General features: G+C 42.2%; 1 protein-coding gene across 5 annotated transcripts; it reads right to left on the minus strand.

The window, feature by feature from the left end:
- Positions 1-10,107: 10,107 nt before the first annotated feature.
- LOC139976873 (uncharacterized) lies at positions 10,108-160,451 on the minus strand. 5 transcript variants are annotated; one of them, XM_071985742.1, is made up of 8 exons: positions 160,289-160,451; positions 155,783-155,912; positions 147,975-148,322; positions 64,072-64,410; positions 44,741-44,941; positions 35,275-35,322; positions 28,612-28,663; positions 10,108-18,224 (listed from the first exon to the last, which is right to left on the minus strand). In XM_071985742.1, exons 2-7 carry the CDS (start codon positions 155,829-155,831, stop codon positions 28,620-28,622), a joined length of 1,029 nt encoding a protein of 342 aa, XP_071841843.1. In that variant the 5' UTR covers positions 155,832-155,912; positions 160,289-160,451; the 3' UTR covers positions 10,108-18,224; positions 28,612-28,619. The 5 variants fall into 5 exon arrangements, with proteins under 5 accessions (XP_071841843.1, XP_071841839.1, XP_071841840.1 ...); XM_071985738.1 differs by lacking the exon at positions 28,612-28,663; XM_071985739.1 differs by lacking the exons at positions 28,612-28,663; positions 160,289-160,451 and adding an exon at positions 158,705-158,806.
- Positions 160,452-278,883: the final 118,432 nt, after the last annotated feature.

Raw genomic sequence — 278,883 nt, forward strand, 5'->3', positions numbered from 1 at the left:
ATTATATTATAAAAAATGAGACAAAAACTTCTAGAAAGTCCAAGAATGGCCACTCGTGTACAAACAACAAAGCACTTTTCCTGGTCCACTATTTCTCAGTCTATATAAAGGCCCCCTAATCATGACTAAATATAATTTCCTTTTCTTTTTTTTTCAAACTTAGGAAAATTGATTAATAATAGAAGTGGACGGTGAAGTCGAATGACATTAAAACAGACTTGGTAGTGTGGCGCTATACAAGAATAATACAAGAATAATAATGACCTTTGATATGAACTTCAAGTGGCAGTATTTTAATACCAAATATGTATTATTAATATTTAATAATAAATTTAGCCAAATACTTAAACTTTTAGCATAGAGCAGTTTACCAGATTTCATGCCAAATTTACTATTTAAATCACATCCTGAACACTTAAATTCTGCATTATGTTAAAGATGTATTCATTCATACTTAGTAAAGATTCCTAAATCCTATTAGTCCATTCAGGTCAGCTGACCGTGGTTAATCCTGTGAGTAACGCACGGTAAAATTACGGGGCATCACTTTAATAAATCTTTGGTTATATGTAACCAAAAATGTTTTTGTTTTATGATTTTTCCCCCACACAAATGGTAGTGTATGAATGAACGGGGTTAACCCCTTAATGATACATAAAAAATTTTTTTTTTAGATATTTCTGCTTAACATCTCTAATCGTCATTGCCATAATATTTAAGGGGAAAAACACTCCTGGTTTCAGTTTTGTAGTAGCATAATTGTACTTTATGAAAATAAGAATAATTTGATTCTTTGTCAGGCTGTTGTTCCACCTGAGGCCCCTCCCTCCTTTGCTGTGCCACAGGTCGCTCTCAAGTTCCCCTAGCTTTTCATTATGCGTAACCCAATATCATCATTGGTTAAAACTGGACACGTTGCATCCATTCATTCTTTTGGTCAGAGATGAAATGTAGGACGCAAAAATCAAATTTTGAAATTTCAAAGGTTCATATTGCTTTCGCTGTAATTATATGTCAACCCTTCTTTTGTGCGTGACGATGGAAAGCTCATAATAAAGATGCTGTGGAAATTTTCATATCAATTCCACAAGGACTCCATAATCGTTAGCAGCCTTCCTTCACAGGACTGCCTAATGACACGAGAGGTGCATCAGTGCTCATCGAGGGAAAGGGGTCGTTTGATTCTCCTCTTTCAAGTGGTTGAGACTTAGCTGTTTTCTTTTTCTGAGTTCAATTTAGGATTTACGACTCATCTAGTTTTGACATTAAAATATTTATCTCAAAGGACACTGAACCAGTAACTATCTGGGTAATACCAACAAATATTATTTTGACAGAAATTTAAACAAAAATGATGCCGATTTTTTTTATACTCCACGACACATAGATCTTATAAACAGACGAACGAGATTTTCTTGCGTTCACGGTTTCGAGATGATGGGTAGAACCGTAAATAATATCAAGCTTTATTTACCGTGGAGAATTAGCCCATATGAAATGTTGTGGAGCTAAACTGTATATGCATTTAGGTCAAATGGAAGACTTTATAAACGAAAAGTGCCTGAAAATGTGTCTGTTTGATTATAAGAGTTTTCCCTTAAGCATGTGTCATGGTACACCGTGGAATCAATTTAATGTTCCCTTATGAAATGTTTTTTTACATTGTCGCAAGGACTTGTGTGTGTAACGTAATAGCGTCTATATCTGTTTGCTGGGAATTGGGTTACATCTAGGTGTGGTAAAATGATTTTACCGCTCAATGTTTCAAGAATGGATAAAGTCACACACTAACAGAGGTTTGGTCCCTATTAGGTGCATGGTCAAGAAACTGGCAAACATATCTGATTTTTCTAAAAGTAAATTGCATAATATTGAATTTAACCGATTAGGAAAGTAATTATAATGTAGAAAAATGTGCAATGGTTCTGGGCAACAAGTACAATAGTCGAAATTTACCAAAAGTAGTATCGCATGTATTAGATAACATCGGTAAAAAAAGTAGGAAATGCCCACATGGGAATTTTAGCATGCTAAAATATTTTTTTGCACTGTCTACGGCCACATTTGAGTGTGGAAATGTAAAGTTATAGATTATAATTTACAAAAAATTGTACAGATGTGCTATAATGCTAGAGTACCTTGGATTTTAGTGGCTTACCTTTAGTGGCCGGGTCGTTATGGGTATTGAAAGCTAACAGGGAGTACTAGCTTTTCACAACGTGATTGAAAAATGAGCTGAGTTTGGAAATATTTAATGATTTAATAGATAATTATATAGAGCGTTATAGTGATAAAAGTATCAGTGGGAGCTAAGTAGTTAGGTGAGGGAGGGGTAGGAGTGGGTGGGGGGTGGGGTGGGGGGGGGGGTGGGGTGGGAGAGGAAATTGAAACCGGGACATGAAGCAAGAATGTCATATGTAAAGAACCAAACAGGTCTCTGACAATTCCAGCACTGAGCTCTAATTGTCTGATATAGAGTGAAGCCAACAAACTTCACTATTTTAATGGTAACGTATATGGTTGGTGCAGGGAGGATTTGGGGGGGGGGCATTGTGGTGCTACCTTGCCTGTCCTTCACATGTAGTACAGTACAGTACCAATAGTAGCTATAACACCCCTAACGTTGCTGATACATTTGTAAATTAGTCATGATGATCCCCAATCTTCCTATCTCTTTCCTATTTGGGTTAAATTTGCCACATTTTATCTGCAAAAAGGGAGTACACTAGAATCTCCACCCGGAGGAGTCTACTTCAGGTGCGTGGGGGGGGGGGGAGGGAATTGGATTTGAAGGTTATTTTACGTACGTTGATTATCAATAGGGACGGTCAAAATCCAACTCAACAAACTTGCCATATCTGGGTAAGACTGTATAGGCGACATGGTTAACAGTACAGCTGGGTTACTGTTATATATATGATAATGAACTGTCAACTGTTGTTTGTGCTGAGATTGGAGTTATTAGCTAGATTCTTTGCTGAATTAACCAACAAGAAATGTTTTTCTGTTCTATTTATTACAACCTAAGTTGCCTAACCCTATCTTTCCCACATACTTTACACCCTTTCTAATTACCCCTCCCAGCCTACCACCCTACACACTCTTACCAGGGAGCTAACACACTGTGTCAGTTCCCCTTCGTCTACAGTACAGCGTGCTCCATCCTTGCCACTATACATATATCATGCTAATTTCAAAACGATATTGTTACAGTAATGTTTTTCCCATCTCATCTGATCTGCATTAAACTAGCTTTTATCTTGTATTTTAATACTTACGAAGTGATTGATGATTAATTAAGTCCCTTCACCTGTTTTTTGGGTTCTATCCACCCAAAAACACATAGAAGATTAGAAACGACATACATTTGATGGATGTGTCTAGAAGAGACAAAACAAAAACGTCGAAGGCAATATTTATTACGTTCGTGGAAAGGATACACAATAGCCTTCATCTCCATCAAGTGACAAGTAATTAATCTAATGTTTAACAAAATTAAACAGGCTGCCATAGTGACTCATTCATGTGTTTTTTCTCTTTTCTTTCTCTTTTCTTCTTTTCTTTTGGTGTCATTTTCCTTTTCTCATCTGGAGGTTGTCGTCAAGACGGGTAGAATTTGTTAAACAGATCTACTGACTGAATTAATAATCCCCATTCTTCACGAAGTGGATGTCAATAGAATCTACCTTTAAATAATTAAGACTGATTCAAGATGGTGAAATATATCATCGTTTGGTTATATTGATTACATGAGTTAAAACACAACTCATGAATATTAAAATATATATATCTTTAAGAGGATTGTAAAATTGTAGATCTATAGATGTTTCTATAATTGAGGAAGGATACAAAATTCATGTGCTTGAAACAAAATTATATTCGACAGGTGGATTACTAAAACTCAGTAGCACTTATTATTTTTCAGCTTGCCATCATTATTGTTGTATTGGCTACATAATGTGCTGTATGTTCTTTTGTAGAGGCAAATATAAGACAAGCCCTTAGTCGTGATAAAATGATATTAAGCAATTTTCAGTTCTTTTTGTAATGAGAATTATATTAATACTCAGCAGCGTTGTCTAATGTTATCGATGATTGAGGTGGTTTATTGTACTACTGCTAAAGATTGTAATATATAGATCAAGGCAGTGATCTCAAGATGGTGGGGTTGTAATGCAATGGGGGAGGAGGGGGAGGGGGAGAGGCTTAAGGTATAACATCTTCAGAAGTTTTCATAAATGCTCTTTTAATTTCCATTAGACCTTGGGGAGGGGGGGGGGGTTAGGTGGGTTTAAGGGATCTTGAGAGGGATGCAAAAGAGATTTAAGAAGTTGTAATTTGTAGTTTAAGTTGTCACATGTTGATTTATAGCAATAGTTCTTCTGGCTTGACATGAGGGAGTGGGGAGGGGTTTATACCAGAGGTGTGTAACAAGGAAAGAGATTGTAAAGCCTTCCAGAACCTTGTGACACTTGATGACAATGCTGATTTACAAAAAATGACAGCTACCTCCCATAAATCGCTTGTAAGATGTATGTATGTATGTGTGTGTGTGTGTATGTATGTATTTTAGATCCCCTGCAAGCAGGAACTTGTGAAGAAGCCTAATTGGCTTATCAAAGCCGTAAGCTGACCGAAGTCAGTCTCTTCCATAATATTTAACGTCTATGATTATGAATTGTCAATTGTCAACAACTCTGTAACTGGACGACATACATTAATCTTGGAGTGACTTGAACCGGGGACCTTATGATTGAAAGGTACCGGCGTTAACCACTGAGGTAACACTCCACGAGTGTTAGATCTCCCAAATGGAATAACATTTTTCTTAGCGGGGTGTTTAGATTGGTTCCGTTCACCACAAAGATCTGGAGTGCCATATTTAACAATAAAATGATGATATGACAATGGGTTGTTGGGTTCCCTTTAAATTAATTCTGTTTGACCTTACATTTGAGTCGTAGGTGCTAAAGAAATAACCAGCCCCCCCCCCCCCCCCGTTTCCTACGCACTTGCTTTAGCACCAAATGCCTGAACTATTTTTGTTGCTGCTTTGGTAGAAATTGACCTAGCATTCATATCTAAAAAAAAAATGAGAGATTCGAGAAAACAGAAATCCAGCAGAAAGCGAGCTAATACCTTCTCCAGTGATAACTCTTAAAATTTATAGCAGACTGTTGTGCATGGTTAATTGGTATTTCCGCTACGATGACTTATAAATACATGCAGATGTTTATAATTATGGATTTGGTTCACTGGTAGGGCAGGACAGAGTGAATTAATGCATGGCTTTGATCTTATCAAATTTGATATTTGTTATTAGCAAAAATTTACTTGATCACTCAAATGGCAACTACTTTGTATCCAGTGTCGTGCGCATGCAGGATTTCCAAGGTTCTTGGAGGTATTTAAATTTCCAAATTTTGCCCGATTGAGTTTTTGGGTTAATAAGGGGCATGAACAAGGGGCATTAATAAGGGGCATGCACAAGGCGAACAACAGGTTTACTAAAGTAGGGTTTGGCTGTGGGGTTGTTGAATGCGACTCCCAGGTAGGATTAGGTCCGAAACCCTGACAAAATTCAAACTTAAGATGTTAAAATGCATTCAGAGGAAAATATAGATGATAGATTAGGTCCATAAAACGTTTTGCCCCAACTGAAGATGGAGGTGGAGGCCAGGTGACCCATGCCCACCCCCCCCCCCCTCTTTAGTGCATGCCATGCACTGACAGTATCTGCATGGAGATTAACCCATTAATAATCCATGTAACTATTTCAAGTTTTTCCCATATGCATATCAAATTATAGGTTTGAATTTTTGCTAGATTTTGAGTGGAAATGGAAGCAGTAATTTCATGTAATTCATATACTATCTGGCTATTTTAAAGTTATTTGTCTTCATTCACCAATAAATTTCACACGGCCACTGGTGATATATTAGCTATGGCCACTTATAAAATACTGCATTAGATCATAATGCTATAGTTTACTCCTAAATAACCATCAGAAGGACACTGTTGCATCCCTGTGGACACTATAACGTCCCTCTGACTTGTAGAATACAAAGGGTCCCCGGTGAAGTATTAGGGTTATTTGGAAAAGTTTAAATGTTTACATGTGGTGTTAAGGAAGAGTGTCCAGGCCAGGCTAACACATTTTATTTTGTCAACTTCCTCATTCACGCTCATCTAAAAGGTAAAAAAAATAATTCTATAGGATAAGAAAATAATAAGTTACCTATTAGTCACATAATGTTTCCTGTCTGTCAATATGGTGTTGATATATGTACATTATTGAATGAATTATACAATCTACCTACAGCTTTACACGAAAATGTCCTTTTTTTCTTTCTTTCTTCCATAAATTGCAAGGCCGCTAATGCTATATTATAATATGACATTCAATGCATGAGTGACCATAGTGTCCCTCTGTGTGCAGGCCTGTCTTGAACACATCAAATATTATTGACTCTAATTATTATTGGTACTGGTTATTGTTAATTTCCTGAGATAATTTCAAACTTTGTAATGATCACAGATTCACTGGACTGTAATTTTCTTTGTTTCAGTCGTTAATTAAAGTAAATATATCTTTGTCTGTGTAAATAGTTCATCTGAGCTACAGTTGGGTCTGGAATAATATTTTCGGACAACTGTGCATGAATGCATCACTGGTACCTGGCATTATAACGGTCAGAATTGGTTTTAATAATTCAGCGTTTGGTAATTGTGCTTCAGAGGGACAAACATTGCAATCTAGAAGGTTGAAAGGGGTAAGGAATATTTTATGGGTGCGGGAATGTGCGTGGGACTGAATGTTTTGTGCATGGGAAAGGGGTTGTGTAGAGTCACTTTCTGGTTTGGAGAAGTGCTTAAATGGGGAGAGGGTTTGGGGAGGGGCTTAGGGGATTACGGATCAATGGTACAGTCTTGTTAGTTGAATTGTTTCCTTCAATCTAAACCGGTTAATAAATAATACAGAGGAACTATGTGCACAAAAAGGAATGTTACCGGTAACAATAAATATCTGGGATGTAATGTTCATTAAGTTGGATCCTCTATGTAAAGTTTAATGGGGTTAATATCTTAGAGCCCTGCTTTGCTGGCCACTTTATTAAAACTGAAGCATTAAGCATTAATTGTCTCTCCTATATTGTTTCCTAAAAATGTTAAAAAAAGGTTAAAACCTCACCGATGGAGTGGAGTTTTAAAGCTTGCAATTTCCAAAGAAACAGATTTAGCAATTTACGGCAAGAATAGAACTTTGTTGATGACTTATATAGAGCAGCTTGGTTCCAAGTCTTCGGTGAGATATATATACCTTCTTTTTCTTTGAGTGTTAATTGCCAAAGTCTGAATTTCACACATCCACTCGAATTAATGCCAAGATGTAGGACAGTTTACAGGGTTGTATAGAAGTAAACAACATCATGGCCTCTTGCTAGATAAAAATCATCTGGGACTCTTGATGAGTCACATAGTGATGAAAAACGAAGCCAAAACAAGGAGAAAATAAAATCAGGAAAATTGTTCCACCCACCTAACCTAACTTAATCTTCATGCACTGTGCAGGCCTCTCCATGATCTTTGCACCGAAGAGTACAATTTTGATTGCGAATTACTGCTGTTAACACCTCAAAATGTAGTGTAGTTTTGTGGTGCGAATGTGGCGCATTGATTATCCGTTGTTTGAATTAGCTTAGTTGAAAATACGGAGATGCTGTATACTCAATCTTTTTGTGGGAATCTTTGTTGGGAGGGACATCACCTCGCTGGGGGATTATAGGGAGATTGCACTTCAAAACTGCATACAGCAAGTGTACAGTCGATTGGCCTGGTTTGTAAAAAAAGAAACATGTCAGTTCAGTTGGCACAACTGATTAGTACACTTAAATTACCCAAAATGTTAGGGTTATTAATTATATCTATGACTCATTCTGCTGCTGTATGTCAAACCTGTGGACTGGACGTAGATAGTGTTATAAATCCCCTACACTGCATTGACGATGTCACTTGGAGTGATCACTACTTCAAGCAACTTAAAGGAACTCCTGATTTGCCAACGTCTTGTCCGGTGGCATTTTTTAACCAATCAGAATCATTGTAACATTTGTTATCACTCCAAATCTGCTTCAAGAAAGTCAATATTATGAACAATGCTGTTGAAACCTGCACCCTTAAATGGGTTACGGTAAGCAAAAGTGCATATTGCAAATTGAATATTGGGTGACTTTTCTTAGAAGGTAGTGCTGGTCGTGAATTCAGTCTCAACATACATTGATGGAACTTAAGCAATGCAAGATCAATATATAAGTTAAACACAGCTAACTGAAATTCAACCATACTGCCATCAAGTAATTCAAACTGACCATTGAGCCACTATATGCCTCATTTCATCAAATCATACATACTACTTCTTGGCGGGGGAGGGGGGAGGGGGGAGGGGCTTCAGCGACCGTTATGGCCACAACATACCATACTGGATTCGCCCATGAGAGCTGCATGAAGATCGGGAGGAGGACATGTCCAGGAAAATTGAGATGGTCATCAGGTCCTGATATTGGAAGTAATATGTTCCTTGCACTATGATTGAGAGAGCAACACACACAGTGTTTTGAAACAGCAGTAGCTAGGCTACTACCATAGGCCTACTATTGGATACATATATTATATTGGGTAGATATAATGTACCAGATGCTAGTCCTGAGTATAACTCCAACCACTGATAACCTAATCGTTAAGCGACATGCTAATTAACTGCCTCTTGAGAATTCATCTAAATCTACCTGCATTCTGTGAAAGTTCAGTCCAATTTCAACTGCATGCGTAGTATCTGTTCGGTTCTTACCATATGCGTAAATGTGCATCTCATCGGGAGATGACAACATTTCCAAACGTTTCTGACAGTCGTCTATTTGGCACTCCTTAAATCGTTTAGTTTCTATGACTAAGATATAGCCTGTGTACTCGAGCTCTCTTCAATCGCTAGTAGCCTAGCCACTCTTGGGAATAGACAACCCTATTCCCACTCACTGAATTCATTTCACCACAAGCTCATTAAGCTGGAGTTTTGTTTCCCCGAAGATATATCAATTTTCTTAAACCAAATCCGACTGACTACAGCTGTGTTTTTTTCCTTTTTCCTTGTATCAATATAATTTTTTGTTTTTGGTCTTTTGCTGTGGAAAACCCCACCAACAGAGAAAAAGAAGAAACAGCTAATCTGTTATCACGTGGGTAAAAGTCACTTGATGAATTTGTCACCGCGTTGAACCGTCGTCTCGACTCCATAGCTAGCTGCAGTAAGCTTCTCGGAGATCTCGGGGAATATTTTACGGATCAGCCGCAAAAATATAATACTCGTAAAAAGACCGTCGAATCTCTCTCTCTTCGATAAAATAATTTGTTGCATTGTTTTCGCACTATGCAGTATCTGATAGCCATCGTTATTACACTCAAAGGGACGTCAAAAACAACAGACGCAGACATTGTGGCGTTGATCCAGATTTAAAATTTTCCGATTATATAATTTCTAATTAGTTTTGAGGTGTAGAAGGAAACTTAAGTTGAAATTGGGATTATATGATAAAAAAAAAAAATGAAACCAAAAAAAAAAATGAAAAAAAGGCAGTTCGTATGAATGGTTGGATTGAGCTGTATTATCTTAACGTGTCTTTCTTGTGAATGCTAAAACAGAAGTAAGGTGGTCTTGGGGGAGTAAGGGTTGTTAAAATGAAGGGGGGGGGGGGTGGGGGAGGTGGTAACAACTTGATACATTCTAAACCCCAGTTCTCTCACGAGACTGTAACTGTGTGTGATCCTGACTACAGACTGTGTTACATTAACTGAGGTATCAAGAGTGCCTTTGAAAGTTTGGTTGAAGGTTGCTTAGCTCTCTACACTATATAGTAGTGTGTATCTGAAAAGAACAGGCAGTACACTTAAAAATCTTAGCCTAAAAGAGAAGAGGCCTGCGTAAAACAGATACGGATAATGTTATAAGTGGATGTCCAGTCCAAATTTCTACTTGCATAGAAATAAAACCATTTGTATGGTTAGAGAGAGAGAGAGCCTTCGGAAAAAAAATGATGAGAAACATTAGTGCCATGAATTTTTCTCAATTTTATTCATAATTTAATAATTCATTTCAAACAGTACAACAATCATTCAAAATGAATTCAAATTTTTGTCCCAGCAATATCCCCAGTTTTATTCACAAAACACCCAAAAACCAAAGAAAGAAAGGAAGAAAGAATTAACACAAAATAATTTGCATAATTAAAAGGTACTCAATCATGTAAAAAGCAAGGAATTTGACCTTGAATCCTAAATATTTAACATATCAATATTAATGAGAATCATAAATATTCATTTATTAATGATGATAAACCGTATCATTTTCAATCAATAAAATTAACTTTGCATATAAATCAATTCATTGCAGCCATTGAAAGAGACCTGTACATTAAGATCAGTCAGCAATATCCCAAAGCAAATTTAGTCCAAACTGGAGGGTGTATCCTGGGCCCCCTCTTCTGAATTTTTTTGGGCCCATAGAAGTTGCAATTTCTTTTTTGTTTTTGCTCAATCTAGGTACATGTGGCCTTAAAATGAGCACCCTTTAGGTATTCATTACTGTGTAACAATATGTAAATTTGTTATGCTCTGATATTTTCAGGTATTAATACCCATATCTACTGATACTTGTTCTCACCCCCCCACCCCCTCCCCCTTCCAAGAAATGACTATAATCTGCCACTGCAAACCGCCAAGCTTGCACTTACAAAGAGTTTCACTAAATAGTTAGTACTTTTATAAATTATTTCAAGGTAAGATCAGGTTTTTATGCAATTACTAGTATACTCTAACAGCTACAGTAATTAAACCAATTAATGTCTTTGAAACTTAATCTTTGAGTATTATACCGATCACATATGAAAGATTGCAACTGGACAAAATAAGATGATTGCACGGTGGGGGGGGGGGTGAGGTGGAGGGGTTAGGCTATAATACCAATCATCTCTCACTACTTTTTGTATTTTTCTTGGGGGAAGGGGGATGGGAGAGGAGTGGTATTTTTTCTCCCAGAAATTTTTGTGACACCTAAAATTTTCTCTTAAAATGTTAACAGCTGTACATTATTTCTTTCTTTATAATTGCAAAGGTATAACAAAAAACTAAACAAGTTGTGCACTGTAATTGCATGCAGCTGATTTAAAGAAATTAATGACAGATTTTGTCACATTTACAGATTATATTGCAATGGATACATTTCATATTCTGTATCATAATGTTGCACTTTGCCTAAAATAACAGAAACAGAAAAGGAAAAAACAATGGAAAAATAAGAAAATACATATTAAATGCCAAAAAAAGTAACAGAAGAAAGATAGAATAGATAAAAAATACTAATAATAATATTATTTCCTAAGAATATCAGTAAATGATTTAAGAAAAGGCATCATTACTTATTTTGAAGAAAATTTTCAAATTGTGATGATAGTGCATTTGCAATTTACTTGATTACAATACTGAGGCCTTTATGAGGTGTTATGTGAACTAATTGTTCCACTGGACTTTGCTATTAGTTGTTTAATCAGCTACCTTAATGGGCATTATTAAAAAAAAGTGAAAAGGGCGGGGCAAGGGAGGGTGGGAGTGAATGGGTGAAGAAATTAAAGTACAACAAGCCACAAGCTACAATGAGCTACTCTGTAGCTGTTTCTGAAATAACTTTTGGTTTCATTAAATTACAAGCAAAACATAAGTGACTAATTTTCACTTTTCTTGCCAGAAAAATCTGGAATAAGCCATGATCCACAATTATGAAATTAATCAAATAATGATAAAATTACTTAGCTTTTAATTATAAAATGTCTTGTCTTGTGTTTTATCATTTGTCAATTAAACTATCACTTACTGTATGATCGCTATCAAGGGCGGCGGAAGCACTTTTAATCTGGGGGGGCACCAACATCAAAGGGCACTTTGCAGAAATTTGATTGGACTGATGCAGCCTTATATAGTACCCTTTATAACTCTTATTGTATTATCTTATTTGCGTATACACATCACTCCATCAACGCCCCCCCCCCCCCTTAAGGAAAATATGCATACTAGCACTGCAATATCCAATGTGCAAATTGGGAAACAAGGAACAAATTTTCTTTTGAGACAAAATGAGGTGAAATCATGCTAGTTGCTAATGTAGGAATCTTCCGAATTAGAGTTTATTCCTTGTTAATATCTTAACAATTTTTTTTTCCATTCGAAATAGCTTTGAGTTTGACCCACAGAAATTCATTAAAAAGTCAGCGGCGTAGCCAGGATTTGCAAAGTTGTTTGCACGACTATCTGAGCGGAGCGCCACCATCGGTTGGCGCGAAGCTTGCAAGAAATTTTTGGTTTTACAAACCCCTCAGATGGCCGGAAACGGCCCTTCCCGAGTGTTCATTCTGGTTCCCTGGCATCTTGCTAACTTGAGACACCTCAATTTTTATGTAGTAAAAGGGCACATTTTTAACCTGAGGAAAAGTGGGGGGGCACGTGCCCCCTGTGCCCTCCCGGTTCCGCCGCCCTTGATCGCTATAATTTCTGGTTTGGCAAACGATATGGGAAGCAAAAACTCTTCTGGATATAAATACATAAAGTAATTACAATTTTGTTAGCTTTTATAAAATATCTTGTCTTGTGTTTTATCATCGTCAATAAAACTATCACTTATAATCCTTATAATTGCTGGTTTGGCAAACAATATCGGAAGCAAAAACTCATCTGGATATAAATACATAAAGTAATTTAGAAAATTGTTAGCTTTTATAAAATGTCTTATTTTTTTATTATCAGCACTTAAACTATTACTATGATCGCTATAATTGCTGGTTTTGGCAAATGATATCGGAAGCAAAAACCCATCTGGATATAATTTTATGGGAGGGGTTTATGGAACCACCTGGTGTACTTGTATTAATTGAGAGAGAGGGGGAGAGAGCAAATACAAAGAAAATTAAACCTGGGAAAATGCCCCTCGTTCAATAAACTAAATTTGTTAATCTTTATGGATATCCACCCATGGTGATGAAAACAAGTACATCTTCTGTAGTTCAGATTGCTCATGTCATTCTTATAGTATATATTCTACACATAAAGCTTGTTCAAGATTGTGATAGGGATTGGTTGACCCAAATAAATGTTCTTTATTATGCAAATTAATTGTTAACAATATCTAACTGCATTTCCCTAGAATTTTTTCAAAAGTCTGACTAGCTAAATATATTTAAGAAAACAACCTTAAATCACAGTTTAGGATATTTTTTTTTATCCCTTACATTTATTTTATGCTCTTCATCAAATGCTTGGCATTACCAATCCCCCCCAAAAATGAGAAACTTGGTCAATAAAAGACGCCTAGATTTTACGAGGAGAAACAGAGAAATTGTCTTGATTGCGATATCGATTCTTGCCCGTTATGCTGGTGGCTTTTTCTTCTCTCTTTTGAACTATGCCATTTATGGCTTGAATGAACGTCAAATTGAAGAAAATGTCATGTAAAAGGAGAAAACGTAAATTCAATTCCTCGTGATTATGGCTGAGGGAGAGTTCAATGTACCCCCTGCTCTGATTGGTTGATAATGAACGACACGCTCCCAAGTATGGAAGTTATGAGAGGCGTGTGCTATATGTGTCCAGGTCAAAACAAATTTGTGGAGTCAGTTGTCATATTTCATTGCTCTGCAAATGAATGTAATGAGAAAAACAGGCAATGGCTGTAGATATAAAATGACCGATGGGAATTGCCAAAATTTAATATCTTTTTCCTGTTTGTCTTCATGATATTGTGATAATATTTTTGGAAGGTTTCGTTTTGCTTTTTTCTTTTCTTTTCTGACAGGTGCAACAGTTCAAAATTAGAGGCTAAGAAGCAAACAAACCCCACTCACCTCCTCCCACCCCGCTTCCAACCCCCTTCCCCCTATAAAAACACACACATAGCCCCCATTAAAATAAAAACAGCTATAACCAAAAAATAAAATAAATGTAAATATTTGTGTATTCACCTGTGGCAAATGCCATAATTTTACAGACAGAGGTAGGGGATGGGCCGGGGGGGGGGGGTGAGGTGTGGTAGGCTAAGCAGGTATTGAAGGATGACATGGTAGCCTGTCACTGGTGGTGCTATTGCTTCCTTCAGGCCCTGGTAACATATTGGTTAAACAAATGGGATCAACAACGGTATCAAAACTGACAAGAAAAAAGGAGCTGTATCTGGCAACTTGGGGTAAGGGCATGGGACAGAAAACACCCTGTTCAAGGCTTCCAATCATACCACCCTTGGTGGCCATGTTGCTCCCCTCCCCCCCCCCATCCATGAACTCATGTTGCCAAATGAAGGAAAAGTACTGGAATTCACTTCTATCAACCCTCAGTCCTATTAAAACCCCTTATTCTTTCAGAGTATAATACAATGTCATATTGTCTTTCCAAAGAGATGGCTAACCCTTTCCACTACCTCTTTGAGTCTGCCCTTACACTGTACCCCAGTAGCCCTTTAATATGCATCCTTAGTATAATACAAATTCTAATAATATGAAAACTGCTTACTTTACTCTTTGATGACATAAATGATTACTCTTAAAGCAAAATACAAAAGACTTTTGTAAACAAAATTCATACTCAAAATTGAAATCAAAATTTCTTTAAATATTCTTAAAAATTATTACCCACCCAAATTTTTTCTTTTATTTTTCTCCCTTTGTTTAGCTAGTTTTTTCTTTAACCTAAAACTCTACCAATATCTTTTTATACATAATTTTACATACATACATAATTACAATTTTCATTGATAAAGAAGAATTTTTTTACAAGTATACAGGTTTCAACAACAAATTTTCTCCTGTCAGTTGAAAAAAAAAATTACACTGAAAATTGATATTTGACATAAAAAGAGGTACTATGAATTGGTGGGTTGGTTTAAAGTAAAATCTATCAGCAATGTCTATTGTCAACATTTCTGAGAATAACAGAAATTACATTTTCTCATTGCTAACGGGAAGACAAAAGATTAAGACAGTTCGATGGTACTACCACTAAACCCTCTAGGCGCCCCTTCCCCCACCCCCTTGATTACCCCTAATTCATGTACCTCTCTCCATCCCCTTCTGTAAAAATGTTGGTTCCCTGTTTTCTTGAGATAAATGATAAAATTTGACATATTGATTTATAGTCTGCACTCATAAAAGACATAACTTAAGAATTTACATAATGCTTGGCAATCTGCACTATTTGAAAGTAATTCACCTGCAAGGTGTACATTAACTCAACACAGAGAGTTGGGAATATAGAAAGGAAAAAGACAGTCATTTTCTATCCCTCAAAAAGTTCCAATCCCTCAGGTACAGTCCAAATTATTCCTCTTTAAGGGGGGGGGGATATTTAAAATGAAAATTTGAACTTACCATAATGACATTACGTATTATATATGAGCATACTCTCTAAGGATCTATGCTCAATTAATTTTGATTAAAATTGTAAATCATGTATTTTGTCAACAGAGTTAATTCATGGAATAATTTGGAACCTCAAATTGCTCTCAACTGAGCATCTTTAAATAATAATTAAATAATCTTGTCATAAATTTAAATAAGCAATTTGTCTCCAGTTTTGTATCCAAAATTGATATTTTAGACTGTTCTATAGGAAACTATTTACCCCCCCCCCCACCTTTTCCCAATGAGGTTCTTATTGGAGACTTACATTAACCGTAAATAATTACTATTATCTCAATAAAGTACTACAGACTTTCTTTTGACTATACACATATCCTTGTGAACATGAATGCTCCGATAGCTAACTTAATCCTCTTGTTAACTAAGATGAGAAACCAATATGACAGTTGCATAGAGACATTGCCTCTAAACTCTGTTAGAACTTCCCTAAAAGGAGACACCAACCCAACCATCGTTAGTGAACTATTGAGACAGAGACTACTGTCATGAATAACTTCGCAAAACAGCTAAGACAAACTTTATTCCATTTGGGAGATATCACAGATTTATCGTCCCTTCAAATATCAGGAGAAAAGACTTGATCAAGTCTAAAAATGACATCATCGAGCCACCATGTGCTTCAATTCTGTTTAACATATTTTTCTTCTATATTTCTGTAATGGAGATGGGTTTTGCAAGTTCTAAAATCTAAAATATTAAAGGTATAGACTTTACATGAAGTTAATTGATGGCACTGGTTTCAGAATCGATTTACTATGAAAACTTGACAGGTTAAACAAGAGAGAGTAAAAGTATTTCAGATCCTAGAGGTACTTTGGACGTTACAGAAGTACAATATGACAGTTTCCAGGCACAATCTTTCAACAAGGATATCTCCCAAACGGAGCAAGATTTTTGTTAATAATTTTGAGAAATCCTGATTCCTCACCAAAAAGCTCTACTTTCAGCTTAAGATGATTGTTGGGTTGCCTTCTTTAAAGATACTGGTTGTGATGTTGTTTCACTTAACTCTCTATTACTCCAAGTTACTTCAAGTTACTCCTAGTAACTAGAAACTTCAATTGTCATGGTGAATCCTGCAAATATTAAGATCTTATACCATACTTCAGTTTACCCAGAACCATTACAGACTTACTCTGGGCTTATTATATGACTTGGACTTTTGTTGTCATAACACCAAAGTCATACTTTGTTTCAAATATGGAATATTCTTAGCCACTTTTATACAAGAATAAAAAAAAAAAGATTTTATAAGTTACTACCAAGATTCACCATGCGCACCCAATGTACATGACATGCGATCTACCATCTTGGTCCAAAAAATGGTATAAATTAAAAGGAAAACAAAAGAAAGTTATTTTACATCTTCACAATGATATTATTCATAGATTGCACATACCCAGACGAACAAATTCACAGTGACTTCTTTTTAAAACGAAAAGAGAAAGAACTTAAGGAAAGAAAAAGTTGAAAAAGAACGCTAATTCCTTAATTTTTTGTGTACACCTATAATGTACTTGTTTATATACCCTGTAGTAATCAACGAATTAATAGTAAATTAATCATAAATTTCATTACTGATAAAACTAAAAGCACGATATTGTACACAAATGAGCTGACATCATCACCGTGTATATATGCAGCCATTAATTAGTTTGAATCCATGGTAATGATGCTTTGGGCAAACGGACATGTGTCAATTTATCCTTGTCTGCTGACTCGAATGAAAAAAAAACACAGCTCAGGTATTGATTAATTTTGATCAGTCAATGCAATGCAGACACATGCGTCTGGTTCACTCAATTTATTCGTCTGGGACTGGAACCGTTCGGAGTCTGCTCGGAGTAAATATTGTTCATGACCTGAAACGTACATCAGTGAACATGATTGCAGCTGTATGTCCCCTTCAGTACAATAGCCCAATAGTTCGATTGCAACTGGAAAAAAAAAATTGTTCGAAAACCCAAGGTCCTTCCCTAATCGAGAGAGATGAAATTATGATAGGAAGTAAGTGACGAGACTGGTTCTTGCTTGATTTTCTTACTTTTGATAAAACGACCGACTTTGATACCAATAATCCGATGGTCGCTTACAATCATTCGCCTTCCACATTAACTGACATTGACGTACAGTTACGTTTCACAGTTATCCACAACATACAGACATTCACAACAAGCACAAATAGAGGTTGGCACTTCCTGTAAATAGTTTAAAAGAAAAAAATCCACAATGACTAGCTTTATTCCTCCTGGGAATTCTAGCATTCTCTGAATGTTTTGATTTTGTCAATTCTCAGTTTTTTTTTCCTCCTTTTTTTGCCAATAAGCTGAATTGTTCACTTAACTGCTCAGACCCTAGGAAGACAGACAACTCCGGTACTGTGGCAGATCTGCGGGACTATATACACCAACCAAAACTTAAAAATTGTTCCAACACAATGTTGTGATATAAGTATAGGCTGATATTTATATATAACGTAGTGTGGTAGGCTAATTTGCATCCATTGATGGTGATATCGTCCAAGGGAGACTACTGGAGGGAGACCACAAACTTTAGGAGGAAGATTGTGTCCTTATCTTCTGCAAGGCTGGTTGTCAAGGTTACAGGCAACAATTCTTGTTCATCATAATTTATTCGAGACTGTGTCGTTATATCCTCGGATGTAATCCTCTGGCTCTGCCCGATGGTAGGATTTCCCGCTTCTTGGGAAGAAGCTGTCTGCTCAGAAGAAAGAGTAAAAGAAAAATCAAAGGTGACCAGTTTAGCAACCAAACATAACCTTTACTAAAAAGCTGTAAAGATGGTTTTATAGCTATTCCTACTTCTGAAGAAAATTGATTCCAACTCTTAGCGCTCGTTCGTACTTTACCCCACGTACAAACCACAGAGATGTATACATTTTTATAAAACTACCATTATAGCTAGTGGAGTCAACTTTTCATCACAGCTCAGTCTTTGTTCCAACACAATGTTGTGATATAAGTATAGACTGATATTTATGATTAAGGTAGTGTGGTAGGCTAATTTGCATCCATTGATGGTGATACTGTCCATGGGGGAATGAAGGAGACCAAAATATCTTGTGCCCTTATAATACTACTTATGAAATGCTTTCACAAAGGTCTAGATTTGGTGAAAGACTATATTCTTCTTTTGTCATCAACTATAGAAAACTGATATAATGGAAATATGCGTCGACATAATTGACCACCAGTACTCAGTCGATTCTTATCTTTACATTCATGTGCTCACCGTAGGGGACACATTAATCTCCTGTCTGTGTATTATCAAAACATGTCGTATAGAAATGTTCTCCTTAATGCTTTAAAACAAGAAGTAACTTTGACATACGATGATCGAATCATTATGATATTGGAAAGGTACACTTATTGTCATGAGTTGTTCACACCAGGGAGCTGATATACTTGGATCAAGTAGCAGCTACCCTGTTGATATAATATTTATATATATATATATATAGATATATTTATGTCCTCTGGCATTCAATCCCTTTAGTTCTGTGGGCATTAAGTCTCTGTAAATTGATTTAATAAAGGAAGAATGAATGATGAAAGCAAAATATACGTTCTTGGCGAGAATTAATATCCTTTCTATTTTTAAATCAAAGCGCACATTATTTTGCGGAACCCCATTTATCAAAACATAATTCTGACTGATACATATATATATATATTTATATTCCTCCACAAAATCCAATTCCACAAGGTTATGAAACTTTAAACACTGTAAATACTGTACGGTAGTTTGCCTGTGAGGGTATGACCAGAAAGTTAAGTTGGACATATATAACCAGGTGCGTATCCAGGGGGGGGGCGTTGGGGGCGCGCGCCCCCCGGGTAAGAAAAAGAGGAGAGAAAAAAAAGAGAAGAAAAAAGGAAAAAAGGGGGAAAAGAGGAGGAGGAGGAGAGGAAGGAAGGGAAAAGAAAATGAAGAAAGAGAGAAAAAGGAGAAAAGGAGGGAGTAAAAGAAAAACGCGAAGACATCGGGAAGAGAAAGAGGAACAGTGACATCATTACAGCGCTGAAGGGTAGCCAGTGACGGATCAATGATTTCGTAAATGTGTGACTCACCCTACCCCTTACACCGACAACTCCATTTTTTGACGTTTCCATTTTCCTCTCTCACTAATGATCTATATATATACTATATATGGTCTATCATAACGCGTGTGTAGAATTGTGCTATGAAACCAACTGTGGCTGGTCTCGAACTCGACAGCGTCGTCGGGGAACATGACGATTTTTGGGATGGGGGCGACCGCCCGCCCCCCCATTCAGCATTTTTTTAAATGATATCGCTAAGTAATTTCAAAATAGAAAGTGCTTAGATGCAACTTACAAGCCCTGGGAAGTGTCATTTCCAGCGATCTGGGAGACATTTTTGGCCAAAATTTGCTTGTACGCTTCGCGCTAACAAATGGTCCTGGGTAGTGCCATTTCCAGCGATCTGGGAGGCATTTTCGGCCAAAATTTTCTTGTACGCTTCGCGCCAACCTATGGTGGCGCTATGCTTAGATAATTTGCCTACAGGCTTCGCCCCTCCCTTGACAAATTCCTCGCTACGCGCCTGTTTGAATTTGTAACGCAAACAGCAGATATCACATCATATCAGTGTGCATGAAAATGGCGTTCCAGGATGAAAAGCCTCAAAACTGTCCGACTTGCCTGAAAAAATAACCAAAAATTTTCGCGCGCGCTCAACGTGTTAATGTCAATATCATATAAGCAAGCATCGGCTATTACATCGCATGCCATCATGTACCGTACGTTCCGTTAAAATTGCGCGGTATACCGCGGGATGCTAATGTAAACAACGACATGTCTCATGTAGATGTATAAAAAGCATGGAGGTCCAATTATGTCAAAACTCTCTTTTACATTAGTAATGGCGAATTAGGGGCTGCACCCCCGCCGCGCAGTGGCGGAGCGTCCATACGGTCATGGGGGCGGATGCCCCCCTGACGGACTCAAATGGACTGCTGGCGCCTTTTTCAGCTCTTTACCACTTTTTACTTATTCTAGATTATTGACTTTTTATTGCGCTCTCATCTACTTATTGACATTTCTCACATTTTGTTGGTGTAATTTGGCGATGACACCTTATTCTTCGTTTATCTGCAAATTAGCCAGGCCCGGAAAGGGTCATTTCCGGCGATCTAGGGAGTATCTTTATTCAAAAATTTCTGTACGCTACGCGCCAACCAGTGGTGGCGCTCCGCTTAGATAGTGTCGAAAGCGCTCCTACAGACCATTCTCGCCCCTCCTGACCAATACCCCTAGCTCCACCACTGCCGCCGCGCCTCCTACGCCTATGTGTGTAGTGTTCGGTTTCGGAAATATCTGCTATTTTGTCATTTCCTTCAACCAAGTTTTATAATAGCCGTTATAAGAGGTTTTAATATTTCTACACCAATAAATTAACTGTGTCTGAAGTTTCGAAAATTTCTGACCAACATTCTGCATCACACTTCCCTCTACTCGTGCAATTTTGACCGGTCTGTTAGGGGTTGAAGGAAGTTTTTCTATATTGGTTGTCCATAGATGAAATTTTGTACAACATTATGGGTATGTTTTGAAGTGAGTTTATTCACGAGAAATGTAAATTTTCAAATTCTGAACAAATATGGGGCTTAAAACCTTGAAAAGTGGGGATGACGGGTATTGTGGGCTGCGACGTAGAATCACCTACAAAAGCAAAGACCCACAGGAGATGCGATCAGGTCGAACATGATGTGTGCCGGGTTGACAATCTTCAAAAAGGTTATGGATGGAAAAAAAACTATTAGGAAATACTTGGTTCTCAGGCAAAAAGTGTACATCTGGTTGGTCATTTCAAGCCCGAGAAGTGCCGTTTCCGGTGATCTGGGGGGTATCAAAATAAGAAATTTTCTTGTACGCTGCGCGCCAACCGATGGTGGCGCTCCGCTTAGATAGTAATTCGCGCCCCCCGGGTTTGAAAATCCTGGATACGCGCCTGATAACATTATACATGTGTGAAATGTTAAACTTGAGTATGGCACATTTCTACATCATATCTCCTACTGGTTCAGTTAAATTACAGATATCTCAAAATATCACTCCATGAATAAGGTTTCTAATCCTCTCATTCACAGTTGCGCCCTCTATGACCGACGTCAGCCAAACAATCGCTCTGCTATGTGATCAGAATATGTGATTTACATGTTTCCTCAGAGACTTTTATTTACACAAAATACTTACCTGGCTTTTCAATATTTACAATTCATGTATTATTAACGAAATTACCTGTTTTCTTATAAATATACAGACAAGCTCCTTACATTTGTAAAAGCGTTGCTAGGAGATAGGGTGACAACTAAGAAGTACTAATAAAACAAGCTGGTTAGGACATTAATTTGGCCGTATGATAAACAAGTACTTATGTGATGTTCACCATGTTAATTATGGAGAATCATTGCTGGAGAAATTTTACTGATAAATAAGCAGTAAAACTTTTAGCCGAATGTTAAAAGGAATGAAGCCCAAATTAAAGAAATGCTTTCTGTCTTAATAAAGCAGTCCATAAGAATGTTATCGCTTATTCTCCCCAACGATTGTTGGCATACTGAGTTCTTCAGGTGGTCAAGTAATGTGTTAACGACTAACTCTATGATTTTATCTTCAGACTGAGTCTGATCAATTGAAAGCCTAAGTTTAAAAGATTTCAGTTTGCATGGTTCAAAAAGATGATGAAACCAAGTGAAGGGGAACATATAATGTCATCATAATATGCTAGAAGAGTGCCTAAAGCATTGTCTACTTAAGTAAGGGGGGAGAGTGGGGGTGGGTGGGTGGGGGGAGAAGGGCACAGTATGCTATGCAGTTTCACACAATAGGCACTGCTTGTTTACAGAGATAAACCTAACATTGGTTCATCCTGGCTTTGTGATGTCTATAAGGATTTCCCAAACTCAGGGCTCACTACATAAGGTGCGCGTGGGTCAAGGGGAGGGGGGGGGGGTGTAAGTGATATCTCTCAAATGCTCTTTAAGGTTGTTATCACCACAAGCAGCAATTTCATCAAAACTAAACAGTCATCCTCTACCAGCCCAATCCCACCTTCCCTCAACCATCTCCCCCTTCCCTCAAAGTCATTGTCCCAGCTGAGCAACAGGCATTTAATTCACCTCAGTGTGGCATTTATTTTATGTCATGTAAAATTCCTGAACACCTGATGCTATTCTGTAGGACTCAAAACGATCACGTCCTTCTCGACACTAGTCTGTAAATTCCACTTTTAAGAGGGGGGTGTTTTATATTTGTGTGTAATATAAAGTGGGTCGTTGTTTTGTCATTCTCAAAATCATTTTGAGAACGACACTTTACATCCCTACCTATTTTAAGTTAAGGGGACACAAGGCGGGCATGGAACACTCAGTCTATTACTATTGACTGTAGAAGAAAAAAGGCCACCATCATTTTTTCTGCCAGTGAAAATATTAATGTTGCTTGTGTGTTAATTCAATGGGGGGGGGGGGGAGGAAAGCAAGTGGGAATTTTCTTTAAACCAGTAGATTTTTTATGTTTTCTATTTAGCAAGTGGTTCCCACTGAACTATTCATGGAAACGCTACATTTCATGAGATGGATTATAACAGATAGATATATGTAGGCCTGTTTTTCAGATGGGAAGGAAAAGTGCTCATATTGTGTTACAGAAAGCATGAAATGTATTTACTTCCAACATAGCTATTGAGACTGCATGAATACCCAACTGTACAATAATTGCCATGATTCTAAATTACACTATCATCTATTGGTCTGCATTGGTCTTTCCATCTTCTGCTTATAGCACCTGCATCAGCATCTGTTGTGTAACCTCCTACCAACTTTGTACACTGTTTAACTATGATTCGTCATTTCTTCGACCTTGTTATATAACCTTACGTCCAATGTTTGATAAATTCAGGCGAGGTAACATTTAGCAATTATCCATGTCTCCATCTTTTCTTGTCTTTTTCCTAACATTACCGACACTGACCCTGTCTATACAATGTCTCCTTACCAAGGTTCCTAGCGTAAAGTCAAAGTCAAATATCGTCGTCCTTTGGCAACTTTTCTTTATCTCTCTCTTCGCTCGGGAAATCTTTCGGATTGAATTTATATATCCGTAAAATCCTTGACTAGCACGTCTCAATTTATAGCACAGCTACTGTAGTTATCATAATTATAGGGAGCTGTAACATAAAAATCGATTATCATGTACTAAATTTCAATTCAAAAGTCTTATGCTGAGAATTTTTTTGAGGATGAAAAAATTAGTGAACAATCAACGTTCTCACAAGACTATTTACTGGAATACTGGCCGAGCTCAAACACTCATACTGTCAAAGAAAATGATTTGCACTTTAATTTTATTGTATTAAAATATTAATTTAGGTATAGAAACGTAATTTTTATCCTGGAATATTGAGCAGTAAATCCCTTTTGTGTTTCTTGTAAATGTTTCAAACTCTGCTTATATTTACACTATCTATTTTACTGATGCTCTCAACGATAAGTTGGCAGGCCTTGATTAAAGTGATAATTTCGGTATTACAAATGAGTAAAATTTTATTGAATAATTTTGAACTTATGTTCTAGCAAATTAAAGAGAGGTCATATTGTTCCATTTAGCTTGTGGAGCTGCTGAAGATACTGATTTCATAAGAAGACATCCCTCAATATTTACCAAGGTAAAACTCTCTTTTAACACGACAATTTTGTCTGTTATACTGAACCCCTCCTAATTATCTGAACCTTCCACAGGAAGTAATGCTAATAAACTAGCCCACTGATGAATGTTTCGACTTGGGATGACCACGGGGCTGAGAACTGAATCTCTTTTCGTTGTGGCCTCGCTGCGTATGTTCATTAAACCAGAAATACAGAGACAAGGTCGAAACCCTTTTACCTCCTATTTCAAGGCTTTTTGTCTTCACTAGCAAATTTAATTGTGTTATTTGCCCCTCCTCTATGTCTACGAGCAATACCCTGGAGATTGTATCTGAGCAAATTAGAATCTTACAAAACCTAAGAGAAGTGTTTTACCAATTAAGAATAAAATTTTGGGGGCTGAAACCAAAAGTGATCTCAAATTCCTGAGCCTAATATTGTTCTAGCATTTTTGCCACCTGTATTATTAACACGGAGACTGCAACAAGTCTATGCGCATTAAGTTTCTTACAGAGTAAACCAGATAACATTTTAATGTTTTTTTTAATTCTGGTTGCTCCTAGGACGACCAGGCCATACCTTTTTGGTTGTCCGGACAGAAATTTGGTTGTCCAAAATAACGTAGCAAAGTAACAGTGATGTGTACACTGTAGGAGAGATGTGTAGGTTCGGTGAATAGAACAGCAATGTGTACACTGTAGGAGAGATGTGTAGGTTTGGTGAATAGAACAGCGATGTGTACACTGTAGGAGAGATGTGTAGGTTTGGTGAATAGAACAGCAATGTGTACACTGTAGGAGAGATGTGTAGGTTTGGTGAATAGAACAGCGATGTGTACACTGTAGGAGAGATGTGTAGGTTTGGTGAATAGAACAGCGATGTGTACACTGTAGGAGAGATGTGTAGGTTTGGTGAATAGAACAGCGATGTGTACACTGTAGGAGAGATGTCTAGGTTTGGTGAATAGAACAGCGATGTGTACACTGTAGGAGAGATGTGTAGGTTTGGTGAATAGAACAGCAATGTGTACACTGTAGGAGAGATGTGTAGGTTTGGTGAATAGAACAGCAATATGTACACTGTAGGAGAGATGTGTAGGTTTGGTGAATAGAACAGCAATGTGTACACTGTAGGAGAGATGTGTAGGTTTGGTGAATAGAACAGCAATGTGTACACTGTAGGAGAGATGTGTAGGTTTGGTGAATAGAACAGCAATATGTACACAGTAGGAGAGATGTGTAGGTTTGGTGAATAGAACAGCGATGTGTACACTGTAGGAGAGATGTGTAGGTTTGGTAAATAGAACAATAGCTGTGGTGCGATACCAGTGTATCATTTAACTGCTCATATTTAACTATTATTTAACTGCTCATATCACTGGCCATATTTTGTTACAATGTCATACAGAATTTGATGCAATTAACAAAACCGCCATGGCTGATTTGGTTGTCCAATCAGACATTTGGTCCTCTTGGACAGCAATTAACAAGATGTATACTGATGCCCAAAAATACCCTCAAAATCTTTTTCATGGATTCCCATAGATGTGATCTACCTTGCCAGCTACAATTATTATAATAATTGTTATTATTGTTTTTCATTTATATAAAAATTTGTAACAAAATGAGTATGCATAAATTAATCAGACCATAGATATAACTTCTCAATATGTCTGTGTAACTGGTATGCATGATGCTGTGGTAGTTAATTTGCTACTAACAATTTAAACAAATATTAGGCTTCTAATATTCAGGCCTTGGAAACTCTAGCTATTACTTTAATACTGGCTAAATGCCAGTGGATTTTAAGCCATTTGCCAGTTTCAAAAACAAACTGCACTTCCATTTCTACCAGTAGATTAAGGACATAATAAGTAATTGTAGGGATAACAATCATCAGTAAAATAATCACCCAGTTAGGACAAGTTTTTCTATACTGTAGTGTCATGTCTCACTTCAGAGCACTCATATTGTCAGTGCGAGCAGTATGAATATCATGTTTCTATCAGATAATGGTTAGGAACTGTTTGTACTGTCAATACCAGTGTTTTGAAGCATGATATTGGAGTACAGTTTAGAGAGGTATTAGCATTTGGAAATTGTCCCAACTGGCTGAAATAATCAAGGTGATTTCCCATCCCGCATCTCAATAATTAATTCCCCGGTTTACTGCTTCTTATCAGCAAATATTATTGGACTGCTCCTATAATGCCTGTACTTGCAGTTAAACTGATGTGCGGAATAATGAAGGACGATGCCAGTCAAAAACTAGTTTTTTAGCAAGTATACTATTTTAAACACTTGCATCTTTTAGCAAAGTGACAACAAATTGAATAATTCTTGGGCAGTTTTTCGTTAGTCTGTTTCGTTTGAAATCTTAATCCAGGTTTTAGTTTTTAAGTTGTACATCGAATATAGATCTTACGCATTCATCAACCTAGATTTTAGCTAGGTAATATGACATTTCCAATCAATCAAACCAAATTTAAAATCCCACTTCACATTCTGTTTATGCCCCTCAGAACTGATTTTTAAAGTAAGATATTACAAAAATTGACAATTTACATATTTTGCTGTACTACTTAAAAGATGAAATGTTAAATTGCTTAACCCCAATATATCTCCTTACTATCATACTTTTTTTTTTCCAGCTCGTTTTACATTTCTAAGGAATAACATTTCCCGATCAATATTTTCTCAACAAAATAATTTTTAACATAAGTTATGAAATTTCACCTAGAGTAACACAGGTTTCCCAAAATCCTTCCTTTTTTTACTTTTTCTTTCTTTCTTTTTTAGGCCCCTTTAGGCAAAACAAATTTAACATTTATTTTATGCCTTTGTTTGAAAGCGGCTGTCAGGCAGGCAATCTTGAAAATAATGAGGTAAGGGTTCTCGGAAGGTACGGGGGTAAATTAATAAATAAGGTCGCAGCGTGTTCGTATGCATCAGCTATAGATTACTCTCAATCATTTTCCTGATCATCTGAGAATATATGGCCCAATTCTCGAGAGCAAAGGAGAAAAACCTGCTCCTTTGATCTCGAAAAAAACAAAATTATTTGTAATATTAACGAGGAGAATGGTTGATAAAAAAAAATTTGAGAGTAAAATCCGAGAATATAGTTATGAAATTGTGATCTTCCCACAAGGTGATTTTTGTAAGGAATTGTAAGATTTTTTTTGTGATATATTGAAAAGTTGAAAACTTGATTTTAACATAATTGATGGTATAAAATGTGGGAGAAATGAAACAAGTATACAACTGTTGATCAACAGATTTTGGCTGTACCTAAACAAGTTTCTTTTACAGCATCAGGACAAATTAAACTCAGAATACCGAATCAAGATCAACCACCAGTGATGGTGTCAACATCAGATCTAGGACTAGGAGGCAGGAAAAGGCAGGGGGGCAGGTGTATAGTGAAGTCAGGTAAACTCATATTCAAGTGGAGAAATGCCTATTAGCATAGCATCTTTGAATTGCCATGTTGATCATAAAGGCAGGCCCATAGCAAGGTCGGCCCCCCCCCTGGGGAAGGAGTAGGGTGCTTGCCCCACCATCCTGGCTGTTGTGTCAACACATTTCTCCAAACTGCCAGTGTTGTTGGATTTTCATTGCAACGCATCATGGCACAGGCACAGTACTGATGGAGTTTGGGAAAGGGAAGTTTAACTCTGTCTTAGTATCACAAGTTTAATGAAAGTTTTCAAGAAATTACAGAGAGATTAACAAAGATGTCCTTTCTTCACAGCAACATAATAATAGTACAAGTAGTTAGATTAAAGGCACGGTATAGATTAAAGGTAAGCAATTTACTACAGAGTTACACACATTACACTGGTTATTGAAACAGTTTCCTTGGACTTTAACATAATTTACATTCGTACAACGGAACTTAAAAGAGAATTTACCTTCCTGATGTGGTAACGGGTGTCTCGTCTGCCACAGAGAAGTTCAGAAATATAAATTCTTTATAACCTCCACTGATTGTGTGATATACTTTTTAAGAAAAGTCACCCAGGAAAGAACCTGGGCACAAAAACCAAACAACTGATCCCCTCTCAACCCCAGTCCCCTTGCATCGGGACTGTGACTGTGTGGTAATCGTCAAGTGTGCATCACCATTCCCCCTCTAAAGGGAATAGATACTACACATGATCTTAGCCAAAAGGCTGATATATGACAAATGATGTACGTTAAAACTGATCTTGAATAGAATAAACTATAACAAGAACATACGTTTACACTGCATGCTATATTGTCACAGCATGGCAAGTCTAATATTCAATGATCTATTGAAGAAGATTAAAATCAAATAGAAATAAAACTAGAAGAAAAGAAGGGAAACAAAAGGAAAAATAAAAAAACCCTTCAAAAAACATTGATCAAAACACTCCAATGCATAATTTACCTTCTTATCTAGACACTTTGATTTTGAGAGAACTGGCTTCTAGTGAAGAGAACTGTAGCAGCAAGAAAAAACAAATTAAAAGTAGAAAAAGAAAAAACATGTTTGGGGGCAGGGGGGAAGGTAAGGGGGGTTGGGAATGGGTATAAAGAAATGGGTTAACACAGCTAGGGCTTCGAAATATTTTTTATCTTCAAACAGTTTGATATGTCTGAGAAATATCTTATCTGTCATCGAAAAGTACTTTTTCTTCAATTTTAACAAAGAGCGTAAAATAGTCATTATTCGGTATAAAATGGCGCAGTGGGGATGCATTTGGGTATAATTAATACCGCGCCGGAATTTGAGAACTGCTCCTAGGAAAAGTTTTAGACACTGGAGAAGAAACCTCCCTCAAAGCAGTCTCTGAATCATGAATGAGGCCAGCCAGGATGATATTTTGAAGCCGTTATGTGATTTCAATTCATAGGGAACCTCTTTTGTCAAAAGAAACAGATTCATTGCCTTTTTCTTTTTAATCAATATTTTATCAAAAGGGGGTAAAAATGGTCATCTTTTCTAGAGTTATACCTAAAGGGTAAATGAGAGACCGTTAGAGAGAGGAAATTGAGGGCCTAGCAATCAAATTTTGTATATTACTAAATCTGTCATGCCCTAACTGTGTACCTCATAAAACAGGGATGAGAGGGTAGCTTAAACATAAAACAAAACAAAAAAATATGATTAAACAAAAGCTACATCTCGAGAAACAAATAGTATTCCAGTTTTTTTTTATTTTTATCATTTTCACTTTTGTGCCAAAGTTGCCTCCCATCTTGCAACTATTATTATCATGACAACCCCACACGGAATTGAACTTGATCAAGCATTTAAGAAAAATATACAAGTCTTATATTGGTTGGAGGAATTTGATACCTCGTGAATATGCAGTGTCTTATCAAATTCTGCAGTTAAGACACTCCTAACAGCTCACATCTTTAAAATCCAAATTTATAGTGAAGTTGAAAACTACACTCTTTTTGAATGTAAAATAACTTTCCTACTTAAAGTGATATTTGTTTGTAGTTATATTTTGTAAATTCTGTTGGAAATGAAAATACAATCCCAATTTTTTAAGGATCATTTCCAAATCTTGTTTCATGTTTTCATCCTATTCTCTTTCCTAATCTAGATATCATTTGCTGTACTTGATATTTTTGATCATTTTTATTCAAACAATTCAATCCCAAAACATTGCAACATCAGCTGTAACATTCTGAAACCTATATCACAGAAACAAACCAATTTCATGCTGGCAGGAAGAGTAAAAACATATTTTTTTTAGCAAATATTGCCATCAATCACCAAGATAATAAGCAAGCATTTACAATGTTTGGGATTGCCATTTTAAATGATCTGGGCTCATGTGGCATGGATGCAAACTAACATGAGGTAATTTCAGACAATAAAACCACCGTTAGATGGATGAATGATGCTGCTGAGCTGCGATGTTTGCAAGTTGCAAACCAGCTCGCGTCAAGAGCAGGGATCCTGGAAGCGAGACGTATCAATAACAGAATCCAGGCATAACAGGCATGCAATATGGATGGGAGGCTATTGTATATAAAGCAGACCGAAATCATGTCAAACCCAAGGATATGTCACCTTAGAGAGTATAGACCCTGGGGATGGGGCAAGGGGTGGGAGAGGGGGTTGGGGTAAGGAATGGAAATCCTCTGTAAGGGTGGTATTAACAAAGCACTGCTACCTCTATAACTTACCATCATACAGTGAAATAAAACATCACAGGCTTTAAATTAAAAACAATCTTTGTGATGTGTCTTTGAATGACTAAAACATCAACAAATGGCTAATTTGCATACACCAATATATAAGCAAAATGAATATTCATATCTAGAAGTGACTGATCTATATTGGCTCACACAGTATAGAGCAGGGCACTGAAACGCATGGATAAAGCACATTTACAGTGAGCTTGTGTAATAGCATGTAGTGAAGACATACATATGACATTGTTTGAGTCCATTCACCTATATATGAATGTTATAAAGTATGTTTCAATAATATTGCTGGCAGGTTCGACTATGGCATTAAATTAAATGTGTGGCGTATGTCACTTCACACAGGCAGCTATGTATTTTTAACAGCCGATCATGGGTAGTATAAAATTGCAATAAATATCCATTAACTTTTTTATCAGTTTGTCTACAAAATCTTCAGCACCAATCGACATCGATCGGCACTGCAGTAAATTTGACTGGGATGTCTAGATTTTGTGATATCATTAATCAGGAAAGATTGTAACATATCTATTATGGTGATTAGAATTCGAGTCCAAATTTATTTGAAGTCATGGTCTAATATTTATGAACAAATGTATTAAATGAAACCCATTGAAACAGTATGCCAATGAGGAAGAGTATTATGGATCAGGGTGGGGGGGGGTGGGGCGGGGGTAGTGGGAGTAGCAAGGTTTGAAATCTGACCTCAGAGATACTATGTCTATAGCGGAATGTATAAACCCAATCAATCAATACATACATGAATTTTGCCCAATTAAATGCACAATTGCAATATTATATTATATGCACACATTAAAGCAGTGACAGGACAAATTTCAGAACAGCAGAAAAGCCAAAACAAAGTGAAGAAGTGAGACAGTTTCTGCGATTACCTCTTTGAACACCTTTGATCTCATCTAAATGTATGTAGCACATCATAATACTAATTAAAGTAAAGTGCAAGGAGTACTTTAATTTCAATTCTGTTTTTGCCAAAACATACCTATAACTTTGATATGTAAATTGTTAACAGTCAATTTAGATCATCTACGCTATCTTGATTACACCTGCAATGATCAAGGTTTCAAGTATATATATGTTCCCTCCAGAAAAAAGAGGGGCTGAGAGGTAGAAGACGGGGGGGGGGGGGGTTGGATGCATACACCATCAGTTTACTTTAGCACATGATTTTAATAAGATTGTATCTATACTAGAGTCCAGGTTATTGCTAAAGGATGAAGGAATAAAAGTGTTTAAAATAGATCATTATAATTACATTTTACATGCAGTTTAGATATGATCACATATAGTACACTATTGTATGAAAGAGGAGAAAGAGATAGGTTTAGTTGTAAATCACCATTTTAATTCAATTTTAATTTAATGGCAACAATATTGTGTCTATGTAAATTGGTTGAGGGAAGAGAGAGGGGGGAGGGAAGCTAGCCGGAAGGGCTTATGCAATTCTTTCATGGCTATGATGCATAGCTATTTAATCTTTCTGGGTATCTTACACATATGACAACCTCTAAACCTGCTGTATTGCTGCAGCAGTCTGTAAATAAGCTCTTAGCTCTGGAATGGTCTGCCCATATCTGTGCGGAGTTCTCCCACTCTCAGTCAGTTCAAGTCTTGTGTGAAGACTCATTTTTTCAAGTTGGCGTTCTATTAGGGTTGTACAGCGCTATTGAATACTTTGTAGATTTTAGCGCTTTATAAGTTCATTTATTATTATTATTATTATTAATGAATTTACAAAAAAACAAAGACAATCAAAGTTAAATTTATGTTCAAATATGGGGGAAGAAAGTACATTTCAATTTACTTAATAGATTTATACCCTCATCTAGGACTATGCAATGTTAATCTAGCAGATTGTGCATAATGCATAAATATTCCCCCCTTCCCACCCCCCAAAAAGGATAACAAATGGGGGGGGACCGGAGAAATAAAAACAGATAAAGGAAACCAGAGTAGCCCAAAAAAATATATATTCTAGAGATTTTAATAATGCCTTCAATCGAATATATCCACAAGTTTCTTTAGTTTTAATACTTTACAAATTAATTTTCAATCATAATAATGTTTTCAGCCTCACGGTAAAAAACTCGAAAAGCCAGAATGAAATGTAAATGTCTTTTCTATTTCCATTCTTTCACCATGTTTTTTAAGTTCTCTGATTTCCGGGGTTTTAATATTTTTTCCAATCTTTTATAACTGCGGAATAAAAAAAAGGACCACCTTAACATCGGCCTCAAATATTTGTCTCCAAAACTTGCTTTAGTGTTTCCACGAGCACTTTACAGAGTGAATTAATATATCCCACAAAGACCATTTGCAGAGGGGAAAGAGGACATAAACGACTAAACTCCTCTCTCTAAAAAGGAGAGGAACCCAGGAAATGATGCTAAGCAAATAATCTTTGTTCGTGTGTCGTGACAACAAACTCCCATCTTGCCGGCAGATTCTTTAGCTACAATAACATATGGTCATATGGTCGTAACATGAAAGCTAGCTTATCAAAAGTTAACGGACACCTAAGAAATAATGGAAGCGACCGAAGAGGTGCAATCAAGCACAAACGAAGAGTTTTTTTGAGAGGACTAGGACTAGTGATCCTTCGGCATCTACTTAATGGAAAATGATCCAGTTATTACTGAAGTATCTTGACATTGACAAACAGTTTCAAAGTATTGAGAACATGCTGTAGTACAATTTTGATAGCTTTATTTGAAATATGTTTTTACATTTAGGTAAATCATAGGTCTGTAAATTGGCCTTTCCATGACATAGGGGTACTAGAGCCAGTGTGATATTGCTAGTTTTGGAAGGCATAAAGTTCGGCACCTAATCGAATCGACACAAGAAATATCTATTGTGACTTAATTATAGATATAAATGAAAGGAAATCACCAAACTCTACTTGGAAAAGTTTTAGAACAAAACTGGTAGTCATGGCTAAATCTGCTTATCCTGTCCTCTAATCCTATTCGGGACACATGTGTGAAGGAATAGATAGCTGTAAGTCTTCAGTATGCCCCCACCCCCATCCCCACATATCACCATTCTTAACCAACACATATCCCTAATCCTGATAAACTTACCAAAATAAATACAATTTTTATAAGTGACAATCTTTATGAACAAGATTTAACTCACTTCACAACTCTCAAATCATTGTCTAATTTCAAATTTTCTAAACTAGATATTAAGAACTTAAAGTCTAATTCTGAAAAGTTGATCAATTTTTGAATATTGTAATATTTATGTTCACTACAGATTGAGTTATAATTCTTACCTCTAGACAGAAAAATAAAGGTATCTTTAAAAATGGTTGTAAATGTGATATGAATTTGAACAACAATTAAGAGAATTAAGGCAGAAGTGAGATTATAGAGTGGGAGATGGAGAAGGGGGAGCAGAATGGGAGTGGGGGTGGGGAGATGGGGGGGTAGAAGGCAGAGAGGACATACTGGAGAGATTCTTCCCAGTTTAGATGTCATAGTGAAGAGGTAAGAGGAGGTTAAAGGGGAGGTGCAAAATGAGTGAAAGAGTTTCTAGAGCAGTGACAAGGCAGAGCAAGTTGCAATATGTTTCGTCAAAATTATCCAAGACTGAGGGGGCGTGTCCAGCTGTGCGAGATTCCATACAAAATGCACATAACATAAAAATAATGACCAACAAAGATGTTTATAAGCATTCTGAAAAGGTCTTTCAACAACAACAATAGCACCACAGAGAAATTAATAAAGGAACAAATAACAATACAAAATACAGATACAAAGAAAAACAAAGCAAAGGAAATAAAAACCAATAATAAGGTTAATTTTAGGGGAGAGAAGCTGAGGGAGAGGCTGACCGTTTTATCATAAATTAAATGTTCCAGATTGACACCAGATGAAAATTAGATGGAAACGGCTTAATCTGCATTTGCCGCGACAATTAATTTCTCTTGACGTCAAATACATTTGAACACAGAAGATATTTTGCTACTTTAATTTATAAACGACTTAAAATTGTTTAAAATATACTTGTTTACACAATTGCCCTATTTGAATCTTTTTGTTTTAAATCTTTCCAAATACCAGAGTGACATAGGCAGGAACAGGACGTACACTGCAGAAGTAATATTTGTATTAATTGTATCTTTACTATTATCATAGGCAAGTCATTTTTAGCTTCATCTAGATTTATTACACCTGGCAATATTTTAAAATCACAGGGAAGACAAAAAAAAAAGGTGTAACAAGTAGCAGTGCATTATGGGAAATTCATCCAGTATAAGTTGTAAAAAAAAATGATTTTGATTTATTTTTAATCTCTGTCTCACTATGGAATAAATTCATCCAAACAGTATTTCTTCAATTATTTTTCAGAGGGTGAAATATTTGTTCACCGAGCATAATGTCTTGTTATTCCTTCTGTGACCTCTGCAAGACTAACATCAAAGTAAGAGTTAATTTCACAATAGGAAAATATGAATTGAAGATGTTATATTTTAAGTGTTTTAAATCTTGCCCATTTTTTGTGTTTTTTGTTCTTATTCCAAAAAAGTTTCAAACATATTGAGTTCCCCCCCCCCCTCCTTCGTCATTTGAAATGAAACTTGATTGACTCAGACGAGCTTAATGAAGTGCATCGCTGATGGACTCTGACTTACAAATGGTACCGAAAAACTTGATCAAATCGACTCAAGAAAGCTGCTTTTTATTTTGACAAAACACAAACATGCTCTTGGCAGGCTGCAGAGAAAGTATTGCTGTAAAACAAACACACATTACAGCGATCGTATGCAAAGCAAGGCAAAACGTGACACACTGACAAAAGCAGAGATATTTCGGGGTTTTACTCAGCTGTTGACTGGGGGCGCTATACCAGGACTTACTATATCCATCTTTCGATAGGCAATACGAGTAGGAGATAGCATCTACATCTGAAAAGAAGGACAAACCGTTAACAGCTCATCATGTAAAAGTTTAGCCATTTTTTTCTTGTCTTTTTTTTTCGTTAAATTGATTTTTTGAGAGAGAAAGAAAGAGAGAGAGAGAGATAAAATTATTGCTTTTTCGGGGGAGTTTGTTTCACATTTGGAGTAAATATGAGAGGTTAGGTAAGGAATTAAAAGGGAGGCCATGCAAAAGCATTTTTATTCATGAATCACTCACAGCCGGCATGGAGCGAGCAAGCAAGCACATAGATAGAGTAGCATAACCAAGGTGATAGGTGCAGAATACTCACAGTATTGCCAACATCACTCTCCCTCTCCCCCCTCCTCCCTCCCCTGCTCCCTCCTCCCCCATCTAGTGATCCTCTCCACTGACCCCCAGTGACAAATAAGATCACTTGAAGTTTTTGTTAGAAAGCTTGCAGCGATCTACCCACTAACCATCATGTACATCTTAAGGTGTAATTGCTCAGGAAACAATTGATTCTCATCATGTGAAGCCCACAGGTTTTTTTTTTTGGGGGGGGGGGGAGGGTGCCTTATCTCTGTAGCAGTGAGATCTGTCCTCAATATTGCTTGATAAGTATCCTTTCGTTTGGAGATCAATTTAACTGCAGTTTTAGGTCCTTTGAATTTTTTCATTTTTCTCTTACTATGTGGACTGTTTGCAAGTTAATTTGCAGCGATAAGTCTTCAATTTAAACCAAGCCTAGATGTTCGTATTGCAATTGACCAAACTAAGAAATGGCCCTCCTTGGTTTTGTTTGACTAAGTCAAGCTTCATCGTCGGGTAACTTAACACTGAACTTGACATTACCCTTCCCATTACCCTTTCCATTTTCTAACCCAGACAATTTTTCATTATAATTGTTTTTTCTGTAAACGCAACTCAGAATTTTCACACATTTAGCCTTTAACTAATTCATTACTTGAGATGAAAAGCAAACACGCAGTTGGATTACCCATGCCTATTGATCTACGTCGTTACATTAATTTCAGTACCAAACGACGTCTAAAAATGTGCCAAAAATCAACCCTGCAAAAACGCAGATTTTAAACAGGATTGTAGGTTATTCTAAGAAGTCTAAACATTAACACTACAGTACCCCTTCTCTCAAGATATCAGATTGAACACTTTCCACATTCCATATCTGATCTCTCCATCCTAAGGTAATGACATGGAGTCCTCCCGCCCCCGACCCGGTACCTCAGGATGTCGCAGACCCTATCTGAGAGGCAATCGAGATAACCCAAGTCTTAAACCCCTAAGACAAAAGAGTTTAACTATATCCATGGAAGTAACGACTTAGAAGGGAAATCTCTGGAGAGTGTGAAGTGCGATAACATGACACATCGGCAGATGGCCTCTGTGCCAGGGATAAAAGCTTAGGTGTGTATGTGTGTATCACTGTCTCTCCGAATGTTTGCAGCCAATTTCTGAGATTTAATCAGCCTCTTTGGATGCTTATCGTCATCATTATCGTCGGGATTATCCGTGTCGAATTTCTGTTTTATCTAATTTCTTCGGGAGAATACTTCAGACCCTTTTGTTAGGACTCAGAGCCCCCCTAAGGGCAGAGGTGTTAACTTTCAGAGGGGTTGGCTAACTGTACAGAAAGATCTAATATCTTATAGTAAAAAATAAGAAATTCTAAGATGTAATTTTGTATCAAAATAGGAGGCACTTTTATACTAAAATTCTGACAGATCGGTAAACACTCTTGTTAAGTTCCCAAGAGACCATCAAAACCATATGAATCAAGGACGATGGACAACATCGACTGATTCAGCTAAAGATTTAATCATGCTAGTAGTCAAATATATAATGCTAAATGCAGTGTACGACTATACGGTGCACCTTTAATAAAAAAATAAATACAATATCTGTAAAACTTTATAATTTAACTAAACACAATTGATGATGACATCAGATATATGTCAGGCCATTTCTCAAATTAAATTTTGTAAAATTGCAAAAAAAAAAAAAAAATTATATACATATATTACTTTAAAATACTTCTGAAAATTAATAAGAGCGGACTGAAGGTTAAACAAACAGATAACAGATTCACCTTAATAATCCTTTTCAATTTCCTGTCTATCAATTACAAATTGGTTTCCTTTTTCTTGAGGAAGCGAGACAGATCTATGTAAAACTACTACGTTAATTAGCACAAATATGAGGTAACAAAACTCGCTCTTCGACTAGACGTGCGTGAATCTCTCGTGACGCTTTTAAAGCTCAAAAGCTGAATTTCTCTAGCTATCCAACTAACTACTACACTAAGTTTTGTATATTCTTGATTATACCTCCAGAATCTGTATTCATAGATCTCTCTTCATGAAAGTGATTTTTTTACTTGTTAATGATTGTGGGTTTTTCTCATCTTCTGCAATATCTTTATAACAGGAAGAATTTCAGAGCCCTATGTAGACTAGTTTGAAAATACTATCCTCTTTTCCATATTTCTATACCCTGGTGATTTCTCATTTATTCACCATATGTTTCTTTTCTTATATTTGTCATGCTTTGTTCTTTAATTTATCAGTTTGAAAAATTTTGTGATTTTGTTGTTGTTATTGTGGCAATTAGATCAATGAAGATCATTAATTTTGAAAGTTACATAATATTGAAGATAGGACATTTACGATATATTGCATGAAAATTTAGCACAAACGTGCATAATCAAGAACTCTAAGATTGATAAAAAAAAACATTTGCAAATCGCTCACGAATGCAGCTTCACTGGCACGAGCAGATAACAAACACCGATTGGTACATTATACACAGAGGTTTTACTTTCATAACCATGCAGAGAGAAGGGGTGTGTGGGGAGGGGAGGGGATTGTAATGAAGGAGAAAAGCTTTCCCTTCTATCCTCAAACTATGACAAAGTTTAAATCCCTGGTTCCTGGTCATTTGGTTAAAGATCTACTTGAGTTTGTACACAAAATGTAGTATAGCTCCTAGCCTCCTACCCTACCCTCTCATCTCCATTCCATCATAGCTCCCCTTCCCACCAGCCCCAGACCTCCCACCCCTGAATATACCACCCTTTCCAATCCCTATTAAATGTCAGATGTGTTCTCCCGTAGGCCAACACCCACACGGTTCCATCTACCAAGCCCAAACGTCTAGCTTATACATTTTCTCATTATCAATACAATTGATTGCTTACATTGACCTATTTAATCAACTAAACATCTCACTATGAAAATGTCCCCTGAATTATAAATACTCCAGTTTCTCACTCATTTTTTCTTCTTCCTATTCCCCCCCCCCCCCCTAGATCTACTTGAATGTATACAATGTTTTGTTGTCGTCTAGAAGGAGAAACTTGTAATTAGTTTCTAAGTTAATTAGTTTTTAGTTTTTTACATACCTATGAGGATCAATATGATGCCCGGCTACTTATCATGATGGTAGAGATCTTAATAAACAACACCAAAAGTATTGCTGATCACGACTTAAAACTCGGGTGTTTCACACATTCGGTCTAATTTAGATCCATGACCACAGATGATCGAATTAAGCTGGCACATTTGAAACTAGTTCATACACCTAAATGTTCACATTTATGGGCAACCTAAACTCTGGTTGATCTTACACTTGGAGTAATTATATCCATGATCAAAATCGTTTGAATTTAGCTGGCCAGCTTGAAACTAGTTCAAACAGCTTGATGTTTTACAGTTATGGCAACTTAAACTCTGCTATTTCATAATTTTGCCCTAATTTAGATCCATGATCACAGATGATCGAATTAAACTGGCACATTTGAAACTAATTCAAACAGCTTAATGTTCAGTTGAGAGGAAACCTTAAATAGATTCTTGGTTTGAAACATGTTTTGTAAATATAACTAACTACACATTAAAAGAAGAGAAAACATCTAGATGTTAACACTTTTGGCAATAAAACATTCACAAAATTTGCAGCCACATTGTTTATCTTTAATAGCTGCCAAGGTAAAAGAAACGAGAAGAACAGAATACATTAAACAAGCAAACTAGATCCATTCATGCAAGTCTATTGACGAAGAAGGTAAGCATGCATGTTTTACAAACAATTAAGGTAAAAATATATACAAAATGATTTTATAACTATAGACACAAACTATTTCAAAATATATATATGAACTTTATGGAATATTAAATCTCTTTCTTTCATGATCTCATATAATATATGTCTATGTGCCGTGGAGGTTTTATTGAACTAGTTTGTCAGTTCATATGGACACATATATGTATCCACTATTTTTTCTCTTTCTCTGATCACAATACAGTTACATATACAGTGCTATATGCAGATTATTAAACATGTTTGTACTTGAAATGATCTACTGATTGGGAAGTCGGGGGGGGGGGGGTGGTGGTTACGAAGATCACATATGAGTCTTGTTTAGCAGATCTCCCAACGGCATGCAATAACAAATATGGGAGGAATACTGGTTGAGGGAGGAAAGAGGGGGGGGGGGGTTGGATGAAATGAGGGTTAAAGATGGTGGCAAAAGATCATTCAGATTATGTACAGAGGAGGTTGTTACATAGAGGTTACTATAGTGTGGTGTATTTGGACTCCCATTTCCTAACTTCTCTTGTGGTCAAGTGGTTCTAAGGCTTGCAGGTTCGAGTCCTGGACAGATCATTACCATGTGTCCTTGTGCAAGGCCCTTTATCTCCATTGCCACTCTTCACCCAGGTGTATAAATGGGGACCTGTGAGTTAAACTGTCAGTGTGGGCGCTATTTAGCTGCTGCCATGTTAAGTTTGACAGGTCATCATTGACCAGAGTAATATTGCTATGCGCCTTGAGCAACGTTTTCGGTGGATATGTCTGCCATGATATTTTATAAATCCTCAATATTATTATTATTATAAAGCAAAATGTTTCAGTTGTCAGAGAGAACCTTGATTGAATGACTGATCAATTACTGTAAATTAATTAGTCATTGTTCAAATCTCTCAGCTGTGACTGGCTGCATTTGTTAAACCTGTACTTTTAGCTGTGAAACTACCGAACACTGCCCACTGCCAGAACTGAACATGTAGCATTTTGTCCGACTGAAGCCAATGTGACCATTACAAATTCTTGTTCAGTTGTAGTCTTAAACATGTGCACTCTGCCCGATTGAGCACGGTTTTCCAAGTGATGACGGTCGGTCGGGTAAAGTCCAGTCCAGAACAGTTGGGCAGTGTGCGGCGGGGGGGGGGGCCTCGAGCCGTCATGAAGAATTTACGATATGGTACCAGAGGATTCAGCACCTACTGAATATTCAATGCTTTAATGATCATCTCCCACTAAAACATGATGAACATTAACTTTTTACTGACATTCAGTACATGGACTCACACACACGAAGTGCAGTGTCAATATGAGAGATATATTTGACCTAGTTACCATGAAAATGTACACTGACAGCTTGCCAAAATTAAAAATAGCCAATCTTTCCAACTACATTACAAATACTCTCTATAGTTTTGTAGACGATACCGAAGTACAGCTTTTTTTCAAGAAATCAGTTCTTCTCGGTCAAATCTATCAACAGCAACAATTTGGTCTTGCCCTTTTCCATTTGTTGTCTTCACCAGGTCACTATACTGGAGTGGTTTCAGTTTGCAAACTGATTTATATGACCGAGCACAAACTAACTCCTCTGATGGGTTCAGCTAGAAGTTTTGACTCCCAAGACTATTAAGCCCTCTTTTTTTCCCCTTTTGATTTTTTTTTCTTCATTCATTTGCCTTTTGCTATACATACAGTAAAGAGTCCAAAAAGATCCAATTTCTGATTAAACTGACAGGAAAGTGGTTGCCCTTGTTTTGAATAATCAGCAGAGGGCTAGATGGAAGAAGAGGCAGTAGAGATGAAAACAAAGGCTCCTGGAGTATTGATTGGCTTTGTTTGTGGGAGCAAGATCTGAAAACCAAATAACGATCCAAATAGAAATTCCAATGTCTATTACTTGTGAGCTGTTATATTATAGAAATGTAGAACTGAATGAGGCACTATTAGGTTTTGAGCTACATATTATTAAATTATAACAGAATATAGTTTCAAGGGATGAATGGGGGGGGGGGGTACGAAGGATAAAATGGGGTAGAGGAAGGAGAGATTTGAATTGTCCTTGCCATAATTTAGAGATGCAGTGAAGTAGAAAATTGTTACTGTTATTATTACTGATCCCACGATCAAAGAACTTTTTAATCCTGTTAATCCTTTTCATGGTTGGTCGATGGGTCGGGAGGGCGAGGGGGCGGGGTGAGGGGGGTGTGGGGAAGACTGGAAGTGGTATATAGATTAGTCAACAATCAACTGTTTATAAAGAGTGTTACTCTTGTTGAACTGACTGACTGTTTTGGTGACGTTTTTCTTTCTTCAAAATGGGAAGGGGTAAGGTGGGGGGGGGGAGGTTAGGGGCTAGGGATGTAAGAAGTATGAGAACAGGGAGGATTAATGAAAACAAGAGAGCAAATGAAGAATATTCTAGACAAAATTAACACTGTAAATGTCTTTGTTCATGATTTGTAAACCTGTACAACTGTATACTTACAACGTTTTAACATAATGTCAGTATCAGAATTGCTTGGAAAGAGTGCCCCCCCTTCCCCCTTCCCCTTCCCCCACCTATTCCCTCACTCTCTCTCTCTCTCTTCTTTCTCAAACCCACAATCAGGTAAATCACTGGCATCTTTTATTGCATTTCCGGCCTTTCAACACCCCATCGGAAAGCTATAAAATCCCTCTCTGTCAAGCCGTTTCTTAGGCCGCCCCAACAAAATAAGACGTATTGTACAGAAGTCGGTAAATTCTGATTCGAACCTACCCATATATTACAAACCAAACACTTCATCCCACTCCTAATGCAATATATCAGTAAATGCCCAGGCTCTTAAATTAGCTATCTTGCTGATATTTTTTGGGACTGGTGCATGCAATAAGGTCATGTGACAAGTTTTTGCCCCGCTTCTTTTTTTTTTCCTTAAATAAAATTTTAACAAATTAAAATTCTGCAGTTTATAAAGCCTACCAAATTCAAGAGGAGTACTGATTTCTTTTGCATATAATTTCTCTTTGATTGGCCTATTGAAAACCATAAAAATAGAAAAATAAACACACACATAAAAAAAAAAGCTTTTGTGAACTGGGACAGAAAAATCCAATCCAAATAAAAAAATAAGTCTACATGGTGTTCGGAGCCTCTTTCATGTCTAGAATGGGAAGCTAATGTACACAATTTATTTTATCTCCCGAGACTTTTCTGAGGCGGCATTTCTTGTTCAGACTCTCACTCTCTAGATGGATTCGCCCCCCCCCCCCCTTATTTCTTTATGAATTTGTAAATTTGATGTGTCATACTAGAGGAATGAAAAGATTGTGTATTTCATCCTGTTGGATGGAGGAAGTGGGCGAGAAGGGTTACGAAATTGGTAACAATTAGGATTTATTATTTTTTACGAGCTACTCTATTTATATGCTAGTAACATCCGTAAACGCACATCGGCGGACTGAGAACTGCAAACGAGGTACGGGTAGATTGAGAAGTTCACATTTCAGAGGATTGCATAAGGAGGAGCAAAAAGGAGTGCAAAAAAGATATTTTGTTGGAAAGGGAGTTTAGCTAGGTGAGGGAAGGTGGGGGGAGGGGGAGAAGTAAAGATCATACTTGTAAATAAACCTAAAGACTACGATAATACTAGTAATAACCCAGATGTAAGTGGGTCTAGGGTTAGTTTCCACTGTTCAAAGATGATAGACACATCTTACATATTGGGAGATGCTGTTGTGAATCAGGTTATTATTTCCTGAGCTAAGATCATACTAGTAATAACCCACATGTAAGTGGGTCTAGAGCTAGTATCCACTCAATATAGACACATTTCATAGTGGGGAATACTCTTGTGAATCAGGTCATTATTTCCTGAGCTACGATAAAACTAGTAATAACCCAAATGTAAGTGGGTCTAAGGTTAGTTTCCACTGTTCAAAGATGATAGACACATTACATAGTGGGAGATGCTGTTGTGAATCAGGTCATTATTTCATTAGCTAAGATCATACTATTAATAACCCACATGTCAGTGGGTCCAGAGCTAGTATCCACTCAATATATACACACATTTCATAGTGGGGGATACTCTTGTGAATCAGGTCATTATTTTCTGAGCTAAGTTCATACAGTTAGTAATAACCCAGATGTTAGCTGGTCTAGAATTAGTATCCACTCAAGATAGACACTACATAGTGGTTTCAGTGAGCCCGGCTGATTCTCTCAAGAATCGGGTCATTACCTTTTGAGCAAAAATCATACTTGTAAATAACACTTTACGATGTAAGTGGGTCTAAAGTTAGTATCCACTAATGATAGACACTATGTAGTGGAGGGTTCTCCCAAGAATCAAGTTATTATACTTCCTGAGCAAAGATAATTTATCCTGCATGAGAGTCAGGTGTAACGTACTGTACCCTTGAGAGGAAGATGTCAAAAAGTTACAAATATTTGCAAAATTAAATGTGTGCAAGTAGTTATTGTTAAATAGATTCATATATTGTGGGGAATGACGTTAAGTGAATATTATGGAAGTCGGGCTGTCAGGGTGCTATACCTTTCACTGCCCATGTCAATCGTCGTGTACGTACAGCTAAAACGAACTCGACTCTACAATATTGCACCGTACAATTCTAGTCTATTAATTCTTCAGCAATTACAGTTCTTTTGACGATGAAACAGCTGTTATTGAACCGGAGGATCTGGTACTGAAGTGACCAACGTTTTTTTTTAACCGCAAGCAATTCCCACGGCCTGGCTGATCTCGCACTATTACTTGTACACAGTGGTTTAACTGAGAACACTGTGCCTGTGTTTTATGGACGTCTCAGGTCTTCCGATAAGAAATTTTGAAGTTATTTATATACAGACTTCGGCTAACTTTGTGAAAAGTAAATATACATTTTTGCTTCAAATTGTATTTTGGTACTAACCAGTCAGTGATGGTATCAACAGAAAAGATGTTTACATTACATCACGACCTTGTCTTAGTTTGTACATTTTACAGTCCAACTATTGAATTCCTAATCAAACTTTGCCAAGGTTCAATCGATCAACACAAAGATCAAGTGAAGAACGTAACGATTTTGTTTCATGAGACCTAAAATTCTAATGGGTGTCCCATTTTAGCAGCTCTCACTTTTGTTTAGGTCCAGAGAGCATCCATGGACCCTTCCACACTGATATTGGCTGATCACGAAGCTATGACCTCGCTTTGCTGTACCGACCCAAAAAATTTAAAAAAAAAAAAAGGGGGGGGGAAAAAATGAATAAAAACAACATGAAGGTTAGCCTAATTGTTGAAAAGTGATAAACATAGAAAACAAGGTGGTAACAAAAAGGAAAATAATTCTTACATTCTTTGTTCTTTTTGTAGAGGACGGCTACTGCTATGACGAGTATGAAGACCACACCGATGGATACGGCCACCACGACCACTAGAATGATGACCAGATCAAGACCTTTACTCTTCCCCTTTCCAGAATTAGGTTTTCCAAGAAGGGCCTTCTCATTGGTAGGTTTACCTGATGGATCCACCTCTGGTTTGACGTCTGGAGCTATATGAGAGATGACAATATCAGAAAGAATGTTCAAAATAACAGGTTTTTAAATAAAAAATAAATAAATAAAAAAAAGTTCGTTCAGAATGTAAGGCTTACCATGATGGAACTAAAAATTTAGCTGAAATTTGGACCAATTTCTTTCAAATGAAAACTCAAAGTAAGGTATATTCACATTATTTTTACTACACTTTGACAACTGACACACCACATGCAACAAGAAAAGGGAACTGGCCGGGAGGGGGGGGGGGGAATTATAAATAATGCACAGAATATTACACTGGTCAACATTCTCAAGTAGTATTTTCTAAAGCACACTAGAAATTTCCCTTCCAGGGCACACTGTAGCCAAGGAAAAAAAAAAAAAAAAAAAAATTATGTTTTTTTGCAGAGTTCATATTATATTATAATATAGTACATGATTTAGTCATCTCAGTAACGTAACACTGTCTCTCTGCTTCTCCTCCCTAAATATCAAGTTTGTGCATCCTCTCGTCTTTTCTTTTCTATAACTTTGTCGCTATTTCGTCATTTTCCCTTCCAGATATTTTCCGACATAATATTTTGCCTTCGATGATTCATACAGCTTTGGAAAGGTATGTTTTCCCCAATGTTGACATCGGCGTCAATATTTCGAGAGTAATTTATTCATTTAATTGATCATCTTCGGATTTCCCCCCTTCACACATAATGCGGTGACTTTTTCCGACGACAGATCTCATAAACGTCGTCGTCGAGTGTCTTTGGGCCCTTTTGGCTTTCTTTCCCCACTTTACTTCTTGGGAGTGCATGTTCATTCACCATTGCTTGAAATAATATTCCCATAGCAACGTTTACAAAAAGACGAAAAAAAAACACCATTGCATGGCAACTGACTAAATCATCACAGTTGCTTGATTTCTTAAGTAAATTTTAATCTACTGTAGCGGCTCAAGTTTGTCCGAAAATTACGCACATGTTTAACTGTGTGTACTTATTAAATATGATTTTGCTCTGATCTGTAGGCTCAGAGTGGAAACAAACTTTCCCATTTTGTAATTTTTCTTTTTATTGACAGAGACAAATTGTTTTATGTCAAATGGTCATTCAAGTATTAAAATTTCTTGCTTAATTAAAAAAAAAGGGCAGAAATAGCAAGTTCTCCCCAAGAAATCAAATGGTGCATGCTTCTGTTATTGACTAAATTTCATGGACAAAATAAGCTCATTTATACATATATATGCAATTAGGAATGATTGGGGAAGACAAGTGTACTTGGAGTGAAGCTGACAGAAGTAAGCAGACTTGAATGCAAATGAGTAATATGTCTGCAATTTGTGAAATATAGTATAGAGTAGAATATTGTTTACAATTAGACATAATAGTACATGTTGAATGGTGGAATGAACTTATGGACTAGGCAGATACTAGCTAGGAGTGAAGCTGACAGATGCAGGCAGACTTGAATGCAAATGAGTAATGTGTCTGCAAATTGTGGAATATAGTGTAGACAAGAATATTGTTTCCAATATACATAACAGTACAAGTGGAATGGTTGAAGGAACTTATGTGATAGGCAGGTACTAGGAGTGAAGCTGACAGATGTAGGCAGACTTGAATGCAAAGGAGTAATGTGTCTGCAATTTGTGGAATATAGTATACACTAGAATATTGTTTCCGATTAGAAACAACTGTATATCTAGAATGGTGGAAGGAACTCATGGACTAGGCAAGTACCAGGAATGACAGCTTTGAAGTAGCTGGCATTAGGCAGTCTTATATTCAAGCTAGTATCTGTGTCTGCAATGTTTGTTGTATAGTAGATACATATATAGTCAGTAATAGTTTCCAAAAGACATAGTATGTGGGACGATGAAGGCTACGGTAATTGAGAAGGCATGCCAGCAGGTGCTAGGAGTGGGTGCTTAAGAGAATTAAGAACTATTGCTGACTGACTTAAAAGTACATATATTTAAGCACTTTGTCTGTTAAGTTTTGTGAAAATTACTATATATCAGCAGAAATGGTTGAACCATTTCTAAAAGACACAGTAGAATGTTTATATTATTACTATTATATCTATATATCCATATGCAGTGGCATATTGTGCAGAAAATAAGTCTACCAATTGATAAAATTGATTCTTACATTTTATGAAATGCATTCATCTCTCCATAACTCTTTTCTAAGCTGATCAAGTGTGAAATTGACATGGGACAGCTGATAGAAGAAGATTATGCGAGATTAAATACAAACTCTGCTCCACAGACAGCTTGCCTGATTCATCCAAAGAGTTTATTGCCCAATTACGTGTATAGGGAAATCATTAAGTATTGTTAAGATATAAATCCCCCCCCCCCCCCCCGATCTGTCAATAGGTATCATTGAACATTATCTAACTCAGGTAAATTAAGTGTGGGTTATCATTTTTTACAAGGGCAAGAGAGAAACATTGCTTGGACCCAACAAAGGGCCACAGCTATTAAACCAAAATCTCACTTCCTAAGCTGAGCAATGTTCAGCGCAGGCGCCGGCAGATGGAAACCTACTGAGGGCCTGATTTGGCCCATGGGCCGCCATGCAATCGATGAAACAAAAATGCCTTCCACTTTCATCTCCAGAAAGAGTTGAACCAACTAATATGATGCAGTTTTATGATGAATAATCCGCGAGTAACATGTCTGGACACTTTCTCTGACGATTTATTTCAGGTATATCGATTAGAATATATACGAAGACCCTCCGTCTACTACCGATTGAATAATGCGAGTGTTTACTGAATTCCCTTGAGCCAAATAATCAACACTTAATTTGTACCTAAATCAAATTTTCTGCTGACAATATTCTCAGTGAAATTACTTTCGCTGCGAATTATAACCGACTGATGCCTGGATATGCTATGGGTCTGCGCTGCTTAGATCTTGTCCTACACTTTTTGAAGGCTAAAATTCCACTGTGCAAACGATTTTCTTTTAAGATTTTACTCCTTTTAAATAGATCATTAAAGCTGACACAAACACTTAATTTATTACTTAAATGCATATTTATTGGGGGGGGGGGGTGACAATTAATGATCCCAGCAATATGCTAAGATATTCCTGAGGAAGACTTATTTTTAGACTACTGGAAGAGGTGCATTTATGCTAATCATAACGGTGAAATTTGCATGCAATTCCTACATTGGTTTTTGCAAGATTTTGATAGTTGCAATCACGTTTTGAACTTGGGTCGGATAGGGTTACGACTTTGTTTAAGCGGATGTGAAGTTGACGTCATGCCACAATAACTGTAACGCAACTGTTGTTTTACAAAGCAACCCAACTTTGAAGAAAAACTAAGACAAACCTATTTTAACAGAGAGAAATAAAACAGATTTGTCAGTGTGCATCTATGACATCACACCTGCTTGCTTCAAGTTCACTTTTGGTACAAAACATGTCAACTTCAAAATGTTTATTGTTATCTCATAAACCATAAATAGTCCTGAAATTGAATGCAAATTACACCACTGAGGACGGTTTGAATATGTTCCAAGCTTTCATCGGCCAAAAATAAAGTTAAAACAATTGTTAAATTTTCCTTAAAGTTATCCTAACTATTGTCAGTGTCACATCCACAGTTTTTTTGGTCTCGGTAGTGAATTTAAACAATTTTCCACAAGAATTGATTGATGCTGCCAAAGCATCCATTATGCACTGTATTTCACTCTCTGTTTGCATACCCGACCTGCCACTCATTACAATATCTGATCTATTAATGAGCTGTAATTTAGACACAAATCTAATCTAAATTTGGAACCTCCAGAAACAAAAGTCCCCTATACACTACTATGTTTTCATTGAGCATTTATATATTGTGGGAGGAGAGGAGAGGGTAGGGGAGGGCCTTGGGGAGGAAGGTTCTACATTAGGATACAATGTCCCTAGAGGTTCTCCTGGACATATGGGACACTCAGGGGGAGATGCTACATTAGCATGCAGGTACTAACCATGTCTCACTAGAACATAAGAATATAATCCACATGTGTGTTGAGGTGGGTTGTATGTATTTTAGATCCTCCTGCAAGCAGGGACTCACGAAGAAGCCATCATTGGCTTATCAGAGCTGCAAGCTGACCGAAGTCAGTCTCATAGATTCATATTTAACTCCAATGAATTATGAATTGCCAATTGTCAATAACTCTGTAACTGGACGACATACATTAATCTTGGAGTGACTCGAACTCGGGACCTTATGATTGAAAGGAACTGGCGTTAACCACTGAGCTAACACTCGTAGGAGAGGCAAACAAATATATAGGAGAGACAAACAAGCAAGAGGAGATGGGATATAGAGGGAGGAGGGGGGGTAGGAAGGCAGGGCAGGACTTTAGATCTTCCACTTTAAATTCGCTGACATGACAAACTGAAAACACCCTGAACATATGCCAATTAATGATGCCAATTTTGCTTGTCAAAAGAGTAAGTTTCTTTCTATAAAACATCCAATACACAACCCAAGAACTCTATCACACCTTATTAGGTAAGACTGTTTAAAGCCATATATACTCTCTTTTCATCTATCACTGAACATTAACCATTCCAAACAACCTCATAACGATCGAGCCACACTCGGGCGGAGCCGACGAACGGCAAACTTTAAAGAAAAAGTAAAAGAAATCCCAGCAATTAGCAGAAGGAATACGATATCCTCGGCAGACTCTCAAGAAAATAAAAGATTCCTCGATATAAGACGTTATTTTAGCCATTACGTCTCATATGTCTCAAAAATCAATGACTGTCCAGCTTTATACCGGTAATACAGCATCTCGTAGTTTGCCCCGGGCAATCCGGAGAAAAGGACGGGGACATTGGACTGATAAGAGACAGAAAGATCAGGTCGGATCTTTGAGAAACAATTATCTGTCATGGTCTGGTAGGACAATCTATCTCGTTTTGAGATAGTAGGGAGCGAGGAAGCTACACGGTGGCCGGCGTGAGGAATCAGATCGTGAAAAGTAGGACGGGTTTAAATGAACTGCATGTAATTAACAGACCGGTTACAGTGGTGTGGATGGAATCTTTTAGTCGACATCGATATGTGTGCCGGTGACATGTTGACACGGGATTAAATTTAAGAGGGAGTACTCGATCGAGTTACAACTTGCTATAGAAAAACTTCACGTTTCGTATTTTTAAGTGAAAATCGAGTAAATAGTAATGGTTCTTGGTACGTTGTACTTTGACGGAGGGAAAGTTTAAATGTAATTAATGCGTTAAACGAGTGACTAATTTTGATTGCAAATAATTTGATGACCTGATAAATTAAGATTTAATTTTAAGGATCAGGAAAGAATTAGTCAAATTCATCAGACTCAACAATAATTTGTCTTTGGAGATAAAGGAAAGGAAAGGGGACAAGTGTGGGGGAGGGGGGGAGAGGGGCCTTAAGGGAGGAGGATAAAAAAAGGGTAAGGAGATAGAGGAGGAGATCCTAGGGATGCACAGATCTGTAATAAATGATAATAACATGCTTCGATCAAAGGAATCATCAAATTATGCAAAGGTCAAAAGGTCACAACTGCTGACAAAATCAATTAGCTTATTAATCATTACATCCATGGACAGTACATAGCTTGCACCGGTCTGAGTTTATGAGGAAATGACGAGGGCAAGTAACCAGGTATCTTCACGCTCTTTAACACCCCCCACCCCCCATCCCACCCACGAATGTTCACACTACAACTTGGATTGCTCTTACTGAGTCAGAATCCTCCTTAAGAGGATCAGCTTCAATGTGATCCTGAGTTCTGGAGTGTTCACACTATGAAATTTAATCACCCAGCCAGTATCAGATCCCCTCACGGATTCTCAAGTGTGAACAATTGAGGCTAAAAAATCACGGATGGTGTCTATTAGTTTAATCTACTGCAATGTGATCATTTTGAATAATACCCTTGTAAATTTGGTAAAACTGTCAGGTGAACTCATAGAATTTGAAGAAGCCTTGTCATTAAAAGAAATTTCTAGAGAAGATCCACCATGGTTCAGAAAATTTGCAAGCTTTCAAAATAGTCACCAATATCTACTATCAAATCAAAGTCCATTATTTGGGGTCAAATTTGCATAAAAATTTGGTTTTCACAACTTCATATTGACAGAAGCTAGTGTTTGCTAGAAAATTAATGCATATATACTTGATGAAAATACATGACTTTCTTTTAAATACTATATGAGAGAATTAAGTAATATGTGGACATTTTGCTTGGACCTGTTCATGTCATCAAGCAGTTACAAATGGTAATTATTAACAGAGGCGCTGCGCTTTGCAGGGAACTCAGGAAGACACAGAAACAAAGTAAGAAACGACTGGGAAACTGCGATGCATCGTAATGACTACGCTGGCACGAGCTCCATAAGCCAACATAACTTAAGGTGACCATATTTGCCTGACTAGAATCAGGGACATTTATTGCGTGACTGATATGGGGAGGGGTCCAAGACGGGGTGTCCCTGTGGAAAATTTCAAGTGCCTGTGCTTAGATGTAAAATGGTGAAACTTAGAAGCACTTTTTAAATCAATTTTATTTTAAAAAATGTAGCTTTTTCTTAGATGAAATTTACTTACTTTACGAAAGAGTGCTAGGCTAGATCGATATAGCATATTCCACTTTACACTGGCCCACCTGAAATACTGGTTAGTTCCGTTCTGCGACTGCACACTTGACTAAATTTTGTTTTTACAATTATTTTACTAATAATGTGGGATATTTCTGAAATTCCTGAACCTTTTCACAAATCGGGGACATTTTCAGGGACACTTGTTCATCGGGGACAGCACACTGTAATCGGGGACTGTCCCCGAAAATCGGGGACGTCTGGTCACCTTAACATAACTTAAACTACTGAGGTTTTGAAACATTCATGACTGTGAAGCGGAAGTACTATGAATGCTCTCTGGAGCTCCTCTTGATGTAACATCCAGACCACATGTACTGAAAATATCAAGGCTTTTGCCAGCAGCTAACTTTGTGGATGGAAAATGTGCAAAATATAAATTTTAGGAAACTATGGCAAAAAATTGTTCTAGCTGCGATCTGTCCTGAATTTCTTCAGCTCATTCTCATCTTCAATGCCACGTGGGAGAATAATGCGAGGTCCGCAATGTTAAATGCCACATGAGAGAATGATGTGAGGTGCACATTCTTCACGGACCTGTTCATGCGGTTGGCGTTACAGTCAGTAAACCTGTCACCACAAGAGTTTATTCAACTGTGCGCCATGTCAATGAACTCGGTTGATACGGCGACTGTTAGACTTACGCTTAGAACATTTATGATGCAATTTATACAATAAGGTCTAGCATCATTTTCATTGTCAAAGAGAATATATATATTACATATATAGCCTGTAGAAATATTAGAAATGTAACAAAGATTGAAAATGAAGAATAAAAATGTCGCACAAAATGGATGGCGGTGATGATCAACCAATAAATGAACAAAATAGTTTCATATGAACTAGGTACATTCCTCATATTGTGTTAGGATCAGTTTTGTATGCTACAATCTGCAAGCACTTGGGAATGTGCAGTTCCTACATAACATGTATCTATGCAACCACTAAGTAATTGCTAATTCAGTTGTTTTAAACTTTTCATGAGCCATGTATATATATATATATATAAAGGTCAAATATGTGAATTCTAAAAAATCATTATTGATACAAAATATGAATTCAATATTAAACATTTAATTTTCAGATATGACTTAACGCTCCAGCAGCCAATTATAATTAAGCCTGCAGATTATTATTTTCAACGAAAACCGTGTGCTAATTTTGTGTCGTTGACCAAAAAGCAGTAAGAGGGCAGTATACATACTGTAAGTAGATGGGTTATTAGTTGCGTGTCCCACTTTTGTCTTTAAATACATTGTCACCAGTTGTAATCCTCATCATGAGGTCATTAAAGCACTAAATTCTACAAACTATAACAAAGGTACTGGGTAAATAGGAATTCTTCAACTTAAATTTAAATGCCAACAACAGAAAATTAAAGGATTGTTTTGTTGAGTTGTGGCAACATCAATGTGGAATGTTGAAATTTGGTGCAGACAACTATTAAATCTTGTATCTAATCCCTTTCACATCAAAACATATCTACTGCCAATCATATATTAGGAGCGGATCCACGGCAGGCGTCTAGGCCCTCTCCTTTCTCCCTCCCCCCCCAATCTGCCAAAACTTTCTTCAGCACTGAAACTTCCTGCAAGCTTCGTTTCTCTCTACCCATGGTACAGAATGGAAAAATTTAACACATTTGGGATACCTTACATCTCACCAATGTTAAATTTCACACCATTATTTTGGTATCACTCCAGTACTGTCCTCCGGGACACTCTGTTCCGAGAAGTCCTGGACCCATTACTGTGCAACGCATGCCAGACACAAACCACTCCTTTTGGGAGACTGTTTTAATAATGTTCAGACTAATTTGCTGATATCTGGTCTGGCCAATGACAAAGTCCATGGTTCCAAATCATGGACTTGATATGTTGAAACCAGACCTTGAAGTATCCTGGATATCATCATTTTTTTACATTAATCCATCTCTCACCAGCTGTATCCAACAGGAAACCAATGAAACATCCCTAGAGTGTTAGAGTCCCCATTCATTATCAGGACATAGATGCTATAATTCCGTTTTATCCCGAATGTATGTATTGATTTCTTCACATCATACAAGTGCATGACACACTACACACATATATCCTCGGCTTGAAACATCCTGTATAGCCAGATCCGTCAAAGTGTTTAGCGGGAATATCCGTTGCGTTGATCATTTTCGTTCTTCTCAACATCATGTCATCTATCGTATTACACGTTGTCCACGCCTCCCCTTCTTAATAGGTTTAATCAAGGCATGTAAATATTGTATGATCTCACAAGGTCGGATATCTGCAAGAGTGAACGAGATAGTCTATGTAGGCCCTTTTATTTTCCCCCACTTTTGTGATAAAACTCATTCCGGGAGCCTTCGAAAATGTGTGACTCTGTTGACATAGGCAAAACCGAAGAAGCACATTCTGACACTTATGTCCAATTCCTTCGTAGAACGTGTACACACGCTCTGCCACTGACTAATAGAAGAGTCTCCAGGTATCGTCCTTGTCTGAGGAAAATTGCCTCGAGAATCCTCACACAGATCTGTTGCAGACACACATGCATGCACACATTGCAGAGAGAGCTGCAGTATGTCTAAATTTCAGAGGAAAGTGCAAAAAAGACATGTTTGATATAGAGGCAAATTGTTGCAGAAATTTATGTTGCACATTACTACCAGCTGCCTTTGATTATTTTTTAACCAGTAACAGAGATGTACATAATCATATCACGAGGCATGCTAATCATGCCCACTATAATCTCTACAATACCACCATTGGAACTTTAAGCCTACAAAACCGTGCAACAAAAACATGGAATCTTCTAAAGAACGATTTAAAGAGTAAAAAGTCAGTCACATCCTTTAAGAAGTGGTTTTGTAAGGAAATAATAGCTAGTTACTGACTAAAACTAAATTATACCTGTATGTAATTACTATATATATATATTGAAAATTTAATTTGTACTTGTATTTATACACATATATATATATATATATATTTTTTTTTTCTTTTCTTTCTTCAGGGAGTCTTCCACATTGTTAAGCTTTTAAGCTTTATGGAAGACTTCCCTCCACTTTGTAGTTTTGTGGCAAAACAAATAAATAAATTTTAAGACAATGCTGCCTATTAATGACCAAGTCATTATGAAGCACTCATTCACTCAGAAATTTCCCCGAATCTTATCCCTTAAATTTTCAATTAGCTAGCCCGCCCGTCATCATCCTCACATCCATGTTGTGCATGCTTTGCTTGGAAACCTACATATGGAGTCGGTCGCTCTCCAAAGAGAGATTTAGAGTTATTGGAACGGAACGGCATTTAACTCTCCTCTTAGCTTTGAAGTGTCTTATATATATATATATATATATATATATATATATATATATATATATGCTTTTGAGTAACATGAGAAGACCTAATTATCCCAACATCTCAGGCAGAAGTCAAAGAGAGAAGTTTTATTTTTTTATTATTGTCATCTTTAATGAGGGTAGTCCTGCTCAGTGCAGAAGCAGTACCAGCATAGCTTAGTGTTTTACTTTCGTGATCTAGATGAGAGACTAAAATATGTAGAAGTATTTAACACATGCGTCACGGTGTGCAGGGCAAAGGATGGTACAGCTACAAACAGAACAAAATGGCTGAAAAATCCTGATGCAACATTATTAACGTTCCGCTGAAATCCAACGTAATTCCAACTACTGGGGGTTTTGAACCATCACGGTCATATTGTGAATCAAAACAATTCTGAAACTTAATTGGCTTCATGAAATTTGCCAATCATTTGCATTGAAAATGGATTGATCTCCATGGCGATGAAATGGTCTGAAAATGCCCAAACTTATCAACTGCGGAACTTGCGACAAAAATAATCCGTCTCGCAGTTGTGAAATCAGGAAGCTTTTGAATTGTCGTTTTGATTTTTCTCAGTTAACCAATTTTTACAGTGGTTTCACTAATTACTGCGAGCAATCGTTTTGAAATAATCAAAGTAGGCCATGCAAGCTAAGAGCCCCTTCTTTTCTCCCTCAATCCAACAATTAAGACTGTGCCTTGAGTTATGAAACCCAACATCTAACCAACAACTATCACTCATGTCGTATAAAGCCCTGACCTCAAATAATGTCAATGAAAACAACTTCCTCCCATTTCCTCCTCCTCCTTCCCCACTCTCCCACCACCCCCAAACACAGACAGAATTTTTGTTCATTGCTTTTATCGAAAACTTCTGCATGACGTAATAATATTTCACCAAAAAAAAAAAAAATTGAAAATAATTTGAAACCCAGTTCCAATCTCTTTGTGATGTAACTTTGCATTCTCTTTATATATAGATTTACATCTATCGTTACATTTCCGTTGTCAACTGCTGGAAGCCATAATGTATTTGCTTACCCAGAAATGTCTATCTTTTTACCAATAAAACACATTAACAATGTAAAAGGAACAGAAAAGACTAGACATAAAAGGGATCTCTTTGAAATGATTCTTTTTACACTCCTTTTCCAACCATCAGGGGATGCGAACGATAATTTCGCAAATCGTTTTAGAAATATACCGTACAGAGTGAGGGGTTGTTGATGGTTTTTACGCACAGTTTGATGTGAAGGTCGTCGACTCGTATATTGCTTAGTGGGTTTGAATTCACTGTACTAGTTGGTGTTTCACTTTCTCCCTGGTTTCCTATTTCATGTGGTTTATTTCATTTCTTGTTATTTCATATCCTCTGTAGATAGTATGAAATTTTACTTAAAACCCTGAAGCTATATATATATATCTATATATATATATATATATATATTTATATTATTATTTTTTGTCTTGTTGTTTTTAATATACTCTCGGTCATAAATTCGTCTTGAAATATGAAAGCAGACACTGCAAAGGAAAATGCTCGTGTAAACAAACTCTTGAGAACAAACGTGTAAATATATGCCACTAAATTATGAGTCAAATAAACAGTTTTTAGTATGAAAAACAGTCGTATTAGGGAAACGGCACAGTCTCTTTGAAACAACCTTTACATCGAGCAGATATGAGTTAGTGTTTTTGCTATTCCCTTTTGGCTTTTAATTTATAACATTTTCAAAACAAAAGAAGAATGTGATATATTCTAGTGTTGTGATTGCAGATATTAAGAGGCAGAGGAATATATAGCTTGCAGAGGCCTGTCAATGTTACATCTTAAGATGTGCTGAAAGTTAATTAAATTTTAGCAAATCATGTATACATGTACTTTAAAAAGTTTTCTTTATACTTATACAAGTTGTTTGTAAATTTTAAGACATTTCCACTTATTTATACTAGAATCACGGTTTACTGAGATATATATATTTATCGCTGGTTGCAAAATAGAAATATGGATAAATATTGTTTAGAAATTTGATCTGTGAGTTAAGTTTAATAAAGAGAGTTTGAAAAAAATCTGTTCAGCTGACAAGGACTGTTTGGGGGAAACCTGAACATGTATATATACATTTCTTGGGTATGAGTCCAACTCTTTGAGTTGCTATAGCCTATATACTGGGTCCAAGTCCAAACTTGGGAATACATGAGTTCAACTCTGAGTCCCAAGCCTTGAGGGTTCAGGTTCAACCTTAGCTATGATTCCAACTCTTAAATCCCTTATCCATCCATTGTGTCCAGGTCCAACTAAGGTATGAATCCCTTGCCCATTACATCCTGGTCCAAAATAGGGTATGAATGCTTTGTATCTATGCTTTGTATCTATGGGTCCTGTGAGGGCTCACTAGGGTACTACTAGGTCCAACTCTAAGTTCCTTGACCATTAAATCCTGGTCCAAGAGTAGGGTATGAATCCTTTGTATAGGGTCCTGTGAGGTCTAGCTAAGGTACTAAGGTCCAAATCCATTTTTGCTCTGTCATTTCGATAGACTTTCATCGTTTTCAAAAGTTTTGATCTTCGAAGTTGAAGAAGCCTTGATTCCGCAATATTATAACGATTAAAGTTTTCCCGGTTTGATACGACTCATCGCATAAAGAAACTCGTTTCTCCCTTCCTCTTTCAATCGACCATAATAAACTTGATTTGTGTTTAAAATGCAAGACACTTTTAAAACTTCATCGAACCCAAAAAGGATTTGAGAACTTTAATTATAACATTGCAGGTGCAATCATCTCATAGGAGGACGAAAAGGCACAGTCTTACTCTAGCAAGAATAGAAGTTCATGTGAACATACCCTATTATCTGTACTTTGAGAATTTCAATTCGTGATGAATGTCTCAGCAGAATGCAACAATTTTAATAACTTTGAAATATTTTGTAAACCTTAGTTGTACCTATTTGATGGAGTAAAGAACACCCTGGGGTTCAGTACTCACTTGGCAATGATTATAAGGGAGAACTATCAATTCCCTCCCAACAGAGTACAAATTCAACAGCTTTTTGTCCTGTCGGAAAGTTCATGCAAACTAGTAAATTCTGGCAGCAATTGAACAGCTGATGTTATCATATAGTTGGACAAAAATTCTCTACTGTAGCATTTACAAGTTTAAGCCTTTAATCTCCACAGGCCAAAATGTAGGCAAATTCTGCAATTAAAAAAAAAAAAAAAAAAAAAAAAAAAAAAAAACGGGGGGGGGAGGGGTACAATAGAAATTCTCCCTATTTTATAATATTGGATAAACATATCTATGCTTACTGGGGCCAAATCCTGCAGGGCCACTTTTGGAAATAAAATCAATAAACACCAGAATGCAGCATGGGGTAAATATGTGTGTTGATCAATTTATGTGGCAGGTTCTGATCAGAATACGCTCCAAAACAGAACTCCAGATGAACATACAGAGAGGTATGTATGGGGTGTATAAAGGCATATAGAAAGGTATGCATGGGGTGTAAAAAGGCACAAAATACAAGATGTGATGAACAAATTGCCACAATAGAAAAATCCTGATACATTGACATGGAGTAAAAGTGACTTTGGGATGGGGATGAAATGATAATTTTTACTAAATAATCAATAATCACTTAATAATCAATCAATTAATTGATTGCTAGGTTAGTTCTCCCTGTTCATTGTGGTTGTTTCTCGTTTCCATCTGTTATTTTACTTATTTATATATTCCTTCGAGGTACTTTAATTGTCACCAGTCTCAAAGGTCAGCGCATGCATGGCTTCAAACACAGGTTTGAAATTGGAACAGAGGAGGGGAGAGCCAGGGGTGGGGGTGGGGGGAACAATGTTCTATAGTGTCAAAAGTCCATGCCCATTTGTGAAAATCACTGCTCTGAAAATTCTAAAGGGCCATAGTATCCCAGGGCTTTTCCCTCCCAGTGCTGGAGGACCATGGCACCTGTGGCACCATGGCACCTTAAAGTCACACTATTGCTTTTTTAGTTTATTTAGATGTTAACAGCATACAAGAGACATCGATTCCCAGACTTGGCACAAATTGCACACTTAAATCATCTTAAATATATACAGTGGAGTGTAATGTGAACACATAGCACTGCACTATGTTGAGAATATATAGAGTTCTCTTTATAGAGAACACTATAATTAGTGTTAGAAGTCCGCTACACCTACTTGATTTTGAGTGATTTACTTGAAACAAATCTAAAAGAACTCACCATTTGCCGATGTTTTGTCCCATGGCAAATATCATCCAATTGGAATCGTTGTAACATTTTCTGAAACACAAACTTTTCTTTCGAGCTAATGTATGCTTTGATTGAATGCAAGTAAATCATATCGATACGTTGTTTATACGCGTGTACATTTTGACTTTTGTGATTTTGTCAAAAGTTGTTCGATCAACACGAAACACATCTGGGCATATTTTCAGGTTATTACAGGCCACATTGGGATCTAGTTTTATTCTCTGAATTTGGAATTTAAATAAATTTCTGCTTTCAAAGGTCTGCAGAAGTAAGTCTCTAAACATCACTTTACTGAATATCGTATGAGGTTTATCGCACTTACAATCGCTCCAAACTGTTGCATTCAACGTCTCTGAGTGTTGTGAAAGGTCAATAAAACTGCACTGATTTATACTTTACTCTCCCCTAGATGGAGAAGATGAGGAAGTTATTGCTCCGAGAGAATACCAAAGAGGGTGTAATATCCTGGAATGTTTCCTTTTGTAGGGCTCTCAAAATGGTAATGTACCTTTTTTATCGTTTTCTTGTCGCGTGAATATTTATGACAACAGTGCCATATTCGTGTGACATCAAAGATTTTCTCGAAAACTCTGAGTTACCTGCCGGCTTGCAAAGTCATTATTATTATACCGAGATTTGAAATATTGAAGTCTTAAAACTCTTCTGTTCTGAGAAATATATCGTTCAAGGTTTCTGAAATTTTGCAGATCTTTAAGGAGTTCTTATGGAATATTTTTAAATATCACATTTTAAGCTACCTTTAACAGGTGTCTGTATTCAGAGGGATTCTGTTTTCAGCTTTACTTGTCCTTAGAAGTTCTTTGACAATCTTTATGCCACACGCCATAACCTAAATATGACATCGCTTTCATCAACTTACACCCTTTTCATGTTCCACAGAGGGTTGGGTACAATTAAGTTTCCAGCGCGGTCTTATTGTACACAGTCGATCACAGCTAGTACATATGTAGATCGGAAATTTGGAGATCCGATCTTGCTGCTAGATCAAGCTGACCCTTTTGAGATGTCATGATAACATTTCTCGAGTGCTTCTTTGTACTTCAGAATATGAAACTTAGCATCAACTCATTCGATCATGTTACAAACTCATCATGAATTATTTATGAGAGGATGATGTTCCATTCTTGGAGTAGGACAAAAAATATATATACAAAAGTGTCGCAAGAATCAGTGCGGAAACTAAAATATGTGCATTCACTAGCCATATTAATGGGCTTCCATAAGGGGCTATTGCTACCCTAGCCCCCCCCTCCATCCCCCCATGTTTGGAAAATCCAAGTAGTAAGGAGCAAAAAGAACCAAAAAACCTAAGCTCTCCTTAAAATTATGGTTACCCAGTTTAATTTTGAACTGGTTCATTTCTTTTTCTCACTGAACTGAACCTATAACCGACAAGCTGAAGTTGCTTTATTAACCTGCCTCTGTAGTTTCTCGCTGATGGCAATCACATGAAAGAGGCTCAGAGGAAGGGACCGTTCTAGGACTTTTAAGAGGAAGGGGTGCATGGCCCCTGGGATTGTTGAATCCAGGTCACTCCCATGTAGGATGGTTTGGGTCCTAACCCAGATAAATAAATTAAACTTCACTTGTGAAACGGAGCATTCTGGGCCATATATAGGCTATAAATTAGGCCCATAATTAGGTCTTACTTGCTAGGTTGTGCTAATACAGTAAGTAAGTACTGTTAATATTTGGTCTGAATGGGGTTGAAAAGAGGCGGGGGGGGGGGGGGAGGGTTGTACAGCCTCATCTGCCTGGATCTCTGCCTGAGAGGTTTATGACACTGATTATAATCTCATACATTTTTATCATGGCCCTAAATCACGGACACTTCCAACAACGAATGCGAATATGGCCGTGATGTGTAAAATCAAAAGAAATAACGACTGTCCTATTATGACAGTACAGCTTACTTTTGTGGAACACGGTTGACATAACCAGACATGACAATTACGTGTTGCGGAACTGGTTAGGAGCCGTCAATATACAGTAGGACAAAATTGTTCGTTTTATGTTAGATCATAAGAAGTTTACCACATTGTCTAGAGTGTCTGTGATCCTAATACAGTGCTACTAACTGTGAGTATAGACTGAACAGAATGAGGTATTGTTTCTTTTCTCTCTATATATATTTATACAATTTAATTTGCTCATTTTACTTTGTAAGGGACCAGACTCGAAGAGTTATCTTATTTTCTGGTCCCGCTGCCTCATTGCTAGATATATACCATGTATTAACAATTGTATATCATTGTGATATAACGGCAGAAATCAGCGAAACGAACCACCCATTTCCATATCGCCCACAGTTTTGGGGATTACCCCTACATGTACAACATAAATCCCATCATGCATTGGGAAACAACAAGTTTTGTCTTCTTTCCTTTTCTCCATTTGCTTTAAGTCTAAAAGTTATCCAACTTCAATCTAAGCCAATCATTCAACCCTCAATTTTTTATTCTTTCGGGAAAGCCTAGCCACCTTTTATCGTCGACGCTGATTATTCATACGGAGTGTTCCCTTCGACCGTGACAAGTGCTCTCTTGACGGTGAAGGGGGAGTAATCGATAGCCGGTCAGACTATCGCTTTACCGTTTTGTTACATGGAGGTGGGGTACAAGATCTCCTGTCGGTGAACTGTCCCAATTCTACAGCTGTTCCTTCCTGCTCTCACTATCTTCTCCTCTCCCCCCCCCCCCACTTTTGTTTTTATCGTTCCTTTAAATTCACTACTAGCTTCTTAATTCTTTCTCGCAAGCAAGATTCCAGATATCGTGACGGAATGCTCCGTTCACTGTTGCTCCTGCAGCAATCTACATTGCTTCCTTTCGGTAATTTACGTCTCGCTCCCAGCTTCAACCCGAGAACATTTCCGTCTCTCTCTATGGTTCGTGGCTTTGAGAGAGCGTTTGGTTTACATGAGAGACAGTTTTCATTTGTGTTATCAATTTTAAGGAGAAATGGTACCACCCACTTTCCAAAGCTTCTTATTAGAGTAGCAAAAAAAGGGGGAAAAAAATAAGGAGGAAAAACAGGAAAAATAAGAACAAACTTCCTCAAAAATTTGGTAACCCTGAAAGAAACATGTTTGTTTATAGTCTGGTTATTATTATGAATGAGAGATTTTGTCATTGACTGATATAGCTGGTGGATTGTTCCGATGTATATCGACCACGTAATATGACACAGACTGCATGCATGTATGGTTTGAGTGAAATGTTGTGAAAATTCGACGAGTTGGGTTGCAGCTCAGGAAATAAATGTTGTACGATATAATTTGCAGTATGATCCATTTGATTAAGTTTCTTATGCAATGTATGTATTCCTCCGTAAGACAGGCGGTAATAAAAATTAATCCATGTCGGGGAACATATGCTTCTGAATATTCTTATCCATAACAGCCTAGAGGTATCCCTCGCACATATGTCAATACGGTCGCTATTAAAGGGTACAAGTGGTTTCAATGTCAAATCTATGATATGGCAAAAGAACAAACATTATAACCAGATATATAAATGATATTAATGGGGCTTTTAACTTAAATATGATAGTGGCCATTTTGGGGAATGGGGAAAGGGTGTTTAGAGGGAGGAAGGAGTGATGGGAGAGGAGGGAGGGGGGGGTGGAGAGTTACCTTAGCAAACAAAATTTGAGCTTGGCAATTATCATTTAATACATGTGACACACAAATAGACCTTTCTTTAAATAGTGGAACAGGGCCATTAAGTTTCAACTATACTGCCATGCCATCTTTTTGCTGGCTATATTTATAAATAAGTTTTGTGAGAGGCTATATATATACTGATATGAACAACACAGCCAGCTGTGTACCAAAGAAAACATATGTTACTGTTGGTTTATTCGGGTGAGTCTACTAAATTAAACAGAGCCCTTGGTCATAATTCCCACAAGGAATGAAACACATGAGATATTTCCTAATACGTAAGACAATAACAGATTTTATTAATTCAACAAATGCATCTGATAGCTTTTATGTTTTAGTTCAATCAGAAGTCAATATTCTTGAGGCAGATAAGTGATTTTCCCTTTTTGTTTTGAGTGAGGCCGCCTATTAACAAACCTCAGTTCCTAGTATTGGTTACATAGCGGCGATGTATCCATTTAAATTTCTTGGGATGTAAAATCTTTCTATAACTGGAAATGCCAAATATAGGTTACTGCTTAATTAAAACTGCTACTTTTCTGATACATTTCTTTACAATTCATACAATTCTTTTTTGTTGCCCTTTTGTTTGTACTTCCAGTCTATTCGAAAGGGTAAGATGGAAAAAGAAGGAAAAACGACCCTCTCCCTGAAATCATTAGAGGGGATTTTTTGGGTTTGCCCTTTTTTTTGGTACTTTTCAGTTTTCTCAAAAGGGTAAGAAAGAAAAAGTAGGAAACACAACCCTCTCCCTGAAATCCAAGTTTCTCTTGCAAATAGTTCTAAAGGTCATCAGGATATTGTTTTCAAAGATGCTTGCAAGTCAAACACTGGTCACGACTGCTCAAACATTGACAACCTCTTTACGATTTGTTACCTTCAGAGCATTTTCCTGCAGGAGGTGAATTTTTGGGAGAATTATGAGTTTGAAAGGGTCAGAAATTAACCAAAGGATGAGTGATACATAAATTTGAACATTGCTTTTTTATCAAGTTTCAGGAGGCCGGCTAAAAGTTTTGGGGCTATATTGATGATCTTTCATATGTTTCTTTCTCCCTCCATTTATCCTTTGAGACACTTGACAAGAAGGGAGAACCGTTTACGTCATCTCCACTCAATAATTTCATTCTACATTGGGAAGGACCTGTTAAGACTTTAAAACCTAACTGAGAGAAATTGCTTAAAATCCTCTTACCTGCTGTGGTACTCAGCGTCAGAGCTATGGTTTTCCTCTGCTCGGCGCTTCCCTTTCCAATGGATTCGCCATCCGCTTGACACGTCAGAATCGTCGCTCTCTTAAAAGTGTACTGAATGGTTGAGACTGTCACAAAAGTGCCCGTCAGGGAGCCCTCTCCGAGATCCTCGTAGATGGGCGTTAAGGGGGTGCCGTGGTCGTTCGTCCATATTAGCTCGATTGCCGGTCTCGCTTCGCCTGACGTACAGGTCAGGTTGACAACGTCCCCGAGCTCTAGTTGGGGGCTACATAAATCATCCTGGCATTCTAGCCCGATGGAAGGACCGACTTCTGGTTTCACTGCCGAATAAAACAAAAGTGGACATGAAGACATCTGAGCTAGGGTCAGTTCACTACACTATATGATCTCTCTCAATAACGTTATTCGTTTCTGAAGAGGATTCGACAGACCGAAACGAATGTGATGTTGATAATAGTCGAGAGAGTGGTCCCGTTATCAGACGACTTGAGGACATGTACTTCACCTTCAAATTTTTTATGTCGCAAAATGTGTCGTTGCATGTGAAACTGAAACTGTAGGGTATTATTGTTCAATGATATAGTTTTGAGAACGGCTGCTAGGGAAAATGCTTCCCTTTATTTTTTGTCTTTTTTTTTGTCAAGCTTTATCAGAGAGCTCCTTCTGATGATTTAGGCTGTTGGGCTGTATATCACATTATGTGAAATGTTGTCACATGCCATTTCACAGAATTTTTCTTTTCAACAACAACAACAGCATCAACAACAATAATAATAATAATAATAATCATAATCGTTATGATAGCGATAGCGATAAGGATGATGATAATGTTAAAAATAAATTTATATAGTGCTTGCAAAGACAACTCTGGAAGAGCAACGATCTAAGCGCTTTACAAAAACAGTTAAAAATTACACTATTAGAGATATTCAGAAAAAAAACAGATTAAAAAGAAGCATCTTTTATTTGGTCTTAAAGCTTATACATCAGAAGTTGAATTTCTAATAGATAAAGAGAGAGCAAGGTCCAAAGAACAAGACCAAATTTGCAGAGAGAACGATTGCATTTAATAAGAATGAATAAAAAAGGAGTAGAAATTACTGAACTGACAAAACAAAGAAGAAATCTTTGGAAATTGATTTATGAATAAAAATGAGAATTAAACTCACAATAACAATGATATATAAGAAGAAGTGAAGAAATTTTTTTCTTGGGGGGGGGGGGAATTCTATTAAACATCATAAAATCAATTAAGTTAGAAATTAATGAAACTGGTTGTGATTGTACGCAACAACCAAAGGGTGTATGATAAAAATAAATGTGATCTTCCAAAATTATGAAATTACCCTTGCGTAAATATATATTTAGATTGATGATTATAGTTATCCCAACCAAATAATTATACTTGCACTATAATATATTTAATATCCCCCCCCCTTTCGTCCACATTTTTAATACCCGCATAAAACTGGTAATTATTGACTGTATCAGTTTAATCTTTGTTTTCTGTTTTGTTTAAACCCGTCGGTGAACAAGCTAATCACTATTTAGTCTAACTTCGGACGCACTACGTTTTCCGCATCATGTGCTGGACTCTTCTTTAAAGTCACCACTGACAAGCTAGAACGCAGTTTACCCGCCATTTCCACAGATAGAAACGAAAGCTGACAAATGAGGCGTGACAATTTTCGCCATTTCTGTCAGATGTAACAGGATTATTTAGCTTCGGAGAACGCTGGGAAGAAAATCACTCTTAAAAGTTATCAAATCTGATTGTGAATGAAATGTCCTACTTTTTTTTTTATAATGCCAGCAAATTTTATAGACGAGTGCTGATTGGAAATGTCAAGGTCTTAGAAACCAATCATAACAGTAAACAGAACTTGGCCCATTCATGAATCTATCGACCATTTGTATGTATTAGTTGGATGTTCACTGTGTTAAAATATTGTGACCAGAACTAACGAGGATGTATTTGCTAAATACCAGACTATATACATAGATACAATTGCAAGGCCAGAGCTGTTAATCCTTATGACAAGCAGTTTACAAACTGTGGCACGAGATCTCGTGACAAGATACAGCACGTCTTCCAAAACACCTTTTCATCTTGTGGAAACAGCTTTTCGAATCAGGGAATTATTTTTTCCAGTATGGCATCAGAAAATGCTATCAAAATGCACAATGGTGTCCAATTGCTGTACAAGTCCATGCAAAGATATATACATAGCAGTTTTTGTACGCTGGAATTCTAATATTTTATGATCAAGAGACTAAAATTCAGAACCTCAAAAACTTAAAAACACAAGATAGGAACAGTCTAAAAAATTTCTCACAAATTGATCAATTCATTAATTCTCATTCAATACTGTACATATTTCAATTCCAGGACGTTAAGGCAATTCATTGTACCAGCTAATATATGATAAACAATCAGTTGGTTTCATTACAATTAATGAATTATATCAAGGTAATTAAAAGTCAGCTATGACTCATGAAATGTACATTGCATTCCTGATAGCCTATGTACCTTTTACTGTAACAATTAATAGCTTAGGTCAGGTACACCATAATGAGTTTAATAGAGTGAGTGAGTATTGTAAATGATTTCTCTTCACAATATATATCTCTGTTAATTTTATACAAAAAAAATGTCATTCTAAACACTTAGTTGAAACATACATTCAAACTTAAAACCGTTAGGTGTCGAACGATTCCCATTCTTTGTTATTGTTTTGGTCGAGACAACATCATGTGTCCAGATTTAATCGTCTACTGATTCTGAGACAATCCTCATTATCTGGCAACAACTTTGAGGACCGTGACAACCTCACGATACTGCTTTTCAAAACTGTTTGAAATATTTAGAGTGCTTACAATTTTGGCTTTAATACTGATGAACTTGGTAGTAATGGACACCAAAACCATTAATTTCTAGTCTGCTACATATTGCCACATTCTGATGTCTGACATTATTCCAGTGTTCAGCCATCCCAGTCCTCTCTCAGCTAATTTATCACAGACTGAAATCTATTACAATAAAACTAAGTCCACTATTTCAACTACTGTCTAAGGACATAGTGTCCTTTTGTCACAGTGTCCCCTGACTTTCTGACAGGATGATCTTAATTCTAACAATTTATTACAACAAAACTATTGACCACTATGTCAACTACTGTCTAAGGACAGTGTCCTTTTGTCACAGTGTCCCCTGACTTTCTGACAGGATGATCTTAATTCTAACAATTTATTACAACAAAACTATTGACCACTAAGTCAACTAATGTCTAAGGACATAGTGTCCTTTGTCACAATGTCCCCTGACTTTCTGACAGGATGATCTTAATTCTAACAATTTATTACAACAAAACTATTGACCACTAAGTCAACTAATGTCTAAGGACATAGTGTCCTTTGTCACAGTGTCCCCTGACTTTCTGACAGGATGATCTTAATTATATTATAACAATTTATTACAACAAAACTGCTGACCACTATGTCAACTAATGTCTAAGGACATAGTGTCCTTTTGTCACAGTGTCCCCTGACAGGATGAGCTTAATTATATTATAACAATTTATTACAACAAAACTGCTGACCACTAAGTCAACTAATGTCTAAGGACATAGTGTCCTTTGTCACAGTGTCCCCTGACTTTCTGACAGGATGATCTTAATTATATTATAACAATTTATTACAACAAAACTGCTGACCACTATGTCAACTAATGTCTAAGGACATAGTGTCCTTTTGTCACAGTGTCCCCTGACAGGATGAGCTTAATACTTGTGACTGTGTAACTTCTGCAGCCTGGTATCATCTTTCTACTTGAAACAAACTAGCTGAGACAATTAACTGAGAGTCAATCAAGTGGATTGGATGGGAGGGGTGGTGTGTGGGGTAGGGATGGGATTGGTGGGGATCAATAATTTTAAGTTGGAAAAATGTTCCATAAAAGAAAGAAAATATTAGAAATTTAAATTGGGAATTTCGGATTAATATAGCAAGCACACAGGCAATACATCTCTATAGGGTTAGCGAAATCAAATTATTTACTCTTCAAGATCTAGGCGTATAAAATGTCTGCCTTCCTTGAGGGAAAGATTAGTATCAGTCAATGACTGGAAGGCGGTTGAATATGTTAAGCCTTCCTATATTCATCAGCAAGGGCATATATTTATGTGAAATAAACAAAAATGTACTCTTACTTGACCAGACCTCAATTGAGCTTTGCACTACTAACACAGTTGGGTTCATGAAATCGCCATCTATTTGACCGAAGTCACCAATATAAAGCGATTCTTACCTAGAGCTACTAGATCATCAAACATATATACATGTGCATCAACATATTATCTGATTAAACACATGATTCTCCCCCTGTGTAATTACCAGCATGACTTTTACGGCTTAATTTCTTCATCAAAGTCCCTCCTCAGTTGCCAGATGTAATTTATGGGTGACACAGCATTCATCAAACACCACCCACCTGCCTACTTTTTCTTTAATAAATACCATGAAAAGAGAAAAGCCCAAAACAAACAAAAGAACTGTTTGCCAAAGTGATGACTACCACTCTAACCAAACCTTTTGATTCCTATCGTCTGAGGGAAAAAAAATATAACATTAATATGCTGCTGCTTTGATCAAAGCGTTCTTTCACCTAGGCTTGTTGCTTGGCAACGTAATGCCCGCCCGCTGCTCTTTTTGTCTCCATAATCGTATGAGTACCTGCTGGTTTTTAATTTTCTTACTTCTATTTCTTGGGGCGAGGGGGGTGGTTGGGGGGGCTGCTGGGATATTTTTAACTTCATTGAGTCATCATCAACCCACAAACCGTTAGAATGTTGTCACTTTCAAATTTTCCGATGGTTTTGAGAATCGACGTAATTGCCCTACGATGAGGAGGGAAAGAATGTTTCCCTGATTGATATTCATTATCTACCACTTAGCCACAAAACATGTCTTGTATGATATCCAGCTATTAGCTCTATAATCCACTTACTGATTCCCAGAGAGCGCCACGCTGGCATGACAAAACATTCGTGAGGGTTTTTGGAGGTGGGGGGTGTGGCATCTTGCTGGGATATCTCTCCTGTACTGCGAAAACCAAGACGCTGCACATGTTAAAGCAATCATTGTTTTTCGTCGTGTGACAAGATAAGAATGTGTTCGATTATTTCATGTAGTTTTGATAAGGACCAGATTGATTGCGGTCATCATACTTTTGAGAAAACCACGAATTGTTCGAAAACACAAAAAAGGACTCTTTCTGTTTTAGACAGTGTTTTCCTCTTAGGCACAAGAGGCAGTGACATCAGTCAGTCAGATTACTCAGGTGTATACCACCCATGAGAGGCTACTGTTGTGGCATTATACTGAATGCAACCAACTGTATATTGCTTATTACAACCATTTGAAATCAGTTACATATAATTTACAAATACATTACATTGTTACGGCACACTGGTAAGGGAAGTGAAGCATTCTGGGAATTAATATGGGGATATGGAAATGAATATTCAGTTTGATGTTCCAATATTAATTTACATCAGTGGCGTAGCCAGCATTCTATTGTTAGGGGGGCAAGATTTTTCTTAAGGGGGGCAACCCTGTGATGGTTGATGGTAGGGATTACCAAGAAATATATGTATTAACGGGCACCTCGTCAACACAAATACACATCCAATGGTTCAGTGGAACATGACACACTATCGGTCTGATTACCAAGTTCTGACCTTATATGAAGTATGAACATGAGCCCTGAGGTATGAATACTTGTGATTAGAACTCGAAAAAATGTAAAAAAGAAGTTATTGAATACGTGACTGGATTTCTTTGGGGGGGGGCAAGACTAGCACAAAGCAAATGGGGGGCATTGCCCCCCTGTCCCCCCTCTGGCTACGCCACTGATTTACATACTTAATCGATGAACATGAGTGATGGGAATCTCCATGCAACATCTCGCAACAGTACGTTACACATTGACTTGTGTGATGTACCATCTACAGCATTGGCTGACCTTACTAAACATTGCAACCTGACACTGACAAGACCCATTACCTTTCTATAATGATTTTTCCGCTTATAAACTTTATCCTTCATTTACCTTTACCCCGATCATCATCATCGTTTGCTAGCTCTCTCCGCCCAAAATATTTCATAAATACTATTAAATCCGTTCGATGATGATTGATTTTACATCCGCTCCAAGAAACCGATATCTTCATTTTAATGATCCAGAAATTGTTTATTATCACCTTGGATCATCCGGGCACTGATTGGCAGATTCACAAAAATGAAAGTTAGGCACCACCTTGCATATCAGATATTTTACGATCTTGTGATATTACGACAATTCCCGGAAAAAAAAAGAAGCAAAGCTGTTAACTGCTAAGTGATACAAATTGACAGTTTGGCAAAGGAAGTCCTTTCTTTTGTAATTTTTTTTTCATACAGCTTAGGATTCAATTTGACTTTTTGACAGATTCCCATTTTCATAGGAGACAGCGAGAGACAGACAGAGATAGAGAGAGAGAGAGAGAGAGAGATAGAAAAAAAAAAATGACTTTTTATGCTTCTAAAGACAAGATGATTGGCATAAACCCTCGCAAATAATTTTGTCAATCATTGAAGCGTTAGCAGTTGTTTGGACATGGCAAAAAGCACTAATGGGAATTTTTGTCATTTATGTTTATCCAGCTCTTCTGCTTGAAATACACGAATCCAGGCAAGTTTATGATCATAATGGGATACAGGGCAGGTTTAAATCGCCCCCCCCCCCCCTTACCTGAGAAAGTGTATTGTGTCAAAAAGAAATCTGATTTGGGAGAGATATTGATCATGATGAATATTCAATGAACTATATGTATTGTATATAAATTAAAATTACTGAAACAACTGTATAAATAGATGAACTGCACTGTAACTATGGCAACACTCAATAACGTATAATTCTCTTAGCCTACTACTGATCAAGATCTAGTAACAATCTCTGTGGTGCAAAAGTAATCCTAGTTTTAATTGACATATCTGAGACTGAGCTGTCATTTATTACGGTACACACCTGTAATATATGTCAGAGTACCTGACTAAATAGATCTGAAACCAAATTCTATTTGTTTTTCATTTTATATTTTCAAGGCAGAAATATTAACAGTGTTGACACTGAAATCAATTGCCTCTTATTAAGGTTATTATGCTAAGAGGGTCAATATTAATTTTTAGATTCAGCATTTGCAAAATCCATTTATAACTACAGAAATTATCATTTGTAATAAAATAAAGTAAAACATTTTAACACTTCACCGCGCGTGGGGCAATGATGTCATTTTTAGACTTAATCAAGTCTTTTTTAGCCATGTGTGTAAAGAAACATTATAGTTGAAATATCTCACAAGTTATATTATAAGATTTTTTGTATCTGATAAGGGATGTTGTTCATCTTAAATTACATCTCTTCCAATGATCATGATTTGGGTAGGAAATCTCCTTTCACATAAAAGATTTAGCTAAATTGTCATAATAAATTGGGAAATATTAGCACCATATATATATAGACCTAACTGTTTATTAATATTACCTTGACTATTCAAACAACAAAAGGGGCATGTTACCATGAATATTCATTTCCTTAGTGGGCCTAATTCTTTCTTTGTAAATATTTAACTTACTTATTCACAGAGGAAAATGAGAGTTTCCTACAAAAAAAGAGGTTGTACAGTTTTGATAAAAATTCTAAATACAGAGAACACTGACAGCTTAAAATTTAAAGCAAATATTTCCAAATGTATCAACATTCCAGAATCAATCAACAAGAACATAAATAATAGGAAAGAACATGTGCCTGATTATGATCCCAGATCACCCACTGTGGTCTACTCCTTGCAAGAATCCAATTGTAACTTAGCCAGTCCAAGTTGGTATCTTGAGTTAAGGAACAAGATATTGAGATTAGGTTTTCAACCAAGTATTAGCTTACATGTTGATTCTTTTATTTGCTTTGTTTTCGTATCATGCAGTGTCACATTAATTCTCAGCCATCGGAATATTCTTTTGAACTTGAAAGTCTAGTACGTCTTCATTACAGCACATTCCTATAGGGAAGATGCCTGATGATAAGTCTTTTGACTCAGATTACATTTACACAGAGCCACTACATGTGGTATGTTATCGATGCGACCAAACCATCGTTATATCCCGCCAAAGATGTAGCGAGGGCCCCCTAGTCTTGATTAGGAACTATCTCTAATTACAACATTCGATTCAGTTTCAATCAAGTTAATATCAGGCAGCTAAGATCCTACGACTAAAATGGAGGTACGAAATCCGATTCCCAATAAACGGAGAGCGGGCGCTCGTGTCGGAGGAGGGCCGTCGTTCGACGGCGTACGAAATGAGACGGTAAAGAGAAGCAGATAAAATCTGCCACGATGGCGGACGGAAGATCAGAGGAAGATGGAGAAAAAAAAAGGCTAAGAGGGGGTCCTGTTGGGTTAAATTTAAATTGGTCTGATCAAGGGTAAACGGACTTATGTTTCATGACTTGTCCTTGGTGTCCTTGAGAAATGGTTTTCAGTTTAATTACTCGCAGCAATCTTGCATTTCAGAATCTTTCGGTATTCTGGAATGATGACAACGGATGCTACACTGTGCTTCCGCCCTCATGTGGATTTTTCTTATACATAGCGGTTTACATAGCAATGTCGGTGTATGTAACAGAGTACGAAAAAGAGATACCAGCCGAAGCATCCATCGAGTCACCAAACCAGAAATTATAATTTTTTTTGATGGAGCAGGCGGGGGTGGAGGGGCAGGGTTACTGGGAAGTTACTAGTTTATCATCGTCTAAAGCTATATTTTGCACTAAATATGGTGCAAAGACTGGAAGTGTTTGTAAAGGAGAGTAAGATTTAGTATAATGACACAAACTTGGCCAAAATGAAGAAAACGTGCAACCTAATGACAAAAAGAGGGACAACTTCAGATTTTTATTATTATTTTTTACAGGTGGATAGAGGGATTGGACTAATGTTTTGTATCATCTTTATTCCCACCTTGTGCACAAATCATTACTGCAACACTTATTAGAGGGCCATATGGGGCCATAAAAAAGATATTAATTCATTGCTCATGAACGAATTTTGGAAAAAAGAAAAAAAACAACTGTGAACTAATTATCTGATGCTATTTTATAATAGTCCAAAAACCATTTTTTAAAATAATTCAACAGATTTTGCAGTGATAAAATGTAATGCCAACTGTTGCTTTAAAATATTGCAGCTCACTAAAATAGCTCCATTAAGTGATTAATTTAGCTGAAACACCCAAAATGATATTTCCTCAAAAGGTAAATTTATACTTCTTTTGGGGGGGTTTTGAATTTTAGTGGATTATACAATCTTACAAACCTTTCACCTTTGGCAATTCTTTTACTGACAAAAAAAAGAGAGAAAAAAATGGGAGGCCAGAGATGGGACATATTATCTGAGAAACTTGAATTGATCACAAATTCTGACGATACCCCAAAGCGATAAACAGGACATACAGAAATGCTGAAAGTTTTGTTGACAAAAAAACCCCCTAAAAACAGGGGTACGCGAAAGAAAAAAAGTGGATATGTATATATAAATTGATATCAACCCCGAAATGTTTCACTTATGGAATGCCAAAATTATTGCCCGTTCATCGCTAAAAGCAAATTACAATTTGACGCGTTATCGTACTGAATATCTGGGTTAATGTATGTCATGTTCCACATTGAGTCCCCGGGAGAGTTCTGCCTTGCATGCTCTTCGCGCCGTTTAGGCTTCCGAATTACTGTCGATTGGAAATGATTGACGTTGCGATCACCCAACCTTTCGGATAATTCTCTCTCCTGATGCAAAACTTATTTCAGCGGTTCCTGAACTGTCTAGTGATATGTTCCCACAGCTGTTCATCAAAGGGACCTGCTCGCCGATAAAATTAATTGCAAGCTTTATGGCTCTACGAGCTCCCAATGAAACAAAGCAAATGGCTAGGGGTCTTTCTACCAAACCCACCCAAAACAAAAACATTCTGTGCTATATATTGTCATATATAGTCACAGACAGAGAGGGGAACGTACAGGGGGTGCTGGTGGGCCGGAAGTGACATTTCAAAATTGGGACTTACAAATGTACCCAAACCTGACTTTCAGAATGGTCAGAGAACTGATAGATATAAGAAATGACTCTGCTCAGATAATGTGAATCATAGTGGTTAAAATTTCATCCAGCTGTGATTTTTGCTGAATTTGAAGTCCTCAAATTTAGCCCAATTCATGTGAATACATTGCTAAATTTTGGTCAGCTACAGGAAGTTCTTCTTTCGGGTGTAAAACAATAAAATAAGACGTTTTCTCAGCTATTGATTACCCGCAAACTACACAGATAGATTCACTTATTTATGTTCGTTCATTTTTTCAACAAGCATGTACGTGTTTCTAAGCTACCACCCGTAGATCACATACTCTCTCACTCCTCAATGCTTGGGAATTAAACTTTTGACTCTCAGAAACCGCACAAATAGTACTTGTGACAATTTCTGTAGTCACTTTAAGATGCTAAATATTTCCGTGGAAGTATTACTAATGACATTTATAAAAGAGGAATGAATAAGACATGAAAGTAATCAGTAAAATAGGTTTGCTGCAGGGTTCAAGAGGGTGATCATTTTGACCAGGTGTTTGTCTCTTATCTAGGATCCCATGGAAATCATATTTAATAGTACTGAAGCCATAAACCCATTGTTTTATCGCCCATTAACCTAGATATAATTGACATGTTTGTCGTGTAACACATGAAACTTCTGTGACAATATACTGCGATAACTGCGGCAGGGCTTTTAGTCTGGATGTTGTAGTCCTAGTAAGAAGAGACAATTGAATGCAAGTAAATGTTTCATAATTATGATATTTTGCTTTTAGCAAGATATTCTTTCAAATTTGCTAAATCTCTGGAATACTAACCTTCAAGATTTAAAACACTTGATGATCTGCTCAGTTGAGTGCTGGCCTTAACATTAATCCATTAACTGTTTTATAAAGTCTTATAACTAAAGCGTGTTCCATTAACTTCACATATATGTATAGAGCAGTCTGGTTCAGATTTTGTCCTTGCCGCAACTGTCATGCATTGCGGTTATTTAACATGCATGTCAATTGATGCCATTATTTTCCCATTTAGTTAAATTCTGTGTTGCATCAGAAAAACGGTCTGTGCTCTAGACTTATACTTCAGTCACTTTAATTGATGAACCTCAAAAAGAAAATCAGATGTGTTGTGGAAGAAATTCAACCGGGACTGATAGTGCAGTTTTTTAAGAAATAGGCTACAAAAATATCAAATTTAATATTGTCACAAACATGTACTTCTAAAGGCATTTTTCCACTTTGATCATCCAACTTTATTGCAAAACTTACAATATTTTATCAATTTTCCCTTTAAGTTTTGTCTTTTTCATGTTGCAATCATTTCTCTTTTCACATTTCTGCCAAAAAAAAAAACCTTTTTCTCATTTATGTTTTATTTTTGAAATTAGAATCTTCTTCCTCTAAACTGTCATGAGATCAGATGTCTCAAGTTTACTAAACAAAGGAAAAATTGATTTCATAGATGTACATAACAATACAAAAGAATGACTAATCCTTGATTTATAGGTCTTCACAGAGTGAAACCTGCCAAAGTAAATCACTGCTCGAAAAAAAAAACCAGTAAAAAAAAGAAGAAAGAGTCAATTTTTTGACAAAGGATAATTTCTTTTCTTAGACATTTGCAAATCTTCAAATTTAATTACAGCTGTCTCCAGCCCCTTTGTGTGTCGATGTCATCGTCCATAATCCATACAATGTTTTATCATTTAATTCTTAAGCTCCAAGTTCGGGGGTCTTTGATTATTCTGAAAGAAACCAAAATGTTGATGAAAGTGTTTTTACACATTTTACGTCTTTTTGATATTTCAATAATCACAGTGACTTTTTTTAAATTCTTTTTTGCCTTGTGGCCAAAATTTTACTATTGTGCAATTTTCATTTATTAATAAATCTATGAGGACAAAGCCATTTTATCCAGAGAGTCAACAAAGAAAGGCACCGTTACCATTATATGAAAGAAAAAAAACCTTTGATCGGAACCAAATATAACAAAAGGGCTTGGGGATGGTTTCATTTGGATATATATATATATACTAGTGAAATGCTTTTGGGTGACTAATACTTCATACTTGGAAGCGTGATACAAAGGAAATGGTTTGAGGTCTAATAAATCATGTCACAGACACACAGAGTAAATGATGGATCGAGAGAATCCAAAGCAGAGGAAGAAAAAAAGAGGGGGGGGAGAAGAAAGAAAGATCGAAGAGAAGAGGCCAAGACGAGGAATTACGTGGTCGGTCTATTGATGCGGACTTTGTCGAGATTAACGAATATTTAGCTCTGATTCAGTGCAAACAGAGACGGAGAAGGGTTCGGATGAAGAGATATATATATATACAAGGTGCTCCCTCCATCGAGATGGTTCCGAGATGCAATACAGAGAGGATACATCTGAGACGGAGAGATCGAAACGAACAGTTTGAAATATTACTTATCGACGTCGATCGAGTAATCCCCGCAGATGACTAGGAGAAATCGATGAGCCTGAGTAATAAAATCCCTGTCTGATAGTCCGAAGAAGTTTATGTAATTTTCTCGATCTGAAACCAGTTCTCGGGAGGATTCGAATCATCGGTGGCAATAAAACGAACATCGGGTGTCGTCATCTTCTTCTCTTTGTTTTTGTTTTTTATTTATATTTTTTTGAAGTTAATAAATGTTCTCGATAATTCCCAGCTGAACTATCTCCAAAAAATAGGCAGACAAACAATCAGTTAAAGAATTTTTTTTTTTTTTATGAGAATGAAAAAGTAAGAAGGATACGCAAAAAGCCGCAAAATGGGGAAAAAATGGTACGAATATTATCAAACAGAAATCACTTTAGAAGTTAAATGCAATGGTGACAAGCGTCTGACGGTTTGTATAGTGACTTGGTTATTTAGCTCCTTTTAGACAATTAATAAACACTCTATTTTGTCCCAAATCTTCAGAAATCTGTCTCATCATGAGTGGTGTTCTTGGAGAAAATGAGATGAAATTGTATTCCGCTGGGTATGTTAATTAAAAAATGTTTCACAAAGACGTTAGGAGCATTCTTCTTCCTCTTATCCATAGGCAATCCCCCCTCCTCCCTTCCACCCCCCCTCCCAAAAAAAAGAAAGGAAAAGAGTGAGATTCTTCCAAACATATCCATTTAATTCAATTATGTCGTGCCATACGTCTGCAGGGATCACAGACTTTAAGTACAGAAATAATGGACTCAATTTATGGTACAGAATTTACAAAATACTGCCATTAAAACAAGCAAAGTGATCTATGTTCTATAACGTTGTATAATGTTTTAAACTCTGCAAGAGGTGCCATTTCCAAAGACATAAATTCCAAAGTGTCTTAATCTGTACTATTTCCCAAAGTGTACCAAACTTATAGACATTTTGCATTTATTAACTCATACCATTCATTTAAGTTCATACTTCATGCTATGTATGGCAGATACAAGTTTGGCAAGAGTATAGATTATAAGGTAGGAAATAAAAGTTATTAACACCATGTTTATATTTTGCCATATTCTAACAACTAAGCTCTGTTCCTGAAGGTTTTGTACAGTACATTAACCATGCAGGTTTCAAGCTTCCAATTCATTATTAGCTACAATGTAACCCTAGAAATGAAAGTATTGTAGAAACAAATTTACAAGCTAATTTTGTTTGTTCTGTAAGGGTGAAGACCTCAATAGACTCTTAAATCAATTAACCAAGCAATGTGCAGAGTACAACTTTTTCACACAACGTTGACAAATTGACTCGATTTTATTTCTGTCTAAATTTTATTTATAAATATTACAAACTGTTCAAGAATTCTTGCTTTCTACCATATTTAATGACACCAGATAACTCAAGCTAACCCAAGCTAACTCAAGCTAATTCAAGCTAATTAAAGCTAACTCAGCTAATGAATTATACATTGTTCTGGGATGTTAATATGGAAGTGCACTTGAAGATTTTTTTTGAAGACAAGTACTTTCTTCACCAACTTCTCTCCCTGCCCCCAACCACCCCCCCCCCCGTCCCACTACCTCTCCCAATGTTTATCTTAAGTTTGGAAAGCTAACTTGTAATAGATTGATGCCCTGAAGTTAACAGTTCGGTTGTTTTCCGTTCGTAAGAGATACCATATGCTTCTTTTGTTTGGATTTTCTTCGCTCCAAATATAAGATCAGGGAATCAAAGTCTGACGGCTCAAGGCCAAAGATTGTTGACGACGAAATTATATTAAATCAGTTGCCGCACGGTGACTCCAAAACAGTCTAAAGAATTTATATAAGAGACATTTTGGGCACATAATGTTTATATATATAGTTCATGTACAAGCCGTTGCCTTTGGAATCCTGAGTACATCAAAGCTGGAGATGTGCAAATGAGAATGTCTCGGTACCGTAAAGGCCAAAACATCCGATAAAGATCGCCCGAGGGGTACTCAAAGTCTTCACGAGATGCAAATTGCTTAGTTATGTCTTAGCCATATTGAGTTGAATGGCAAGAAAACCTAATTTACGGGCAGCTCGGGAAAGAAATATAGTCGTTTACCATAGATATACATTGTACAATTTTAGAGCCCATGAATTTAGAATTTGAAAGGAATTTATAGATAATTTTTCGCATGATCACCTAGTTTGTCATCATGTCAAATGCTTGAATTTGACGTACATCAAAATTAGTGACGGGGCAGAAAAGTTGACGAACAGAGAAGAACTGAGGCGATAAGGAAGAGGGTGTTTGCGACTGGTGAGTCGTCTGCGATAAACCGAAGAAACGAAAAAAAAACAGAAAAAAACAATTGTACACGAAGACGTAAGGTACAGTGTGTGCAGTAGATGATGTACATTAATACTGGATGAAACCAGAATGTAAAAATTTACATTTTAGCCACATTTTCTTCTGAAAAGTGAGTCTGACGAATATCAAAAGCTGGTAATGCACCCAGGGGAGGAGTAAGGATGATCAGAGATTAAGTCTAAATTTGGAAACAATCGTGCGCTGTTCGCAGTGTATAGCGGTGCTCAAATTTTTTTTAGTGTTTCCCAAATTACTCCATAAAATATAAAAGACATGTGGTGGATGATTGTTATTAAATGGAGTATACTGTGCTGGGATTTGTATGAGCATATAACGTGTTGTCCAATTTTTATTTAGGTTAATTACAAGTATAAAATCTTTGCACTTGTATATAGAAATCTTTCAATTTTAACGATGCGATGTGGGATAAATTTATATATTAGAGACTGACTTCTAAGAGACTGCCTAAGAGACTGACTTCGGTCAGCTTGCGGCTTTGATAAGCTAATGACGCTTCCTAAATTACACACATTATTCTCTCATTCACCTTATTTTGTGTGTCTTTAAGGTACATCGGCTATATATATGGTATAGCCTATACATTATTCTCTCATTCACCTTATTTTGTGTGTCTTTAAGGTACATCGGCTATATATATGGTAGCCTATGCACCTTCAATACTTTCCCTGCCATTTCAGACCGATACAATTAGAGGATAACTTTGATACCCAATAAAGTTCATATGCATGCCACCACACACAGACATATAATTTTTCTATTGCCCTGCGGATTGTTCACCAAGTATTTATGGTAATTTTTCATTTTTGTAAGGTCGGTAAGAGTGATTCCATATTTTTTCCTTTCGGGAAACCCCAAAAAAGGTGTTTGTTCAAGTTTCTTAACAATGGATTTTGTGAATTTTATACAGAACCCTACAAATACTTTATATACTATATAAACTAAAATACTTTATTTTTTTAAAAAACTTTAGTTTATTAAAAAACTAAAATACTTAAAATACTTAAAAATAAACTAAAATAAATATATAAACTAAAATACTTTATATACTATAACTTTATATACTATAATACATAATATACTATAATGTAACACTTTATATACTATAATGTGACTTTTAAGTTTAAGACCATCTGTCCACTTGTCTGGGAGACACAACATACCAACCCTCATGCTATACATGGTTTATATAGATACTCAACACATGCAGGTAGGTTATGAACCCAACCTGTACTTTCAAAACGTACACTTTGTCCTACATCATGGATATAGCCAAGTCTCGTAGTTGGGCCAAGCTGTCACCTAAGCAGATTGTACAAAATGGTTTTATTGATTCTAGCATTGCAACTTACATTTGAGTAGCATACTTGATAAGTTGCCAGAATATACACCTTTGCTATATGTGCACAAGAGTTGGGAAAAAATTTCAAGTTTTTGGTTAGAAAGTCCTTAGGAGAACAAATAAAAGTATGAAACAAAGATGACTGGGGTGAGTTTACAAATGAAACTTCAGATCTACTTGTATATGTACATTTATGGAAGCCAAGGTGTATTTATAGCTTTCTAAACAATGATGTTCCATGATCGAATGAAAAGTGGAACATTTGAGAAGATATTGCTACACTTTCTAAAAAAGTAACCCAAGAAGGAACCTTGGCACGAGCAACAAACAACGAACCGACTGATCCGCTCAACCCCCCTGCCCCCCCCCCCCCCCGCCCCCCCCCCCCCCCGCCCCCACCTCCTTGCATCATCGTCAGGTGTGTATAAGGCTCCACATGATCTTAGCCAAAAGGCTGGAACGCAAGAAGATGTTACTAAACTACTGTACATATGGTCAAGTGTCATTGAATGGCCCTTAGAGCTCCCTATTACTGTGCAGTTTTGGTACGAATAAGTTTATTAGAAATGCCACACATAGTGGATACATAACATTCTAGGCACAACTGTACCATCCCACTTAAACGTTTGGGGGAATCTTGAACAAACATACCAAAATTGTCAGCTATATAATTACCGTGTAAACATACACATGCTATGAAAAAAGTGAATTAAATGCCAAATCGTGTCTCAATTTATCATTTTTAGGTTATTATACCTCAAGATGAGGCTGACTAACAAACAAACAATTTATGCTACATGAATATTTAAGCACGTTTTGTTCTTTGAATATTCAAACCCTTTCTGCACTACGAATATTCAAACTGTATACCATTCAGAAACATAGCTATAACACCCAGTCGGGACATTTTTTTCTATATTGTAGTATCATGTCCTACTTCAGAGCACTCGTATTGTCAGTGCGAGCAGTGTAAATATCATGTTTCTATCAGATCAAGGTTAGGAACTGTTTGTACTGTCAATACCAGTGCTTTGAGAGCATGATATTGGAGTACAGTTTAGAGAGGTATTAGCATTAGGAAATTGTCCCAACTGACTGAAAAACAAGACATTTGAATGGTCCACTATCTTTTCTACCCTGCAAATTATGGAGTGCAGACAATTAGTAACTGTTACAAGAAGAGCTGTGCATAAATTAACAATATGTCCCAGGGTCTGTATAGTTTATGACATTACTATAAAATTCATGATGTATTTTATGTACCTTACAATTAACATTCCCCTCCTCACAATGCTGCAATCATACCCCTACTAAACGAGCTACTAAACTTGACAAATGGGAATTTGCTCTTTATTTTCCTACCTCACCTGATATTTCCAACATATTACTCCTCTTAATGCATCAAAACATTACCATTAACAAAAAAATAAAAAAAAAAACCTAAGAAATACACCAGTGTAAAATTTCCATCTTGAAATCTTTTTAAGATGGGATGGAATGTAATCTAGACGAGATCAAGCAATATTAAGTCTCGTCTGGTTTTGAGTTTCTCTTTTTCCCGGTTTATTTTTTTTTTCACGAACGAGAGAACATAACTTAAAGGAGTGAGGCTTAAGGAGTATAAGTCTGCAGTATTAACGATGACTGCTACAGACTGACTTCGTCTCAGGTCTCGGACACATGACGGAGAAATTTCTAACGTGTTTCGTCTCGGCCAGATGTCACCTCAGCGCAATTAAAAGAAGACACATGGGAGAAATTAATAGGTTATTATTTTGAAATGAGATACCGTCAACTGTTGAGTCATTTTACATGAGTCATTGTAGACACCTGTTTGCCTTTATGCCAGGTTGGTTGGTAGGTAATTTACACCAAATTTAGGTTTCAAACTCTAAACGCTCGATACTGTGGTAAAAATGTGATATTCTCATATATATGTGCGACTAAAGCGAAACATTTCATGGTAATTAGTATGCATGGTATGATGAGATCGAAGGAAAAGGTGTTATTTGAATGATACAAAATTGCGGCTGACTACTTAGCAAACAAAGGGTTGTTGAGGCAAAGAAACTGCTATTCTACTTGAGTCGCAAATCCCCCTGGTAAAGGTTAAACAGTGGTCTGCCATATAGGGCAATTGATGATCCCTATGTGTAACTCTAATCGGCTTTAATCTTTGTCAATAGATTCATGTATCCATTGTTTGATTATTATATAACGACTTTTGATTAAGTAGCATGTCAGTTTCTTTGGAATATACGTCACTCAACAATATAAATATATACATATATATATATAAAATAAAATTACTCTAGATTGAGCAAAAAATCACAATTATCTTCATTAAGTTACTGACTGAGTTATAAAATTCAGAAATATTCAACACTACTTTAGGTTCTGAAAACAAGAAATAGCTGTGGTGCTCTTTAAGTTTGCCAATGCATCTCTACTCCATCCTACCCCCTCCTACCACTACTACCCCTATTCCCCCCCCCCCCCCCCACCAACCAAAGAATAACAAAGTTTGCCATTCAGTACACTACTACATATGCTGCCTAAAATAAATTTGAACTAAATAAAACAGCTTTGGAGCCTACACTGCATGTGTTCTGATGGATTAATGTAGACAGGAACACCTATTGATCTGTACAGTAATTGGTAATTCATGACATATGATGCATCAATAAAACACAAACAGAAATTTGCTCAAAACTTATTGAAAGTAAAATTTTGTGGTTGTTTGATGATCAACTACAAGTAGAAAAAATTTACTGAATAATTGGGTTTTGAAACCTTCCTTGCATTGGGGAAAAAGAAACTTACTGTTTTCCTTTTAACTGCACATGGATGTATCTTGGAGTAATGTTGTAATGGTGAAGAAAAATGTGTCCCATGCATTGTTAAAAATTCGGAAATATTTTTTTTTGTGTGATTTAAAAGAGTGCAGCTTTTAATTTGCTGAAAAATATTCAAACACTGACATTTTAGGTATATATAAAAGACAGAAGATTCACTTGTTGGAACAGTTTGAGGGTTATTGTTGGGACGGTCTGAGGGTTACTCAACCCCTGACAGCAAAGTTAGCAACCCCAGTGCCTGCAGCTGTGAGGTTTGTGCCACCCATTCAGCACGACATTATGTACAGTACATTACTGCATTTATGAGATGAACCAAAAATTTATTTCATGATTTATATTTCCTATTAATGCTTGTTTTAACCCTTTAAAAAAAGCTACTGAATTTAAACATATCATGCTTTTAACATCATGAATTGTGACCAAACATTTATGGGGAACAAAACGTCTTGTCACTAGATGTTGGAAATCCAGATAGATATCAACAAGACACAGAAATTCTTACAAAACAAAAGTAAATAAATCACGAATGTAACACAACCTAGCTCTAGAACTTAGAAACGAAGAGATTGAGGATGGCCGACCGTTGATGCAACAGCTCCATTACCATACAATTGATATGCAGCTGTGATTTAGTTGACATATATATCAAAATGATGAATGACAAAAATTAATCTTAGATCATCACCATGACGACGAGGTTCAATGACATCACACACGCCCTTAATTTGGTCTAATTTACTGCATGCCTGAAAGACACGCACATCAACGTTTTTGAAAATACCAAATCTGTCTCCTTTTGAAAGAATTACGCAATTTTTACATTTTTTTACACGCTTTTTTGATAATGTTTAGTTTCAAATTTTGCTTCGATCCCGTCTGGAAATTACCGATTCAAATGCTAGGAGGGATCCTGTAGAAATGATTTTTTTCTTCGTCTTTTTTGAAATGTTTTTAAACATTTTAAGCATACAATTACATCTCTCATTTGCATCAGTATGCACCCTACATGCTCATGCCCTCTCGGGGTGGTTCACCATGACATTTCTCAGGCTATACCGATGCAAGATGCCTTCTTGCCATCTTCGCCTACGAATGAGCAAACATTAAAAAAAAATTCTTACCCATAATTCTTATCTTCAAGGCATATCTGAGTATAGTTTACTCTTGATGTTATCTCAACTAAATGAATGCTTCCAACATTTTGCTTTTATAAAAAAAATTAGCATCCTCTCCATTTCACAAAAGATGTGACTTGATGAAAAAAGAAAAAAAGAAAAAAAAAGAAGGATTTTCAAATGTCCTGGCAGGCTGACGACTAATGAATGTATAAGCCTGTAAGCTGCATTTATCTGCAGACATGGTTGGCTTCAGGTCTACAAATTGCGCAAGGGGCTATGCATTAATCGAATTCAAAATCTTCCCTTTTGTAATACTAAGCTAACATATGGAAAGATCTATCATTATAAGCTACAGTATGTGAGAACATCATTAATGCATTTTACAATTAGTGGAATTACACAATATTACCAGGAAAACTTAGGTCTGCATTATAAGTAAAATAATACCTGTGCATTCAATTTGTGAGACTGACATTTTTGACTAATTGTTATCAAATGATTTGATTAGTGGTGGTATGGGAGGAGGGGGTGAGGGGGGGTGTGGGGGGCTGTCCAATCCTAACATGAGCATAATATAGCTGTATCATCGGTATGACTGCAAGGTCTTGCAGAATCGAAAATAAGTTTGAAAAACACTTTTTTCTGATGTCCTGCATGTTCACATATCAGGGCTGCCAAAACAAAGAAGGGGAAGGGGGGGTAGCAAGAGGGGGAGGAGATGGAGGAGAGAGAAATAAGGGGCAGAAAGAGGGGGAGAGAATATAGTCACCAATAGTTTGCAGAGCAATGATTGACATAAAATTCTGTGTAGCTGTGAATAGGGCAGCACTTTCAACGCTTGGTTTGAATCAAAGCAATGGTTCAAAGCAATGGTTCAAATCAGGACTGCAAGGTCCCCTTCTTCTCAAGGGGGGGGGGGGGAGGAGACACACAGGCACATAATTCTGCGAACTTGAAGCTGATATCAGTTCTGGGAATGGGTTCCCCTGGAGTGCTTATAACGGACATGGCTTCATGCTCCCCATGGCTCTTGGCACTTGCTTGCATAATTCCCTCAATGTGGCCAGTTACCCTACTTGTAAATGACTGGAAAAGCCTCTGCTCCCCCTCCCAACCTCCTTCCATCCTCCATCATCCATATCAGGTCTTATATTTGCAGGACTGACCACCATGAGGAACCAGTCCTGAGTTGACCTACAGTAGCCTACATAGGCCTACAACTAGATGACTATAATCAATTAAAATGGGTTTCTATAATTAAGTATATAGGAAACAACAAAAATATAGATGATGTTGCACTCTCAGCATGGATCCAGTATCCTCATGCAACATTGCCTCCCACCCTCGCCAAGAATCATCATGCAACGTTGCCAAATCAATATGTGAGCTTTGCCCGTTGGGATGCTTCTAGAGCATGCATCTAGACAATGGAATGGAAACAACATTTTGTTTCCCTGCCCCCCCAATCTTTTCTTTTAACTTTGTGCCCTACCCTACAGTATATCCACCAGCTAAACAAATTAGGCCTAATTACTACACAACTACTGCTACGGGTCAATTGTATATGTTCGACACCTACTAATACACTCGACTTTAACACAACCCGATGGTATGGACACTTACAATACTGTGACAGCTTTTATATCTCAAGGGCTTACAATCCATCTAAAAGGTCGGAATGACATGAAATATACAGACTGTGATGCAATTGATTTCTTGAAATAAATTTGCTGGAAAATCCATAAAAGATCACCATGGCCTTTATTGCTAGCAGGATTTGACATACAGGTGCAAAGTTAATTGGCCTGAGAACAGGAATATTACATCACCTCGTTGGTCTGAACCCTAGCAATTATTATCAAATTTAATCGCTATATGGAAGTTAATCACAATTAATTTAATAATACCACACAAAAAAAAAATGCATTATTCTCATTTTTCTCTCTGAAGAATTTTTTGACATAAAATGTCAGCGGATTTTGTGCATTTATTTCCATCGATTATGTGAAGAATTTACATTATGAAGATATGTATGACTTTGATCCAAATTGGGTACATTTAACTCTGTAGTCCCATTTACAATGCATTCACAAATTTGGAAAATGAGAAAAATGCATGTTTGAGAAACTCAAGGAACATTACCACATACATGCTTACAATGACATTCAGCTAGGTATACACTAACTGTTTTCTATTACCTAAACATTGCAAGAATTAAACATTCTAATAACCAAGATTAACCAATTTATTTATCTTATAATGGATTCATATAGTCTGCATAAATTATGCACAAATTGTGCACAAATATGTCCAAACTTTGGGAATGTTAGGTGGCATGTTTACATCACAAGAGAGGGGGGGGGGAGCTGCATGGGACCACACAGCAAGAGGACATTTAGCCAGCTAGTTTGCTTTAAAAAATCTGAACCAGCCAAAAAGAAACACAAATGTCATGAAACGTCACATACTTGCAAAAATGTAGGCGTCCGCTAGTTGACTTGTTTTTTCTCCATGCAATATGTTTGAGGCATAAATAAATGCATGAATGGCGCATACATATACATATATATATACCCTTCCAAACTTTGGATTATAATTACTTTGTGAATGTTTCTATAATGACAAGGGCCCCCTAATTTGCCAGTTTTGACTGGTGCCCTGAAGGACTCATAATCATCTATCGATTCTCGCTGCATGAATTACATTCCTATACTCGTGGTAAATGTAGGTCATAGGTTTTTGACATGAGGGTTCACAGGCGGTTTTATGTAAGTCCAAATTAAGGATATTTGTCTGCACGGTCCCACTTTATGGCTAGCATGACAGGTGTTTTATTCCCCCCCCCCCTTGCTTCTTAAACTATCAAGATATGTATGTATGTGTGCGTGTATGTATGTATGTATTTTAGATCCTCCTGCAAGCAGGAACCCGGGAAGGAGCCTCATTGGCTTATCAAAAGCCGCAAGCTGACCGAAGTCAGTCTCTTACATTCATATTTAACGTCCATGATTATGAATTGTCAATTGTCAACAACTCTGTAACTGGATGATATACATTATTCTTGGAGTGACTCGAACCCGGGACCTTATGATTGAAAGGCACCGGTGTTAACCATGAGATGAGATTTATGATATGAGATTTATTTCTATAAATTTGCTATTGCATTTAGTATCACAACACATTTTGGGAGGCCAAGGACAATACCCCTTCACCAACCTCTAGGCCTGAACTGAGGAACCAGCATCGAACATCTTCACATTAGCCTAAAATTTGGAAGCGTTACTGAGATCTAGTAAAGCAGAGATCTTGAAAACTACCATAGAAATATCACTTGATATTTTTATTTTCTTGGACTACGACATACCAAGACTATAATATCTGTTGACGCTGCTCTGTTGACGGCCATTAAAAGGTTGCAGTTAGAAAAAAAAATTGGCCACTTCAGTACCAGGTCAGGCATTTCATAGTAATGGACTTCATTCTTGCAGTTAAGATCGAATTGAAAGAAATGACACAAGCATATAGATAGAAATCCTCTAGATGTTAAAGTGATTTCTATAATTACAGCATAATGTGAAAAATAAAAAATTAAAAGGCTGCAGCCACTACAAAATCCTGCTCAGCTACAGTAGGATGTATCAATATTAAACAATGGAGATGTTATCTATCCAGACCAGCTGCAGCGGCCCATTGTGTGATACTGCACTTGCCTATTGTGTGATAATGACACAGCTGTACAAAACATTACAGCCTATATGCAGCCTGGCTGCAGCTCCCTCAGCTACAGTAGGATAAATCAATATTAAACAATGGAGATGTTATCTCTACAGACCAGCTGTAGCGCCCCATTGTGTGAAACTGCACTTGCCTATTGAGTGATAATGACACAGCTGTACAAAACAATACAGCCTATATGCAGCCTGGCTGCAGCTCCCTCAGCTACAGTAGGATATATCAATATTAAACGATGGAGATGTTATCTCTCCAGACCAGCTGTAGCGCCCCATTGTGTGAAACTGCACTTGCCTATTGTTTGATGACACAGCTGTACAAAACAATACAGCCTATATGCAGCCTGGCTGCAGCTCCCTTAGCTACAGTAGGATATATCAATATTAAACAATGGAGATGTTATCTCTACAGACCAGCTGTAGCGCCCCATTGTGTGAAACTGCACTTGCCTATTGAGTGATAATGACACAGCTGTACAAAACAATACAGCCTATATGCAGCCTGGCTGCAGCTCCCTCAGCTACAGTAGGATATATCAATATTAAACGATGGAGATGTTATCTCTCCAGACCAGCTGTAGCGGCCCATTGTGTGAAACTGCACTTGCCTATTGTTTGATGACACAGCTGTACAAAACAATACAGCCTATATGCAGCCTGGCTGCAGCTCCCTTAGCTACAGTAGGATATATCAATATTAAACAATGGAGATGTTATCTCTCCAGACCAGCTGCAGCAACCCATTGTGTGAAACTGCACTTGCCTATTGTGTGATAGTGACACAGCTGTACAAAACATTACAGCCTGTATGCAGCCTTGCTGCAGCTCCCTTAGCATCTTACTTTTTCACACAGTGTCTTAAAGACAATTTAATAACTTAAAAAGAAGGTGCTCATCAAACCTGTCACAAATGAAGTTTACCACAAAACTCCAAGAACGTTATTTATCATTCCAGCTGTATGAAAACTTGTCCAATATATATCAGGGATCATTGTGCCTGTATAAATTAGTGGCCACCACCCTCCACTCAAACACAGCAGTTGACTGGACAATGACCATATTAATTGTTACTGTGAGTTTGGAAGATACTTCTTTCAACATGAATTAAATGTAATTAGCATATATGCTAAGATGCTTCCTCATACATTAATGCATGTCCTCGACATTCACTTGACACCTCACCGGTATAATTTGTTCAATGTTCGCATTTCGTGTTCTAATATTTCACATATTAATTGTTACTGTGACTGAGTTTGGAAAATACTTATTGAATCTGAGTTCAATGTATTAGCATATATGCTGAGATGCTTCCTCATACATTGATGCATGATCTCGAGTTCAATTGACACCTCACCGGGCACAAATTTTGTTCAATGTTTGCGTTGATGTTCTAATATTTCATACCAGTACTGCATCTTCATTCCTCCTTGCCCTAAATATTGTGTTGAGCTTTCGTGATATATATCTAAGACACTTAGTGCCCCTCAAGCGATGCGTAAGAAAATTAGGTGATCATTGAAAACAAATCTAGGATTTTCAAATCCAATCGACAGGTCTTGAAACCTTCTACTCTGAAACCGCAGAGAATATAAGCACCGCAAAGCAGTCTTAAAGGAGTGTTCCCCTTGACGATTTAATCAAAACCGACTTCTTGGGGAAAGATGCTTAACTTTAAACAAATTATTATATGGTATATAGATTGAATAAAAAGCTTGTTGTATAATCTTTCCTTTTCTCAAGAACCCTTTCTTTAAAGGAGACAGAGAACAACTGCCATCTTTAGCTTTACATGTACGTGAAGAGAAATCTGTAGCAAACGACTCCCTAAAGAAAGATCTAAGAAAAATCTTGCTCCATTTAGGAGATATATTATTAGCTCAGTGGTTAAAGCCGGTGCCTTCCAATCATAAGGTCCCCAGTTCGGGTCACTAATAATAATAATACTAATAATAAATAATAATAATAAGACTTATAATGCATACACACCACTCAAAGAATGTTCATGGTGCAATTAACAATTTGAAATGATACAAATAATACAAAACAATGACAGAAGAAAAACTTAATGGTTCAGGATTATGTAAGCTTTTGTCATTAAGTGGGATTTGATGCTCTTCTTAAAGTTAGAGAGAGTAGCTGCTTGTCTGATTTTTAAGGCGAGTCACTCCAAGATTAATGTACTGTATGTCATCCAGTTACAGAGTTGTTGACAATTGACAATTCATAATCATGGACGTTAAATATGAATCTAAGAGACTGACTTCGGTCAGCTTGCGGCTTTGATCAGCCAATGATGGCTTCTTTGCGAGTTCCTGCTTGCAGGAGGATCTAATATACGTACATACATACATATCCTAATTCAAAGTCGAGACTATTATCTTGTAAATCTGTGATGTCATACAGTGCAACTGCAGGATCTCAAACCTTTAACTTTCTCTTTCTCATTTCAAGGTAGAAATTGCTAACAGTGTTGAAGCTGAAACCAATTTCATCGCTAGGTCTTGAAAGCTAGGAGCCTTCAACATTTTACATTCAGCATTTGCAAAAACTGATATCAAAACAAAATGAAGAAACAAAGTAATTCACATTAACTTTGTAATGATTTTAAATAAAAGAAAAACATGAATTTTAGAATCAAGCACATGTGGCTGGATCATAATTAAACTTGATCAAGTCTAAGCTGCATTTGTGTTTATATAGAAATATCGTATCTTCAAAATGGAATAATGTATTAATTTTGTAGCTGATTGAGTAAGTTCTTTAATTGTTGTTATCACAGTTGGGATTCTGTGTCCAGCTTTAATATGCTATAAATACCAAAGCTTCCAACCAGCAAAATACATTTTGTTGAATGTACTTTGGGCTAGTACTTATACATACTGCATACAAAAGACATGCAAGTATATTGTACCTGTGTGGGCGGTGTAAATTAATATCAACTATTTATTACTCCTCTTTGCAAGACAATATGCTGCCATTGTTTTTTAATAACCCAATAAAACGTAAAGCACTTTGCACTTGACCTGATTCTTTTTATATGTATATTTATATATCCTTTACTGAAGGCCAAACTATTTATTTAGATTGCATGTACTCTATAACAGGCCGTGAGTAATAAACTTACTCCCAAATATGTTAACTAGTCTGCTAAAATTGTTTAAAAGGTTTCCAAACTAGTGTCCTGTGGGTTGAAACCACCCTTAACATTTACATGCATTCACCCACAATATTGATCATGACACTATTAAAAATATATATGTTTTCTACAGAAATATAAAGTGAATATCAAAACTGTAATATTGAGATCACACATATGGTAACATTAGTAAGAGTCCAGCTTGGCAACAGCTGCAATACTAGAGACCTTTCTTAAAAGGTCATTTTGATCACATTTGTATGCATTTGTATGATGAAGGCAAATCCGTCAATTTCTTTTTACTTCAAACATACATGTATCAAAATGGAAGTGAGGGGAGTTACAGGTTGCCTCAAACCTCAGAATATTTACTTGATTAATTCCGGTGGATTTCACCTTGAGCCAGTAGAAAAAAAAGGCACAGGCATTTTTGCTATGGGTAGACATTAGAAACAAAAACATGAAACTCAAAACAGAACTGTGGAAACTTGATTAGAAAGTGGATTTTTTAAACCATAGAACTGCCATTTCTAGAAAGTTGCTAACATTTTGAAATTTTGGGCCTGGGCAGCAGATGGAGACAGGGGGTGGGGGGGGGGGGTTGAGGGGTTGGGGCCATGGAAGGGGGACATAAAGGGTGAATTGAGAGTGATAGCCTGGGGAGAAGGGATACATGGGTTCTGTAAAAGGGAGAAGCAGTGTTTATTGTAACAAGAAATGTTTAAACAAAAGATGTACCAGGATTACCCGTACTAACTTATAATCTACATGAAGCTAAATTAACCGATGATTTTATTTCAGACCTCAACTTACCAACAAATTTTGCAATACTTGATTTTAATAATTGGAAGAATTTGATAATCATCCCCATACAATTAATTTTACTTTGTTAATACTGTTTACAATATACCAAGAATTAAGATATATAGTCCATGTATTTTCGATGTTTTTTTCTGGTTAGTTTAACAATTTTATCAACAACAATAAAACGATATTGTTTTTCTGAATTTTACGAGCGGAAGAACCCTTTAACATTCATCGGTGGAACTAAAAGTGTTTGAGAGGGTTCTTGATGATACCTAATATTGAGATTTCTTACGTCTTCAAGATTTGTTTTAACTTCGAAATTCGGCTTGTTGCTTTCCCACTTGTGGGCCCAAGTCAGGATGTTAGCCATTGCCATGAAAGGTAAACATGTCGGAACGGGCGTTGCTTAGCAACTGGGAAAACAACTACTCCAATGCACCTGCTTACACATAGCTAGCAATTAATATCAAGCCTTTAGGTTACATTGTTGGTAACCAAATCTGAAATCATTTTACACCATCCTCGTCGCCATTTTTAGTTTCGCTTTCCTTTCCTTATGTTTTTTCTTCTTTTTCTTGCGGAGATAGAGAGAGACAGGGAGAGAGAGAAGATTGGTCCCCCCCTAGCACTTTCACTGTTGAAAACCAAGCTCGCGTAGTCTATATATGCTTTAGCCAAATAATAATTATGTGAATAAGTTAATATTGAACGGAAGCTAAAAGTACCAGCAGAATGAGCTGTAGAAATCACCAGATAGGCTACATATCATTATTCACAGCATTATAAATTAATGTTAAATCTGCTCATTCTCTACAGCGGGTCCACTCGATTCTTTGAAACTATAAAACCGAAGACTGAACCATCGAACAACCATTTGTAAACCACTGTCCTCCTTCCTGGCCACCTCATTTTAATATTTTTTCATTTTTTTTCTTTAATGCATCCCTCACCCATCTCTTTCCAACCCTTTTTAATAAAAATCTTCTTTAATTCCTCTCTTTTCAACTTTTATCTTTTATTCACTTAAATTCTTTCCTGTAATTGAAGGTTTCTGTTTTTTTTTTGTTTTTTTTTGGGGGGGGGTTTCTTTTATGGTCACTAGCTGTGTTGCCCCTGTTTGCTAGTGGCCTTATTCATATATGTTTTTTGGCTTTTCCTTTATGGTCACTAGCTTTGTTAATCCTGCTTTCTAGTGGTCTTATTCATATATAATGTTCTTTGCTTTTCTTTATGGTCACTAGAATTTTTAATTGTTTTCTAGTGGCATTATTCATATATAATGTTCTTTGCTTTTCTTTATGGTCACTAGAATTTTTAATTCTGTTTTCTAGTGGCATTATTCATATATAATGTTCTTTGCTTTTCTTTATGGTCACTAGAATTTTTAATTCTGTTTTCTAGTGGCATTATTCATATATAATGTTCTTTGCTTTTCTTTATGGTCACTAGAATTTTTAATTCTGTTTTCTAGTGGCGTTATTCATATATAATGTTCTTTGCTTTTCTAATATGGTCACTAGAATTTTTAATTCTGTTTGCTAGTGGTCTTATTCATATATAATGTTCTTTGCTTTTCTTTATGGTCACTAGAATTTTTAATTGTTTTCTAGTGGCATTATTCATATATAATGTTCTTTGCTTTTCTTTATGGTCACTAGAATTTTTAATTCTGTTTTCTAGTGGCATTATTCATATATAATGTTCTTTGCTTTTCTTTATGGTCACTAGAATTTTTAATTCTGTTTTCTAGTGGCATTATTCATATATAATGTTCTTTGCTTTTCTTTATGGTCACTAGAATTTTTAATTCTGTTTTCTAGTGGCGTTATTCATATATAATGTTCTTTGCTTTTCTTTATGGTCACTAGAATTTTTAATTCTGTTTGCTAGTGGTCTTATTCATATATAATGTTCTTTGCTTTTCTTTATGGTCACTAGAATTTTTAATTGTTTTCTAGTGGCATTATTCATATATAATGTTCTTTGCTTTTCTAATATGGTCACTAGCTTTGTTCATTCTGTTTGCTAGTGGTCTTATTCATATATAATGTTCTTTGCTTTTCTTTATGGTCACTAGAATTTTTAATTGTTTTCTAGTGGCATTATTCATATATTATATAATATATTTCAACAGTAATCTACATCATGAAATTGTCGGTTTGATAGCTGCATGAGAAATAAATTCAAACTCAAAACTGAATTGAACGGATTTGAAATGTAATACTGTTATGAGAAACACGCTCAGACTAGATATTTCAATTTAGGGCATCCAATTATTCTTTTGAGTTAAATCGGCCGACAAATGAACCTCGTTGTGGAAAACAGGTTGAAGTTTTCACGTTTTTATTTTTTATTTTGATAAAACATTTCAATCAAAAAGTATGTGACTGACAATAAATTGAATGCTCATTTTTATGTCACCGCATGAAACAGGATGAATGAAAATCCTTCATCGGTGACAAGCATTTGGAGACTTCATTCTGAATTTAAAAAAAAAACTGTCACGCTCCTTTGCTGGGCCTGATTTTCCAAGATCTTCTTACAGATTGAAGATGGACAAGAAAAGAGAAAAAAAAGAAGAAGGAGAAATAAGGAAAAAAAAAAACAACTTTCCTCAAAAATAACCTGAAATGCTTTGAGGTCATAGTGGAGGATCCCCAAAGGTATCTATAAAGATTACGGCTTCTAATTACTGTCATAATAGATTTACACTGGGGACATCGAGTGGTGACGTCTTTTGGGAAGAAGTTTAATCTAATCGTAGTAGTTCATTTGGAGGAGGCGGTCTTGTCCCAATATAAAGTTAAATTCATTATTTGATCCTCCTAGCACAAATAGCAGAATGAATTGCGTAATAATATTGGACTAAATTTTTCATAAATCTGTGGTATATATGGCATGATATTTACCTTGGTGGTGGTAGCACGCCTCACCAACATGGAACAATTTATCGTGAACGTGACAAATGCTGTATATATGTTACTATTTTCAACCCCAAAAATTGGAACAGAACTAAATATCTATCGCACAAGCTTCAAAAGATTTGTGAACTAATGTCAATAGCGAATACATTTAATTTGTTTTAAAATATTGGATCAGACAAATGCTTTAACTATGTACATTAACTACTTTTAGTTTTAAATTGACATTATCTAAGGTATACATTCATTAATATACCAGTATCTAATAGCTTGGTAATCAGTGCAATGTAATTATCACATAAAGATACAAAGGGCAGCTCTTTGAAATAACTAAAGAGTAAACATCCTGGAGGATTAACGAGTGTTAAACTAATCAGCCGACTAATTGCATACGACTGATATAACAAAAGATAAAAAAATGTTGCTGTCACAGGTCATGTGTGAGGCGTGAATATTATTTTAATGAACTGTAGGCATTTTAATTATTGTACGATTAAAAAAAAAAAAAAAAGTTTCTTTTCTTTGATTTGATTGTGACTATGACAACTGTTAAATTAAAGAAACGTGCCTGCATTGACAATTAAATTCTTTTAATCAAATGGAATAATGTTTTATTTAATACTATCTGCACATGTTTTTTCTTGTGAACAAAGTTGTGGTATGTACAGTTTCAAATTAAGCCCATTTTACTTGTTCACAATTAAGGAAAATGCAACCTGGGGTATCATCTGATAAAAGGGTGATCAACTTGGTAGTGTGTCAATGCTCACATACTGTACTGGTGGGGAGAATCCTAACCCCACACAGCCAATCAATATTGTAGTGTGAATGCTCACATACTGTACTTGCGGGGAGAATCCCAAGCCCACACGGCCAATCAATATTGTAGTGTCAATGCTCACATACTGTACTTGCGGGGAGAATCCCAACCCCACACTGCCAATCAATATTGTAGTGTGTCAATGCTCACATACTGTATTTGCGGGGAGAATCCCAACCCCACATTGCCAACCAAGACTGTCAATGAGCACATAGGCTACTGTACTTGAGGGGAAAGTCCCAACCCCACAAACATTGCCAATCAAGATTGTAGTGTGAATGCTCCAGGGATCACACAACCCAGGATCCATGGTTGCCCTCATTGCAACTCCACATAAACATGAGTGAGTCTAAAGGCGGGTACGATGTATAGTCCTGTACTAGCTAGCTAATTGATTTGAAAACGATAACTGTGACTATTTTGCTCCATGAATTAACAATTGGTCAATTTGACATATTGGTCCAGTCCACCCGTTCTCGAAACTGAGCTCAACTTTAATGGCTCCCCCCCACCCCCCAAGAGGGCACAAGATCCTCATCTCCCTTCCGTTCCCAAATTATGTGAATAAGGCCTAAGTGACTAAATTATTCGGCATGGAACAGCTGCTTTCATTTTCTCATTTCTTTCTCAACACTCTCTTTAATTTTGATCTGATTGATTGAATTTCAGTCCTAATTGCTGAAAATTAGCAGTAAAACCTATCAAACAGATTGCAAATTATATTCCCTGAAAAAAGATGTCTTTGCTCCCCTGTCTGGAGGGGGTACATTAACGGATTTCCCTGTTTCCCTTTCCTCTGTGAGCAACAGAGTCCTAGGTTTGTTCATCAAGGAGAGTGATAATTATTCCCTGAGGGAGCATAGACATGTGATATATTAAAGTGGCATATATATTTATATTATAAATATGCCATCAAAAACATCCTAAAGTTCATTTATTGAAATGTGATGACAGATATCATACATGCAAACAGACTGATCATTTTCTTTCAAATTATTATTGCCGGGTGGGTGAATTGATTAAAATTATAGTCATGTGACGTTAAAATATATCACATATCAGCTGTATGAAATTCTAAATAATGTAAAAATGAAAAAATAAAAAGTAACCATCTGTAGCAAATCTGAAGCAGTAAACATTTTTTTTTAAATGATTGTAAATATTTGGACATAATTTGACGCTGGAATCCCATATCAACTTACGTGTCAACTTTATCGAATTGGACAAAATGAAAATGGGTCTTTAAAATTATGATTCATTTCAGTTTTGGAAGTTATTCATTTAACTTAGTTGCTTATGAATATTTTACTCAATTGGTGAAAATTGCTAGCCATTTTTTTTTGTGTGCATATATGCTTAATTATGAGTGAAATTTAATAATATCTCAAAGGAATTCATCAGCCTACATTGCTTTAATATTAGAAACCTCTGGAGACAGAAAACTTTTTCGATCAAAAAACCAAAAGAACATTTGTTGCCTGACTGATACTACATCAGGAGAATATTGTTAAGCAACAGGGCCCCAGGTCAAAACATAAGGAGAACAAGGACCTTCTACAAGTGCAGTTAATATTGTATAATGTATAAGCTAGGCTACACCCAGTTGGGAACATTTTTCCTTCACTAAACTCTCAATGTCTTGCTCCAAGAACTTGTATTGTCAGTATGAGTAGTATGAATATCATGTTTCTATCAGATAAAGGTTAGGAGCTGTTTGTACTGTCAATACCAGTGCTTTGAAGCATGATATGGGAGGATAGTATAGAGTGGTAATAGCATGAGGAAATTGTCCCCCAACTGGCTGCCTAGAGGCTATTGCCAGATCATGAATATTCATAGCTATTACATCATTTCTACTTTAGCTGGTATCCACATGTATATCATGAATTGCAGATATATTGGGCCCAGCTACATATGGACAAGTTTCAGATAACATTACAATCTTCCTCAGTCTTGGATTACTTCAATTTTTACAAGATAAAAGCAGACTTCCGTCCGAACGCTCTGTTATAAAACATGAATGTAATAACAGAGAAAAATATGTCTTGTGAATATTAAAATGCAGATGATCAGTTGTCTGATGATCGCTGAACGAGTGAAACTCTGAGTAACAACTACTAGTGTTCCACTAGTCTCAACCTCTATCGGCCTATATATATATTTATATGTAGACTCTGAGTAATAACTACTAGTGTTCCACTAGTCTCAAGTAGTCTCAACCTATGTATAAACTCTGAGTAGCAACTACTAGTGTTCCACTAGTTTTACTTGAACCTATTTATTAATAAAGTCTGAGTAACAACTACTAGTGTTCCACTAGTCTCAACTAATTCTCACCTATACTTTGCTCTGTCTACCAGACATAGAGCACTCTGTGCCAAGATAGACGCCAACCAACCAAAGGTGTATACATGTAGCGTGCCAACCACTAATTGCAACAATTGTTGGTTCGTGCGTAACGTATCTTTCCATCTGTTTACGCCGATGAAAGTACATGCAGCTCGTATTTGCTGGTATAGTCCCTCTGAGAAACTAAACCGACGCTCTCTTTGTGTCTTTCGGAACAAGACCGAAAGTTGACTGTACTACTAGATGACCATCCTCAATATTAATGATATCAATGTTTGTGTGAAACTGTAAATTGTTGGCGTCTTGTTTATGTCATGCAAATTTTTTTGAAGTTATACAAAGTTTGCATTTGTACAGATCTATGAACTTTTGAGACTAACAAATTTTGTGCATCACATGCATAAAAATTGATGACAAATTACTTGTTTTCGCATTTGCGGAGAAAAAATCATTCCAACTTTCACATCGTGTGTTGTCACATGCAAGTAAATGTTTGTTAATGTTTCGTCTTGTTTTATAATCACATAATCTCGTTCAAGCGGTCTTTCTCTGCAAATGGATAAAAACTACAGGGGAGCTGAAAAATGTATTCATCTTCTTCATCTAGATAGAAAAGCAAAAGACACAACATTTAGATCCACCAGGATTTCCTTACTAAATCCGATGTTATAAGACAAATATCTAAAGTTTACTTTAAACTGTAACTTTAGGGAACGATGCATCTCGGTTGGAGCTTTTGGATGGTGAGTCTGATCATTTTGGGAATAGTAGCTAAAAAAAAAAAAAAAATTCTTTATAAGCTTGAAATAAGAAGTACTGCATACTGTAATTCCATAAATTTACATAATCAGCCACCAACCCCTCTCCCAATCTCTCTTCACTTGTTATGATAACTGGCAAGATGAAGTTGAATCTTCAAGACTGTTTCCACTGGTTTAATTTAAAAGTGAAAGCTTAGGAGGACTAGGGGGGGGGGGGGAGGGGGCTGGAAAGGGAAAGAAGGACTAATTTTCTAGGGAAGGGGTTGACAGGAGTCTTTTAATTTTGTCATTTTTAGCCTGTTGTTATTCAGAGCAGTACTAACATATTTTCTATAAATTAATTTCGTGTCAAACATGTTTTCTCTTTCTTAATTTAGAAAATATGAAATATATTTAATTCATTCACTTACATATATTTATTTACTTTGGCCAGATACGTATAAACATTATATTAGGGGAATGGGTGAACAGGATCTAAACAATTCAAAATACCACTCAAACTTGGTTAAGCTAGAAGCTCAATATCTTTTATATACGCCAACAATAACAGGAAGAAATTAAGGAAAGAAAATTCATACTCGACACGAAAAGGAAAACAATTTTTTTTAATATGTTAGCACTCACACGGAGAAAGGAAACTGCAACACCACGTACTCCTTGACGTCGTAAACTTCAACACAAACCGATAAATGAATTATTTCTTTGCTTTCATATTCTAAATTTAACTCGACTTAGAACTGGTCATTGATAGTACAATGCCCCTAAAAATATACTACAAAGTCAGATATAAACTGTCATATGTCAACGATCAAATTTCAACAAGCCATTATGATTGCCTGAGCTATGAAAAGTATCTATATTTATATCGACGATGAAACGTTCCACTGCTTTGTTTGAAACACTCCTTAATGTCTCGGAAAAATTTAGAGCCAGAACAGAGGCTATTTAGTTAGGAAAATACCTTTTTGAAGACTACCAGCAACTTTTAGAGTTCTAAAATTTGTGACCATAATATGGATGATCTTTAATAATCTAGCTTAAAGGATATCATGTTGTTACTGGATTTCGAAATCCAAAGCATTTGGCATACTTGTTCAGGAACGTTAATCAAGAAGCATATTAAGATGAAGCAGCTGTGGTTTTATTAATTAATTAATTAACACATGGCATTTTATATCATTATCCAAAAAAAAAATCCATACAGTTAATTAAGTAATTTTACTCTCTGATTTCGTCCATCAAAATTAAGAATGATGGATGACTTTTTGTTTGAAAACCTACAAAACACATGTTTTATGTTGTAACTGACCCACCAAACCTAATCTGAACAAGAGCATGTCAAGACTAGACCAATCACTGTAGTAGCAGAATGGTCAAAAGATTGAGTTTTGCGCTAATGTACACTATCCAAGAAAAAACTCAAACAGAAATCACTTTACTATCTGCAAACGTTACTAAGTACAATATATATAGTCACAGGCTGTGAAAGCCTCGAGTGTAATAAAGCCGTCGAATAGATGGAAAAGTGTATTATTTGTCTAACATTTCTGCGTTGGTACACCTTGAACGTTATAACCTTTGCAAACACTGTGTCGATAAAGTCTCTCTGAACCATTGGAAGTATTTACCTATGGACCGAGAGCGATTGTTAAATCAATTATCCCAATCGGCTGGAGGCACGTGGAAACAATCGCTGACGAAGGGCTTCGTTAAGAACCCTTCAGCGATTTGGATAATTAAAATGATACATTCGGTGGCTGTATCATGCATGAATCATAAAGCATTCCAAGCTAAGAGAGCTAGTTATCAATATTCACCAAAACAAGAAAGCTATCAGATATTTCTCTTTTCCATTTTATTTTTTTGGATTTAGTCTCTAAAGCTCAACATGTGTCCTTGATTAGGGGGAAAGATTGAAATAGAGGAAAGAGTGGGTTTTTTGGATTATTTTCATAACTCACCTGCAAACAAATTGTCAGTGACTGTAATTATGACAAAACACCTGGGCTATTAATTTGAATAATACTTCCTTTCAAATACAATGTTTGTTGTTACATTAATAATCTGAAATAATACAAATATCCTTAGAGGAGAAGCAACTCCAAACATTATCTTGAGCTTAATATTTGGAGCTTAATATCTGGAGTGTTAGCTCAGTGGTTAACGCCGGTGCCTTTCAATCATAAGGTCCCCGGTTCGAGTCACTCCCAGATTAATGTATGTCGTCCAGTTACAGAGTTGTTGACAATTAACAATTCATAGTCATGGACGTTAAATATGAATGTAAGAGACTGACTTCTGTCAGCTTGCGGCTTTGATAAGCCAATGAGGCTTCTTCGCGAGTTCCTGCAAGGATCTAATACATACATACATTTGAAATATATCCTATCCAACCCTCCCCGCCCACCCCCCCCCCCCCCACCTTTCAACCCCTGTGCTTTGCAATGAAACAACTGCCATTTTCATTAGATCATGTTAAGAATTTAAATACTTACGATTCAGCATAAATTTGCATATATGAATAAACATAATAATACAGGATGAAAACCAAAAACCAAATGCTAGCATAGTCGTTGTATTTAGACTTAGTTTTCGGTTCAGCCTTGCATATATGAAGGAACATTATAAGACTGATTTTTCCACATGGAATAAGATTTTGGGTGTTTGGAGGCTCCAGGATGTTTACTTTATTGCAATAAACGCTACCACACTGACCCTGCAAAACCACAAACGGTCTCATTTGCTTCTCCCTTTTAGCTCGGTTAGAAAGAAAGACAAGATTGTTATTCTTTAACCGACGGCTATCAATGAAAGTGGATCACGGAGAACTTGCATATACAGGAAACAATTGACCACTAAACAATTAACACCATCGAAAGGAAATGATTATATAAACATTAATCAAAGAAAAAAGAAAAAGAAAGTATGTCCGTGTATATATATATATATATATATATATATATTATATATATATATATATATATATATATATATATATATATATATATATATATATATATATATATATATATATATATATATACATACATATATCTAAAGTCAAATCAAATTTGCATTCTAACGTTTAATCAAAACTACAGTATGTAATGTTTCCCGAAAAATTCTTTGTAAATACTTTTGGTTTTATGTTGATTCATCCTGTCTGAGCAAAATTTGGCAATTTCTTTTACAGAGCTATTAACCTTTTTGATATATTGCAAGGCTTTAAATATCAATTGAACTAATTAACAGGTGATGGTTTCGAGAGAAATTATCTCTGCATGCCTGGTACGACATATCCTACTACCACCAGTCCTACTTGACAAAGTCAAGATCAAAGTACGGTCCATGAAAGCAACTATAAACTAGTCTTCATGTATCTAACATTACCAGTTCATGTATCTAACATTATCTAACATTACCAGTTCATGTATCTAACATTATCTAACATTACCAGTTCATGTATCTAACATTATCTAACATTACCAGTTCATGTATCTAACATTACCAGTTCATGTATCTAACATTACCAGTTCATTAGCCAATATAGCAGTCATTGAGCTTGAATACAGAAAGTTAACATATATATCAAACTGGAAAAATGCAACACATATATATATTAAAAACTTCAAGAAAAAAATAGTGGAATGTGATTGATACAAGTATATCGGTTCTGACTGTTAGTAATTGACGACATACAGCTGAATCATATATAAAGAACCTGTATGTATGAGCAATCATGTGTTCCGTCTATGATCAGGGACGATTTCAAATGCCACCGTGGAGCTCTCGTTCGTAAACGAAGGCTTGCGTTCAACCGTGTGTTGCAATTTTAAGTCCCTGCAAGTACTACCATCATATGGTTTAATTCCACTCCAGGACACAAGCTTTGGTGATCGACCATGTGTGGCGATAACTTTATGACCGTTGTTCTACCGTGACGTACATGTACTGTATGTATTTATTTCATCTCCATCTAGAAAATGCAATTCTCAAGGATATCAAAATTAATTCCTCTAAACACTGTACTTAATCCAGGACTTGAAACAGTCATCTTACCACGTTTGGAAAATCTTTGACGAAACAAAATTTACAGAGAAAAATATAAAAAAATATGCTGCAATAAACGGGAATGATCAATTAGCTTATAGACTGGTGCATGACTAGGATCGAAATTCATTTGGACGGAAAACAAGAAAAAAAAAACAAATTAAACATATTTCTAAATTAAAGTCTTCTGGTGTCAGGTGGTTTTGTTTAGAAGGGTATCTCAACAGCTTACGTATGTGATAGCAACCATTAACATTCACCATGGTTGATCGATGATGAGGGGAACGTGAGATGTAACATGCTTCACCGTTTCTCCCAGGTAGACATTTCTCATTTCATCACGTCCCTCCCGTCCAGGGGCAAAGTTATTAGTTCTCAGAAAATACAAAAAAAACATCTCGCAAATATTCTGTTTTTGCTGCCTGCTCTGGGACATGGAGTTTATACGTAGGCTGATATACTCCGACAAGTTTAAAATGGGAAAGTTGTTTATTGTAACTCATAACAATGGACAATTTAAATGTCTCGTATTCAGTTGGCATGATCAATTTTATTTTCATGAACGAGGGAAACGAGTGTACATGGCTTAAATTTCAGTCTTGCTAAATAACCGTCAGCTATCGAGATGTCAAAACTACAGGTATTTTGTCTCAGAGCTTCATGGAGTTTGGTTCTGGTGCTCACATGTGTGTGCTAGTCATGTAAATTTGTTCAAAGGTGGTGGTTGTTGAGATGAAATTTAAGTCATGTTAACCATATTGAAGGCTTTCCCCCGATATGGGCAAGATTGTGTTTACCATATAGGATGTGTCTCTAAGGTGACTCAAGGGTGGTGTGAAAAGGAAGGAATATGGTAATTTATACAATAAATGTGCACATTTCTTTTTTCTGAAATATATTCCTTGGATATTACTTTTCTATGGTGCTTAATTTGATGAATTTGTCAGTCATTTTTCAACTGTTCAACAAAAGTTAGAACTATATCTCAGTTCAGGAAGCAATTGTGCTTTGTTTTACTATATTCAATCAGTGCATGGTATGACAAGTGAGGTTAGGGGTAGAGAGCTAGGGGGAGAGGGGAGGGGAGGGCTAGGGGAGAGGGGAGGGGGAGGGAAGAGTGGAGTGAGAGAGAAGGATTCAGTTTAGTTAGAACTTTAAAAAACACTGATTTATAAGTAGTTTCTCATTGATAGTGTAACTGCATGGGTATCTGTTAATTATCTCCATACTTCAAAATTTATCAAAAAAGACCGCAAGGAAATAAAATAAAATTTATGCCAATAACTAGATGTAAGATGGTCAGCTCTTACATAAAGTTTTCTTTTGTACTATAGTTTTTCTTGTATATTAGTATTAGTGTACAGTGCTCACTGTACAGAGGGCTATGCATTTGTACAGTGTGTGTATTTGTATGTTGTCTTGTGGTAGTGAAAAGGGGGATTAAAATCTCTCATTCTGGGTTGCTAAGCAACTATCTTTGTTCTTCCTGGAAATTAGCCCTCACAGGAAATGGGGTCTGTGTATATATATTATAGGAACAAAGGGAGTTTTGAGGGTACAGTATAGGGAATTAGGCAGTTGGCCATAAGTATTGGAGTAAGACAGTTGCACAAGAGGAGATATATAGTTTTAATGCTGGATAGTTTGTTTTAAACCTTAATTTACAAAATCAAGTTACTGTAGTCCTTATCATTTTATGGAAGGAGTCATATTCACCTGACAGTCTGGGACATTATTTACTATAAAGAATATTATTTACTTAGAGGATATAATTTTACCATAAAGGATAGGCCGGGACACCATTTGTTATAACTGACATTATTTTACCACAAAGGATATATATACACATTATTTTACTGGAGGATAGCCTGGGACTCTATCGCTTATTAATTAAAGGACACTATTTCGTTGGGATCAGACATTAAACCATTTATCTGTTCAACTCTTTACCGATGTCGTGGAATACTGTATCTGATGTCGTGGAAGACCTGTATCTGATGTCACCAGCACGCCAACTCACCAGAACGGATTTATAAATTAAGTGTACATATTTACTTTACTTTTGGGTGCGCACCTCACTACTGTAAGTTGTTTTACATATAATTCTTTGACTGGGCCCAGATCAGCTGTACTGTATATTGTTTGTTGTTCATAATTATATTTTAATTTGATCCAATCCAGTTGAGTTTTCTATTTTTTTTTGTGTCTTGCTCTGTGTTTGGTCTTCACACCAAACCCAGAGTTCTCTGATCAAGAAAAACACTTATTTTTCAGTAGCAAACACCCTTACATATATATGTAGGAATTAATAAAAAATAACCTAAACTTTCCAAAGTTTACTTCTAACATCTAATTGTAGAGTGTGACAATAACAACAGTACCTTTGGAAAATTTACAGAACACTTTACAAGTTTACAGTACACAATTAACTTTATACTGCCTGGAAAAATATTGAGATATAATAATTTTTGGCTATGATATGAAAACCTAACATTTGAAAGATAACAAATGACCCAAGACAAATCTTAAAATAAATTTTCTTCATTTATAAGCAAATTTCATACATTTTCTTTCGAAAATATTTACACTAAACATGTATAGTAACGAAGGTATTCGCATTCATCGTCCTTCATGTATTTAACATCTCGGCAGTTTACCTACGTCCTCGGGAGAACATAAAAGGGTAAATGATGTTTGCTTTGTGACGCTTTGTGACGCAGTTACTTTTCAAACTTTAACCCAGCCATGACGGTCTCAAATGCGTCATCTCCTATCAGGTGAGGGAGAAAGTTCATTTCGATGTTAAATATTAACTGAATAAAACCTGGCTGCCATTTCCCAGTTTTTTTTTTTTTTTACCAGAAAGGTCATAGTTTTGGTAAAAGAATGAATCACCATCCCCATCCGTTACAAAAGAGCAATTAAAGTTTTATATACATATCAGCAAAAGAAAAACACTATATATACGAAAGAGAGAAGTGTTGGGGTTTTTGTCCATTGAGAGCGACTGAATACGAAATCACCTTCTTCATCAAACTTGACGTAAATGGGTTCAAAGTGTACTGCATCGGGGGGGCGGCGTATAATCAAGACAGGGAAAATCTTAGCTGGCCATCAGAAACCCAAAAATTATTCGTCATTGTCACGGGGATAATAAAACGTGTTGTTTACCAAGTATGTGCAATTTGTTATAGAGAAATATCTACAAATTAAAGCAACATACAAGTATGTATATAATTTCAATTAAGCAAAATTAATAAAAGCAGAGCAATTTAAAAGTACAGCCCAGGTGAAGAAGTAAGGAAGGAATACTGCTTTATGTTTGGGTATAAATTACCAACAACACTGTTAAGTGAGTGTTACAGAAAAACTTGAAGATGCACAGGGTGAGTAGCTAGGGAGGGCCTGACCACTTCTGAAATTATTTCGGACACTTAAAATTAGCTGCCAAGGTAAATTTTGCTCTAAACAAGTAACAAATATATTGTAACATGTGATAATTAAACAACTGGGTACAGTTCCAGCCATAGGCATAGGAGGTGAGGGGGGGGGGTTGGGGCTGGAGGGGGGCTGCTTCCCCCCAACCAAATCTTTTTGTGAAAATTTGGGCAATATGCTGAGAATTTTTCGGTCACCCACTGAAAGAAAAATAACTTGCAATGTGTTTTTCAATGGTTAAACTTATGTTATTATGATCATTGTAACGACTTCCCCAATAATTCAAACCAATATGGAAGGGTAATAACACGGAAAATGATGGTATGTTATTGGCATGTGATTTAATAACCGATGAATGCCTAAATGATATGCACATTAACATGTCAACGCGAGGAGCGTGTGAAAAACTTTGGTTTTATTTTTCGAGCAAGACGTTACAGCCCCCCCCCCCCCAAATCAAATAGGCTCCTACGCCTATGGTTCCAGCTGTATAGACTCCTCCCCTCCCTGCCCCACAATTTTTTTTTTTTATGGTTTCTGAATCTGTCAGTCACTTGAAGGCTATCTAGAGGCATCACTGATACATATTTACACAAATCTGTTGCATAAATTGTTTGATCAAGTGTGCAAGTTTAATATCTAGAGGTACTTTACTGTTATGTATTAATTCAAAACTGTTGCATAAATTGTTTGATCAAGTGTGTAAGTTTAATATCTAGAGGTATCACTGTTTAATATGTATTAACACAAATCTGTTGCATAAATTGTTTGATCAAGTGTGTAAGTTTAATATCTAGAGGTATTTTACTGTTATGTATTAATTCAAAACTGTTGCATAAATTGTTTGATCAAGTGTGTGAGTTTAATATCTAGAGGTATCACTGATATGTATTAACACAAATCTGTTGCATAACTTGTTTGATCAAGTGTGCAACTTTAATATCTAGAGGTATTTTACTGTTATGTATTAACTCAAAACTGTTGCATAAATTGTATGATCAAGTGTGTAAGTTTAACATCTAGAGGTATAACTGTTTAATATTTACACAAATCTGTTGCATAAATTGATTGATCAAGTGTGTAAGTTTAATATCTAGAGGTATTTTACTGTTATGTATTAACTCAAAACTGCATAAATTGTTTGATCAAGTGTGTGAGTTTAATATCTAGAGGTATCACTTTTCAGTATCTACAGCTAAAACACCTGTAGCTAAAACAACTTGTCTCTCAGAGTTTCCCAGTTGTGTGTAAGTTTAATATCTAGAGGTATAACTGTTTAATATGTATTTATACAAATCTGTTGCGTAAATTGATTGATCAAGTGTGTGAGTTTAATATCTAGAGATATCACTGATACTGTATGTATTAACACAAATCTGTTGCATAAATTGTTTGATCAAGTGTGTGAGTTTAATATCTAGAGGTATCACTTTTCAGTATCTACAGCTAAAACACCTGTAGCTAAAACAACTTGTCTCTCAGAGTTTCCCAGTTGGGGTTGGAAATTTTAGAAATAATTCTATGCTTCTGATTTTGAGTTTCCTAGTTCACAACATTTCAGTTGCATGTATACTTCTTTAATTTCTTATACATGTACAACCTGCAGATCCAGAACTAGACACACTAGTAATTCTTGAATCAATAGTGACTAATTTGGGGTGCAAAGTACAAGTACAATTCTTTTGCCCTTTATTACATCATAATGGAGTACTTGAAAATTCAAGGATATGAGTCACATGTAACATAGAATAATTCTTAAATGTCTCTAAAGATAGTAAAAATAAATTAGAAGGGACACATCTAGATCGTGCAAGGTACACTTTTTATGAAGTCTCTACCAAGATTAAGAGCCTGGCCACTAAAAGAAAAACAGATCTTTAACTTCGCCAATCCACTCTCAAACCTGGTCTTGTTACATTGAGACTGTCACAGTGTGACCGTGACATTGTCACCTCTAACGGGAAGTATCGCGAGTCCCCCGGGAAAGCGAACAACACATGATCTTAGCCAAGATGTGTGTGTCCATTTACACAGTTTAAAATATGCTAGTTAGAGTCAGGACTGAGACCCCTAAAGTGGACAGGTTGGTTCTGATAGTGTAAACAGACAAAATAAATAATATTTTGATAAGGATGTATTATTAGAAACAAATGAAAAAATTAATGGTACTTTAGAGTAGAAATCAGCCTTATCTCCATTGCCATCAATTCCTCCCATCAACCTCTTGACAATTGGCAATTTTGAACTGATGATTTTTGTATGCTATCATTAGAAGATTCCTGCTGGTAGCTATTGGACAACTGTTAATATTGAATACTCTATATCCACTCTATGTGCACAGTACACGTAAGCAGCACACGCAAACTGTTCCTAGTCAGGTAATATTATTAAATACTGCCTATGTGGTAGCCGTAACCATCCAAAAGTACAGTATGAACAAGTTCTGATCTAATTCGGAAAAGAAAAAATTAAAGGTTTGTACTTTTAGATCTGGTTTCTACGCGTAGACACAGAAATAACATAGCATTTGGAGCTTAATCCAGCGCAAAGTACATCCAACTTAGATGGCTCAAGATTAAATTGAAATTGACTCTTTCGAAATCAAAGAGAAAAGATATCGGCTTATTTCGGCGAGGGTTGATCTTGAGAAATACCAGCACACATGTTGACTCTAGACTTAGTTAACGGGAAACCTGACTTCCAGAGGTTCTAATTGGTTCAATAGGGCGACGAACTTTTTTTTCTTTTGTTTTTACGAAACCTCCGCCTGTCATGACGATGTAATTAATGTTGGAAATTTGAGGACTAAAATACGTCATAAATCTGTTAGCTAATGACTCATAAAATACATGCCTGAATGTTTTAAGCGAATTAGACTTGAGTACACCAGTCACAAACAGTGTGGAAAATTGAAAAGTACCATAAATGCACATAAAAGTAGTAAAAAAGGTGGATGGCTTGAGCAGTGACTTTTGTCTACTGATTTGACGCTATATAAGTCTCATTTATTATTATTATTATTAACGATGCAAAGTAGAATGACATATGGCTTAACAGCTCCTTTAATTAACGCAGGGCTCGGGATTGACTTGCAAAGGAATGACAGATTAAAAAAACCTCACAATGTAACAACAGTAATAGATTGAATTAAAATTATATGCGGCTCAGAGATATTCAGATATTCAATATATATATGTAGGGCCATTGAAAAACTGAACAAAAAGGAAAGGTTTATTTCCTAAAATAATATAATGTTCCTGTACAAATAACAAAATAATTTGTGAATTTATGCAAGAACATTGCAATGGTATCTTTACATCAGATTTGGCCAATAAATTGAAGCAAAACTGGCATTTATATTGCAAGTCAAAGCTAAAATCCCATTTTTATTAAAAAAGTATCTCTGAATCAAGTTTAGTAATTTAACTTCATAGCCTATACATTATAGAACAATTGACTCATTGATGGTGTGTGAAGATTTGTAGTGATTACATATACATCAGCACACCAGGGCAAATTTGTAATGATCGTCCAGTTATCCGGTCATCCAAGACGACCCAAATTTCTGTTCAGTCAACTAAAATCGGCTTTAATTTATTTACTTTTCACATCAAATTCAGATTGTATTGTAAACTAGGGTGAAATACCAAACATAACCAGTGGTAGCCTAGGCCTGTGATTTACCAGAAGGGGAATTCTACTGGCCCAATTAGCTATAGGGTGTTCTATTCACCAGTTAACCTTCACATCTATCCCACAGTGTGCATATTGATCAATTTATGGATCAATTTATTGATTTTTTTGCTAGATTTTCTTTTGGACGACAAATTACAGTGAGGCCTGGAAATCCCAGGGAAAACCAGAAAGATACTCAGAACTTGCCCTGCATTATAACTGTCACGCCTATTCAAGTTTTCAGGCTTTGTTTTTCAAAAATTTTAGCCACTGTCCAAAAATACACCAATCCCAAGAAAAAGGGTAACTCACTAAAAATAAAATTCCAACTGACATTAACCTACTGAACCAAACCAAAAAGGATGATTTAAGTTTATACTGGCAGAAAAATGCACGTTTTGCGTTTTAATTTACTGGCAAATCGCAAAATCAACTGGTATTTAGCTAGTTAAAATAGCTTGAATTTCCAGGCCTGGTATTGTTGCTTGGACTTATAAGCTCTCAACACTCATGGATTTTATTCTCATACTACTTGTACTAAGGGTTTTATTATAGGTGATGCATTCTTAGCCTATAGGCCTTAACTTGAGTTAAAAAGCCTTGTCTTTGTACTAAGTTCATGTTCATGCATCAAGAGAAATTCTTAAAGTGTATAGTCATGCTGATGTACTCCTATTAGCATTAATTACATTTGTATGGTCATATGCTATTACAGTGAACAAATATTCCATAATCCATATTAAACAATGTATTAACAACAGCCTTGCAACAAATTTGCAATTTACATGTAATGTTGTACTGTCCACACGTGTAACTATTGCAGCAAGTACAAAGTAAGCAAGATTGTGTGATGTGCCTCTTGAAATTCCTCTTTTTTTTGGGGGGCAATTTCATCATCCACCACCAAATACTCCTCCATAACTTGTTAATAATTCTCAAAACCGAAGTTAAATGCCATTTTGTTAATTTACTGTACAGTATCAAACACAGCACCACAAGCTGCTATTTTGAAGATTCCCAGAATTTTGCTCTTTTGGTCTTTATTTTATGACTTTAATAAGTACCAGTGAATGAGTCATATTTCATAGAAAAGTTTGTTTACTACATGCAGCGAGAAAGTTAAAGTTAGAGCTGAAAGTTAAGCCTTTTTCAAAAAATTATTTTTTCTCCCCTCTTTCGAGACGTCTCCCAAAACACGATACAATGTGGCCTAAGTTGGTTCGATATTTGTCTCGCAATTGTTACCGGCGGAATTCATACAGAAGCCATTATACTTGGTAGCAGATACAAACACTGTGTCATTATACAGTCCCTGAGACAATGATAGTTGATGGAAAACATTGACTCAACCTCTAGTGTTACCTGAAGATTTGAGCAGGTTACATAAATGACTAACAATTACTACTTCACAACAAATTTGAGAGTGCATGGGGAGTGCATGGGGAATCTGTTGACCTTGCAAGAAGTGTTTTACTTAAAGGGATACACCAAACACTCCAAAATGGCTACGAAAGTCTCTGTCCTTGTTGTTTTAATCAGAAGATTCATTGCATAAAGGGCGTGCACGATGTAGCATTAATTGCTATATTACTGATATTGTACGTGATGTGATTAGGAGACAAGCATTTATACAGAATTGAGTATATATTTATATGTGTGTGCAAGTGTGTGTAGCGTACATACACTACACTGCAGTACAACATAAGTATTATGATAATAGTTAACCATTTATTCCAAAACTTACTGGTTTGGATATTTATCACTTTAGCACTCTGTTCTACCATTCCTTAAGTGAACTGGTAACCTTTTAACACTGTGCGCCCTCTATGACCGGCTCCTCTGGTGAATGCCCTTCCTTCTCATTATACCATCCGAAGTGCTAGCATTGCGTATATACTACACTGCAGTACAACAAGTATATATAATATGTTAATGGTTAACCATATAACTCAACATCTAGTGCAACTTTAAGATTTGGGGATATAATGACTAAAAGCAATAACTTATGCGAGTATATCATGGGGTGTATGTTGACCTTTACAATCTAAGTTAAGCCAAATGTTGAATAATGATACAGCCAAAATTAAGACCTATATAACTACTTGCATGTAACTCATCTTCACTTAATTTTGACAATCAACTAAATTAGTTCATTATATTTTTAGCTTAAATAATATATAGACTCAAATTTCATTTTCTTATTCAATTTATTACAAAAAAAAATATAAGTTTTTTTTTTTCATCAGCTGATAGCATCAATATATTGCTTCTTCATAATCTTGAAAACATCTAAATAATAAAATGGTTATATCCTATTGATAGTGTAACATTTCTTTAAATTTCAAACTTTTGTAAATTGTGGATAAATATTACAATATGTACAGTTAAATGAAATTCAAACGGCATGCTGTTTAAGTTTACATTACGCTTCACAAATACCTTGCGATGGTCCACTCCGAATAATTTGCAGATCATATACCCTGACAAAAAAGGAAATTTCCCAGGGTTTAAACTTTTCAGGACCCTGTCATTTGCTCTAATGCTCATGTGACCATAAACTGATAAAAGACGAAACGTTTCAGGCTGTCCAAAAATTAATCACCATATCGGTACGACTGTGCTTAAAATAAACTTACAGGCTTTAGCCAACTGCGGGGTCCCTAGTTTTCTTGCTATCTTTTCAAATTTCCATATCTGTCCAAATATGTCATAAACTTATATATATTATGACCTAGTCAGACCGCATGGCGTTTTTTCAATAAACAAGGCCTTAATTAAGTCAATATGACATTTAGTCTACCCAGCTGCAGTCTCCATCTTATCTTATTTCGGAATCTTGTTTCGCTGTCTGTGATCTTATGGGGAACGCACAATCTGCCATTCTCTGGATCAAGGTTTTCATGTGAATGCACTAAGCATGTATGTAGCACTTGCTTTCATGCAGTCAGAACGATACATCATATTATATTCCTTGATTGAAGAAACAAAAACCAGTATACATGTGCATAATTCATGTTACAGCACGGTTTTTATTGATAAGAGAATGTGGAAATCAAAAGCGGTGAATCTGCCATATATACATTTAGGTGGGTGAATCGAGGGAGAGTACTGGGAAGAGGTTGGGGGTGGCCATGGCAGGTTAATGGTCAGCCAGTCATGTTACTTCCAATTCTAGATAATTCTTGTACTCCCGCTACCCTGATATATGCAACTTTGCACAAGGGTCATTCACCATGTCAAAGGTCAAGCAAGAGTGGACTTCTATGATTTTACTATGCAATTTCTAATGATATTAAAAATTGTATTTTTATAAATATCTCAGTGATTACAAGTTTATACCCTTTATCCTTGCAATATTGCTCTACCTATGTGTCCTCTGCTCCCTTCTACACCCTCAATGAGACACTTTACCCCACTTTACTCATGGCCTCAAATTCCCACCTCCATCCATCTGCACGCATCAACGGAATTTAAGATAAAGTTGTCACCAACCCTAGTTCCAATCGAGATTATTTACTGCTTTTCTTAATTATTTACGAACAATAAGTTCCATCTCAATCCATTTAAATTTGAGCTACTTTGAAATTTGAACCGACTGCCAACAAGTTTTGGTGTTTTTCTATCCATTTTCAGAATCTTTAGCACCATAAATCAAGCATCAGTGGCCTTTTTTGTGGTTCTTGAGTGGGTTTTGTCACGTCGCTGACCTTTTTCCTTGTTTAGTTAGGGATTTAATTGTCTGACGTTACTAAACAACATCTTCTATTCCACGGGATTCACTTTGATTACATTTTCCGAGGTAACTGCGAGCCACAAACCTGTCATAAACAGGTAGGTTCCGATCACTAAATGGAATGGTTGTAAAGTAGCCATTATAATGCTGCCTTGTACATCTACTTTAGATGGTCTGTTTAGGTTGTTTGTATGTATGTACGTCACATGCACTTACTACATATACACATCCGACAGTAACCAGAACTGGTCAGCATTGTCAAGTTTGAAAAATTTCCATGAGGTACAGTAACAATCTTTAGTTTACTGATGAAAACCACAGTATTTTTAAGTATATAATTGTTATATATTTTCATATTTATAAATAATTTAAATTATGCAATAGCTTGAATATAATGAGGTTTCACATCGAGGGAAAATAAATAATTAAATTAACTCTAGTTTACTCTTATATATTCATCACATATCATGAATAAATAACAGTACATAGAGCCTATATATATAGTGGTCAGACAGGTACTATTAATACAATTAACATTTAATCCGACCAACCTGGTACTCTGAATAATGAAATGAAGTTTTGTTCCAAAACACTGGTTACATCAAATTTTCATTAAGTTGCTTTGAAACTCGACTGTGTGTTTAACACCCAAAGAACCAGATGCCTTAATTTACATGCATCTAATAATGGAGCAATACAACACTATCACCAACCACTATGAGCCATACAGTAGGTTTTTCAGCCAACTAACAGTGTGTCTCTGCTCACACTATTATACACATCAGCAGTCTGCAATTGCCCCTCTAGCACCCTCCCTCTCCCCTCTCTCTCCTTATTTGTTGGTCAAATTGTATCATTACAATTTTAGTAGTATATGGATGCCTAATTTTGCAATGGTTTCATCTGTTTCCTATCTACAGGCTTGTCGATATTTGCTTGGAAAATTGACAATAGAATCCAGAGCGTTGGCACACAGGGCCACTCCGTACACATCCAACTTACTACCTTGACTCTTCACGATAAGTTAAAAAAAAAACTGCATTTTCTGGAATGGTCCTGTGACCCAGCCCAGTCCTTTGCGACCCAAACATTCGGGTCACGACCAGCAAGTGGCAGACTTTCGATGTACGTACTTCTTTAGAAGCATATAATTAGCCTAACTAATACATGTATACAGTACCTGCAATATATACTGTCAAGGTTAATGTAGCTACCTTTCTATCTATACTTTGCAGTATACATAAATGACTCATCAGGTTGGTTTAAATCAGCTCAGAGCCTCAGACCATCTATGAATTCTTTAATTCATCTTTAAGAGCTCACCGTTTACTTCAAACTGCAAACACTTGCTTACTAAAATCAGAGCTCCCTCCCTGCTGCCTCTCCTTCCCTCCCCTCCCCATCAATGTTTTGACCTTAATGACAAATCACCCAGATCTCTGATACCACTTTATTCACAGAATGGAACATATTGATTTATGCTAACTAATGATCTACATATGACCTTAATTCTCAGTTATGGTACTTTCAAACGATATAACACACATAATATATTATCATTGATTTATCATTATCATTATCAAGGAGTGTTAGCTCAGTGGTTAACGCCAGTGCCTTCAAATCATAAGGTCCCCAGTTCGAGTCACTCCAAGGTTAATGTATGTCGTCCAGTTACAGAGTTGTTGACAATTGACAATTCATAATCATGGACGTTAAATATGAATGTAAGAGACTGACTTCGGTCAGCTTGAGGCTTTGATAAGCTAATGAGGCTTCCTCGCGCATTCCTGCTTGCAGGAGGATCTAAAATACATACAAACATTGATTGTTCAATTGCTATACCATTGCAATGCATACATACATACTTTACTAATGATTGACATTGATAATTTTCACTACAAATTTCTAAAAAGACTTTCAGGTCATTGGCTTCCTATACAGTATTAGGTCTTAATGCATGGAGTCATGTCACCTTGCATGTATGATATAGTAATATGCCTGGTAGGTAGGTTAGTAGCAGTATGCATGGAGTCCTTGCTCAAGGTTAGCTTTATTGTGACCAAGGTCTTCAGTAAGAGTTGCAGAACCAAAGAATGATATGGGTATATTAATCTCAGTTTTTCTTCATGGTTGCAGATTATAGTCATCACTCAAAGAGTTTAGCAGCTAATGCATAAAAGATCACCAAATATATGGGTATATTATCTGGTACTTATAATACATATATATGATATGTACAAAAAGTTGGAAGGCATATAAGTAGAAATGTTGGAAAAATTTGACTAGGGTTTGAAGCGAGGGACAGACACTATATACATGGTGTGCACCTTCCTTATTGAAGAATTTACATCTAAGTTTTGGGATGAGAATTGCGTCTTTCTGTACCCTATAAAATGACAGACGGACTGGATTATACCTACCAATTGATCTTTAAACTCAAATTGAAATACGATCTTATCCCTCAAATGGAACAGCAGGAATAACCGATGACAAAATGCTGTCGTGCCCTTGCTGTTTGCCGAGGTGCCTCTAAAAATTATGCCTCTGAATAGTTTGCCGTCATGCCCTTTATGTTTTGCCGTCGGTGCCCTGAATATTGCGAGTAGTACACTAAAGTTACATTATAGAGTGACTCAAAATCTCGGGATATTTTGTTTGATTCATCGTTCACAATGCAGTAGCTTGATTCGACAAGCGTTTCGGCGGACAATATCTATTATACTTACAATACAAACAATTGAATTACATCAGTCGATTTAGGTTCTGTTTTTCAGCTATAAACTGGGCAGGATCGAATGTTAATATGAGAACCCCTTCACAGCAATCGTAACCTCCACTTTGGAAATGATATAAGTCAACAATAAGTTGGAAAAAGAAGTGATGTATCATGTCATATGGCACATACCACGTAAGGAAAGGGTGATGAGCTCATATGTCTGTATGGTACTTTCAAGGTAATTAAACGTTGCTCTGAGCTGCGCTGTATACTGAATATCAACCATGTGAGCATTTAACATTTTCGCATAACCGATTCACTAAAATGACGGAAGAATTGCGTCGACTGTCATTGCCCTTCCTCAGATTTGCCGTCATGCCTATCCCATTTGCTGTGATGCCCTTCCCAACTGGAACCTACCAATGGCATTTTCTGTGCTCTTGTTGAGGCTTATGTCATCATGGTAATAAAAGGGAAATCTTTCATATTTTTTTTCCCGCCTTGTATTAAATCTGTCAACTCGGTAGCTTCAAAATATTCTATAGCTAATTGACAATTATAACTACTCCATTCATTTTTTTCTTCTTTTTGTGAAAAATATCAATTTATAATGTAAAGGTAAAATCTGACTCTCCAAACTGTACCTTTTGCGATACGCAAATTGAAAGTATAGAACATCTGTTCTGGGAGTGTAGTGTGACATCCTCTTTTACTTTAAACAGTAGTTGAGGCTATGCTATTAAATAAGCAATTCTTCTTCTACAAGCAGGATATCCTACTTGGTTTCGGTGTTGATGTAGCTATTATGTTATGAATGAAGCATTTCATCTTTCAATATTATGTTTTCCTGTTGTAGAGGATTTTTCTACAAATTTAAGTTTACAATAAGTGTAAAAGAGTACACGCAACATAGATATCCTAGTTCAAGTAAAGTTAACTTCATGCAGCTTGAACAAGCTTCCGGACATGCGATTCTCTTTTCCGTTAACCTCATTTGATCCATTGTGCTGTTTTCTTAGAACAACTGTTATCCTGTTATGAGGTTTATACAATTTGAAGCATCTAGTACGAAAGTATGAAGTTTATTGTTCATATGATTCGAGAGTTATCAATAAATGGAGGCAAAAAAAGAAAAAAAAGAACGAGATAATATTGTGATATTAGGTCTAATCCTATATCCTTTCCACTAAAGAATAGAAAAAAACCCTTGGGTTGACTAGTGGTGGGAGGGGGCGGGGTTGGTTGGAGTGGTACAAAAGTTACAATCTGTCATGCTGGTCAGCCAGAACAGTAGGTAAATATCGTCATGAACAATTATTTAGTTTGACCATTGTTTGAAAGAAATATTTTATGATGGTACTCCCTAATAGGTCAAGTACGTGCAGAATAGCCATGATTGATGCAAAGAGAATTTATTCTCTGTTTATATGTATATCAAAATATGAGCTACCTTGACACCTGGAGACAAAAAGTGTAAAAAATACAGTCTTGCTCTGCTTAGTACAGTTTAGTATCAAGAAAATTGTGAATGTCGCTGGCCTGATTCTGGTCACTCCTAACCTTATTTGACCAGCTGTCACTTACTTTTAACAACCATTCTTATCATATAAACTGTACTTGGTTGTATGTGATTCCCTGCACACAAGGCTCTTTACACAATATTACATAATATACCACATCTTTTGAGAATATAATAATCCACTTTACATAACTTTAAATACTCAATTAATCCATCTTTTTTTTTTCCCAAATAGAACCACTTAAGTGTCTACTGTAGCTGTCATGAACAGATATCAATTTTCCACTTTAGAGTCACAATTCCTAAATCAATCATTTTCATGTTTTCAATTTTTTTTCACTAATTCCATTTTATTGCGTCCCTCGACAAACACGGTGAAACAGCTACGATTAGAGACTCAATAATGGAATTTTACACCCTGCATCTAGTAATAAAGGCTACAGTGTTAATATCCCTCCAACACAACAAGTAACATCTCGTAACCTTCAACGCATCGCAAAGACCTAAAGGCACTATATCTCAAGGCACAAAAGGCACTACATCTCAAGGCCCTAAAGGCACTATATTTGAGGGCTCCTCTGGAAAGCAGTGCTTCTGCACTGAGCAGGACTACCCTCATTAAAGATGACAAAAATACTAAAAAAAAATTAATAAAATATCACACAAATAAAGACCCTGCAGCATTATGTTATTTTGTCATAAACATCGAGATTTGTTCTATTCCTTTACGATAACTCCCTCAATTCAGTTTACGCTGACAGTTGTGTGATCATGGTTTATTCAATTTGAATTTCTACCCATCGCAATAAACCTCTAGAGCAGGTCTCAAATTACTGCAAATGTTTTCAAACTTTTACCATTTCTTCTTTTCCTACAAGACAGTCTATCTGCTGAATGTGCATCTCTCTTGCCTTCTCTCTTTCTTCCTTTTTTCTTCTTTTTTGTAGATTTTATTGTTAATCAGCAACAGGGATTTAGAATAAAGCTCCCAGTAGTGCACCCTAAAGGTAATAAATGCGGTATTCCGCACGCAGAGTGTTTTTTTTAGGCGCCCAACGACAAGAGGGAGATAAAAATAAACAAGTATTTGGTGTAATGGAAGGATCAATATATCCTGACTATGCATATTAATAGAATGAAAACTAATTCCTACAATCACAGTGCTAATAGATTATCTTGCTTTACCATGGAAACAGGAATATATTCTGAAGCTTAAGTTTTCTTTACTTATGGCAGGTATTAATATAAGGGTAGCATGCATGGGTAGAATAATGCATTAATAAAATGGGTTAAAAGGGGACTTTATCCATAGAAATTTAACTCACAAATTTTGTCTTCATTCCTTTGTAACTGAAGACTAAACAAGGCAGTGGTTTATGAAGAGGATATGGGAAGGGACAAAGAGGGGGGGGGAGGGAGGTGGAAGACCTCCAGGTGGTATATTCAGAACAGAGCTTATATTAATCTTCAGTTTCTTTCAGTTACAAAAGCAATTACAACTAAATAGTAACATCAATTCATCTCCATCTGAAATGAATCTTGATCTAAGAAGACTAAAAATTGGTTGTTTGATCTTCCAAGGAGCTGCATTAAAAAAGATATCACAATTTTTATAAAGATAAAATTGTATTCAATTTTGTTTTACAAATAACGAGACCAAATTAATCTAGTCGATACTGTAATTCAAAATATACAACACACCCAAACTTTTGTTGATGTAATTGTCTCTTCACAACGTGCACCACTCAGAGAAAGAGAAATCATACCAGCGAATATGAGGGTGGAAATATTCTTTGGAGAATCCTATGACAATGGTAGTAGACCCTGCAGCAAGTATGACTAAGAATATTGACAATTTGATTTTACTGGAAGTCTGAAAGGATTAAATATTGCTGGTTGTCTCTCATACAGTATGTTCAGAAAATTCCACTTTTCTGACAACATTTTCACTCACATTGCTAATGTATATATACTTAGTGCAATGCTCAGGCATGGGTGTACATGTCCTTAACCCCCCCCCCCCCCATATTTATTTAGTTGTTTGTTCGAAATTTCTAGCTCAATAAAGCAAAGGTAAGGTTGTATACAAACAGAAAAATGGAATACAAATGGAGGGGAAAAAAGATGGGTTGATTGCATTATTTGATATCTAAGCCTCCCCTTAGACCCCCTCCCCCAGGATGGTGATCCACCTGCATTGATGTGCCCACTTCCCAGGTCCGTTACTATGGCTACAGATCTGACAATGCTAACCTATACACTATATGTATGTATGTTTGTATTTTAGATCCTCCTGCAAGCCTCATTGGCTTATCAAAGCTGCAAGCTGACCGAATGTGAGTCTCTTACATTCATATTTAATTTCTTTTTATTTATATGATGTAGCTAATCTTCTTGTAAATGAGCATGTAAAAATGACTGGAAAATTATTTATTTTAAGCAAATTTGAAAAGCCCAAAGAAACTTTTGGGATAGAATGAGGATCCAATCAGGGAAGTTAGTGTTACAATAATACTTGATTTATAATTAAAGTAAACAAAAATTAAATTATTAAAGTATTCTTAACTGTCAAAAGTAGCAAAGTACCTCAAGAATGCCTTGAAAAAACAGGATGAGTCCTGTAAAAGGACCAGATGAGACATTTAATAAAGAAACCTAACTTTCGAAATTATTTTTCAGTTTCATTTACAAAGTTAATTACAATGATGTAAAAGGAAAAATATTTATCATTATATATCTTCCTTTTGCGGTAGGTTGTCCTTTATCCTTCATTAATTTTGATATTTTAATCTCTTTTATACTACTTGGTTGTATTATAATGCCTCAATCTTTGATTCTTCATCAAGATTAAAATGAGATTGTCAGACTTATATAGTGTCTTTAAGAAGAGCATATATGTCACCGTGAATTATCGTGGCAGTAATCAGTTCCGTGCATCTCCTGCTCAATGCATCTTCGGCTCCCTGCATCTCCTGCGCTATCCTCCACCACGTTCCTATAACGTGAGTTCACTTCTTACACACCTGGATGGGTTTCCTGTTTACTTCCAGATTAATTGACGTATTCAAGTAAATCCTCTTTTTCGTTTTGGCTTTTATCACTAGGAGTTTATTTTCACCACACACTTCATTTTTCACCCGACTGAATCCCGTTTCCTTCTCGCCGGACAGAATTCCAGAGCGGAGAAGAAGCTCTAGGTTGTTGACTCCACACACTGTTGTCATCTTCGCAGCAATCTTCGACTCAGACATGAAAACAAGTTGTCAGGCGGAGAGTGACATTAATGAACGGTGACTTTCTTTCTACGGATGACATTACTGAGTCAAACGAAAATCGTAAACAGTAACCGGGAGAAAGATGAGAGAAAAAAGCTCTCGATTGGCACAGATTGGTTTCTTCGTTTTACATTGGACTAATAAAGTATCTTGTCTCTGGCGAGAGGGTAATCGAAACCAATTTCTCACCTTTTCCAAGCACTTTAATCAACCACACTCAGGTTAAAAGCAGGACAAACTTATAAAGTAAGTCGTACAATATATGGTATAGAACTGGCTAAGTACTTTAAATTATGATAGATGAGGTTTTCAGGGGATTAATTTTCAAACTTATGGGCTTAGAGTGTGAGCTTGTACGTACAGTATCTCCGTCGAACCAATTTGCATTTTTCTTGAGTCTTTGAACCAGGAGTGTGTTTGTAACTATCATGTTTGATGTAATTGTGACCTACCTTTCTTTGACATTATGACATTTTGCCAATTCAAATGACATGTATGTCATCAGTGTGCGTGTATGTATGTATGTATGAACATTAGTGAGATGTTGATAAAACTGTCATATACCAGGTGTGGATCCAGAATTTTGAAATGGAGGGGGTGTTGTCTGAGGTCGTTGAAGTCTATTTATATGTAGGGATGGGGTATTGAGGTCCTCCCCCCCCCCCTCCACAGAATTGATTACTTTATTGTATATATTACACCTTCTGATATTATTCCAACAAAAACACAGCTCAATTTGGGAGAATGTATATTAACTTATTTGCAAAGGGATTAAATACTGTACAATCCCAGGTAGTTTGGCTATTGGTAAAGGATGACCTAGCTACCGTAGATAGCCTGTATGTTTGGTCATAGAGCGGTAAGTCTATAAGACCTTGCCAACTCTAGTTACATTCAGTACACATCAAATTCCTTTCTTATTTAAGCTTCAAGTTTTTCTCATCCCCTTAATTGACCTGAGAAGCTTGAGACAGACCAGAGGACTTAAGTCAATGCTGCCTTTCCACATATGACTGAAAGTGTACAATGTTTAAAACAACACCCCATCTGGTCATAGATAGAGAGATACCAGAAATGCTATGACAACTAAATTCTGAATGGCTACTGCTAGGTCCATATCAGCCAATATATGGAATATTGGTACCAACTTACTGATAAAATGGCCCCCTGCTCTACAGTATAGGTACCCTGTGTGTACCGACTATACTTTTGACCATTGTATCTTTCTACATACTATGAGAGTGTACATACAGTGTTAGATGCATGCATTCCACATCAATCATGTCTTGTAAACATCAATTTTTTTTCTCATCGGACTCTTAATTGACTTGAGAAGCTTGAGACAGACCAGAGAATTTTAGACGATGACGCCTTTTCAAATATGACTGAAAGTGTACAATGTTTAAAACAACACCCGATCTGGTCATAGATAGAGAGACCAGAAATGCTATGGCAACTAATTTCTAAATGGCTATTGCTAGGCCCATTCAGCCAATATGTGGAATATTGGTACAAACTTACTGATAAAATGACAACCTGCTCTACAGTAGGTACCCCTGTGTGTACACTATACTGTTGACCATTGAATCTTATTACATACTATGAGAGTGTACATACAGTGTTAGATGCATGCATTCCACATCAATCATGTCTTGTAAACATCAATTTTTTTTCTCATCAGACTCTTAATTGACTTGAGAAGCTTGAGACAGACCAGAGGGCTTTAGACATTGACACCTATTCACTTATGATTGAAAGTGAACAATGTTTAAAACAACACCCCATGTGGCCATAGATAGAGAGATACCAGAAATGCTATGACAACTAAATTCTAAATGGCTATTGCTAGGTCCATTGAGCCAGTATATTTTTTGCTGATAAATAATGCACCCTCTCCCAACCTCCCTAATGCAGGTGCCAGGATGTAACTAACTGTTTGGTTGAATCTAATTATCCTACATTTAAAAGAGTGTACACTTTTAGATATATGTACATATCAATCATACCAAAGGGATTTTTTCCCCCCTTCATCAAGTTCTATATTGACTTGAGATTTTGAAAGTGACCAGAGGACTAGAGAGGACACTTACAAGAACACCCATCTGCTCAAGTATATGAGAGACCAGAAATGCAATGGCCGATAAATTCGAAATAGCTTTAGCTTTAATAATACCTACACCTACATCTATAAATGCCAATATGGTTAATGGCATTATATATTGAATCATAAATCATATCCAGCTTGCTACAAGGATGTTTCATTTAAGACATGTTTCTTCATCTGCTTAATTGCCTTATTCATGCAGAGTTTGACAAAGACCAGAAAAATGTGCTTTTTTCAAAAGTGGCAATAACGTTTGAAACAATAACACCCATCTGCTTATCAATATGAGAGACCGAAAATGCTAAGGCCGGTAAATATGCTATTACTGATTTCTTGCTAGTTACATATCAATATCTGGTAATTAGTATTTAACTTCCCTTATCGCTGATAAGTCAGTAAGTTCATGCGTATAGTTTTGTGTTAATTTATCAGATAAATCTGGCTGAGACAAAATGCTATGCAAAGTGGAAAAATTGCTGTAAAATATTGCACAGATGTTATGCCATGTTGGTGCACAGTATAACCTTGGTAAACAGAGACAACATACAGTGCTTTCAAAACTGGCTGCTACACAAGCGTTTGAACACTAAATTATGAATCTTGATGCTGTACTATTAATATTAAGCCTTGTATTTTCCATTGCTATTTGATGTGTAGTGATTCAATACATCCATCCCAGATGAACCCAGCTGTGTTTAGTATTCTCATCCTCTTAATTTAAAGATTGACCTCTGAGAACTTCAGAAATTGCGTTTTACAGAATAATTGAAAATGCATATCCTTATGACATCCATGTCTGTGCTCATTATGAGTGATAGCCACTATCATAGAGTTTGCTAAAAATATACATATTGGCCAAAATCTATTCCAAATGTGGTAGAATTTTCTCATTACTTAGAAAATCAGAAATGACGCAACCCATTGCAAGATCATCTCCAACCTGGCTTCATCCAGCTTGAGAAAGACTAGAAAAATCCACCTGTGGGACAGTTTAGCAGTCGTGGCAAATTTTTATACTGAACTTAATACTTTTAATCATGCATCCATATTCCTTAATTAAGAACAAATTTATTCAACGTAGCCGCAGAAAGAAATAAAAATGAAATACACGTAATCAAGACAATTTTGATTTGTGAAACATGCCTTAAGGTGTTAATTTATCACAGAGTCAACTGTCAATCAAAATATAAAATAAAAATAAAAAAAATACGAGGGATCAAAATGACTCAAATGGATTTTAAAAGTACTTTCTAAAGTGAAAACTGTTTAAAATAATATTGCAAACTTAGCTAATTATCCTACAGTTTACAAATTCAATGCTGGTTTGATACTCAATTATTCTTTATTCTGCTTACTGTATCTCTGGTTATCTTCCTATTAAAGTATTTTATCAGACATGAAGTCATCAGCAAATAAATTAATTTACTAATAATCAAATTATACACTTGCCTTGTGCTCCCAAAAAGTTGACTAAAACTCATTCTTTCATCTGTTTGAAATTCATAATAATTTTTTCCTTTTCTTGGCTTCAATTCTTCCATTGTTTTTTATATTGTTTATTTTAGAGCCAAACAGAGATTAGCAAATACAGAACAGCAGAACATTAATATGTTCCTCACAAAACTATGTCAATATCATGAAATGGCTCCTTACAATCAATTAATCGTCTAAGTCTCCAATGAAAACTTCTTGGTCCATGGGGACGCAATGCATGACTGTAAATGGCAGAAGTATTGCCTATGTGCTGCCTCCCGATTACCTTGGATAGATCATTCCGTGAGGATTGTATCTGGTTACTACCGAAAGGGACAATTAATTGGTCACAAGTCGGCATCATTCTGGATGCAATTAATCTTTTTTTTTCTTTTCCTATATTGAATTGAGAATCCAACTTAATTACATGCTACAGTAATTTGCAATACGATCCTTTCAATGTACAGTAAGGGGCATTGATCTATGCCGCTCTGCTGAACGATTTTCTCGGTAATAACGCAAGCTTTTAGCCCACGTACACAGCAGAGTAAACAGATAATTACGGCGGGCGGTTTCACCTTTCCGTTTGCGGTATATTTGAGTTACGGGGCAACGTGCCACCTCCGGTAACCTCTATGTCATCCTCACTGTCGTGTCTCACTGAAAAAATCTAAGTTTGATGAGCAAAAGATGTAATTACAGTCATGAGCTCGGAGCTATGATGGAAATGAGTGTATATGAGTGTGTCAATACCAATGGTTTCATATCACAGTGCTAAAAGTACAAAACTATATAGTCCCCTTCCCATCAACGAATGGTCTCTTCAAACCCCCTTACATCCCCACCATCTCCCACCCCCCTCACAACTGCCCACTGTAGTGTACAATTACTTGCTGAAAGCCATTCATCTAGCCTCACTTGATCCTTTCAAATTACAGAATAATCCAATGGCATTGGATGTTAAGAATAAATGAAACGCAAGTAACAATCTTCCTTTATACAAATAACTTCTCAGACATTTAACTCTGAAATTGAGTCTAACATTCCCAATTTCGAAGTAAACATTAATTTTCCGATCAAGGCAGTTGTTCTCTTTGTATTGGAACCAAACTCAAATCGAGCTTCGGGAAGACCTTTGAAGGAGAAGAGTAAATCAACAGCCAGTTTTATCCCTCCAACCACCCTGAGACAGCCCCTTTCTTCTCCATCTTCAAAATCCATCTCAATCAAATGGGGGAGATTTTTGATGGACGACTTATTTACCAAAAAAATTCTGCTTTTTCACTTCCGAACAGAGTCAGGGATTTTGACCGCAAATCTTCCATGTTTGTAAATGGTTCACATAGGAGATGGAAAATGAGACAGTCGTGGGAATATTATATAGGATGTGATGATGTGGTGAATGGATAGTGAGGATCTGGTAACGCAACACATACGTATATATATATACTAGGCTACAACAGAATAGCACGATTGAGGAAGCTGCAGGTTGTATACTCTGATTATGTATCTAGTTGTGTTGGCAAAAATTTAAGAAAAAGAAAACTAAGGAATAATTAATATACGAATATTCCTGATACATATCAGGGAACATCTGTTATTTAGCAACAAGATCAAGAAAAGAAAAGTTAAGTCGTGCAACAAATTTGCATACAACATATTAGGTACTTATTACTCAGGGGCAAACTGGAGGAGTGTGAGTTGGGAATTTAAGCATACAACTGGCCTATACACATGTACCCAATAGGCCTTTGACACTGTATATTACAAAGTGCTAATATTTATTGATGACATTTTTGTAAATCTCACAATTATTATTTATCTGTGATTAACAGTAACAATTATAAGACTGAAAATGGAATCGTTAAGTACTACTGTAGCTGCTTAACTGTACTTATGGGAAAAGACCTATCCCTTCCCCACCCAAAAATTAAGTAAACTAAAAGTGTTAAGATAGCAGCAAGTTTATATGCAACTGATTGAACTAATTGATGGGAACTTAATTAGAATGTTAATTAACTTGCTGCATAATTAATCAGTCAATGCATGATAGCCGTGCAAAAGTACTCCAATGCAGCCTCTGTTTGTACGATAAGAGCAAACCTTTTGCTGGTTGTACCATATGCCTAATGGAATTGGTTTTGGTATAGTACATCCCCCTCAGGTTTTAATTTTTGATGGATTCAGATTATCCTGATGATCCAATACGGTGTCGCTATCCTTTCATTATCCTTACATATATGTAGCCAGTGATGCAATCTCCAATTGCTCAATACAACTTCTTTAAAAGGTGAAAAAAAAATTACTGCTAATTTAAGAAAATGCAAGATTGTGATGGAAGATATGATTCATCTGCTTGTAAAGATAAAAAAGGATTCTGTATAAAGCACTCCATATACAAAGAAATTATCCCCTCCTTAAAGTCCTCCTCCCTTTTCCCCTCCCCCCAATCCCCACTTCCTCTCCACATGGCCTGATTTTGACACACATGAATACTTACTATCTTACTACCAACTTACTACCTATTTCTGGTTAAGGTTATCGTTTATTATGGTCGATGATATCACTCAGGGGCATAGAAAACATTGTAGTGGTAAAGAGGATCTTTAGTCTACCCAACCCACACCCTCATCCCCTCCCACAACCCCCACCCCAAGCCCCATCTCCTCCCACTTCAACGACTTGGTAGAAAGTAACTAAGGAAAAGAAACCATCAAGATAGTACCAGAAATAAGTGAAAATTCTGCACACTTCTGAGGATTATCCAGTGAAGGGTTCTTTACCCCAGAGACACAAAAAAGAGGAAATTAATATGCATGAACTATTACACTACAGGGAAAGTGAGTAGAAACTCACTCCTTTCTGGACCTGCTGTGTAAGCACACAAATATTCTGCCTGGAGCTAGGTCATCACATAAAGTCATTTTCAAAAGGGCAGAACAAATCCTTTCCAAATTAAATATATGTATTCCAAGGTCTTGTCACTCTTCTACAGTAATATAAAGTAGAAGAAATATCTCTACAAATGCACTTTGGTGACCAATTCATCTCTAAAATTGAGTCTTTTGGAAAGAGGAAAGATCCAAAAGGAGCCGTTCCATCAAGATATCAGATCTCCAAACGTCACATTCCCTCTCCATTTGGTCGACAAACAGAATGTCACCAGATGAGTTATGTGATTATATCCCTCACTTCCTCGGGATGTTTCTGAAATTTTTTCTCTCTCAGAACTTAGCAACGAAATTGCAAAAAAAGGGTTTCTTTAAAAGTACCTTAGATGGGCCACACTGCTGGCAAAGAACGGGCACAGGAGAAATGAATTAAGTGCATTTTATAACTGTGCTTTTGGTTTGATATAAGAAACACAGTTACAAGTCAAGTTACTATTATTACTATAATTATTTATACCAGCCTGGAAGCGTATATTTTTTTCCCAGGACGAATGTGGGCATCGGCCAATCAAATCCCTGGATTCCAAACATGTGACGCTTTTTCAAAAAACATGTTCTGAATCTTTTTTCCTAGGTTTGACCCCAGATTATGAACGACAATCCTTCATTTTCACAGAAACTGGATCCCTAACCCATTTTCTAAACCCTAACTCTGATTTCAAACGAATTTGTAAATTCCTGAAAAATCTGCAACCCACGTTCGTCCTGGGAAAAAAAAAACGCAGCCTGGAAGGCAGATATTTTATGACGTTAATTAGCAGCTACATATATACATGTGTGAAAAGCCTTAACAGCTCATATGTCACTTAAACTTTCACAATGGATGGCTACATTATCTAATTTATAGGTTTAGCTCGTATGTAGTTTTTTTTAACAAGAGACCGTCTTTTGGAAGACCATTTCAGATGGGAAAAACTATGGATTTCTCCTGGATACAAAACTCGCCATATTCAGCCTCCACAGTTACCTTTGTGTATTGCTAATCTTATGCCACTGCCTATATCCACATGACCATTGCACTATGTTCTGCGCAAGTCTAGTGGTCTAGTGTTGTATATGGGATACATGAAAGGTGCAAATGTGATTTATATAATTGTAACCACAGAGAAAGGGTAGGGAAGGGGAACATGAGGGCTGAATTTTCGCACCCTTAATTAGCAAGGTTTCATACCCCAGAGTTAATTTACATTTTCATGGCAAGAACTTAAACTAGCAACAGATTATCAAATCTCTTACCACTTTGTGGATTATCTTCATCACTTAATTAAATATTCCTTATCGTTTGCAGGACATGGTGGTAGCGACAGGGGAGCAGAGGAGGCTGCCTTTTGCATCCTTATTTAGAGTAATTTATATTTATATCCATGGCAGTTACAGTAATAGAAACAGGCTATCAAATCTTGACCATCACATTAGGCCTAAATATTATCCTTAATTTTATCTTGTGTATCCTCCTCAGCTGTATATATGTGCAGTACAGTCTTCCACATACAATGCACGCATTCAGTTCAATGAACATCAAAATATTAAGAAATCCGACAGTTAGGTCCCCAGGGAGTACTGGCACAACTTTTTCAGTGCGTGACCAATTTTTTTTTTCCCCCTCGGTTTTGTTTTAATAAAGTCTATCTGGTAATGACTCATCGTACACTTCAAAAGAATCCTGGAGAAACCCAGAGGTGGAGAAAAAACAGCAAGCTGGGAACTCCTCCTTTCTTTATTTTATTAATTCTTATCATGCAAGATTAAACAACTCTTTATAAAACCTATCCCCACCAAGGAATACACCCCCCCCCCCCGTAACCAAACAGCTATTACAGGTCACGTTTTATTTCAGGTCAATTGACTTAAACACCAATCATACACCAAGGGGGATCCTCGCAGCAAGGCTAAACAGAAAATATAAATTCTCTTTCAAGATTGGTTTTTTACGACTTAAATTATGTACGAAGGAGAACGGAATATATATATCCTAGAGACGTCGGAAAGAAAAAAGAAACACACTAAATGTCTATGAGAGGGAAAATGGATAAAGAGTCAGTGTTCAGGATTCATTATCATCATGAAACCGTGAAACATGGTTAACCGGAACTAATGAATCTTGACGAGGTTCACCTGCTCACAGACGGAGAGATTAATTAGTAATGAACTTATAGGCAAAAATTGTGTTGCCAGCAGAAAATTTCAACATCACCTGTAACAAAAATGTTCAATTAACCTTGATATAGAGAGCTTGAATCATAATCAATTTGATCAATAATAAATAGTAAGGAACTGAATATAAGATATATAATCTGATATTTCAATTGCATAAAATTAAGTCCTTGTTTTATTGCAATTTATAAAGCAATTCTTACATTTATCTCTTGTGGTATGGGGGTGAGTCATACAGGGATGAGACTGAGCCGGGGAAAAAAAATCTGAAATTTATCGATCGCCGTCCTGGGGGAGGAATTTTTTTGTCAGGTGAGGAGGGCTTAGATGCAAAATGGTGGACTCTAGATGGAATCTATCACATCACGTAACTCGCCAAAAAAGTGTGGAATTTCTGCTTGTATAATTTATCCATTAGCTTTTTTGAACCAAAAAAAGGCTTTTTTGCTTGCTTTGTGCTACTTGATTCCACCACTGGTCAAATTCGGTGTTCCTTCCCTTCACAGTCCAGCATGTTCGGCAAAAAAAAAAAAAAAAAAAAATTAAATAAAAAAAATTAAATAAATAAAATAATAAAAAACGCGAATTACGAGAAAAAACGCGAAAATGAAAAAAAAAAAAATCGGAAATCCGCGGTTCATTACAACATTCACTTTTTTATCGCGCTGATCGCATAACAGTGGTTACGACGCAATAATGAAATCATGCCGAAGTAAAGAATCATGTGACATGACATTATCCAATGTCAGTGGTTCATGATTCATGTCATAATGTGAAAAATATGGTCTGTCAAATAATTATCCATGACTGATTGTATTATATGTTTTATATGTATTATATTATATGTGTATGTATTATATATGGTCAGAGATATAAGGCTTGAAGTTCCAGTCACTCCAAGTTCCCGAGTTCGAGTCACTCCAAGATTAATGTATGTCGTCCAGTTACAGAGTTGTTGACAACTGACAATTTATAATCATTCATGGTTAAATATGAATCTAAGAGACTGACTTCGGTCAGCTTGCAGCTTTGATAAACCAATGATGGCTTACTCGAGAGTTCCTGCTTGCAGGAGGATCATAGAAGTTATTTACTCATGTCACCCTGCATCTATTTGCTGAAAAGATGACCTTTTTGGAAAGAAAACCAGTCCATATGGCTTAAATGGGGATGAATGACCAACAGATAATGTTAATATACAACATTCAATATATTTTACTTAAAATATCGATCACAGGCTCAAACCCCAAAAATATCGTTAAAATAAGTTATGTATATTGGTTGTAGAAATTCATGGTTGGATAAAATAACAGTTTGTGTTCATAACCATGAAAAGATGCAAATATAGTTGTTATTCACTAAATTTATAGGACACCTTTCAAATAAAATCCCATTGTTGTATGAGGAGCAGATTTTTAAGGATGCCAAAGCAGAGAAATTCGAGGGGAATAAGTGCAGTGGGGAGAGGGTTGGGACGGCAAGAAAGAGTAACTAGAGAATTTAAGATAATGAGAGGGGCAAGGTTTTCAGCTGGCATGCTTCGTAAAGTTTCATAATTGAAGGTATGATAGACATAAATTTGGTTTAATATATCCATGCAACTGCATCGAAAAAGACTCAACGTCCTATTCAGGAATTCATCATCCAAGCAGATGACAAGACCTATTCTTTAAGCCTTAAAAACAGCCAACCGGACATTCAAAGATTGATACGTAGGCCTGGCTTTCACAAAACGTGAAAACTACTTGTACAAGTTTGTAAGTGGTGGTACAGTAATACAGACATGTTAGGGAACAGCAACATTGTCAAAACAATTAACTAATATTTACATAATCATATCTTGCCGTTAGTAAACTCTCTATGAAAAATGTCACATTCTGCAAATTACAACGGGTCACAAGGATACACATTAATTAATGCGCAGGAAGCTGAGGGGGAATCCGACTTTCCTTTAAATGAAAAATATATCACTAATTTATATGAAATTCATCGAATTATCTATAAGTTTTACGTTGAATATCTGCCGACAGAAAAATCAACATTGTCTTAGACACAATGAACTCAGCAATCTTAATTGTTCTATACATCTCTGTCCAAATGACCAGTATTACAAGAAAAGGAACATATTTAGCTCTGTTAATGCTTCAACGATCCTTAGGCTCCATCTGTTGCGCTTCCATTCCACTTTCCACCCTCCACCATTCACCCTCTACCCTCCTACCATGTGCAAGTCAGCGGTCTAATGAATTAATCAACCTTCCTAAAAACCTAAAAATTGTTACAAGAAATGTTTACACTCGTTTGTCCCGAAACACAAACACTGCGTTACGCACGCACATATAGCACGAGCATCATGAGGCTACTCATTAATTCTGAAATTTATATCAAAAAATTGCAACAACAAAAAAATCAGGTATATACATGTTTCCTTTTTTTATGAACGAATTTTTTTTTTATGAACGTCATTTTGCCCTTAATGACCTGTGAGTATAGAAATCTGAGTATCATGTTGCAGTACCACAAAAGATTGATGCTGGCAAAAAATACGCTTTTGGGAATTCTTCTTCGCGCTTGGACGGTGATATGTTTCGAATGAACTAAGACGTGATTTATGTAGTGGCATGGTCACCGAATACTGGTAGGTGTAATCATGCCACAGATGAAAATGGAAAAGCTGTAAATCATTAAATGACTGATGGAAATATTAAACACACAACCACACACATATCATCTCTTGATAAACCCACATGACCATCTGTTGAGGTACTGTATCTAGATGGTCATTATTGTGTGGTGAACGGTACTATGACTACTGTACATACCAGGCACAGCTAGCTGTGTGGACGTCAAAGCTTTGGCTGAGATGAATTTTGAAACCTTTCAAATTAATAACCAAACCGCAGCAGTTTTTCGTTAGTACCTCTCCTAGCTTCTAATAAATTGATACTTTTGAGTTTTCAGATTTCAGAATTTTCTTGTTTTTCATTTCTGTAATTATGATATGAGGACATGTTGCATTGAGGTGCTTTTATATATTGGAATTACAAACTAAGACAATGCTTATTCTAGTTTTTATTGTCTACTTATAATCCCCTTTCATCTATCTCATTGTGTTCAACGTGCTCATTAACCTGTCTGTATTCTGTACGTATTTTTGTCCCTTCTGTTACTGTAGCCTCTGAAGAAGATCCTGCTAGGATCGAAACGTCAGGCCAACTTACTTTTACACATTCTACTTTTTATTGTCAGCAATATCTCCGAGCCCAATAAGTTAAGATTGGCATACATATGTTTATTAAAGATCTCATACATCACTTGATATACTCAGTATGAACATGTATGGAAAATCAGATTCTGAATTTTACACCATCAATTTACAAACTGTGAGAAGATTTCCAATAAGAAGCAGGTCGAAAATGCAATAATCCGATTGGCATAAGTTACCAGTATTGTAATGAATTTAATTCAATCCTCAACATTTGGTCACCCTGACACTTTTCACTGTACAAAGTATTAATATTATTTATTATGCAACTAGTACTGCAGATAAGTGATAAATTTTCAACTTTAATTTTCAACTTTGTAGGTTCTTCTGAAATTTGATCCCATGAAGCTGATGACCCATATAGTACATCAATAAGGGGATTTTAACATTACTAAAAACATGAAAAATGAATTCAAATATAACCCTTCAGGTTTTATGTCACAATGTATTATAGCCTGCATGCTATACATGTTAAGGGAAATTCCCCTTGGTAAGAGGGCGAGTACAAATGGAATGCCCCTTCATATGCAAATGAGTACATAAGCCTCTATTATGTGTACTCAATAGAGCTTAAACTGTTTATACAGTACAGTAGACTGTATCAAATGTACCCTGATATTGAGTACTAAAACAAGTACAACCCTTTAGAATGAGTACCTAGTACCATAAGTGTACATGCAGGCAACTATATAGGTCCGGTATGCTAGAATCTGAATACAAATTACTGACTGAATACTAGACATGTCAGAAAATGATCAAGAACTCACAAAAAGTTGCATAAATATCGGTGTAAAATGTACATTTTGTACATATATCTACAAGTCAAATGAAAAATCGTAAAATGTACATAAAATGTAAATTTCAAGTCCTCAAGGTCATTGCCCAACAGCCTAGAATATATGTTTATCAAAGATCTAATACGTCACTTGATATACTCAGTATGAACATGTTTTTTTTAAAATAAGAATTCTAAATTTGCACCAATAAATTTACAAACTGTGAGAAGATTTCCAATCAGAAGCAGTGTTTAAAATGCGATAATTCGTCAAGATTTGCCATTAAAAAAATGACATGAAACTGTCGGTGAGTAAATATATCGCTATAAAATATTACTGGTCGATGAATAATTTTCAATTTTTTAGATGATCATGCTGTATATAGGAAATTTATTGTTTATAAATCTAGGCACCGTGACAGCTTCGTTGGTTTTCTGTTACAAATGTAATATCTCCGACAAATTCCCAACAGACTAAGAAATAGTACTGAGTTTTCTTCCTCCAATTTCAATTAAAGTTCCTTCTTTGACTTTGGAAGGCGTCAAATTTATTTACAAAGTATGCAAAACATTAATTAAGAACAATTAAGAAATGGTTGAGAGATGTCTTAAATTTCTTTGCTGGACTTTTGAAGTTGCAAAATACTGAAGCGTGCATGGGTTTAACCGATGCAAGACAAATTTGACAGCTCTACACTAGCACACATTTTGGGTGGTAGAATTATTCATGAGGAAGAGGTTTAGTTAGGTTGATAGGCCACCAATGATGGGAGTTCAGGTCCAAAGGATACCAGGTCACTATGGATTACAGGACAGTAAAAGTGTACGGATGTTGTGAGGAGACAGAGAGGTAAATTATATATAAAAAAATTGGGTAAATTGTGAAAAATTATATTAATAATGGGGTTGTTGAATCCAGGTCACACCCATGAAGGATGGTCTGGGCGTCCTAACCAAGATCAAAAATTTAATCTTCACTTGTGAAACGGTGCATTCTGGGGCATTATATAGGCTATAAATTAGGTCCATAATTAGGTCTTACTTGCAAGGTTGTGCTCATAATAATAATAATGTAGATTTATATAGCACTACTCCAGGAAACAAGTAACTACTCATGGTGCTTCACAAAGTGGAAAGCATCAACACTGAAATGCAGAACAGAAAAAAATGAGTCTTCAGTAAGCTCTTAAAAGTGGATAGATTAGAACAAAGTTTGAGATGGTCTGGTAACTGATTCCAAAGACTTGCGAAGTTTAGGGGTGCAGAGGTATGATTTGCTTGTCGAATGTAATGTGCGTTCAGGGAGGTAAGATGATAGAAAGTTAATTATAATTGACAGAACTATACATTTTTTTCCTTCATCATTATGACAATTTTAACACACTAACTGTACCAGAGCAGTACCATGCCTACCAAAGTCGGTCGTTTCTTGAACTGCAAGATCGTAAAGTAAAAATACATAATGCATATTATCTGTCACATGACCGTATACTGAACATTTGATTATACTGAACATTTGATTAATAGAAACAGTAGCCTGCTCCATCAGTAACAGTTTTATATTTCAAATCAATAAATTTGAGTAATGATGGATAATTTTTACAAGTTTTATGTTCTGACTATTAAAGCCTACTCTTTTTTTTAAAGTTTAATTTTATCATTTTCATTATAATGTGTATTGACTTGGTTATGACAACAGGGTCAGTACAAAATCATTTATGTCAGTGATCAATGCACACATTTTCAAGTCGTTTTGAATTTTATCACAGATATATATACTAGTAAGTTATGGATCATGAAATATTAATATATTTCTATTCCTCAGGAGGACAGGCACCAGGTAATATTCTCAAGTACAAAAGTGATTGATTATATACAAATTTATGGTAAACAAAAAGTTGAGAAAAATTTGTACAAATATTTTTCTATAAGGAGGGAAAATTATATAAGTCTTTTAAACACCTCCATATCTAGAGGTGACACTTATTAATGACCTCGATCTCGGGTACGTGTGTCCTGGACAGAGTCTGCTAGTGTTAGGAATTTGAGTTTTTAAGTTTCTGAAAGGTAAGTTTGCAGATCTGGAAGCCTAAATGAAAGCTGAGCAGTTGACTCAAACAAAAAAGACGGTTGAAAAAAATGTACAACAACAAAATTTTATTATTAAAACAAAAATTTGAAAAAAATTGTCTATAAGAAGGGAAATTTTATGTCTTTTAAACACCGCCATATTGAGTTGACACTTGATGAAGGATCTTTATCTCTGCACAGTTTCTAAACAGTAAACAGATCTGGAAGCCTAAACAAAGCACATCAGCTGACCCAAATAAAATTAAAAATTGATAAAGGACATAAACAAAATCAAATATAAAATAAACTAAAAATTGGATTTATACTCCAGAGTACTAACTTAATGCAAGAAAGAGCAAGCAGTTAGAGTTGACCCAAACAAAAAAAGAACATTGAAAAACATAATGTCAACATCAAAATAATACTTAAAAAAACAAATGGATTTATGTACCAGAGTGTTAAATTAATGCCAAACAATTAACTGAGCTTCGAATCCAGGGATAGACATGTACGCTGGAAGAACAAAGTTTTATTGTGAGTTACATGTAAACATTGAAATGGACATTGATATCAGAGATGGATCTAAATTTGTTCAGGCTATAGATGCAGTGAACCCCTGCAGTATTTAAAGTACCTTCAACAAGTCATGGATTACAGTACATAACATGCGCAGTCAGTTACCTACATATAAACTAATTCTCAAAACGCATTGAGCATGCGATGAGTACAAATCCATGAGGATGTGTATGAGTACATTACAATATATATGCTACAGTACCAACATCACACTCAGTACCGTATACACATACGTCAGATTTCTGTCAAATGTACTGTACCCAGTTGAAACATTAAGAGTCTTGATCTACTTTGGGTAGACATATCTCCTCCCTGCACCCCACCGACCCCCCTCCCACATCTCCCATCTGCATCCAAGTGAAAAATCCTTTTCTAGTTAATTAAATAAATAAAAAAACAACTTTGAGGTTATTAAAATGTCTTTGCCCTAAGTTATCCATACAATATACTATGTTTACTAAGTCTGTGACTCATTTTTACTGTTGTACAGTACAGTCATTCTAAATAGTGTTATTTTATATGAGACAAATAACATATGACCAGCAAAATTATTTCTTGAAAACGTAAACTCTCCATGTTGGATGATCAGTGGATAATGTATCCTGTGTCACATCGCAAAATGCTACACAAACACGTCCAAACTTGTATCATTTAATATTTTACATATATAAACCATGGGAACCATATTAATTTCTAATAGACAATATTCAGACCGTTTGCAACTGGTACACAAAATTTGAACACTAAATTATCCCCTATATATATATATTGATCGGTAAACCAGCAACTTTCCAAAGTGAGCCGATGAGTTATATGTAGGCCAATGTTTTTCACTTACGAGACCAGAAAAACACACGAAGGTTACCACTGTAGGTGTTTGCAATCAAGTAGTCCTGAGAGCAAGTGTAGGATATACCAGGCTAATCCAACAACTTAACAACGGATTGTGTTTATCTGATACGTACAGTGGTAATTTCTGATACTGGCCAGTTAATGACCCATATTGTAAAAAACCAGTTAACTTTAATTTAGCTGGTAGTTTTAAAATTTTATTCAAGCCCCTTGCTATTTACTAAATGATATATTTAAATATGGTCTTCTTCTAACACTTTTATTTGTCTAATGCTAGTTATATCAGTACTGGCCAGCAGACTACATGGTATTATAGCTAATATATTAAAATTAAAAACAGTATGTATGCTAGGCTTAAATCGATGCAATAAAATACTTATTTACCAAAAAAGAAATCCCCATTACAAATTTATGAAAATTTGTAAAAGTATATTCAAATGCAATGAAATTTGTTAATTTACTAACTGAATCAGTTTTTTAGTGTTTCTAATAAGATACAAAAATCTTTTCTGCCGTTGAAATCAAAATGTATTTGACAGACAAGTTCCCTTTAGAACTGAGGAGGAATATATTGCAATTCCATGGTGTGTGATTCTGATCAAAGTGTTTACCAACTAAATTTAGCATCCATAACAATTTGAAGAGGGCCACCAATGCTGCATAAATGAATGCCAAAAAGCCCCCAGTATGACATGGAAAACTAAGTAAAGCATCTAGTCAAACTTTCACAAACTTATGATCAACAGGAATTTAGTTTACATCTTTCCATGGAGGTAAAAACAGACCTCCATGAACTTTCAGACGTCATCAAACATGTCACCAAACATGTAACATTTCCGGGAACAAATTTAAATTACACCTTGAAAAGATCAAAGATGCAACGAATTGGATCTAATTCAATCACATCGGTGCCTAAATCACATGTATGGTCCTTTCCCCACTCATCAAGTGAAATCAAATTCCTGAAGCCATTAGCCACTCAAGCCAGGTAATTTGATTGGGCCAGGCGAGGCAATGCCAACTGAAACCTTCCACGTGGGATTCTCTTCCTAAATATGCACGCTGATATGCAAAACTGCCCTTTATTAGTAATTCGCTGAAAACACTCTGGGATTCATCGAGAGGGTAAACCCTTGGATATTCTGGTCGCAATACATCGATCTCGCCCGGGCAAACAATACTCCACAAAATCCTGAACCAAAACAAGCGGGATAGGTTTTTATCGAAAGAGAGTTTAGTTCCGTACGTTAATAAACTCGAAAGAGGAGAGTTTCATTTCTACTCCTGGGGAGATCGTGTGACTTAACTGTCCGAGCGGTCGAAGGTTCAAAAAGCTTCATTTAGCTCCGGTGAGAGTGATATTGAAGTAGAATATCGCACTCAATTCGTTCAAACGACATGGGAATGTACATGTATATATGTAACCGGTTGTACGGCGAACGAAATGAAAAAAAAAATATGTTATTTGCTTTTCAACTCCCTGGATTCTTTGTCAAGACGAAGAATGATTTAGCTCGTCTTTAGGGATTGGTTGTTTAAATCGGACTTTTGCTCAAGTGTCACGTTCGTGACTTTTACAAGATTTATTGGTAATACTGCACACATAAAGCCAGGCACTTGCAGAGCTAAAGATTTCCATGCAACCTTTCTGTTGGCAGCAAGTTATATTGTCATTAAACAGACATGCTGGGAGTGAAATATAGTTTGGTTCGTATGAAATAGAGAAGGACTGCCTGTATGTACTATTTAGTATAGATAAGCCTCAGTATTATAGGAATCATGTTAAACTGAAGCCACTGTGAATTAATTCCAGAACATGCGGCTACGATGAATCAATATATATGGAGATTATCGCTTTAGACCAACGGTGCCCATCATATGAAAACTGCAGTGCCTACTGTGTGACACTACACAGCATAAAAGATTACATCAAATGCAGCCTGCAGCCTGGCTGCAGGATGCTTCAGCCTGGCTGCAGGATGCTTCAGCCTGGCTGCAGGATGCTTCAGCCTGGCTGCAGGATGCTTCAGCCAGGCTGCAGGATGATTCAGCCAGGCTGCAGGATGATTCAGCCTGGCTGCAGGATGCTTCAGCCTGGCTACAGGATGCTTCAGCCTGGCTGCAGGATGCTTCAGCCTGGCTGCAGCCCCCTTAGCATATCATCCCACTTTTAACAGAGTGCCTACTTTTTACATAACTTTAGCAATTTTTACCAACTCACATAAGTGATAGGATATACACTACCTGACAATTTTACAAAGTGATGACTCAATTTAAAGGGTCCTACTAGTTACTGGTTTTATTACATGCACCCACAAAAGTATGCCTGTGAATCAATTTTACCAGCCCGGGAATAAATTATCACAGGAAGAGCAAAATGCTTCTACTTTCAAAATTGGCAAATTGCTTTAGATAGTAAAGATATGTAGCAGTTACTATATATACACAGGAACAATAATATCTCATAAGAAAAGAAAGTTCAGCTTTTATAATGAATTACACAAATTTTGAACCCTCAATTTTTTTCCTGTACAATGCAAGTGCATATGTACCACACTATAGTTCTTGACATTTGTACATGTATCAGGAACTTCAAATACCACCATCAGATTCTGGATTGGGTGTTGGAATCATTTCTTAATTTTAATGCTTTTAATTTTACTTTAATATCAGCGAAACTCTTTTTTTCGTCATTAATAGATATGAATTCTATGTTGAACCTTTGGATGATATTTTTTAATTTGAATTTCTAAACATGATGAGTTTAAATATCTGAAAGTATTGTAAAGATACCATCTGGAGGTGCGTTGGAAAACATTATTTTAAAACTTCCCTTCATGAATAAACATGATTTAACAACAAAGATCAATGCTACTGTGATCATTCTGTTAAATGCCCTGTAAACATTTAATGTTTCTTTGAATGTTGGCGCCAAAGAACAGTTTTCCACCACATCCGAGAATATCAATACTTCTTAGATCTGCCCTTTGTAAACTGTATCTCTCAAAGTTTTGCAAAGCTATTTTGTTAAGGATAAAAAAATCCATTAGGAGTTCATGTGAGCTCTGCATAATGCCAGCAGTGTAAGCTAATGTTGTATAAAGAATCTCAAATATTGACTGGTAAAGATAGAAAAAAAAAAGTATCGATAGCCTACCCTTACTAAGTAATTTTCAGTTTCTTCAGGAGTAACGACCTGTAAGTGTTTGCACTCTGTGTTAAGTTTATAAACGTGAATTATTCTTTAATGGAAAGTTGAGAACCTCCCAAGAATTGGCTAGAGGATGGATTTAATTCCTAGTATGATTCATTACAAACATAGCTAACTTCTTACAGAGGCTCTGTGGCTCCATGATCAGATTTAAGATTGCTACTACGGTTTCTTCTAGCTGCTTTGCGATGGCTACATACACTGCCTATTAACTGCAGGGTATTTTTTTGCATTGATTTCGGTGAATCACTGTTACTATGGTGATAATGATATCCCATTACGATCAAGTATAATGTAGCTAGTATGGTTACATAGACATAAATGTATGTATCTTTTCACATAATAATACAAAAAGTCTAAACTTTTGGGAAAGAAATTCAATGGCTATCGGCATATTGTGTATCTACTTCGTGAAAAAGTGATTGTTTGTATGTTTTTTCAGAATAGAGTTTGAAAGTGACCAATAATTAGCAAAGCTATCTACAGTTGGATGATTTTCAACTCCGAAAAAAAGAAATTCCAATCGTATAATCAGGTGACATCATCTTTTCAAAATAGAGAAATTAAAGTTTTCTAACGATGGTACACCACTGACGAAAGTAATTACAATAACAGATAGAATCCTGACATTTGAAAAACGAACTTTTGTAATCGAGGACCGGATACATGTCGGATATATCTATCTATATATCGATTATCGGCTCGCTTTCACTCGCACGCGTGATCTGCTGCCATTACTATTGGAGGGTTAGTTTTAACCTGACGTGCAAAGTTTTTATCTCGGTCTTATTTTTCTCCATTACACCATCCGAGCTGACCGTTTTCACACCGTTTCTTAACGAGAGACGTGGGCTGCATGAAATCTCGGCGACAGGTGACCTGCGGAAGGGGTCTTTTTTACAACATCTGAGTGGCCTCTTGAAAACTGTCTAAAGCGCAGCTTTGCATGTTATACTAATCAACGGAGGACTCGACTCACGAGAAAGAGGCCAAAGGGAGCCTGAGAAGTGAAACGATTTGCAAGTTTTGAGACTAATATAAGCGGAAAGGAAACGGTTTTGCATTTTCGGGTGAGTCTCAGGAGGAGTGTTTTTAAAACTGACGATTTAAAGGGATACGACATCAGACAATAAGATGCATTGAAGGAATACCTTAAGGCTGTAGAACTAAAGGGATATATTAAGTTAATACACATTTACAGGATAACTTATGGTATGAAGTACATCTACAAGGGACATGGTGCAAAAATAGATGCACTTGAAGGGATAACTTGAGATAGAACTAAAGGGATATATTTAAGGTAACACAAGTACATCAGGGGATATCTTATGGTATACAATGAACCTACAAGGGATATGTTGAGCTACTCATTGCACTTGAAGGGATACACTGAGGTAGAACTAAAGGGATATACTGAGGTAACACAAGCACTTCAGGGGATATCTTATGGTATACAGTACACCTACAAGGGATATGTTGAGGTAATCAATGCTCTTGAAGGGATACACTGAGGTAGAACCAATGGGATATATTGAGGTAATTCACATGCACATCAGGGGAGATGTAACGCTATGAAGTGCAGATCTATCAACAGGTATATGTTGAGGTAAAAGATGCCCTTCAAGTGATACACTGAGGTAGAACTTAAGGGATATTTAGGGTAACACATGCACTTTAGGGGCCATATCTTATGATATAAAGTACACTTGTTGAGGTGCAAGGTGCACTTAAAGGGTACCATTGAGGTATGAGGTACAGGTCCTCGAGGGTATACCTCAAGGTATATGAGATGAACATGAAAGGGATATAGATCTTAAGGTATGAAATTATTAAGCTTATCATTTTTGGTAAAATGGTAAAATGCAACATAATAACATTATTTTTAATCAGCTCTAGATAAACAGTTAACCCAGAAAAAGGAAACAATCAATCAATTGTTGTTAGTCCATGTATCTAGGTAAAGACCTCAAAACCAATAAAGACAAATACAGTATAAAAACTTATCAAAGTCAGTCTTTGTGGTTAATTGTCTCAATGTGTGTTTGCCAAATTTTAACTCTAGCTTACTGCCCTAAAAGCTCAGTGAAAATAACACAGTTCTATGCAATTTTCATATTAATAATCATTATTTCTATTGAGTTATCTGTCGTTAAGCTGAATTAAATTTGCCAGATTTGTTAACGAGTCCGTAGATTCTTCAAACTTCATTCAAAATCTGCAAGCCCCGCCCAACAGACCGTTAGGCATAGGGCTTATGAGTGGACGATACGAGTACATAGTACAGTAGGTTACATATTTGTGTAATGAGGGCATGCTGATATAGGCGGTCGCAGTGATTTTACGGTAAATTGTTTGCACCATAAGAGCAACAGAAAATAAATTTCTTTTTTTCAATTGCGACAGCTTTTCTCGGTTAAACCCACCTGGTCAGAGTGCATTTAGAATTAGAAACATTGAATCTGCTTCGGAAGTTTGTTTCCGAAATTCATCACCAAACACGTATTGAGACTTTATAAGCACTGACCTCAAAAAACCCATTTTAATTGAGATGGATTCTGTTATCAACATGTAGTACTGTGCATATACAGTACATGTAACAGCTAAGTCTGTATACATCCGTCTGATTGAATCCTACATGTTCATTGATTGTCTGGGGCACTGTTGACATACATGCGGTTTTTCTGCCCTTGGCCCCTTACTTGAAATAAAAGCGACTGAGAGGCCCCTGTCTGATACAAAACTTGCCAATTTCTAGAATATTCAAAATCATTATTTGGAAGGGTACAATAAAGACCTGAAACCACATTTATGATACAACTGTATGTCCTCTGTCGCCAATCTATATTCTGCTTCTGTTAACTTTTACCGCTCCCCCCCCCTCCCTCCCCCCCCCCCATGCCAGCTGCTGATGGTAGTTTAAAATCATTTGAAAGTTTTCTTCTTCTTCTTTTTATTTTATGAAAGACAAACAATCAATCAAGGGTGCATGAAGGGTAAACATTATATTTACATAAGAAATGTAAGCAGAATGCCAGAGGAGAGAACGAGGTTGCAAAGAATTGGTAAATCGTTGCCTTCAGAACAAAAAAGACGGTTGGAAAATTTGTTATTGTTTTGTTTGTTAATGTATCGAAAGAAACGCACAGAAGAATAGAACAACACCAAAGTTTGTTTGCAGCTGAAATTTCCTGCCCTTCCCCAACTCCTAGCCTGCCCCTCCCCCACTCCTACCCAACCCTCCCCCTCCATCCCCAGCCGGTGATATAAGCAGAAAATCAACTTGAAATTCCAAAGCTAAGATTGAACCATGAGAAATTGAGTAAAGTTATATAATAATTAGGATTCAAGTAGCTCTTCCTTCTTTCAAAACTTGCTTGCTCTGAATCCAAAAGGGAAAACAAAAAGTTTACTAAGTTTTAAATAAAAGTTGAAATCACAGACTGAATTAAGACCGACGACTTTCTGCTTGACTTCAGGTAGAAAGCTCAGAAATATATCCACAAATATATCGAAAAGTAATGAATAAATCAAGAATGGAAGTTAAATGGTGAAAATATACTTTTCAAGATCGAGTCTCTTGAAATACATGAGTCGGAAGTATTGCTCTAAGATATGTCAGTGAACAGGTGGGCTTTACTTGGATATTTGATAAAAAATGCATCCAGGCCGTGAATAATACATTAGCAACGATACCTCCGTGGCAGATGAGGCGATAAAATTTGACACTTAAATAGCTATGGAACTCCCAACTGACGGTAGCTTCCTCTGGAAAATAAGGGGGAGAAGCTTGAGGTATCGCTGAGCTGCGAAGAAGAATCGGTAATTGGTATGGGACCGTGACGTGAAGAGTAGGAAGAGATACATTCGTTCATTTTTATGATGCGAGAAACAGGTGTTGATGAGAATCATGGACGCATATGGAAGGAGCAAAAATTTGTTAAAGTTGCCCGAATTTTAATTTTGGGTTGGGTTTATGAAAATGTGTCGTCCTTGCTTCATGAATGACTTATTTTCTTCACTACAGAATTTGTTTAAGTTCTTTTTTTGCAGAATATTGATGGTCCAATATAGATCGATTTGTCTATATATGGAATATATATACTTTCTAGGCCGCAGAGGTAGACCTCAATAATGATGGATTTTAGAGTCTGCTTCCTCAAACACAAACAATTTTCCTAAACAAAAAAACAACTGATATGGCTGTTACAATTGCAATCAAAACAATGACTGCTTTGTTCTTTCATTCTGCCTCCATTAAGAAAAGTACCCGCAACACGGTGATGAACATTGTGTGCACACAGGTGTGTTTTACATTCAGACCGAGGACTCCATTGTTTTTTCCAATGTTCAAATCCTCATACCCCTAACCATAACAATACCCCATAACAATACAATTCTTTCGAGGACGTGGTGATTCTTTAGAAATCACATCCGAGGACTTAGAATTCTTTTGTTCAAATCCTCAGTCAGAATACAAAACAAGTGCAGGCAAACATTTCTTGAGCTTTGAAAAAAAATATGAATTTTTTTTGTAAATTGCCAGACTGTTTGAGGTGCAGGCATGGGAAGAGATCTATACTGCTGTTCAAATAAAAGTCACTATCCTGGCCTGGACACACGCACGCACACACACACACAAAAGGAAACAAATGTCGTTGGGCAATAAAGAAAACTTCTGCAATCCATCTTCCTTACAGAGGGCCTCAAGTAAGGCTTCTTGTAAAGGTTACAAAACTACTGTCTCGATACCAGTTGATGACAAATGAATCGATGGCAATCAAGAAAATGAAGATTTCTCTCCACGAACACGATGTTGGACGACGATATCGCAATGGTACCTGCAATCATTGCCGCAGCCACAGATTGATGTGAAGGCTGAGAACTGACACTGTAGCAGTTTATACTATAGATAGAGATTGTCCGTTTGTTTCCGAACTGGTACGAATGGTGGAACTTTAGAGAAACATCTGCCCCTTTGATTTATTTGTAATAGTTCAGATAAACTGCACTTGTAGTCTCAGGAGATCGAGCTAGTCACCCACGACGACGTTATATTTAGATTGCCACTTTATTTCTACAGTATCCCTATTTATTCCTTTCCATTTTCCTTTGTTGATATGCATTAAAGTACTACAGACACCGATCCAGTTTGCCCCATATTCAATACATTTGTTGTGCGTGATAAATCTCATTCAAAATCTGTTGACATTTTTGAAAAGCTAATATTTTCATTTCCAAGAAGTTTTGATAAATCTGGGTAACTCATTAAATATGTGTAAACTGTGATGTGGAGTGTTGGGCTCATTTAAAAATGTCTTATTTTAGCCCTTAATGAGTTAACCCTTAATTACAAGCCCATATATATCATTTGAATAATGTGATGCTCCTCTTTTCAATGTCTCAGAGAGGAAAAATGCTGTGAGGCTTACAGCAAATGTTATTGACAGTTGGTGGAGCATGAGTGACCATTATTTGAACTTCTAGCAGATTTTGTTACAATACTGATGACCTTTAGGAGGACCACATAGTGACGTAAGGTCATAATTAGGTCATGTTAAGAGCTGCAATATTTTGAGATTCAGCATCATATGCAAAACCCAGATTTCCGTTTTGAGAAAAATTTACATGGAAATAAATTTAAAAAAACATAAAAAAAAAACATTTTTAAATATGAAGCATGTGTAGCTTGATGACATCATAATGAAACTTGATCAAGTCTTCAGCATTGTTTAATGAGGACACAATACAGTGATATCTGTGCTATAGATCTCTTAAATAAAATTTTAGTTTTCTTTTCTAATCTGTCTGTACAGGAAACATATGAGCAGTTAAAATCTCTACAGATCACAAAGGTCAATGATGTCACTGCCTGTAATATTGCCCTGGGAACAAGCCCAAACTATAAAGAAAACTAAAAAAGAAATCCTGTGCAAAAGTAGACAAGCAACTTATTCAGAATGGTTAGCACAACAAACTATTAAACAAACACCATGAACCGGAGGAAATGGAAACGGACTTCACTGGGGAACTTCCTCCAGCCCTGAAATTAAAACACTGCCCTTACCTGGAATAACTAAATACAAAGAAACCAGAAACAAAAATAACCCTACAATGAAAATAAAACCTCTATGAAACCAAATATTATTGGGTCCTTGTGTCTCATGCATTGAAGTACTTTGTGGTGTTATGTTGAAACCTGAATAAACATGAAAGCACTTACAGTGAAGAGTAGTTCCTGGTACCTGTGGCTATCACATGAACATTAAAGCACCTACAGTGAAGAGTAGTTCCTTTATACCTGTGGCTATCACAAGAACATGAAAGCACACTATACAGTGCAAAGTAGTTCCTGGTACCTGCGGCTATCACATGAACATGAAAGCACACTATACAGTGCAGGGTAGTTCCTGGTACCTGCGGCTATCACATGAACATGAAAGCACACTATACAGTGCAGGGTAGTTCCCTGTACCTGCGGCTATCACATGAACATGAAAGCACACTATACAGTGCAGGGTAGTTCCTGGTACCTGCGGCTATCACATGAACATGAAAGCACACTATACAGTGCAGGGTAGTTCCCTGTACCTGCGGCTATCACATGAACATGAAAGCACACTATACAGTGCAGGGTAGTTCCCTGTACCTGTGGCTATCACATGAACATGAAAGCACACTATACTGTGCAGAGTAGTTCCCGGTACCTGCGGCTATCACATGAACATGAAAGCACACTATACAGTGCAGAGTAGTTCCTGGTACCTGCGGCTATCACATGAACATGAAAGCACACTATACAGTGCAGGGTAGTTCCCTGTACCTGCGGCTATCACATGAACATGAAAGCACACTATACAGTGCAGGGTAGTTCCTGGTACCTGCGGCTATCACATGAACATGAAAGCACACTATACAGTGCAGGGTAGTTCCCTGTACCTGCGGCTATCACATGAACATGAAAGCACACTATACAGTGCAGGGTAGTTCCCTGTACCTGTGGCTATCACATGAACATGAAAGCACACATTCTGTGCAGAGTAGTTCCTGGTACCTGTGGCTATCACATGAACATGAAAGCACACTATACAGTGCAGAGTAGTTCCCGGTACCTGTGGCTATCACATGAACATGAAAGCACACATACTGTACTGTGCAGAGTAGTTCCCGGTACCTGTGGATATCACATGTATGTGAACATGAAAGCACACATATAGTACTGTGCAGAGTAGTTCCTTACCTGTGGCTATCAGTTCTGTGGTGCTGAAATCGTCGTCGAACGCAGCGTCCAACACTTGACATACGTATGACCCCTCAAACTCTATTCGCATGTAGTTTATAACTAGACCTCCATCCTCGGTTATATTGAAATGCCCCGATGTCATTCCAATGCCACCGGGAGGGGTATCCTTCCTCTTGAAAACAATCTGTTCCGACTCTTCTGGGTGATGGCCTCTGCTCCAGTAAATGACCTCGTATGGTTCGTCTGTCTGATCTGTGGTACAGGGGATAATCGCCGATCTGCCCAGGGGTGCAGCCACACGTTCAGGGGTGACCACTATTAGGTTCAAGGTCACCTGGATAAGAGCTAATGGGAGATATAAGCATAAATATAGCATCTAGTTAGAGGGCTGGACAATTATATACTTTTTATATATTTACACAATGATACCATACTCATACCAAGGGGACATTTTAGAAATTTAGTATCAATTCTAAATGGTAGATTACGTACTCATGGTCATAGCCTTGTACTTCTATTTGTACTCATACCAAGGGGACATTTTGGAAATTAAGTATCAATTCTAAATGGAAGATTATGTACTCATGCTCATAGCCTTGTACTTCTATTTGTACTCATACCAAGGGGACATTTTGGAAATTAAGTATCAATTCTAAATGGAAGATTATGTACTCATTCTCATAGCCTTGTACTTCTATTTGTACTCATACCAAGGGGACATTTTGGAAATTAAGTATCAATTCTAAATGGAAGATTATGTACTCATGCTCAGAGCATTGTACTTCTACTTGTACTCATACCAAGGGGACATTTTGGAAATTAAGTATCAATTCTAAATGGAAGATTATGTACTCATGCTCAGAGCATTGTACTTCTATTTGTACTCATACCAAGGGGACATTTTGGAAATTAAGTATCAATTCTAAATGGAAGATTATGTACTCATGTTCAGAGCCTTCTAATTCTATTTGTACTCATACCAAGGGGACATTTTAGAAATTTAGTATCAATTCTAAATGGAAGATTATGTACTCATGCTCAGAGCATTGTACTTCTACTTGTACTCATACCAAGGGGACATTTTAGAAATTTAGTATCAATTCTAAATGGAAGATTATGTACTCATGCTCATAGCCTTGTACTTCTATTTGTACTCATACCAAGGGGACATTTTAGAAATTTAGTATCAATTCTAAATGGAAGATTATGTACTCATGCTCAGAGCATTGTACTTCTACTTGTACTCATACCAAGGGGACATTTTGGAAATTAAGTATCAATTCTAAATGGAAGATTATGTACTCATGCTCAGAGCATTGTACTTCTACTTGTACTCATACCAAGGGGACATTTTGGAAATTAAGTATCAATTCTAAATGGAAGATTATGTACTCATGTTCAGAGCCTTCTAATTCTATTTGTACTCATACCAAGGGGACATTTTAGAAATTTAGTATCAATTCTAAATGGAAGATTATGTACTCATGCTCAGAGCATTGTACTTCTACTTGTACTCATACCAAGGGGACATTTTAGAAATTTAGTATCAATTCTAAATGGAAGATTATGTACTCATGCTCATAGCCTTGTACTTCTATTTGTACTCATACCAAGGGGACATTTTAGAAATTTAGTATCAATTCTAAATGGAAGATTATGTACTCATGCTCATAGCCTTATACTTCTATTTGTACTCATACCAAGGGGACATTTTGGAAATTAAGTATCAATTCTAAATGGAAGATTATGTACTCATGCTCAGAGCATTGTACTTCTACTTGTACTCATACCAAGGGGACATTTTGGAAATTAAGTATCAATTCTAAATGGAAGATTATGTACTCATGTTCAGAGCCTTCTAATTCTATTTGTACTCATACCAAGGGGACATTTTAGAAATTTAGTATCAATTCTAAATGGAAGATTATGTACTCATGCTCAGAGCATTGTACTTCTACTTGTACTCATACCAAGGGGACAATTTGGAAATTAAGTATCAATTCTAAATGGAAGATTATGTACTCATGCTCAGAGCATTGTACTTCTACTTGTACTCATACCAAGGGGACAATTTGGAAATTTATTATCAATATAACTAATGGGAGATTATGTACTCATGTTCAGAGCCTTCTAATTCTATTTGTACTCATAACAAGGGGACAATTTGGAAATTTATTATCAATACTAATGGAGGATTATGTACTCATGCTCAGAGCCTTGTATTTGTACTCATACCAAGGATACTTCAAAAGTATATCATGTACACCTCACCCTGTGGTTGTCATTCTACAATTCTGCTTCTTAGCAAGATACTTTAAGGTATAACTAAAACCATGTTTCCTGCTTTAACACTGATTAATGTCTATAATTTCCAGGTCATCTGCCCATAATAGATAAAGAAGGTTGCTGAAACAGGGTTCACACCATCCAGACAAAGCCGAACATAAGGCGACGACCACGAACTGAATGAAATGTCAATTTATTTATGGCGATAACAAAAGTAATAACCAAATTAATCCTGCCGTCTTCAATTCTAACAAACTTGACTGCAGTTAGTTAATCTGTGCTGCCGCCTGACCTTTTTCCATAGTGTTGATATCATGTAAACCATTTCCTACTGAGTTCATGCCTCACGTAATAGCAAATTATGAATCAGATGAACAGATTAAAGCAACACTCAGGATATTATATTTGTTCTTTGTTCAAATCATATCTTCCTTATGAGCTACAGAATGGTACTACTACAGAAGCTAGCTTTGGTCACATTTTTGGGGGGAGGGGGTGGGGAGGGGGTGGGGAGGGGGAGGGGAGGGGGAGGGGAGGGGGAGGGAAGGGGTTGTGGGTTGTCATATTAAATGCTAATGCATAATATTGGTTTTACGGCTATTCCAATTGATCTGTACTATGAATATAAATTGTGAGAAATATTTGAACAAATAAATATCTATATACTTTCCGTTTGAGATGCAACTTGATAATCAATGATTTTACAGACACTTTCTTTAATGTCCTTCTTTCAGATAATTACCCAATCCTTAAGTGCATTATACCTGTAGGACATGATTACATTAGGTTAATGTCAGGGTGCGTGTCTCGTTAACAGTTGCTTGAAGATTAACAACATTCTGGAAGTTGACTCGGAGAGGGGTTTGATACAGTACAAGTGCAGTAGATGCTTGATTCTCGAAGCTCAAATAAAATCCTGAAATTTATTTACTTTAAAGGAGCTTACAATACAATGATGTAATTTATTGATACCATAAATGTCAGGTGTGTGCCTCTTAGCAAGATTCTAAAGGCAAATGTCTGAAATCTGCTTCTAAAAAGGAAGTTAGGATGAAATAATTCATGATCATGCTTGATACAATAAATGTTGAATACATGTGCCCCTTAATGTGATTCCTGAACCTAATCCCTTAATAGTGCAACTCTGACCGCTGCCTTAAAGATGCTATGAGAATACTGTACATTTGTAATGATACTGTCAACATTTGTTTCTGATGCACTTTATATCACATGAGACTTGAAGCTAACTGTATTGAATCTCAATTCTAATTTTCACTTTGGAGCTTATCGTAGATTACTGCATGCTTCTAGGATATATTTTTTAACCATGTCTTACTCTCCAGATGGTTACACTGAAAGTAAATCTGGTTGTCTGAAATATTTTGCAACTAACAAACCATGTTTCCAACATGAGGGAATGAGCACCATGTGAACTGTAGGAGAGATGTGCAGATCGGTGAATAGGACACCAGGTTTGGGGAAATAGAACACCAGCTTACGGCCAGTAAAACTCCTCTTTACATGGTGGATCATCTATAGCTGGGGTGGGCAACCTACCGCCCGCGGGCCACATGCGGCCCACCAGTGATTTTTTTGCGGCCTGTGAGATGGCTCAAGAAAATGAAAAAAATTAACCTATTTTACATCATCACAAAAAACGAGCTAACTGCTTAGAATTTATCCGCACTAATGATGCTGTCGGGTAGGCCTAAATTATCCCCATTAATCATCAACTGTACTGTATTGACATTATGTTTCTGTGAATACGTTTAAGTACACACACCTATTGCTTGAAAGTCCTCGGAATCAAAGGTTTGAAATCAACAGCAGGTCGTTGGTTAGGTGCGGCCCAGTCAATTTTTCACTCCTTATATCTGGTCATTCATTCAAAAAGGTTGCCCACCCTTGATCTTTATATAGGCATACCTTTAATTTTCGTTTTTATCCACCATCTCTGAAGCAATACAGGGTGATACCAACTTTTAAATATGACCTATTGGGGGTATTTAGTTACAGTACAAAGCAATTTACCAATCTGAATGTAAATAACTAGTTGTCCTATTGATGACTCCCACTGAAGCTGAGTTTGATTCATGTCAAACAGACAATTGGTCGTCATGAGCCGGCTTCTGTTAAATATTTGCCCCGATGCTGGAGTCTTGTTTGGAAATGTCAACCTTGTTCAACTATGAGTTATAAAAGTATAAATTTTTTAAGCTAAACAGGATTAATTTGTGGTAAAATATCAGATCAATTAATTCATTAGGCCTACCATTTCAAATAATGTAACCAAGCTTTCAACCAACTTGTAAATGGATCAGCAGCCATATGTTTGCTATAATTGAAGTACGGTATAGCTGAACAAGTAACCAGCCAGGTAAGTATTTTATGTCCAAATGATAGTAATTATAGTGAAATGCTTTGGTAGTCAGTATAGGCCCCAAATTAGAACACGCTATAATTGCTAGAAGCTTTCAAAAAAGTACTTTCCTGGAGGTCTTTTACTCTCAACATTGTATTCAGACATTTTTAAAGAACACACAAGACACCTGAATGTCCCAGTGAGGAAAATTTCCTCGAAGGTTGTAATAAAAACAGTTTAAGAATTTTGAACAAAGATGACCATATTTGAATGTCTAGCATAATTGTGGTTAATACAGCATACCTTTAAATTTACTCTTCATTTTAATTTGACATTATTTACTATAGTAAAATACAACTTTTCACTCCCTCTCCTCACCGAGCTCTTAATTATATCGTACTGTCTTGTGACGATAATATGACTGAAGGGTAGAAAGTGAGTATTAATGATAAACCATAAAACTTTAAACTGAAATTGATCATCTATCATTTAACAGAGTACGGTGGTTTGCATGTACACTGATAATAATTGGCAAATCACAGATGGTACGACTAAACTATGATAAACTAATTAAAATCCGATCAAGTTTTGAGTACCTCGTTTTAATGATTTAACATCAATTCATGTAATTTGATCAATCCTCGGGCTTAACTTAACCTTTTTAAAGATAATGAGCAAGAAAGTGGTGGATTAATCATTTTTTTTTTTACAAAGACCGGGTAGTTCACTTGATCTGATATTTGAAGACATATGGCAAAAGTGATTCATTTACTGTAGCTGTTGAAGAAACAGAGTTATCTATATAAAACCCCGGCCATATAATACCTAGATCTGAACCGAAAGATCCTGCTTACGTCGTGTGAGAGAGATGAATAATATGTCAGAGATCTACGAGTGGGTTGAAATTGGATGGATCGTTTTAGTTTTTGCCGATTGATGTAACATCTGCAGCCATGTAAATACCCTTGCTCGCAAACTGCACATCTTCGGGTGGTCCAATATTTAATGACACAGTAACAGATGGCGGGTTTAATTTAGCTTAGCAAAACAAACATCATCATTTTGGTTTGTTGACCTTCCAAACTTTCACAACAGATGGTAGAGATATAGTAAATGAGCTGTTAAATATATTGGCTCACAACACTTTCAAGCAGGTAGTTTATTAACCTAAAAGCATCTAACTGCATTTCCAGAGTAAACTGTTCTGCAGGGAATGATTGAGTGTTTACCTTTACTGTGTAGCAGTTTGGAGAGCTCAGAATTGATCAAATACTTATAAAATACTATAGGTTTCTGTGTAGATAACTGCTAGATGCATCTTAAGGAGGTTTAGCTCAGTGGTTAACGCCGGTGCCTTTCAATCATAAGGTCCCGAGTTGGAGTCACTCCAAGATAAATGTATGTCGTCCAGTTACAGAGTTGTTGACATTTGACAATTCATAATCATGGACGTTAAATATGAATCTAAGAGATTGACTTCGGTCAGCTTGCGGCTTTGATAAGCCAATGAGGCTTCTTCGCGAGTTCCTGCTTGCAGGAGGATCTAAAATATATACATACAATACATAAATCTTTGCAATTGTTTAGCAATCTGATCATTTTGTGATACGATATTGGATAAATGATTCCCCGTTCTCATCATTGAAAATGGTCCAATAGAGTTCACATTGGTACATTGGTTGCAATAATGTCATATAAGCTGTATCTATATAAGATGATATCTTCCGAAAGGCTGTTACATATCTTAAATTTTGCAAACCTACTATAATAACAATATATATTTTGACCTACAACATGGGATTATGAAGCCCCCCCAAAAAAATGAAATTTGCTTTAGAGGAGCTCAGAACAAATGAAAAATTTTGCTTCATTTATTAGGCAAATATTGGGTGTCCACCTCTTGCTTTTGAGAGACTAGGTTCATAGAACATCCACAGAGTACCCTAGTTGGGACAATGTTATATATGGTTATCTCATGAGCTTTTTGAGTGAATCTGGTCAGAAAAGAAATGTGTTTATAATTTAACTGTAACCAGACGCATCACGGATAATTATCACAACTAATGATGGGACACAGCATTACATAGTGTACCTGACTGAGTACATAAAACATATGAACATTTAAAAATGAAATACAATCGGCTAATTGTTATATTTAATGTGGTGTAGGCCTATAGGGCAGGGGTCCACAAACTGTCATATACCAACCACCCAGGATCTCCAGTAAGGACTATAGTACACCCCACTCCTACCCCTCAGAATTTACCTACAGAATGCCATCTTGAACTGGATGCTAAAAAAATCTAACTAATTGAATTCTGGCAGCAAGTTAAGAAACTCTAGATATATTTTCTGACATCTTGCAAAACTCTGCGACCCAATAAAATGTTTAGGTCATGCCCCCTAAAGTTTGCAGACCATTAGCATAAGGGCAACGAATGGTCCAACTGAATTTTTAAATTAAGCTGTGTGGTCTTTATATTGCATTTATGCCGACAATTGAATCAAATTCATTTAACCAGTCACCAAGATTAATTTGGTCATAAAAAGAGGTACGGCATGATACAATATTTTCATCCAATGTTACTTTATAATGAGCAGGGATGTGCCCACGCTGGGCGGCACTGGGCGGCCCCGCCCAGCACTAAAAATTTCCGCCCAGCACTGTCTTAAAAATTGTGAATCCCGCCCAGCACTATTTTCATGTAAAATCCCGACATTCCTAACAATATATTCAACATAAATTGGGCCTAGCCTGATGCCCAAATCATACAGACTAATAATGCATCAGTTACCCATGCGAGAAAACTTACTTACGGCTCTCAATCGGTCCCTTGCAAAATCTCTTTGAAACAAACTAATAACTTTTACCAGACCTGTATGTAATATATTTCACTAAAAAAAAATAAAAAATGTAAATTGAACATTAGCAAAACTAGTACTTGTGTATGTGCTTAAATAGCTACACAACTGCCAGCATTTGGCACCTGAGCACCTTCAAAAATCGGACGGCGATCAGTATACCCGGCACTCAGGACATCCTGGGCACATCCCTGAATGAGTATATCACAAGTATGGCAAGATGGTTGACCAATTGATATAAAACATAAAAAAACACCAGCTTTTAAATAATTTCAATTAATTTTTTGTTTTTTACCTGATATGAGTAGAAATAAGGAAGACACACAGATTAGGAAGGACGCCATCTTTGTAACGGTAACCAGGTCGATAGCGGTCGAAATATCACATCCTATTCATAAAACATCCACAAACGAATCCTCTCCTAGCTGCAGGGGAGATCAAAAATAAAACAAATAAACACTCTGGCTGCTGTAGAAATGAGTAAATAAAATGACGATTTTATAAATATTGAATTAATCAATTGTTTACACCTCAAAATTGAAGAGAAAACGAAGAAGATCTTCCCGCAGGCATTTTTCTTAATATTTCAATTGACTGACAATGAGAAATAAATCCCTAGTAGTATTTAGTCCCATATTTCAAAGTAAGAAAAAGACAGTGTTGTAGACACTCTTCTTCAACACGATGAAATATATTTCAACCCTTTTCCTTTTCACAGACCATCCACAAGACAAGTCAATCAAATATCGAACCCTAAAGGGACGCAGATGGAATCGGGTCTTTGTCACTTTAGATGAAATCTCCAGGGGTAAAAGACCCTTGAAACCGATCCTGACGAGTTCACAGAAATGCCCTACAAAACCTATACTTGATGAGAGCAAATATTTACTACTGAAAGCTATGATTCTGTTCAAAATATTAGAATAAATTCATAGGTACAATTTTGAGTGATTCTCACAATAATTGTTAAATGTCATTCAATAATTTTAAACAAATTTTCTAAACAAAATCCATTCTATAAAACACATTGGGACAATTCAGATGTTCACATTTTGTGCAGTATTTACTGTAGCTTATGTATTAATTTGTACTTCTAATTTCTAAATATCCCAACTGAAACACTTTGATTTCTCTTCACAAAGATTGCTATGTATACATCTGTGCCCATTTAACAGCCTCTTCTTTTTATCTGATACCAATCAATTATTCTCGGAGACAAAATCTTTTTTTTTGTTTGATATGAATGGCACATTTTTTGAAGCTTTTTACAATAATTAATGACCATGAAGATACAGTACATTTATATCTGTCTGAAAGGAGTGTAAGAAGTGTAGAAACACAATTTAATTTGCAAACATTGAAGTGAAATTAACTCCTAGTCCTAGCCACAAAAAAAATAAAGAAAGCATAGGTACCCTCATACCTGTAGCTAGTCAACAAGCAAGCTGATACATTCTTATTTCTGGTGAAGATTACCACTGAGAAAACTCAGGCTATTGGTTGATATAAATTGTTTTTAAGGGTACGTATACCCTTCACTATGCTTCCTGCCTATCACTTATTATTGGTCTTTGTTTGCCTGTTGTTGTTGTGTAACTTTGTGGTAGAGAGAGAGGCCGGGTATAGATATGAAGATATAAGTTAACAAACAGCCTGAGGGTTAATCAGGTTAAAAGATGATGGCACAGATGGTGTGAATTTAAGCTATAAACTTGTATAAGTGATGGCGGGTATAGGCCATCTGCAGATGTGTGATATATCTTCGAGGGCATAATATGCGACATAAACATGCCATATGTTAAGAAATATAAACTTGTTACTTATCACTAAAATGCAGAGCTGACCGTCAATGAACGTATCTTGATGTACCACATAGGTTATTCTATGTTAAAGACGAACATATGTGTTGTATACTTAAAAAAAAATTACTTACATTTCCTTATATATGTGAGTAAAAACTTCTGATCAGCCTAGGGTTTAAATAGAGTTTAAAATAGATTTTTAATTACAATTTTCAAAAATTGAAACCATTTAAAAGGGCTGGGTAAGGTTATATTATGCCTTTATTAATCTGTATTTGCCTGAAAATATGTCCCCTCCCCCCAAAAAACAAGAGAGATTGACTAATATATAAGGAGAAATTTTCAACTACTCAGCTATACTGTATAGCTATAGACTAATGTAGATATCATTTCAATATGTCACAGTATATCACATTTCAGCTGTTTTTGCAGATATATGTCATGATTGATTTAGTGCAGGTTGTCCAACCTTTTGGTGAGGAGGGCCACCTCGAATGATTATGATAAAGGAGGGGCCGCCTGAGCCTACAAGCTCCTGTGGCATATCCAGGGTTTCGTGCCAGAGCGGCAAATTTCAGTGGCCAAGCTAGGGGTCTGTTAGGGGGTATGGGAAATGAAGTTACCATACAAGTGGAGCTCCACCGTAGGTTGGCGCGTGGCGTACAAGAAAAAAATTGCCCAAAAGACCCCCAGATTGCAGGAAATGACACTTCACAAGCCTTCTGATCTGTATCAAAACAACCTTCAGACATATTGAGATATAATGATCTCTGAAATTTATCAAGAAAGAATTCCTGGGTAAAAGTACATTTGTAAATTAATGTGGTTGGCTGGCCGGACGGGACCTTGCGGCGGCCGCACTGTGGCACGCGGGCCATAGGTTGGACAACCCTGATTTAGTAGTTAATATATATGCCATCTTTAAATTGTTGAAGTTGAATGCAGAACCACAGATGTTTGACTTATGAGAAGGGTGGTCTCTATTTTATACTAGGAAATGTGCATTGCGTGGATGTATTCTAATGGAGAACAAATTACCTGACGTATTTTCCTGCCCTACTCTTATGTGGCACATATCCAACCCGAGATATGACCTCACGGGGTAACGCAAGTCGATTGGAGTTCCCTTGCTACCCTAATGTTAGGCCTACATAATTAGGCCCAGGTCTAAGTTAAGGACAGAAACACGACGAAAATTTGTTACGCATGTCATCCTATCGCAGTCTAACATAGTACCTAGGCTAGGCCTAGGGGCCTAGTTGCTTTACATTTCGGCCATAGCCACACTTCAGTTGGAAAATGGTGACGGATGTATCATGTTCCAAATTTCACGTATAGTGTGTACAAGAATTCATATGCATTTGACACATATCACTGACAAACGTTTACAGGCTAGTGTCATTTATTCAACGTACACGGTGCAGAGAGCTTCCGTCGGCGGAAACAAGACCACAAAGTTTCTGTATTTCGGGTATAATAAGAACTAATAAGTACGTGGACGTGTATTTGTATATGTAACATGCTATGGCTTTGCACGAAACTGGACTACTTGCAAAAACGAGGGCGCTATACACTCCATCTAGAAATACACCCATGTAACATAATGGGATTCGTAAAACGCCTTTCTAATCCTTCGCGAGTCAGTAACGCAATGGAACTTCATTCAGTGGCGTAGGAAGGTACTTTTGGGTGGGGGGGGGGCTGAAGACTGATGGCCGGCCTGGGGGAGGGGTCTAAGGGGAGGGGGTGTCCCCCTCCCCTTTGGAATTTTTTTGCATTTCCAGGTGGCCTCAGATGCAATTTGGTGCAATATAGCACACTTCAACACCCAATCCATTTTGTAAACTTAATTTTGTATTTTCACCTGGCCTTAGATGCAATTTGGTGCTCCAAATGAGATTTTTTTTCTCATTTGGAAATAAAAAAGGGGTTTTCTGACTTGCGAAGCGGGGGGCGGAATGATACTTCCGCCCCTCCACATTTTTCACTGGGGGGGGGGCTGGCGCCCCCCCCCAGCCCCCCGGTTCCTACGCCCTTGACTTCATTCATTCATTTATTTGTTTATCACATAAATATTACAATGTGAATTTTAAGAGAAAAGAAAATGACACGTAAAATTGACCATTGTTAACTTTTTACATCACGAGCATCGATTTTAAAGAATATTGCTGGTAGCTGCAGTCCAGCATAGCAAAGTTATCACGGCTTTTTTCATCAACACTGTGATATGATTCCATTCTCATCTGATTTATCTAGTCCACGTGTATTGTACTACTCAATTCACTTAGTGATATATCCTGATATATACCAACATATTTCCTTTGCGTCTAAGATAAGGATTCTGTAGCCGAAGTTGGGAGCATTTCAATATGGGACAACGGAAACAGGTCTAATTAAATGTGTTATGGTGCAGGGCTTACATCCGATATGTTACAATAAGGAAAGGTGTAAGTAACGAATTGGGGGGGGGGGGGGCATTTAGTCTGCAGTAGGATGCATGATCGCTAGAAATGCTATTGTAAAGTAAGATCAATATTAACATGGTATGCCTATACATGAATGCAAATAAGTGACTTTTCAAAGATAAGTTGGTTGCAGCACGTTTGTGTGGTATGGAAGGGGGACGGGGGAGTTGGGGACAGTCCATTGGTAAATTGCAATGCCTCACACCCAACATCATTGGTATATGGCGTTATTAAGACACAGCAAAGCAGAATTTGTAGTTGTATGGATTGAATTTTTTTCCAATGGCCTCCACAACACTGTACGAAGAGCATACAATCTTAAATGATATATGGTAAAATTGTCACAAATTTACATCACACATCAACCTGAACTATAGTAAGAACTAGAGCCTGGCAAACTCATGATGCAAGCGAGAATTTGAGCTGCTCGTACTTGCCCGTTGTTTTTAGTAACATATGAAATCAACAGCTACGAGATATAAATTGATAGTTAATTTGTGATTTCTAAGTAGGCTACAAATAAACAAACCCTACCTTTATTCTGTCCTCGCGATGTCATAGAAGAAATTAATTCCACATAAATATCCAAAATAAATTAATATCGACTCCACATTTCCAAAATCCGGCTGTTCCTTACCAACCTAGCTCTACGCACGTTCCTTCGTGAAACATCAATTTGATCTGTGAAACTGTGCGGTATTTCCCAGCTTATGTATAAAATTTAATATTAAGAAACCCTTGGCAAGAAATTACCTTAACCTACGGATGCCTCAGTAGAGCATACCTCGCACAGTTGCATGTAGCACTCTTTGTGCTGAGTAACCCATTGACAGGATGGAGATGCTAATGGATGCTACAGTTTTCGGTACAAGTTCATTTTTTGCCTTGCATGTGTCTACAGACTATACAGAAAGTGAGTAAAGCGAATGCCGGGTATGAGGTTGCGGAACCTGGGGTACATAGGGGGTAAATAGAGTGGTACTAGGGAGGCTGGAGGGAGGGGAGAGATACGTTGAAAGAAATTTTGTGGCAAGAACGTGCCGTAGGTAATGTAATTGTTCTCGGAACAAAAAGCCACAAGTTCGCATATGGGCTTGAAATTAGTTTCAAAGAGTTCATATTTTTTTCAATTTTTAACAGTGTAATAATATGTATCTCGGCTATATGTATACTGCCCCTGAGCCAAACCGTAAGTAGTTTTGTTCAATTTTGAGAGTCCTGGAGAGATGATCATTACTAGCTACTGCTATATGAGTGTGGAGGTGATATTTATTTTTGAAGCTTGAAATTAATCAATTGAAAATTGCGTACCGGTTAGCCTTATTTGGACTAAAACTAATTAACTTATTTCCGTTTTGGGACAAAGGAAAACAAGGCAAGTTTTTAACAGCATCATTAATTTGCCCTTTTTCGCTGCTGCTGTCTGACATAGTGTTTCCGTCACAACATTTCCAGTTTTCATTCTGTTTTATTCCTCTTTCTAATTTTTTTTTATCAAGTTTAATCTTAAACCTTTGTTCTCAAGTTGTGTTTAAGATTTTCCATATATAGGCCTATTTTCAAGTTTTCTCCTTTATCTTAAATAGTCGATTACACTGCAAGAGTAATCTCCATTTTGGAATGGATTGTTACTTCTCGTCACAATAGTCAACCGAGCCATGAGTCTGCACGTACATATCAATACCCAAAGTACGTACCTACTACATACAACGTGCGTGTAGCAGATCCAGGGAGGGAGTTCAAGATATTCCTAGGCAAGTTTTCCTATTTAGGTTTGACTTACTATAAAGGGCGGTCCAGTTCAAATAAACCACCTCCATCCAGCCAGTTTGGACAATTTCCCAATGCTAATACCTCCCTAAACTGTCCTTCCAGTATACTGCTTCAAAGCACTCGCATTGACAGTACAAACAGTTTCTAACCATTACCTGATAGAAACATGCATGGTATTCATGCTGTCCATACTGATATTAGGAGTGCTCTGAAAGCGGCATATGGCAGTACAGTATAGAGGGGGGGGGGGGAGGGGATGTAGAAAGATGAATGCATTATGGTAGAAAGATATTTTGTGCTGTATACGTACACTTTGACACAATTCAACATAAAACAGGGGGAGGGGGCGTAAATGGGATAATGGCTCCTGACTATATGTCCCGGCAATGTAACTTATATAAAAGATATTCTTGTCAATTACTTATTTCCTGCTCATGAGTTAGTGACCGATAACTAAAATAAACTTGTGTGTTACAACAACAGATTTAACATAACGTTTTTACATTATAACTTGAAAGTTTACCAATAATCACATGGTTCATGTTACAATGTGAAAGTAACGAACATTATATTTTTAGGTATCCTTTATAATTTCCTTTAATGCATGGTGGTTGTTTAACCTGACAAAAGAGAGTCCGGAGAAATATGGTATAATTGATAATGAAATTCTCATTCTCAGTAGACAATCTAATGCTATTACCACTCTATAATGTCCTCTCATATCACGCTTCAAAGCACTCATATTGACAGTATGAACAGTTCCTAATCTTTATCTGATTCTAATGCTAATACCACTCTATACTGTCCTCACATGTCGTACTTCATAGCACTCGTATTGACAGTACAAACAGTTCCTTACCATTTGTCGGATAAAAACATAACTTGGTGGAGACTTCAAAACGGGGACATTGTGACAAGTGCGCGGGCCTGACCAGGCCAGGACTCGAACCTACAATCCTTAGATTAGTACATTGTCTTGCCATTTGACCATTATACTCTACACCACGTAATTAGTTAGGTCTACATTATAACTTAATAAGTCGTATCTCTAAGGTCTAATCATGTTTGGATTTCAAGTTTGGTACCGTTGGTAAAATTACTGAAAACGAGTGACTAAACAATTGAATACTATTTGAAAACAGGATACAGCTGGTCAGTATTTCCCTTTTCTCATCAAAGTTTGAAATTTGAAATATTTTCAGCAAAGGCTTTGTGAGTCAGAATACTTGCAGCGTGAAGAAACCCACAGGGGACGGGATACCTTTGTTAGATCTTTAATATCGAGTTACGTTCTTCATTTCATCGTTGCATAATTAATTTCGCTTCAGACTATAACTAAATTGATAAATCATACAGTGTCTGACAAGGCAAAGTAAACGTTGTAATTAAATATAGGAACGAAGGAACGAAAAGACAACGAAACGATCGAGTGCTCCGGAGAGGGGAGAGGGGAGAGGGGAGAGGGGAGAGGGGAGAGGGGAGAGGGGAGAGGGGAGAGGGGAGAGGGGAGAGGGGAGAGGGGAGAGGGGAGAGGGGAGAGGGGAGAGGGGAGAGGGGAGAGGGGAGAGGGGAGAGGGGAGAGGGGAGAGGGGAGAGGGGAGAGGGGAGAGGGGAGAGGGGAGAGGGGAGAGGGGAGAGGGGAGAGGGGAGAGGGGAGAGGGGAGAGGGGAGAGGGGAGAGGGGAGAGGGGAGAGGGGAGAGGGGAGAGGGGAGAGGGGAGAGGGGAGAGGGGAGAGGGGAGAGGGGAGAGGGGAGAGGGGAGAGGGGAGAGGGGAGAGGGGAGAGGGGAGAGGGGAGAGGGGAGAGGGAGAAACAGAAGCGTAAAGAATGAAAGAAAAGAGAAAAATACACAGAGAAAGAATGAAATGTAAGTGTAAAATTGATACAAAACAAAAGATATTTATGATAATCAAAAATGGTTGCCTGCATGGCAATCCTTTTGAAAATTTAATTCAACAAAACAATCCAGCAACGCCGTGGATTGTATCAAAGTGTATGTTGGGCGTGACGGATGGGACATGATAAGGGGTGGGGGGCTCCCTTTAACCCCTCAGCGCCTGTACAAGAAATGTTGTCAGAATCAAGTTATTCATAACAATTATTTTGGGGGGGGTGTCAAGAATGTTCGAGGACGGCTTATAATTTGAATAATAAATTGAATTCCAATATTTTGAGAAATATACTCAATAGTTTGGGTTATAAAGTTGCCGACGGCAAAAGCAAACCTGTGGTTAAATTGTCTCTACTTTGAGTCGACTCTGTAGCTATCCGTATATCGCAGGTACCATACAGCAGAGTTAAGGAAACTCAATATAATAAACCGGACAATTTAATGCGTTAGTAAAGTTTATAGGCCTACACCTTAATTGCAGCTCAACCATAGGCGTACGAGGCGGGGGGGGGGGGGCAGGGGGTAGACTGCCCCCAAATTTTCAGAGGATAAGAAATTCGGGCAAAAGTCTTGAAAAATTCGGGCAGTCTAAGAGGAGAAAACAAATATATATAAATATGTAGTAGCTTGCCCGAATCTTTTTCATATTTTTGCCTGAAAATTCCGTGGAGAGCGTTCTGTGATATTTGTTTTGGGACATTAATATAGACCTAATGATTTTCTTTATTAAGCATCATGATGCCCGAATATTTCCGTCTAACACCACCGTAAGCGCAGCTCATCTGGGCTACCACGCTTTTTGCACTATCGCCCAAAATTATTAACAGGGAACACCGCTCACAATCGTGGTGACAAGCATGCATGGAGATTAGCAGTCTCTGAAGTGAAAAAACCGCAGTAAACATTTTTTCTAACTAGTCAACTGTATACCTGGACATCCCCGACATGAGTGTATATAAGAAACATTTTCTTTTTCATGGATGGTGTGTGTGGGGGGGGGGGGGAGGGCCTACAAGCCTAAAGGTACAGGTTTATCATATTCTTTGTTATTTTTTACACTTTTTTTGTGAGACAAATTGCAGTCTCTCCCGACACAGCGACATTTTCCCGCCTTCGTGTGGTTGAACAATGTATGTTTTTCTGGGGGTAGCTGAGTACTTTGTTAAAATAATAAATAGGGGTTAAAAAATATACTGTCCTAGTTTTCCCCGTCAAAGTGATGTTACCATTTTTTCTTCTTCTAATTTACCAAAATTTTTGGGAAGTGTAAATTTCTTAACGTGAGATTATAAAATAAAGAATGTTTAGATGCAACTTGCAAGGCCTCCGAAGTGCCATTTCCGGCAATCTGAGAGGCATAGTTTGCCAAAAAAATTATTGTGCGCTACGCGCCAACCGATGGTGGCGCTCCGCTTAGATAGTGTCACGGGAAATTTCGGGCACAAAAGTTTCTGCCCCCCAAACCGAAATGGTACCGTACGCCTATGAGCTCAACCATTATGTGAGGCAAAGTTGATACTTTCATAGGTTTGCCTATGGAACCGGAGAAGTACATACAAGGGACCTGGCAGGAGAAATAGTCTGAGACACAGGACACAAACGCCCCACGCCCCCGACCACCCCACCCCACCCCACATACACACATTTTAAATTTTGAAAACCTGAAAAGTGTCCTTGTCATACATTTTGCGAAATGCAAAATTCAAAAGAGTACCCTTGAACTTCCATTATTTTGTTTGTGCCCATAGTGTCCTTTAAAGCCATGTGCAAATGTACTTTTGTTTAAAGGTGACACATCTTGTTGACTACATTTCAAATATACGGGGCAAGGTCGTGTTTAAACTTCTGGAGTCGGTTCATAAATTGGTGGAACGCAAATTTATATATCGGGAAATGATTATATTAGAGAGCTTAGCAGGCTATGTCGAAGTTACGAAATTTTCTCAAAATGTTTTTTTAAATTTTTTTTATAGCCTTCTGTTCGATACTGGTGCCACCAATTTGTTGTTTATTTCTCCGGGACAGGTTTCTTTTCTTTTTACCGACAACATGTTTTTATGTCTTAAAATTAGTTGAAAGTATCGTTTTAAGTTGTTTTGTTGTGTACCGTATGTTACATTTCGTCTCTTGATGAAATCGTGACTTCAAAGTAAATAACTAAACAATGTGAATTGTTTCCACGCCGTGAGTATAGTACAAAATGCCAATTAAAGGTTGTTTAACCTTGAGATCAAAAGTACAGTATGAAATGTTTACCCGAAAGCATGATAAGAGTGGTATTGAAGAATTTAACATGCATTCACTCCGGATGTGTGACGTGAGTAATTCACTTTAGCTTCGGCTTTGAATATGCATGTATGAATGTATGTATGTATATAATTTAGATCCTCCTGCAAGCAGGAACTCGCGAAGAAGCCTCATTAATTGGCTTATCCAAGCCTCAAAGCTGACCGAAGTCAGTCTCTTAGATTCATATTTAACGTCTATGATTATGAATTGTCAATTGTCAACAACTCTGTAACTGGACTGCATACATTAATCTTGGAGTAACTCAAACTCAGGACCTTATGATTGAAAGGCACCGGTGTTAACCACTGAGATAACATTCATTATGTTTCTTTTATGCTGCCGTATTGAACGTATCTAACCGTAATAGTAGTTACCAACTTTGCACCAACCTGAAGCTATCCCAGGATTCATCTCAGGATTCGGATTCATCACAGGATTCATCACAGCATTCATCCCAGGATTCATCCCAGGATTCATCACAGGATTCAGATTTATCGCCAGGTTCATCGCCGGATTGAAACGGTCACTGAACGCGTTTGTCTTATGAATCTGTATAGCGCCATATTAACTACCGTTGTAGAATTAGAAGGGAAGTATACATACTCAAGTTTCTTACACAAGCCTATCTGTGCCGCACATCGGGTGGGGGGGGGGGCGTGGTGGACATGAAAACAATCAAATCATGGAGAGAAAATGTGTCTCGACTCATATCTAGCTCTCACAGGGCAACAACTTGGCCTTTGACTCGCAATTATACATTCAAATTATTGGTAAAAATTAAAAAAACTTTCTGTTAGCTAGTTTGTTTTGTAGTAGCCTACCGTCAGCATTTCGCGAGGCTAGTGCAAGGGCTAGTGTGAAACCATTGATGTCTAGTTTTACCTCCATGGTGAAACTAACTGTTTCACTGTCGGTTATCGGTATATATTTTAGTATCATTAAATGCAACGTAAAAAGCTGTAACCCCTTATGAACTGGCATGACGTTCGCAGCAACTACCAGCAAGTCAGCTCCTACGGGAGATGAAAACGCCTTGAAATGCTACATGTGCATTTCATCTCAAACCGAAGAGCAAATTCGCAAGTTCACTGTCATAGCACATGGTAGAGAAACTTTTGATTTCGTGGTAAAATCAGTGGCGGCGGAACCGGGGGGGGGGGGGGGGCTTGGGGGGGGGCTCAGCCCCCCAATAAAAAAGTTGAGGGGGCAAATGCATGATAAGCCCCCCCAATATTTACCAAGGCTCCGAAACGTACATCTGCCCATTTTTCAATGCATACTTGTCGATCTGTCCGATGCACACGTATACTCTATAGGTGTAATAATTTTAGTAATTGCTGGGGGACCCTCGGCCCGTCACTTGGCTATAGACCACATTGTCACCCCAACCGCGTCTTCACGCCCCGTGAAAAGTGGAAGCAGTGAGTGTGAGTACCGGTGAGCGTAACACAACTTCGTCTTAGGCCAATGACTTGCCTCATTTCAGCCAGTTCTCCAACATCCCCTTACTTAGTGGCGGATCGAGCGTCCATATATACAGTCAGGGGCGGATGCCCCCCCCCCCCTGACGGACTCAAATGGACTGCTGGCGCCCTTTTCAGCTTTTCACTACTTTTTACTTATTCGCGATTTTTGACTATTTCATTGCGCTCTCATATACCTATTGACATTTGTCATATTCTGTCGGTGTATTTTCCGACAAAATGGCGACGACACCTATTTATTCTCCGTTTATTTGCAAATCATGCAAGGCCCCGGAAAGGGTCATTTCCTGCAATCTCGGGAGTATCTTTACTCAAAAATTTTCTGTACGCTCCGCGCCAACCTGTGGTGGCGCTCCGCTTAGATAGTGTCGAAAGCGCCCCTACAGACCATTCTTGCCCCCCGACCAATACCCCTAGCCCCGCCACTGCCCTTACTACACTCCAAAACGTCTTTGCGAGTACACTACGAGTAATAGCAACTCTCTTAAAACACCATCGAATATACAAATTACAATGTTTTTACAGACTTAACGTGCAATCTGAGAAATTGCAGGCTTGAGACACATATTTTAGGGCCAGGTATTCGCAGCATAAAACACTCGGGAAGTGCCGTTTCCGGCCATTTGGGGGTTTGAAAAAACCCAAAATTTTCTTGTACGCTCCGCGCCAACCGATGGTGGCGCTCCGCTTAGATTGTCTCCACACATTAGCCCCCCCCCCCCCAATAATTTTTCCGTTCCGCCGCGCCTGGGTAAAATGGCACTCCTTGAGCGGTGAGAAACATCATATAGCAACCTATTTGTTGCCAAGAGTTGCAATGTTTTTCTAATTTTACGATGTTTTTACATAATACTATTGAATAGCATATTGTGATGTTAGGTAATTGGTTGCCTGGTTAATCAACTTTGAACTATAATCATACGACAACGGCCAACCTCCTATGGGCTAAGTAATTTTTATCATTAATGGTTACAAACAAGTTTGAAATGCAAAAGAAGCCATCTCTGAAGTTACACAAGCGTAATAAACAGTGGTCTTGCCTGGCCATGCAATATGTGTGCACAAGAGTGATAAGCACCCAGCTTTACAGCTGGAAGTGCGAACTCCTGTATCAACTTTCTGCTGTCAACCAGAATTGTGGCCCAAATCAGCAACGTAGCCAGGAATTTGAAAGGGGGAGCACTTTTTTGCAATTGATATGGGGTGGGGTCTAAGGGGAGGGGGTGTCCCCTCCCCTTTGAGATATTTTTGAACAATTGAAGGTCCTTAGATGCGATCTGGTGCAATGTTTTGCCAGTTTCATCATTATCATATGATATCATATTATCAGCAGATTTTGTTTCCTGTTTGAATTTTTACATGTTCTTTTACATAATATATCAGAAAGAAAAACATGGTGCTCTTTTACAATTTTTCCAGTAGGATGATTCTTGTTTATTGTCCATTGTCTGGGCTTAAATACATTTGACAAACTTAACTGATGGACAATATAAACTTTCATATTTTGTAAGACAGCCAGATGTGCAGTGTCCAAAAAACAAATGTCGTTATCGCAGTGTGTTAGTAGTGTAATAATTATTTATAGAAAGTGCGTATCACGTACGAATGCTAGCTTAGCTTCATAACATGCTGCTCGTTCAACAACTTAGTACGAATCATCAGGCGCGTAGCCAGGAATTTACAAAGGGAGGGGCGAACCTGTAGGGAGCCGTATACAGGCTCTGCAAACTAACTAAGCGTAGCGCCACCATGAATTGGCGCGAAGCGTAGAAGAAAATTTTGTCCTAAAATTTGATTTGATTTGATTTATTTTGTTTTTTCACGTGCAAATATACAATGTGAAAGGAAGTCTTCTATAAAGCATACAACAGCTTAACAATGTAGAAGACTCCCTGAAGAAAGAAAAGAGAAGAAAAATTAAAAATCAAATTAAACGTTTCGACAATAAATCAATTATATGATATTTTAATAAATATGATGCAATTATTTCTTTAATATAACTTTTTCTAAATGTTCTACAGGATAATTTATTTTTAATCATGTCTGTAATAGAATTCCAGGTTTTTATTGCTCGATTTCTGAGGCTTAACATTCCTGTTGAGGTATTCGTGTTATGATAATGCGCATGATTTGCGTGTCTTGTGCTGTGGTGATGTATATCCGAATTACTGATTAAATAATTATGAAATGCATTAGGTAGGAGTCCATTCCACGCCTTATATGTGAAGGTGGCAAGATTTACACGTATTATGTCATTAATTTGAATGAATGAATGAATGAATGAATGAATGAATGAATGAATGAATGAATGAATGAATGAATGAATGAATGAATGAATGAATGAATTTTCAATACATTCAGATCCTTGAATAGAAGGCCGGTGTGATCACGTGGTGCAGCATGAGATATGTGACGGACAGCTTTCTTTTGTAATATAATAAGTGGCTTAAGATTAGTATCACGTGTGCCAGACCAAATTATCGAGCAATAAGAAAAATGTGGGACCACTTAAGTTCGATAAAGGGTCTTTAATATGTGTTGTGGCAGGTAGTGTTTCAATTTTGATAAAATTCCTATATTCTTTGCAACTTTCCTGCACATTATGGAAATATGATCACTCCATGAAAGTTTATGATCAATATGTACACCTACAAATTTATTAGAAAGTACTTGTTTGAGAGTTTTACCTCCCATAAAAATATCTTTATCCCAGCTGAAATTTCGGGATGTATTAAAAACAATATAATTTGTTTTGCCAATGTTAACCGATAGCTTATTAGAGGCAAACCAGTCATTAAATTTATTTAATTCAGAAGACACTTTAATATGAAATGAATTTTCATTTTCATTTGATTCGAAAAAAATATTGTGTCGTCGGCAAATAATGTTTGGCAAATAATGTTTGCGATTTCTGAAACGTGGCACATGTCATTGACAAATATAATAAACAGTAAAGGGCCTAGAATTGAGCTTTGTGGAACACCACATTGAATTTCAGCAAGATTAGAATAAGAAAAATCAGCATAATATCTCAGCCTTTACAGTGGCGCGATTACTTGGCGCACTGTATTAGCTGTAGAGCAAGACTCTCTATTGCAGCGGTGGTTCGAACCCCACTGCCGGCTTTTGCCGATCTTTTACACCCCTTGCTTGTAATTAATAGGACGGGCTTCGGTCCCAATTTTCAAAAATGGATCAGAATTCTTTACAGTAATATTCAGAGTTGTAGCAAACACAATGGTTTTATCTCCGATGTGTTTCCTATTAGTAGAGGGGTACGTCAGGGTTGCCCAATTTCGGCAATTTTATATGTTCTTAGTACCGAACCATTTCATGAGGCTATTGTTACTAATTCCCAGATCACCGGTATCAATTTGTGTGACGTTGAAGCAAAGATATTTCAACATGCCGACGATACTACTTTCTTCGTTTCTAACATTGCCAGTATTTTTTTTCTATTCTAAATGTCATCAAAATTTACGAAAGAGCCTCCGGGTCAAAGTGCAATATGGATAAAACTGAACTGCTCGTAATTGGTAAAAGCCACATAGATGTGCACGATTTCAAATTTCCTATAAGGGAAGACTACATTACCATACTAGGAGTAGACATAGGTAATAATCGGGAAAAAGCTGAAATTGAAAATTGGGAGCAAAGAGTTAAGGTTTGCCAAGTACTCCTGAATCGGTGGAAAGGACGGAATCTGTCTTTTAAAGGCAAATCTTGTACTACTAATTCACTGGTAATTTCTCGCTTGGTTTATCTAGCAACTGTTTCCCCCATTCCCGAATGGGTTATAACAGCCCCACGGCGGAGTGTTACCGATTTTATCTAGAATGGCAAGAAGCCATCTATTCAGTATACAACTCTACTATTACCATTTAACAAAGGGGGGGGGGGGTCATAATCTGAGTGATATTGGAGTTACCCGTGATGCATTAAGAATCAAGTATATCAGTAAGATTTTAAGTAAAAAAATTAATATGAAATTGAATAAGTTAATTATGTATTTTCTTAATCATTACGAAAACATGCAGCTAGGACTAAGTATTTTCCAAATCGCTCCCGACGACAAATCTATTCGACTGCTCAGCCCATTTTATCGTGAAATGTTGTTAGCGTGGAAAAGGCTAAGTAGAGGTCAACTAAGACCTCCACAAACAAGAGAAGGGATTCTCCACCAGCCAATTTTCCACAATCCTTTCATTCGTAATAGCAAAGATTCCACTCTTTTCAATAGTCATTTTATTGATGGTGGAATTATCAGGGTTAGTGACCTCATGTATGAGATAATCCCTTCTCGCTTACCAGCTGAGGCGGTTCATGATTGCATTCATACAACTAATCCAAATAACCCCCTCTCTATAGAAGAAGTTCGGGAGTATATTGAAATAATTGCTAAGGCAATCCCCGAAGAATGGATGACAGAAATCTATTCTTCAGATATAATTGTTTCCTGTCAGTTAGACATTGATATCGCGGTCACATTCACGAGTGGTTCTAAGGTTATAGACCCTTCTAAGCTTATGTGCAAGCAGACGACTAGTCTGTTACGTAACAGTGTTGGCAAACCCCTAAGGGAGAAAACCATTGGAATAACGAGTTTAGAGGTATCGACTTTGATAATCGCTGGAAAAACATCTATATGAATCCGAAGTGTTTTCACGATGCTGATATTGACTTTAAAATTATGCACAATATTCTCTATACGAGCGATAAACTGCAAGTTTAACATTGTTGATACTCCAGATTGTACGTTTTGTGGTAAATCTATTGAAACGGTCATCCATCTATTCATTGACTGCCCACTTATTTCCCCGTTGTGGAATACCGTGATAAAGAAACTTAACTGTATTTATAACATTGACGACGTGAATCAATGGAGAGCCTCTACTCTTCTCGGACTGGGGCTTAGCAATAATCGCAGGGAAGGAATTCTATGCGATTTTCTGCTAAATACTTATAAGCGTATAATCTGGAAAAGCCGAGCCATATGTCTTAACAATAATTACCATATTAATATTGAACGTTTCTTTCATAACAGTGTAAAGAAAAAAATATACCTCCTTTATAATGTGTATAACAGAAACAATAAAATTGAAACCTTTTTCGATCTATTTGCTCAAAGTGAAGTGGTGCTCTCTAAAAGCAACTTCACGACCTATACGTACAATTTCGACAGAGGTTAGTGTCCATTTAGTTAGATTTTATCGGAAATAGTTTTTTACTCTGCCTTAATTATTCAAGGTAATTGCGTTATTTATCTCCGAATTATGTTCATTTTATCACATTCCCATCTTCTAGATAAGTTCACTGGGACCTAAAGCAAAGTTGTAAAGGACGTATAACACGTCTCGGAAACTCAGTGACCGTATTTACAGTATTCAATTTTGAAGTGTCGCTTAAAAAGCAACATTTGCAAGTTATTACAATTAATTTTATTATTTTCCCATTTTCTGTAAAATTTCATTATATGTAGTGTTTTGAGATGGGTGAGCCAGTGGGCTCGCCTACCAATAAAAGAGAAAAAAAATGGCTTGGCGCACTGTACGAGCTGATGATCGAGACTCTCTTTTGCATCCCTGGTTCGAACCCCGGTGATGACGTCTTTTGCCGATCTTTTACAGCAAGTGCCTTCACGAGGAGCTGCAAGTATTAGTTAATCCACCTAATATCTCAGTCCATACAGTGGCGCGATGGCTCGGCGCACTGTACGAGCTGATGATCGAGACTCTCTTTTGCATCCCTGGTTCGAACCCCGGGTGATGACGTCTTTTGCCGATCTTTTACAGCAAGTGCCTACACGGGGAGCTGTAAGTATTAGTTAATCCACCTAATATCTCAGTCCGTACAGTGGCGGGATGGCTCGGCGCACTGTACGAGCTCATGATCGAGACTCTCTTTTGCATCCCTGGTTCGAACCCCGGGTGATGACGTCTTTTGCCGATCTTTTACAGCAAGTGCCTACACGGGGAGCTGCAAGTATTAGTTAATCCACCTAATATCTCAGTCCGTACAGTGGCGGGATGGCTCGGCGCACTGTACGAGCTCATGATCGAGACTCTCTTTTGCATCCCTGGTTCGAACCCCGGGTGATGACGTCTTTTGCCGATCTTTTACAGCAAGTGCCTACACGAGGAGCTGCAAGTATTAGTTAATCCACCTAATATCTCAGTCCGTACAGTGGCGGGATGGCTCGGCGCACTGTACGAGCTCATGATCGAGACTCTCTTTTGCATCCCTGGTTCGAACCCCGGGTGATGACGTCTTTTGCCGATCTTTTACAGCAAGTGCCTACACGGGGAGCTGCAAGTATTAGTTAATCCACCTAATATCTCAGTCCCCCGTACAGTGGCGGGATGGCTCGGCGCACTGTACGAGCTCATGATCGAGACTCTCTTTTGCATCCCTGGTTCGAACCCCGGGTGATGACGTCTTTTGCCGATCTTTTACAGCAAGTGCCTACACGGGGAGCTGCAAGTATTAGTTAATCCACCTAATATCTCAGTCCCCCGTACAGTGGCGGGATGGCTCGGCGCACTGTACGAGCTCATGATCGAGACTCTCTTTTGCATCCCTGGTTCGAACCCCGGGTGATGACGTCTTTTGCCGATCTTTTACAGCAAGTGCCTACACGGGGAGCTGCAAGTATTAGTTAATCCACCTAATATCTCAGTCCCCCGTACAGTGGCGGGATGGCTCGGCGCACTGTACGAGCTCATGATCGAGACTCTCTTTTGCATCCCTGGTTCGAACCCCGGGTGATGACGTCTTTTGCCGATCTTTTACAGCAAGTGCCTACACGGGGAGCTGCAAGTATTAGTTAATCCACCTAATATCTCAGTCCCCCGTACAGTGGCGGGATGGCTCGGCGCACTGTACGAGCTCATGATCGAGACTCTCTTTTGCATCCCTGGTTCGAACCCCGGGTGATGACGTCTTTTGCCGATCTTTTACAGCAAGTGCCTACACGGGGAGCTGCAAGTATTAGTTAATCCACCTAATATCTCAGTCCGTACAGTGGCGGGATGGCTCGGCGCACTGTACGAGCTCATGATCGAGACTCTCTTTTGCATCCCTGGTTCGAACCCCGGGTGATGACGTCTTTTGCCGATCTTTTACAGCAAGTGCCTACACGGGGAGCTGCAAGTATTAGTTAATCCACCTAATATCTCAGTCCGTACAGTGGCGGGATGGCTCGGCGCACTGTACGAGCTCATGATCGAGACTCTCTTTTGCATCCCTGGTTCGAACCCCGGGTGATGACGTCTTTTGCCGATCTTTTACAGCAAGTGCCTACACGGGGAGCTGCAAGTATTAGTTAATCCACCTAATATCTCAGTCCCCCGTACAGTGGCGGGATGGCTCGGCGCACTGTACGAGCTCATGATCGAGACTCTCTTTTGCATCCCTGGTTCGAACCCCGGGTGATGACGTCTTTTGCCGATCTTTTACAGCAAGTGCCTACACGGGGAGCTGCAAGTATTAGTTAATCCACCTAATATCTCAGTCCCCCGTACAGTGGCGGGATGGCTCGGCGCACTGTACGAGCTCATGATCGAGACTCTCTTTTGCATCCCTGGTTCGAACCCCGGGTGATGACGTCTTTTGCCGATCTTTTACAGCAAGTGCCTACACGGGGAGCTGCAAGTATTAGTTAATCCACATAATATCTCAGTCCCCCGTACAGTGGCGGGATGGCTCGGCGCACTGTACGAGCTCATGATCGAGACTCTCTTTTGCATCCCTGGTTCGAACCCCGGGTGATGACGTCTTTTGCCGATCTTTTACAGCAAGTGCCTACACGGGGAGCTGCAAGTATTAGTTAATCCACCTAATATCTCAGTCCGTACAGTGGCGGGATGGCTCGGCGCACTGTACGAGCTCATGATCGAGACTCTCTTTTGCATCCCTGGTTCGAACCCCGGGTGATGACGTCTTTTGCCGATCTTTTACAGCAAGTGCCTACACGGGGAGCTGCAAGTATTAGTTAATCCACCTAATATCTCAGTCCGTACAGTGGCGGGATGGCTCGGCGCACTGTACGAGCTCATGATCGAGACTCTCTTTTGCATCCCTGGTTCGAACCCCGGGTGATGACGTCTTTTGCCGATCTTTTACAGCAAGTGCCTACACGGGGAGCTGCAAGTATTAGTTAATCCACCTAATATCTCAGTCCCCCGTACAGTGGCGGGATGGCTCGGCGCACTGTACGAGCTCATGATCGAGACTCTCTTTTGCATCCCTGGTTCGAACCCCGGGTGATGACGTCTTTTGCCGATCTTTTACAGCAAGTGCCTACACGGGGAGCTGCAAGTATTAGTTAATCCACATAATATCTCAGTCCCCCCGTACAGTGGCGGGATGGCTCGGCGCACTGTACGAGCTCATGATCGAGACCCTCTTTTGCATCCCTGGTTCGAACCCCGGGTGATGACGTCTTTTGCCGATCTTTTACAGCAAGTGCCTACACGGGGAGCTGCAAGTATTAGTTAATCCACATAATATCTCAGTCCCCCGTACAGTGGCGGGATGGCTCGGCGCACTGTACGAGCTCATGATCGAGACTCTCTTTTGCATCCCTGGTTCGAACCCCGGGTGATGACGTCTTTTGCCGATCTTTTACAGCAAGTGCCTACACGGGAGCTGCAAGTATTAGTTAATCCACCTAATATCTCAGTCCCCCGTACAGTGGCGGGATGGCTCGGCGCACTGTACGAGCTCATGATCGAGACTCTCTTTTGCATCCCTGGTTCGAACCCCGGGTGATGACGTCTTTTGCCGATCTTTTACAGCAAGTGCCTACACGGGGAGCTGCAAGTATTAGTTAATCCACCTAATATCTCAGTCCCCCGTACAGTGGCGGGATGGCTCGGCGCACTGTACGAGCTCATGATCGAGACTCTCTTTTGCATCCCTGGTTCGAACCCCGGGTGATGACGTCTTTTGCCGATCTTTTACAGCAAGTGCCTACACGGGGAGCTGCAAGTATTAGTTAATCCACCTAATATCTCAGTCCCCCGTACAGTGGCGGGATGGCTCGGCGCACTGTACGAGCTCATGATCGAGACTCTCTTTTGCATCCCTGGTTCGAACCCCGGGTGATGACGTCTTTTGCCGATCTTTTACAGCAAGTGCCTACACGGGGAGCTGCAAGTATTAGTTAATCCACCTAATATCTCAGTCCCCCGTACAGTGGCGGGATGGCTCGGCGCACTGTACGAGCTCATGATCGAGACTCTCTTTTGCATCCCTGGTTCGAACCCCGGGTGATGACGTCTTTTGCCGATCTTTTACAGCAAGTGCCTACACGGGGAGCTGCAAGTATTAGTTAATCCACCTAATATCTCAGTCCCCCGTACAGTGGCGGGATGGCTCGGCGCACTGTACGAGCTCATGATCGAGACTCTCTTTTGCATCCCTGGTTCGAACCCCGGGTGATGACGTCTTTTGCCGATCTTTTACAGCAAGTGCCTACACGGGGAGCTGCAAGTATTAGTTAATCCACCTAATATCTCAGTCCCCCGTACAGTGGCGGGATGGCTCGGCGCACTGTACGAGCTCATGATCGAGACTCTCTTTTGCATCCCTGGTTCGAACCCCGGGTGATGACGTCTTTTGCCGATCTTTTACAGCAAGTGCCTACACGGGGAGCTGCAAGTATTAGTTAATCCACCTAATATCTCAGTCCCCCGTACAGTGGCGGGATGGCTCGGCGCACTGTACGAGCTCATGATCGAGACTCTCTTTTGCATCCCTGGTTCGAACCCCGGGTGATGACGTCTTTTGCCGATCTTTTACAGCAAGTGCCTACACGGGGAGCTGCAAGTATTAGTTAATCCACCTAATATCTCAGTCCCCCGTACAGTGGCGGGATGGCTCGGCGCACTGTACGAGCTCATGATCGAGACTCTCTTTTGCATCCCTGGTTCGAACCCCGGGTGATGACGTCTTTTGCCGATCTTTTACAGCAAGTGCCTACACGGGGAGCTGCAAGTATTAGTTAATCCACCTAATATCTCAGTCCCCCGTACAGTGGCGGGATGGCTCGGCGCACTGTACGAGCTCATGATCGAGACTCTCTTTTGCATCCCTGGTTCGAACCCCGGGTGATGACGTCTTTTGCCGATCTTTTACAGCAAGTGCCTACACGGGGAGCTGCAAGTATTAGTTAATCCACCTAATATCTCAGTCCCCCGTACAGTGGCGGGATGGCTCGGCGCACTGTACGAGCTCATGATCGAGACTCTCTTTTGCATCCCTGGTTCGAACCCCGGGTGATGACGTCTTTTGCCGATCTTTTACAGCAAGTGCCTACACGGGGAGCTGCAAGTATTAGTTAATCCACCTAATATCTCAGTCCCCCGTACAGTGGCGGGATGGCTCGGCGCACTGTACGAGCTCATGATCGAGACTCTCTTTTGCATCCCTGGTTCGAACCCCGGGTGATGACGTCTTTTGCCGATCTTTTACAGCAAGTGCCTACACGGGGAGCTGCAAGTATTAGTTAATCCACCTAATATCTCAGTCCCCCGTACAGTGGCGGGATGGCTCGGCGCACTGTACGAGCTCATGATCGAGACTCTCTTTTGCATCCCTGGTTCGAACCCCGGGTGATGACGTCTTTTGCCGATCTTTTACAGCAAGTGCCTACACGGGGAGCTGCAAGTATTAGTTAATCCACCTAATATCTCAGTCCGTACAGTGGCGGGATGGCTCGGCGCACTGTACGAGCTCATGATCGAGACTCTCTTTTGCATCCCTGGTTCGAACCCCGGGTGATGACGTCTTTTGCCGATCTTTTACAGCAAGTGCCTACACGGGGAGCTGCAAGTATTAGTTAATCCACCTAATATCTCAGTCCGTACAGTGGCGGGATGGCTCGGCGCACTGTACGAGCTCATGATCGAGACTCTCTTTTGCATCCCTGGTTCGAACCCCGGGTGATGACGTCTTTTGCCGATCTTTTACAGCAAGTGCCTACACGGGGAGCTGCAAGTATTAGTTAATCCACCTAATATCTCAGTCCGTACAGTGGCGGGATGGCTCGGCGCACTGTACGAGCTCATGATCGAGACTCTCTTTTGCATCCCTGGTTCGAACCCCGGGTGATGACGTCTTTTGCCGATCTTTTACAGCAAGTGCCTACACGGGGAGCTGCAAGTATTAGTTAATCCACCTAATATCTCAGTCCGTACAGTGGCGGGATGGCTCGGCGCACTGTACGAGCTCATGATCGAGACTCTCTTTTGCATCCCTGGTTCGAACCCCGGGTGATGACGTCTTTTGCCGATCTTTTACAGCAAGTGCCTACACGGGGAGCTGCAAGTATTAGTTAATCCACCTAATATCTCAGTCCGTACAGTGGCGGGATGGCTCGGCGCACTGTACGAGCTCATGATCGAGACTCTCTTTTGCATCCCTGGTTCGAACCCCGGGTGATGACGTCTTTTGCCGATCTTTTACAGCAAGTGCCTACACGGGGAGCTGCAAGTATTAGTTAATCCACCTAATATCTCAGTCCGTACAGTGGCGGGATGGCTCGGCGCACTGTACGAGCTCATGATCGAGACTCTCTTTTGCATCCCTGGTTCGAACCCCGGGTGATGACGTCTTTTGCCGATCTTTTACAGCAAGTGCCTACACGGGGAGCTGCAAGTATTAGTTAATCCACCTAATATCTCAGTCCGTACAGTGGCGGGATGGCTCGGCGCACTGTACGAGCTCATGATCGAGACTCTCTTTTGCATCCCTGGTTCGAACCCCGGGTGATGACGTCTTTTGCCGATCTTTTACAGCAAGTGCCTACACGGGGAGCTGCAAGTATTAGTTAATCCACCTAATATCTCAGTCCGTACAGTGGCGGGATGGCTCGGCGCACTGTACGAGCTCATGATCGAGACTCTCTTTTGCATCCCTGGTTCGAACCCCGGGTGATGACGTCTTTTGCCGATCTTTTACAGCAAGTGCCTACACGGGGAGCTGCAAGTATTAGTTAATCCACCTAATATCTCAGTCCGTACAGTGGCGGGATGGCTCGGCGCACTGTACGAGCTCATGATCGAGACTCTCTTTTGCATCCCTGGTTCGAACCCCGGGTGATGACGTCTTTTGCCGATCTTTTACAGCAAGTGCCTACACGGGGAGCTGCAAGTATTAGTTAATCCACCTAAAATCTCAGTCCGTACAGTGGCGGGATGGCTCGGCGCACTGTACGAGCTCATGATCGAGACTCTCTTTTGCATCCCTGGTTCGAACCCCGGGTGATGACGTCTTTTGCCGATCTTTTACAGCAAGTGCCTACACGGGGAGCTGCAAGTATTAGTTAATCCACCTAATATCTCAGTCCGTACAGTGGCGGGATGGCTCGGCGCACTGTACGAGCTCATGATCGAGACTCTCTTTTGCATCCCTGGTTCGAACCCCGGGTGATGACGTCTTTTGCCGATCTTTTACAGCAAGTGCCTACACGGGGAGCTGCAAGTATTAGTTAATCCACCTAATATCTCAGTCCCCCGTACAGTGGCGGGATGGCTCGGCGCACTGTACGAGCTCATGATCGAGACTCTCTTTTGCATCCCTGGTTCGAACCCCGGGTGATGACGTCTTTTGCCGATCTTTTACAGCAAGTGCCTACACGGGGAGCTGCAAGTATTAGTTAATCCACCTAATATCTCAGTCCCCCGTACAGTGGCGGGATGGCTCGGCGCACTGTACGAGCTCATGATCGAGACTCTCTTTTGCATCCCTGGTTCGAACCCCGGGTGATGACGTCTTTTGCCGATCTTTTACAGCAAGTGCCTACACGGGGAGCTGCAAGTATTAGTTAATCCACCTAATATCTCAGTCCCCCGTACAGTGGCGGGATGGCTCGGCGCACTGTACGAGCTCATGATCGAGACTCTCTTTTGCATCCCTGGTTCGAACCCCGGGTGATGACGTCTTTTGCCGATCTTTTACAGCAAGTGCCTACACGGGGAGCTGCAAGTATTAGTTAATCCACCTAATATCTCAGTCCGTACAGTGGCGGGATGGCTCGGCGCACTGTACGAGCTCATGATCGAGACTCTCTTTTGCATCCCTGGTTCGAACCCCGGGTGATGACGTCTTTTGCCGATTTTTTACAGCAAGTGCCTACACGGGGAGCTGCAAGTATTAGTTAATCCACCTAATATCTCAGTCCGTACAGTGGCGGGATGGCTCGGCGCACTGTACGAGCTCATGATCGAGACTCTCTTTTGCATCCCTGGTTCGAACCCCGGGTGATGACGCCTTTTGCCGATCTTTTACAGCAAGTGCCTACACGGGGAGCTGTAAGTATTAGTTAATCCACCTAATATCTCAGTCCGTACAGTGGCGGGATGGCTCGGCGCACTGTACGAGCTCATGATCGAGACTCTCTTTTGCATCCCTGGTTCGAACCCCGGGTGATGACGCCTTTTGCCGATCTTTTACAGCAAGTGCCTACACGGGGAGCTGTAAGTATTAGTTAATCCACCTAATATCTCAGTCCATACAGTGGCGGGATGGCTCGGCGCACTGTACGAGCTCATGATCGAGACTCTCTTTTGCATCCCTGGTTCGAACCCCGGGTGATGACGCCTTTTGCCGATCTTTTACAGCAAGTGCCTACACGGGGAGCTGTAAGTATTAGTTAATCCACCTAATATCTCAGTCCATACAGTGGCGGGATGGCTCGGCGCACTGTACGAGCTCATGATCGAGACTCTCTTTTGCATCCCTGGTTCGAACCCCGGGTGATGACGCCTTTTGCCGATCTTTTACAGCAAGTGCCTACACGGGGAGCTGTAAGTATTAGTTAATCCACCTAATATCTCAGTCCATACAGTGGCGGGATGGCTCGGCGCACTGTACGAGCTCATGATCGAGACTCTCTTTTGCATCCCTGGTTCGAACCCCGGGTGATGACGTCTTTTGCCGATCTTTTACAGCAAGTGCCTACACGGGGAGCTGTAAGTATTAGTTAATCCACCTAATATCTCAGTCCATACAGTGGCGGGATGGCTCGGCGCACTGTACGAGCTCATGATCGAGACTCTCTTTTGCATCCCTGGTTCGAACCCCGGGTGATGACGCCTTTTGCCGATCTTTTACAGCAAGTGCCTACACGGGGAGCTGTAAGTATTAGTTAATCCACCTAATATCTCAGTCCATACAGTGGCGGGATGGCTCGGCGCACTGTACGAGCTCATGATCGAGACTCTCTTTTGCATCCCTGGTTCGAACCCCGGGTGATGACGTCTTTTGCCGATGTTTTACAGCAAGTGCCTACACGGGGAGCTGCAAGTATTAGTTAATCCACCTAATATCTCAGTCCATACAGTGGCGGGATGGCTCGGCGCACTGTACGAGCTCATGATCGAGACTCTCTTTTGCATCCCTGGTTCGAACCCCGGGTGATGACGTCTTTTGCCGATCTTTTACAGCAAGTGCCTACACGGGGAGCTGTAAGTATTAGTTAATCCACCTAATATCTCAGTCCATACAGTGGCGGGATGGCTCGGCGCACTGTACGAGCTCATGATCGAGACTCTCTTTTGCATCCCTGGTTCGAACCCCGGGTGATGACGTCTTTTGCCGATCTTTTACAGCAAGTGCCTACACGGGGAGCTGTAAGTATTAGTTAATCCACCTAATATCTCAGTCCATACAGTGGCGGGATGGCTCGGCGCACTGTACGAGCTCATGATCGAGACTCTCTTTTGCATCCCCGGTTCGAACCCCGGGTGATGACGCCTTTTGCCGATCTTTTACAGCAAGTGCCTACACGGGGAGCTGTAAGTATTAGTTAATCCACCTAATATCTCAGTCCATACAGTGGCGGGATGGCTCGGCGCACTGTACGAGCTCATGATCGAGACTCTCTTTTGCATCCCCGGTTCGAACCCCGGGTGATGACGCCTTTTGCCGATCTTTTACAGCAAGTGCCTACACGGGGAGCTGTAAGTATTAGTTAATCCACCTAATATCTCAGTCCATACAGTGGCGGGATGGCTCGGCGCACTGTACGAGCTCATGATCGAGACTCTCTTTTGCATCCCCGGTTCGAACCCCGGGTGATGACGTCTTTTGCCGATCTTTTACAGCAAGTGCCTACACGGGGAGCTGTAAGTATTAGTTAATCCACCTAATATCTCAGTCCATACAGTGGCGGGATGGCTCGGCGCACTGTACGAGCTCATGATCGAGACTCTTTTTTGCATCCCCGGTTCGAACCCCGGGTGATGACGCCTTTTGCCGATCTTTTACAGCAAGTGCCTACACGGGGAGCTGTAAGTATTAGTTAATCCACCTAATATCTCAGTCCATACAGTGGCGGGATGGCTCGGCGCACTGTACGAGCTCATGATCGAGACTCTCTTTTGCATCCCTGGTTCGAACCCCGGGTGATGACGCCTTTTGCCGATCTTTTACAGCAAGTGCCTACACGGGGAGCTGTAAGTATTAGTTAATCCACCTAATATCTCAGTCCGTACAGTGGCGGGATGGCTCGGCGCACTGTACGAGCTCATGATCGAGACTCTCTTTTGCATCCCTGGTTCGAACCCCGGGTGATGACGCCTTTTGCCGATCTTTTACAGCAAGTGCCTACACGGGGAGCTGTAAGTATTAGTTAATCCACCTAATATCTCAGTCCATAGAGTGGCGGGATGGCTCGGCGCACTGTACGAGCTCATGATCGAGACTCTCTTTTGCATCCCTGGTTCGAACCCCGGGTGATGACGCCTTTTGCCGATCTTTTACAGCAAGTGCCTACACGGGGAGCTGTAAGTATTAGTTAATCCACCTAATATCTCAGTCCATACAGTGGCGGGATGGCTCGGCGCACTGTACGAGCTCATGATCGAGACTCTCTTTTGCATCCCTGGTTCGAACCCCGGGTGATGACGTCTTTTGTCGATCTTTTACAGCAAGTGCCTACACGGGGAGCTGTAAGTATTAGTTAATCCACCTAATATCTCAGTCCATACAGTGGCGGGATGGCTCGGCGCACTGTACGAGCTCATGATCGAGACTCTCTTTTGCATCCCTGGTTCGAACCCCGGGTGATGACGCCTTTTGCCGATCTTTTACAGCAAGTGCCTACACGGGGAGCTGTAAGTATTAGTTAATCCACCTAATATCTCAGTCCATACAGTGGCGGGATGGCTCGGCGCACTGTACGAGCTCATGATCGAGACTCTCTTTTGCATCCCTGGTTCGAACCCCGGGTGATGACGTCTTTTGCCGATCTTTTACAGCAAGTGCCTACACGGGGAGCTGTAAGTATTAGTTAATCCACCTAATATCTCAGTCCATACAGTGGCGGGATGGCTCGGCGCACTGTACGAGCTCATGATCGAGACTCTCTTTTGCATCCCTGGTTCGAACCCCGGGTGATGACGCCTTTTGCCGATCTTTTACAGCAAGTGCCTACACGGGGAGCTGTAAGTATTAGTTAATCCACCTAATATCTCAGTCCATACAGTGGCGGGATGGCTCGGCGCACTGTACGAGCTCATGATCGAGACTCTCTTTTGCATCCCTGGTTCGAACCCCGGGTGATGACGTCTTTTGCCGATCTTTTACAGCAAGTGCCTACACGGGGAGCTGTAAGTATTAGTTAATCCACCTAATATCTCAGTCCATACAGTGGCGGGATGGCTCGGCGCACTGTACGAGCTCATGATCGAGACTCTCTTTTGCATCCCTGGTTCGAACCCCGGGTGATGACGCCTTTTGCCGATCTTTTACAGCAAGTGCCTACACGGGGAGCTGTAAGTATTAGTTAATCCACCTAATATCTCAGTCCATACAGTGGCGGGATGGCTCGGCGCACTGTACGAGCTCATGATCGAGACTCTCTTTTGCATCCCTGGTTCGAACCCCGGGTGATGACGTCTTTTGCCGATCTTTTACAGCAAGTGCCTACACGGGGAGCTGTAAGTATTAGTTAATCCACCTAATATCTCAGTCCATACAGTGGCGGGATGGCTCGGCGCACTGTACGAGCTCATGATCGAGACTCTCTTTTGCATCCCTGGTTCGAACCCCGGGTGATGACGTCTTTTGCCGATCTTTTACAGCAAGTGCCTACACGGGGAGCTGTAAGTATTAGTTAATCCACCTAATATCTCAGTCCATACAGTGGCGGGATGGCTCGGCGCACTGTACGAGCTCATGATCGAGACTCTCTTTTGCATCCCTGGTTCGAACCCCGGGTGATGACGCCTTTTGCCGATCTTTTACAGCAAGTGCCTACACGGGGAGCTGTAAGTATTAGTTAATCCACCTAATATCTCAGTCCATACAGTGGCGGGATGGCTCGGCGCACTGTACGAGCTCATGATCGAGACTCTCTTTTGCATCCCTGGTTCGAACCCCGGGTGATGACGTCTTTTGCCGATCTTTTACAGCAAGTGCCTACACGGGGAGCTGTAAGTATTAGTTAATCCACCTAATATCTCAGTCCATACAGTGGCGGGATGGCTCGGCGCACTGTACGAGCTCATGATCGAGACTCTCTTTTGCATCCCTGGTTCGAACCCCGGGTGATGACGCCTTTTGCCGATCTTTTACAGCAAGTGCCTACACGGGGAGCTGTAAGTATTAGTTAATCCACCTAATATCTCAGTCCATACAGTGGCGGGATGGCTCGGCGCACTGTACGAGCTCATGATCGAGACTCTCTTTTGCATCCCTGGTTCGAACCCCGGGTGATGACGCCTTTTGCCGATCTTTTACAGCAAGTGCCTACACGGGGAGCTGTAAGTATTAGTTAATCCACCTAATATCTCAGTCCATACAGTGGCGGGATGGCTCGGCGCACTGTACGAGCTCATGATCGAGACTCTCTTTTGCATCCCTGGTTCGAACCCCGGGTGATGACGCCTTTTGCCGATCTTTTACAGCAAGTGCCTACACGGGGAGCTGTAAGTATTAGTTAATCCACCTAATATCTCAGTCCATACAGTGGCGGGATGGCTCGGCGCACTGTACGAGCTCATGATCGAGACTCTCTTTTGCATCCCTGGTTCGAACCCCGGGTGATGACGTCTTTTGCCGATCTTTTACAGCAAGTGCCTACACGGGGAGCTGTAAGTATTAGTTAATCCACCTAATATCTCAGTCCATACAGTGGCGGGATGGCTCGGCGCACTGTACGAGCTCATGATCGAGACTCTCTTTTGCATCCCTGGTTCGAACCCCGGGTGATGACGCCTTTTGCCGATCTTTTACAGCAAGTGCCTACACGGGGAGCTGTAAGTATTAGTTAATCCACCTAATATCTCAGTCCATACAGTGGCGGGATGGCTCGGCGCACTGTACGAGCTCATGATCGAGACTCTCTTTTGCATCCCTGGTTCGAACCCCGGGTGATGACGCCTTTTGCCGATCTTTTACAGCAAGTGCCTACACGGGGAGCTGTAAGTATTAGTTAATCCACCTAATATCTCAGTCCATACAGTGGCGGGATGGCTCGGCGCACTTACGAGCTCATGATCGAGACTCTCTTTTGCATCCCTGGTTCGAACCCCGGGTGATGACGCCTTTTGCCGATCTTTTACAGCAAGTGCCTACACGGGGAGCTGTAAGTATTAGTTAATCCACCTAATATCTCAGTCCATACAGTGGCGGGATGGCTCGGCGCACTGTACGAGCTCATGATCGAGACTCTCTTTTGCATCCCTGGTTCGAACCCCGGGTGATGACGTCTTTTGCCGATCTTTTACAGCAAGTGCCTACACGGGGAGCTGTAAGTATTAGTTAATCCACCTAATATCTCAGTCCATACAGTGGCGGGATGGCTCGGCGCACTGTACGAGCTCATGATCGAGACTCTCTTTTGCATCCCTGGTTCGAACCCCGGGTGATGACGCCTTTTGCCGATCTTTTACAGCAAGTGCCTACACGGGGAGCTGTAAGTATTAGTTAATCCACCTAATATCTCAGTCCATACCGTGGCGGGATGGCTCGGCGCACTGTACGAGCTCATGATCGAGACTCTCTTTTGCATCCCTGGTTCGAACCCCGGGTGATGACGCCTTTTGCCGATCTTTTACAGCAAGTGCCTACACGGGGAGCTGTAAGTATTAGTTAATCCACCTAATATCTCAGTCCATACAGTGGCGGGATGGCTCGGCGCACTGTACGAGCTCATGATCGAGACTCTCTTTTGCATCCCTGGTTCGAACCCCGGGTGATGACGCCTTTTGCCGATCTTTTACAGCAAGTGCCTACACGGGGAGCTGCAAGTATTAGTTAATCCACCTAATATCTCAGTCCGTACAGTGGCGGGATGGCTCGGCGCACTGTACGAGCTCATGATCGAGACTCTCTTTTGCATCCCTGGTTCGAACCCCGGGTGATGACGTCTTTTGCCGATCTTTTACAGCAAGTGCCTACACGGGGAGCTGCAAGTATTAGTTAATCCACCTAATATCTCAGTCCGTACAGTGGCGGGATGGCTCGGCGCACTGTACGAGCTCATGATCGAGACTCTCTTTTGCATCCCTGGTTCGAACCCCGGGTGATGACGTCTTTTGCCGATCTTTTACAGCAAGTGCCTACACGGGGAGCTGCAAGTATTAGTTAATCCACCTAAAATCTCAGTCCGTACAGTGGCGGGATGGCTCGGCGCACTGTACGAGCTCATGATCGAGACTCTCTTTTGCATCCCTGGTTCGAACCCCGGGTGATGACGTCTTTTGCCGATCTTTTACAGCAAGTGCCTACACGGGGAGCTGCAAGTATTAGTTAATCCACCTAATATCTCAGTCCGTACAGTGGCGGGATGGCTCGGCGCACTGTACGAGCTCATGATCGAGACTCTCTTTTGCATCCCTGGTTCGAACCCCGGGTGATGACGTCTTTTGCCGATCTTTTACAGCAAGTGCCTACACGGGGAGCTGCAAGTATTAGTTAATCCACCTAATATCTCAGTCCGTACAGTGGCGGGATGGCTCGGCGCACTGTACGAGCTCATGATCGAGACTCTCTTTTGCATCCCTGGTTCGAACCCCGGGTGATGACGTCTTTTGCCGATCTTTTACAGCAAGTGCCTACACGGGGAGCTGCAAGTATTAGTTAATCCACCTAATATCTCAGTCCGTACAGTGGCGGGATGGCTCGGCGCACTGTACGAGCTCATGATCGAGACTCTCTTTTGCATCCCTGGTTCGAACCCCGGGTGATGACGTCTTTTGCCGATCTTTTACAGCAAGTGCCTACACGGGGAGCTGCAAGTATTAGTTAATCCACCTAATATCTCAGTCCGTACAGTGGCGGGATGGCTCGGCGCACTGTACGAGCTCATGATCGAGACTCTCTTTTGCATCCCTGGTTCGAACCCCGGGTGATGACGTCTTTTGCCGATCTTTTACAGCAAGTGCCTACACGGGGAGCTGCAAGTATTAGTTAATCCACCTAATATCTCAGTCCGTACAGTGGCGGGATGGCTCGGCGCACTGTACGAGCTCATGATCGAGACTCTCTTTTGCATCCCTGGTTCGATCCCCGGGTGATGACGTCTTTTGCCGATCTTTTACAGCAAGTGCCTACACGGGGAGCTGTAATTATTAGTTAATCCACCTAATATCTCAGTCCGTACAGTGGCGGGATGGCTCGGCGCACTGTACGAGCTCATGATCGAGACTCTCTTTTGCATCCCTGGTTCGAACCCCGGGTGATGACGCCTTTTGCCGATCTTTTACAGCAAGTGCCTACACGGGGAGCTGTAAGTATTAGTTAATCCACCTAATATCTCAGTCCATACAGTGGCGGGATGGCTCGGCGCACTGTACGAGCTCATGATCGAGACTCTCTTTTGCATCCCTGGTTCGAACCCCGGGTGATGACGTCTTTTGCCGATCTTTTACAGCAAGTGCCTACACGGGGAGCTGTAAGTATTAGTTAATCCACCTAATATCTCAGTCCATACAGTGGCGGGATGGCTCGGCGCACTGTACGAGCTCATGATCGAGACTCTCTTTTGCATCCCTGGTTCGAACCCCGGGTGATGACGTCTTTTGCCGATCTTTTACAGCAAGTGCCTACACGGGGAGCTGTAAGTATTAGTTAATCCACCTAATATCTCAGTCCATACAGTGGCGGGATGGCTCGGCGCACTGTACGAGCTCATGATCGAGACTCTCTTTTGCATCCCTGGTTCGAACCCCGGGTGATGACGTCTTTTGCCGATCTTTTACAGCAAGTGCCTACACGGGGAGCTGTAAGTATTAGTTAATCCACCTAATATCTCAGTCCATACAGTGGCGGGATGGCTCGGCGCACTGTACGAGCTCATGATCGAGACTCTCTTTTGCATCCCTGGTTCGAACCCCGGGTGATGACGCCTTTTGCCGATCTTTTACAGCAAGTGCCTACACGGGGAGCTGTAAGTATTAGTTAATCCACCTAATATCTCAGTCCATACAGTGGCGGGATGGCTCGGCGCACTGTACGAGCTCATGATCGAGACTCTCTTTTGCATCCCTGGTTCGAACCCCGGGTGATGACGCCTTTTGCCGATCTTTTACAGCAAGTGCCTACACGGGGAGCTGTAAGTATTAGTTAATCCACCTAATATCTCAGTCCATACAGTGGCGGGATGGCTCGGCGCACTGTACGAGCTCATGATCGAGACTCTCTTTTGCATCCCTGGTTCGAACCCCGGGTGATGACGTCTTTTGCCGATCTTTTACAGCAAGTGCCTACACGGGGAGCTGTAAGTATTAGTTAATCCACCTAATATCTCAGTCCATACAGTGGCGGGATGGCTCGGCGCACTGTACGAGCTCATGATCGAGACTCTCTTTTGCATCCCTGGTTCGAACCCCGGGTGATGACGCCTTTTGCCGATCTTTTACAGCAAGTGCCTACACGGGGAGCTGTAAGTATTAGTTAATCCACCTAATATCTCAGTCCATACAGTGGCGGGATGGCTCGGCGCACTGTACGAGCTCATGATCGAGACTCTCTTTTGCATCCCTGGTTCGAACCCCGGGTGATGACGCCTTTTGCCGATCTTTTACAGCAAGTGCCTACACGGGGAGCTGTAAGTATTAGTTAATCCACCTAATATCTCAGTCCATACAGTGGCGGGATGGCTCGGCGCACTGTACGAGCTCATGATCGAGACTCTCTTTTGCATCCCTGGTTCGAACCCCGGGTGATGACGTCTTTTGCCGATCTTTTACAGCAAGTGCCTACACGGGGAGCTGTAAGTATTAGTTAATCCACCTAATATCTCAGTCCATACAGTGGCGGGATGGCTCGGCGCACTGTACGAGCTCATGATCGAGACTCTCTTTTGCATCCCTGGTTCGAACCCCGGGTGATGACGTCTTTTGCCGATCTTTTACAGCAAGTGCCTACACGGGGAGCTGTAAGTATTAGTTAATCCACCTAATATCTCAGTCCATACAGTGGCGGGATGGCTCGGCGCACTGTACGAGCTCATGATCGAGACTCTCTTTTGCATCCCTGGTTCGAACCCCGGGTGATGACGCCTTTTGCCGATCTTTTACAGCAAGTGCCTACACGGGGAGCTGTAAGTATTAGTTAATCCACCTAATATCTCAGTCCATACAGTGGCGGGATGGCTCGGCGCACTGTACGAGCTCATGATCGAGACTCTCTTTTGCATCCCTGGTTCGAACCCCGGGTGATGACGTCTTTTGCCGATCTTTTACAGCAAGTGCCTACACGGGGAGCTGTAAGTATTAGTTAATCCACCTAATATCTCAGTCCATACAGTGGCGGGATGGCTCGGCGCACTGTACGAGCTCATGATCGAGACTCTCTTTTGCATCCCTGGTTCGAACCCCGGGTGATGACGCCTTTTGCCGATCTTTTACAGCAAGTGCCTACACGGGGAGCTGTAAGTATTAGTTAATCCACCTAATATCTCAGTCCATACAGTGGCGGGATGGCTCGGCGCACTGTACGAGCTCATGATCGAGACTCTCTTTTGCATCCCTGGTTCGAACCCCGGGTGATGACGCCTTTTGCCGATCTTTTACAGCAAGTGCCTACACGGGGAGCTGTAAGTATTAGTTAATCCACCTAATATCTCAGTCCATACAGTGGCGGGATTGCTCGGCGCACTGTACGAGCTCATGATCGAGACTCTCTTTTGCATCCCTGGTTCGAACCCCGGGTGATGACGTCTTTTGCCGATCTTTTACAGCAAGTGCCTACACGGGGAGCTGTAAGTATTAGTTAATCCACCTAATATCTCAGTCCATACAGTGGCGGGATGGCTCGGCGCACTGTACGAGCTCATGATCGAGACTCTCTTTTGCATCCCTGGTTCGAACCCCGGGTGATGACGCCTTTTGCCGATCTTTTACAGCAAGTGCCTACACGGGGAGCTGTAAGTATTAGTTAATCCACCTAATATCTCAGTCCATACAGTGGCGGATTGGCTCGGCGCACTGTACGAGCTCATGATCGAGACTCTCTTTTGCATCCCTGGTTCGAACCCCGGGTGATGACGTCTTTTGCCGATCTTTTACAGCAAGTGCCTACACGGGGAGCTGTAAGTATTAGTTAATCCACCTAATATCTCAGTCCATACAGTGGCGGGATGGCTCGGCGCACTGTACGAGCTCATGATCGAGACTCTCTTTTGCATCCCTGGTTCGAACCCCGGGTGATGACGCCTTTTGCCGATCTTTTACAGCAAGTGCCTACACGGGGAGCTGTAAGTATTAGTTAATCCACCTAATATCTCAGTCCATACAGTGGCGGGATGGCTCGGCGCACTGTACGAGCTCATGATCGAGACTCTCTTTTGCATCCCTGGTTCGAACCCCGGGTGATGACGTCTTTTGCCGATCTTTTACAGCAAGTGCCTACACGGGGAGCTGTAAGTATTAGTTAATCCACCTAATATCTCAGTCCATACAGTGGCGGGATGGCTCGGCGCACTGTACGAGCTCATGATCGAGACTCTCTTTTGCATCCCTGGTTCGAACCCCGGGTGATGACGTCTTTTGCCGATCTTTTACAGCAAGTGCCTACACGGGGAGCTGTAAGTATTAGTTAATCCACCTAATATCTCAGTCCATACAGTGGCGGGATGGCTCGGCGCACTGTACGAGCTCATGATCGAGACTCTCTTTTGCATCCCTGGTTCGAACCCCGGGTGATGACGTCTTTTGCCGATCTTTTACAGCAAGTGCCTACACGGGGAGCTGTAAGTATTAGTTAATCCACCTAATATCTCAGTCCATACAGTGGCGGGATGGCTCGGCGCACTGTACGAGCTCATGATCGAGACTCTCTTTTGCATCCCTGGTTCGAACCCCGGGTGATGACGCCTTTTGCCGATCTTTTACAGCAAGTGCCTACACGGGGAGCTGTAAGTATTAGTTAATCCACCTAATATCTCAGTCCATACAGTGGCGGGATGGCTCGGCGCACTGTACGAGCTCATGATCGAGACTCTCTTTTGCATCCCTGGTTCGAACCCCGGGTGATGACGTCTTTTGCCGATCTTTTACAGCAAGTGCCTACACGGGGAGCTGTAAGTATTAGTTAATCCACCTAATATCTCAGTCCATACAGTGGCGGGATGGCTCGGCGCACTGTACGAGCTCATGATCGAGACTCTCTTTTGCATCCCTGGTTCGAACCCCGGGTGATGACGTCTTTTGCCGATCTTTTACAGCAAGTGCCTACACGGGGAGCTGTAAGTATTAGTTAATCCACCTAATATCTCAGTCCATACAGTGGCGGGATGGCTCGGCGCACTGTACGAGCTCATGATCGAGACTCTCTTTTGCATCCCTGGTTCGAACCCCGGGTGATGACGCCTTTTGCCGATCTTTTACAGCAAGTGCCTACACGGGGAGCTGTAAGTATTAGTTAATCCATCTAATATCTCAGTCCATACAGTGGCGGGATGGCTCGGCGCACTGTACGAGCTCATGATCGAGACTCTCTTTTGCATCCCTGGTTCGAACCCCGGGTGATGACGTCTTTTGCCGATCTTTTACAGCAAGTGCCTACACGGGGAGCTGTAAGTATTAGTTAATCCACCTAATATCTCAGTCCATACAGTGGCGGGATGGCTCGGCGCACTGTACGAGCTCATGATCGAGACTCTCTTTTGCATCCCTGGTTCGAACCCCGGGTGATGACGTCTTTTGCCGATCTTTTACAGCAAGTGCCTACACGGGGAGCTGTAAGTATTAGTTAATCCACCTAATATCTCAGTCCATACAGTGGCGGGATGGCTCGGCGCACTGTACGAGCTCATGATCGAGACTCTCTTTTGCATCCCTGGTTCGAACCCCGGGTGATGACGCCTTTTGCCGATCTTTTACAGCAAGTGCCTACACGGGGAGCTGTAAGTATTAGTTAATCCACCTAATATCTCAGTCCATACAGTGGCGGGATGGCTCGGCGCACTGTACGAGCTCATGATCGAGACTCTCTTTTGCATCCCTGGTTCGAACCCCGGGTGATGACGTCTTTTGCCGATCTTTTACAGCAAGTGCCTACACGGGGAGCTGTAAGTATTAGTTAATCCACCTAATATCTCAGTCCATACAGTGGCGGGATGGCTCGGCGCACTGTACGAGCTCATGATCGAGACTCTCTTTTGCATCCCTGGTTCGAACCCCGGGTGATGACGCCTTTTGCCGATCTTTTACAGCAAGTGCCTACACGGGGAGCTGTAAGTATTAGTTAATCCACCTAATATCTCAGTCCATACAGTGGCGGGATGGCTCGGCGCACTGTACGAGCTCATGATCGAGACTCTCTTTTGCATCCCTGGTTCGAACCCCGGGTGATGACGCCTTTTGCCGATCTTTTACAGCAAGTGCCTACACGGGGAGCTGTAAGTATTAGTTAATCCACCTAATATCTCAGTCCATACAGTGGCGGGATGGCTCGGCGCACTGTACGAGCTCATGATCGAGACTCTCTTTTGCATCCCTGGTTCGAACCCCGGGTGATGACGCCTTTTGCCGATCTTTTACAGCAAGTGCCTACACGGGGAGCTGTAAGTATTAGTTAATCCACCTAATATCTCAGTCCATACAGTGGCGGGATGGCTCGGCGCACTGTACGAGCTCATGATCGAGACTCTCTTTTGCATCCCTGGTTCGAACCCCGGGTGATGACGCCTTTTGCCGATCTTTTACAGCAAGTGCCTACACGGGGAGCTGTAAGTATTAGTTAATCCACCTAATATCTCAGTCCATACAGTGGCGGGATGGCTCGGCGCACTGTACGAGCTCATGATCGAGACTCTCTTTTGCATCCCTGGTTCGAACCCCGGGTGATGACGTCTTTTGCCGATCTTTTACAGCAAGTGCCTACACGGGGAGCTGTAAGTATTAGTTAATCCACCTAATATCTCAGTCCATACAGTGGCGGGATGGCTCGGCGCACTGTACGAGCTCATGATCGAGACTCTCTTTTGCATCCCTGGTTCGAACCCCGGGTGATGACGCCTTTTGCCGATCTTTTACAGCAAGTGCCTACACGAGGAGCTGTAAGTATTAGTTAATCCACCTAATATCTCAGTCCATACAGTGGCGGGATGGCTCGGCGCACTGTACGAGCTCATGATCGAGACTCTCTTTTGCATCCCTGGTTCGAACCCCGGGTGATGACGCCTTTTGCCGATCTTTTACAGCAAGTGCCTACACGGGGAGCTGTAAGTATTAGTTAATCCACCTAATATCTCAGTCCATACAGTGGCGGGATGGCTCGGCGCACTGTACGAGCTCATGATCGAGACTCTCTTTTGCATCCCTGGTTCGAACCCCGGGTGATGACGTCTTTTGCCGATCTTTTACAGCAAGTGCCTACACGGGGAGCTGTAAGTATTAGTTAATCCACCTAATATCTCAGTCCATACAGTGGCGGGATGGCTCGGCGCACTGTACGAGCTCATGATCGAGACTCTCTTTTGCATCCCTGGTTCGAACCCCGGGTGATGACGCCTTTTGCCGATCTTTTACAGCAAGTGCCTACACGGGGAGCTGTAAGTATTAGTTAATCCACCTAATATCTCAGTCCATACAGTGGCGGGATGGCTCGGCGCACTGTACGAGCTCATGATCGAGACTCTCTTTTGCATCCCTGGTTCGAACCCCGGGTGATGACGTCTTTTGCCGATCTTTTACAGCAAGTGCCTACACGGGGAGCTGTAAGTATTAGTTAATCCACCTAATATCTCTGTCCATACAGTGGCGGGATGGCTCGGCGCACTGTACGAGCTCATGATCGAGACTCTCTTTTGCATCCCTGGTTCGAACCCCGGGTGATGACGTCTTTTGCCGATCTTTTACAGCAAGTGCCTACACGGGGAGCTGTAAGTATTAGTTAATCCACCTAATATCTCAGTCCATACAGTGGCGGGATGGCTCGGCGCACTGTACGAGCTCATGATCGAGACTCTCTTTTGCATCCCTGGTTCGAACCCCGGGTGATGACGCCTTTTGCCGATCTTTTACAGCAAGTGCCTACACGGGGAGCTGTAAGTATTAGTTAATCCACCTAATATCTCAGTCCATACAGTGGCGGGATGGCTCGGCGCACTGTACGAGCTCATGATCGAGACTCTCTTTTGCATCCCTGGTTCGAACCCCGGGTGATGACGTCTTTTGCCGATCTTTTACAGCAAGTGCCTACACGGGGAGCTGTAAGTATTAGTTAATCCACCTAATATCTCAGTCCATACAGTGGCGGGATGGCTCGGCGCACTGTACGAGCTCATGATCGAGACTCTCTTTTGCATCCCTGGTTCGAACCCCGGGTGATGACGCCTTTTGCCGATCTTTTACAGCAAGTGCCTACACGGGGAGCTGTAAGTATTAGTTAATCCACCTAATATCTCAGTCCATACAGTGGCGGGATGGATCGGCGCACTGTACGAGCTCATGATCGAGACTCTCTTTTGCATCCCTGGTTCGAACCCCGGGTGATGACGTCTTTTGCCGATCTTTTACAGCAAGTGCCTACACGGGGAGCTGTAAGTATTAGTTAATCCACCTAATATCTCTGTCCATACAGTGGCGGGATGGCTCGGCGCACTGTACGAGCTCATGATCGAGACTCTCTTTTGCATCCCTGGTTCGAACCCCGGGTGATGACGTCTTTTGCCGATCTTTTACAGCAAGTGCCTACACGGGGAGCTGTAAGTATTAGTTAATCCACCTAATATCTCAGTCCATACAGTGGCGGGATGGCTCGGCGCACTGTACGAGCTCATGATCGAGACTCTCTTTTGCATCCCTGGTTCGAACCCCGGGTGATGACGCCTTTTGCCGATCTTTTACAGCAAGTGCCTACACGGGGAGCTGTAAGTATTAGTTAATCCACCTAATATCTCAGTCCATACAGTGGCGGGATGGCTCGGCGCACTGTACGAGCTCATGATCGAGACTCTCTTTTGCATCCCTGGTTCGAACCCCGGGTGATGACGTCTTTTGCCGATCTTTTACAGCAAGTGCCTACACGGGGAGCTGTAAGTATTAGTTAATCCACCTAATATCTCAGTCCATACAGTGGCGGGATGGCTCGGCGCACTGTACGAGCTCATGATCGAGACTCTCTTTTGCATCCCTGGTTCGAACCCCGGGTGATGACGCCTTTTGCCGATCTTTTACAGCAAGTGCCTACACGGGGAGCTGTAAGTATTAGTTAATCCATCTAATATCTCAGTCCATACAGTGGCGGGATGGCTCGGCGCACTGTACGAGCTCATGATCGAGACTCTCTTTTGCATCCCTGGTTCGAACCCCGGGTGATGACGTCTTTTGCCGATCTTTTACAGCAAGTGCCTACACGGGGAGCTGTAAGTATTAGTTAATCCACCTAATATCTCAGTCCATACAGTGGCGGGATGGCTCGGCGCACTGTACGAGCTCATGATCGAGACTCTCTTTTGCATCCCTGGTTCGAACCCCGGGTGATGACGCCTTTTGCCGATCTTTTACAGCAAGTGCCTACACGGGGAGCTGTAAGTATTAGTTAATCCACCTACTATCTCAGTCCATACAGTGGCGGGATGGCTCGGCGCACTGTACGAGCTCATGATCGAGACTCTCTTTTGCATCCCTGGTTCGAACCCCGGGTGATGACGTCTTTTGCCGATCTTTTACAGCAAGTGCCTACACGGGGAGCTGTAAGTATTAGTTAATCCACCTAATATCTCAGTCCATACAGTGGCGGGATGGCTCGGCGCACTGTACGAGCTCATGATCGAGACTCTCTTTTGCATCCCTGGTTCGAACCCCGGGTGATGACGCCTTTTGCCGATCTTTTACAGCAAGTGCCTACACGGGGAGCTGTAAGTATTAGTTAATCCACCTAATATCTCAGTCCATACAGTGGCGGGATGGCTCGGCGCACTGTACGAGCTCATGATCGAGACTCTCTTTTGCATCCCTGGTTCGAACCCCGGGTGATGACGCCTTTTGCCGATCTTTTACAGCAAGTGCCTACACGGGGAGCTGTAAGTATTAGTTAATCCACCTAATATCTCAGTCCATACAGTGGCGGGATGGCTCGGCGCACTGTACGAGCTCATGATCGAGACTCTCTTTTGCATCCCTGGTTCGAACCCCGGGTGATGACGCCTTTTGCCGATCTTTTACAGCAAGTGCCTACACGGGGAGCTGTAAGTATTAGTTAATCCACCTAATATCTCAGTCCATACAGTGGCGGGATGGCTCGGCGCACTGTACGAGCTCATGATCGAGACTCTCTTTTGCATCCCTGGTTCGAACCCCGGGTGATGACGCCTTTTGCCGATCTTTTACAGCAAGTGCCTACACGGGGAGCTGTAAGTATTAGTTAATCCACCTAATATCTCAGTCCATACAGTGGCGGGATGGCTCGGCGCACTGTACGAGCTCATGATCGAGACTCTCTTTTGCATCCCTGGTTCGAACCCCGGGTGATGACGCCTTTTGCCGATCTTTTACATCAAGTGCCTACACGGGGAGCTGTAAGTATTAGTTAATCCACCTAATATCTCAGTCCATACAGTGGCGGGATGGCTCGGCGCACTGTACGAGCTCATGATCGAGACTCTCTTTTGCATCCCTGGTTCGAACCCCGGGTGATGACGTCTTTTGCCGATCTTTTACATCAAGTGCCTACACGGGGAGCTGTAAGTATTAGTTAATCCACCTAATATCTCAGTCCATACAGTGGCGGGATGGCTCGGCGCACTGTACGAGCTCATGATCGAGACTCTCTTTTGCATCCCTGGTTCGAACCCCGGGTGATGACGCCTTTTGCCGATATTTTACAGCAAGTGCCTACACGGGGAGCTGTAAGTATTAGTTAATCCACCTAATATCTCAGTCCATACAGTGGCGGGATGGCTCGGCGCACTGTACGAGCTCATGATCGAGACTCTCTTTTGCATCCCTGGTTCGAACCCTGGGTGATGACGTCTTTTGCCGATCTTTTACAGCAAGTGCCTACACGGGGAGCTGTAAGTATTAGTTAATCCACCTAATATCTCAGTCCATACAGTGGCGGGATGGCTCGGCGCACTGTACGAGCTCATGATCGAGACTCTCTTTTGCATCCCTGGTTCGAACCCCGGGTGATGACGCCTTTTGCCGATCTTTTACAGCAAGTGCCTACACGGGGAGCTGTAAGTATTAGTTAATCCACCTAATATCTCAGTCCATACAGTGGCGGGATGGCTCGGCGCACTGTACGAGCTCATGATCGAGACTCTCTTTTGCATCCCTGGTTCGAACCCCGGGTGATGACGTCTTTTGCCGATCTTTTACAGCAAGTGCCTACACGGGGAGCTGTAAGTATTAGTTAATCCACCTAATATCTCAGTCCATACAGTGGCGGGATGGCTCGGCGCACTGTACGAGCTCATGATCGAGACTCTCTTTTGCATCCCTGGTTCGAACCCCGGGTGATGACGTCTTTTGCCGATCTTTTACAGCAAGTGCCTACACGGGGAGCTGTAAGTATTAGTTAATCCACCTAATATCTCAGTCCATACAGTGGCGGGATGGCTCGGCGCACTGTACGAGCTCATGATCGAGACTCTCTTTTGCATCCCTGGTTCGAACCCCGGGTGATGACGCCTTTTGCCGATCTTTTACAGCAAGTGCCTACACGGGGAGCTGTAAGTATTAGTTAATCCACCTAATATCTCAGTCCATACAGTGGCGGGATGGCTCGGCGCACTGTACGAGCTCATGATCGAGACTCTCTTTTGCATCCCTGGTTCGAACCCCGGGTGATGACGTCTTTTGCCGATCTTTTACAGCAAGTGCCTACACGGGGAGCTGTAAGTATTAGTTAATCCACCTAATATCTCAGTCCATACAGTGGCGGGATGGCTCGGCGCACTGTACGAGCTCATGATCGAGACTCTCTTTTGCATCCCTGGTTCGAACCCCGGGTGATGACGCCTTTTGCCGATCTTTTACAGCAAGTGCCTACACGGGGAGCTGTAAGTATTAGTTAATCCACCTAATATCTCAGTCCATACAGTGGCGGGATGGCTCGGCGCACTGTACGAGCTCATGATCGAGACTCTCTTTTGCATCCCTGGTTCGAACCCCGGGTGATGACGCCTTTTGCCGATCTTTTACAGCAAGTGCCTACACGGGGAGCTGTAAGTATTAGTTAATCCACCTAATATCTCAGTCCATACAGTGGCGGGATGGCTCGGCGCACTGTACGAGCTCATGATCGAGACTCTCTTTTGCATCCCTGGTTCGAACCCCGGGTGATGACGCCTTTTGCCGATCTTTTACAGCAAGTGCCTACACGGGGAGCTGTAAGTATTAGTTAATCCACCTAATATCTCAGTCCATACAGTGGCGGGATGGCTCGGCGCACTGTACGAGCTCATGATCGAGACTCTCTTTTGCATCCCTGGTTCGAACCCCGGGTGATGACGTCTTTTGCCGATCTTTTACAGCAAGTGCCTACACGGGGAGCTGTAAGTATTAGTTAATCCACCTAATATCTCAGTCCATACAGTGGCGGGATGGCTCGGCGCACTGTACGAGCTCATGATCGAGACTCTCTTTTGCATCCCTGGTTCGAACCCCGGGTGATGACGTCTTTTGCCGATCTTTTACAGCAAGTGCCCACACGGGGAGCTGTAAGTATTAGTTAATCCACCTAATATCTCAGTCCATACAGTGGCGGGATGGCTCGGCGCACTGTACGAGCTCATGATCGAGACTCTCTTTTGCATCCCTGGTTCGAACCCCGGGTGATGACGTCTTTTGCCGATCTTTTACAGCAAGTGCCCACACGGGGAGCTGTAAGTATTAGTTAATCCACCTAATATCTCAGTCCATACAGTGGCGGGATGGCTCGGCGCACTGTACGAGCTCATGATCGAGACTCTCTTTTGCATCCCTGGTTCGAACCCCGGGTGATGACGTCTTTTGCCGATCTTTTACAGCAAGTGCCCACACGGGGAGCTGTAAGTATTAGTTAATCCACCTAATATCTCAGTCCATACAGTGGCGGGATGGCTCGGCGCACTGTACGAGCTCATGATCGAGACTCTCTTTTGCATCCCTGGTTCGAACCCCGGGTGATGACGCCTTTTGCCGATCTTTTACAGCAAATGCCTACACGGGGAGCTGTAAGTATTAGTTAATCCACCTAATATCTCAGTCCATACAGTGGCGGGATGGCTCGGCGCACTGTACGAGCTCATGATCGAGACTCTCTTTTGCATCCCTGGTTCGAACCCCGGGTGACGACGTCTTTTGCCGATCTTTTACAGCAAGTGCCTACACGGGGAGCTGTAAGTATTAGTTAATCCACCTAATATCTCAGTCCATACAGTGGCGGGATGGCTCGGCGCACTGTACGAGCTCATGATCGAGACTCTCTTTTGCATCCCTGGTTCGAACCCCGGGTGACGACGTCTTTTGCCGATCTTTTACAGCAAGTGCCTACACGGGGAGCTGTAAGTATTAGTTAATCCACCTAATATCTCAGTCCATACAGTGGCGGGATGGCTCGGCGCACTGTACGAGCTCATGATCGAGACTCTCTTTTGCATCCCTGGTTCGAACCCCGGGTGACGACGTCTTTTGCCGATCTTTTACAGCAAGTGCCTACACGGGGAGCTGTAAGTATTAGTTAATCCACCTAATATCTCAGTCCATACAGTGGCGGGATGGCTCGGCGCACTGTACGAGCTCATGATCGAGACTCTCTTTTGCATCCCTGGTTCGAACCCCGGGTGATGACGTCTTTTGCCGATCTTTTACAGCAAGTGCCTACACGGGGAGCTGTAAGTATTAGTTAATCCACCTAATATCTCAGTCCATACAGTGGCGGGATGGCTCGGCGCACTGTACGAGCTCATGATCGAGACTCTCTTTTGCATCCCTGGTTCGAACCCCGGGTGATGACGCCTTTTGCCGATCTTTTACAGCAAGTGCCTACACGGGGAGCTGTAAGTATTAATTAATCCACCTAATATCTCAGTCCATACAGTGGCGGGATGGCTCGGCGCACTGTACGAGCTCATGATCGAGACTCTCTTTTGCATCCCTGGTTCGAACCCCGGGTGATGACGTCTTTTGCCGATCTTTTACAGCAAGTGCCTACACGGGGAGCTGTAAGTATTAGTTAATCCACCTAATATCTCAGTCCATACAGTGGCGGGATGTCTCGGCGCACTGTACGAGCTCATGATCGAGACTCTCTTTTGCATCCCTGGTTCGAACCCCGGGTGATGACGTCTTTTGCCGATCTTTTACAGCAAGTGCCTACACGGGGAGCTGTAAGTATTAGTTAATCCACCTAATATCTCAGTCCATACAGTGGCGGGATGGCTCGGCGCACTGTACGAGCTCATGATCGAGACTCTCTTTTGCATCCCTGGTTCGAACCCCGGGTGATGACGTCTTTTGCCGATCTTTTACAGCAAGTGCCTACACGGGGAGCTGTAAGTATTAGTTAATCCACCTAATATCTCAGTCCATACAGTGGCGGGATGGCTCGGCGCACTGTACGAGCTCATGATCGAGACTCTCTTTTGCATCCCTGGTTCGAACCCCGGGTGATGACGTCTTTTGCCGATCTTTTACAGCAAGTGCCTACACGGGGAGCTGTAAGTATTAGTTAATCCACCTAATATCTCAGTCCATACAGTGGCGGGATGGCTCGGCGCACTGTACGAGCTCATGATCGAGACTCTCTTTTGCATCCCTGGTTCGAACCCCGGGTGATGACGTCTTTTGCCGATCTTTTACAGCAAGTGCCTACACGGGGAGCTGTAAGTATTAGTTAATCCACCTAATATCTCAGTCCATACAGTGGCGGGATGGCTCGGCGCACTGTACGAGCTCATGATCGAGACTCTCTTTTGCATCCCTGGTTCGAACCCCGGGTGATGACGTCTTTTGCCGATCTTTTACAGCAAGTGCCTACACGGGGAGCTGTAAGTATTAGTTAATCCACCTAATATCTCAGTCCATACAGTGGCGGGATGGCTCGGCGCACTGTACGAGCTCATGATCGAGACTCTCTTTTGCATCCCTGGTTCGAACCCCGGGTGATGACGTCTTTTGCCGATCTTTTACAGCAAGTGCCTACACGGGGAGCTGTAAGTATTAGTTAATCCACCTAATATCTCAGTCCATACAGTGGCGGGATGGCTCGGCGCACTGTACGAGCTCATGATCGAGACTCTCTTTTGCATCCCTGGTTCGAACCCCGGGTGATGACGCCTTTTGCCGATCTTTACAGCAAGTGCCTACACGGGGAGCTGTAAGTATTAGTTAATCCACCTAATATCTCAGTCCATACAGTGGCGGGATGTCTCGGCGCACTGTACGAGCTCATGATCGAGACTCTCTTTTGCATCCCTGGTTCGAACCCCGGGTGATGACGTCTTTTGCCGATCTTTTACAGCAAGTGCCTACACGGGGAGCTGTAAGTATTAGTTAATCTACCTAATATCTCAGTCCATACAGTGGCGGGATGTCTCGGCGCACTGTACGAGCTCATGATCGAGACTCTCTTTTGCATCCCTGGTTCGAACCCCGGGTGATGACGTCTTTTGCCGATCTTTTACAGCAAGTGCCTACACGGGGAGCTGTAAGTATTAGTTAATCCACCTAATATCTCAGTCCATACAGTGGCGGGATGGCTCGGCGCACTGTACGAGCTCATGATCGAGACTCTCTTTTGCATCGAACCCCGGGTGATGACGCCTTTTGCCGATCTTTTACAGCAAGTGCCTACACGGGGAGCTGTAAGTATTAGTTAATCCACCTAATATCTCAGTCCATACAGTGGCGGGATGGCTCGGCGCACTGTACGAGCTCATGATCGAGACTCTCTTTTGCATCCCTGGTTCGAACCCCGGGTGATGACGTCTTTTGCCGATCTTTTACAGCAAGTGCCTACACGGGGAGCTGTAAGTATTAGTTAATCCACCTAATATCTCAGTCCATACAGTGGCGGGATGGCTCGGCGCACTGTACGAGCTCATGATCGAGACTCTCTTTTGCATCCCTCGTTCGAACCCCGGGTGATGACGCCTTTTGCCGATCTTTTACAGCAAGTGCCTACACGGGGAGCTGTAAGTATTAGTTAATCCACCTAATATCTCAGTCCATACAGTGGCGGGATGGCTCGGCGCACTGTACGAGCTCATGATCGAGACTCTCTTTTGCATCCCTGGTTCGAACCCCGGGTGATGACGTCTTTTGCCGATCTTTTACAGCAAGTGCCTACACGGGGAGCTGTAAGTATTAGTTAATCCACCTAATATCTCAGTCCATACAGTGGCGGGATGGCTCGGCGCACTGTACGAGCTCATGATCGAGACTCTCTTTTGCATCCCTGGTTCGAACCCCGGGTGATGACGTCTTTTGCCGATCTTTTACAGCAAGTGCCTACACGGGGAGCTGTAAGTATTAGTTAATCTACCTAATATCTCAGTCCATACAGTGGCGGGATGGCTCGGCGCACTGTACGAGCTCATGATCGAGACTCTCTTTTGCATCCCTGGTTCGAACCCCGGGTGATGACGCCTTTTGCCGATCTTTTACAGCAAGTGCCTACACGGGGAGCTGTAAGTATTAGTTAATCCACCTAATATCTCAGTCCATACAGTGGCGGGATGGCTCGGCGCACTGTACGAGCTCATGATCGAGACTCTCTTTTGCATCCCTGGTTCGAACCCCGGGTGATGACGTCTTTTGCCGATCTTTTACAGCAAGTGCCTACACGGGGAGCTGTAAGTATTAGTTAATCCACCTAATATCTCAGTCCATACAGTGGCGGGATGGCTCGGCGCACTGTACGAGCTCATGATCGAGACTCTCTTTTGCATCCCTGGTTCGAACCCCGGGTGATGACGCCTTTTGCCGATCTTTTACAGCAAGTGCCTACACGGGGAGCTGTAAGTATTAGTTAATCCACCTAATATCTCAGTCCATACAGTGGCGGGATGGCTCGGCGCACTGTACGAGCTCATGATCGAGACTCTCTTTTGCATCCCTGGTTCGAACCCCGGGTGATGACGTCTTTTGCCGATCTTTTACAGCAAGTGCCTACACGGGGAGCTGTAAGTATTAGTTAATCCACCTAATATCTCAGTCCATACAGTGGCGGGATGGCTCGGCGCACTGTACGAGCTCATGATCGAGACTCTCTTTTGCATCCCTGGTTCGAACCCCGGGTGATGACGTCTTTTGCCGATCTTTTACAGCAAGTGCCTACACGGGGAGCTGTAAGTATTAGTTAATCCACCTAATATCTCAGTCCATACAGTGGCGGGATGGCTCGGCGCACTGTACGAGCTCATGATCGAGACTCTCTTTTGCATCCCTGGTTCGAACCCCGGGTGATGACGTCTTTTGCCGATCTTTTACAGCAAGTGCCTACACGGGGAGCTGTAAGTATTAGTTAATCCACCTAATATCTCAGTCCATACAGTGGCGGGATGGCTCGGCGCACTGTACGAGCTCATGATCGAGACTCTCTTTTGCATCCCTGGTTCGAACCCCGGGTGATGACGCCTTTTGCCGATCTTTTACAGCAAGTGCCTACACGGGGAGCTGTAAGTATTAGTTAATCCACCTAATATCTCAGTCCATACAGTGGCGGGATGGCTCGGCGCACTGTACGAGCTCATGATCGAGACTCTCTTTTGCATCCCTGGTTCGAACCCCGGGTGATGACGTCTTTTGCCGATCTTTTACAGCAAGTGCCTACACGGGGAGCTGTAAGTATTAGTTAATCCACCTAATATCTCAGTCCATACAGTGGCGGGATGGCTCGGCCCACTGTACGAGCTCATGATCGAGACTCTCTTTTGCATCCCTGGTTCGAACCCCGGGTGATGACGCCTTTTGCCGATCTTTTACAGCAAGTGCCTACACGGGGAGCTGTAAGTATTAGTTAATCCACCTAATATCTCAGTCCATACAGTGGCGGGATGGCTCGGCGCACTGTACGAGTTCATGATCGAGACTCTCTTTTGCATCCCTGGTTCGAACCCCGGGTGATGACGTCTTTTGCCGATCTTTTACAGCAAGTGCCTACACGGGGAGCTGTAAGTATTAGTTAATCCACCTAATATCTCAGTCCATACAGTGGCGGGATGGCTCGGCGCACTGTACGAGCTCATGATCGAGACTCTCTTTTGCATCCCTGGTTCGAACCCCGGGTGATGACGTCTTTTGCCGATCTTTTACAGCAAGTGCCTACACGGGGAGCTGTAAGTATTAGTTAATCCACCTAATATCTCAGTCCATACAGTGGCGGGATGGCTCGGCGCACTGTACGAGCTCATGATCGAGACTCTCTTTTGCATCCCTGGTTCGAACCCCGGGTGATGACGTCTTTTGCCGATCTTTTACAGCAAGTGCCTACACGGGGAGCTGTAAGTATTAGTTAATCCACCTAATATCTCAGTCCATACAGTGGCGGGATGGCTCGGCGCACTGTACGAGCTCATGATCGAGACTCTCTTTTGCATCCCTGGTTCGAACCCCGGGTGATGACGTCTTTTGCCGATCTTTTACAGCAAGTGCCTACACGGGGAGCTGTAAGTATTAGTTAATCCACCTAATATCTCAGTCCATACAGTGGCGGGATGGCTCGGCGCACTGTACGAGCTCATGATCGAGACTCTCTTTTGCATCCCTGGTTCGAACCCCGGGTGATGACGTCTTTTGCCGATCTTTTACAGCAAGTGCCTACACGGGGAGCTGTAAGTATTAGTTAATCCACCTAATATCTCAGTCCATACAGTGGCGGGATGGCTCGGCGCACTGTACGAGCTCATGATCGAGACTCTCTTTTGCATCCCTGGTTCGAACCCCGGGTGATGACGTCTTTTGCCGATCTTTTACAGCAAGTGCCTACACGGGGAGCTGTAAGTATTAGTTAATCCACCTAATATCTCAGTCCATACAGTGGCGGGATGGCTCGGCGCACTGTACGAGCTCATGATCGAGACTCTCTTTTGCATCCCTGGTTCGAACCCCGGGTGATGACGCCTTTTGCCGATCTTTTACAGCAAGTGCCTACACGGGGAGCTGTAAGTATTAGTTAATCCACCTAATATCTCAGTCCATACAGTGGCGGGATGGCTCGGCGCACTGTACGAGCTCATGATCGAGACTCTCTTTTGCATCCCTGGTTCGAACCCCGGGTGATGACGCCTTTTGCCGATCTTTTACAGCAAGTGCCTACACGGGGAGCTGTAAGTATTAGTTAATCCACCTAATATCTCAGTCCATACAGTGGCGGGATGGCTCGGCGCACTGTACGAGCTCATGATCGAGACTCTCTTTTGCATCCCTGGTTCGAACCCCGGGTGATGACGCCTTTTGCCGATCTTTTACAGCAAGTGCCTACACGGGGAGCTGTAAGTATTAGTTAATCCACCTAATATCTCAGTCCATACAGTGGCGGGATGGCTCGGCGCACTGTACGAGTTCATGATCGAGACTCTCTTTTGCATCCCTGGTTCGAACCCCGGGTGATGACGTCTTTTGCCGATCTTTTACAGCAAGTGCCTACACGGGGAGCTGTAAGTATTAGTTAATCCACCTAATATCTCAGTCCATACAGTGGCGGGATGGCTCGGCGCACTGTACGAGCTCATGATCGAGACTCTCTTTTGCATCCCTGGTTCGAACCCCGGGTGATGACGTCTTTTGCCGATCTTTTACAGCAAGTGCCTACACGGGGAGCTGTAAGTATTAGTTAATCCACCTAATATCTCAGTCCATACAGTGGCGGGATGGCTCGGCGCACTGTACGAGCTCATGATCGAGACTCTCTTTTGCATCCCTGGTTCGAACCCCGGGTGATGACGTCTTTTGCCGATCTTTTACAGCAAGTGCCTACACGGGGAGCTGTAAGTATTAGTTAATCCACCTAATATCTCAGTCCATACAGTGGCGGGATGGCTCGGCGCACTGTACGAGCTCATGATCGAGACTCTCTTTTGCATCCCTGGTTCGAACCCCGGGTGATGACGTCTTTTGCCGATCTTTTACAGCAAGTGCCTACACGGGGAGCTGTAAGTATTAGTTAATCCACCTAATATCTCAGTCCATACAGTGGCGGGATGGCTCGGCGCACTGTGCGAGCTCATGATCGAGACTCTCTTTTGCATCCCTGGTTCGAACCCCGGGTGATGACGCCTTTTGCCGATCTTTTACAGCAAGTGCCTACACGGGGAGCTGTAAGTATTAGTTAATCCACCTAATATCTCAGTCCATACAGTGGCGGGATGGCTCGGCGCACTGTACGAGCTCATGATCGAGACTCTCTTTTGCATCCCTGGTTCGAACCCCGGGTGATGACGTCTTTTGCCGATCTTTTACAGCAAGTGCCTACACGGGGAGCTGTAAGTATTAGTTAATCCACCTAATATCTCAGTCCATACAGTGGCGGGATGGCTCGGCGCACTGTACGAGCTCATGATCGAGACTCTCTTTTGCATCCCTGGTTCGAACCCCGGGTGATGACGCCTTTTGCCGATCTTTTACAGCAAGTGCCTACACGGGGAGCTGTAAGTATTAGTTAATCCACCTAATATCTCAGTCCATACAGTGGCGGGATGGCTCGGCGCACTGTACGAGCTCATGATCGAGACTCTCTTTTGCATCCCTGGTTCGAACCCCGGGTGATGACGTCTTTTGCCGATCTTTTACAGCAAGTGCCTACACGGGGAGCTGTAAGTATTAGTTAATCCACCTAATATCTCAGTCCATACAGTGGCGGGATGGCTCGGCGCACTGTACGAGCTCATGATCGAGACTCTCTTTTGCATCCCTGGTTCGAACCCCGGGTGATGACGTCTTTTGCCGATCTTTTACAGCAAGTGCCTACACGGGGAGCTGTAAGTATTAGTTAATCCACCTAATATCTCAGTCCATACAGTGGCGGGATGGCTCGGCGCACTGTACGAGCTCATGATCGAGACTCTCTTTTGCATCCCTGGTTCGAACCCCGGGTGATGACGTCTTTTGCCGATCTTTTACAGCAAGTGCCTACACGGGGAGCTGTAAGTATTAGTTAATCCACCTAATATCTCAGTCCATACAGTGGCGGGATGGCTCGGCGCACTGTACGAGCTCATGATCGAGACTCTCTTTTGCATCCCTGGTTCGAACCCCGGGTGATGACGTCTTTTGCCGATCTTTTACAGCAAGTGCCTACACGGGGAGCTGTAAGTATTAGTTAATCCACCTAATATCTCAGTCCATACAGTGGCGGGATGGCTCGGCGCACTGTACGAGCTCATGATCGAGACTCTCTTTTGCATCCCTGGTTCGAACCCCGGGTGATGACGTCTTTTGCCGATCTTTTACAGCAAGTGCCTACACGGGGAGCTGTAAGTATTAGTTAATCCACCTAATATCTCAGTCCATACAGTGGCGGGATGGCTCGGCGCACTGTACGAGCTCATGATCGAGACTCTCTTTTGCATCCCTGGTTCGAACCCCGGGTGATGACGCCTTTTGCCGATCTTTTACAGCAAGTGCCTACACGGGGAGCTGTAAGTATTAGTTAATCCACCTAATATCTCAGTCCATACAGTGGCGGGATGGCTCGGCGCACTGTACGAGCTCATGATCGAGACTCTCTTTTGCATCCCTGGTTCGAACCCCGGGTGATGACGTCTTTTGCCGATCTTTTACAGCAAGTGCCTACACGGGGAGCTGTAAGTATTAGTTAATCCACCTAATATCTCAGTCCATACAGTGGCGGGATGGCTCGGCGCACTGTACGAGCTCATGATCGAGACTCTCTTTTGCATCCCTGGTTCGAACCCCGGGTGATGACGTCTTTTGCCGATCTTTTACAGCAAGTGCCTACACGGGGAGCTGTAAGTATTAGTTAATCCACCTAATATCTCAGTCCATACAGTGGCGGGATGGCTCGGCGCACTGTACGAGCTCATGATCGAGACTCTCTTTTGCATCCCTGGTTCGAACCCCGGGTGATGACGCCTTTTGCCGATCTTTTACAGCAAGTGCCTACACGGGGAGCTGTAAGTATTAGTTAATCCACCTAATATCTCAGTCCATACAGTGGCGGGATGGCTCGGCGCACTGTACGAGCTCATGATCGAGACTCTCTTTTGCATCCCTGGTTCGAACCCCGGGTGATGACGTCTTTTGCCGATCTTTTACAGCAAGTGCCTACACGGGGAGCTGTAAGTATTAGTTAATCCACCTAATATCTCAGTCCATACAGTGGCGGGATGGCTCGGCGCACTGTACGAGCTCATGATCGAGACTCTCTTTTGCATCCCTGGTTCGAACCCCGGGTGATGACGCCTTTTGCCGATCTTTTACAGCAAGTGCCTACACGGGGAGCTGTAAGTATTAGTTAATCCACCTAATATCTCAGTCCATACAGTGGCGGGATGGCTCGGCGCACTGTACGAGCTCATGATCGAGACTCTCTTTTGCATCCCTGGTTCGAACCCCGGGTGATGACGTCTTTTGCCGATCTTTTACAGCAAGTGCCTACACGGGGAGCTGTAAGTATTAGTTAATCCACCTAATATCTCAGTCCATACAGTGGCGGGATGGCTCGGCGCACTGTACGAGCTCATGATCGAGACTCTCTTTTGCATCCCTGGTTCGAACCCCGGGTGATGACGCCTTTTGCCGATCTTTTACAGCAAGTGCCTACACGGGGAGCTGTAAGTATTAGTTAATCCACCTAATATCTCAGTCCATACAGTGGCGGGATGGCTCGGCGCACTGTACGAGCTCATGATCGAGACTCTCTTTTGCATCCCTGGTTCGAACCCCGGGTGATGACGTCTTTTGCCGATCTTTTACAGCAAGTGCCTACACGGGGAGCTGTAAGTATTAGTTAATCCACCTAATATCTCAGTCCATACAGTGGCGGGATGGCTCGGCGCACTGTACGAGCTCATGATCGAGACTCTCTTTTGCATCCCTGGTTCGAACCCCGGGTGATGACGCCTTTTGCCGATCTTTTACAGCAAGTGCCTACACGGGGAGCTGTAAGTATTAGTTAATCCACCTAATATCTCAGTCCATACAGTGGCGGGATGGCTCGGCGCACTGTACGAGCTCATGATCGAGACTCTCTTTTGCATCCCTGGTTCGAACCCCGGGTGATGACGTCTTTTGCCGATCTTTTACAGCAAGTGCCTACACGGGGAGCTGTAAGTATTAGTTAATCCACCTAATATCTCAGTCCATACAGTGGCGGGATGGCTCGGCGCACTGTACGAGCTCATGATCGAGACTCTCTTTTGCATCCCTGGTTCGAACCCCGGGTGATGACGTCTTTTGCCGATCTTTTACAGCAAGTGCCTACACGGGGAGCTGTAAGTATTAGTTAATCCACCTAATATCTCAGTCCATACAGTGGCGGGATGGCTCGGCGCACTGTACGAGCTCATGATCGAGACTCTCTTTTGCATCCCTGGTTCGAACCCCGGGTGATGACGTCTTTTGCCGATCTTTTACAGCAAGTGCCTACACGGGGAGCTGTAAGTATTAGTTAATCCACCTAATATCTCAGTCCATACAGTGGCGGGATGGCTCGGCGCACTGTACGAGCTCATGATCGAGACTCTCTTTTGCATCCCTGGTTCGAACCCCGGGTGATGACGCCTTTTGCCGATCTTTTACAGCAAGTGCCTACACGGGGAGCTGTAAGTATTAGTTAATCCACCTAATATCTCAGTCCATACAGTGGCGGGATGGCTCGGCGCACTGTACGAGCTCATGATCGAGACTCTCTTTTGCATCCCTGGTTCGAACCCCGGGTGATGACGTCTTTTGCCGATCTTTTACAGCAAGTGCCTACACGGGGAGCTGTAAGTATTAGTTAATCCACCTAATATCTCAGTCCATACAGTGGCGGGATGGCTCGGCGCACTGTACGAGCTCATGATCGAGACTCTCTTTTGCATCCCTGGTTCGAACCCCGGGTGATGACGCCTTTTGCCGATCTTTTACAGCAAGTGCCTACACGGGGAGCTGTAAGTATTAGTTAATCCACCTAATATCTCAGTCCATACAGTGGCGGGATGGCTCGGCGCACTGTACGAGCTCATGATCGAGACTCTCTTTTGCATCCCTGGTTCGAACCCCGGGTGATGACGTCTTTTGCCGATCTTTTACAGCAAGTGCCTACACGGGGAGCTGTAAGTATTAGTTAATCCACCTAATATCTCAGTCCATACAGTGGCGGGATGGCTCGGCGCACTGTACGAGCTCATGATCGAGACTCTCTTTTGCATCCCTGGTTCGAACCCCGGGTGATGACGTCTTTTGCCGATCTTTTACAGCAAGTGCCTACACGGGGAGCTGTAAGTATTAGTTAATCCACCTAATATCTCAGTCCATACAGTGGCGGGATGGCTCGGCGCACTGTACGAGCTCATGATCGAGACTCTCTTTTGCATCCCTGGTTCGAACCCCGGGTGATGACGCCTTTTGCCGATCTTTTACAGCAAGTGCCTACACGGGGAGCTGTAAGTATTAGTTAATCCACCTAATATCTCAGTCCATACAGTGGCGGGATGGCTCGGCGCACTGTACGAGCTCATGATCGAGACTCTCTTTTGCATCCCTGGTTCGAACCCCGGGTGATGACGTCTTTTGCCGATCTTTTACAGCAAGTGCCTACACGGGGAGCTGTAAGTATTAGTTAATCCACCTAATATCTCAGTCCATACAGTGGCGGGATGGCTCGGCGCACTGTACGAGCTCATGATCGAGACTCTCTTTTGCATCCCTGGTTCGAACCCCGGGTGATGACGCCTTTTGCCGATCTTTTACAGCAAGTGCCTACACGGGGAGCTGTAAGTATTAGTTAATCCACCTAATATCTCAGTCCATACAGTGGCGGGATGGCTCGGCGCACTGTACGAGCTCATGATCGAGACTCTCTTTTGCATCCCTGGTTCGAACCCCGGGTGATGACGTCTTTTGCCGATCTTTTACAGCAAGTGCCTACACGGGGAGCTGTAAGTATTAGTTAATCCACCTAATATCTCAGTCCATACAGTGGCGGGATGGCTCGGCGCACTGTACGAGCTCATGATCGAGACTCTCTTTTGCATCCCTGGTTCGAACCCCGGGTGATGACGCCTTTTGCCGATCTTTTACAGCAAGTGCCTACACGGGGAGCTGTAAGTATTAGTTAATCCACCTAATATCTCAGTCCATACAGTGGCGGGATGGCTCGGCGCACTGTACGAGCTCATGATCGAGACTCTCTTTTGCATCCCTGGTTCGAACCCCGGGTGATGACGTCTTTTGCCGATCTTTTACAGCAAGTGCCTACACGGGGAGCTGTAAGTATTAGTTAATCCACCTAATATCTCAGTCCATACAGTGGCGGGATGGCTCGGCGCACTGTACGAGCTCATGATCGAGACTCTCTTTTGCATCCCTGGTTCGAACCCCGGGTGATGACGCCTTTTGCCGATCTTTTACAGCAAGTGCCTACACGGGGAGCTGTAAGTATTAGTTAATCCACCTAATATCTCAGTCCATACAGTGGCGGGATGGCTCGGCGCACTGTACGAGCTCATGATCGAGACTCTCTTTTGCATCCCTGGTTCGAACCCCGGGTGATGACGTCTTTTGCCGATCTTTTACAGCAAGTGCCTACACGGGGAGCTGTAAGTATTAGTTAATCCACCTAATATCTCAGTCCATACAGTGGCGTAATGGCTCGGCGCACTGTACGAGCTCATGATCGAGACTCTCTTTTGCATCCCTGGTTCGAACCCCGGGTGATGACGCCTTTTGCCGATCTTTTACAGCAAGTGCCTACACGGGGAGCTGTAAGTATTAGTTAATCCACCTAATATCTCAGTCCATACAGTGGCGGGATGGCTCGGCGCACTGTACGAGCTCATGATCGAGACTCTCTTTTGCATCCCTGGTTCGAACCCCGGGTGATGACGTCTTTTGCCGATCTTTTACAGCAAGTGCCTACACGGGGAGCTGTAAGTATTAGTTAATCCACCTAATATCTCAGTCCATACAGTGGCGGGATGGCTCGGCGCACTGTACGAGCTCATGATCGAGACTCTCTTTTGCATCCCTGGTTCGAACCCCGGGTGATGACGTCTTTTGCCGATCTTTTACAGCAAGTGCCTACACGGGGAGCTGTAAGTATTAGTTAATCCACCTAATATCTCAGTCCATACAGTGGCGGGATGGCTCGGCGCACTGTACGAGCTCATGATCGAGACTCTCTTTTGCATCCCTGGTTCGAACCCCGGGTGATGACGCCTTTTGCCGATCTTTTACAGCAAGTGCCTACACGGGGAGCTGTAAGTATTAGTTAATCCACCTAATATCTCAGTCCATACAGTGGCGGGATGGCTCGGCGCACTGTACGAGCTCATGATCGAGACTCTCTTTTGCATCCCTGGTTCGAACCCCGGGTGATGACGTCTTTTGCCGATCTTTTACAGCAAGTGCCTACACGGGGAGCTGTAAGTATTAGTTAATCCACCTAATATCTCAGTCCATACAGTGGCGGGATGGCTCGGCGCACTGTACGAGCTCATGATCGAGACTCTCTTTTGCATCCCTGGTTCGAACCCCGGGTGATGACGTCTTTTGCCGATCTTTTACAGCAAGTGCCTACACGGGGAGCTGTAAGTATTAGTTAATCCACCTAATATCTCAGTCCATACAGTGGCGGGATGGCTCGGCGCACTGTACGAGCTCATGATCGAGACTCTCTTTTGCATCCCTGGTTCGAACCCCGGGTGATGACGCCTTTTGCCGATCTTTTACAGCAAGTGCCTACACGGGGAGCTGTAAGTATTAGTTAATCCACCTAATATCTCAGTCCATACAGTGGCGGGATGGCTCGGCGCACTGTACGAGCTCATGATCGAGACTCTCTTTTGCATCCCTGGTTCGAACCCCGGGTGATGACGTCTTTTGCCGATCTTTTACAGCAAGTGCCTACACGGGGAGCTGTAAGTATTAGTTAATCCACCTAATATCTTAGTCCATACAGTGGCGGGATGGCTCGGCGCACTGTACGAGCTCATGATCGAGACTCTCTTTTGCATCCCTGGTTCGAACCCCGGGTGATGACGTCTTTTGCCGATCTTTTACAGCAAGTGCCTACACGGGGAGCTGTAAGTATTAGTTAATCCACCTAATATCTCAGTCCATACAGTGGCGGGATGGCTCGGCGCACTGTACGAGCTCATGATCGAGACTCTCTTTTGCATCCCTGGTTCGAACCCCGGGTGATGACGTCTTTTGCCGATCTTTTACAGCAAGTGCCTACACGGGGAGCTGTAAGTATTAGTTAATCCACCTAATATCTCAGTCCATACAGTGGCGGGATGGCTCGGCGCACTGTACGAGCTCATGATCGAGACTCTCTTTTGCATCCCTGGTTCGAACCCCGGGTGATGACGCCTTTTGCCGATCTTTTACAGCAAGTGCCTACACGGGGAGCTGTAAGTATTAGTTAATCCACCTAATATCTCAGTCCATACAGTGGCGGGATGGCTCGGCGCACTGTACGAGCTCATGATCGAGACTCTCTTTTGCATCCCTGGTTCGAACCCCGGGTGATGACGTCTTTTGCCGATCTTTTACAGCAAGTGCCTACACGGGGAGCTGTAAGTATTAGTTAATCCACCTAATATCTCAGTCCATACAGTGGCGGGATGGCTCGGCGCACTGTACGAGCTCATGATCGAGACTCTCTTTTGCATCCCTGGTTCGAACCCCGGGTGATGACGCCTTTTGCCGATCTTTTACAGCAAGTGCCTACACGGGGAGCTGTAAGTATTAGTTAATCCACCTAATATCTCAGTCCATACAGTGGCGGGATGGCTCGGCGCACTGTACGAGCTCATGATCGAGACTCTCTTTTGCATCCCTGGTTCGAACCCCGGGTGATGACGCCTTTTGCCGATCTTTTACAGCAAGTGCCTACACGGGGAGCTGTAAGTATTAGTTAATCCACCTAATATCTCAGTCCATACAGTGGCGGGATGGCTCGGCGCACTGTACGAGCTCATGATCGAGACTCTCTTTTGCATCCCTGGTTCGAACCCCGGGTGATGACGTCTTTTGCCGATCTTTTACAGCAAGTGCCTACACGGGGAGCTGTAAGTATTAGTTAATCCACCTAATATCTCAGTCCATACAGTGGCGGGATGGCTCGGCGCACTGTACGAGCTCATGATCGAGACTCTCTTTTGCATCCCTGGTTCGAACCCCGGGTGATGACGTCTTTTGCCGATCTTTTACAGCAAGTGCCTACACGGGGAGCTGTAAGTATTAGTTAATCCACCTAATATCTCAGTCCATACAGTGGCGGGATGGCTCGGCGCACTGTACGAGCTCATGATCGAGACTCTCTTTTGCATCCCTGGTTCGAACCCCGGGTGATGACGTCTTTTGCCGATCTTTTACAGCAAGTGCCTACACGGGGAGCTGTAAGTATTAGTTAATCCACCTAATATCTCAGTCCATACAGTGGCGGGATGGCTCGGCGCACTGTACGAGCTCATGATCGAGACTCTCTTTTGCATCCCTGGTTCGAACCCCGGGTGATGACGTCTTTTGCCGATCTTTTACAGCAAGTGCCTACACGGGGAGCTGTAAGTATTAGTTAATCCACCTAATATCTCAGTCCATACAGTGGCGGGATGGCTCGGCGCACTGTACGAGCTCATGATCGAGACTCTCTTTTGCATCCCTGGTTCGAACCCCGGGTGATGACGCCTTTTGCCGATCTTTTACAGCAAGTGCCTACACGGGGAGCTGTAAGTATTAGTTAATCCACCTAATATCTCAGTCCATACAGTGGCGGGATGGCTCGGCGCACTGTACGAGCTCATGATCGAGACTCTCTTTTGCATCCCTGGTTCGAACCCCGGGTGATGACGTCTTTTGCCGATCTTTTACAGCAAGTGCCTACACGGGGAGCTGTAAGTATTAGTTAATCCACCTAATATCTCAGTCCATACAGTGGCGGGATGGCTCGGCGCACTGTACGAGCTCATGATCGAGACTCTCTTTTGCATCCCTGGTTCGAACCCCGGGTGATGACGTCTTTTGCCGATCTTTTACAGCAAGTGCCTACACGGGGAGCTGTAAGTATTAGTTAATCCACCTAATATCTCAGTCCATACAGTGGCGGGATGGCTCGGCGCACTGTACGAGCTCATGATCGAGACTCTCTTTTGCATCCCTGGTTCGAACCCCGGGTGATGACGCCTTTTGCCGATCTTTTACAGCAAGTGCCTACACGGGGAGCTGTAAGTATTAGTTAATCCACCTAATATCTCAGTCCATACAGTGGCGGGATGGCTCGGCGCACTGTACGAGCTCATGATCGAGACTCTCTTTTGCATCCCTGGTTCGAACCCCGGGTGATGACGTCTTTTGCCGATCTTTTACAGCAAGTGCCTACACGGGGAGCTGTAAGTATTAGTTAATCCACCTAATATCTCAGTCCATACAGTGGCGGGATGGCTCGGCGCACTGTACGAGCTCATGATCGAGACTCTCTTTTGCATCCCTGGTTCGAACCCCGGGTGATGACGCCTTTTGCCGATCTTTTACAGCAAGTGCCTACACGGGGAGCTGTAAGTATTAGTTAATCCACCTAATATCTCAGTCCATACAGTGGCGGGATGGCTCGGCGCACTGTACGAGCTCATGATCGAGACTCTCTTTTGCATCCCTGGTTCGAACCCCGGGTGATGACGTCTTTTGCCGATCTTTTACAGCAAGTGCCTACACGGGGAGCTGTAAGTATTAGTTAATCCACCTAATATCTCAGTCCATACAGTGGCGGGATGGCTCGGCGCACTGTACGAGCTCATGATCGAGACTCTCTTTTGCATCCCTGGTTCGAACCCCGGGTGATGACGCCTTTTGCCGATCTTTTACAGCAAGTGCCTACACGGGGAGCTGTAAGTATTAGTTAATCCACCTAATATCTCAGTCCATACAGTGGCGGGATGGCTCGGCGCACTGTACGAGCTCATGATCGAGACTCTCTTTTGCATCCCTGGTTCGAACCCCGGGTGATGACGCCTTTTGCCGATCTTTTACAGCAAGTGCCTACACGGGGAGCTGTAAGTATTAGTTAATCCACCTAATATCTCAGTCCATACAGTGGCGGGATGGCTCGGCGCACTGTACGAGCTCATGATCGAGACTCTCTTTTGCATCCCTGGTTCGAACCCCGGGTGATGACGTCTTTTGCCGATCTTTTACAGCAAGTGCCTACACGGGGAGCTGTAAGTATTAGTTAATCCACCTAATATCTCAGTCCATACAGTGGCGGGATGGCTCGGCGCACTGTACGAGCTCATGATCGAGACTCTCTTTTGCATCCCTGGTTCGAACCCCGGGTGATGACGTCTTTTGCCGATCTTTTACAGCAAGTGCCTACACGGGGAGCTGTAAGTATTAGTTAATCCACCTAATATCTCAGTCCATACAGTGGCGGGATGGCTCGGCGCACTGTACGAGCTCATGATCGAGACTCTCTTTTGCATCCCTGGTTCGAACCCCGGGTGATGACGTCTTTTGCCGATCTTTTACAGCAAGTGCCTACACGGGGAGCTGTAAGTATTAGTTAATCCACCTAATATCTCAGTCCATACAGTGGCGGGATGGCTCGGCGCACTGTACGAGCTCATGATCGAGACTCTCTTTTGCATCCCTGGTTCGAACCCCGGGTGATGACGCCTTTTGCCGATCTTTTACAGCAAGTGCCTACACGGGGAGCTGTAAGTATTAGTTAATCCACCTAATATCTCAGTCCATACAGTGGCGGGATGGCTCGGCGCACTGTACGAGCTCATGATCGAGACTCTCTTTTGCATCCCTGGTTCGAACCCCGGGTGATGACGTCTTTTGCCGATCTTTTACAGCAAGTGCCTACACGGGGAGCTGTAAGTATTAGTTAATCCACCTAATATCTCAGTCCATACAGTGGCGGGATGGCTCGGCGCACTGTACGAGCTCATGATCGAGACTCTCTTTTGCATCCCTGGTTCGAACCCCGGGTGATGACGTCTTTTGCCGATCTTTTACAGCAAGTGCCTACACGGGGAGCTGTAAGTATTAGTTAATCCACCTAATATCTCAGTCCATACAGTGGCGGGATGGCTCGGCGCACTGTACGAGCTCATGATCGAGACTCTCTTTTGCATCCCTGGTTCGAACCCCGGGTGATGACGTCTTTTGCCGATCTTTTACAGCAAGTGCCTACACGGGGAGCTGTAAGTATTAGTTAATCCACCTAATATCTCAGTCCATACAGTGGCGGGATGGCTCGGCGCACTGTACGAGCTCATGATCGAGACTCTCTTTTGCATCCCTGGTTCGAACCCCGGGTGATGACGCCTTTTGCCGATCTTTTACAGCAAGTGCCTACACGGGGAGCTGTAAGTATTAGTTAATCCACCTAATATCTCAGTCCATACAGTGGCGGGATGGCTCGGCGCACTGTACGAGCTCATGATCGAGACTCTCTTTTGCATCCCTGGTTCGAACCCCGGGTGATGACGTCTTTTGCCGATCTTTTACAGCAAGTGCCTACACGGGGAGCTGTAAGTATTAGTTAATCCACCTAATATCTTAGTCCATACAGTGGCGGGATGGCTCGGCGCACTGTACGAGCTCATGATCGAGACTCTCTTTTGCATCCCTGGTTCGAACCCCGGGTGATGACGTCTTTTGCCGATCTTTTACAGCAAGTGCCTACACGGGGAGCTGTAAGTATTAGTTAATCCACCTAATATCTCAGTCCATACAGTGGCGGGATGGCTCGGCGCACTGTACGAGCTCATGATCGAGACTCTCTTTTGCATCCCTGGTTCGAACCCCGGGTGATGACGCCTTTTGCCGATCTTTTACAGCAAGTGCCTACACGGGGAGCTGTAAGTATTAGTTAATCCACCTAATATCTCAGTCCATACAGTGGCGGGATGGCTCGGCGCACTGTACGAGCTCATGATCGAGACTCTCTTTTGCATCCCTGGTTCGAACCCCGGGTGATGACGTCTTTTGCCGATCTTTTACAGCAAGTGCCTACACGGGGAGCTGTAAGTATTAGTTAATCCACCTAATATCTCAGTCCATACAGTGGCGGGATGGCTCGGCGCACTGTACGAGCTCATGATCGAGACTCTCTTTTGCATCCCTGGTTCGAACCCCGGGTGATGACGCCTTTTGCCGATCTTTTACAGCAAGTGCCTACACGGGGAGCTGTAAGTATTAGTTAATCCACCTAATATCTCAGTCCATACAGTGGCGGGATGGCTCGGCGCACTGTACGAGCTCATGATCGAGACTCTCTTTTGCATCCCTGGTTCGAACCCCGGGTGATGACGTCTTTTGCCGATCTTTTACAGCAAGTGCCTACACGGGGAGCTGTAAGTATTAGTTAATCCACCTAATATCTCAGTCCATACAGTGGCGGGATGGCTCGGCGCACTGTACGAGCTCATGATCGAGACTCTCTTTTGCATCCCTGGTTCGAACCCCGGGTGATGACGCCTTTTGCCGATCTTTTACAGCAAGTGCCTACACGGGGAGCTGTAAGTATTAGTTAATCCACCTAATATCTCAGTCCATACAGTGGCGGGATGGCTCGGCGCACTGTACGAGCTCATGATCGAGACTCTCTTTTGCATCCCTGGTTCGAACCCCGGGTGATGACGTCTTTTGCCGATCTTTTACAGCAAGTGCCTACACGGGGAGCTGTAAGTATTAGTTAATCCACCTAATATCTTAGTCCATACAGTGGCGGGATGGCTCGGCGCACTGTACGAGCTCATGATCGAGACTCTCTTTTGCATCCCTGGTTCGAACCCCGGGTGATGACGTCTTTTGCCGATCTTTTACAGCAAGTGCCTACACGGGGAGCTGTAAGTATTAGTTAATCCACCTAATATCTCAGTCCATACAGTGGCGGGATGGCTCGGCGCACTGTACGAGCTCATGATCGAGACTCTCTTTTGCATCCCTGGTTCGAACCCCGGGTGATGACGTCTTTTGCCGATCTTTTACAGCAAGTGCCTACACGGGGAGCTGTAAGTATTAGTTAATCCACCTAATATCTCAGTCCATACAGTGGCGGGATGGCTCGGCGCACTGTACGAGCTCATGATCGAGACTCTCTTTTGCATCCCTGGTTCGAACCCCGGGTGATGACGCCTTTTGCCGATCTTTTACAGCAAGTGCCTACACGGGGAGCTGTAAGTATTAGTTAATCCACCTAATATCTCAGTCCATACAGTGGCGGGATGGCTCGGCGCACTGTACGAGCTCATGATCGAGACTCTCTTTTGCATCCCTGGTTCGAACCCCGGGTGATGACGTCTTTTGCCGATCTTTTACAGCAAGTGCCTACACGGGGAGCTGTAAGTATTAGTTAATCCACCTAATATCTCAGTCCATACAGTGGCGGGATGGCTCGGCGCACTGTACGAGCTCATGATCGAGACTCTCTTTTGCATCCCTGGTTCGAACCCCGGGTGATGACGCCTTTTGCCGATCTTTTACAGCAAGTGCCTACACGGGGAGCTGTAAGTATTAGTTAATCCACCTAATATCTCAGTCCATACAGTGGCGGGATGGCTCGGCGCACTGTACGAGCTCATGATCGAGACTCTCTTTTGCATCCCTGGTTCGAACCCCGGGTGATGACGCCTTTTGCCGATCTTTTACAGCAAGTGCCTACACGGGGAGCTGTAAGTATTAGTTAATCCACCTAATATCTCAGTCCATACAGTGGCGGGATGGCTCGGCGCACTGTACGAGCTCATGATCGAGACTCTCTTTTGCATCCCTGGTTCGAACCCCGGGTGATGACGCCTTTTGCCGATCTTTTACAGCAAGTGCCTACACGGGGAGCTGTAAGTATTAGTTAATCCACCTAATATCTCAGTCCATACAGTGGCGGGATGGCTCGGCGCACTGTACGAGCTCATGATCGAGACTCTCTTTTGCATCCCTGGTTCGAACCCCGGGTGATGACGTCTTTTGCCGATCTTTTACAGCAAGTGCCTACACGGGGAGCTGTAAGTATTAGTTAATCCACCTAATATCTCAGTCCATACAGTGGCGGGATGGCTCGGCGCACTGTACGAGCTCATGATCGAGACTCTCTTTTGCATCCCTGGTTCGAACCCCGGGTGATGACGTCTTTTGCCGATCTTTTACAGCAAGTGCCTACACGGGGAGCTGTAAGTATTAGTTAATCCACCTAATATCTCAGTCCATACAGTGGCGGGATGGCTCGGCGCACTGTACGAGCTCATGATCGAGACTCTCTTTTGCATCCCTGGTTCGAACCCCGGGTGATGACGTCTTTTGCCGATCTTTTACAGCAAGTGCCTACACGGGGAGTTGTAAGTATTAGTTAATCCACCTAATATCTCAGTCCATACAGTGGCGGGATGGCTCGGCGCACTGTACGAGCTCATGATCGAGACTCTCTTTTGCATCCCTGGTTCGAACCCCGGGTGATGACGCCTTTTGCCGATCTTTTACAGCAAGTGCCTACACGGGGAGCTGTAAGTATTAGTTAATCCACCTAATATCTCAGTCCATACAGTGGCGGGATGGCTCGGCGCACTGTACGAGCTCATGATCGAGACTCTCTTTTGCATCCCTGGTTCGAACCCCGGGTGATGACGTCTTTTGCCGATCTTTTACAGCAAGTGCCTACACGGGGAGCTGTAAGTATTAGTTAATCCACCTAATATCTCAGTCCATACAGTGGCGGGATGGCTCGGCGCACTGTACGAGCTCATGATCGAGACTCTCTTTTGCATCCCTGGTTCGAACCCCGGGTGATGACGCCTTTTGCCGATCTTTTACAGCAAGTGCCTACACGGGGAGCTGTAAGTATTAGTTAATCCACCTAATATCTCAGTCCATACAGTGGCGGGATGGCTCGGCGCACTGTACGAGCTCATGATCGAGACTCTCTTTTGCATCCCTGGTTCGAACCCCGGGTGATGACGTCTTTTGCCGATCTTTTACAGCAAGTGCCTACACGGGGAGCTGTAAGTATTAGTTAATCCACCTAATATCTCAGTCCATACAGTGGCGGGATGGCTCGGCGCACTGTACGAGCTCATGATCGAGACTCTCTTTTGCATCCCTGGTTCGAACCCCGGGTGATGACGCCTTTTGCCGATCTTTTACAGCAAGTGCCTACACGGGGAGCTGTAAGTATTAGTTAATCCACCTAATATCTCAGTCCATACAGTGGCGGGATGGCTCGGCGCACTGTACGAGCTCATGATCGAGACTCTCTTTTGCATCCCTGGTTCGAACCCCGGGTGATGACGTCTTTTGCCGATCTTTTACAGCAAGTGCCTACACGGGGAGCTGTAAGTATTAGTTAATCCACCTAATATCTCAGTCCATACAGTGGCGGGATGGCTCGGCGCACTGTACGAGCTCATGATCGAGACTCTCTTTTGCATCCCTGGTTCGAACCCCGGGTGATGACGCCTTTTGCCGATCTTTTACAGCAAGTGCCTACACGGGGAGTTGTAAGTATTAGTTAATCCACCTAATATCTCAGTCCATACAGTGGCGGGATGGCTCGGCGCACTGTACGAGCTCATGATCGAGACTCTCTTTTGCATCCCTGGTTCGAACCCCGGGTGATGACGTCTTTTGCCGATCTTTTACAGCAAGTGCCTACACGGGGAGCTGTAAGTATTAGTTAATCCACCTAATATCTCAGTCCATACAGTGGCGGGATGGCTCGGCGCACTGTACGAGCTCATGATCGAGACTCTCTTTTGCATCCCTGGTTCGAACCCCGGGTGATGACGTCTTTTGCCGATCTTTTACATCAAGTGCCTACACGGGGAGCTGTAAGTATTAGTTAATCCACCTAATATCTCAGTCCATACAGTGGCGGGATGGCTCGGCGCACTGTACGAGCTCATGATCGAGACTCTCTTTTGCATCCCTGGTTCGAACCCCGGGTGATGACGCCTTTTGCCGATCTTTTACAGCAAGTGCCTACACGGGGAGCTGTAAGTATTAGTTAATCCACCTAATATCTCAGTCCATACAGTGGCGGGATGGCTCGGCGCACTGTACGAGCTCATGATCGAGACTCTCTTTTGCATCCCTGGTTCGAACCCCGGGTGATGACGTCTTTTGCCGATCTTTTACAGCAAGTGCCTACACGGGGAGCTGTAAGTATTAGTTAATCCACCTAATATCTCAGTCCATACAGTGGCGGGATGGCTCGGCGCACTGTACGAGCTCATGATCGAGACTCTCTTTTGCATCCCTGGTTCGAACCCCGGGTGATGACGTCTTTTGCCGATCTTTTACAGCAAGTGCCTACACGGGGAGCTGTAAGTATTAGTTAATCCACCTAATATCTCAGTCCATACAGTGGCGGGATGGCTCGGCGCACTGTACGAGCTCATGATCGAGACTCTCTTTTGCATCCCTGGTTCGAACCCCGGGTGATGACGCCTTTTGCCGATCTTTTACAGCAAGTGCCTACACGGGGAGCTGTAAGTATTAGTTAATCCACCTAATATCTCAGTCCATACAGTGGCGGGATGGCTCGGCGCACTGTACGAGCTCATGATCGAGACTCTCTTTTGCATCCCTGGTTCGAACCCCGGGTGATGACGTCTTTTGCCGATCTTTTACAGCAAGTGCCTACACGGGGAGCTGTAAGTATTAGTTAATCCACCTAATATCTCAGTCCATACAGTGGCGGGATGGCTCGGCGCACTGTACGAGCTCATGATCGAGACTCTCTTTTGCATCCCTGGTTCGAACCCCGGGTGATGACGTCTTTTGCCGATCTTTTACAGCAAGTGCCTACACGGGGAGCTGTAAGTATTAGTTAATCCACCTAATATCTCAGTCCATACAGTGGCGGGATGGCTCGGCGCACTGTACGAGCTCATGATCGAGACTCTCTTTTGCATCCCTGGTTCGAACCCCGGGTGATGACGTCTTTTGCCGATCTTTTACAGCAAGTGCCTACACGGGGAGCTGTAAGTATTAGTTAATCCACCTAATATCTCAGTCCATACAGTGGCGGGATGGCTCGGCGCACTGTACGAGCTCATGATCGAGACTCTCTTTTGCATCCCTGGTTCGAACCCCGGGTGATGACGTCTTTTGCCGATCTTTTACAGCAAGTGCCTACACGGGGAGCTGTAAGTATTAGTTAATCCACCTAATATCTCAGTCCATACAGTGGCGGGATGGCTCGGCGCACTGTACGAGCTCATGATCGAGACTCTCTTTTGCATCCCTGGTTCGAACCCCGGGTGATGACGCCTTTTGCCGATCTTTTACAGCAAGTGCCTACACGGGGAGCTGTAAGTATTAGTTAATCCACCTAATATCTCAGTCCATACAGTGGCGGGATGGCTCGGCGCACTGTACGAGCTCATGATCGAGACTCTCTTTTGCATCCCTGGTTCGAACCCCGGGTGATGACGTCTTTTGCCGATCTTTTACAGCAAGTGCCTACACGGGGAGCTGTAAGTATTAGTTAATCCACCTAATATCTCAGTCCATACAGTGGCGGGATGGCTCGGCGCACTGTACGAGCTCATGATCGAGACTCTCTTTTGCATCCCTGGTTCGAACCCCGGGTGATGACGTCTTTTGCCGATCTTTTACAGCAAGTGCCTACACGGGGAGCTGTAAGTATTAGTTAATCCACCTAATATCTCAGTCCATACAGTGGCGGGATGGCTCGGCGCACTGTACGAGCTCATGATCGAGACTCTCTTTTGCATCCCTGGTTCGAACCCCGGGTGATGACGTCTTTTGCCGATCTTTTACAGCAAGTGCCTACACGGAGAGCTGTAAGTATTAGTTAATCCACCTAATATCTCAGTCCATACAGTGGCGGGATGGCTCGGCGCACTGTACGAGCTCATGATCGAGACTCTCTTTTGCATCCCTGGTTCGAACCCCGGGTGATGACGCCTTTTGCCGATCTTTTACAGCAAGTGCCTACACGGGGAGCTGTAAGTATTAGTTAATCCACCTAATATCTCAGTCCATACAGTGGCGGGATGGCTCGGCGCACTGTACGAGCTCATGATCGAGACTCTCTTTTGCATCCCTGGTTCGAACCCCGGGTGATGACGTCTTTTGCCGATCTTTTACAGCAAGTGCCTACACGGGGAGCTGTAAGTATTAGTTAATCCACCTAATATCTCAGTCCATACAGTGGCGGGATGGCTCGGCGCACTGTACGAGCTCATGATCGAGACTCTCTTTTGCATCCCTGGTTCGAACCCCGGGTGATGACGCCTTTTGCCGATCTTTTACAGCAAGTGCCTACACGGGGAGCTGTAAGTATTAGTTAATCCACCTAATATCTCAGTCCATACAGTGGCGGGATGGCTCGGCGCACTGTACGAGCTCATGATCGAGACTCTTTTTTGCATCCCTGGTTCGAACCCCGGGTGATGACGCCTTTTGCCGATCTTTTACAGCAAGTGCCTACACGGGGAGCTGTAAGTATTAGTTAATCCACCTAATATCTCAGTCCATACAGTGGCGGGATGGCTCGGCGCACTGTACGAGCTCATGATCGAGACTCTCTTTTGCATCCCTGGTTCGAACCCCGGGTGATGACGTCTTTTGCCGATCTTTTACAGCAAGTGCCTACACGGGGAGCTGTAAGTATTAGTTAATCCACCTAATATCTCAGTCCATACAGTGGCGGGATGGCTCGGCGCACTGTACGAGCTCATGATCGAGACTCTCTTTTGCATCCCTGGTTCGAACCCCGGGTGATGACGCCTTTTGCCGATCTTTTACAGCAAGTGCCTACACGGGGAGCTGTAAGTATTAGTTAATCCACCTAATATCTCAGTCCATACAGTGGCGGGATGGCTCGGCGCACTGTACGAGCTCATGATCGAGACTCTCTTTTGCATCCCTGGTTCGAACCCCGGGTGATGACGTCTTTTGCCGATCTTTTACAGCAAGTGCCTACACGGGGAGCTGTAAGTATTAGTTAATCCACCTAATATCTCAGTCCATACAGTGGCGGGATGGCTCGGCGCACTGTACGAGCTCATGATCGAGACTCTCTTTTGCATCCCTGGTTCGAACCCCGGGTGATGACGTCTTTTGCCGATCTTTTACAGCAAGTGCCTACACGGGGAGCTGTAAGTATTAGTTAATCCACCTAATATCTCAGTCCATACAGTGGCGGGATGGCTCGGCGCACTGTACGAGCCAATGATCGAGACTCTCTTTTGCATCCCTGGTTCGAACCCCGGGTGATGACGTCTTTTGCCGATCTTTTACAGCAAGTGCCTACACGGGGAGCTGTAAGTATTAGTTAATCCACCTAATATCTCAGTCCATACAGTGGCGGGATGGCTCGGCGCACTGTACGAGCTCATGATCGAGACTCTCTTTTGCATCCCTGGTTCGAACCCCGGGTGATGACGTCTTTTGCCGATCTTTTACAGCAAGTGCCTACACGGGGAGCTGTAAGTATTAGTTAATCCACCTAATATCTCAGTCCATACAGTGGCGGGATGGCTCGGCGCACTGTACGAGCTCATGATCGAGACTCTCTTTTGCATCCCTGGTTCGAACCCCGGGTGATGACGTCTTTTGCCGATCTTTTACAGCAAGTGCCTACACGGGGAGCTGTAAGTATTAGTTAATCCACCTAATATCTCAGTCCATACAGTGGCGGGATGGCTCGGCGCACTGTACGAGCTCATGATCGAGACTCTCTTTTGCATCCCTGGTTCGAACCCCGGGTGATGACGCCTTTTGCCGATCTTTTACAGCAAGTGCCTACACGGGGAGCTGTAAGTATTAGTTAATCCACCTAATATCTCAGTCCATACAGTGGCGGGATGGCTCGGCGCACTGTACGAGCTCATGATCGAGACTCTCTTTTGCATCCCTGGTTCGAACCCCGGGTGATGACGTCTTTTGCCGATCTTTTACAGCAAGTGCCTACACGGGGAGCTGTAAGTATTAGTTAATCCACCTAATATCTCAGTCCATACAGTGGCGGGATGGCTCGGCGCACTGTACGAGCTCATGATCGAGACTCTCTTTTGCATCCCTGGTTCGAACCCCGGGTGATGACGCCTTTTGCCGATCTTTTACAGCAAGTGCCTACACGGGGAGCTGTAAGTATTAGTTAATCCACCTAATATCTCAGTCCATACAGTGGCGGGATGGATCGGCGCACTGTACGAGCTCATGATCGAGACTCTCTTTTGCATCCCTGGTTCGAACCCCGGGTGATGACGCCTTTTGCCGATCTTTTACAGCAAGTGCCTACACGGGGAGCTGTAAGTATTAGTTAATCCACCTAATATCTCAGTCCATACAGTGGCGGGATGGATCGGCGCACTGTACGAGCTCATGATCGAGACTCTCTTTTGCATCCCTGGTTCGAACCCCGGGTGATGACGTCTTTTGCCGATCTTTTACAGCAAGTGCCTACACGGGGAGCTGTAAGTATTAGTTAATCCACCTAATATCTCAGTCCATACAGTGGCGGGATGGCTCGGCGCACTGTACGAGCTCATGATCGAGACTCTCTTTTGCATCCCTGGTTCGAACCCCGGGTGATGACGTCTTTTGCCGATCTTTTACAGCAAGTGCCTACACGGGGAGCTGTAAGTATTAGTTAATCCACCTAATATCTCAGTCCATACAGTGGCGGGATGGCTCGGCGCACTGTACGAGCTCATGATCGAGACTCTCTTTTGCATCCCTGGTTCGAACCCCGGGTGATGACGTCTTTTGCCGATCTTTTACAGCAAGTGCCTACACGGAGAGCTGTAAGTATTAGTTAATCCACCTAATATCTCAGTCCATACAGTGGCGGGATGGCTCGGCGCACTGTACGAGCTCATGATCGAGACTCTCTTTTGCATCCCTGGTTCGAACCCCGGGTGATGACGTCTTTTGCCGATCTTTTACAGCAAGTGCCTACACGGTGAGCTGTAAGTATTAGTTAATCCACCTAATATCTCAGTCCATACAGTGGCGGGATGGCTCGGCGCACTGTACGAGCTCATGATCGAGACTCTCTTTTGCATCCCTGGTTCGAACCCCGGGTGATGACGCCTTTTGCCGATCTTTTACAGCAAGTGCCTACACGGGGAGCTGTAAGTATTAGTTAATCCACCTAATATCTCAGTCCATACAGTGGCGGGATGGCTCGGCGCACTGTACGAGCTCATGATCGAGACTCTCTTTTGCATCCCTGGTTCGAACCCCGGGTGATGACGTCTTTTGCCGATCTTTTACAGCAAGTGCCTACACGGGGAGCTGTAAGTATTAGTTAATCCACCTAATATCTCAGTCCATACAGTGGCGGGATGGCTCGGCGCACTGTACGAGCTCATGATCGAGACTCTCTTTTGCATCCCTGGTTCGAACCCCGGGTGATGACGCCTTTTGCCGATCTTTTACAGCAAGTGCCTACACGGGGAGCTGTAAGTATTAGTTAATCCACCTAATATCTCAGTCCATACAGTGGCGGGATGGCTCGGCGCACTGTACGAGCTCATGATCGAGACTCTTTTTTGCATCCCTGGTTCGAACCCCGGGTGATGACGCCTTTTGCCGATCTTTTACAGCAAGTGCCTACACGGGGAGCTGTAAGTATTAGTTAATCCACCTAATATCTCAGTCCATACAGTGGCGGGATGGCTCGGCGCACTGTACGAGCTCATGATCGAGACTCTCTTTTGCATCCCTGGTTCGAACCCCGGGTGATGACGTCTTTTGCCGATCTTTTACAGCAAGTGCCTACACGGGGAGCTGTAAGTATTAGTTAATCCACCTAATATCTCAGTCCATACAGTGGCGGGATGGCTCGGCGCACTGTACGAGCTCATGATCGAGACTCTCTTTTGCATCCCTGGTTCGAACCCCGGGTGATGACGCCTTTTGCCGATCTTTTACAGCAAGTGCCTACACGGGGAGCTGTAAGTATTAGTTAATCCACCTAATATCTCAGTCCATACAGTGGCGGGATGGCTCGGCGCACTGTACGAGCTCATGATCGAGACTCTCTTTTGCATCCCTGGTTCGAACCCCGGGTGATGACGTCTTTTGCCGATCTTTTACAGCAAGTGCCTACACGGGGAGCTGTAAGTATTAGTTAATCCACCTAATATCTCAGTCCATACAGTGGCGGGATGGCTCGGCGCACTGTACGAGCTCATGATCGAGACTCTCTTTTGCATCCCTGGTTCGAACCCCGGGTGATGACGTCTTTTGCCGATCTTTTACAGCAAGTGCCTACACGGGGAGCTGTAAGTATTAGTTAATCCACCTAATATCTCAGTCCATACAGTGGCGGGATGGCTCGGCGCACTGTACGAGCCAATGATCGAGACTCTCTTTTGCATCCCTGGTTCGAACCCCGGGTGATGACGTCTTTTGCCGATCTTTTACAGCAAGTGCCTACACGGGGAGCTGTAAGTATTAGTTAATCCACCTAATATCTCAGTCCATACAGTGGCGGGATGGCTCGGCGCACTGTACGAGCTCATGATCGAGACTCTCTTTTGCATCCCTGGTTCGAACCCCGGGTGATGACGTCTTTTGCCGATCTTTTACAGCAAGTGCCTACACGGGGAGCTGTAAGTATTAGTTAATCCACCTAATATCTCAGTCCATACAGTGGCGGGATGGCTCGGCGCACTGTACGAGCTCATGATCGAGACTCTCTTTTGCATCCCTGGTTCGAACCCCGGGTGATGACGTCTTTTGCCGATCTTTTACAGCAAGTGCCTACACGGGGAGCTGTAAGTATTAGTTAATCCACCTAATATCTCAGTCCATACAGTGGCGGGATGGCTCGGCGCACTGTACGAGCTCATGATCGAGACTCTCTTTTGCATCCCTGGTTCGAACCCCGGGTGATGACGCCTTTTGCCGATCTTTTACAGCAAGTGCCTACACGGGGAGCTGTAAGTATTAGTTAATCCACCTAATATCTCAGTCCATACAGTGGCGGGATGGCTCGGCGCACTGTACGAGCTCATGATCGAGACTCTCTTTTGCATCCCTGGTTCGAACCCCGGGTGATGACGTCTTTTGCCGATCTTTTACAGCAAGTGCCTACACGGGGAGCTGTAAGTATTAGTTAATCCACCTAATATCTCAGTCCATACAGTGGCGGGATGGCTCGGCGCACTGTACGAGCTCATGATCGAGACTCTCTTTTGCATCCCTGGTTCGAACCCCGGGTGATGACGTCTTTTGCCGATCTTTTACAGCAAGTGCCTACACGGGGAGCTGTAAGTATTAGTTAATCCACCTAATATCTCAGTCCATACAGTGGCGGGATGGCTCGGCGCACTGTACGAGCTCATGATCGAGACTCTCTTTTGCATCCCTGGTTCGAACCCCGGGTGATGACGCCTTTTGCCGATCTTTTACAGCAAGTGAATACACGGGGAGCTGTAAGTATTAGTTAATCCACCTAATATCTCAGTCCATACAGTGGCGGGATGGCTCGGCGCACTGTACGAGCTCATGATCGAGACTCTCTTTTGCATCCCTGGTTCGAACCCCGGGTGATGACGTCTTTTGCCGATCTTTTACAGCAAGTGCCTACACGGGGAGCTGTAAGTATTAGTTAATCCACCTAATATCTCAGTCCATACAGTGGCGGGATGGCTCGGCGCACTGTACGAGCTCATGATCGAGACTCTCTTTTGCATCCCTGGTTCGAACCCCGGGTGATGACGTCTTTTGCCGATCATTTACAGCAAGTGCCTACACGGGGAGCTGTAAGTATTAGTTAATCCACCTAATATCTCAGTCCATACAGTGGCGGGATGGCTCGGCGCACTGTACGAGCTCATGATCGAGACTCTCTTTTGCATCCCTGGTTCGAACCCCGGGTGATGACGTCTTTTGCCGATCTTTTACAGCAAGTGCCTACACGGGGAGCTGTAAGTATTAGTTAATCCACCTAATATCTCAGTCCATACAGTGGCGGGATGGCTCGGCGCACTGTACGAGCTCATGATCGAGACTCTCTTTTGCATCCCTGGTTCGAACCCCGGGTGATGACGCCTTTTGCCGATCTTTTACAGCAAGTGCCTACACGGGGAGCTGTAAGTATTAGTTAATCCACCTAATATCTCAGTCCATACAGTGGCGGGATGGCTCGGCGCACTGTACGAGCTCATGATCGAGACTCTCTTTTGCATCCCTGGTTCGAACCCCGGGTGATGACGTCTTTTGCCGATCTTTTACAGCAAGTGCCTACACGGGGAGCTGTAAGTATTAGTTAATCCACCTAATATCTCAGTCCATACAGTGGCGGGATGGCTCGGCGCACTGTACGAGCTCATGATCGAGACTCTCTTTTGCATCCCTGGTTCGAACCCCGTCGGATGACGTCTTTTGCCGATCTTTTACAGCAAGTGCCTACACGGGGAGCTGTAAGTATTAGTTAATCCACCTAATATCTCAGTCCATACAGTGGCGGGATGGCTCGGCGCACTGTACGAGCTCATGATCGAGACTCTCTTTTGCATCCCTGGTTCGAACCCCGGGTGATGACGTCTTTTGCCGATCTTTTACAGCAAGTGCCTACACGGGGAGCTGTAAGTATTAGTTAATCCACCTAATATCTCAGTCCATACAGTGGCGGGATGGCTCGGCGCACTGTACGAGCTCATGATCGAGACTCTCTTTTGCATCCCTGGTTCGAACCCCGGGTGATGACGCCTTTTGCCGATCTTTTACAGCAAGTGCCTACACGGGGAGCTGTAAGTATTAGTTAATCCACCTAATATCTCAGTCCATACAGTGGCGGGATGGCTCGGCGCACTGTACGAGCTCATGATCGAGACGCTCTTTTGCATCCCTGGTTCGAACCCCGGGTGATGACGTCTTTTGCCGATCTTTTACAGCAAGTGCCTACACGGGGAGCTGTAAGTATTAGTTAATCCACCTAATATCTCAGTCCATACAGTGGCGGGATGGCTCGGCGCACTGTACGAGCTCATGATCGAGACTCTCTTTTGCATCCCTGGTTCGAACCCCGGGTGATGACGTCTTTTGCCGATCTTTTACAGCAAGTGCCTACACGGGGAGCTGTAAGTATTAGTTAATCCACCTAATATCTCAGTCCATACAGTGGCGGGATGGCTCGGCGCACTGTACGAGCTCATGATCGAGACTCTCTTTTGCATCCCTGGTTCGAACCCCGGGTGATGACGTCTTTTGCCGATCTTTTACAGCAAGTGCCTACACGGGGAGCTGTAAGTATTAGTTAATCCACCTAATATCTCAGTCCATACAGTGGCGGGATGGCTCGGCGCACTGTACGAGCTCATGATCGAGACTCTCTTTTGCATCCCTGGTTCGAACCCCGGGTGATGACGTCTTTTGCCGATCTTTTACAGCAAGTGCCTACACGGGGAGCTGTAAGTATTAGTTAATCCACCTAATATCTCAGTCCATACAGTGGCGGGATGGCTCGGCGCACTGTACGAGCTCATGATCGAGACTCTCTTTTGCATCCCTGGTTCGAACCCCGGGTGATGACGTCTTTTGCCGATCTTTTACAGCAAGTGCCTACACGGGGAGCTGTAAGTATTAGTTAATCCACCTAATATCTCAGTCCATACAGTGGCGGGATGGCTCGGCGCACTGTACGAGCTCATGATCGAGACTCTCTTTTGCATCCCTGGTTCGAACCCCGGGTGATGACGCCTTTTGCCGATCTTTTACAGCAAGTGCCTACACGGGGAGCTGTAAGTATTAGTTAATCCACCTAATATCTCAGTCCATACAGTGGCGGGATGGCTCGGCGCACTGTACGAGCTCATGATCGAGACTCTCTTTTGCATCCCTGGTTCGAACCCCGGGTGATGACGTCTTTTGCCGATCTTTTACAGCAAGTGCCTACACGGGGAGCTGTAAGTATTAGTTAATCCACCTAATATCTCAGTCCATACAGTGGCGGGATGGCTCGGCGCACTGTACGAGCTCATGATCGAGACTCTCTTTTGCATCCCTGGTTCGAACCCCGGGTGATGACGTCTTTTGCCGATCATTTACAGCAAGTGCCTACACGGGGAGCTGTAAGTATTAGTTAATCCACCTAATATCTCAGTCCATACAGTGGCGGGATGGCTCGGCGCACTGTACGAGCTCATGATCGAGACTCTCTTTTGCATCCCTGGTTCGAACCCCGGGTGATGACGTCTTTTGCCGATCTTTTACAGCAAGTGCCTACACGGGGAGCTGTAAGTATTAGTTAATCCACCTAATATCTCAGTCCATACAGTGGCGGGATGGCTCGGCGCACTGTACGAGCTCATGATCGAGACTCTCTTTTGCATCCCTGGTTCGAACCCCGGGTGATGACGCCTTTTGCCGATCTTTTACAGCAAGTGCCTACACGGGGAGCTGTAAGTATTAGTTAATCCACCTAATATCTCAGTCCATACAGTGGCGGGATGGCTCGGCGCACTGTACGAGCTCATGATCGAGACTCTCTTTTGCATCCCTGGTTCGAACCCCGGGTGATGACGTCTTTTGCCGATCTTTTACAGCAAGTGCCTACACGGGGAGCTGTAAGTATTAGTTAATCCACCTAATATCTCAGTCCATACAGTGGCGGGATGGCTCGGCGCACTGTACGAGCTCATGATCGAGACTCTCTTTTGCATCCCTGGTTCGAACCCCGGGTGATGACGTCTTTTGCCGATCTTTTACAGCAAGTGCCTACACGGGGAGCTGTAAGTATTAGTTAATCCACCTAATATCTCAGTCCATACAGTGGCGGGATGGCTCGGCGCACTGTACGAGCTCATGATCGAGACTCTCTTTTGCATCCCTGGTTCGAACCCCGGGTGATGACGTCTTTTGCCGATCTTTTACAGCAAGTGCCTACACGGGGAGCTGTAAGTATTAGTTAATCCACCTAATATCTCAGTCCATACAGTGGCGGGATGGCTCGGCGCACTGTACGAGCTCATGATCGAGACTCTCTTTTGCATCCCTGGTTCGAACCCCGGGTGATGACGTCTTTTGCCGATCTTTTACAGCAAGTGCCTACACGGGGAGCTGTAAGTATTAGTTAATCCACCTAATATCTCAGTCCATACAGTGGCGGGATGGCTCGGCGCACTGTACGAGCTCATGATCGAGACTCTCTTTTGCATCCCTGGTTCGAACCCCGGGTGATGACGCCTTTTGCCGATCTTTTACAGCAAGTGCCTACACGGGGAGCTGTAAGTATTAGTTAATCCACCTAATATCTCAGTCCATACAGTGGCGGGATGGCTCGGCGCACTGTACGAGCTCATGATCGAGACTCTCTTTTGCATCCCTGGTTCGAACCCCGGGTGATGACGTCTTTTGCCGATCTTTTACAGCAAGTGCCTACACGGGGAGCTGTAAGTATTAGTTAATCCACCTAATATCTCAGTCCATACAGTGGCGGGATGGCTCGGCGCACTGTACGAGCTCATGATCGAGACTCTCTTTTGCATCCCTGGTTCGAACCCCGGGTGATGACGTCTTTTGCCGATCTTTTACAGCAAGTGCCTACACGGGGAGCTGTAAGTATTAGTTAATCCACCTAATATCTCAGTCCATACAGTGGCGGGATGGCTCGGCGCACTGTACGAGCTCATGATCGAGACTCTCTTTTGCATCCCTGGTTCGAACCCCGGGTGATGACGCCTTTTGCCGATCTTTTACAGCAAGTGCCTACACGGGGAGCTGTAAGTATTAGTTAATCCACCTAATATCTCAGTCCATACAGTGGCGGGATGGCTCGGCGCACTGTACGAGCTCATGATCGAGACTCTCTTTTGCATCCCTGGTTCGAACCCCGGGTGATGACGCCTTTTGCCGATCTTTTACAGCAAGTGCCTACACGGGGAGCTGTAAGTATTAGTTAATCCACCTAATATCTCAGTCCATACAGTGGCGGGATGGCTCGGCGCACTGTACGAGCTCATGATCGAGACTCTCTTTTGCATCCCTGGTTCGAACCCCGGGTGATGACGTCTTTTGCCGATCTTTTACAGCAAGTGCCTACACGGGGAGCTGTAAGTATTAGTTAATCCACCTAATATCTCAGTCCATACAGTGGCGGGATGGCTCGGCGCACTGTACGAGCTCATGATCGAGACTCTCTTTTGCATCCCTGGTTCGAACCCCGGGTGATGACGTCTTTTGCCGATCTTTTACAGCAAGTGCCTACACGGGGAGCTGTAAGTATTAGTTAATCCACCTAATATCTCAGTCCATACAGTGGCGGGATGGCTCGGCGCACTGTACGAGCTCATGATCGAGACTCTCTTTTGCATCCCTGGTTCGAACCCCGGGTGATGACGTCTTTTGCCGATCTTTTACAGCAAGTGCCTACACGGGGAGCTGTAAGTATTAGTTAATCCACCTAATATCTCAGTCCATACAGTGGCGGGATGGCTCGGCGCACTGTACGAGCTCATGATCGAGACTCTCTTTTGCATCCCTGGTTCGAACCCCGGGTGATGACGCCTTTTGCCGATCTTTTACAGCAAGTGCCTACACGGGGAGCTGTAAGTATTAGTTAATCCACCTAATATCTCAGTCCATACAGTGGCGGGATGGCTCGGCGCACTGTACGAGCTCATGATCGAGACTCTCTTTTGCATCCCTGGTTCGAACCCCGGGTGATGACGTCTTTTGCCGATCTTTTACAGCAAGTGCCTACACGGGGAGCTGTAAGTATTAGTTAATCCACCTAATATCTCAGTCCATACAGTGGCGGGATGGCTCGGCGCACTGTACGAGCTCATGATCGAGACTCTCTTTTGCATCCCTGGTTCGAACCCTGGGTGATGACGTCTTTTGCCGATCTTTTACAGCAAGTGCCTACACGGGGAGCTGTAAGTATTAGTTAATCCACCTAATATATCAGTCCATACAGTGGCGGGATGGCTCGGCGCACTGTACGAGCTCATGATCGAGACTCACTTTTGCATCCCTGGTTCGAACCCCGGGTGATGACGTCTTTTGCCGATCTTTTACAGCAAGTGCCTACACGGGGAGCTGTAAGTATTAGTTAATCCACCTAATATATCAGTCCATACAGTGGCGGGATGGCTCGGCGCACTGTACGAGCTCATGATCGAGACTCTCTTTTGCATCCCTGGTTCGAACCCCGGGTGATGACGCCTTTTGCCGATCTTTTACAGCAAGTGCCTACACGGGGAGCTGTAAGTATTAGTTAATCCACCTAATATCTCAGTCCATACAGTGGCGGGATGGCTCGGCGCACTGTACGAGCTCATGATCGAGACTCTCTTTTGCATCCCTGGTTCGAACCCCGGGTGATGACGTCTTTTGCCGATCTTTTACAGCAAGTGCCTACACGGGGAGCTGTAAGTATTAGTTAATCCACCTAATATCTCAGTCCATACAGTGGCGGGATGGCTCGGCGCACTGTACGAGCTCATGATCGAGACTCTCTTTTGCATCCCTGGTTCGAACCCCGGGTGATGACGTCTTTTGCCGATCTTTTACAGCAAGTGCCTACACGGGGAGCTGTAAGTATTAGTTAATCCACCTAATATCTCAGTCCATACAGTGGCGGGATGGCTCGGCGCACTGTACGAGCTCATGATCGAGACTCTCTTTTGCATCCCTGGTTCGAACCCCGGGTGATGACGTCTTTTGCCGATCTTTTACAGCAAGTGCCTACACGGGGAGCTGTAAGTATTAGTTAATCCACCTAATATCTCAGTCCATACAGTGGCGGGATGGCTCGGCGCACTGTACGAGCTCATGATCGAGACTCTCTTTTGCATCCCTGGTTCGAACCCCGGGTGATGACGTCTTTTGCCGATCTTTTACAGCAAGTGCCTACACGGGGAGCTGTAAGTATTAGTTAATCCACCTAATATCTCAGTCCATACAGTGGCGGGATGGCTCGGCGCACTGTACGAGCTCATGATCGAGACTCTCTTTTGCATCCCTGGTTCGAACCCCGGGTGATGACGCCTTTTGCCGATCTTTTACAGCAAGTGCCTACACGGGGAGCTGTAAGTATTAGTTAATCCACCTAATATCTCAGTCCATACAGTGGCGGGATGGCTCGGCGCACTGTACGAGCTCATGATCGAGACTCTCTTTTGCATCCCTGGTTCGAACCCCGGGTGATGACGCCTTTTGCCGATCTTTTACAGCAAGTGCCTACACGGGGAGCTGTAAGTATTAGTTAATCCACCTAATATCTCAGTCCATACAGTGGCGGGATGGCTCGGCGCACTGTACGAGCTCATGATCGAGACTCTCTTTTGCATCCCTGGTTCGAACCCCGGGTGATGACGTCTTTTGCCGATCTTTTACAGCAAGTGCCTACACGGGGAGCTGTAAGTATTAGTTAATCCACCTAATATCTCAGTCCATACAGTGGCGGGATGGCTCGGCGCACTGTACGAGCTCATGATCGAGACTCTCTTTTGCATCCCTGGTTCGAACCCCGGGTGATGACGTCTTTTGCCGATCTTTTACAGCAAGTGCCTACACGGGGAGCTGTAAGTATTAGTTAATCCACCTAATATCTCAGTCCATACAGTGGCGGGATGGCTCGGCGCACTGTACGAGCTCATGATCGAGACTCTCTTTTGCATCCCTGGTTCGAACCCCGGGTGATGACGTCTTTTGCCGATCTTTTACAGCAAGTGCCTACACGGGGAGCTGTAAGTATTAGTTAATCCACCTAATATCTCAGTCCATACAGTGGCGGGATGGCTCGGCGCACTGTACGAGCTCATGATCGAGACTCTCTTTTGCATCCCTGGTTCGAACCCCGGGTGATGACGTCTTTTGCCGATCTTTTACAGCAAGTGCCTACACGGGGAGCTGTAAGTATTAGTTAATCCACCTAATATCTCAGTCCATACAGTGGCGGGATGGCTCGGCGCACTGTACGAGCTCATGATCGAGACTCTCTTTTGCATCCCTGGTTCGAACCCCGGGTGATGACGTCTTTTGCCGATCTTTTACAGCAAGTGCCTACACGGGGAGCTGTAAGTATTAGTTAATCCACCTAATATCTCAGTCCATACAGTGGCGGGATGGCTCGGCGCACTGTACGAGCTCATGATCGAGACTCTCTTTTGCATCCCTGGTTCGAACCCCGGGTGATGACGTCTTTTGCCGATCTTTTACAGCAAGTGCCTACACGGGGAGCTGTAAGTATTAGTTAATCCACCTAATATCTCAGTCCATACAGTGGCGGGATGGCTCGGCGCACTGTACGAGCTCATGATCGAGACTCTCTTTTGCATCCCTGGTTCGAACCCCGGGTGATGACGTCTTTTGCCGATCTTTTACAGCAAGTGCCTACACGGGGAGCTGTAAGTATTAGTTAATCCACCTAATATCTCAGTCCATACAGTGGCGGGATGGCTCGGCGCACTGTACGAGCTCATGATCGAGACTCTCTTTTGCATCCCTGGTTCGAACCCCGGGTGATGACGTCTTTTGCCGATCTTTTACAGCAAGTGCCTACACGGGGAGCTGTAAGTATTAGTTAATCCACCTAATATCTCAGTCCATACAGTGGCGGGATGGCTCGGCGCACTGTACGAGCTCATGATCGAGACTCTCTTTTGCATCCCTGGTTCGAACCCCGGGTGATGACGTCTTTTGCCGATCTTTTACAGCAAGTGCCTACACGGGGAGCTGTAAGTATTAGTTAATCCACCTAATATCTCAGTCCATACAGTGGCGGGATGGCTCGGCGCACTGTACGAGCTCATGATCGAGACTCTCTTTTGCATCCCTGGTTCGAACCCCGGGTGATGACGCCTTTTGCCGATCTTTTACAGCAAGTGCCTACACGGGGAGCTGTAAGTATTAGTTAATCCACCTAATATCTCAGTCCATACAGTGGCGGGATGGCTCGGCGCACTGTACGAGCTCATGATCGAGACTCTCTTTTGCATCCCTGGTTCGAACCCCGGGTGATGACGTCTTTTGCCGATCTTTTACAGCAAGTGCCTACACGGGGAGCTGTAAGTATTAGTTAATCCACCTAATATCTCAGTCCATACAGTGGCGGGATGGCTCGGCGCACTGTCCGAGCTCATGATCGAGACTCTCTTTTGCATCCCTGGTTCGAACCCCGGGTGATGACGTCTTTTGCCGATCTTTTACAGCAAGTGCCTACACGGGGAGCTGTAAGTATTAGTTAATCCACCTAATATCTCAGTCCATACAGTGGCGGGATGGCTCGGCGCACTGTACGAGCTCATGATCGAGACTCTCTTTTGCATCCCTGGTTCGAACCCCGGGTGATGACGCCTTTTGCCGATCTTTTACAGCAAGTGCCTACACGGGGAGCTGTAAGTATTAGTTAATCCACCTAATATCTCAGTCCATACAGTGGCGGGATGGCTCGGCGCACTGTACGAGCTCATGATCGAGACTCTCTTTTGCATCCCTGGTTCGAACCCCGGGTGATGACGTCTTTTGCCGATCTTTTACAGCAAGTGCCTACACGGGGAGCTGTAAGTATTAGTTAATCCACCTAATATCTCAGTCCATACAGTGGCGGGATGGCTCGGCGCACTGTACGAGCTCATGATCGAGACTCTCTTTTGCATCCCTGGTTCGAACCCCGGGTGATGACGTCTTTTGCCGATCTTTTACAGCAAGTGCCTACACGGGGAGCTGTAAGTATTAGTTAATCCACCTAATATCTCAGTCCATACAGTGGCGGGATGGCTCGGCGCACTGTACGAGCTCATGATCGAGACTCTCTTTTGCATCCCTGGTTCGAACCCCGGGTGATGACGCCTTTTGCCGATCTTTTACAGCAAGTGCCTACACGGGGAGCTGTAAGTATTAGTTAATCCACCTAATATCTCAGTCCATACAGTGGCGGGATGGCTCGGCGCACTGTACGAGCTCATGATCGAGACTCTCTTTTGCATCCCTGGTTCGAACCCCGGGTGATGACGTCTTTTGCCGATCTTTTACAGCAAGTGCCTACACGGGGAGCTGTAAGTATTAGTTAATCCACCTAATATCTCAGTCCATACAGTGGCGGGATGGCTCGGCGCACTGTACGAGCTCATGATCGAGACTCTCTTTTGCATCCCTGGTTCGAACCCCGGGTGATGACGCCTTTTGCCGATCTTTTACAGCAAGTGCCTACACGGGGAGCTGTAAGTATTAGTTAATCCACCTAATATCTCAGTCCATACAGTGGCGGGATGGCTCGGCGCACTGTACGAGCTCATGATCGAGACTCTCTTTTGCATCCCTGGTTCGAACCCCGGGTGATGACGTCTTTTGCCGATCTTTTACAGCAAGTGCCTACACGGGGAGCTGTAAGTATTAGTTAATCCACCTAATATCTCAGTCCATACAGTGGCGGGATGGCTCGGCGCACTGTACGAGCTCATGATCGAGACTCTCTTTTGCATCCCTGGTTCGAACCCCGGGTGATGACGTCTTTTGCCGATCTTTTACAGCAAGTGCCTACACGGGGAGCTGTAAGTATTAGTTAATCCACCTAATATCTCAGTCCATACAGTGGCGGGATGGCTCGGCGCACTGTACGAGCTCATGATCGAGACTCTCTTTTGCATCCCTGGTTCGAACCCCGGGTGATGACGTCTTTTGCCGATCTTTTACAGCAAGTGCCTACACGGGGAGCTGTAAGTATTAGTTAATCCACCTAATATCTCAGTCCATACAGTGGCGGGATGGCTCGGCGCACTGTACGAGCTCATGATCGAGACTCTCTTTTGCATCCCTGGTTCGAACCCCGGGTGATGACGCCTTTTGCCGATCTTTTACAGCAAGTGCCTACACGGGGAGCTGTAAGTATTAGTTAATCCACCTAATATCTCAGTCCATACAGTGGCGGTATGGCTCGGCGCACTGTACGAGCTCATGATCGAGACTCTCTTTTGCATCCCTGGTTCGAACCCCGGGTGATGACGTCTTTTGCCGATCTTTTACAGCAAGTGCCTACACGGGGAGCTGTAAGTATTAGTTAATCCACCTAATATCTCAGTCCATACAGTGGCGGGATGGCTCGGCGCACTGTACGAGCTCATGATCGAGACTCTCTTTTGCATCCCTGGTTCGAACCCCGGGTGATGACGTCTTTTGCCGATCTTTTACAGCAAGTGCCTACACGGGGAGCTGTAAGTATTAGTTAATCCACCTAATATCTCAGTCCATACAGTGGCGGGATGGCTCGGCGCACTGTACGAGCTCATGATCGAGACTCTCTTTTGCATCCCTGGTTCGAACCCCGGGTGATGACGTCTTTTGCCGATCTTTTACAGCAAGTGCCTACACGGGGAGCTGTAAGTATTAGTTAATCCACCTAATATCTCAGTCCATACAGTGGCGGGATGGCTCGGCGCACTGTACGAGCTCATGATCGAGACTCTCTTTTGCATCCCTGGTTCGAACCCCGGGTGATGACGTCTTTTGCCGATCTTTTACAGCAAGTGCCTACACGGGGAGCTGTAAGTATTAGTTAATCCACCTAATATCTCAGTCCATACAGTGGCGGGATGGCTCGGCGCACTGTACGAGCTCATGATCGAGACTCTCTTTTGCATCCCTGGTTCGAACCCCGGGTGATGACGTCTTTTGCCGATCTTTTACAGCAAGTGCCTACACGGGGAGCTGTAAGTATTAGTTAATCCACCTAATATCTCAGTCCATACAGTGGCGGGATGGCTCGGCGCACTGTACGAGCTCATGATCGAGACTCTCTTTTGCATCCCTGGTTCGAACCCCGGGTGATGACGTCTTTTGCCGATCTTTTACAGCAAGTGCCTACACGGGGAGCTGTAAGTATTAGTTAATCCACCTAATATCTCAGTCCATACAGTGGCGGGATGGCTCGGCGCACTGTACGAGCTCATGATCGAGACTCTCTTTTGCATCCCTGGTTCGAACCCCGGGTGATGACGCCTTTTGCCGATCTTTTACAGCAAGTGCCTACACGGGGAGCTGTAAGTATTAGTTAATCCACCTAATATCTCAGTCCATACAGTGGCGGGATGGCTCGGCGCACTGTACGAGCTCATGATCGAGACTCTCTTTTGCATCCCTGGTTCGAACCCCGGGTGATGACGTCTTTTGCCGATCTTTTACAGCAAGTGCCTACACGGGGAGCTGTAAGTATTAGTTAATCCACCTAATATCTCAGTCCATACAGTGGCGGGATGGCTCGGCGCACTGTACGAGCTCATGATCGAGACTCTCTTTTGCATCCCTGGTTCGAACCCCGGGTGATGACGTCTTTTGCCGATCTTTTACAGCAAGTGCCTACACGGGGAGCTGTAAGTATTAGTTAATCCACCTAATATCTCAGTCCATACAGTGGCGGGATGGCTCGGCGCACTGTACGAGCTCATGATCGAGACTCTCTTTTGCATCCCTGGTTCGAACCCCGGGTGATGACGCCTTTTGCCGATCTTTTACAGCAAGTGCCTACACGGGGAGCTGTAAGTATTAGTTAATCCACCTAATATCTCAGTCCATACAGTGGCGGGATGGCTCGGCGCACTGTACGAGCTCATGATCGAGACTCTCTTTTGCATCCCTGGTTCGAACCCCGGGTGATGACGTCTTTTGCCGATCTTTTACAGCAAGTGCCTACACGGGGAGCTGTAAGTATTAGTTAATCCACCTAATATCTCAGTCCATACAGTGGCGGGATGGCTCGGCGCACTGTACGAGCTCATGATCGAGACTCTCTTTTGCATCCCTGGTTCGAACCCCGGGTGATGACGTCTTTTGCCGATCTTTTACAGCAAGTGCCTACACGGGGAGCTGTAAGTATTAGTTAATCCACCTAATATCTCAGTCCATACAGTGGCGGGATGGCTCGGCGCACTGTACGAGCTCATGATCGAGACTCTCTTTTGCATCCCTGGTTCGAACCCCGGGTGATGACGTCTTTTGCCGATCTTTTACAGCAAGTGCCTACACGGGGAGCTGTAAGTATTAGTTAATCCACCTAATATCTCAGTCCATACAGTGGCGGGATGGCTCGGCGCACTGTACGAGCTCATGATCGAGACTCTCTTTTGCATCCCTGGTTCGAACCCCGGGTGATGACGTCTTTTGCCGATCTTTTACAGCAAGTGCCTACACGGGGAGCTGTAAGTATTAGTTAATCCACCTAATATCTCAGTCCATACAGTGGCGGGATGGCTCGGCGCACTGTACGAGCTCATGATCGAGACTCTCTTTTGCATCCCTGGTTCGAACCCCGGGTGATGACGTCTTTTGCCGATCTTTTACAGCAAGTGCCTACACGGGGAGCTGTAAGTATTAGTTAATCCACCTAATATCTCAGTCCATACAGTGGCGGGATGGCTCGGCGCACTGTACGAGCTCATGATCGAGACTCTCTTTTGCATCCCTGGTTCGAACCCCGGGTGATGACGTCTTTTGCCGATCTTTTACAGCAAGTGCCTACACGGGGAGCTGTAAGTATTAGTTAATCCACCTAATATCTCAGTCCATACAGTGGCGGGATGGCTCGGCGCACTGTACGAGCTCATGATCGAGACTCTCTTTTGCATCCCTGGTTCGAACCCCGGGTGATGACGTCTTTTGCCGATCTTTTACAGCAAGTGCCTACACGGGGAGCTGTAAGTATTAGTTAATCCACCTAATATCTCAGTCCATACAGTGGCGGGATGGCTCGGCGCACTGTACGAGCTCATGATCGAGACTCTCTTTTGCATCCCTGGTTCGAACCCCGGGTGATGACGTCTTTTGCCGATCTTTTACAGCAAGTGCCTACACGGGGAGCTGTAAGTATTAGTTAATCCACCTAATATCTCAGTCCATACAGTGGCGGGATGGCTCGGCGCACTGTACGAGCTCATGATCGAGACTCTCTTTTGCATCCCTGGTTCGAACCCCGGGTGATGACGCCTTTTGCCGATCTTTTACAGCAAGTGCCTACACGGGGAGCTGTAAGTATTAGTTAATCCACCTAATATCTCAGTCCATACAGTGGCGGGATGGCTCGGCGCACTGTACGAGCTCATGATCGAGACTCTCTTTTGCATCCCTGGTTCGAACCCCGGGTGATGACGCCTTTTGCCGATCTTTTACAGCAAGTGCCTACACGGGGAGCTGTAAGTATTAGTTAATCCACCTAATATCTCAGTCCATACAGTGGCGGGATGGCTCGGCGCACTGTACGAGCTCATGATCGAGACTCTCTTTTGCATCCCTGGTTCGAACCCCGGGTGATGACGTCTTTTGCCGATCTTTTACAGCAAGTGCCTACACGGGGAGCTGTAAGTATTAGTTAATCCACCTAATATCTCAGTCCATACAGTGGCGGGATGGCTCGGCGCACTGTACGAGCTCATGATCGAGACTCTCTTTTGCATCCCTGGTTCGAACCCCGGGTGATGACGTCTTTTGCCGATCTTTTACAGCAAGTGCCTACACGGGGAGCTGTAAGTATTAGTTAATCCACCTAATATCTCAGTCCATACAGTGGCGGGATGGCTCGGCGCACTGTACGAGCTCATGATCGAGACTCTCTTTTGCATCCCTGGTTCGAACCCCGGGTGATGACGCCTTTTGCCGATCTTTTACAGCAAGTGCCTACACGGGGAGCTGTAAGTATAAGTTAATCCACCTAATATCTCAGTCCATACAGTGGCGGGATGGCTCGGCGCACTGTACGAGCTCATGATCGAGACTCTCTTTTGCATCCCTGGTTCGAACCCCGGGTGATGACGTCTTTTGCCGATCTTTTACAGCAAGTGCCTACACGGGGAGCTGTAAGTATTAGTTAATCCACCTAATATCTCAGTCCATACAGTGGCGGGATGGCTCGGCGCACTGTACGAGCTCATGATCGAGACTCTCTTTTGCATCCCTGGTTCGAACCCCGGGTGATGACGTCTTTTGCCGATCTTTTACAGCAAGTGCCTACACGGGGAGCTGTAAGTATTAGTTAATCCACCTAATATCTCAGTCCATACAGTGGCGGGATGGCTCGGCGCACTGTACGAGCTCATGATCGAGACTCTCTTTTGCATCCCTGGTTCGAACCCCGGGTGATGACGTCTTTTGCCGATCTTTTACAGCAAGTGCCTACACGGGGAGCTGTAAGTATTAGTTAATCCACCTAATATCTCAGTCCATACAGTGGCGGGATGGCTCGGCGCACTGTACGAGCTCATGATCGAGACTCTCTTTTGCATCCCTGGTTCGAACCCCGGGTGATGACGTCTTTTGCCGATCTTTTACAGCAAGTGCCTACACGGGGAGCTGTAAGTATTAGTTAATCCACCTAATATCTCAGTCCATACAGTGGCGGGATGGCTCGGCGCACTGTACGAGCTCATGATCGAGACTCTCTTTTGCATCCCTGGTTCGAACCCCGGGTGATGACGTCTTTTGCCGATCTTTTACAGCAAGTGCCTACACGGGGAGCTGTAAGTATTAGTTAATCCACCTAATATCTCAGTCCATACAGTGGCGGGATGGCTCGGCGCACTGTACGAGCTCATGATCGAGACTCTCTTTTGCATCCCTGGTTCGAACCCCGGGTGATGACGTCTTTTGCCGATCTTTTACAGCAAGTGCCTACACGGGGAGCTGTAAGTATTAGTTAATCCACCTAATATCTCAGTCCATACAGTGGCGGGATGGCTCGGCGCACTGTACGAGCTCATGATCGAGACTCTCTTTTGCATCCCTGGTTCGAACCCCGGGTGATGACGTCTTTTGCCGATCTTTTACAGCAAGTGCCTACACGGGGAGCTGTAAGTATTAGTTAATCCACCTAATATCTCAGTCCATACAGTGGCGGGATGGCTCGGCGCACTGTACGAGCTCATGATCGAGACTCTCTTTTGCATCCCTGGTTCGAACCCCGGGTGATGACGTCTTTTGCCGATCTTTTACAGCAAGTGCCTACACGGGGAGCTGTAAGTATTAGTTAATCCACCTAATATCTCAGTCCATACAGTGGCGGGATGGCTCGGCGCACTGTACGAGCTCATGATCGAGACTCTCTTTTGCATCCCTGGTTCGAACCCCGGGTGATGACGTCTTTTGCCGATCTTTTACAGCAAGTGCCTACACGGGGAGCTGTAAGTATTAGTTAATCCACCTAATATCTCAGTCCATACAGTGGCGGGATGGCTCGGCGCACTGTACGAGCTCATGATCGAGACTCTCTTTTGCATCCCTGGTTCGAACCCCGGGTGATGACGTCTTTTGCCGATCTTTTACAGCAAGTGCCTACACGGGGAGCTGTAAGTATTAGTTAATCCACCTAATATCTCAGTCCATACAGTGGCGGGATGGCTCGGCGCACTGTACGAGCTCATGATCGAGACTCTCTTTTGCATCCCTGGTTCGAACCCCGGGTGATGACGTCTTTTGCCGATCTTTTACAGCAAATGCCTACACGGGGAGCTGTAAGTATTAGTTAATCCACCTAATATCTCAGTCCATACAGTGGCGGGATGGCTCGGCGCACTGTACGAGCTCATGATCGAGACTCTCTTTTGCATCCCTGGTTCGAACCCCGGGTGATGACGTCTTTTGCCGATCTTTTACAGCAAGTGCCTACACGGGGAGCTGTAAGTATTAGTTAATCCACCTAATATCTCAGTCCATACAGTGGCGGGATGGCTCGGCGCACTGTACGAGCTCATGATCGAGACTCTCTTTTGCATCCCTGGTTCGAACCCCGGGTGATGACGTCTTTTGCCGATCTTTTACAGCAAGTGCCTACACGGGGAGCTGTAAGTATTAGTTAATCCACCTAATATCTCAGTCCATACAGTGGCGGGATGGCTCGGCGCACTGTACGAGCTCATGATCGAGACTCTCTTTTGCATCCCTGGTTCGAACCCCGGGTGATGACGTCTTTTGCCGATCTTTTACAGCAAGTGCCTACACGGGGAGCTGTAAGTATTAGTTAATCCACCTAATATCTCAGTCCATACAGTGGCGGGATGGCTCGGCGCACTGTACGAGCTCATGATCGAGACTCTCTTTTGCATCCCTGGTTCGAACCCCGGGTGATGACGTCTTTTGCCGATCTTTTACAGCAAGTGCCTACACGGGGAGCTGTAAGTATTAGTTAATCCACCTAATATCTCAGTCCATACAGTGGCGGGATGGCTCGGCGCACTGTACGAGCTCATGATCGAGACTCTCTTTTGCATCCCTGGTTCGAACCCCGGGTGATGACGTCTTTTGCCGATCTTTTACAGCAAATGCCTACACGGGGAGCTGTAAGTATTAGTTAATCCACCTAATATCTCAGTCCATACAGTGGCGGGATGGCTCGGCGCACTGTACGAGCTCATGATCGAGACTCTCTTTTGCATCCCTGGTTCGAACCCCGGGTGATGACGTCTTTTGCCGATCTTTTACAGCAAGTGCCTACACGGGGAGCTGTAAGTATTAGTTAATCCACCTAATATCTCAGTCCATACAGTGGCGGGATGGCTCGGCGCACTGTACGAGCTCATGATCGAGACTCTCTTTTGCATCCCTGGTTCGAACCCCGGGTGATGACGCCTTTTGCCGATCTTTTACAGCAAGTGCCTACACGGGGAGCTGTAAGTATTAGTTAATCCACCTAATATCTCAGTCCATACAGTGGCGGGATGGCTCGGCGCACTGTACGAGCTCATGATCGAGACTCTCTTTTGCATCCCTGGTTCGAACCCCGGGTGATGACGTCTTTTGCCGATCTTTTACAGCAAGTGCCTACACGGGGAGCTGTAAGTATTAGTTAATCCACCTAATATCTCAGTCCATACAGTGGCGGGATGGCTCGGCGCACTGTACGAGCTCATGATCGAGACTCTCTTTTGCATCCCTGGTTCGAACCCCGGGTGATGACGCCTTTTGCCGATCTTTTACAGCAAGTGCCTACACGGGGAGCTGTAAGTATTAGTTAATCCACCTAATATCTCAGTCCATACAGTGGCGGGATGGCTCGGCGCACTGTACGAGCTCATGATCGAGACTCTCTTTTGCATCCCTGGTTCGAACCCCGGGTGATGACGTCTTTTGCCGATCTTTTACAGCAAGTGCCTACACGGGGAGCTGTAAGTATTAGTTAATCCACCTAATATCTCAGTCCATACAGTGGCGGGATGGCTCGGCGCACTGTACGAGCTCATGATCGAGACTCTCTTTTGCATCCCTGGTTCGAACCCCGGGTGATGACGTCTTTTGCCGATCTTTTACAGCAAGTGCCTACACGGGGAGCTGTAAGTATTAGTTAATCCACCTAATATCTCAGTCCATACAGTGGCGGGATGGCTCGGCGCACTGTACGAGCTCATGATCGAGACTCTCTTTTGCATCCCTGGTTCGAACCCCGGGTGATGACGTCTTTTGCCGATCTTTTACAGCAAGTGCCTACACGGGGAGCTGTAAGTATTAGTTAATCCACCTAATATCTCAGTCCATACAGTGGCGGGATGGCTCGGCGCACTGTACGAGCTCATGATCGAGACTCTCTTTTGCATCCCTGGTTCGAACCCCGGGTGATGACGTCTTTTGCCGATCTTTTACAGCAAGTGCCTACACGGGGAGCTGTAAGTATTAGTTAATCCACCTAATATCTCAGTCCATACAGTGGCGGGATGGCTCGGCGCACTGTACGAGCTCATGATCGAGACTCTCTTTTGCATCCCTGGTTCGAACCCCGGGTGATGACGTCTTTTGCCGATCTTTTACAGCAAGTGCCTACACGGGGAGCTGTAAGTATTAGTTAATCCACCTAATATCTCAGTCCATACAGTGGCGGGATGGCTCGGCGCACTGTACGAGCTCATGATCGAGACTCTCTTTTGCATCCCTGGTTCGAACCCCGGGTGATGACGTCTTTTGCCGATCTTTTACAGCAAGTGCCTACACGGGGAGCTGTAAGTATTAGTTAATCCACCTAATATCTCAGTCCATACAGTGGCGGGATGGCTCGGCGCACTGTACGAGCTCATGATCGAGACTCTCTTTTGCATCCCTGGTTCGAACCCCGGGTGATGACGTCTTTTGCCGATCTTTTACAGCAAGTGCCTACACGGGGAGCTGTAAGTATTAGTTAATCCACCTAATATCTCAGTCCATACAGTGGCGGGATGGCTCGGCGCACTGTACGAGCTCATGATCGAGACTCTCTTTTGCATCCCTGGTTCGAACCCCGGGTGATGACGCCTTTTGCCGATCTTTTACAGCAAGTGCCTACACGGGGAGCTGTAAGTATTAGTTAATCCACCTAATATCTCAGTCCATACAGTGGCGGGATGGCTCGGCGCACTGTACGAGCTCATGATCGAGACTCTCTTTTGCATCCCTGGTTCGAACCCCGGGTGATGACGTCTTTTGCCGATCTTTTACAGCAAGTGCCTACACGGGGAGCTGTAAGTATTAGTTAATCCACCTAATATCTCAGTCCATACAGTGGCGGGATGGCTCGGCGCACTGTACGAGCTCATGATCGAGACTCTCTTTTGCATCCCTGGTTCGAACCCCGGGTGATGACGCCTTTTGCCGATCTTTTACAGCAAGTGCCTACACGGGGAGCTGTAAGTATTAGTTAATCCACCTAATATCTCAGTCCATACAGTGGCGGGATGGCTCGGCGCACTGTACGAGCTCATGATCGAGACTCTCTTTTGCATCCCTGGTTCGAACCCCGGGTGATGACGTCTTTTGCCGATCTTTTACAGCAAGTGCCTACACGGGGAGCTGTAAGTATTAGTTAATCCACCTAATATCTCAGTCCATACAGTGGCGGGATGGCTCGGCGCACTGTACGAGCTCATGATCGAGACTCTCTTTTGCATCCCTGGTTCGAACCCCGGGTGATGACGTCTTTTGCCGATCTTTTACAGCAAGTGCCTACACGGGGAGCTGTAAGTATTAGTTAATCCACCTAATATCTCAGTCCATACAGTGGCGGGATGGCTCGGCGCACTGTACGAGCTCATGATCGAGACTCTCTTTTGCATCCCTGGTTCGAACCCCGGGTGATGACGCCTTTTGCCGATCTTTTACAGCAAGTGCCTACACGGGGAGCTGTAAGTATTAGTTAATCCACCTAATATCTCAGTCCATACAGTGGCGGGATGGCTCGGCGCACTGTACGAGCTCATGATCGAGACTCTCTTTTGCATCCCTGGTTCGAACCCCGGGTGATGACGTCTTTTGCCGATCTTTTACAGCAAGTGCCTACACGGGGAGCTGTAATTATTAGTTAATCCACCTAATATCTCAGTCCATACAGTGGCGGGATGGCTCGGCGCACTGTACGAGCTCATGATCGAGACTCTCTTTTGCATCCCTGGTTCGAACCCCGGGTGATGACGTCTTTTGCCGATCTTTTACAGCAAGTGCCTACACGGGGAGCTGTAAGTATTAGTTAATCCACCTAATATCTCAGTCCATACAGTGGCGGGATGGCTCGGCGCACTGTACGAGCTCATGATCGAGACTCTCTTTTGCATCCCTGGTTCGAACCCCGGGTGATGACGTCTTTTGCCGATCTTTTACAGCAAGTGCCTACACGGGGAGCTGTAAGTATTAGTTAATCCACCTAATATCTCAGTCCATACAGTGGCGGGATGGCTCGGCGCACTGTACGAGCTCATGATCGAGACTCTCTTTTGCATCCCTGGTTCGAACCCCGGGTGATGACGCCTTTTGCCGATCTTTTACAGCAAGTGCCTACACGGGGAGCTGTAAGTATTAGTTAATCCACCTAATATCTCAGTCCATACAGTGGCGGGATGGCTCGGCGCACTGTACGAGCTCATGATCGAGACTCTCTTTTGCATCCCTGGTTCGAACCCCGGGTGATGACGTCTTTTGCCGATCTTTTACAGCAAGTGCCTACACGGGGAGCTGTAAGTATTAGTTAATCCACCTAATATCTCAGTCCATACAGTGGCGGGATGGCTCGGCGCACTGTACGAGCTCATGATCGAGACTCTCTTTTGCATCCCTGGTTCGAACCCCGGGTGATGACGTCTTTTGCCGATCTTTTACAGCAAGTGCCTACACGGGGAGCTGTAAGTATTAGTTAATCCACCTAATATCTCAGTCCATACAGTGGCGGGATGGCTCGGCGCACTGTACGAGCTCATGATCGAGACTCTCTTTTGCATCCCTGGTTCGAACCCCGGGTGATGACGTCTTTTGCCGATCTTTTACAGCAAGTGCCTACACGGGGAGCTGTAAGTATTAGTTAATCCACCTAATATCTCAGTCCATACAGTGGCGGGATGGCTCGGCGCACTGTACGAGCTCATGATCGAGACTCTCTTTTGCATCCCTGGTTCGAACCCCGGGTGATGACGTCTTTTGCCGATCTTTTACAGCAAGTGCCTACACGGGGAGCTGTAAGTATTAGTTAATCCACCTAATATCTCAGTCCATACAGTGGCGGGATGGCTCGGCGCACTGTACGAGCTCATGATCGAGACTCTCTTTTGCATCCCTGGTTCGAACCCCGGGTGATGACGCCTTTTGCCGATCTTTTACAGCAAGTTCCTACACGGGGAGCTGTAAGTATTAGTTAATCCACCTAATATCTCAGTCCATACAGTGGCGGGATGGCTCGGCGCACTGTACGAGCTCATGATCGAGACTCTCTTTTGCATCCCTGGTTCGAACCCCGGGTGATGACGTCTTTTGCCGATCTTTTACAGCAAGTGCCTACACGGGGAGCTGTAAGTATTAGTTAATCCACCTAATATCTCAGTCCATACAGTGGCGGGATGGCTCGGCGCACTGTACGAGCTCATGATCGAGACTCTCTTTTGCATCCCTGGTTCGAACCCCGGGTGATGACGTCTTTTGCCGATCTTTTACAGCAAGTGCCTACACGGGGAGCTGTAAGTATTAGTTAATCCACCTAATATCTCAGTCCATACAGTGGCGGGATGGCTCGGCGCACTGTACGAGCTCATGATCGAGACTCTCTTTTGCATCCCTGGTTCGAACCCCGGGTGATGACGTCTTTTGCCGATCTTTTACAGCAAGTGCCTACACGGGGAGCTGTAAGTATTAGTTAATCCACCTAATATCTCAGTCCATACAGTGGCGGGATGGCTCGGCGCACTGTACGAGCTCATGATCGAGACTCTCTTTTGCATCCCTGGTTCGAACCCCGGGTGATGACGCCTTTTGCCGATCTTTTACAGCAAGTGCCTACACGGGGAGCTGTAAGTATTAGTTAATCCACCTAATATCTCAGTCCATACAGTGGCGGGATGGCTCGGCGCACTGTACGAGCTCATGATCGAGACTCTCTTTTGCATCCCTGGTTCGAACCCCGGGTGATGACGTCTTTTGCCGATCTTTTACAGCAAGTGCCTACACGGGGAGCTGTAAGTATTAGTTAATCCACCTAATATCTCAGTCCATACAGTGGCGGGATGGCTCGGCGCACTGTACGAGCTCATGATCGAGACTCTCTTTTGCATCCCTGGTTCGAACCCCGGGTGATGACGCCTTTTGCCGATCTTTTACAGCAAGTGCCTACACGGGGAGCTGTAAGTATTAGTTAATCCACCTAATATCTCAGTCCATACAGTGGCGGGATGGCTCGGCGCACTGTACGAGCTCATGATCGAGACTCTCTTTTGCATCCCTGGTTCGAACCCCGGGTGATGACGTCTTTTGCCGATCTTTTACAGCAAGTGCCTACACGGGGAGCTGTAAGTATTAGTTAATCCACCTAATATCTCAGTCCATACAGTGGCGGGATGGCTCGGCGCACTGTACGAGCTCATGATCGAGACTCTCTTTTGCATCCCTGGTTCGAACCCCGGGTGATGACGTCTTTTGCCGATCTTTTACAGCAAGTGCCTACACGGGGAGCTGTAAGTATTAGTTAATCCACCTAATATCTCAGTCCATACAGTGGCGGGATGGCTCGGCGCACTGTACGAGCTCATGATCGAGACTCTCTTTTGCATCCCTGGTTCGAACCCCGGGTGATGACGTCTTTTGCCGATCTTTTACAGCAAGTGCCTACACGGGGAGCTGTAAGTATTAGTTAATCCACCTAATATCTCAGTCCATACAGTGGCGGGATGGCTCGGCGCACTGTACGAGCTCATGATCGAGACTCTCTTTTGCATCCCTGGTTCGAACCCCGGGTGATGACGTCTTTTGCCGATCTTTTACAGCAAGTGCCTACACGGGGAGCTGTAAGTATTAGTTAATCCACCTAATATCTCAGTCCATACAGTGGCGGGATGGCTCGGCGCACTGTACGAGCTCATGATCGAGACTCTCTTTTGCATCCCTGGTTCGAACCCCGGGTGATGACGCCTTTTGCCGATCTTTTACAGCAAGTGCCTACACGGGGAGCTGTAAGTATTAGTTAATCCACCTAATATCTCAGTCCATACAGTGGCGGGATGGCTCGGCGCACTGTACGAGCTCATGATCGAGACTCTCTTTTGCATCCCTGGTTCGAACCCCGGGTGATGACGTCTTTTGCCGATCTTTTACAGCAAGTGCCTACACGGGGAGCTGTAAGTATTAGTTAATCCACCTAATATCTCAGTCCATACAGTGGCGGGATGGCTCGGCGCACTGTACGAGCTCATGATCGAGACTCTCTTTTGCATCCCTGGTTCGAACCCCGGGTGATGACGTCTTTTGCCGATCTTTTACAGCAAGTGCCTACACGGGGAGCTGTAAGTATTAGTTAATCCACCTAATATCTCAGTCCATACAGTGGCGGGATGGCTCGGCGCACTGTACGAGCTCATGATCGAGACTCTCTTTTGCATCCCTGGTTCGAACCCCGGGTGATGACGCCTTTTGCCGATCTTTTACAGCAAGTGCCTACACGGGGAGCTGTAAGTATTAGTTAATCCACCTAATATCTCAGTCCATACAGTGGCGGGATGGCTCGGCGCACTGTACGAGCTCATGATCGAGACTCTCTTTTGCATCCCTGGTTCGAACCCCGGGTGATGACGTCTTTTGCCGATCTTTTACAGCAAGTGCCTACACGGGGAGCTGTAAGTATTAGTTAATCCACCTAATATCTCAGTCCATACAGTGGCGGGATGGCTCGGCGCACTGTACGAGCTCATGATCGAGACTCTCTTTTGCATCCCTGGTTCGAACCCCGGGTGATGACGTCTTTTGCCGATCTTTTACAGCAAGTGCCTACACGGGGAGCTGTAAGTATTAGTTAATCCACCTAATATCTCAGTCCATACAGTGGCGGGATGGCTCGGCGCACTGTACGAGCTCATGATCGAGACTCTCTTTTGCATCCCTGGTTCGAACCCCGGGTGATGACGTCTTTTGCCGATCTTTTACAGCAAGTGCCTACACGGGGAGCTGTAAGTATTAGTTAATCCACCTAATATCTCAGTCCATACAGTGGCGGGATGGCTCGGCGCACTGTACGAGCTCATGATCGAGACTCTCTTTTGCATCCCTGGTTCGAACCCCGGGTGATGACGCCTTTTGCCGATCTTTTACAGCAAGTGCCTACACGGGGAGCTGTAAGTATTAGTTAATCCACCTAATATCTCAGTCCATACAGTGGCGGGATGGCTCGGCGCACTGTACGAGCTCATGATCGAGACTCTCTTTTGCATCCCTGGTTCGAACCCCGGGTGATGACGTCTTTTGCCGATCTTTTACAGCAAGTGCCTACACGGGGAGCTGTAAGTATTAGTTAATCCACCTAATATCTCAGTCCATACAGTGGCGGGATGGCTCGGAGCACTGTACGAGCTCATGATCGAGACTCTCTTTTGCATCCCTGGTTCGAACCCCGGGTGATGACGTCTTTTGCCGATCTTTTACAGCAAGTGCCTACACGGGGAGCTGTAAGTATTAGTTAATCCACCTAATATCTCAGTCCATACAGTGGCGGGATGGCTCGGCGCACTGTACGAGCTCATGATCGAGACTCTCTTTTGCATCCCTGGTTCGAACCCCGGGTGATGACGCCTTTTGCCGATCTTTTACAGCAAGTGCCTACACGGGGAGCTGTAAGTATTAGTTAATCCACCTAATATCTCAGTCCATACAGTGGCGGGATGGCTCGGCGCACTGTACGAGCTCATGATCGAGACTCTCTTTTGCATCCCTGGTTCGAACCCCGGGTGATGACGCCTTTTGCCGATCTTTTACAGCAAGTGCCTACACGGGGAGCTGTAAGTATTAGTTAATCCACCTAATATCTCAGTCCATACAGTGGCGGGATGGCTCGGCGCACTGTACGAGCTCATGATCGAGACTCTCTTTTGCATCCCTGGTTCGAACCCCGGGTGATGACGTCTTTTGCCGATCTTTTACAGCAAGTGCCTACACGGGGAGCTGTAAGTATTAGTTAATCCACCTAATATCTCAGTCCATACAGTGGCGGGATGGCTCGGCGCACTGTACGAGCTCATGATCGAGACTCTCTTTTGCATCCCTGGTTCGAACCCCGGGTGATGACGCCTTTTGCCGATCTTTTACAGCAAGTGCCTACACGGGGAGCTGTAAGTATTAGTTAATCCACCTAATATCTCAGTCCATACAGTGGCGGGATGGCTCGGCGCACTGTACGAGCTCATGATCGAGACTCTCTTTTGCATCCCTGGTTCGAACCCCGGGTGATGACGTCTTTTGCCGATCTTTTACAGCAAGTGCCTACACGGGGAGCTGTAAGTATTAGTTAATCCACCTAATATCTCAGTCCATACAGTGGCGGGATGGCTCGGCGCACTGTACGAGCTCATGATCGAGACTCTCTTTTGCATCCCTGGTTCGAACCCCGGGTGATGACGTCTTTTGCCGATCTTTTACAGCAAGTGCCTACACGGGGAGCTGTAAGTATTAGTTAATCCACCTAATATCTCAGTCCATACAGTGGCGGGATGGCTCGGCGCACTGTACGAGCTCATGATCGAGACTCTCTTTTGCATCCCTGGTTCGAACCCCGGGTGATGACGCCTTTTGCCGATCTTTTACAGCAAGTGCCTACACGGGGAGCTGTAAGTATTAGTTAATCCACCTAATATCTCAGTCCATACAGTGGCGGGATGGCTCGGCGCACTGTACGAGCTCATGATCGAGACTCTCTTTTGCATCCCTGGTTCGAACCCCGGGTGATGACGTCTTTTGCCGATCTTTTACAGCAAGTGCCTACACGGGGAGCTGTAAGTATTAGTTAATCCACCTAATATCTCAGTCCATACAGTGGCGGGATGGCTCGGCGCACTGTACGAGCTCATGATCGAGACTCTCTTTTGCATCCCTGGTTCGAACCCCGGGTGATGACGTCTTTTGCCGATCTTTTACAGCAAGTGCCTACACGGGGAGCTGTAAGTATTAGTTAATCCACCTAATATCTCAGTCCATACAGTGGCGGGATGGCTCGGCGCACTGTACGAGCTCATGATCGAGACTCTCTTTTGCATCCCTGGTTCGAACCCCGGGTGATGACGTCTTTTGCCGATCTTTTACAGCAAGTGCCTACACGGGGAGCTGTAAGTATTAGTTAATCCACCTAATATCTCAGTCCATACAGTGGCGGGATGGCTCGGCGCACTGTACGAGCTCATGATCGAGACTCTCTTTTGCATCCCTGGTTCGAACCCCGGGTGATGACGCCTTTTGCCGATCTTTTACAGCAAGTGCCTACACGGGGAGCTGTAAGTATTAGTTAATCCACCTAATATCTCAGTCCATACAGTGGCGGGATGGCTCGGCGCACTGTACGAGCTCATGATCGAGACTCTCTTTTGCATCCCTGGTTCGAACCCCGGGTGATGACGTCTTTTGCCGATCTTTTACAGCAAGTGCCTACACGGGGAGCTGTAAGTATTAGTTAATCCACCTAATATCTCAGTCCATACAGTGGCGGGATGGCTCGGCGCACTGTACGAGCTCATGATCGAGACTCTCTTTTGCATCCCTGGTTCGAACCCCGGGTGATGACGTCTTTTGCCGATCTTTTACAGCAAGTGCCTACACGGGGAGCTGTAAGTATTAGTTAATCCACCTAATATCTCAGTCCATACAGTGGCGGGATGGCTCGGCGCACTGTACGAGCTCATGATCGAGACTCTCTTTTGCATCCCTGGTTCGAACCCCGGGTGATGACGTCTTTTGCCGATCTTTTACAGCAAGTGCCTACACGGGGAGCTGTAAGTATTAGTTAATCCACCTAATATCTCAGTCCATACAGTGGCGGGATGGCTCGGCGCACTGTACGAGCTCATGATCGAGACTCTCTTTTGCATCCCTGGTTCGAACCCCGGGTGATGACGTCTTTTGCCGATCTTTTACAGCAAGTGCCTACACGGGGAGCTGTAAGTATTAGTTAATCCACCTAATATCTCAGTCCATACAGTGGCGGGATGGCTCGGCGCACTGTACGAGCTCATGATCGAGACTCTCTTTTGCATCCCTGGTTCGAACCCCGGGTGATGACGCCTTTTGCCGATCTTTTACAGCAAGTGCCTACACGGGGAGCTGTAAGTATTAGTTAATCCACCTAATATCTCAGTCCATACAGTGGCGGGATGGCTCGGCGCACTGTACGAGCTCATGATCGAGACTCTCTTTTGCATCCCTGGTTCGAACCCCGGGTGATGACGTCTTTTGCCGATCTTTTACAGCAAGTGCCTACACGGGGAGCTGTAAGTATTAGTTAATCCACCTAATATCTCAGTCCATACAGTGGCGGGATGGCTCGGCGCACTGTACGAGCTCATGATCGAGACTCTCTTTTGCATCCCTGGTTCGAACCCCGGGTGATGACGTCTTTTGCCGATCTTTTACAGCAAGTGCCTACACGGGGAGCTGTAAGTATTAGTTAATCCACCTAATATCTCAGTCCATACAGTGGCGGGATGGCTCGGCGCACTGTACGAGCTCATGATCGAGACTCTCTTTTGCATCCCTGGTTCGAACCCCGGGTGATGACGCCTTTTGCCGATCTTTTACAGCAAGTGCCTACACGGGGAGCTGTAAGTATTAGTTAATCCACCTAATATCTCAGTCCATACAGTGGCGGGATGGCTCGGCGCACTGTACGAGCTCATGATCGAGACTCTCTTTTGCATCCCTGGTTCGAACCCCGGGTGATGACGTCTTTTGCCGATCTTTTACAGCAAGTGCCTACACGGGGAGCTGTAAGTATTAGTTAATCCACCTAATATCTCAGTCCATACAGTGGCGGGATGGCTCGGCGCACTGTACGAGCTCATGATCGAGACTCTCTTTTGCATCCCTGGTTCGAACCCCGGGTGATGACGTCTTTTGCCGATCTTTTACAGCAAGTGCCTACACGGGGAGCTGTAAGTATTAGTTAATCCACCTAATATCTCAGTCCATACAGTGGCGGGATGGCTCGGCGCACTGTACGAGCTCATGATCGAGACTCTCTTTTGCATCCCTGGTTCGAACCCCGGGTGATGACGTCTTTTGCCGATCTTTTACAGCAAGTGCCTACACGGGGAGCTGTAAGTATTAGTTAATCCACCTAATATCTCAGTCCATACAGTGGCGGGATGGCTCGGCGCACTGTACGAGCTCATGATCGAGACTCTCTTTTGCATCCCTGGTTCGAACCCCGGGTGATGACGTCTTTTGCCGATCTTTTACAGCAAGTGCCTACACGGGGAGCTGTAAGTATTAGTTAATCCACCTAATATCTCAGTCCATACAGTGGCGGGATGGCTCGGCGCACTGTACGAGCTCATGATCGAGACTCTCTTTTGCATCCCTGGTTCGAACCCCGGGTGATGACGTCTTTTGCCGATCTTTTACAGCAAGTGCCTACACGGGGAGCTGTAAGTATTAGTTAATCCACCTAATATCTCAGTCCATACAGTGGCGGGATGGCTCGGCGCACTGTACGAGCTCATGATCGAGACTCTCTTTTGCATCCCTGGTTCGAACCCCGGGTGATGACGTCTTTTGCCGATCTTTTACAGCAAGTGCCTACACGGGGAGCTGTAAGTATTAGTTAATCCACCTAATATCTCAGTCCATACAGTGGCGGGATGGCTCGGCGCACTGTACGAGCTCATGATCGAGACTCTCTTTTGCATCCCTGGTTCGAACCCCGGGTGATGACGTCTTTTGCCGATCTTTTACAGCAAGTGCCTACACGGGGAGCTGTAAGTATTAGTTAATCCACCTAATATCTCAGTCCATACAGTGGCGGGATGGCTCGGCGCACTGTACGAGCTCATGATCGAGACTCTCTTTTGCATCCCTGGTTCGAACCCCGGGTGATGACGTCTTTTGCCGATCTTTTACAGCAAGTGCCTACACGGGGAGCTGTAAGTATTAGTTAATCCACCTAATATCTCAGTCCATACAGTGGCGGGATGGCTCGGCGCACTGTACGAGCTCATGATCGAGACTCTCTTTTGCATCCCTGGTTCGAACCCCGGGTGATGACGTCTTTTGCCGATCTTTTACAGCAAGTGCCTACACGGGGAGCTGTAAGTATTAGTTAATCCACCTAATATCTCAGTCCATACAGTGGCGGGATGGCTCGGCGCACTGTACGAGCTCATGATCGAGACTCTCTTTTGCATCCCTGGTTCGAACCCCGGGTGATGACGTCTTTTGCCGATCTTTTACAGCAAGTGAATACACGGGGAGCTGTAAGTATTAGTTAATCCACCTAATATCTCAGTCCATACAGTGGCGGGATGGCTCGGCGCACTGTACGAGCTCATGATCGAGACTCTCTTTTGCATCCCTGGTTCGAACCCCGGGTGATGACGCCTTTTGCCGATCTTTTACAGCAAGTGCCTACACGGGGAGCTGTAAGTATTAGTTAATCCACCTAATATCTCAGTCCATACAGTGGCGGGATGGCTCGGCGCACTGTACGAGCTCATGATCGAGACTCTCTTTTGCATCCCTGGTTCGAACCCCGGGTGATGACGTCTTTTGCCGATCTTTTACAGCAAGTGCCTACACGGGGAGCTGTAAGTATTAGTTAATCCACCTAATATCTCAGTCCATACAGTGGCGGGATGGCTCGGCGCACTGTACGAGCTCATGATCGAGACTCTCTTTTGCATCCCTGGTTCGAACCCCGGGTGATGACGTCTTTTGCCGATCTTTTACAGCAAGTGCCTACACGGGGAGCTGTAAGTATTAGTTAATCCACCTAATATCTCAGTCCATACAGTGGCGGGATGGCTCGGCGCACTGTACGAGCTCATGATCGAGACTCTCTTTTGCATCCCTGGTTCGAACCCCGGGTGATGACGTCTTTTGCCGATCTTTTACAGCAAGTGCCTACACGGGGAGCTGTAAGTATTAGTTAATCCACCTAATATCTCAGTCCATACAGTGGCGGGATGGCTCGGCGCACTGTACGAGCTCATGATCGAGACTCTCTTTTGCATCCCTGGTTCGAACCCCGGGTGATGACGTCTTTTGCCGATCTTTTACAGCAAGTGCCTACACGGGGAGCTGTAAGTATTAGTTAATCCACCTAATATCTCAGTCCATACAGTGGCGGGATGGCTCGGCGCACTGTACGAGCTCATGATCGAGACTCTCTTTTGCATCCCTGGTTCGAACCCCGGGTGATGACGCCTTTTGCCGATCTTTTACAGCAAGTGCCTACACGGGGAGCTGTAAGTATTAGTTAATCCACCTAATATCTCAGTCCATACAGTGGCGGGATGGCTCGGCGCACTGTACGAGCTCATGATCGAGACTCTCTTTTGCATCCCTGGTTCGAACCCCGGGTGATGACGTCTTTTGCCGATCTTTTACAGCAAGTGCCTATACGGGGAGCTGTAAGTATTAGTTAATCCACCTAATATCTCAGTCCATACAGTGGCGGGATGGCTCGGCGCACTGTACGAGCTCATGATCGAGACTCTCTTTTGCATCCCTGGTTCGAACCCCGGGTGATGACGTCTTTTGCCGATCTTTTACAGCAAGTGCCTACACGGGGAGCTGTAAGTATTAGTTAATCCACCTAATATCTCAGTCCATACAGTGGCGGGATGGCTCGGCGCACTGTACGAGCTCATGATCGAGACTCTCTTTTGCATCCCTGGTTCGAACCCCGGGTGATGACGCCTTTTGCCGATCTTTTACAGCAAGTGCCTACACGGGGAGCTGTAAGTATTAGTTAATCCACCTAATATCTCAGTCCATACAGTGGCGGGATGGCTCGGCGCACTGTACGAGCTCATGATCGAGACTCTCTTTTGCATCCCTGGTTCGAACCCCGGGTGATGACGTCTTTTGCCGATCTTTTACAGCAAGTGCCTACACGGGGAGCTGTAAGTATTAGTTAATCCACCTAATATCTCAGTCCATACAGTGGCGGGATGGCTCGGCGCACTGTACGAGCTCATGATCGAGACTCTCTTTTGCATCCCTGGTTCGAACCCCGGGTGATGACGTCTTTTGCCGATCTTTTACAGCAAGTGCCTACACGGGGAGCTGTAAGTATTAGTTAATCCACCTAATATCTCAGTCCATACAGTGGCGGGATGGCTCGGCGCACTGTACGAGCTCATGATCGAGACTCTCTTTTGCATCCCTGGTTCGAACCCCGGGTGATGACGTCTTTTGCCGATCTTTTACAGCAAGTGCCTACACGGGGAGCTGTAAGTATTAGTTAATCCACCTAATATCTCAGTCCATACAGTGGCGGGATGGCTCGGCGCACTGTACGAGCTCATGATCGAGACTCTCTTTTGCATCCCTGGTTCGAACCCCGGGTGATGACGCCTTTTGCCGATCTTTTACAGCAAGTGCCTACACGGGGAGCTGTAAGTATTAGTTAATCCACCTAATATCTCAGTCCATACAGTGGCGGGATGGCTCGGCGCACTGTACGAGCTCATGATCGAGACTCTCTTTTGCATCCCTGGTTCGAACCCCGGGTGATGACGTCTTTTGCCGATCTTTTACAGCAAGTGCCTACACGGGGAGCTGTAAGTATTAGTTAATCCACCTAATATCTCAGTCCATACAGTGGCGGGATGGCTCGGCGCACTGTACGAGCTCATGATCGAGACTCTCTTTTGCATCCCTGGTTCGAACCCCGGGTGATGACGCCTTTTGCCGATCTTTTACAGCAAGTGCCTACACGGGGAGCTGTAAGTATTAGTTAATCCACCTAATATCTCAGTCCATACAGTGGCGGGATGGCTCGGCGCACTGTACGAGCTCATGATCGAGACTCTCTTTTGCATCCCTGGTTCGAACCCCGGGTGATGACGTCTTTTGCCGATCTTTTACAGCAAGTGCCTACACGGGGAGCTGTAAGTATTAGTTAATCCACCTAATATCTCAGTCCATACAGTGGCGGGATGGCTCGGCGCACTGTACGAGCTCATGATCGAGACTCTCTTTTGCATCCCTGGTTCGAACCCCGGGTGATGACGTCTTTTGCCGATCTTTTACAGCAAGTGCCTACACGGGGAGCTGTAAGTATTAGTTAATCCACCTAATATCTCAGTCCATACAGTGGCGGGATGGCTCGGCGCACTGTACGAGCTCATGATCGAGACTCTCTTTTGCATCCCTGGTTCGAACCCCGGGTGATGACGTCTTTTGCCGATCTTTTACAGCAAGTGCCTACACGGGGAGCTGTAAGTATTAGTTAATCCACCTAATATCTCAGTCCATACAGTGGCGGGATGGCTCGGCGCACTGTACGAGCTCATGATCGAGACTCTCTTTTGCATCCCTGGTTCGAACCCCGGGTGATGACGTCTTTTGCCGATCTTTTACAGCAAGTGCCTACACGGGGAGCTGTAAGTATTAGTTAATCCACCTAATATCTCAGTCCATACAGTGGCGGGATGGCTCGGCGCACTGTACGAGCTCATGATCGAGACTCTCTTTTGCATCCCTGGTTCGAACCCCGGGTGATGACGCCTTTTGCCGATCTTTTACAGCAAGTGCCTACACGGGGAGCTGTAAGTATTAGTTAATCCACCTAATATCTCAGTCCATACAGTGGCGGGATGGCTCGGCGCACTGTACGAGCTCATGATCGAGACTCTCTTTTGCATCCCTGGTTCGAACCCCGGGTGATGACGTCTTTTGCCGATCTTTTACAGCAAGTGCCTACACGGGGAGCTGTAAGTATTAGTTAATCCACCTAATATCTCAGTCCATACAGTGGCGGGATGGCTCGGCGCACTGTACGAGCTCATGATCGAGACTCTCTTTTGCATCCCTGGTTCGAACCCCGGGTGATGACGTCTTTTGCCGATCTTTTACAGCAAGTGCCTACACGGGGAGCTGTAAGTATTAGTTAATCCACCTAATATCTCAGTCCATACAGTGGCGGGATGGCTCGGCGCACTGTACGAGCTCATGATCGAGACTCTCTTTTGCATCCCTGGTTCGAACCCCGGGTGATGACGTCTTTTGCCGATCTTTTACAGCAAGTGCCTACACGGGGAGCTGTAAGTATTAGTTAATCCACCTAATATCTCAGTCCATACAGTGGCGGGATGGCTCGGCGCACTGTACGAGCTCATGATCGAGACTCTCTTTTGCATCCCTGGTTCGAACCCCGGGTGATGACGTCTTTTGCCGATCTTTTACAGCAAGTGCCTACACGGGGAGCTGTAAGTATTAGTTAATCCACCTAATATCTCAGTCCATACAGTGGCGGGATGGCTCGGCGCACTGTACGAGCTCATGATCGAGACTCTCTTTTGCATCCCTGGTTCGAACCCCGGGTGATGACGCCTTTTGCCGATCTTTTACAGCAAGTGCCTACACGGGGAGCTGTAAGTATTAGTTAATCCACCTAATATCTCAGTCCATACAGTGGCGGGATGGCTCGGCGCACTGTACGAGCTCATGATCGAGACTCTCTTTTGCATCCCTGGTTCGAACCCCGGGTGATGACGTCTTTTGCCGATCTTTTACAGCAAGTGCCTACACGGGGAGCTGTAAGTATTAGTTAATCCACCTAATATCTCAGTCCATACAGTGGCGGGATGGCTCGGCGCACTGTACGAGCTCATGATCGAGACTCTCTTTTGCATCCCTGGTTCGAACCCCGGGTGATGACGTCTTTTGCCGATCTTTTACAGCAAGTGCCTACACGGGGAGCTGTAAGTATTAGTTAATCCACCTAATATCTCAGTCCATACAGTGGCGGGATGGCTCGGCGCACTGTACGAGCTCATGATCGAGACTCTCTTTTGCATCCCTGGTTCGAACCCCGGGTGATGACGCCTTTTGCCGATCTTTTACAGCAAGTGCCTACACGGGGAGCTGTAAGTATTAGTTAATCCACCTAATATCTCAGTCCATACAGTGGCGGGATGGCTCGGCGCACTGTACGAGCTCATGATCGAGACTCTCTTTTGCATCCCTGGTTCGAACCCCGGGTGATGACGTCTTTTGCCGATCTTTTACAGCAAGTGCCTACACGGGGAGCTGTAAGTATTAGTTAATCCACCTAATATCTCAGTCCATACAGTGGCGGGATGGCTCGGCGCACTGTACGAGCTCATGATCGAGACTCTCTTTTGCATCCCTGGTTCGAACCCCGGGTGATGACGTCTTTTGCCGATCTTTTACAGCAAGTGCCTACACGGGGAGCTGTAAGTATTAGTTAATCCACCTAATATCTCAGTCCATACAGTGGCGGGATGGCTAGGCGCACTGAACGAGCTCATGATCGAGACTCTCTTTTGCATCCCTGGTTCGAACCCCGGGTGATGACGTCTTTTGCCGATCTTTTACAGCAAGTGCCTACACGGGGAGCTGTAAGTATTAGTTAATCCACCTAATATCTCAGTCCATACAGTGGCGGGATGGCTCGGCGCACTGTACGAGCTCATGATCGAGACTCTCTTTTGCATCCCTGGTTCGAACCCCGGGTGATGACGTCTTTTGCCGATCTTTTACAGCAAGTGCCTACACGGGGAGCTGTAAGTATTAGTTAATCCACCTAATATCTCAGTCCATACAGTGGCGGGATGGCTCGGCGCACTGTACGAGCTCATGATCGAGACTCTCTTTTGCATCCCTGGTTCGAACCCCGGGTGATGACGTCTTTTGCCGATCTTTTACAGCAAGTGCCTACACGGGGAGCTGTAAGTATTAGTTAATCCACCTAATATCTCAGTCCATACAGTGGCGGGATGGCTCGGCGCACTGTACGAGCTCATGATCGAGACTCTCTTTTGCATCCCTGGTTCGAACCCCGGGTGATGACGTCTTTTGCCGATCTTTTACAGCAAGTGCCTACACGGGGAGCTGTAAGTATTAGTTAATCCACCTAATATCTCAGTCCATACAGTGGCGGGATGGCTCGGCGCACTGTACGAGCTCATGATCGAGACTCTCTTTTGCATCCCTGGTTCGAACCCCGGGTGATGACGTCTTTTGCCGATCTTTTACAGCAAGTGCCTACACGGGGAGCTGTAAGTATTAGTTAATCCACCTAATATCTCAGTCCATACAGTGGCGGGATGGCTCGGCGCACTGTACGAGCTCATGATCGAGACTCTCTTTTGCATCCCTGGTTCGAACCCCGGGTGATGACGTCTTTTGCCGATCTTTTACAGCAAGTGCCTACACGGGGAGCTGTAAGTATTAGTTAATCCACCTAATATCTCAGTCCATACAGTGGCGGGATGGCTCGGCGCACTGTACGAGCTCATGATCGAGACTCTCTTTTGCATCCCTGGTTCGAACCCCGGGTGATGACGTCTTTTGCCGATCTTTTACAGCAAGTGCCTACACGGGGAGCTGTAAGTATTAGTTAATCCACCTAATATCTCAGTCCATACAGTGGCGGGATGGCTCGGCGCACTGTACGAGCTCATGATCGAGACTCTCTTTTGCATCCCTGGTTCGAACCCCGGGTGATGACGCCTTTTGCCGATCTTTTACAGCAAGTGCCTACACGGGGAGCTGTAAGTATTAGTTAATCCACCTAATATCTCAGTCCATACAGTGGCGGGATGGCTCGGCGCACTGTACGAGCTCATGATCGAGACTCTCTTTTGCATCCCTGGTTCGAACCCCGGGTGATGACGTCTTTTGCCGATCTTTTACAGCAAGTGCCTACACGGGGAGCTGTAAGTATTAGTTAATCCACCTAATATCTCAGTCCATACAGTGGCGGGATGGCTCGGCGCACTGTACGAGCTCATGATCGAGACTCTCTTTTGCATCCCTGGTTCGAACCCCGGGTGATGACGTCTTTTGCCGATCTTTTACAGCAAGTGCCTACACGGGGAGCTGTAAGTATTAGTTAATCCACCTAATATCTCAGTCCATACAGTGGCGGGATGGCTCGGCGCACTGTACGAGCTCATGATCGAGACTCTCTTTTGCATCCCTGGTTCGAACCCCGGGTGATGACGCCTTTTGCCGATCTTTTACAGCAAGTGCCTACACGGGGAGCTGTAAGTATTAGTTAATCCACCTAATATCTCAGTCCATACAGTGGCGGGATGGCTCGGCGCACTGTACGAGCTCATGATCGAGACTCTCTTTTGCATCCCTGGTTCGAACCCCGGGTGATGACGTCTTTTGCCGATCTTTTACAGCAAGTGCCTACACGGGGAGCTGTAAGTATTAGTTAATCCACCTAATATCTCAGTCCATACAGTGGCGGGATGGCTCGGCGCACTGTACGAGCTCATGATCGAGACTCTCTTTTGCATCCCTGGTTCGAACCCCGGGTGATGACGTCTTTTGCCGATCTTTTACAGCAAGTGCCTACACGGGGAGCTGTAAGTATTAGTTAATCCACCTAATATCTCAGTCCATACAGTGGCGGGATGGCTCGGCGCACTGTACGAGCTCATGATCGAGACTCTCTTTTGCATCCCTGGTTCGAACCCCGGGTGATGACGTCTTTTGCCGATCTTTTACAGCAAGTGCCTACACGGGGAGCTGTAAGTATTAGTTAATCCACCTAATATCTCAGTCCATACAGTGGCGGGATGGCTCGGCGCACTGTACGAGCTCATGATCGAGACTCTCTTTTGCATCCCTGGTTCGAACCCCGGGTGATGACGTCTTTTGCCGATCTTTTACAGCAAGTGCCTACACGGGGAGCTGTAAGTATTAGTTAATCCACCTAATATCTCAGTCCATACAGTGGCGGGATGGCTCGGCGCACTGTACGAGCTCATGATCGAGACTCTCTTTTGCATCCCTGGTTCGAACCCCGGGTGATGACGCCTTTTGCCGATCTTTTACAGCAAGTGCCTACACGGGGAGCTGTAAGTATTAGTTAATCCACCTAATATCTCAGTCCATACAGTGGCGGGATGGCTCGGCGCACTGTACGAGCTCATGATCGAGACTCTCTTTTGCATCCCTGGTTCGAACCCCGGGTGATGACGTCTTTTGCCGATCTTTTACAGCAAGTGCCTACACGGGGAGCTGTAAGTATTAGTTAATCCACCTAATATCTCAGTCCATACAGTGGCGGGATGGCTCGGCGCACTGTACGAGCTCATGATCGAGACTCTCTTTTGCATCCCTGGTTCGAACCCCGGGTGATGACGTCTTTTGCCGATCTTTTACAGCAAGTGCCTACACGGGGAGCTGTAAGTATTAGTTAATCCACCTAATATCTCAGTCCATACAGTGGCGGGATGGCTCGGCGCACTGTACGAGCTCATGATCGAGACTCTCTTTTGCATCCCTGGTTCGAACCCCGGGTGATGACGCCTTTTGCCGATCTTTTACAGCAAGTGCCTACACGGGGAGCTGTAAGTATTAGTTAATCCACCTAATATCTCAGTCCATACAGTGGCGGGATGGCTCGGCGCACTGTACGAGCTCATGATCGAGACTCTCTTTTGCATCCCTGGTTCGAACCCCGGGTGATGACGTCTTTTGCCGATCTTTTACAGCAAGTGCCTACACGGGGAGCTGTAAGTATTAGTTAATCCACCTAATATCTCAGTCCATACAGTGGCGGGATGGCTCGGCGCACTGTACGAGCTCATGATCGAGACTCTCTTTTGCATCCCTGGTTCGAACCCCGGGTGATGACGTCTTTTGCCGATCTTTTACAGCAAGTGCCTACACGGGGAGCTGTAAGTATTAGTTAATCCACCTAATATCTCAGTCCATACAGTGGCGGGATGGCTCGGCGCACTGTACGAGCTCATGATCGAGACTCTCTTTTGCATCCCTGGTTCGAACCCCGGGTGATGACGTCTTTTGCCGATCTTTTACAGCAAGTGCCTACACGGGGAGCTGTAAGTATTAGTTAATCCACCTAATATCTCAGTCCATACAGTGGCGGGATGGCTCGGCGCACTGTACGAGCTCATGATCGAGACTCTCTTTTGCATCCCTGGTTCGAACCCCGGGTGATGACGTCTTTTGCCGATCTTTTACAGCAAGTGCCTACACGGGGAGCTGTAAGTATTAGTTAATCCACCTAATATCTCAGTCCATACAGTGGCGGGATGGCTCGGCGCACTGTACGAGCTCATGATCGAGACTCTCTTTTGCATCCCTGGTTCGAACCCCGGGTGATGACGCCTTTTGCCGATCTTTTACAGCAAGTGCCTACACGGGGAGCTGTAAGTATTAGTTAATCCACCTAATATCTCAGTCCATACAGTGGCGGGATGGCTCGGCGCACTGTACGAGCTCATGATCGAGACTCTCTTTTGCATCCCTGGTTCGAACCCCGGGTGATGACGTCTTTTGCCGATCTTTTACAGCAAGTGCCTACACGGGGAGCTGTAAGTATTAGTTAATCCACCTAATATCTCAGTCCATACAGTGGCGGGATGGCTCGGCGCACTGTACGAGCTCATGATCGAGACTCTCTTTTGCATCCCTGGTTCGAACCCCGGGTGATGACGTCTTTTGCCGATCTTTTACAGCAAGTGCCTACACGGGGAGCTGTAAGTATTAGTTAATCCACCTAATATCTCAGTCCATACAGTGGCGGGATGGCTCGGCGCACTGTACGAGCTCATGATCGAGACTCTCTTTTGCATCCCTGGTTCGAACCCCGGGTGATGACGTCTTTTGCCGATCTTTTACAGCATGTGCCTACACGGGGAGCTGTAAGTATTAGTTAATCCACCTAATATCTCAGTCCATACAGTGGCGGGATGGCTCGGCGCACTGTACGAGCTCATGATCGAGACTCTCTTTTGCATCCCTGGTTCGAACCCCGGGTGATGACGTCTTTTGCCGATCTTTTACAGCAAGTGCCTACACGGGGAGCTGTAAGTATTAGTTAATCCACCTAATATCTCAGTCCATACAGTGGCGGGATGGCTCGGCGCACTGTACGAGCTCATGATCGAGACTCTCTTTTGCATCCCTGGTTCGAACCCCGGGTGATGACGCCTTTTGCCGATCTTTTACAGCAAGTGCCTACACGGGGAGCTGTAAGTATTAGTTAATCCACCTAATATCTCAGTCCATACAGTGGCGGGATGGCTCGGCGCACTGTACGAGCTCATGATCGAGACTCTCTTTTGCATCCCTGGTTCGAACCCCGGGTGATGACGTCTTTTGCCGATCTTTTACAGCAAGTGCCTACACGGGGAGCTGTAAGTATTAGTTAATCCACCTAATATCTCAGTCCATACAGTGGCGGGATGGCTCGGCGCACTGTACGAGCTCATGATCGAGACTCTCTTTTGCATCCCTGGTTCGAACCCCGGGTGATGACGTCTTTTGCCGATCTTTTACAGCAAGTGCCTACACGGGGAGCTGTAAGTATTAGTTAATCCACCTAATATCTCAGTCCATACAGTGGCGGGATGGCTCGGCGCACTGTACGAGCTCATGATCGAGACTCTCTTTTGCATCCCTGGTTCGAACCCCGGGTGATGACGTCTTTTGCCGATCTTTTACAGCAAGTGCCTACACGGGGAGCTGTAAGTATTAGTTAATCCACCTAATATCTCAGTCCATACAGTGGCGGGATGGCTCGGCGCACTGTACGAGCTCATGATCGAGACTCTCTTTTGCATCCCTGGTTCGAACCCCGGGTGATGACGCCTTTTGCCGATCTTTTACAGCAAGTGCCTACACGGGGAGCTGTAAGTATTAGTTAATCCACCTAATATCTCAGTCCATACAGTGGCGGGATGGCTCGGCGCACTGTACGAGCTCATGATCGAGACTCTCTTTTGCATCCCTGGTTCGAACCCCGGGTGATGACGTCTTTTGCCGATCTTTTACAGCAAGTGCCTACACGGGGAGCTGTAAGTATTAGTTAATCCACCTAATATCTCAGTCCATACAGTGGCGGGATGGCTCGGCGCACTGTACGAGCTCATGATCGAGACTCTCTTTTGCATCCCTGGTTCGAACCCCGGGTGATGACGCCTTTTGCCGATCTTTTACAGCAAGTGCCTACACGGGGAGCTGTAAGTATTAGTTAATCCACCTAATATCTCAGTCCATACAGTGGCGGGATGGCTCGGCGCACTGTACGAGCTCATGATCGAGACTCTCTTTTGCATCCCTGGTTCGAACCCCGGGTGATGACGTCTTTTGCCGATCTTTTACAGCAAGTGCCTACACGGGGAGCTGTAAGTATTAGTTAATCCACCTAATATCTCAGTCCATACAGTGGCGGGATGGCTCGGCGCACTGTACGAGCTCATGATCGAGACTCTCTTTTGCATCCCTGGTTCGAACCCCGGGTGATGACGTCTTTTGCCGATCTTTTACAGCAAGTGCCTACACGGGGAGCTGTAAGTATTAGTTAATCCACCTAATATCTCAGTCCATACAGTGGCGGGATGGCTCGGCGCACTGTACGAGCTCATGATCGAGACTCTCTTTTGCATCCCTGGTTCGAACCCCGGGTGATGACGTCTTTTGCCGATCTTTTACAGCAAGTGCCTACACGGGGAGCTGTAAGTATTAGTTAATCCACCTAATATCTCAGTCCATACAGTGGCGGGATGGCTCGGCGCACTGTACGAGCTCATGATCGAGACTCTCTTTTGCATCCCTGGTTCGAACCCCGGGTGATGACGTCTTTTGCCGATCTTTTACAGCAAGTGCCTACACGGGGAGCTGTAAGTATTAGTTAATCCACCTAATATCTCAGTCCATACAGTGGCGGGATGGCTCGGCGCACTGTACGAGCTCATGATCGAGACTCTCTTTTGCATCCCTGGTTCGAACCCCGGGTGATGACGCCTTTTGCCGATCTTTTACAGCAAGTGCCTACACGGGGAGCTGTAAGTATTAGTTAATCCACCTAATATCTCAGTCCATACAGTGGCGGGATGGCTCGGCGCACTGTACGAGCTCATGATCGAGACTCTCTTTTGCATCCCTGGTTCGAACCCCGGGTGATGACGCCTTTTGCCGATCTTTTACAGCAAGTGCCTACACGGGGAGCTGTAAGTATTAGTTAATCCACCTAATATCTCAGTCCATACAGTGGCGGGATGGCTCGGCGCACTGTACGAGCTCATGATCGAGACTCTCTTTTGCATCCCTGGTTCGAACCCCGGGTGATGACGTCTTTTGCCGATCTTTTACAGCAAGTGCCTACACGGGGAGCTGTAAGTATTAGTTAATCCACCTAATATCTCAGTCCATACAGTGGCGGGATGGCTCGGCGCACTGTACGAGCTCATGATCGAGACTCTCTTTTGCATCCCTGGTTCGAACCCCGGGTGATGACGTCTTTTGCCGATCTTTTACAGCAAGTGCCTACACGGGGAGCTGTAAGTATTAGTTAATCCACCTAATATCTCAGTCCATACAGTGGCGGGATGGCTCGGCGCACTGTACGAGCTCATGATCGAGACTCTCTTTTGCATCCCTGGTTCGAACCCCGGGTGATGACGTCTTTTGCCGATCTTTTACAGCAAGTGCCTACACGGGGAGCTGTAAGTATTAGTTAATCCACCTAATATCTCAGTCCATACAGTGGCGGGATGGCTCGGCGCACTGTACGAGCTCATGATCGAGACTCTCTTTTGCATCCCTGGTTCGAACCCCGGGTGATGACGTCTTTTGCCGATCTTTTACAGCAAGTGCCTACACGGGGAGCTGTAAGTATTAGTTAATCCACCTAATATCTCAGTCCATACAGTGGCGGGATGGCTCGGCGCACTGTACGAGCTCATGATCGAGACTCTCTTTTGCATCCCTGGTTCGAACCCCGGGTGATGACGCCTTTTGCCGATCTTTTACAGCAAGTGCCTACACGGGGAGCTGTAAGTATTAGTTAATCCACCTAATATCTCAGTCCATACAGTGGCGGGATGGCTCGGCGCACTGTACGAGCTCATGATCGAGACTCTCTTTTGCATCCCTGGTTCGAACCCCGGGTGATGACGTCTTTTGCCGATCTTTTACAGCAAGTGCCTACACGGGGAGCTGTAAGTATTAGTTAATCCACCTAATATCTCAGTCCATACAGTGGCGGGATGGCTCGGCGCACTGTACGAGCTCATGATCGAGACTCTCTTTTGCATCCCTGGTTCGAACCCCGGGTGATGACGTCTTTTGCCGATCTTTTACAGCAAGTGCCTACACGGGGAGCTGTAAGTATTAGTTAATCCACCTAATATCTCAGTCCATACAGTGGCGGGATGGCTCGGCGCACTGTACGAGCTCATGATCGAGACTCTCTTTTGCATCCCTGGTTCGAACCCCGGGTGATGACGTCTTTTGCCGATCTTTTACAGCAAGTGCCTACACGGGGAGCTGTAAGTATTAGTTAATCCACCTAATATCTCAGTCCATACAGTGGCGGGATGGCTCGGCGCACTGTACGAGCTCATGATCGAGACTCTCTTTTGCATCCCTGGTTCGAACCCCGGGTGATGACGTCTTTTGCCGATCTTTTACAGCAAGTGCCTACACGGGGAGCTGTAAGTATTAGTTAATCCACCTAATATCTCAGTCCATACAGTGGCGGGATGGCTCGGCGCACTGTACGAGCTCATGATCGAGACTCTCTTTTGCATCCCTGGTTCGAACCCCGGGTGATGACGCCTTTTGCCGATCTTTTACAGCAAGTGCCTACACGGGGAGCTGTAAGTATTAGTTAATCCACCTAATATCTCAGTCCATACAGTGGCGGGATGGCTCGGCGCACTGTACGAGCTCATGATCGAGACTCTCTTTTGCATCCCTGGTTCGAACCCCGGGTGATGACGTCTTTTGCCGATCTTTTACAGCAAGTGCCTACACGGGGAGCTGTAAGTATTAGTTAATCCACCTAATATCTCAGTCCATACAGTGGCGGGATGGCTCGGCGCACTGTACGAGCTCATGATCGAGACTCTCTTTTGCATCCCTGGTTCGAACCCCGGGTGATGACGTCTTTTGCCGATCTTTTACAGCAAGTGCCTACACGGGGAGCTGTAAGTATTAGTTAATCCACCTAATATCTCAGTCCATACAGTGGCGGGATGGCTCGGCGCACTGTACGAGCTCATGATCGAGACTCTCTTTTGCATCCCTGGTTCGAACCCCGGGTGATGACGTCTTTTGCCGATCTTTTACAGCAAGTGCCTACACGGGGAGCTGTAAGTATTAGTTAATCCACCTAATATCTCAGTCCATACAGTGGCGGGATGGCTCGGCGCACTGTACGAGCTCATGATCGAGACTCTCTTTTGCATCCCTGGTTCGAACCCCGGGTGATGACGCCTTTTGCCGATCTTTTACAGCAAGTGCCTACACGGGGAGCTGTAAGTATTAGTTAATCCACCTAATATCTCAGTCCATACAGTGGCGGGATGGCTCGGCGCACTGTACGAGCTCATGATCGAGACTCTCTTTTGCATCCCTGGTTCGAACCCCGGGTGATGACGCCTTTTGCCGATCTTTTACAGCAAGTGCCTACACGGGGAGCTGTAAGTATTAGTTAATCCACCTAATATCTCAGTCCATACAGTGGCGGGATGGCTCGGCGCACTGTACGAGCTCATGATCGAGACTCTCTTTTGCATCCCTGGTTCGAACCCCGGGTGATGACGTCTTTTGCCGATCTTTTACAGCAAGTGCCTACACGGGGAGCTGTAAGTATTAGTTAATCCACCTAATATCTCAGTCCATACAGTGGCGGGATGGCTCGGCGCACTGTACGAGCTCATGATCGAGACTCTCTTTTGCATCCCTGGTTCGAACCCCGGGTGATGACGTCTTTTGCCGATCTTTTACAGCAAGTGCCTACACGGGGAGCTGTAAGTATTAGTTAATCCACCTAATATCTCAGTCCATACAGTGGCGGGATGGCTCGGCGCACTGTACGAGCTCATGATCGAGACTCTCTTTTGCATCCCTGGTTCGAACCCCGGGTGATGACGTCTTTTGCCGATCTTTTACAGCAAGTGCCTACACGGGGAGCTGTAAGTATTAGTTAATCCACCTAATATCTCAGTCCATACAGTGGCGGGATGGCTCGGCGCACTGTACGAGCTCATGATCGAGACTCTCTTTTGCATCCCTGGTTCGAACCCCGGGTGATGACGCCTTTTGCCGATCTTTTACAGCAAGTGCCTACACGGGGAGCTGTAAGTATTAGTTAATCCACCTAATATCTCAGTCCATACAGTGGCGGGATGGCTCGGCGCACTGTACGAGCTCATGATCGAGACTCTCTTTTGCATCCCTGGTTCGAACCCCGGGTGATGACGTCTTTTGCCGATCTTTTACAGCAAGTGCCTACACGGGGAGCTGTAAGTATTAGTTAATCCACCTAATATCTCAGTCCATACAGTGGCGGGATGGCTCGGCGCACTGTACGAGCTCATGATCGAGACTCTCTTTTGCATCCCTGGTTCGAACCCCGGGTGATGACGTCTTTTGCCGATCTTTTACAGCAAGTGCCTACACGGGGAGCTGTAAGTATTAGTTAATCCACCTAATATCTCAGTCCATACAGTGGCGGGATGGCTCGGCGCACTGTACGAGCTCATGATCGAGACTCTCTTTTGCATCCCTGGTTCGAACCCCGGGTGATGACGTCTTTTGCCGATCTTTTACAGCAAGTGCCTACACGGGGAGCTGTAAGTATTAGTTAATCCACCTAATATCTCAGTCCATACAGTGGCGGGATGGCTCGGCGCACTGTACGAGCTCATGATCGAGACTCTCTTTTGCATCCCTGGTTCGAACCCCGGGTGATGACGCCTTTTGCCGATCTTTTACAGCAAGTGCCTACACGGGGAGCTGTAAGTATTAGTTAATCCACCTAATATCTCAGTCCATACAGTGGCGGGATGGCTCGGCGCACTGTACGAGCTCATGATCGAGACTCTCTTTTGCATCCCTGGTTCGAACCCCGGGTGATGACGTCTTTTGCCGATCTTTTACAGCAAGTGCCTACACGGGGAGCTGTAAGTATTAGTTAATCCACCTAATATCTCAGTCCATACAGTGGCGGGATGGCTCGGCGCACTGTACGAGCTCATGATCGAGACTCTCTTTTGCATCCCTGGTTCGAACCCCGGGTGATGACGTCTTTTGCCGATCTTTTACAGCAAGTGCCTACACGGGGAGCTGTAAGTATTAGTTAATCCACCTAATATCTCAGTCCATACAGTGGCGGGATGGCTCGGCGCACTGTACGAGCTCATGATCGAGACTCTCTTTTGCATCCCTGGTTCGAACCCCGGGTGATGACGTCTTTTGCCGATCTTTTACAGCAAGTGCCTACACGGGGAGCTGTAAGTATTAGTTAATCCACCTAATATCTCAGTCCATACAGTGGCGGGATGGCTCGGCGCACTGTACGAGCTCATGATCGAGACTCTCTTTTGCATCCCTGGTTCGAACCCCGGGTGATGACGTCTTTTGCCGATCTTTTACAGCAAGTGCCTACACGGGGAGCTGTAAGTATTAGTTAATCCACCTAATATCTCAGTCCATACAGTGGCGGGATGGCTCGGCGCACTGTACGAGCTCATGATCGAGACTCTCTTTTGCATCCCTGGTTCGAACCCCGGGTGATGACGTCTTTTGCCGATCTTTTACAGCAAGTGCCTACACGGGGAGCTGTAAGTATTAGTTAATCCACCTAATATCTCAGTCCATACAGTGGCGGGATGGCTCGGCGCACTGTACGAGCTCATGATCGAGACTCTCTTTTGCATCCCTGGTTCGAACCCCGGGTGATGACGCCTTTTGCCGATCTTTTACAGCAAGTGCCTACACGGGGAGCTGTAAGTATTAGTTAATCCACCTAATATCTCAGTCCATACAGTGGCGGGATGGCTCGGCGCACTGTACGAGCTCATGATCGAGACTCTCTTTTGCATCCCTGGTTCGAACCCCGGGTGATGACGCCTTTTGCCGATCTTTTACAGCAAGTGCCTACACGGGGAGCTGTAAGTATTAGTTAATCCACCTAATATCTCAGTCCATACAGTGGCGGGATGGCTCGGCGCACTGTACGAGCTCATGATCGAGACTCTCTTTTGCATCCCTGGTTCGAACCCCGGGTGATGACGTCTTTTGCCGATCTTTTACAGCAAGTGCCTACACGGGGAGCTGTAAGTATTAGTTAATCCACCTAATATCTCAGTCCATACAGTGGCGGGATGGCTCGGCGCACTGTACGAGCTCATGATCGAGACTCTCTTTTGCATCCCTGGTTCGAACCCCGGGTGATGACGTCTTTTGCCGATCTTTTACAGCAAGTGCCTACACGGGGAGCTGTAAGTATTAGTTAATCCACCTAATATCTCAGTCCATACAGTGGCGGGATGGCTCGGCGCACTGTACGAGCTCATGATCGAGACTCTCTTTTGCATCCCTGGTTCGAACCCCGGGTGATGACGCCTTTTGCCGATCTTTTACAGCAAGTGCCTACACGGGGAGCTGTAAGTATTAGTTAATCCACCTAATATCTCAGTCCATACAGTGGCGGGATGGCTCGGCGCACTGTACGAGCTCATGATCGAGACTCTCTTTTGCATCCCTGGTTCGAACCCCGGGTGATGACGCCTTTTGCCGATCTTTTACAGCAAGTGCCTACACGGGGAGCTGTAAGTATTAGTTAATCCACCTAATATCTCAGTCCATACAGTGGCGGGATGGCTCGGCGCACTGTACGAGCTCATGATCGAGACTCTCTTTTGCATCCCTGGTTCGAACCCCGGGTGATGACGTCTTTTGCCGATCTTTTACAGCAAGTGCCTACACGGGGAGCTGTAAGTATTAGTTAATCCACCTAATATCTCAGTCCATACAGTGGCGGGATGGCTCGGCGCACTGTACGAGCTCATGATCGAGACTCTCTTTTGCATCCCTGGTTCGAACCCCGGGTGATGACGTCTTTTGCCGATCTTTTACAGCAAGTGCCTACACGGGGAGCTGTAAGTATTAGTTAATCCACCTAATATCTCAGTCCATACAGTGGCGGGATGGCTCGGCGCACTGTACGAGCTCATGATCGAGACTCTCTTTTGCATCCCTGGTTCGAACCCCGGGTGATGACGTCTTTTGCCGATCTTTTACAGCAAGTGCCTACACGGGGAGCTGTAAGTATTAGTTAATCCACCTAATATCTCAGTCCATACAGTGGCGGGATGGCTCGGCGCACTGTACGAGCTCATGATCGAGACTCTCTTTTGCATCCCTGGTTCGAACCCCGGGTGATGACGTCCTTTTGCCGATCTTTTACAGCAAGTGCCTACACGGGGAGCTGTAAGTATTAGTTAATCCACCTAATATCTCAGTCCATACAGTGGCGGGATGGCTCGGCGCACTGTACGAGCTCATGATCGAGACTCTCTTTTGCATCCCTGGTTCGAACCCCGGGTGATGACGTCTTTTGCCGATCTTTTACAGCAAGTGCCTACACGGGGAGCTGTAAGTATTAGTTAATCCACCTAATATCTCAGTCCATACAGTGGCGGGATGGCTCGGCGCACTGTACGAGCTCATGATCGAGACTCTCTTTTGCATCCCTGGTTCGAACCCCGGGTGATGACGTCTTTTGCCGATCTTTTACAGCAAGTGCCTACACGGGGAGCTGTAAGTATTAGTTAATCCACCTAATATCTCAGTCCATACAGTGGCGGGATGGCTCGGCGCACTGTACGAGCTCATGATCGAGACTCTCTTTTGCATCCCTGGTTCGAACCCCGGGTGATGACGTCTTTTGCCGATCTTTTACAGCAAGTGCCTACACGGGGAGCTGTAAGTATTAGTTAATCCACCTAATATCTCAGTCCATACAGTGGCGGGATGGCTCGGCGCACTGTACGAGCTCATGATCGAGACTCTCTTTTGCATCCCTGGTTCGAACCCCGGGTGATGACGTCCTTTTGCCGATCTTTTACAGCAAGTGCCTACACGGGGAGCTGTAAGTATTAGTTAATCCACCTAATATCTCAGTCCATACAGTGGCGGGATGGCTCGGCGCACTGTACGAGCTCATGATCGAGACTCTCTTTTGCATCCCTGGTTCGAACCCCGGGTGATGACGCCTTTTGCCGATCTTTTACAGCAAGTGCCTACACGGGGAGCTGTAAGTATTAGTTAATCCACCTAATATCTCAGTCCATACAGTGGCGGGATGGCTCGGCGCACTGTACGAGCTCATGATCGAGACTCTCTTTTGCATCCCTGGTTCGAACCCCGGGTGATGACGTCTTTTGCCGATCTTTTACAGCAAGTGCCTACACGGGGAGCTGTAAGTATTAGTTAATCCACCTAATATCTCAGTCCATACAGTGGCGGGATGGCTCGGCGCACTGTACGAGCTCATGATCGAGACTCTCTTTTGCATCCCTGGTTCGAACCCCGGGTGATGACGTCTTTTGCCGATCTTTTACAGCAAGTGCCTACACGGGGAGCTGTAAGTATTAGTTAATCCACCTAATATCTCAGTCCATACAGTGGCGGGATGGCTCGGCGCACTGTACGAGCTCATGATCGAGACTCTCTTTTGCATCCCTGGTTCGAACCCCGGGTGATGACGTCTTTTGCCGATCTTTTACAGCAAGTGCCTACACGGGGAGCTGTAAGTATTAGTTAATCCACCTAATATCTCAGTCCATACAGTGGCGGGATGGCTCGGCGCACTGTACGAGCTCATGATCGAGACTCTCTTTTGCATCCCTGGTTCGAACCCCGGGTGATGACGCCTTTTGCCGATCTTTTACAGCAAGTGCCTACACGGGGAGCTGTAAGTATTAGTTAATCCACCTAATATCTCAGTCCATACAGTGGCGG

Source organism: Apostichopus japonicus, chromosome 12 (genome assembly GCF_037975245.1).
Source record: "Apostichopus japonicus isolate 1M-3 chromosome 12, ASM3797524v1, whole genome shotgun sequence".
Lineage (NCBI taxonomy): Eukaryota > Metazoa > Echinodermata > Holothuroidea > Aspidochirotida > Stichopodidae > Apostichopus > Apostichopus japonicus.

What these genes read in the sequence shown, in the direction of transcription:
- LOC139976873 (XM_071985738.1), bottom strand. Translation starts at nt 155,831, where the DNA reads ATGGCGTCCTTCCTAATCTGTGTGTCTTCCTTATTTCTACTCATATCA. An exon ending in CTTATTTCTACTCATATCAG is followed by an intron (nt 148,323 to 155,782) that starts GTAAAAAACAAA and finishes ATCTCCCATTAG; the next exon opens with CTCTTATCCAGGTGACCTTG. An exon ending in GACGCTGAGTACCACAGCAG is followed by an intron (nt 44,942 to 64,071) that starts GTAAGAGGATTT and finishes TCTCTCATATAG; the next exon opens with CTCCAGACGTCAAACCAGAG.